At 45.7% G+C, this 288358-nt stretch overlaps 2 protein-coding genes across 3 annotated transcripts in view; one reads left to right on the forward strand and one right to left on the reverse strand.

Annotated features, from left to right (window-relative positions):
* The first annotated feature begins 437 nt into the window (after positions 1-437).
* On the forward strand, positions 438-218826 carry HLCS (holocarboxylase synthetase). Of its 2 annotated transcripts, none has more exons than XM_088443160.1 (12): positions 438-492; positions 5968-6320; positions 10260-10406; positions 13017-13179; positions 25296-26203; positions 28364-28546; positions 76811-77082; positions 192491-192558; positions 194893-195053; positions 212488-212602; positions 212950-213163; positions 217816-218826. In XM_088443160.1, the coding sequence occupies exons 2-12, from the start codon at positions 6102-6104 to the stop codon at positions 217982-217984; spliced, it is 2619 nt and encodes an 872-aa protein (XP_088299286.1). In that variant the 5' UTR covers positions 438-492; positions 5968-6101; the 3' UTR covers positions 217985-218826. The 2 variants fall into 2 exon arrangements, with proteins under 2 accessions (XP_088299286.1, XP_088299285.1); XM_088443159.1 differs by lacking the exon at positions 438-492 and adding an exon at positions 553-627 and having other exon boundaries at positions 217816-218825.
* A 46926-nt stretch (positions 218827-265752) lies between these two features.
* The window catches only part of SIM2 (SIM bHLH transcription factor 2), a 194955-nt gene continuing 172349 nt past the window's right edge, over positions 265753-288358 (reverse strand). Inside the window, exons 10-11 of the mRNA XM_088443125.1 lie at positions 284674-285076; positions 265753-267354 (exon numbers count right to left, since the gene is read on the reverse strand). Of these exons, the coding sequence (XP_088299251.1) occupies positions 266648-267354; positions 284674-285076 (1110 nt within the window). The 3' untranslated portion in view covers positions 265753-266647. The remainder of the gene's footprint in view (positions 267355-284673; positions 285077-288358) is intronic.

The raw sequence follows: 288358 nt of genomic DNA on the forward strand, positions 1-288358 counted from the left end.
ATTTTATTGTGTAACTGACGAATACCGATTAATAGGGGCAGCAGGCGTCGACTCTGGTGTTGTGGAACTACAAGTCTCAGCATGCCTTGCCAGCCCCTCAGTTGTGAGTGGGACTGTGCAGAGAGAGCTGAGCCCTGTGGAGGGTGGATAGCTGTATCTCACCGTGTATTACATTATGACCCCCGCTAGTCACACTGATCCTCCGAGCGCCGCCATCATTACTCCTCCCCAATATATACTACAGCCGCGGCTCACTCACTGGGGGCTTCTGATAGGAGGAGACCGGAAGCGTTATCCAATCAGAAGAGAGTAGTTTCTCCCCTGTCAGATATCCTCCAATTCAGGGAGCGGTAACAAATCACCAGTGAGCGCCTGTGTTACAGACAGTGTCCTGCAGTGATTGGTCAGCTCGGTGTGACAGGCGCAGCAGGGTTGTGTGTGTGTGGCTGCTGTGTGTTTGGTTTCATTTTCCTCAGCTCTTCAGAAGTGAATGTGAGTTTTCTGTGTCCTGTTATATATGATGTCTGACAGGTCAGGGTGTCTGCTACTGCGTGCTGATCCCTACTGATCCCTGTCCTAGAGACAAGGGGAGCAAGCTGCAGCCTGGGACTCTTGTATTTACTGGAGGTAGCTGATACTATTGAGAGCAGGGGGCATGATTTTACATGCTGATCCCTACTGATCCCTATCCCAGGGATAAGGGGGACTTGCTGCTGCCTGAGACACATGTTTCTACTGGAGGTAGCTGATCCTATTGGGAGCAGGGTGCATGGTATTGCATGCTGATCCCTACTGATTCCTATCCCAGAGATAAGGGGGACTTTTCGCAGCCTGGGACTCTTGCAAACACTGGGGGTAGCTAATACCTAATGGGAGCAAGGTGCATGGTATTACATGCTGATCCCTATTCCAGGGATAAGGGGGACTTGCTGCTGCCTGAGACACTTATTTCTACTGGATGTAGCTGATAATGGGAGCAAGGCGTCTGGTACTGTACGCTGATCCCTATCCCAGTGACGTGGTGGGACATGCTGCAACCAGGGACTCTTGTATACAATGGAGGTAGCTGATGATAATGGGAACGGTATGCAGTTAGGAAGCCAGTGGACCTAATCCCGACAGCTGGCTTCCCGACTGTCATATCCCGGCAAGGGTCTAAAGACAGACGCCTGTCATCAGACATACATCGGGAGCCTGGCATTCCGATCGAAGGGACGCCGGGTGCAGATAGCCGCGTGTGGGGGGGAGGGTTAGGGTTCCTGGGGAGGAGTTAAGGTTAGGCAAAAGCCCCCCCCGCCAGAGAGGTTAGGTTTAGGCTAGGGGAAGGTGGGCGTTAGGGGCAGGCACCCCCCGGGGTCTTAGGTTTAGGCAGCGGGGAAGGTTAGGTTTAGTCACTTAGAGAGGGGATTAGGGTTAGGCACCCCTAACTGAGGGTTAGGGGGGTAGAATTAGGTTAGCTAATACTTACCTGAGGACGATCGGGATTTCCACTGCTGCCGGGATGCTGGTGTCGGGATTGGTGGTAAATCATACCAATTCCATGGGAGCAGGGTGTCTGGTACTACATACTGATCCCTATCACAGAGACAAGAGGCGCTTGCTGCAGCCTGGGATTGTAGTATCTACAGGGGGTAGCTGTTACTAATAGTAGCAGGATGCCTGGTACTTATTGCTAGTCCCTATTCTATAGACCAAGGGGACTTGCTGCAGCCTGGGACCCTTGTCACTACTGGAATTAGCTAACCTGTACCAGTGGGATCAGGGTGGTAACCAATGCATGCTGATCACTATTCCAGAGACAAAGCGGACCCACAGCAGCTTGGGACTCTTGTATCTATAGGAGATAGCTAATAATATCTATAGGAGGTAGCTAATGATAATGGGAGCAGGGTCTCTGGCAGGGCATACTAATCCCTACTGATCCCTATTCCTGAGACAAAGTAAACCTACTGCGCTTGGGACTCTTGTATCTATAGGAGATAGCTAATAATAATGGGAGCAGGGTCTCTGGCAGTGCTACTAATCCCTATTCAGGGATAAAGGGAACTTGCTGCAGTCTGGGCCACTTGTACCTACTAGAGTTTCCTGATGCTAAAGGTGCGTACACACTAGACAATTTTTTAAACGATATTGCCGATAATGACACCTCGTTACGACAATTTTGTTTAATCGTCTAGTGTGTACGCACCTAGATCATTGTGCGCGCTCCCCAGTTCTCTGTAGTTGCAGCACAATCTGGGGATATCGTTAGTGATGCCATGCCGCCAAATGCACCATGCCCCCCCCCCCCACACACACACTGTCGTTCGTTGTTTCCGGCATTGGCAAGTGTATAAGCACTTACCGATGCCGGCAACCCCCACTGCTGCCGATATCGCTGGGTACTCACATTGTTTAGTGTGTACCCAGTTGGAGTTTTTGTCTTGTGTTATATTGTAGGCTAGTTACTTATATATAAGTAGTTCTACTGTTGCTCTTTTAGACGATTTTATAGTACTACAGGACCAGTTTTGTAGTATAAATAAAGGAGAAGTTATAGAAATGCCAAAAAATGTTCAGTTAAATTAATTTCATCGCTTTTACAGGGTTACTCCAGACACAATGCCATAATTTAACGACTTGTCTCTACAAATGTCAGTATTTTTCACAATTTGGTGACTGTTTGCTACAATTTCCATGAATCTGTGTAAAAGGTAAATTTCTTCTTCCCTGGGCCTTGTAACTTAGTAATCATTAAAGATTGAGCATTTCAAAAGCAAAAATAAAAAAGAATGATAATGACCATGTATGAACACGCCATTGTTCCCACCAGCAAAATATCAGTGGAAATGATTACGCTAGGTACTGTATGAGCTGCGTTTACCGTTATCTACAAATAGGGTTCATACCTGATCATCATTATTAGTACCGTTAACAGCGCCATATGAGTTAGAGGATGCAGCTCAGGCTTATGTATGGCAGGAGCAGGGAAAGTCTGCCTATCCCCTAGTTTCAACGGACTGGTATGAGACAATTATCTTAGATCTTAATGTGGTCCAGAATGGAGGCAGCCATTTTCTGGGCTGAATATGACCGTAACGGGATGTAGTTAGTTAGCCAGCGGATGGCATGCCGGCTGTTGAAATCCGGTAATGTCTAAATCCCCTTCACGGAGAGGACCCTGACGTTATCAGTCAGTGTCCAGCGTCATTCCCTGCCATTAAAGTGGGCATAGAGGGGGAATATAACCATGTGGCGAGTCCGCGAGGGGACAACAAACTTGTTTAAGTGGGGACAAAGTACTTCTGTAGCTGGCTGTCATGGGCAGGAACTGCACTTCCGCCCTCACTCCCCTTGTCGGGATACTGAGCATTGGGATGCCGCTGTCGGCATTTTGACAGTTGGCATCCCGACTGCCGGTATTTCATACATAACCTGACTAACCTATCAATTTGTGACTCGTGCCTCAGCCATAGGGTGCATTTTGGATCATCCGACAAAATGGCTGACTTCTCTTGCTGCGAGGGCCACAGTTTCCCAAAACTAGAGGAATAAACTGCTAGTCCAAATACTGAAGTGCCCAATGTCTCTTGTTATTGTGAGGTTGTGGTTCTATAAACAGAAGCAGAATTAGTTACCATGAAATCTTCTCGGTCACACATTTACTACTTGCCATGAGCTTTTAGCATCATTTAGGCAAAGCCTTACAAAGCATTTTTCTATATTGTGTTCTCCCTGGGCCACAAGACACAGTATAATAATGCAGTAGCTGGTTCTTGGCGTATTACGCATACGTTTGTGTCTTACGATTTCACTTGCTAATAATCTTGCATGTCTGGACTGGCAGCAAGAAGTGGGAGTTAATTACCGGTCTGCCTGATGCATGCAAAATACACCAAAATATGAAGACTTAAGGAGGATCTCTAAAGTAAAGTTACATTTTTTTTTTAGGGACTCCTATCCCACCGACATTAGTAAACCCCCAGGACACGCTTGTTTGGGACAGCCTCAGGAAAGGCGATATTACCTAGCGATGGCCATCGGTGGTTACCATCGATTGTAAAATAGCAAGTAGCCATTGATGGCTACAAACTGTTCAATGGATGACTATCGATGGTAACACCAACCAGTGGTCATCCCTGTTATTTGAATGACTGGGCCAATCAGAACGTGGTGGTGGGGCTTTGTGGGTGTCGGGGGGAAGCTATTCTCTGTGTCCCGGCACCTTAAAAAAAACAAAAAAACCATTCGGTTATGCTTTGACATCAATGGAGGAGAACTATCTGGTTCTCCCCCATCGATGTCAAAAGCATTTGACATCGGCCATAAACCATCGATGATTCTGAATCATCGATGGTCATCCCTAATATTACCCATCATCAGCACCTCTCATGAATGATATTACCCATCATCAGCACCTCTCATGAATGATCTATTACTGGTAATTCTCCTAGTTTAACTATGGGCTTTATTCAGAGTCAGTCTAAGGAGTATGTTTACTAAAGTGCGGGTTTTTATAATTGGAGATGTTGCCCATAGCAACCAATCAGATTCTACTTGACATTTATCTAGCACCTTCTAGAAGATAATAGCTACAATCTGCTTGGTTGCTATGGGCAACATCTCTACCTCTAAAACCCCGCACTTTAGTAAATATACTCCTAAAACTTAAGTGCAATTTGCGATAAAAAAAAAAAAAAGTCCCTTTTCAGCGACCTATTCACGGTATGAGACCTGGCTTTGCTGCCAGTACAGAAAATGCTAAGATCTCAGCACAAAATGGAAATATATTGAAGTTAATGTGCCGCTAATGAGTGGCTTGGAGCATCTGAATTTCTCCGCGAAGGATATGCAAATATATACTGTATATATTTATTCCATTTAACCACTTATATATGGCTTCCCCTTACCCAACTGTGCATGAATCATTCTTTATTTCCATAAATGGAGGATTCCTTGCTGGGTAAAGTGTCTTATTAAGCACCGCTCCCACTGTTTACATATATATCAGTTAATGGGTGTGTTTTCTGACCAATTGAACACAGTAATCATTATCAACTTTGCACTTACACCAGGGTCTGTGCTGATCAATGGTCAGCTCCAGAGGTGGGGCTGCAGCAAAGTCCAAAATTCTGATTGGGGCGTCACACCAGCTGCCAGTGAGTCCCGGCCATCTATGTTTGGCAGCATTTGGGGTGGCAGTTGGTGTGACTGTTGGTGTGGCAGTTGGTGTGACAGTTGGTGTGGCTCCCCTATTTGAATTTTGGACTGTGCTGCAGCCTAACCTCTGGAACCGCCGCTGGTGCTGACATAAGTTAGACCCCTCCTGGGGGCTGCGTCTTAGACTTTTCGGCAGCCCTGTTTGTCTGGACTTCAGACTACGCAGCCGGACCACTTACTGTACTTTTGTTGCACTGGCACGCCCACCGCAGTCCCACTCATGCCCATTTCCACACCCAATCCAGCCCCGGTCATAGAGCATTGTAATGTGAATAGACACGCAAAAGTTATTTAAGGCTGTCTCTGATTATTGCCCCTGTATCACTGTTTAATGCAGAAGCTACTATGCATGCAGCATGTATTATATGTGGCTGATATTATATGGCGGGCACAGCTGGGCGGATTTGGTTGGGGATGGCATGTTTGGTCAACAGCATAATGTCAAGCGCAGACAGTATTTTTAACGCGTCTGCATTATTACTGTGAGCATCAAGTTTACAAGTAAAATGCCAGCACAGTAGAAATACTTCATATAACATTACTACTGTGTCGGTCTTCTGCTTTTGGCATTACGCTGCCGACATTTAGAATGAGTCACCGGTCATAATACTTTCCTTGGGTCCGTCACACTCTTGTCCTCGGTTCCAGTGCCCATTATGATACCCGCTATTTCCCAGATCATACATAAAAACCAGAACCTGACCGAATGCTTTTGTCTTCGTCATCTTGTATATTTGTTTTTCATTGTTTTTTTGTTTTGTTCCATAGAGCAGGATTTTGATCCCGGCTGTAAAGAGAACCGAGCCTCGGGGGTTCCGCCCACATGTTTTCACCTATGTGGGATCTCTGAACAAAGGGCCCCGGGGCCCCCCTGCACTCCATGCTCCACGTGTGTGAACGCCATGCTCATTACCCTCTGCTACGTGTATTTGTGGCTGCGCTTACGCTCTTCCTATGCGTTACTGATCAGAAGCTGTGTGCGCCAGCTGCATAGGAGCAGCTCCTTCACGTTCTGCACCCAGCAACAGGGGAGGAAGATCCAGAGTGGGCTGAAGGGCCCCTGGGAGGATAAGTGCTGCCTGAAGGTGGGCGACAAAGCCTTCCTCATTGACCGTTCTCAGGTACTGCCTTTCCCAGTCTTTGTACAAGGTTGCAACCTAATTCCCCAATTTCCAACTCTATGGGGTCAATGCAATTAGCTGCCATGTGCCGTCAATCCTTAAACCACCGATTGTTGCCTTGCAGACGCAGAGGTGCGCAGGGAATTCGGCCATCTACTGGATACCATCATGGGCCTAATTGAGTTGACCTCTGTGAATCTGTTCATTGTTCAGATGCCTCTCAGCCTTGTTCCTGTCCTTTTTGAGTCCCATACTATAGCTAGCAACCTGTTGAACTACGCGTCCCAGCATGCCCTGCCACAGTTTCAGCATGCCCCAACAGCAAGACTCTGGCAGGCCATGCTGGGAGGTGTACATGCACATTAGGGATGGCCACCGGTGTGGTTATCATGGATGGTGATAAAGCAATCGGCCATCGATGGTTACCAACTATGCAATGGATGACCATTGATGGCCAGTGGTCATCCCCTGTTCTTTGACTGACTGGTCAGTGGGCCAATCAGAATGTGGGGGTGTGGCTTTTGGGTGTCGGGGGTGGAGCTATGCTTAGTGTCCCGGCACCTTGCAAAAAAACAAAACAAAAAACATTCGGTTTGCTGTGCGATCGATGGAGAGAAACCTCGGCCATAAACCATTGATGATTACAAATCGTCGATGGCCATCCTTAATGCACAGCGGCTGGAAGGCCACAGGTTGCCTATCCCTGATCTATGGTTAAGTGATGAAGATTCTAGGTGGATTATCTGTAATACATTGCAGAATCCATGTTTATATTTTTCTTTGTGTGCTGTTACTGTCCTGATCCCTCTCCAATGTATATCCTATCATATGACTGATGGCCTCGCAGACTTACTCCTGGGTGCGGAACTTTAGTAATTAAAGTTTAAAATGCGCCTATCTGTGTGTGTGGTTGGCGAGGATCTGTTTGTGCACGTGTGTGTGTTTGTGGGTACGTGCGTGGTGTACGTGTGTGTGTATTGCTTTTGTCTGTGAGCTTTCTCTATTTTATTCACCAGACATAATTCTCTGTCCCCCATGTCTAAAAATAAAGGATTTTGTAATTTACCTCCCTCCGGCCTCATTTTAAAATTCAAGTTGGGGTGCACAATTCAGTAAAAACATTCTGGGGTATATTTACTAAAGGTCAATTTTAAATTGATCTAAATTGATGTTGTGTTTTCTGGGGTTTAATCACACATTTACTAACACTTAAAAAGCCAAATCAAAAATTGTCTGTTAGTAAATGTGTGATTTAGCCCCAGAAACACAACATCGATTTTTAGATTGATTTAAAATCGAATGAAATCAACCTTTAGTAAATATACCCCTCAGTGTTTATCTGATTTCTAAAATATGGATTCAGGGTATACCTATTTAGAATTTTTTTTAACCTGTCATCATTTTGTTTACTGAGTCCAGTATAACGCAGTAAATGTGAGAACTACGATTTCTGTTATTTTCCCAGAGCTATCAGCATTCGGCAATGGAATAAACCTGATATGAGTTGTAAAACCGCAGGTAATTGTAGTCTGCTCAATAACCTTAATAACCTGACTAAAATGTGACCGATGATGGCAACAACAGCACTTACCAAAGGCTACAGCCTGCATGGATTCCTTACTCCATTCCTTCCATTCATCCTCCATTACATCAGCCCAATAAACTACCAGTGTCCTAGACAAAATGGAGGCGGCCATTTTGTAGGCTCAACCAATTTTGATAACAATGATGCAGCCAGCAGCATCTCTGAGGCGCAATGTGAGAATTGATACTGACCAGCCTTAATAATTTATGAGGGGATGTAGTAATGATCCCGGCAGAGACACCAGAATGCGGGTGCCGGAATCCTGACACTAGTCAGAATCCCGGCGCCAGCATCCCAACGGTAAGTATTGGGTTTAGGGTTAGGGACTAGGTGGAGGAATAGGTTTAGGCTGCACGTAGGTTTAGGCTGCGGGGGGGAGAGTTAGATTTAGGCTGCAGGGCGGGAGAGCTAGGGGTAGTGTTAATCTACTTATCGGTAAGTGTTAGCATTATAACCCAGTCGGGATGCCGGCGTCGGGATCCCGTACCCATTCCATTTATGAGAACAAATGTGCTTTACCCTGTTGCAACCAATACAGTTGTAGCTCTCCTTTTGGGTTGGGTATGAATTCCTGGCTGTTGGGATGCCGCTGGTCAGAATACCAACAGCGGCATTCCGACAGCCAGAATCCTGACACCCATAGAGAAGAGCGGTAAGTATTTATCTAACCCCTTCCCTAACCCTCCCTCCCTGGTGCCTAAACCTAACCTCCCACCGTAGTGCCTAAACCTAATCTCTCCCTCCCCACACCCTAATCCTAACACTACTTCCACCATGCATAACCCTAACCATCCCCCTAATGCCTAACCCTAACCCCATTGCCTAACCCTAACCTCCCCCTAACACCCCGATACTTACCTTCGGGATACTGGTGCCAAGATCCCGATCTGTCGGGATTTTTCGGCACCGCTCTTCTGACCATCGGCATCCCCCATGCTGACTACATCCCCTCCTTTTGTCCTGGAGAGACACACTGCTGTCCAGGCCTGTTCTAGAACTTGGAAGTCATCTTCTGGTTGCGCTGGTAGCTTCGAGAACGGCTTCATCATCAATGGGAACTGTTAGTGCGATTGGAAACTTTTGGACATTGCAGTGGTTTTCAGGCCACATTGTTGGGTCATTTGCCAGATATTGCTGCATGTCTGACCAACATTGAGTTCTTTGTGCCAAAGCTTTGTGCCAACCTTTATACCTGGTGAACCGACTGGGTGCATGAGTATTGCGGTAGACCCCGCCATGGCTGGTTATAGGGTATGTAGGAAACAATTGCACCTAACCTTACAGTAACAGAAACTTCCGAACAGACCTAAGATTGTGTTGAAATATTGCTATGACTTTTTTTTTTCTACTATATTATCAGCCCAGAATGAAAATGGATGCTCGCCTGGATCTAGTATAGACCACTGCCCTCTCCCTGCATCCCTAAAGGGGCTGGTCTCCTGCAATAGCTGCAAGTGCTAGTGGCTGATGGAGAATGATGAGAGTTGTAGTTCTCTAACAGTAGGAGAACTCATTATAAATATTAACCACCCATGTCCGCCTTCTCATCTTTTCCTATTTTCCATTTTTTTTAATGCCCTAAGGCAGACGTTCCCAATCACAGTCCTCAAGGCTCCCCAACAGTTCAGGTTTTAGAGATATCCATGGTTGAGCACAGGTGATTTAATTAGTACCAAAGTCAATTTGATACAACCAACAGTGCTTAACAATGGATATCTCTAAAACCTGAACTGTTGGGGAGCCTTGAGGACAGCGTTTGGGAACCTCTGCCCTAAGGAATTGCCAATAATTAAGTTCCATTTAATATGTCTCATTTTAATGTGCTGCTGTGTCCCCATGTGTTAATAAGTCTGTTTTGCCAAAATCCGATCTGTCTCCCTGTCCGTGTGCATCCAAGAAATAGCCCACACCCATTTTCCCCAATAATCCCCCTTTTGAAAGTGCTCCATGATGAAGTGTACAACGTAGCCACCAATGTAGACCTAACACACCGGAATAATAGGAATTTCCTATATAAACAGCTTTGCCGTAACTTTAAATCCTTCCAATGGCTAAACAGCTTCTATTTGAGCTATATTAAACCTATCTTATCACACCTTTGGCTACTGAAGTGCTGTAATTCTGTATAAAAGCACATATATTACATAGGAAGATCCGCACTTGTGCACTATCCTGAGTGAATTGAATGCTGTGTTATTTATGGCACTAGGAAGCATGCTGGTATGTTGTACTAGTAACGCATGTAACATTACTGACGCCCAGGGAATCTGCATTTTATGGTAAGGAAACTCCCTTATGGTCCTGGACTTCACGTTTCATTTTTACCTTGTATCCAATGTCCTTTTTTTTTCCAGCTCTTTGAAGATTTGAACAAGTGGAGCCTGTTATTGGGACCCCCTAGTGATAAGGATCTTGGAGTGGGGCGAATAGCCTTCATTACTGAGAGTATTTCATTACCCAGTGGTCTCTTATCTGCAGCAGCATCACAGCCTTCCAAAGAGGTGATCAATGCTTCTACCTGTTGTGTGTCTTCCTCCGCTGATGTTGTGTAAACCCTCAATGTGCAGGGACCATCTCCATATAAACAGGGACAAGCATAAAGTCGGGACAACTCAGTCTCTAGGGGGTCTATTTACTAAGCTTTGTTAGGAGATAAAGTGAACGGAGATAAGGTACCAGCCAATCAGCTCCTAACTGTAATTTTTCAAACACAAGCCTGTGACATGACAGTTAGGAGCTGATTGGCTGGTACCTTACCTCCGTTCACTTTATCTCCTAACAAAGCTTAGTAAATAGACACCTAGGTCTCTGCGGTTTCAAAATGATTGATGTCTTTAAATGCATTCTGCTTCACAGCACAATGGATATAATGGCAGTGTCTGGTACTCCTAATGTGGACAGTTCCTATGTATCCTGCAAAAACACAGGTACAGTGGGCATAAGTCATAATGGACATTTCAAAAATTGCTAAAGCCATTTGTACCTGGAGAAATAGCTGATGTTTAAAAGCACAAATCCATATATTCCCTGCACAAATACAAAAAATATAAATTACCATTAATTCCCTCAGGTCGGGACTGCTGCCCCCAAACCTATGTAAGTGAATATTATACCTATTTAAGTTTTAAATGGCTTTAAACAGACTTCAAGAACATTTGCTGAAGAAAATGGAAATATTGTAGATCAATAAAACATATTTTGGGGGCAGATTCAAGTTATCCATGAGTTGACGATCGGAGTGCGCTTATGGCGGGTGGCAGGCAACAAAATATACGCAATGTTTCACCTGTAATACCCAGGTGGGCGGCTAATTGAATCTGACCTTTTTTGGAAAAAAAATTACCTCAGATGTTGTGTTATTTTACCACATTAATCAAATTATTGCAATAAATACTTGTGCACTGTAGGCTGCCATTTATAAATAACCTAGCTCTGAACAGGACTGGTACGTGATTGCTTAGTGTTAGAGACCCAGGATCAGGCCTGTAGTTTACTAACTACTGTTCCCCGGCCCGGGATTACCTGTCCTTTCTATTCTGCACTTGGGGGACAAAGCATTAACTGTCTGTGATAATCTGTCCAGCCAAGAGGAGATGTGTTCTCAGGACACAATGGCCTATGCTACTCGTTGTGGGAAAGCCTCTTGTTTTGGGTCAGGCCGACTTCCTCTGCTTTGATCCTCAAGCGTTGGCTCTCCTGCTTCTTGTGTCCTTCTCAAGTCACAGGAAGAACTTGTCCCTGTTTACTTTTAGCCTGACTGAATGGGAAACGCATCTTGTACCTGGTCTTCAGTGCGACATGACAAGGCTTTGATCAGGTTACCTCGGCCTTGTTGTGGTTGTTCTAAAACTCATGTCCTGATGTTACTGGTTATGGAGGATGCACTTAGGTGTGGAACGGCTGTGCCGGAAATGGAAACCTGATCAGGGTAATATCGGTACAGCAGCAGGAGGCGATTTATTGGAAATTCTTGCCTAGCAGTGCGAGAGTCTGGGAATCTCTGTCACAGTGCATTTAGTACATTCCGGGGACAGGAGATAAAACTAGCACTGTACTGGACTCCACAGTTATTTAATGTTAAGTACATTAAAAAGAAATTTACTTGTGTTCTGTTTATTTTTTTCTGCATGTGGTGTTTTACTTCAAATGATTGCAAATAGCAATGGCTGGTGCTTGGGTACTAATGTCCCCATCACCCTTAGTCACCTACCCTCCGTCTGCTTCTTACCTAAGGCAGCATTTTATTTTTTGGCAGAATATGGCCGATTTCCCCGGCCTATTACCATCACGGAGGAGCAACAGCCAGCAAATGCACAATACGACGCCTGAATAGTTGCTGGAAGCTGCATATGCAGGCTCAGACGTATACGCAGTTGCTGAAAAGACGCAACATCCGTCCGCAGAGTGGACTTTCTTGCGACCCCCGTATGAGTGACATTGTATCACTCATTCAGTGCGTTCGGCGGCAACCCCTACACCTGGCAAGTGGTTGACCCGCCATGAGTAAGATATTTTTCTCAAAAAACTGCCACAATCCCAATTATAAAAAAACTTGGATCCTGTTACTGCCCCTACTGCCAGTGTGTGTCCGGCACTTCTCCCTCCTAGTGACCAGCGACCATTGTAGATTGGACAATGCACATTTTAAGTCAATTAAGTTGATCGAACGCCTTGCTCTGTTAGCAATATTCACAGTCTTCAATGTAGGTGGATAAGATTGAAGTTATCGCAGCAATTGCCCTGGGAAGGGAATCGGATAACAGCCACTAGCTGTAGTGAGTGTATCCTGAACCCATTACTTTTATCGGTTGGCAGGAGAGATTTATCGGGAGTGATTGGGATAACTGGAGTTCTCATAATAACTTTTAAAAGTATATAACCTACAGTGTGTTTCTTTGCTTACCTATGAATAGACCTCTGGGGCTACTTTGGTGTCTGTCACCTGGGGGAAGGGAGGGGGGGGTGTCGGTATAAACACAGAGATTGTGGAAAGTGGGATGATGTGAGTATATTCTGTGACACCTCCCTGATTGGGAGACTGGAGTAGGGATTTACCAGAGTATGAGCTGACATGAAGACTGAATCAATCTGCCCTTTTCCTCTTGCACCAGGTTCTGAAGCTGTCCGAGTATTGTTTGCCGCTGGCTCTGTGTCATGGAGACTCCTCCAGGTTACTGGCGGAAGCAAGCGTGGACAATTTCAGTGAGCTTGGCATAGCCTTCATGGAAGATCGCTTACAGATGGACAACGGATCACTGCCGCAGAAGATTACCTGTAAGATCACTGATAATAGATACTTTTCTGTATCCGTAACATCTTTTACACTCATTGTAGCCCCGCTCCTCCCTACATAACCGCGATTCCCGGTATTATCTCCCTAATCCAGCCAACCTCACTAGGAAGCTGGCAGGAGATACGTCAACTCTTCCGGGAGTGCAGGAGACTACCTGAAAAATTGTGAGTCTCCCTCACCTTCCGGGAGAGTAGGAACGTTTGAATTCTTCTTAATCTCCTTAATAAGTTAAAACAACAGCTTTGACTATGAGACCGGATTCTGTAATAACATATCCACAGGAATCTTCATATGAGATGAACTGATGTGCCCGGCTTCACCCTGTTAGACCTTAGATATGTACTGTGTCCATTTCCATCTCACCACTCCAATAACACATTAATCCTACACTTCTATAGTAATGCATCCCCTCCCTCACTGCTATAGTAAGACATTTCCCTCCCTCACCTGTGTTCTAACACATTCCACTCCCTCACCTCTGTAGTAACACATTATCCTTGATCACCTCTGTGGTAACACATTTCCCTTCCTGGTCCATGTTGTAACACATTCGACATTCCCCTCCCTCCCCTGTGTAGAAATACATTCCCTCCCTCACACCTGTAGTAACACAATACCCTCACTAACACCAGAAGTTACTTATTCCCCTCCCTCACCTCTGGAGTAACACATTCCCCTCCCTCACCTCTGTAGTAACAAATTACCCCTGCTCACCCCTGTAGTAACACATTACCCCCGCTCACCTCTGTAGTAACACATTTGACATTTCCCTCCCTCACCTGTGTAGTAACACATTCCCCTCTGTTCCCAGTAAGACACTTATAGCACAAGGTTATCAATGACCTATATCACATGAATAGAGTAATTGCACTCAACACCATATTATAAAAAGTAATAAGCAGACAGTTTATTATTAAGGACTATATGTATATAAGCAGATAAAGGTCAACAAATACTCCAGGCTTAATCAGTTGTATTCAGATAGCAGATTCAGGTAAGAGTCCCGTTGGAGCCCCTGCTTCTTTCTGCAAGGTCCAGGTAATCAAAGAAATATACGGGCAGCATATTGGTTTCTCCACTCCTGTAATGAGGCACAGTGTATGGTCTCGCTAGCCCTTTTTATACCCTGGGAGAAGGGTGGGGGCAACAGTGACCTCCCAATTAATGTATATAAAACTTAGAGAATATATAGTATACCTGCATTAATATTCCATTTTATTCATTGTCAGGGGACAGAATTACCTCAAATATAGTTATTATCAAAGAGATATTGCACTGCTCTCTAATTTATCTAACTCATCTAAAATATTTGGCAGTGTACTAAATAGCCAATAGCATGAGAACATGTGTGGGATAGCAACATCTAACAGGTGCCTCCGATACTATTTTTGTGTTCAAGGTCTTTGGCTAAAGTAAAACAAAGGAATATGAATTAAAGGCACATTCCATTATCATTAACCCATGTTGGGCTCACACAAACATTCAGAATATGTGCGCCAAAGGGTACTTTTCTAGCACCATCTAATAAAACTGTATAAACAGTACAAGAAGGCTGAATTGTGTGGTAAAAGTCACATCACTGTTATTTACCCATGCTGATACACCGTCCCTTACGTGCGTAGTAACACATTCCCCTCCTTAATCTCTATAGTAACACATTCCCCTCCCTCATCTGTGTAGCAACTCATTCCCCTCCCTCATCTTTGTAGTAACACATTCCCCTCCTTCATCTGTGTAGTAACACATTCCCCTCCCTAATCTGTGTAGTAACTCATTCCCCTCCCTCATCTGTGTAGTAACTCATTCCCCTCCCTCATCTGTGTAGTAACACATTCCCCTCCCTCATCTGTGTAGTAACACATTCCCCTCCTTCATCTGTGTAGTAACACATTCCCCTCCCTCATCTGTGTAGTAACACATTCCCCTCCCTCATCTCTGTAGTAACACATTCTCCTCCCTCATCTGTGTAGTAACACATTCCCCTCCCTCACCTCTGTAGTAACACATACCCCTCTCACTGCTGTTGTAACTAATTTTCTTCTCTCACCTCTGTAGTAACACATTCCCTTCCCTTACTATTCAGATAGTGGAGCCACACCAACTGCCAGGGATGTTTGGCAGCGCTTGGGGTGACAGTTGGTGTTTGAATTCTGATCTGTGCTGCAGCCACGATGAGTCAGTCAGGACATTGCACAGGGGGGCAGATGTATTAACCACCGAAGCGGCATCAGCGCACGTTACGTGCGCTGATACCGTTTCTCCCTCATGTATGATTGAAAGTCTGGGCGGTAAATGACAGGGGCGCTGATGTCCTGGGCAATGTACAAACTGTACGTTCCGCCCGCTGCAGCTATCGCTATCAACAGCTGCAGCTTGGCGATGCCCTGTCCCCACAGCAGGAACAGCGCTGTCCTTGCTGCGGCGGCTGCCGACTCCAGAGCTGCACGCGGGATCTCGCTATACTTGCAAGATCCCGCGCATGCTCAGTGGAGCCGGCCGGGAGTGAGACACAGCGCATCAGCACTAGCGGGGATCACCGGAGGGAGAAGTTTTCACTCCCCCGCTCCGGCCGATGAGTAAAGAGACGAAGCAGGAAGCATTATAGTCGCGATAAGTGCCGCTATAATACATCGCCCCAAGGGGAGGAAACATTTTAGCCCTTTTCATCCCTTAAGAGTCGAATTTAGAAAAATCCCTTCTTATTGGGCACCTAGGTCATGGAAGGCATGTACTCCCCAATTTTCATGTTTCTAGGTCAGTCAGGACATTTGATATTATATATACAGTATATATAGATAAGTAAGTATTCTAAGCAGTAATGCTGGGTTACACACTAGACGATATGTTGCCCGATCCGGCCAGTCGTCCACATCGGCCAGTGTGTACCCGCTATGTCAGCGACATCCTCTGTTGGACCTGGCGATATTGTTAGCGGGGGCCATGCTGTCGGATGCAGAATGGCCCCGCCGTCGCTACGTCACTGTATCGGGAAGTGTGTATGCACTTGCCGATGCCGGCCCCCCACGCCAGGTCCTGTCGCTAACAAGGTCGTACACATTAGACATCGTCTAGTGTGTACCGGCCTTAAGGAACGAATAAACTCTATGTGGATGACCAGCTTTTCCTTCAGCTATTGATGCGAGCCTGTGACAGTAACAGAGCCATTCTGCAGAGAGGTTTCCATCCATCAACCTGTTGTGTCTGTTGCTTTTAATGTTCCCTGTGGTAGATAGGGGCTAATTCTGAGTTGGGAGCAAAGCAAAAAAGTGCCATTAACTTTACACCTTGGCAAAACCACGCTGCACTGCAGGTGGGGCAGATGTAAGACGTGCAGAGAGATAGAGATTTGGAGGGGCGTGTTCTAGCTCAGATCTAATGTGCAGTGTAAAAATAAAGCTGTACAACATTTTTGGGCTATATGCAAAAGCAGCCAGTATTTACCCTGCATGCAAAAAACAGCCGGTATTTACCCCGCATGCAAAAACAGCCGGTATTTACCCTGCATGCAAAAACAGCCGGTATTTACCCTGCATGCAAAAAACAGCCGGTATTTACCCCGCATGCAAAAACAGCCGGTATTTACCCTGCATGCAAAAACAGCCGGTATTTACCCTGCATGCAAAAACAGCCGGTATTTACCCTGAATACAAAAGCAGATAGTATTTACATTACATGCAAAAACAGCTGGTATTTACCCTGCATACAAAAGCAGACAGTATTTACCTTCATGCAAAAACAGCTGGTATTTACCCTGCATACAAAAGCAGACAGTATTTACCCTGCATGCAAAAACAGCCGGAATTTACCCTGATGTATTTTCAAAATGGGAAAACATCTGGATGAGTCTGAAAACATGCGAGTTTGTATGTTCCTGGACTCTATTACTGTACATTGGGTTAGTTTAAGAAGTGTGAGATTTACTTCTAAACTCTCACCCTATTACAAAATGCTGTTTTTGCCCTCACAATGGCTTCCCGCACTGTATTACACTTGAAGTGGAATTTTATAAAGTCACCTAAGGGCCGCTAAGTTTCTCTTCATGATCTGGACAGCGAATCAGATGACCATGCTTTGTGTGGATGCACAAGACACAAACACACACACACACACACTGCTTGTGATATTTCTGTCAGATGATTTTGCCCAGTATGGCCCCCGGGTGTCACCACAGTCCGTGTGACCAGCAGACAGAGATATTATTTAGGGGAGTTTGCTGTGATTACAATTAAAGCATTAGCTGTTCTTTCTCTAACAGCTGTAATCTGTACAGGGAACTTTGTTTTTCGTTCGGCTGACATATTATAGAATACAAGTTATACCGGGTCAGCTTGAGCAGTATATAGACGGTAAGGTCAGCTGACATCATGTTATCAGGATGTACCAAAGTATCTGCCAATGTTGCAATACTACCCGCATCTACAAGAGCGAGAGGATCAGTGAAGATGTGAGATAGATATATAATAACCAATAACCTTTTATATCATGCCTATATATTACTAAACACTTTTCTACTTCAGGGTCCATAGGGTATCCACAGGATACCTTGGGGTATTGGCGATGGCGGCAGACATCCAGGCACCACAGAGTTAAACTTTCAGCCTCCCAGGATGCACTGGGGTCCCTCTCCTATACCCCGCCCCCGAGCCTCAGGCCACTCAGTTTTCGTCGGTGCCTGGCCGGACCAGTCGCACCGTACAGAGGGGGGTCTTTTTAAGGCCCCTGAATATTTCTTCGCAGCTGTGGCTGCACAACTAGAGTGCTCCAGCATAGGACAGTCGGTATTGACGATTGACGTCCATGCTGTCACTCCTACACCCCGCCGGCACCAGAACGCCGGTACCGATCCGGGGATGCTGGTAGGTAGCTGGGGTCACAGCTAGCGGTGACCCCGGCTACCTGGACTGTGGCCGGATGCACGGGGATCAAGGTAAGCGGCGGGGTCCCGCGGTGGGCACCTGCCGGTAACACAGTCCTCTTTGGTCCCCAGGCAGGGGGCTCCCTGGGGACCGGCTGCGCGTGGGGCCAGGTACTGATCCTGCGCCTTCCACTAGACCACCAGGGACAGCGGACCGCAGCATGTGCGGTACAGCGCGGCGTCCCAGGGGTTAATAGCTGGCCAGGGGAGAACGCCTTCCCTGTCTCACAGCCGGCGTCTCCCCCGCTGCACGGTGCCATTCCACAGCGGTCTGAGCGGGCTGTGTCAGCGCTCCTCCCCCGGGTCCTGCCTCCTCTCTGCTCCTCGGTGGCCATTTTCTCACTACATGTGCTGGGGATGGCAAACGCTGCTGGAAGCTGATACAGGTGCCATTGCGGTCCGGGTCCCCCGCATACCTCTCCTTCAATTAAGGTCAGTGTATGCAGCACTGTTTCCTACCAGGCTCTGGTCTGTGTAGTTGATCGCAGTGCTTCTAATGCAGGATGTTATCTGTGCATTGTATGTGACTTAAATGCTAGCGCTGTTTGCCTGTACTTTAATTTCTGACTGTAAGCCTTTTTCCTATCCCTGTTCTTCTGCTACAGCCCTTGCGGTGCGGTGTTGCAGGGTGTTTATTACCTCACAGTAAACGTGTTTTTTCTGTGTGGGAGGTCACATACGCTCCGTTCACAATCCTCATGTCTGAAAGTGAACGAGGATATCCTCTTCCAGCTATAATGTACTGATATCATGTGCAGTTAGCGGAGGGATATGTAGACGCTGAGGGTTTATGGAGGGTATGTTGTATTATATATCACGCCCCATTTCTGTCACTGTGCCTGCACAAAAAAGGGGACCGCCCTCGGCTAGCTAAGATGCTTACAGCCCTTGTGGGCAACGCCCCCTGCGTTTCCCCATAGGGGTTATCGCAGCCTGTGGTGGTCTCATCACATGCAGGGGTCCCTGGACAGTTGATGGTACCCCAGTGTATCCTGTTTTTCGCCCCCCCAGGTCTCGCAGGAGCCTGTGTGGGTGAATTTATTGTCCAAATGGTATAGCACCTGATGGACGTTTTATAAGGGGAATCACCATTTCGGCCTTCTAAACGGCCTTTCGGGTCTCAGACGGGTAAAGGCATGACGTCTGATGACTGTGACATTATTGACTTTTTCAGACACGAGCCCCTTCATGCAAAGGAGGCGTAGTCTGTGTCTAAAGTCTATATACCTGGCCTTATACGGGCAGTCCGTGCGGCTTTGGTTATTACATATTCCCCGTGGCTAAATCCAAATATGCTTTCTTTAAGGATAAGGGTGTTGCCACTGTAATTCCTCTATCTGGTCAGGTGGATCAATTAGAGGAGGCGTGGAAAATCCGGGTAAGCGGTTCCAGCCTCAAAAACGGTTGACCTTTTGCATACCCCTTTGCGGATAATTACATTTCCGAATGGGAGTTACCTTTACGGGTAGATTCTCATGTTACACGCTTAGTGAGGAGTGCTACATTGCCCATGCCCTCCAGGTCCTCTTTGAAGGAGGTTCCAGATTGCAGGGGGCAAATATATCTAAAATCCAATATTCCCTTGCTGGAGGGGCTTCCAGGCCGGCTATGGCCATGTGCTGGGGGGCCAGAGCCATGGAGCGCTGAGTAGGTAACTGGATCTCTGCACACTGACTCTCCAGCAGAGCAGGTGGATAGTGGCAAATTCTCAGAGACTTTGCCACGTTCATAATGAGACGGTCTTACATATAGCCTACTCCTTTCCAGAATCTCCTCGGCAGCAGTAGCGGCTTGCCGCTCCCTGTGGTTGCGCTCTTGGAAAGCGGACGCAGATTCCATTTGGAATGCTTCGCCTTTTACGGGACAAGTCCTGTTTGGCCCTCGTCTGGACGCAATTGTGGCCCCGCAGGCAGCAGCTACGTCTGCGTGTCTGCCATCGGCTACAGTCCCATCAGGGTCTGGGGCTTTGTCTTTTCGGCCCTGTGAGGCCAGGGTGAGTCTAAAATACAGCTTTCCAAGACAGTCAGTAGCCAGGAAATCTGCTCAGCCTTAAGAACAGGCTTGGAGTACAAGACGTCCTACTCCCAAGTTGGACTATAAGCCTTCAGCCTCACGGGACGGGCCTCCTCTCGGGAGACACCAGAGTTGGAGGCCGGCTTCTCCAGTTCGCCCAGTGCTGGTGTCTGACCACCACGGACACTGTGGTAAGAAGTATTTTCTTGAAGGTATGTTCTCTCCTCCCGGTAAAAGTCTCCCAGACGGTTTTTCGTTACAGGTCTTCTGTCAATTCAGGACAAGGCCCTGTAATTTTTGAGGGTGTTACACTCTATGCTCCAGACAGGAGTTATAGTACCTATTCCGTTGCCCCAAAGGGGAACGAGGTATTACTCCATCCTCTTTCTGGTACAGACACCCAATGGGTCTTACCAGGACATTCTCAACCTCGAATCCTTCAACAAATTCTTAAGGGTTCCTTGGTTCGGGAGGGGGACCCTGCATTCCCTCATTCAATGGAGCCTGGAAATTTTGTGGATATATTCAGGGTGACTACCTGAATATCCCTCTTTTCTTAGCACACCAGTGTTTTCCTCAGGTTTGCAGTGGTCGATAAGCATTTCCAGTTTCTGGCATTGCCCCTTGGTCTGGCCTCCGCGCCTCACGGTTTACCAGGGTCATGGCAGTTATGGCTGCCCACCTGCGGATGCAGGGGGTCCACTTGTTACCCTATCCGGGCGACCTCCTGTTGTTACCACGGTCTCCAGAGATACTTCAGTGCCATATGCAACGGACAATATCTGTGTTGCTACATTAGGGCTGACTGATAAACTGGAAATGGTCCTCTCTGATTCTTCACAGAGGATGCTCCATATCCCAACTTCTGAGGATCTTTGTGATTGAGGAAAAGATCTCTGCATTACAGGCAAGGGTACGCAGTTGCCTGCAGAGTCGCCGAGTGTCTATTCACTTGGCAATGTGGTTCCTGGGTTCCAGGGTGTGGCTGTTCGACATGGTGGAGAGTACCCAGCTTCACTCTAAATCTCTAAAAAACTTGATCCTCTCCGGATGGGATGGGTTGCCACGTAGGATAAAGTCAATAGGCTTTCCCCGGAGGTTTGTCTCTCTCTGGCCTGATGGCTGCGGAAAGCTCACCTAAACAAGGGGCACGCCTTTGGGATTGCGGACAGGGTCCTTCTGACGACGGACACCAGTATCCGTGGCTGGGAAGCAATGACGGGTCCACACTTGTTCCAGGGCAGGTGGACACCAGTAGTTTTTGCGCTTCCCATAAACATCTGAGAACTCTGAGCAGTATTCAAGGTTCTCCAGCATGCTGGACAGGTCCTCCACGGAAATACCATGCAGGTACAGTCTAACAACGCCATCATGATGGCTTATGTAAACCACCTAGGAGGTTCCCGAAGTCAGGCGACACTAACAGTGGTGTCCCGAATTCTGGATTGGGTGGAAGGCTTTATCCCTGCCGTCATCGGCAGTGTTCATTCAGGAATCCTCAGATGGAAAGCAGGCTTTCTCAGCCGTCAAGACGTGCATTCAGGGAAATGTCCTCTTTATCTGGAGGTGTTCAATCTTCTGGTGAACAAGTGGAGCCTTTCAGAGATGAGACTCTTCTGATAGACGTAGGTAGGTCCAGTGGACCTTCCAAATTGTGTACCTCGTCCCTCCGTTATCCCTCTTCCTCCAGTAATAGCAAGAAGGAGGCACGCTCCTGCTGATAGCTCCAGCGTGGGCCAGATGGCACTATTACTCAGATCTTCGGAGCCTCTCAGTTAACACTCCGAAGCTGTTGCCTCTACGCCCGGACCTGTTGTCTCAGGATCCTGGCTGATACCCAGACCTGGGTTGTCTGTCCTTGACGGTGTGGCGGTGGAGACTACCCTCTTAAGGTCTAGGAGTTTTTCCAGCTCTATAGTTAACAGGGGCTCTGTCCATGTTAAGAGCTTGGAAGCTTTTATCTGCAAGAATTTACCATTAGATATGGTATACTTTCTTTCAGTTGTGTCGCCCTAGAGGCTAGGCTCCTCGGGTATTCCGGATATCCAGAGGTTGGCTTTCCTACAGGTGGGCTTAGATAACGGTCTTCGCCTTGCTTACCTGAAGGTGCAGGTTTCTGCCCTGTTAGTATGGTTTCAGTGTAGGATTGCTACTCTTCCTGATGTCCGCACCTTTGTGCAGGGTGTACGTTATATTCAGCATCCCTTTGTTCCACCTGTGGCTCCTTGGGATTTGGCTGTGGTCCTTAGGGCTCTCTGAGGACCGCCATTTGATCCACTGGGCTCAGTGGATTTCAAATGGCTTACGGCTAGGACTGTATTCCTTCTGGCTCTTAATTTGGCCAGTAGTATCTCAGAATGGGAGGCTCTGTCAATTAGACCTCCCTTTTTCTCATCTTTCCTAGGAACAGGGCAGTGCTTCGCACTTGCCCTGGTTTTTTACCTACGGGGGTGTCTAGTTTCCACATCAATGAGGAAATTATAGTACCGGCCTTTACTTCCCCAGTCCTGTCTGCTGGTGAGGCCTCTTTGGCTGTGGTACAGGCGCTAAGAATTTAAGTTGACCGTAACAGTCCATTTAGGAAATCAGACTCTCGGTTTTGTCCTTTCTAGTTTCCATAAAAAGGGTTGGCCTGCCACTACGCTAACTTTGGCAGGATGGATTCACAGGTCTTCCTGTTCCATCCTCTATTAAAGCTCTTCCACTAAGTCTGTGGGTCCTTCGTGGGAAGCTCGACGTGGCGCCTCAGCGGTGATTGGCAGCCACGTGGTCATCTGTCCATATTTTTGTAAGGTATTATGCTTTTGATACCTTCGCCTCTCAGGATGCTTCCTTCGGGCGGCGGATTCTCCTTACAGCACAGGAGCGTCCCCACCCTTAAAGGATACTGCTTTGGGACATCCCCAAGGTATCCTGTGGATACCCTATGGACCCTGAAGTAGAAAATATGAGATATGGTAATAACTTACCATTGTTATCTCTATTTCTACGAAGTCCATAGGGTTCCACAGGACTCCCGCCCTGTCGCACCTGTACTGCAGATGGGCTTTGATCTGGTCACCGGTTTCTCCTTCTCCTTCTGGTGAGAATGTGATTCCTGTGTGTTCCAGACTCTTCTCTCTCTTTTTTTGCTCCTGCTCCTGCCTATGGCTTGCTACGAAACTGAGTGGCCTGAGGCTCGGGGGCGGGGTATAGGAGAGGGACCCCAGTGCATCCTGGGAGGCTGAAAGTTTAACTCTGTGGTGCCTGGATGTCTGCCGCCATCGCCTATACCCCAAGGTATCCTGTGGAACCCTATGGACTTCGTAGAAATAGAGATAACAAGGGTAAGTTCTTACCATATCTCATATTATAAGTAATGTTTAATCATTCCCCTCAGTCCTCGCCCCAGTGGAGCTTACAGTCTATGGGGTGGGAGATGTGCTAGACTTTCTAAAGAGAACAGGTAAAGAAGCTGTCCATAGCAACCAATCAGCTTATAGCTTTCATTTTATTGAAAGTACTTGATAAATGATAGCTAGGCGCTGATTAGTTGCTGTGGGCAACTTCTCCAATTGACATCTCTCAAATGTTGATACATCTCCCCCCTACAACGCTTACTACATGAGAGCACAATTGCAAGGGTCCATGTATTCAGCAGCCAGTGAACCGTTCAGAGCATCCGAATGGAAATGCATGCAAGCACAGGGAGAACATACAGACTCCACACAGATAAGGCTCTGGTCAAAATCAAGCTCATCGCCCCATCGGATTGCTATCCACTGTGCCGCCCTACATTCACAATTTACGAGAATCCTACGTGCATCTTACCCTGTACAGAAAGTTCTGCTCGTCTTTCCGGCAGTCCCCCCATCCCCCTGTCTGTACGCTTGGTTTGATAGTCGGTATCATCAGGTCGGACTTGCACCGGCCAATAACTGGGAACGGGCGTATTTGCGGTTACACCCAACGTGAGTGTGCCTTGTTATTGTAGCGCTTCACCAGTGGAAGGTGGAAGTGAAATGCGTATGGCTTTGCCTGTACTTGCTTATGCTTGCTCTGGGGGCATGCGCAGAACACTCTACTGAAATATCTCCGATTGTCAACTTTTGTTTAACCCTACCTGTATAAAATGTACAGCAAATAGGGAGACCTCACTTGTCTCCTCGTGGAGACCTCACCATCTATTTGAAGCAGAGAGCTGGACTAGGTCTGACCATAACTCTACAGTGGTGCTTTATGGGATCTGTTGTATAAAGCACAAATGGCCTGCACTGTGTGCGGCTCCCATGCTGTGCGCACTGTGGGCGGTTCCCCTGCTGTGCGCACTGTGGGCGGTTCCCCTGCTGTGCGCACTGTGGGCGGTTCCCCTGCTGTGCGCACTGTGGGCGGTTCCCCTGCTGTGGGCGGTTCTCCTGCTGTGCGCACTGTGGGCCGTTCCTCTGCTGTGGGCGGTTCCCATGCTGTGCGCACTGTGGGCATTTCCCCTGCTGTGCGCACTGTGGGCGAATTCCCCTGCTGTGCGCACTGTGGCGAATTCCCCTGCTGTGCGCACTGTGGGCGAGTTCCCCTGCTGTGCGCACTGTGGGCGAGTTCCCCTGCTGTGCGCACTGTGGGCGAGTTCCCCTGCTGTGCGCACTGTGGGCGAGTTCCCCTGCTGGGCGCACTGTGGGCGAGTTCCCCTGCTGGGCGCACTGTGGGCGAGTTCCCCTGCTGGGCGCACTGTGGGCGAGTTCCCCTGCTGGGCGCACTGTGGGCGAGTTCCCCTGCTGGGCGCACTGTGGGCGAGTTCCCCTGCTGGGCGCACTGTGGGCGAGTTCCCCTGCTGGGCGCACTGTGGGCGAGTTCCCCTGCTGGGCGCACTGTGGGCGAGTTCCCCTGCTGGGCGCACTGTGGGCGAGTTCCCCTGCTGGGCGCACTGTGGGCGAGTTCCCCTGCTGGGCGCACTGTGGGCGAGTTCCCCTGCTGGGCGCACTGTGGGCGAGTTCCCCTGCTGCGCGCACTGTGGGCGGTTCCCTTTGCTGTGCACACTGTGAGCGATTTTCACTAATGTATCATGTTGCAGACCTTAATAGTAAAACAAAAGATTTGATGTCTATACCTTTTCCATGTTTGTTTCTCTATCATAACATACTGTACATATGTTCTTACTGCATACAATTGTTTTACGTGCATCTTATTGCATTTTAGCTGTACACTTGCGAGAGCCGTCTGTGAATAAGGAAGAAGTAGAGGACGGAGCGCTGTATTCAGCTCTGAGAACGGCCACGCAGGAACTAAAGCTGACATCCTCGGAGAAAGGGGGTACAGAAGAAATGGGGATCGCTGAGAGCACCGAGAATTCTACAGCTGAAAATTCAAATGATGGAACTGACCCAAGAAACAGAGAGGAGGCCAGGGGAGAACATCTTCATCTCCACCTGTCCAGCTGCCACGAGTGCCTGGAACTGGAGAGCTGCACCATAGAGTCGGTGAAGTTTGCATCGGCAGAGAACATTCCAGAACTGCCAGACGACTCCAATAGCTTTGAGGACAATTCAGATGTGGGTTATCTTAAAGAGTCTTCAAGCCTCAATAGGAGCGGAAAACCACCCAACGTTCTCATATATGGTGGTTCCACATCTCAAGACCACTTCCAGATTGTCAAATCTGTTCTTCAGCAGTGCTTTGATTCATGTAGGTATGTGATCTACCCTCTCCCGGAGGACCAAGCCCTCAAGGCTCCATGGATGGATAACTGTTTGTTATTGGTTGTAGCCGGCGAGGAGCCCATACCTCTTAACATTCACAAACTGTTCACGTCTTACCTGGGGAAAGGTGGGAAGATCCTGGGGCTGTCCTCTTCTCTCACGTTTGGCAGCATGGTTCTAAAAAGGAAATCTGAACTGCTGGGATCTGTCCAGGCTTTTATTTTCGACAGTCCCAACGGCAGCCAAATCCAGCTGAACGTTCTGACTAGTGGCTATGTGTACGAGGAACGCTGTAAAGAGTCGTGTGAGGAGGAGGATCAATGGGGTTATTTGGACAATGACAGTCGGGATATGATGCTGGTCCACCAGACGTATGGAGAAAATGCTGGAGAGGCCGTCCTGTGCCAGGTATAGCTCCTCCTCTTACCCGCTACATGCTATCTGCATGTGTGTCTGTGGGCTTGGTAACTGCCTGTAAATGTGACCAACTTCTGTAGCGCTTTGGTTGACTCTATCATGAGGAACCCATTGTATTGTGTCTAGCCTGTTACTGTGTCATGGTCATTTTTAGTGGAGAAGGGAGTATTGTTTGTAAAAATGTTTCATGCTGCATACACACGATTTTCCTCAACCATATTAACGATATAATTTTAATGTAGTGAACGATCGATCAATGATGCGCGTGAACGATACCGATATCTATGGTCGACTGTACATGCAGGCCACATGGACGATTTTGTCAAGATTTGCCTGTAAAGACATGACTTCACTGAAATATCTATCATCGATATCTACCTAAAATCGTTTACCCTGCACTATAGAAAAGGAGGGAAATCTATCGGTGATATCTTTGGTTGTGCAGGTTGTACCGTGTGTATGCAGCATTGTTGCGTACACACGGTACAACTTAAATGGACGATATGAACAATATCGATCTTGTTCATATCGTGCTGTTTTCACCCACCAACGACCTGTGATGCGTGGGAATGTATGGTCCATATCGACCAGGTTACTATAGGAACCCGCGATCGTTGATTGCTGGTCGTTATAGTTGGTGGATACATGGTGTGCTGGATGATCGATATCGATCGTCCAGCACACCCGGGAGATCGAACAACGATATACTTGTCGATCGTCCCGTGTGTACACACCATAAGTTTACAGCTTTAACAGAATGGGTTTAATAAGCAAACCAGAATGAGTGATAATATAATATATTAAATTCGAGCTAAATTGAAACAAATCTTCCTATGCATTCCCCAGCTATCCTTCTCTGCGGCTCCTGCTCGGCATCAGAAGCCGCGGCAGGAACTCTGTGATGTAGGGGGCACTGTGAGCCGCAGGATTATCCCTCCCTGCCACCCTCTAGTCCTGGCTCCCTGGGGCGAGGTTACTTCTGACTGTCCCTCCTAAAGAGAGATTGTTGGAATTAGATGGTTCTCAATTCACCTAAAAATAATGGGTTTTGATTTGCAGGCCAAGAATACACTTAAGAGCACACCCGTATTTTCAGCCCGTCTCCTAAGCTACATTCAGCTAAAAATCCTGCGTCATTTATACAGCTGCGTCAAGATACGCTTTTGAGGTATTTTGATGTGGCCGCAGAAAAAAAAGAGATGCGAGTTATCGTCGTCATCATCACCTGGGTGGTAGTGACTGCCTATTCAATAAAAAGTGCCCCGTTTATAAAAGTGCCAGCGTGTCTATGACCGCCGGTGGCGATTGACCAGGTTTATTTTCAGTTTCCCAAATGTCTCCTGTGCCCTACCACGGATCAGTGCTTTTAGCGCATTCCTGTGTGACCCCCCCAGTCTTCCGTCTGGCCGTCAGGCTGATTGGCAGCAGGGATGGGTCTATCTCTTTTGGCTCCTGGTCCTACAATCTTTACAAATGGAGCTCACAAATGAATGAGGGGTGTTGTAATCACACTGGAATTACCTCCAGGTTGGCAGCTCTGGGCTCTTGGTTGGGGTCACTAGAACTTATCAGAGACCCTGGTAACGAATTTTAAAGATCTATCTTGAATAAAAAAAAATATAGAAAAAAATAAAGTAAAAAACAATTAATAATATAAGAAAATTATTTAAAAATAATAATAAAATAAAACCATATACTTGTTTCTGCCCCTATAACTTCCTAAGACTTTAACTTCCATGTAATTGTTACAGTCCCTGGTATTTTCTCTCTGCTATTTATGCTGTTTGAGATGAAGCTAATGGTGCATGCACACGGTCAGATTTGTCTTCATATCTGAACGATAACTATTTAAAAAATCGTTCAATCGTTCCTATCTGAAGGAAAATCTGACATGTCTGAACGATGCGCGTTCCCGATGGTCAGATAACGATATCTGACATCCTATGTGTTTGCAGTCAGTTTTGGACGATTTCAGTCATTCTAATGCAGTCAAAAATCGTTCATAGTTCAAATCTGTCAAATCGTTCATCAGATCGTTCATCAGATCGTTCAAATCGTTCATCTGACAAATCTGACCGTGTGTACGCACCTTAAGTTCAATATTAATACCAACCTTTTATGTTGTGTTTGACCTGTGTCTTTTCTCTACAGGTCAGGCTGGAGCTGCCTCCGGAGTCTCTAACGGACCATGATAAGGGGACCTTTGATTCTCTGAAGCTGAGTAACACCCAGAGGCACGAGGTGCTGACACAGATCCTCAGCAGCCTTGGTCTGGACTGTGAAGCCAGCACCTCGCCGTCTCTGACACCAGTCTACCTGCTGACTGCACAAACGGTGAGTTCCGACTGTCGCCCAAACCAAATCCAACCTCCCCCCTGTACGCAAGATATCCGGCAGGTCGCTGTATATTCCTTCCAACATTGCTTCCACTCTAGGAGAATGTATAACATTATACTCCACATGATTAAGGGACCCAGGACCGTATTTATAGTTGATGATATCCTAAACGTTGTCTTTTACTTTATATTAGCGATTGTGCCCCTCACAAGCTCATGCTCCTCTCTCCAACATACCCGTGTTAAAGACCAGTCACCAAAAATGAAAACTGAGTATTACTGTATGTAATTTTCAGGCTGCCCATCGCTAATGCCTCCTTGTTGGCTTATATTGCCCCACTATTTGTCTTGAGAGAAGTCTCAGTTTCCTGGGACATGAAGTGGACAAGGAGAGATCAGTGTGTTCCGTAGTCTGTTACCAGCTGGTGGGCCGCTGGGATGACTGTCATGAAGGAACCTATGGTGGTTACATCTCCTATCTCTGCTCCAGCCATAGGAGCCAATGCCAGTGACACGCTGGGGTGTATAGGTCAGGATGGACAGGATCATGTAGAATCCCGGAGGCAGTTGGACAAATCTAGGAGCCAGCAGTGCCCAGAGATAAAGGGCATTACAGAACCCGGGCTGCTGGTTTTCTGATGTTACCCCTGTACTGCAGCTATATATTCTGGTAATGCATAACCATTCTGGGAGCACCTCCATCCGCCTGCTTCCACTTAGTAGGTGGTTCTCAGAATTATTTCCTTTTCTGTTTTATATATAAAAAAATATCTATATTTCCTTAGCGTAGAATAGAATGTAGCTCATTGAAGGTTTTAGAAGTCACTGGAGAGTTTCGTAACCATTATAAAGATACAAAGACCCAAGTGTGGATCTTTTATTCTCCCTCTTTCTTATATTACAGCGAGCATATAAAATGTTATTTGAAATATACAATGTTACTGGTACAGATGTGTCCACTGACATCTATCCTCCACGCGCTACAAGTCGCATTACACATAGCACTGAACCTCCTTTTCCCTTTAATTGCGTCTTATTTGCCCAGCTATGCTAATAGGACGCACAAGCAGCTTCTGCGGATTAAGATGATATGCGGCATGCCTATGTTCTGCGTGCGACTGCGGGTGTATCTGCATGCCTATGTTCTGTGTGCGACTGCGGGTGTATCTGCATGCCTATGTTCTGCGTGCGACTGCGGGTGTATCTGCATGCCTATGTTCTGTGTGCGACTGCGGGTGTATCTGCATGCCTATGTTCTGTGTGCGACTGCGGGTGTATCTGCATGCCTGTGTTCTGTGTGCGACTGCAGGTGTATCTGCATGCCTATGTTCTGTGTGTGAGTGCGGGTGTATCTGCATGCCTATGTTCTGCGTGCGACTGCGGGTGTATCTGCATGCCTATGTTCTGTGTGCGACTGCGGGTGTATCTGCATGCCTATGTTCTGTGTGCGACTGCGGGTGTATCTGCATGCCTATGTTCTGTGTGTGACTGCGGGTGTATCTGCATGCCTATGTTCTGTGTGTGACTGCGGGTGTATCTGCATGCCTATGTTCTGTGTGTGACTGTGGGTGTATCTGCATGCCTATGTTTTGTGTGCGACTGCGGGTGTATCTGCATGCTTATGTTCTGAGTGCGACTGCGGGTGTATCTGCATGCCTATATTCTGCGTGCGACTGCGGCTGTATCTGCATGCCTATGTTCTGTGTGCGACTGCGGGTGTATCTGCATGCCTATGTTCTGTGTGCGACTGCGGGTGTATCTGCATGCCTATGTTCTGTGTGCGACTGCGGGTGTATCTGCATGCGTAATGCCGCTGACACTGTAATGTAACATAGAATCTGACGGCAGATAAGAACCACTTGGCCCATCTAGTCTGTCCTTTCTACCCTATGTGATCCTCAGTTCTTTGTAAGGACATCCTTATGCCTATCCCTAGCGTGTTTAAATTGCTCTACTGCCTTAGCCTCTACCACCTCTGATGGGAGGCTGTTCCACTTATCCACTACCCTTTCTGTGAGGTAATTTTTCCTCTAATTTCCTTTGAACCTACCTCCCCCCATTGTCAGTGCATGTCCTCGTGTTCTAGTACGTCTCTTCCTATGAAGAATGTCTCCATCCTTCACCTTGGTAAAACCCATGATATATGTGGAAGTTTCTATCATGTTCCCCCTTTCCCAGAATCTGTTCGATTCCCGGCACCGCCTGGCCGACAAAAGCATTGGTGGCTGATCCCCGATGGTGAGGGCCAATGCTCTCTCTGGCACAGGGCGTCAAAAAGTCATGTTACGACTCTGTTTCAAACTACACATATTAAGATCTTTTAGTCTTTCCTGGTAGGTTTTGTGGTGTAGACCTTACACCACTTTAGTTGCCCTTCTTTGTACAGTCGCTAATGTATTAATATCCTTCTGGAGATATGGCCTCCAGAACTGAACACAGTATTCGAGATGAGGACGCACCAATGACCTATACAGTGGTATTATCACTTCTTTCTTTCTGCTACTGATTCCTCTCCCTATGCAACCAGACATCTGACTTGCCTTCCTCATTGCTTTGTTACAATGCTTAACTGACCTGCAATAGTGACTCCTAGATCCCTTTCCTCCTCCGTAGGTTCCATTATTGTACCCTCAGTACTATATTTAGCCTTTGGGTTCTTGAGCCCAAGTGCGTGATTTTGCATTTTTTAGCATTAAACTGTAGTTGCCTCGTACTTTACCGTTCCTCTAGTCAACCTATATCCTCCATCATTTGTCTTACCCCTCCTGGTGTGTCTACCCTGTTGCATATTTTTGTGTTCTCTGCAAAAAGGCTACTTTCCCTTTAATACCACTTGCATTGTCACCAACATAGATATTAAAAAGCACTGGTCCTCCAAGTACAGATCCCTGGGGTACTCCACTGGTAACATTTCCCTCCTGTGACTACACTCCATTTACTACAACTCTCAGTTTCGTACCCTTCAACCAAGTTCTTATCCATTTAACCACCTTAGAATAAAATCCCAAATTTCCAAGTTTATTTGTCTGCGATGTGGGACCGTGTCCAAAGCCTTCCTATAGTCTGGGTAACCTACATCTACAGCCCCCCCTTCATCTATTACTTTAGTCACCTAGTCAAAAAAGTCAATGGGGTAAATTTACTAAGAATTGTGTTGGTCCGAGATTGCAATCAACTCGGAAGTACTTTTCATAGACTTCAGCAGAACACGGGAATTTACCATTATTCTTTTTGTTCAATTCGGCTGTTTTTGGTGCAATATCGGGGAGTAAATAGAAGTTTCAAATAGAACACCTCCTGTTACAGCCAATGAGCGGCCGCTACATGTTAAGCGGCCTCCGATTGGCTAGCGGCTCATAGAAATTTCAGATGACTCCCGTCTTCTGTCATTCCACGTAGTATAGGTATATGTGGTAACACATATATCTATACTTGTCCGACTTGGAACGGGTACCCTCGTTTTTTTGTTTTTTGCCAAGTGTTGTGGATGCTACGGAGATCGGTGCAAGGAGAGGTGAGTATAGGTTTTTTCAATGTACTCCCATTGGATATCTACATGGAGAAGTGGACCGATCACCTGGCAGCAGGTAAGCATGTGTGAGTGGGGTAGGTAGGTGTTTGTAGGTAGGTGTGTGGTTCCACAAGTGCCAAAGGGCAGACATGCTGGCACCTGTAGTTCCACTGTAAAATACAATAGTTGACATTCTATATATCCTAGTATTGTCCTATCTCCTATATTATATTATTGTCTCATTCTATATAGCATAATATAGTCCTATCCCATATATTATAGTATTGTCTCATTCTATATATCATAATATAGGGCCTGATTCAGAGCCGTTCGCTATTTGTGGTCGTTCGTTCAAAAACAAGGGGTGGCTATTCAAATGATCCGTTCGCAAATTGCAGTCTGTTCCCACCTCTAAGTCTGAACGAGCGAGCAAAACATACGCTCGTTTTTTTGATAAAAACGCCCCCTGGCCGCACGCACCATACGCCATGTCCGCTATTTATTAGATTAATCGAGTACATCGTACAGCGTATGAACTGCTCGCTATTCTTGTGGTTGGTGTTTTCAACTGCTATTTTGCGAGCAGTTCTGAGTTAAAAAAAACCAAGTGACGTGGTCAATGACGCTGCTGTATTAATTATGCACTCCCTTAAAACGCCCATTTTTGACCTTTAAGCACGCCTGCGTTCGGATCTCCACTCCCCGTTTTCAAGCACCTTCCCCTGTTACCACCCACATACGCCTCATTCTGTCACTCAAAATAGCAGGCCCTAGCTATATTGCGTACCAACGATTTTCGGCCGCACTGACTGCTTCGCGCATGCGTACTAAAAACCGTACGCATGCGCAGATGTGCGAACATCGCTCGGAACGAGCGTACTGCCGCTAGCGAGTGGCTCTGAATGAGGGCCATAGTCCTATATCATATATTATAGTATTGTCCTATCTCCTATATTATATTATTGTCTCATTCTATATATCATAATATAGTCATATATCATATATTATAGTATTGTCTCGTTCTATATATTATAGTATTGTCCTGTATAATTTATTATAGTATTGTCTCATTCTATATATCATAGTATTGTCCTATCTCATATATTATAGTATTGTCTCATTCTATATATCATAGTATTGTCCCATCTAATATATTATAGTATTGTTTCATTCTATACATAACCGTATTGTCTTCTGATTCACATGTCCGATAACTTATGGCTTATTATTAGTTAGTAGATGGCACTTTTTACAGAGAACTGATGTTAGAGGAACCTCGAATGTCTGGATTATCTGTCTTCCTCTGTACATAGGTCTTAAGCCGCACATCCACTAGCAGATGGGTACACGACAGCACGATTACAACATCGTAATCGTACTGTCGTTCCCCATTCCCTGAGTGCCTACACTGAACGATTAGCAGTTCAGTGTAGGCACCCTCCATCATAGGACAACTGCACCTAATAACCTCCGTGGTACTATATATACAACTCAATCTGCCCCAGGGACCGCCCCCTCTATCTGCTGCCCTCCTTCTTCTTTGCTGCTTTGTCCTGCCCCCCCGTCCCCCTCCCTCGTTGCCACTCGCTCTTCCCCCTTCTTCCCCCACACACATTCCCTTCCTTGTTCCTGGCAGGCCGGTCCTCCTCCTAGGCTATGTCTGTCCCATGGGAGGCCACTGATGGTAAACATTGGTGGCTGATCCCCGATGGTGAGTGCCATGCACATGCACCGTCTGCACATACTGATAAACTATCGATGGCTCACTATGGTCGATAGTCGTCCCTACTCCCTAGCACTGGGGGCCGCTGGGGTGCGCATGTTGGAGATGTGACAGATCTTACAGAATTATTATATACTGTTTTGCTTTGAGTCCTAGTGCTATAGCTCCTCAGCTGTGTACTGGAGTTCCTATATCATTACCTGTGTTCTTTACACTACTGTGCATCTTCATTTTTTTCACTGTATGTTTTTCTATTTTATTGATATAATATTATGAATGCTGTTCAGTCACTAATTTGCAGTGCTTATCGCTTTAGAAGGAATTGCTTTCCAGTCTAATAGTGTGGTTCCAAAGCACAAAAGTTATGTAAAAAAAAGGGTAACACGATGTAAGTTTAACAATTAGAGTAAAAAGCAATGAAATAGTACAGTCGATACATACACGTGCGTATTGGTCCCAGTATACAATCATTCAGTCCAGAAGTCTGTGGTCGCAAAGAAGATGTCTGTACCCTGGGGTCAGGACAGAGCTTATATATCTTACAGGTTTCAGAGTTAGCAAAGGGACAAATTGACAGGTTTTCATTGGTTCTAGCTTCTGGTCAATCTGGTCATTGGTCAGTTCATACGGTGTCATCAGGGGTATGGATCAGTCTTCCAACGGTCACATTGTGTATCTTCCCGCCGAAGAACTGCTTAAAACTGGCTACAACACTGCATACTAGTAATAACATTTCTATTCAATAACTCCCTATCATCCATAACTAGCGGACGCATGATGCGACTTCTTTTCCTATAGAAACGGATGTCTGCAAATAAACAGACATCAGATACCAAACATGACATGTCCACTATATTCTGAACCTTAGATCTCTTTTAAGTACATCTTACATCATAATTATTAGCTAACAAATACCTTTAATAACTCTGGTTATTATCTATAATGTGTGGGAACCATTTTATATGTATGAGTTTGCATATGTGCGTCTGTGTATGTGTGAATACATGTGCGCGTTCGTATTTGTGCGCATTGGATTGCACCGACGCAAAGTAGCGTCCAAGTAACTCGTCATCAGACTATAGACGACTATATCGTCAGATAATAATTGTAAGCGATCATACCCAATTATTTGACTTTGACAATATGCAAATGAGTGCTGCTGGTCCTTATGTAGCTCAGTGATAATTCAGAACATTGCAGCTGCAATTCTACCTTGCAATGCTACAACGAAACACTAGGTGATGCTATTGATACAGATTTAATACTGTGCATCAATACTGTGCACTGTGGGGTTAGAATAGGTGTTAACTATCTTTTAATTGTCACTGAGTAGGTTAAACTGAGGACAACAGGGTCTGCAGTGTTACTTTTGTATAACCATCTCTTCACTATAGGAGTAATCACTTTTGGGAATATAACTTACATGGCCACCTTTTGTCTCAATGCTTTGCCCAGCAGAAATGGAGGCATCGTACAGCCCAGTGCTGAATCGGGATCACACCTAAAGACAGACTGTTTCGGCTGTATTGGGGCTCATTAGAGAATACGGGTTTGCTAAGCATATGAAGCACTGCAGATACAGCCTCTCTGATACAGTAAGGGCCTGGGAAAGATTGAAGTCACTGTTTAGCGTATAATGTGCAGATAAGAAAGGACCAGTGTGGCACCAGTGACTCCTGGAAACACCAGTACGGGGTCCAGTAACTTCTGGGAACCCCAGTGTGGGGACCAGTGACTTCTGGGAACACCAGTATGGGAACCAGTGAGTTATGGGAACACCAGTGTGGGGACCAGTAACTTCTGGGAACACCAGTACGGGGTCCAGTGACTTCTGGGAACGCCAGTGCGGGGACCAGTCATTCTTGGGAAAACCAGTGCGGGGACCAGTCACTCCTGGGAACGCCAGTGCGGGCACCAGTCACCCCTGGGAACGGCAGTGCGGGCACCAGTCACCCCTGGGAACGGCAGTGCGGGCACCAGTCACCCCTGGGAACGCCAGTGCGGGCACCAGTCACCCCTGGGAACGCCAGTGCGGGGACCAGTCACCCCTGGGAACGCCAGTGCGGGGACCAGTCACTCTTGGGAACGCCAGTGCGGGGACCAGTCACTCTTGGGAACGCCAGTGCGGGCACCAGTCACCCCTGGGAACGCCAGTGCGGGCACCAGTCACCCCTGGGAACGCCAGTGCGGGCACCAGTCACCCCTGGGAACGCCAGTGCGGGGACCAGTCACCCCTGGGAACGCCAGTACGGGCACCAGTCACCCCTGGGAACGCCAGTGCGGGCACCAGTCACCCCTGGGAGCGCCAGTGCGGGCACCAGTCACCCCTGGGAGCGCCAGTGCGGGCACCAGTCACCCCTGGGAGCGCCAGTGCGGGCACCAGTCACCACTGGGAGCGCCAGTGCGGGCACCAGTCACCCCTGGGAACGCCAGTGCGGGCACCAGTCACCCCTGGGAACGCCAGTGCGGGCACCAGTCACCCCTGGGAACGCCAGTGCGGGCACCAGTCACCCCTGGGAGCGCCAGTGCGGGCACCAGTCACCCCTGGGAACGCCAGTGCGGGCACCAGTCACCCCTGGGAACGCCAGTGCGGGCACCAGTCACCCCTGGGAACTCCAGTGCGGGCACCAGTCACCCCTGGGAACGCCAGTGCGGGCACCAGTCACCCCTGGGAACGCCAGTGCGGGCACCAGTCACCCCTGGGAATGCCAGTGCGGGCACCAGTCACCCCTGGGAATGCCAGTGCGGGCACCAGTCACCCCTGGGAACGCCAGTGCGGGCACCAGTCACCCTTGGGAACGCCAGTGCGGGGACCAGTCACCCCTGGGAACGCCAGTGCGGGGACCAGTCACCCCTGGGAACGCCAGTGCGGGGACCAGTCACCCCTGGGAACGCCAGTGCGGGGACCAGTCACTTTTGGGAACGCCAGTGCGGGCACCAGTCACTCTTGGGAACGCCAGTGCGGGGTCCAGTCACCCCTGGGAACGCCAGTGCGGGGTCCAGTCACCCCTGGGAACGCCAGTGCGGGGTCCAGTCACCCCTGGGAACGCCAGTGCGGGGTCCAGTCACCCCTGGGAACGCCAGTGCGGGGTCCAGTCACCCCTGGGAACGCCAGTGCGGGGTCCAGTCACCCCTGGGAACGCCAGTGCGGGGGCCAGTCACCCCTGAGAACGCCAGTGCGGGGGCCAGTCACCCCTGGGAACGCCAGTTCGGGGGCCAGTCATTCTTGAGAACGCCGGTGCGGGGACCAGTCACCCCTGGGAATACCAGTCACCTGGCTGCCCACTTTGTTGTGTTGCTGGAAATCTTGCACAAGAGAGCCCCAGAGTCTGATTGTGCAGCATTGATAATGTGGTCTGTCCATCAGCTGGTGTCTCTGGGCTAAAACTAATTTGAACCTGTGTAAAGCTGGGCATCCACTATACCAGTGTTGGCTAACCTTGACACTCCAGCTGTTGTGGAACTATATATCCCAGCATGCCCTGCCACAGTTTTAGCATGCCCTAATAGCAAAACTGTATCAGTGCATGCTGGGTTATATAGTTCCATAACAGCTGGAGTGTCAAGGTTAGCCAACACTGCACTATACAATTATCTGTCAGATATCTGTCCAATCTGGCTGGCTGGAATGAAAACCTGGTAATGTATGGGAGCAAATGACAGTGGATCATATGGTTTCAAACACTGAAAAAAAGGACCAAACAAATTCTTCAAATTGGTTAAATTTGTGTGTTTTAACCAATTTGTCTGAACTACCATTTTTGGCTATTTTCCAGTGTTTGTGAGCAAATGGGCGACTGTTATTTGCTCCCATACATTACCAGGTTTTCATTCCAACCAGCCAGATTGGACAGATATCTGACAGATAATTGTATAGTGGATGCCCAGCTTAAGGAATGGCAGAATGCAGAGGACACTAAATAATCCGATGCTGATGTCACTAGAGGGACCAGATCCTATCGATTTTGATTATAAAAAAGCTGCAGACGAATTAATACACAGGGAGCAATCCAACTAGGTTCGAGTTTTCTAAAGCGAGTTTGTTTTACATCGTATGAATGCACGCACCCGAGATTCGCGAGATCCAATTATAAAAGCCTATTCGTGCTACTCACAAATATTCTATAGCATGTGACTTGGGAGAAGAGCATGAAAAAGTGGGGAGACCATCCTGGACCTCAGAAAAAGGGACAACTTCATTAGCACACAGTTTCTCAAACTCTGTTCTCAGGACCCCAAACGGTCATGTTTTCCAGGTCTCCTCACAGAATCGCAAGTGAAATAATTAGCTCCACCTGTGGATCTTTTAAAATGTGTCAGTGAGTAATGACTACACCAGTGCAGTAATACACCTGTGCGCCTACCAGGAGACTTGGAAAACGTGACCTGTGTGGGGTACTGAGAACCGAGTTTGAGAACCTCTGCGATTAGCAGAATTGCACAGGCGGCTGTCAGTGGGCATAAGGCAAGTACTGGAGGTTTTTTAAAACCGTGTAAAATGGCCGATTTGTGCATTTTATTTTTTTTAAATTAATAAAAAAAGAAAACTTTTTGTGTTTAATCTCAAACAAATTAAACATAAAATGCAAAAAAACTAGGAAAAAAAGGTGATTTTGTGTTAATTGGAGGCAACTTTAAATCTTAAAAAAACCCAAAAACAATAAAAAGCAATTATTTTTCATTTTAAAAAATACTTTAAATTTGGGGTACCTAAACTAATGAAAAAGTTGATTTTGGGCTAATTTGAGGAATTCAGTCAGTCGTTAGGGAGGTGGGGGGTGTCCAAGGGGTTCTGCAGTGTGTCCCAACATCCTTGAAATAAAGACTTTCCCTACCTTTTTTTCATGGGGATGTGCACAGAAAAGCATTAATTTCCTCTGGGAAAAAAAAAAAGTGAGTTTGAAATTGGATTGCAGCTGCACAGTACAGTGCGAGTAACCCAGCAGCACAGTACAGTGCGAGTAACCCAGCAGCACAGTACAGTGCGAGTAACCCAGCAGCACAGTACAGAGCGAGTAACCCAGCAGCACAGTACAGTGCGAGTAACCCAGCAGCACAGTACAGTGCGAGTAACCCAGCAGCACAGTACAGTGCGAGTAACCCAGCAGCACAGTACAGTGCGAGTAACCCAGCAGCACAGTACAGTGCGAGTAACCCAGCAGCACAGTACAGAGCGAGTAACCCAGCAGCACAGTACAGTGCGAGTAACCCAGCAGTACAGTGCGAGTAACCCAGCAGCACAGTACAGTGCGAGTAACCCAGCAGCACAGTACAGTGCGAGTAACCCAGCAGCACAGTGCGAGTAACCCAGCAGCACAGTACAGTGCGAGTAACCCAGCAGTATAGTACAGTGCGAGTAACCCAGCAGCACAGCACAGTGCGAGTAACCCAGCAGCACAGCACAGTGCGAGTAACCCAGCAGCACAGTGCGAGTAACCCAGCAGCACAGCACAGTGCGAGTAACTCAGCAGTACAGTACAGTGCGAGTAACCCAGCAGCACAGTACAGTGCGAGTAACCCAGCAGTACAGTGCGAGTAACCCAGCAGCACAGTACAGTGCGAGTAACCCAGCAGCACAGTACAGTGCGAGTAACCCAGCAGTACTGTGCGAGTAACCCAGCAGTACTGTGCGAGTAACCCAGCAGTACTGTGCGAGTAACCCAGCAGTACAGTGCGAGTAACCCAGCAGTACAGTGCGAGTAACCCAGCAGCACAGTACAGTGCGAGTAACCCAGCAGTGAGAACTGCTCGCACAAGCCAACTCACACCTAAATGGTTTGACCCCCCCCCCCCCCCCAAAAAAAAAAATAATAAAAAAATAAAAAATTAAGTTTAAATATAAGGGCATGATTTCAACATTTCATTATTGCGAAGTCCCCCACCCGGCTACTTCTTCATATCACTCGGCTGGCAAAATTCCCTTGGGGAGAACACTGAGATTGATGAGTGTAAACGTCATTGATCATTATTGGATCCAAAAAAAAATAATGGAGGGGGTGAATGAATTGACTGTATTGAGGGAGGAGATGGAGGACAAGGCTCTAGATCTGCACAGTACGTCATGTAGGAGAAACCTGTCACTCTTCATCGCCGTAAGGCAGGATGGTGGGAGTAGGAAAAATTCCAAACAGTTACAGCACGTTCACCAGAAATTGGAGGTAGCGGTGTATGATCATGTGTACCATAGGGGAAATCCATCTCTAGATCTAGTAATCAGAGTCTATGGGCCGTATTCAATTAGAGGCGAAAAGCCGTAACCGGCGAAAAAGTTATCTCCAGAACTTATCTCCAAATTCAATTCCAGCCGGAAATTCGCCTAAACGGAGACTCAATGCAATGTACAGTAATAGGCGAAAAAGTTTCACCTGTGAATAGCGGGTGAAAAGATGCGCAAAATTGTTATTTTGGGGTGCAAAGGTGGGGAAACGACCCAGAACCCTTGGGACAGCCCCCCAAAGGACAAATCTTGCAAAAAAAAAACCCTAAGAACACCTCAAAAAAAGTACTCTCATTTTTGGGGCGAAAAAGTAAAAAGTGCGGCATAAAAACCAGCAAAATCGACTTCTTGAGGGTCTGCAAGGATGGGTCAGGTGTTTTTAGGATTGCAGGTGTATGCAGCAGGTGTGTTTTTGTACGTTTTTTAAAAGTTCACTTTAGAGACATAAAAATAAGCTAGCACCCATTTGCAAGTACCCCAAATGTGCCAGGACTACTTATTTTCACCCAAAAATACTGCTTTATGCCATTCTTCACCACTTTTACAAAGATGCTAATTAGAAGAAATTTAAACTACTTAAGTACCCCAAACACTTTTATTAGGGCTATTAGTGCACATCTAGATTGATTCCCTATGTTTTTTTTGGGGTACAGACTGATTTCCCCACTTGTGACAGTACTTTCCACCTGTTCTGCATTCGCCGCTTTCCGTTTTCGCGTGTTTAGGAATTGAATAGACGCGCACAAAAAGTTTTTGCCTCTGAAAGAGGCGGAAAGTCGGACAGGCAAAACTTGTCCGACTTTTCGCCTCTAATTGAATACTGGCCCAAGTTGGACACAACTCAAGCACCTTATCATAGTTATGCCTGGACCCCATATAGCCGACTACAAACAGAAGACAGAACGATGCTGCCGCTTATCCTAATTCTGCAAAAGCCAGTCACTGGTGCCCCAATGGGGTCCATCTGCTGTCTCTTCTCTCTGATTGCCTTTATGCTTATGTCTTAAGCATAGGAACATTATTGGGGCAAGGGGGTATTATCGGGTCAGTTGCCTGATGGTGACCGTAGTTTTGCAGAGTGTATGACCAGCATACGGGCGCCTCCATGTTCACAATCCGACCTATTTCTTGGGACTCTTCCATTACAGCAGCAATAGATGTATGAGGAACAGCGTCTGTAAGACGTCGCTTTAAAATTAAATTGCTCTTTTCTTACACAAAATGTAACACATCTGTAACTAGCCTTAGTTGTATAAAACTTTTGCACAAGTACAGTCACAAAACAACATTGTAATTCTTCAGCACTATCTGGAGCTCCTGCGCCCCCTGTTGGCTCTGCGTCGTCTTTGTCCTCTGTTCCAGCCACAGGCAGGAAAAAGCTGGTCTCTTAAAGCTTCAAAGAGCCCATTAAATCATAGATTAACATTTGTCTAGTTTAAAGTCTACGAGAGGAAATTTACGGTGTATCAAATCATCTGAGAAAGTTTTTCTCCCACTTTGGCTATTCCCAATTTACCTGTAACCGTAGCTTTCCTGGCTACCAAAAATGTTGTAAAATCGCATAATTGTTAAGCAGGTCGGGGCCTAGAGAGACTCGTAATTGTTCTGCATGAAAACTGAACCTGTAAAACAGGATGGGCAAGACTGGAGCTAATACCGCAAGTGAAAGGTTCTTAGCAAGGAAAGAATTGGCCACAAAACGTCTTTTAAACCTGGGAACAGATGGCCAGACGGCACAGGGAACAAAAAAACTAAGACTATGGGTTTAATATGAACTTGTCACCAATCTCTTTAAGTTGAGTATAGAAAATATTGTAATTGAGGAGGAAAATGGGAAGGATATGATCATGCAACACACTGAACGTAGCCCGTCGTAAAATCCATTGCACCTGAAACTGGGATTTCTTTGGTCTCTAAAGCTGATATTTAAGATCAACCTCGTATAACGCTCAAATTGTCCCCGTGAAAACCGTACAGGCTTTAACCCCCACTGGGGGACCAATATATCATCCCGAGCTCGCAAAAGCAGCAAAGACGTGATCTTTTTCATGTACTTAATTGACACAGTCTATTACGTTTCCCATTTGTGATACCAGGTTGTAAATGGGTGAAAAGTTTGTTGGTCTTTTGCGGATGCGAAGGGACGAAAGACAAAAGGCTTTTGTGCGCGGCGTCAAAAACAGGCAAGAGGCTCATTAACACGTTTCCCTATTGTTTGTACAGATGTCTGCTTCAAAAAAAAAGAAAAGGAATAGGAATATTAAGAATGAGAATAGTTGGGAGACGGCGGTGATATTTCGTCACATGCGGCTTTATAGCGCGATGGGAATCTGCTCAGAAAACACTTACGACATCGGAGCTGGATGTGTCCGTGGATTTGGCTTCCATATATAGCCAAGTTTCTTTTTAATTGGAGGTTTTGTGCTCCTTTTTCACATGTAAGAGATATGTTTGCTTTGCTCTGATATTATTTTGTTCTAGAGCAAAAATCCAGCTGTTCTGTAGCTTTATATTCCATGTATAACATAATAGAAAGCGACATTGTAGGATAGGTTTGTATCCTCTTGTGATGGATAAAAGGATGGTGGAGGCCAGATGTGGCCCTTTGACATGATTGACCAGAAGCATTACAGACCTCTTGACAGTGAATTTATTATATTAATAATAAGCTCTGATTGGATGGTTTTAGGACAGCTAATTGCAGTACATTGTTGTAAGGCTTGTGCTGGCATTTTTTGTATGGCACTTGCCAATGGGATATGGAGGCATCTGCCTAGGAGAGAGGTGCGAGGCCAGGTTAGTTTCTGATCCAGCAACACGCGTGCCTTTGTGACGTCAGGAAATTGCAGCCGTGACACGGAGCATGGAGGCGCTGTGGCAGGTGACTGTACGGATATGCCGTAGCAGGTGACTGTACGGATGTGCCGTGGCAGGTGACTGTACAGATGTGCCGTGGCAGGTGACTGTGCACATGTGCCGTGGCAGGTGACTGTACAGATGTGCTACAGATGGTGATTGTACGGATGTGCTGTAGCAGGTGACTGTACAGATGTATTATGGAAGGTGGCTGTACAGATGTGCTATGGCAGGTGATTGTACGGATGTGCTGTGGCAGGCGACTGCAGATGTGCTGTAGCAGGTGGACTGTACAGGTGTGCTGTAGCAGGTGACTGTACGGGTGTGCTGTAGCAGGTGACTGTACGGATGTGCCGTGGCAGGTGACTGTGCGGATGTGCCGTGGCAGGTGACTGCGCGGATGTGCCGTGGCAGGTGACTGCGCAGATGTGCCGTGGCAGGTGACTGCGCAGATGTGCCGTGGCAGGTGACTGTGCACATGTGCCGTGTCAGGTGACTGTGCAGATGTGCTACAGATGGTGATTGTACAGATGTGCTGTAGCAGGTGACTGTATGGATGTATTATGGAAGGTGGCTGTACAGATGTGCTCTGGCAGGTGATTGTACGGATGTGCTCTGGCAGGCGACTGCAGGTATGCTGTGGCAGGCGACTGCAGGTATGCTGTGGCAGGCGACTGCAGGTATGCTGTGGCAGGTGACTATGGGTGTGCTGTGGCAGGTGACTGTACAGATTGATGTGGCAGGTGACTGCAGATATGCTGTGGCAGGTGGACTGTGTGGGTGTGCTGTGGCAAGTGGACTGTGCGGGTGTGCTGTGGCAGGTGGACTGCGGGTGTGCTGTGGTAGGTGACTGTGCGGGTGTGCTGTGGCAGGTGGACTGTACGGATGTGCTGTGGCAGGTGGACTGTACGGATGTGCTGTGGCAGGTGACTGTATGGATGTGCTGTGGCAGGTGACTGTATGGATGTGCTGTGGCAGGTGGACTGTGCGGGTGTGCTGTGGCAGGTGGACTGTACGGATGTGCTGTGGCAGGTGGACTGTACGGATGTGCTGTGGCAGGTGGACTGTACGGATGTGCTGTGGCAGGTGGACTGTATGGATGTGCTGTGGCAGGTAAATGTGCGAGTGTGCTGTGGCAGGTGGACTGTACGGATGTGCTGTGGCAGGTGGACTGTACGGATGTGCTGTGGCAGGTAAATGTGCGGGTGTGCTGTGGCAGGTGGACTGTACGGATGTGCTGTGGCAGGTGACTGCAGATATGCTTTGGCAGGTGACTGTATGGATGTGCTGTGGCAGGTGACTGTATGGGTGTGCTGTGGCAGGTGGACTGTGCGGGTGTGCTGTAGCAGGTGACTGCAGATATGCTGTGGCAGGTGACTGTATGGATGTGCTGTGGCAGGTGACTATGGATATGCTGTGGCAGGTGGACTGTGCGGGTGTGCTGTGGCAGGTGACTGCGGATGTGCTGTGGCAGGTGACTGTATGGATGTGCTGTGGCAGGTGACTGTATGGATGTGCTGTGGCAGGTGGACTGTGCGGGTGTGCTGTGGCAGGTGGACTGTGCGGGTGTGCTGTGGCAGTTGGACTGTGCGGGTGTGCTGTGGCAGTTGGACTGTGCGGGTGTGCTGTGGCAGGTGGACTGTGCGGGTGTGCTGTGGCAGTTGGACTGTGCGGGTGTGCTGTGGCAGTTAGACTGTGCGGGTGTGCTGTGGCAGTTGGACTATACGGGTGTGCCGTGGCAGGTGAATGTACAGATGCACCTTTTTTTTTTTCTAAAGTGCATACATTATTTTAACATATGTACAATCACCTTTTTATTTATACTTGCCTTTTTTTTTGTAATAGTTTTATTTTCCTTTTCTCCTTCATCCACCAGGGGACACTGGAGTTACAACATTTGGGTATAGATGTGGGTCGAGAAGAGCTTGGCACTTTAAAAATTTCTAAAGATGTGACTGGTTCCTACCCCTCTATACCCCATCAGCCCCAGTCAAAAAAATGTGCCACAGACAAGCCGGAACACACTGGGCTGTCTCCAGCCCTGTTGGAATATATTTTATTTTAATTTATTTATTGTAATCATATTTAATGAGGACAGACAGGCTGCTTTCTGCGACAGCCTGCCTGCTTCGTGGGAGCCGCTGGGGAGGGCACCGCCACAGCTACTGCTGCCAGTGTCCGGTGCCCTGATGAGACTAGTGAGACCTCAGTCTCTGTGAGACCCGCCATAGCAAAAGGTGTGAGCGCGTGTCGGTCCTCACTCCTCTTCAGCCCAGCACCCCAGCCGCAGCAGACAGGGAGTATTATCCTGATTAGCAGGAGCGGTGTTAAGTCTGGGCTCTCAGTGCCTCACTTGGTGCCTGCACTGATAGGTAGCGACAGCTCTCCTCCCGATACAGGGGAGGAGAGCGGGCGGCACTTGCATGCACAGCGCGGTAATCCCGCGGCTGGGTCACGATTAGTGGGATCTCCCTGCTTTCCCCCACGGTACAGGAGCGTGTTGGGGACCGGTGGGGAGAAGTATAGCGCCGGTATAGCCCCCATGCATTTTGGCCGGGGAGGGGGCGTAGCTTAGGCGGCCAGACAATACACTAATGCCGCCTTCTCCCTCTCTCACTTAGCGTGCTCTGCACAGTACGGCGCCATTTTACAGTGAAGAGACGCTGGTGCTACAGGCTCTGCTGTGTTGCCGCGGTCGCTGGGGAGCCAGTCCAAAGTTAAGGGTTTGTAAGCCCCCATAAGGTGGGAGCTTGTCTGTGACCTGCTCCTCTCCTTTTATCCCTGTCTCCCTTCCATTCTGTCCCATACTTCAGACTGGTGTGTGTGGCTGGCTGTATACAAATATGACAGCAAGAACAGCAGAAAAAAACATCACAAAAAGTACTTGCTTGCTCTAAATGCAAGAAAAAATTCTCACATGCACATTCAGAGGGTAATTCCCTATGTGAAGTGTGTCATACAGAACAGTCTATTGCTCCCCAGGGTGTGAATATGCTTCCATCCTGGATGCAATCTTTTACTGGTGCTATGGCGGTATTAACTTCCGAGTTAGCCACCTCCAGAAGGGAACGGGAAGCTGCACAGGTAGGTTCCAGTACTTCCCAACCCCCTTTTGCAACCAATGAATGGGCACAGGGTTTATCCCGTTCGGTAGACCGTTTGATACATATGATGAGTTCCTATTCCAGGCCATCGAATGTCGGTGTCAGCCAGCAGCCCAGAAAACGAACTTTGCCAGCAGTTCTCCAATCTGAGGAAAAGTCTAATGGAAATGATTCTTCACTGGAAAAGGAGGAAGGCGAGACACTGGAGGACTCGTAAATGGAAGTCTTCGCTCACGAACCAGAACCTCTGTCGCAAGGGGTGGAGGCTTTGATCCTCGCAGTTCATGATGTACTTCAGGTGTAGGATACATATGTTCAGGAATCAGTGGATGCATACCTGTTCGGTAAGAAACCTAAATCCAATGTTACCTTTCCAGTTTCCCTGAAAAGAGACGAACAGATGGCTGGTGTCTGGAAACCTCCAGATCGGAAGTTTCAACTTCCGCGCCGTTTTCTGTCTCTGTATCCTTTTCCTCTAGATAATCGGAGTAGATGGGAAACTCCTCCGCAGGTGGACTCTTCGGTCTCTTGCCTTTATAAGAAGACTACGCTTCCGGTACCAGGCGCTACAACCTTGAAGGACGGATCAGATTGCAGAAGTCAGTCTCAAGACCGTCTACATGGCTGCAGGGACTCTACTTAGCCCGGCCCTTGTTGGCTCTTGGGTCAACAATGCGGTATAAAAGTGGGCTGAGCAACTAGCGGAGGGTCTATGTTCTAATGCTCCTAGATCGGAGCTCTTCACCCTAGTGAAACATATCCAGGAATCTGCTGTATACCTGGGAGAAGACATGATATTGGCCAAGTAGGCTCTATGATTTTGGCCTCTGCTGTGCGGCTCAATGAGCCCCTTGGCTGCGTTTCTGGCAGGCGGATGCGGAATCCAAGCGTGCGTTTGAAGGGCTTCCATTTACAGGTGATATTCTATTCGGTCACGAACTAGACAAATGGATCTCTCTAGCCATGGATGGAAAAAGCACCTTTTTGCCTTCAACTCCCTCTCCACGCCGACCTTTTAAAGGGCCTTTTTTTTCGTTCCTTTTTGCACTTCTGCAAAATTCCAGAGCAGACAAAGGGGTGCTTCATCTGCTACCAGAGGAGGTTGTGCTAGAGAACGCCAAGCTGCCAGCTCTCGTCGTCCTGAACCCAAACCTACCGACAAGCCTGTCGCATGACTGGCTCCTGTCCCACCTCGGGGACTCCATGGTGGGTGCTCATCTTCTGGGGTTTGCGGAGGTCTGGGCCAAGACATCTTCGGACTACTGGGTTCGCAAGATCGACTTTGCCTTTCCTCCTCCAGCTCGGTTTTTTACCACAGATCTCCCTGTCGATCCGGGGAAACGTTTGGTCCGTCAGTAGGCAAGCGACAGACTTTTGACCTCAGGTCCTTGTTCCAGTTCTGACTCCCCAAAGGAACCAGGGTTTCAACTCAAATCTTTTCATAGTCCCCAAGCCAGATGGTTTGGTCCTTCCCATCTTGAACCTAAAATCCTTAAACCTTTATCTGTATTATCACAGATTCAAGATGGAATCCCTCTAGTCAGTGATTGCGGGATTGGAAGCGGCGGAATATCTGGTCTCATTAGACATCAAGGATGCATATCTTCATATCCCCATTTGGAAACCGCATCAAGCATTTCTTCGCTTTGCAATTCTGGATTACCAGTTTCAGGCCCTGCCGTTTGGCCTATCATCGGCTCCCAGGGTCTTCACCAAGGTAATGACAGTGATGATTGCCAGTCTTCGCACACAGGGAGTCAACATTGTCCCATATTTGTATGACCTTCTCATCAAAGCACCGTCAAGGGAAAGTCTATTGGAACATGTAGCCTTGACACACCAGTTCCTCATGGCTGGATCATGAATTTGCAGAAATCCCAGTTGATACCAATATCAACGGCTTCAGTTTCTGAGGATAATTCTGGAAACGGTGTTACTGCGAATTTTCTTTCCTCCGGACAAGGCACAGGCTATCCAGGACTAGTACGTCTAGTCCTCAAACCCAAACTGGTTTCTGTCCACCTTTGCATCAGACTCCTGGGGAAGATGGTGGCGTCATTTGAGGACATCCAATACGGCAGGTTTCACTCCAGGACGTTCCAGTTGGAACTTTTGTCCCAATGGTCTGGATCTCATCTGCAGCTGCATCATCTGGTAACCTTATCTCCGCAATCTCGGATTTCCCTACTTTGGTGGCTCCAGACGGATCATCTACTGACAAGACATCGATTCAGCATTTGGAACTGGATTCTGCTGGCCACGGAAGCCAGTCTCCGCGGTTAGGGTCCAGTAACCTTGAACAACCAGTTCCAGGGACGCTAGACACGCCAGGAGTCTCTCCTGTCCTGGAACTGCGAGCCGTCTATTACGCTCTCATTGCAGCGGGTCCTCTGTTATGGGGGACACCGGTTCGTATCCAGTCGGACAACGCCACAGCTGTGGCATACATCAATCGCAATGGGGAAACTCACAATCAAGACAAGGCAAGACACATTCTCAGATGGGCAGAAAGAAACGTTCCTGCCATCTCAGCAATCTTCATTCCGGGAGTAGACAATTGGGACGCAGATTATCTCAGTCGGCAGGATCTTCATCCGGGGGAATGGGCTCTCCATCCCAAGGTCTTTCGGCGCCTGGTGTTTCGTTGGGGCATTCCTCAGATAGATCTCATGGCCTCCTGGAACAATCACCAATTACCTCTGTATTGCTCCAGGACGAGGGATCCCAAGGCGGTAAGAGCGGACGCTCTATCTTTACCCTGGCCATACGATCTGGTGTATCTGTTTCCTCCTTTACCTCTAATTCCACGGGTGCTCAAGCGCATCAAGTGCAAATCGGTGACAGCCACTCTGGTGGCTCCGGATTGGCTTCGCCGAGCTTGGTAATCGGATCTTCTCTTCCTCCTAGCGGACGATCCTTGGCCTCTTCTTCGATCAGACCTTCTGCAGCAGGGCCCTTTCATTCACTCCGATTTACGTCATCTTCGTTTGATGGCGTGGCTTTTGAAACCACCATTTTAAGAAGTTGGGGAATTCCGAGGAAGGTGATTCGACCATGCTTCAGGCTCGTAAGCCTGTCACCTTGGCTCATTACCATAGGATTTGGAAATCTTATGTGTCCTGGTGTGAGCTGCATGGTTTCTCTACTTCTTTCCATTTACCTCGCCTTCTTTTTCTACAAAGAGGCATGGATGCTGGGCTTCGGTTGGGTTCCCTTAAGGTGCAGGTTTCTGCATTATCTGTTTTCTTTCAGCTTCGGCTGCCGCTGCTTCCCGAGGTTCAGACTTTTCTCCAAGGAGTTCTTTGTGTACAACCTCCCTTTGTTCCACCTACAACCCCTGGGGATCTTAACCTTGTTCTTCTTTTCTTCAGTCCATGTTCTTTGAACCTTTTGGCTGAAATTGATTGGAAATACCTTACCTGGAAACTGATCTCGTTGCTGGCGTTTGCTTCTGTTAGGAGAGTATCGGAATTGGGTGCCCTTTCTTGCAGGTCTCCCTACTAGGTTTTTCATGAAGACTGAGCGATACTACGTACCTGCCCGTCCTTCTTGCCTAAGGTGGTATAGGCCTTTCACATAAATCAACCTATTGTGGTTCTTGCACTGAAGGATTTGTCAGGGGCCTCGGACCCTCTGGATGTGGTGCGGGTCCTACAAATTTATGTGTCTTGCACTGAGGGGATCCGTAAGACAGATGCTCTTTTTGTCCTTTATGATGCGGCCAAGCTGGGTTGGCCGGCGTCTAAGCAGACTTTAGCAAGATGGAATCCAACTGACTATCCATCAGGCTTATGTGTCCAATTCTATGCCCCCGCCCGTTTCCATTTCTGCACATTCTACACACTCTGTAGGTACTTCTTGGGCGGCGCGTAAGGGGACCTCCGCTTCTCAACTTTTTTAGGGCGGCTACTTGGTCCTCTCTTCATACCTTTGTAAGGTTTTACAGGTTTGATACCTTTGCGGCCTCGGATGCTAGTTTTGGCCGTAAGGTGTTACAAGTATCACAGCGCTCTCCCTCCCATGATGGGGGCTTTGGGATGTTCCCAGTGTTGTAACTCCAGTGTCTCCTTGTGGATGAAGGAGAAAACAGGATTTTGGTACTTACCGGTAAATCTGTTTCTCCATTACCACGGGGGACACCTGGTTGTTTTCTTCTGCACTCATTGTTGAAATGTGTTGTTGTTTTGGTGTGACTGCTGTATACCGCGCAGTGTGTTTGGTTCACAGCTGTACTAATTTCTTTATTAGCTGTTCTTTCTCCTTTCTGTGTTTCCTCCGTCTCCTCTCGGGATCAGTTTTTTTAAATGGGGCTGATGAGGTATAGAGGGGGGAGGAGCCAGTCACATCTTTAGAAATTTTTAAAGTGCCAGGCTCTTCTCAACCCACGTCTAAACCCCAGTGTTGTAACTCCAGTGTCCCCTGTGGAATCAGAGAAACAGATTTACCGGTAAGTACCAAAATCCTGTTGTCTGTCACATTAATGTATAAATGTATTATGGGAGAAGTATGTATATAATCTACAGTAGTTTACATTATTAATATACTGGAGGTATTCTGTATAGTTTATCATCCTTTGGTACACAATAATAGATGGATATACTCCCCACCTTCTTTTCTAAGTATTTGGACTATGTGGAACAATTTTGTATTGTTTGAAAACTTACTATTATAATCATGTAAAAACGGATAGGTACTCTATTGGTATAGAATGGAACATACGATCAGGTCCTAACTCGATTAACCTTAGGCGCAGGAGCGAGCCCAATCACATGACCGGGACTAGTGCACTATGACGGACACACAGTAACTCGCACTGATTGGCTTGGATACTCCATCCCACATGGGGATTGGAGATTTCATGAGGGGGAGGGTTTAAAAGGCAGTTCTGGCAGGCATTCGGGTTTGCCCTGAGGAAGCTTCCCTGCGAAGCTTACGCCGGCTTTCCTAGCTGCGTACGGGACACACTGCTATAATCATATAACGTGACTGCTAAGAATGTGTTTAATGTGACACCAGAAATGATTCAACCTGAGAGGGTTTATATTAGATAAAACTAAATAGCATATAGGTAAATTCTGGTGGGAAACGAACTCGGAGAGCGATATCGGTGCTTACTAAAGGCCCCCATACATGGTGCGATATAGCAGCTGATCTGACGGATTGGTACGATACCGCTGCTATATCGTACTGTGTATGGGCATGATATTGGCCTGTGCGCGCTCCCGTGGGGTCGTACATCGCACCTCCAGATCTTACTGCATGTTCACTTGATCTGGAATGCGATGTACGATCCCATGCTGCGCTATGCGGGTGGGGGGTGCCAACATATCGAGCGGTCGGGCAGCGGATCACTTTGTGTGTGGGGACTGCTCGATATGTCGGCCATCGGATCGACCGTCTCGTCGCAAGGTGCATATCGCACCGTATATGGGGGCCTTAATAGCCTGCGTGGGCAGACCTCAGGCCACACATGGCAGTTCAAGGGCAAACACTGACGATATCGCTCATGAAGCATATCGTCTAGTGTGTATGAGCCGTAACTCTCCCAGTGCTGGACACTGGTTCTGCTCTTTGTAACTGACCCCCAACAGTGCTAGACACTGGTTCTGCTCTTTGTAACTGACCTCCAACAGTGCTGGACACTGGTTCTGCTCTTTATAACTGACCCCCAACAGTGCTGGACATTGGTTCAACTTCTGCTCTTTTTACCTGACAACCCCCCCACCACCAGTGCTGGACATTGGTCCTGCTCATTATAATTGACCCCCCCCTCCAGTGCTAGACACTAGCCATGCTCTTTATACATGACCCCCTCTCCCCAGTACTGGACACTGGTTCTGGTCTTTATAACTGGACCCCCTTCCCCCAATGCTAGCCACTAGTCCTGCTCTTAATAACTGACACCCCCTTCCGCCCAGTGCTGGACACTAGTTCTACTCTTTATAACTGGCCCATCTTGTACTGGACACTGGTTCTGCACTTTATAACTGGCCCATCTAGTACTGGACACTGGTTCTGCACTTTATAGCTGGCACACCTAGTACTGGACACTGGTTCTGCACTTTATAGCTGGCACACCTAGTACTGGACACTGGTTCTGCTCTTTATAACTGGCCCACCTAGCACTGGACACTGGTTCTGCTCTTTAGAACTGGCCCACCTAGCACTGGACACTGGTTCTGCTCTTTATAGCTGGCACACCTAGTACTGGTCACTGGTTCTGCTCTTTATAGCTGGCACACCTAGTACTGGACACTGGTTCTGCTCTTTATAACTGGCCCACCTAGTACTGGACACTGGTTCTGCTCTTTATAACTGGCCCACCTAGTACTGGACACTGGTTCTGCTCTTTAGAACTGCCCCCCCCCCCCCACTGCTCAACACAAGGTCTTCTCTTGGTTTAGGTGCACACAATTCATGGTATTAAGTTTAAGTTATAATAATAGCAGAGTAAACATGACTTTATCACGGGCGCTAATCCTGTGTAGTTTTTTTCATTCTAATTCGTGATATCAGAGTTCTTCATTACTCCGGGTTCCCCACAGTTGTTCTTCTCCAGGATGTTGGAGCTGGTGGCTAAAACATTGATCCATGGCTACAGTCTGTGGTCTAGTGATAACTGACAGGTGTAAATGACCCACTAAGACCAACCTAACCGTAAGATCAGCTCCTGGCTTAGATTGTTAGCTTTTCAGTGCAGGCTTCTTTCTGCTAATAATGTGATGTAGGATGGGTTTAGGCAAATACCTGGCCAGCTGCCCGGTAATCCTTGGCCATTATGGCTAGTATTTCAGGCCATATGCTGTGTGTTTGTGATGGGATATATGTCTCTATACCGGTGGTGAAAGGCGACAGAAGAGGGCAGCCAGGACACAAAGGCAAACACTCCAGAGATTCCTTCTTAAACAACAGGTTTGTAAGTTGCAGGGTTTTGGCTTCTTGACTTTCTAGTTGTGTTTGGATAACCCTTGGAATCCAGGCTGCTTGGATCCTCAGTGCTGTGCCATAGGTTTAGTCCCCTCCAGCAATAATGTATGTGTACAAGTCCATTGCTTAAGGCAGATGTCAGGGACTGTCTGCCATGCGCCGCGGTTGTTGGGTGATGAAAAACGACAAACACAGGCTGCAAAATGTCCCTTTTATGGACTGAAAGAAGACATTTAAGTGTTTAACCTGTACACTGTAATAATGGAATTCTTAATAGATCTAGTATAACTGTACGTATTATTTATTATTACTTGGAATGATTACACTTGAATTGTGCCCTGGTCTTCCCCCGTACTGTCCCTGATATTCCTGTCCTCATTGCATTGTGTTTCAGAGCTCCTCACAGTGACTGCAATAGGAGGCATTGCGGGAACGCCCAGCAGTTTCTTACTAACCTCCTGTTATATCAATCTCCCCCCCCCAAAAAAAAACAGGCGCTGAAAGACCAAACTGTTAATTACCTTGGAAAATCCACCCACTGATCATTGCAGCTGCAGTAGCCTAATAGAGCCTGTGGAAGCTCAATGGTACTTTATAAAAGTATACATAATCAATATAGGTGAGGACGGCACAGCGCACTTTATAATAGAAAACTTGACATGGCAGAATCAAACTATCCAGACGCTTATAAAAATGAATGAGTATTTAATTGATGACTAACGTCCTAAAAAGAAGTAAAAAAAAATACAAACCAATGCTGCCATAAAACACAATAGTATTTAAATATTATTCAGTGTGCATAATAAAATCCTGTCTCTTGCCAAATAAATATAAATATGCAGTATATATATCTCAGTGCCTTAAAAAAGTATTCACCCCCCTTTGCATTTTTCATGTTTTGTTGCTTCACAACCTGGAATTAAAATGGATTGTGTGAAGGTGTGCATCATTTCATTCACAGAACATGCCTACACCTGTGACATTGTGTTTTTTTTTTTATATTGTGAATCAAATAGTTAGGACAACATAACAGAAAACTTCAGCATGCATAACTATTCACCCCCCTAAAGTCAGTACTTTGTTGAGCCACCTTTTGCGGCAATTACAGCTGCAAGTCGCTTTGGATAAGCCTCTATGAGCTTGCCACATCTTGCCCCTGGGATTTTCGCCAATTCCTCAAGGCAAAACTGCTCCAGCTCCTTCATGTTGGATGGTTTCCGCTTGTGAACAGCAATCTTCATGTCTGACCACAGATTCTCAATTGGATTGAGATCTGGGCTTTGACTAGGCCATTCCAACACATTTAAATGTTTCCCCTTAAACCACTCGAGTGTTGCTTTAGCAGTATGCTTCGTGTTATTGTCCTGCTGGAAGGTGAACCTCCGTCCCAGTCTCAAATCACAGGCAGACTGAAACAGGTTTTGCTGAAGAATATCCCTGTATTTAGCACCTTCCATCTTTCCCTCGACTCGAATCAGTTTCCCAGTCCCTGCTGCTGAAAAACATCCCCATAGCATGATGCTGCCACCACCATGTTTCACTGTGGGGATGGTGTTCTTGGGGTGATGGGATGTTGTTGGGTTTGCGCCAGACATAGCGTTTTCCTTGAGGCCGAAAAATTAAATTTTAGTCTCATCTGACCAGAGCACCTTCCTCCATACATTTGGGGAGTCGCCCACATGCCTTTTGGTAAACTCAAATTGTGTCTTCTTATTTTTATCACTAAGTAATGACTTTTTTCTGGCCACTCTTCCATAAAGTCCAGCTCTATGGGGTGTACGGCTTATTGTGGTCACATGCACAGATACACCAGTCTCTGCTGTGGAACTCTGCAGCTCCTTCAGGGTTACCTTTGGTCTCTGTGCTGCCTCTCTGATTAATGCCCTCCTTGCCCGGTCTGTGAGTTTTGGTGGGTGGCCCTCCTTTGGCAGGTTTGTTGTGGTACCATGTTCTTTCCATTTGATGATGATAGATTTGATGGTGCTCCGGGGGATCATCAAAGATTTGGATATTTTTTTTATAACCCAACCCAGAATTGTACTTCTCAACAACTTTGTCCCTGACTTGTTTGGAGAGCTCCTTGGTCTTCATGGTGTGATGCCTCTTGCTTAGTGGTGTTGCAGCCCCCGGGGCCTTTCAGAAAAGGCGTGTTTATACTGACAGATCATGTGACACTTAGATTTCACACAGGTGGACTTCATTTCACTAATTATGTGACTTCTGAAGGTAATTGGTTGCACCAGAACTTTTGAGGGGCTTCATAGCAAAGGGGGTGATTACATATGCACATGCCAATTTTCAGAATTTTATTTTTAAAGATTCTTTTTTATATATATTTTTCCCATTTTATTTCACCAGATTAGACTATTTTGTGCAGATCCATCACATAAAATTCAGATAGCATTTTTAAATAAATTATAGGTTGTAATGTAACAAAAAAGGTAAAAAGCCAAGGGGGGTGAATACTTTTGCAAGGCACTGTATATCTCCACCGACAAATCCGGAATGCTGGCTTACGAGATACGGTAAAGCAGCATATAGGTGTAATGTTGATAAACAGCAGCATCCAGAATATATGGGAAGCGGAGGGACGAAATCCCAACCGCCGGCTTCCCGACTGTCTAATCCCGGCAAGATACTAATGACAGGCGTCGAGATCCCGACGCCTGTCATTAGACCTACGACACTAACAGATCGAAGGTAAGCCGGGTGCGGACAGCCGCGGGGGGGATAGGGTTAGGTTAGGGGCTCCCGGGGGGGTTAGGCTAGGGGAAGGGGGGTTATGGTTAGGGGTTAGGCACCTTCCCCCCCCGGGAGACTTAGATTTAGGCTACGGGGAAGGGGAGTTAGGTTTAGGCACTTAGAGGGGGTTACAGTTAGGCACTTGGGTGGGAGGTTAGGGTTAGGCACCCCTAGAGGAGGGTTAGGGTTAGGGTTAGGGGGTAAAAAAAACAGGTTAGTTAATGCTTACCTTTTGCAGCTTCAGGATTTTCACCCCTGCCGGGCTTCTGATGTTATAACATGATACAATCAGATATAATGAAATAATAAAGGGTCTCCTCTCCGTTCTCTCTCTGGCTGTAAATGTCACATGACATTATTTAATATTTTATTTGCATAAAAGCGCAGAGTGTTGGCAGCTACTTTGTGGTCTGTATATGATAATGCACCCTAGTCATTAACCAGGAACAGCACCGTAACAGGGCACCGGCGTGCCTTGTGCCAGCCACACCCCCTAAACATGTGACATCATAACATCACGCGCCTGGGGCCGCCAGCTCTGGGAAATATGCTCCTGGCAGCTCTACCAGCTGCAGGGTGCCTGTCTTGGAGTTTCCCCCGGCTCTGCACTAGTGCTACTGGCTGCAGGGAGTCGTGGGGCAGTAATAGTGCCGCCCATAGGACCCTTTGACCTGTGTGACGGCACTGTTCGCAGCACCCCTAGTTACGGCCCTGACCCGGAACCAAGGATCTCACAGAGGGCCTGATTCAGAGCTGCTCGTAAGCGGCCGCTCATTCGCTATGAGCGATGTTCGCACAACTGCGCATGCGTATGGGTCGTAATGCGCATGCGCAAACCAGTCATTGTGGTCGGAAATCGTGCGCTCGCAAAACAGAGAGGGGCTGCCAATTTGACAGAATGTACCGTTTGTGGGTGGTAACGGGAAGGTGCTTGAAAACGGGGAGTGGAGATCCGAACGCAGGGGTTCCTAATGGTCAAAAGGGCGTTTAATGGGAGTGCATGATTAGTAAAGCAGCGTCATCGACCACGTCACTTGGTTGTCTTTTAGCCTGAACTGCTCGCAGTGATAGCGGTAGGATAAACCTACCACAAGTTCTGCGAGCAGTTCAGATGCCTTACGATGTACCCGATTAATCAAATAATTACCGGAGATGACGTGTGATGCGAATGGTAAAGGGGCGTCTTTACAAAATAGCGAGCACATTTTTCGTTCGCTTGCTCAGACATAGAGGCGTTAACAAACCGCAATGAGCGAGCGCTCAATTTAAATAGCCGGCCCCTTTTTTGTTACGACCGTCCGCAAATAGCGTCTGGCTCTGAATCAGGCACAGAGTTCATTAGGAGGAAAACTTGTGCTCAGTAGTTGATTGTTGTGAGGCAAAAAGCTGGAAAAGTTTTAATTATTAATGTGATTTTCCAGGGTGTAATGTGACAGGGTTGTTTATAGGGGCTATATAATACTATAATACATTGCCATTACAGTATGTCTTGCTGCGTATATTTCATGGTAAGCATGTTTTGCTCATTTTCCTGCACACCTTTATAGGGTGCCAAGTGAAATGAGCGAAGTTACGCAGTCACGATGTGAATTCGCCCGGCCGTGTCAGGGGCACTTTGCGGCTAATACTCTGAAATTGAATCGCTCCCATGGTACTTTTTACATGTATTTGCAACACTTGTCTGTTATATTGTTAAAATGACCACTTATGCCTTTTGCGGGTACTGATTTGCGGTGCTCCTAGATGTTATCACCGCCTGTAAAGTGTAACTTATTCCACTTGGCTGCTACTTATGTAAATGCCAGGTCACCCACCTATTGCGGGAAGAGCGTACTGAGTGCCTGATTCAGACCTGTTCGCTACAATGCGTTCTTACGCAGCCGTCGGCAGCCAAAGTATGCAAATCCCGCCATCGCTAGCAAGACATTAGCACGCCCATTATGTTTTGGCGTGCTATCGCGGTATGTATTTAGATGCCCACCAGCCTGACACAAGACACCCACTTTCCCTTAGTAACAAGCGTCATCTCCAGGAAGTGTATTAAACAATCGGTAACATTGGACCCATACGCAGCACTTTTGGCTGACCATACCCTACCGCAAGCACTGCGAGTGCTGCTGTCTTTATTTCAGCCGTATGACGTGTATGCTGACGCTGCAACTTAATTATGTACGCCACGGAAACAGCGTTCAGACGCACAGACACGCCTGCGTTCGCACTACCACACCCGCGTTACCACCGACCATCCCCTGTCACCACCCACAAACGGCACGTCCTGCCACTCATGCTTGCGGAGCGTCTTCATACTGGGTGCGATCGCATGGACTGGTTCACGCACGTGCACCGCTTCTTATGCGCAATTTGCAAACATCGGCAGGCTACATGCGGACGCAGCCTAGCGAACGTGTCTGAATCAGGCCCTGTGACTGAACAGCGCTGCTCATTCACTGCACTGAGTAAATATACATCCTCGCCCTCTAGTCCTGAATATATTTTCCTTCTATTATTTGCCTGTTTTCATATGCAGCGGGTGTTAATATACAGGTCTAGTGGCTTCTAGAGAGAGGTCAGCTCTTGACCCGACTGTTTTCCTACTATAAACACTGGTGATGAGGAGAGCCGTGAGTCGTTCCGCAGATTGCTTCCAGATTCAGTTACTCTGCAGGCGACAGGTAACATAAAATGGGGGGTTGGAGAGATACAGAATTTCCGAGGTGCTATCTACTTAACACTGCTTATACACTCTGCATAGTAGAAGCACTGAAGAGATGTAAACCTCAGATAGCTGTAATTGTTTCATTATTTGGGGATGAGAAAAGATATTATTATCTTGTAAATTTGCAATGATTTTTTTTTTTAAACAATAGTTTTTTATTGTGAAAAGAGGAAAACACATGTACAATGCACAGCCAAATACAGTGATACGGAGGACCACAAACCTGGCAACAGTAGGGCAATAAAGAGGATATATATATATATATATATATATATATATATATATATACATATATACAGTCAGGTGCATAAATATTGGGACATTGACAGAATTTTCATATTTTGGCCTCTATTCACCACCACAATGGCTTTGAAATGAAACAAATAGGATGTGCTTTAACTGCAGACTTTCAGATTTAATTTTAGGGTAATTACATCCAAATCAGGTGAACGGTGTAGGAATTACAACGGTTTCTATATGTGCCTCCCACTTTTTAAGGGGCCAAAAGTAATGGGACTATCAACTCAAAAGCTATTTCATGGACAGGCGTGGGCTATTCTCTCATTATTTCATTATCAATTAAGCAGGTAAAATTTCTGGAGTTGATTCTAGGTGTGACATTTGCATTTGGAATCATCTGCTGTCGACTTTTAATATGAGATCCAAAGAGCTGTCACTATCAGTGAAGCAAGCCATCATTAGGCTGAAAAATCAAAACAAACCTATCAGAGAGATAGCAAAAACATTAGGTGTGGCCAAATCAACTGTTTGGAACATTCTTAAAAGAAAGAATGCACCGGAGAGAGCTCAGCAACACCAAAAGACCCGGAAGACCATGGAAAACAACTGTGGTGGATGACAGAAGAATTATTTCCCTGGTGAAGAAAAACCCCTTCACAACAGTTGGCCAAATCAAGAACACTCTCTAGGAGGTAGGTGTATATGTGTCAAAGTCAACAATAAAGAGAAGACTTCACAAGAGTGAATATAGAGGGTTCACCACAAGATGTAAACCATTGGTGAGCCACAAAAACAAGAAGACCAGATTAGAGTTTGCCAAACAACATCTAAAAAAAAGCCATTACAGTTCTGGAACAACATCCTATGGACAGATGAGACAAAGATCAACTTGTACCAGAGTGATGGGAAGAGAAGAGTATGGAGAAGGAAATGAACTGCTCATGATCCAAAACATACCACCTCATCAGTGAAGCATGGTGGTGGTAGTGTCATGGCATGGGCATGTATGGCTGCCAATGGAACTGGTTCCCTTGTATTTATTGATGATGTGACTGCTGACAAAAGCAGCAGAATGAATTCAGTCAATTGCTTCAGAACTCATTGGATGGCGCTTCACAGTGCAGCTGGACAATGACCCGAAGCATATTGCAAAAGCAACCAAAGAGTTTTTTAAGGCTAAAAAGTGGAATATTATGCAATGGCCAAGTCAATCCCCTGACCTGAATCCGATTGAGCATGCATTTCACTTGATGAAGACAAAACTGAAGGGTAAATGCCCCAAGAACAAGCAGGAAGTGAAGACATTTGCAGTAGAGGCCTGGCAGAGCATCACCAGGGATGAAACGCAACGTCTGGTGATGTCTATGCGTTCTAGACTTCAGGCTGTAATTGCCTGCAAAGGATTTGCAACAAAGTATTAAAAAGTGAAAGTTAGATTTAGGATTGTTTCGTTTGTCCCATTACTTTTGGCCCCTTAAAAAGTGGGAGGCACATATAGAAACCGTTGTAATTCCTACACCGTTCACCTGATTTGGATGTAATTACCCTCAAATTAAATCTGAAAGTCTGCAGTTAAAGCACATCTTGTTTGTTTCATTTCAAAGCCATTGTGGTGGTGAATAGAGGCCAAAATATGAAAATTCTGTCAATGTCCCAATATTTATGCACCTGGCTGTATGTATATATGTAACCGTTACAACATGTTTTGTCATGGCTGAATTGATACAAGATCAGGGGTGTATTTCATTAACTATTATTAATTTCTGTTTCAAAACGAATGGCATACAATGTTGTGAAAAAGAAAGTAAATGAGTATATAATCTTCAAGCTATAAAGGGAGAAAACCCAATGGTGTGTTCTAGGGAAAAGTAAATGAGTACAGAAACTATAAGCTGAAGAGGGAGAAAACCCATTGGTGTGTTCCAGGGAAAAAAAATGAGCATAGAAACTACAAGCTATAAAGGGAGAAAACCCAATGGTGTGTTCTAGGGAAAAGTAAATGAGCATAGACACTACAAGCTATAAAGGGAGAAAACACAATGGCGTTTCCCAGGGAGAAGTAAATGAGCATAGACACTACAAGCTATAAAGGGAGAAAACCCAATGGCGTGTCCCAGGAAAAGTAAATGAGCATAGAAACTACAAGCTGTAACGGGAGAAAACCCAATGGTGTGTTCTAGGGAGAAGTAAATGAGCATAGAAACAGCAAGGTATAAAGGGAGCAAACCCAATGGTGTGTTCTAGGGAAAAGTAAATGAGCATAGACACTACAAGCTATAAAGGGAGAAAACACAATGGCGTTTCCCAGGGAGAAGTAAATGAGCATAGACACTACAAGCTATAAAGGGAGAAAACCCAATGGCGTGTCCCAGGAAAAGTAAATGAGCATAGAAACTACAAGCTGTAACGGGAGAAAACCCAATGGTGTGTTCTAGGGAGAAGTAAATGAGCATAGAAACAGCAAGGTATAAAGGGAGCAAACCCAATGGAGTGTCCCAGGGACAAGTAGATGAGCATAGAAACTACAAGCTGTAAAGGGAGAAAACCAAATGGTGTGTTCTAGGGAAAAGTAAATGACCATAGAAACTACAAGCTGTAAAGGGAGAAAACCTGATGGTGTGTTCCAGGGAGAAATAAATGAGCATAGAAACTACAAGCTGTAAAGGGAGAAAACCCAAATGGTGTGTTCTAGGGAAAAGTAAATGACCATAGAAACTACAAGCTGTAAAGGGAGAAAACCTGATGGTGTGGTCCAGGGAGAAGTAAATGAGCATAGAAACTACAAGCTGTAAAGGGAGAAAACCCGATGGTGTGTTCCAGGGAGAAGTAAATGAACATAGAAACTACAAGCTGTAAAGGGAGAAAACCCAATGGTGTGTTCTAGGGAAAAGTAAATGAGCATAGAAACTACAAGCTGTAAAGGGAGAAAACCCAATGGTGTGTTCCAGGGAGAAATAAATGAGCATAGAAACTACAAGCTATAAAGAGAGAAAACCTAATGTTGTGTCAAGGAAAAGTAAATGACCATAGAAACTACAAGCTATAAAGGTAGAAAACCCAGTGGCGTGTCCCAGGGAAAAGTAAATGAGCATAGAAACTACAAGCTGTAAAGGGAGAAAACCCAATGGCGTGCTCTAGGGAAAAGTTAATGAGCATAGACACTACAAGCTATAAAGGTAGAAAACCCAGTGGTGTGCTCTAGGGAAAAGTAAATGAGCATATACACTACAAGCTATAAAGGTAGAAAACCCAATGGAGTGCTCTAGGGAAAAGTAAATGAGCATAGAAATAACAAGCTATAAAGGGAGCAAACCCAATGGAGTGTCCCAGGGACAAGTAAATGAGCATAGAAACTACAAGCTGTAAAGGGAGAAAACCCAAATGGTGTGTTCCAGGGAGAAGTAAATGACCATAGAAACTACAAGCTGTGAAGGGAGAAAACCCGATGGTGTGTTCCAGGGAGAAGTAAATGAGCATAGAAACTGCAAGCTGTAAAGGGAGAAAACCCAATGGTGTGTTCTAGGGAAAAGTAAATGAGCATAGAAACTACAAGCTGTAAAGGGAGAAAACCCAATGGTGTGTTCCAGGGAGAAATAAATGAACATAGAAACTACAAGCTATAAAGAGAGAAAACCTAATGTTGTGTCAAGGAAAAGTAAATGACCAGAGAAACTACAAGCTATAAAGGTAGAAAACCCAGTGGCGTGTCCCAGGGAAAAGTAAATGAGCATAGAAACTACAAGCTGTAAAGGGAGAAAACCCAATGGCGTGCTCTAGGGAAAAGTAAATGAGCATAGACACTACAAGCTATAAAGGTAGAAAACCCAATGGTGTTCTCTAGGGAAAAGTAAATGAGCATATACACTACAAGCTATAAAGGGAGATAACCCAGCATCCAGTGCTGGTGATATAGGTGGGAGTAGCCAGCTCTAGGTGAAGCACATACAGAGATAATGGGGGATAAGCTAATGTGAAGAAATGTATCTTCAGGCACCATTTATGAAGCTCCGAGTGAATATGACATTAGATGGTCTCTGGCAGAGGACACCTGTAAGCAGGAGTATATTTAGAGGGGAGGTCAGGAATTGCAGGGTGCAGGCCTTGTGGAAGGGTTTTGTAGACATGTGGGAATCCATTGTAGAGGCTGCCAGTGCAGAGCAGCTGATAGGAAGGTGGAAATTGTAGCAGCATCCATGGCTGCTGATGGGATAGTCCTGTCATTGATGGCCAGTGAGAAGGTGTTTGCTGCAGACGGAATTGAGAGTGTGGACCAGGTGCTATGTTGTGTGAAGGAGAATTGTGTACATGTCACCCCGGTGAAAGCAGCAGGAATGTCTGAATGTGAAGTATAAGGGAGACTGCAGATAAATAACTAACTTCCCATCTGTAATGGTGCCTACACACCTAGATCCCTGTTTGAAATTAACTGGATGCTAATTCTTTACCTAACTTTTGTTGCAGATCATCCAACGAACAAAAACAAATGCTGTAATAGTTTTGCTTATATTCAACCATATAAGGTCACAACTATTTTCTAGTGATGCTTGTGGAGCCCAAACACTGATCAGTGGTAGAAGCCAGAATAATTATTAATGGATGCAGTACCTTATTTCAGACTGTAGATGTCACTGTTGCTGTCTATAGAGAACAATTGGTTCTCATCCAGACATCTCCATAGACACCGGAGGGATATTACCCACAGAATTCAAATAAATATGTTTGTTGATACCTGAAATGAAGCACAACAATTGGTTTTCAAAGCCATGCTGCTGCCCGTTTACAATACACATCTATAGATTCTTCTAAGATTCCCTTCAGAGATCTGAAAGTGCTATTTAGCTACATGTTTCTGCAGCAATGTCACAATGAGGAAGCTGCTGATCTTCGGTTTCCCACAAGAACATTTACAGGACGTTCATATTAGCTACAAATGTTTATGGCAATTTACAGTATTATAATGGAACAGTGGCAAGCTTTCCATGGGTGCTTAAAGATCAATGTTCAATCAGTGTGTGTGTAAATATATAATGTGTGTGTGTGTGTGTGTGTATATATATATATATATATATATATATATATATATATTACACTAGCTGAAGTAACCATCCAGTGGAAGGCCCAGAACAGGCTCCTCCGATCTCCGAAAGTTCTGCCTGGCGCATTCCACTGTGAGGTCCGACTGGAACCCCAACCACTCCATTAGGCATCCCAGATCAGTTGCCTCCCCTCTGTGAAGATTCCATCCAAATACATCCAGTGGAAGGCACAAAACAGGCTCCCCGGGTTAAGGTTTTTCCCAGCGTCCGACCGGGACCCTAACTGCACTAAAACCTGCCCAGGATCCAACTGGACCACCTCGCGTTGGTTGGTAACCAGAGAGACAGAAATAAATAAACAAACAGACCAATGAATTTTATATATAACATTATTATTAGATTATTTCCATTTATGGGCCGTATTCAATTAGAAGCGAAAAGCAGAGAACCGTGAAAAAGTATCGCCGATTGTGACCTTTCGCCTGTCGGAAACACCCAAAAAAAGAACTTTGAAATTGGGCGGCGAAAAAGCACAAAGTGGGGGGACAAGTTCGCAAACTAGCGAAATAAAGTTCTGGGGGTGCTCTAAGAAGGGGTCAAGTGTTTTTGGGATTGCAGGTGCTTTTATTAAAACTACACTTTAGAGTCATTAATAGATGCTCGCACACATTTTCAGGTACTTCAAATTTGCCAGGACGACTTATTTTCTCAAAAACATACTGCTTATGCCATTATTCACCACTTGTGTAAAGACGCTAATTAGAAGCAATTGTGCGAACTGCAAACAGTTTCATTAGGGCTAATCGGGCACTACTACATCGCTCCCCAATGTTTCTGCATCTTTTTGGGGTGTTCAGGCTGATTTCCCCAATTCTGATACCACTTTTCGCCTGTTCTGACTTCGCGTGTCGCCATTTTCGCGTCTTTTGGAATTGAATAGGGATAATAGCGGGTACGCGCACGATAAGTTTCCGCGGCCAAAATACGCGATGTAGGCGAAACGTCCGGCATGCTAAACTTTATCGCGGGTGCGAATCTAATTGAATACTGCCCTATATATACACAGCGCCCACATCTATATAATAATGGGCTATGACCTGTCCAGTCTCCGTCATGCTCAGTTGGAGGTCCCACTGCAGTGAGTGAAACGGTACAGGCCAGGACAGGAACACCCTGCAGCACCGGTCGGTACAGCATAAGTATATTGGGGCAGGGGGCAAACCTGGCATATGATGGCTCCAAAACTATGAGTACTGTAATGTAGTGATAAACCTCTGATTGTTATTATAAGCGTTGTTTTAGTTTTAGTAATCACATATTAAAAGTTATTTTGATCAATATGTCTTTTTAGGTGTATGTACTAGTTATACATTTTTGCTAAATTAAAAATATTACAATAAACACAAAAGAACTACTAAAAGTCACAAACATCAATGTCTATTTTATGAATGAAAATTGCAGCATTTACTGTCATCTGGACGCAGTAGGGAAACTTTAATTTAACGCACTGTTTATTCAAGTACAAGTGCTTAAACCTAAACATTTGTTAGGTATGTGTCATCTTCAAAGTAGAGCCATGTAAGTTTATGGAAGATCCAATGACATTCCAATTCTCTTAGCGCAGTGTAACCCGAAAACATTATTTTATTAATACACTGTTGACCATCTGTACCACAACCGTTACTGGAAGCTGCATTATTTTAGCCATTTTAATGTCCTATGTCCATTGTAATGTCCTTAAACTGCATGGAAATGAATGTAAATGGGTTGAAAAATAAAATAAAATATTCCTAAGGAAAACAATCTACCACAGCACAGTATTATACTAAATCGTTTTTAACGCATTTTTTCAAATTAAGTATGTATTTTACTATGAATGTAACTTGTGTACACATTTAGTAAATTTTTATCTTTGGAAAAAGATTTTAAGTATTGCAGGAAAGTTCCACGTTCAGAATTGTCTCTTGTTCTTTTACATTTTTTTTTTTAAAGTGGTTTAATATTAGGTTCAGATAACTACAGCTTCATTTGTAAACATTTGCATTAAACCCTCCACACATTTATGACTTAAGCGCTAAATATTTCCAAATTCTAACCAAACATTACATTTGTTTTCTTTTAGCATGTAAATATGTTACATTTTGCATTTGTTTGGTATTAATGAAATCTCCAATTCCTAATTTTTTCTTGTAACATTATGGCCTTTTGAATGATTAGTGTATTATCCTACAAGAGTGCAGATTTTGGCCACTAGAGGTCACTATAGATTGAGAAGAGTAACCATTTATAGTACTTGCTTGAAATTAGTAAAAAGAAAGACTGTAAAAAATGTTACTGGCTTTTATCTATGTTTTAAAAAAAAAATGACAGTTTAGTATTTTTGTTTTCTGTTTGAGTGATTTAGGGAAAGCTCTAGATGCAGTTTTGCTGTGTCCTGACTGCAGAATTTTGGGGACATCTCCCCAAAGGGCATTCTAGATGGACCAAGTGGTTCTTATCTGCCGTCTAATTCTATGTTTCTCTCTCCCGGACTACTGGGAGAACAGTGCATCCTCCTGGATCACACCCAGGGGCGATTCTATAGAGGAGGGGGCCCGTGTGCAGTCTCCGACACAGGCCCCCTCCTTTCCACCCGGCGGCTGGCAGCGCACTGAGCTGTGCGCGGCCAGCGCCGGAGTTATAGACTCCGGGCACTAGAGTGTGCCCAGAGTCTATAGTGTCTGCATAGGTCACCGGGAAAATGGCCGCGGCGGCCATTTTCTCTGTACTGCGCATGCGCAAACGATGGGAAAATGGCCGCCGCGGCCATTTTCCAGTCGTTTTACAGCGCCAGACCCCCGCGCCGACGTGGCACTCCGGAGATGTAAGTAGTATTATGGGTGCAGGATGTGCGGTGCGGGGCCCCCCTGGATCCAGGGGCCCGTGTTCCCTGCACCCATTATAGATACGCCCCTGATCCCACCCACTTCAGTAGATCAGATGAGCAGAGGCTTTATGATGTAATTACCATTATAGCCCTGCCTCCCACTGTGCCATACCGCAAATCGTGGCGTTGCTCAGCAGAGGGCGAGACCAAGATGGCTTCAATCATATTTGCATCATAGATGTGTTTGGTGCACTGCAGCCTTGCCCATTTGCTGACTCTTTAAATAACGGCAAAGAAATGGAAGCAAACATGTTATGTAACATTAGCCTAGTCACACCAGTAAGTCTTACTGGTCTAACACAGAGGAAAACACAGTTACACATAAACAAGACTAAGGGGCCCAATTATTAACAATCGCATTTGCAATGTAATCTGGGTATGACATTACCGCCCATGATGGCATTGTAATATGCGATCCTATCACCGGAATGTATCATCCGGCACATGCAGGGACAGGGGGCCCGGTTCAGACCCGCTCGCGGGTCGATGGCCTGGCAGTGCGCACACGAGCCCCATAGCGAGTGAATTTTCACTCGCTGCGGGATTCGCTACAAGACGGGGCGGCTGTTGGTTGTGATTGACAGCTCGCCCCATTTTGTAGGCGTGCAGGGGGGGGGTGGCTGGACAAACGGAGGCGTTCCTGAAGGAACGCCTGCCGTTTGTGGGCGGCCCTACTGACATCACTAGTGATGTCAGTAGTGAACTTCCTGCTCTATTAGAGCAGGAAGTTCACTGGGGCTTGCGGTGGACGAGACCCTACCACAAGGGTCTCATTGCAAGCCCGATGGTCGCGATTATCGCGACCATCGCCAGGCCGCCCGCTAAAGCTGTGGGTGGTCACCCACAGCTTAGCGAGCGGCCTGGAGGCCGGTGAAAAAAAACCCCGGCCCGCCCTGATTCAGAGCGAGCGCTCGCAAATAGCGAATGTGCCTCTGAATCAGGGCCAAGGGCTCCAAAAAGAGCCCATCCCTGCATTCTGTATTATCCGGCACATGCAGGAACAGGGGCTCCAAAAAGAGCCCGTCCCTGCCAGGGCTGCAGCGCATGCGCAGTCACGCTGAATGCACGGCCGCCATAGCTCCGGAACCCTCCGCTGGCTAATTATGTGCAATGTTACAGCGGCTAACGGCATCATCAGATGGCTCTAGCTGCAGGGGCCAATCTTTGGAATGCATGACATTCCGGATGTTGGTAAATATGGCTGCATCCCCCATAGGAACCTATGGGGGATGCTGCTGCTAGCGGGGATGGAGGGATCACAGAGATACCTGCTGCTCTTCCCTTCATACATCCAGGGGAAACTTTACATTTGAGGTTAACCCCCGAAAACGGGTGTTGTTGTGGATATAGCCGCAAATATACTGTAGCCAGATAATTGGGCCCCTAAGAAGCCTAAAGCTCCTGGCTCAGATAAAATGCTAAGGGCCCGATTCAGAGACGGACGCTAATGCAATATTCTCGTAGATCGAGCCATTGCGCATGCGTACGCACCGCACTGCGATCACACACGCACAGAAGAATCCATCGCCAAGTGAGCGACAGACTGACAGTGTTTGGGGGTGGTAATGGGGAGTGGTCACAAAAATGTCCGTTTATACGCCATTACATGGGCGTGCATAAAATAGCCATTGCCAGTGCACACGCGTCAGAAGAGCTCCCATGGCTGCGGCAGGTCAGACCTGGTACAAGGGCAAGATGGCCGCCGATGTGCTTCGATGTTACCGATACTTACGTAGGTATGCGTCATCGCACACAGGTGAGAAGGCAGCAGTGGGCGTCTTAATGCTAAGGTGGTATTTGCTAACATTAGCATATTTCCGCTGCTGCGTTGCGTACGGAAACGCAGTTACAATCGCATTAGAGACCGTTTCTAATTCAGGCCCTAAGTACAGTGATTGATAGACAACGGTTTTTGATATATATAGACTTTCTCCATCAGCAGATGTGATACTATGCATTTACAAGGGAACCTGGAAATGATCGATCTGAGAGTCTGACTTCAGCCGTGGAAATGTTGTGTTTTTCTTTATGTAATATGATTTGGAGAGAGAATGATTGGATAAGACTGTGTCAGTGCGGTTTTGTGAAGGACAAATATGAAGTTCTGCACTGGATCCTGGGAGTGTGTTTGATCGAGTTTACTTTTGCGTTCAAAGCATTAGGATAATACGCAAAATGGCATAATAGACATTCAACCATTATCACTGACTGTAAAGAGGTTTCTTTTCAACTATTTTTTATGTTAGATATGTTAAATGTTCATCTGTGTTCACTCAGTAACGTTACATACTACGAGCTGCTGTCTCCTTGGCTGATTACATGTTTAGCTGGGAAGTAGGACATCGGTATTTAATGTGAGTAAACTGCTCGGCGATGTGGAGAAGGAGGCTGTTTGGTTTCCTTGTCTATGTCAGGAGTCACCTGTGTGGTCACAGCAGCACTCTCTTAAGAGAGGAGTATTCTGTGTAAACCATAATATTTGCATTAGTTCGGTGGAATAATTTGCAGTTCCCTACTTGCCCTGGAGGTCATTGTATACTGCTCTCTTGCTAATATTTAGCCATATCGTCGCACCTGACTAAATAGTTCACTAAACCAACCTCTTCTTCCTGCAAATTATTATACCATTATTTCACTTGCACCATATTTCCTAAACGTCTGCCAGTATATATTGTTTGGGTTAGTTAATAATGTTTAATTTTATATATATATATATATATATATATAAAATATATTAGGAGCAAAGAAGAAGGGGCGCCACATAGTGCATCAAAACGTAAACAATTTATTGCAGACAGTCGACATGCAGCTACTTCAACTAATATGCGTGCCACAGTGAGCAGTCAAATACCACCGCAAGTAATAAAGATTAAAAGCCAAAGTCTCACCCGAACGTCTCCGGGAACTCCGTTGGCCACTCAATCAGTATAGGAAAGTAACACCAAACCACGCCCCAACGTTTTTCGTCATTGACTTCGTCAGGAGGCTGGTTTGGTGTCAATAATAGGCATACTCTTATACTAGTCCTCTCTCTATACAAACATAAACAATCTAACCAATTAGCAACTGAAACACTGCATAGAGATAATAGCGAATATCACAATCATAATATGACATACACAGAAAAATGATACATATAGTATACATATATTCCCAATACATTTGTTGTGCACATTTAAAAACACACATATATTACACATAAGCAATAACGTACATACAGGTATTACAATTGAAATAGAAACAATGCAGCAAAAAAAAAAAAATCGCATTTACACATATTTAAAAAAGTTAGAAATATTCATAATCAAATAGCTAAAATGTGAACACATCATAGTGAACCATAATTAATAACAGAATATGAAATGCATAAAATCAGTAGTTAAAATCAAGAAAGTAAAAGGATTCAAAGAAAATGAAAAAATAATAAATTCAATGAAAAAGTGGAAGAAACAGGAAACCAGAAAACAAGTCTAGCACTCACAACCTTTAATCTTTTAGAAAAAGTGTAATATCATAACCTTCATTTAACCCATTCGGTTGCAAGGTGTTCAAAGTTATAATCCAAAAAGATTCCTTCTTTGCCAATAGGTTGTCTCTATTGGCTCCTTTTTTAACAACCAGAACGTTTTCTAATCCCATAAATCTCAAGGTGGTAGGGTTACTCTTATGATACTTCTTAAAATGTCTAGCGACACTATGATTGTCAACACCATTTTTTATATTCCGCAAGTGTTCCAAAACTCTGATTTTCAATGCCCTCTTAGTTTTTCCTATATACATTTTGCCACAACCACCGGGTTTATATGAGTGGAAGACGCAGCTGTGTTGGTCCTAGATCCGTGGCCTGTGCTTATATCTGGTCCTATAGAGACACAGATTCATTTATTTCCTTGAGTCTATTCATCCACTGGACTCATAGACTGTGTATTGGTCTTCTACATTTCTTGATTGATTGATTAGCGCACTGAATCTGTCTGTCTGTTAATATATATATATATATATATATATATATATATATATATATATATTATGTACAAAAATATTAAGCCATACCTGTTACTTATTGAATTGAGGTGTTTCAATCACACCCCTGATGCCACAGGTGTGTAAAATCGAGCACCTAACCATGCAGTCTCCATTTGCAAACATTTGTGATAGAAAATGGGTCGTTCCGAAGAGCTCAGTGACTTCAAGCGTGGTACTGTGATAGGAAGCGTGGTACTGTGATAGGAAGAGCGGTACTGTGATAGGAGGCGTGGTACTGGGATAGGAAGCGTGGTACTGTGATAGGAAGCGTGGTACAGTGATAGGAAGCGTGGTACTGTAATAGGAAGAGTGGTACTGTGATAGGAGGCGTGGTACTGTGATAGGAAGCGTGGTACAGTGATAGGAAGCGTGGTACTGTGATAGGAAGCGTGGTACTGGGATAGGAAGCGTGGTACTGTGATAGGAGGCGTGGTACTGTGATAGGAAGCGTGGTACTGTGATAGGATGCGTGGTACTGTGATAGGAGGCGTGGTACTGTGATAGGAGGCGTGGTACAGTGATAGGAAGCGTGGTACTGTGATAGGAGGCGTGGTACTGTGATAGGAGGCGTGGTACTGTGATAGGAAGCGTGGTACTGTGATAGGATGCGTGGTACTGTGATAGGATGCGTGGTACTGTGATAGGAGGCGTGGTACTGTGATAGGAGGCGTGGTACTGTGATAGGAAGCGTGGTACTGTGATAGGATGCGTGGTACTGTGATAGGAAGCGTGGTACTGTGATAGGAGGCGTGGTACTGTGATAGGAGGCGTGGTACTGTGATAGGAAGCGTGGTACTGTGATAGGATGCGTGGTACTGTGATAGGAAGCGTGGTACTGTGATAGGATGCGTGGTACTGTGATAGGAGGCGTGGTACTGTGATAGGAGGCGTGGTACTGTGATAGGAGGCGTGGTACTGTGATAGGATGCCACCTTTGCAATAAGACGTGAAATTTTATCCCTGCTGGATGTTCCACTGTCAACTGTAAGTGATATTATTAGAAAGTGGAAGCGTTTAAAAACAACAGCAACTAAGCCATGAAGCAGAAGAACGCGTAAAATCACAGAGCGGGGTCAACGACTGATAAGACGCATGGTGCGTAAAAGTCGCCAACGCTCTGCTGATTCCATAGCTAAAGAGTTCCAAACTTCCACTGGCATTAATGTAAGAACAAAAACTGTGCGGCGGGAGCTTAGTGGAATGCGTTTCCATGGCCGAGCAGCTGCATCCAAGCCTCACATCACCAAGTCCAATACCAAGCGTCAGATGGAGTGGTGTAAAGCACACCGACACTGGACTGTGGAGCAGTGGAGACGTGTTCTGTGGAGTGATGAATCGCGCTTCTCTGTTTGGCAGTCAGATGGGCGAGTCTGGGTTTGGCGATACCGGGAGAACATTACCTGCCTGACTGCATTGTGCCAACGGTGAAGTTTGGTGGAGGAGGGGTAATGTTATGGGGCTGTTTTTCAGGGTTTGGCCTAGGCCCCTTACCTCCAGTGAATGGCAAACTTAATGCTTCTGCGTACAAGACGTTTTGGACAATGCTATGCTTCCAACTTTGTGGCAACAGTTTGGAGAAAGCCCTTTTCTAGTCCGGCATGACTTTGCCCTAGTGCACAAAGACATGGTTTGATGAGTTCGGTGTGGAAGAACTTGACTGGCCCGCACAGAGCCCTGACCTCAACCCCATTTAGCACCTTTGGGATAAACTGGAACGGAGACTGCTAGCCAGGCCTTCTCGTCCAACATCAGTGCCTGACCTCATAAATGCTCTACAGAATGAATGGGCACCAATTCCCACAGAAACTCTCCAAAATCTTGTGGAAAGCCGTCCAAGAAAAATGGAAACTGTTATAGCTGCAAAATGGGGGACCAACTCCATATTAAAGTGTATGTATTGGAATACAATGTCATCACAGTCCCTGTTGGTGAAATGGTCAGACGTCCTTTGCTTTGGTCCATATAGTGTATGTTTGTTCCAAGTTGGCGCAAAAACTACTGAACCAACTTTCATGCTCCACTAAAGGCACAATTGGCTCCAATGCCCTCTGAACGAGGGTATATAGAAAGCAGCATCGCCAGAAGGCTTGTAACCAACGTATATTAAAGTATCAAATAAAAGATCAATGTTTTGGGGCTCACATGCCCCTTTGTCAAGGTGTCATCTTTATATATGTGTATATGTATGTATGTGTATATATATAATATATATATATACATGCTATAGTTCAGTGAACAGTAAACCCTTCTAGCAGAGTCTGTAAATCAGTAACTATGTCTGTAGACGCCCAGGTCTTATATCCTGAGGGATGATCAGATGGGAAATAGCGGCACAGCCAGAAATTAGAGGTGAGATGCAGAATACAGTGTGGGATTGAGATAAAGCCGCTTATTGATGGGACCCTGACAGGGGCTGATGTGATGCAGACATATGGTTTTCTGCCAGTTGGATACCTGGCTTTTACTATCCATGAAGGAGGAAACAGCATGCAGAGTGCACAGGCAGCTCTCGGGCCCATCCATCCCCAGGTCATGCTTCTCAGCACGGAAATCTGCATCATGCTCAGTTGTGTTACATCACCCTACACCAGCGTCTTGTCAGAAGGATTGTGCTCCATCACAGCACTTACCAAGCTAGTGATCTTATCAAGCAGCATAGTCTTCTGTAATACAATATCTGAGCTGCACCTAATAGACAAGCACTGAGAGCATGGGACATGATTGCTAATATTGCTGGCTCGGCCGTGACTTACACAGACACTATATATTATATATATATATATATATATATATATATATGTGTGTATATATATACATGTGTGTATATATATACATGTGTGTGTGTGTATACTATATATATATATATATATATATATATATATGCAGTGGCATAACTTTGCCCCCACGTCACAGCCACTGACACTGTAATGTAGCAATTCGCATGCAGACAGGCTATAGATAGACAAAGGCAGCAGCTGATGGTCTGACATGGAGCTCTCCACTAGTGTATGGTGGATTCTCAGGTGCCGGGATGGGGTGCCATGTATTGGGCGGCTGTGACTGTACAGTCCGGGTACATAGTTACAGCCCTAAGTGGGTGGAATATGTTTTGGATAATGAAGGAGGTGCCCCTTCAGAGCTGGAGCCCATAGTTCTGCCCCTGTGTATATGTATGTATGTATATGTACATGCATACTGTACATACATACCTACAGATTAGGTTGAATTTGTTTGTACCCTTATATGAAAAAAGAAGACCCCATATTTTCCTCTGCAATATCTGTGACAAATGTAATTTGTTTCAATCATTGTTTGTTCCATATCTAATAGAAATCCGACTTTACATTTGATTTTTGATTCAATAGAGTATTGAAATAATAAAACATGAAAATCTCATGGACAAAATGATGGGCCCCTAAGCCTAATATTTTATTGCACAACCATTAGAGGCAATCAAGCGATTTCTGTAGCTCTCTGTGAGACCTTAGGTACGATGGGCACCTTCTCCAGACTGCCTGTTTGAGCTCTTTCCATGAATGTTCCATAGAGATCAGATCAGGGCTTACAGAAGGCCATTTCAGAAGAGTCCAATGTTTTGTTCTTAACCATTCTTGGGTGCTCTTAGCTGTGTGGATGGGATCATTCTGCTAGTGGAGGTCCCATGACCTGCGACTGAGATAGCTTTCTGACGCTGGACGGTATGTTTCGCTCATTGTGCCCTGCGTATATTCAAGGCACACTGTTGCCAGACGCAGCAGAACATCCCCAAAACATAACTGGACCCCTCCATGTATCACAGGTATGGTGCTCTTTTCTTTGAAAGCGTAATTCTTCATCTGCGAACATAGAGCTGATGAGATTTGTTAAAAAGCCTCAGTTTTGATTCACCTGCCCGACGAACGTTCTACCAGAAGCACTGTGCCAATATGTGTCTTTGCAAATCCCTGTCTGGCATTTTTATGTTGTTTTTTCAAAAGTGGAGTCCTCCTGCGTCGTCTTCCATGGATCCCACTGTCTCTCAAAAAGCGTCAGGTGGTGCAATCAGACACTGACCCTGGAGTTCAGCTTGTATCTCTTTGGAGGTTTTCATTGACTCTTTCTCTACCATTCTCACTATACTTCTGTATAATCTGGGATCAGTATTGATATTGTGGCCGCTTCAGTCCCATGGACTTTAACTTTCTTAATATTTGCAACTTTAATCACAGGAACAAGCTGCTTGGAGATGGTTATATAGCTCTTGCCTGGAACATGCTTGTCTATAGTTTTCCTTCTTATCGTCTCAGACAACTCTCTCCTTTGCTGCCTCAGGTCTGGTAAGTTCAGAGTGGTGCACACGGTGATACCATACAGCAGAGTGACCACTTTTCTCCAATGTAATAGGCTGAATGGCCAGTTATAAGATTGAAGATGTGTGATGCTAATTCAAGAAAGCATTTAGTTTAATATATCACTGTAGTCCAATAGGGGTTCAAGCACATCTGTCCAGGCCATTTTACGAGTAGACTATCTTTGGAGAATGAGCAATAAATTATCTCTTTTCACAGTTCGTTTGCTTTATTCTATGATATACCGAAGGCATGCAGGTATCCATGAGACAATAGCTTTTAATTTCATAATGTTACCACTTTGCAGTAGGAATGAAGCATTGGTTCAATGAGCTGTAAATGTACCAACAAATTTGTACGTCTGTGTGTAAATCTCGTCCCAGGACTTCTCGCAAGTGCCTATGGCCTGGCCTCTTGCCCTTTTGGCCATGCCCCCTGGTATGTGATGTTTTGGGGGCATGACCACGTGTCATGACCCCATTTCTCATCACGCTGGCTGCAAACCTAGCACTCTGGCAGCTGCTGGGCAGCCCACAGCCTCTACCGGCACTGTTCTTCGCTCCAATGGTGATAGGGTGCCCCCCCAACCTCCCCCATGCCTAGGTGGGACAGCGGGACTGTCCTACTGATATCGGGAAGGTTGGGAGATATATATATATATATATTTAAAGTTTTTGTGTTTGACTTGTTATTCTCTGAGGCGCTAGCTATTGTGCCATCGCATTGCAAATGTTTTGCTGTCCCACCCCTTTTTCCCATCTCTGCCTTTCTCTCTCATCTCCCCCCCCCCTTGTCTCCATTTCTGAGATCTCTGTCCCCTGTCAAGTGGGTGGTCATGAAGGAGGAGTTACTTTAGTGGGGTTGATGGCTCCAAGCACTGACATGTGGTGGGTGACCATGGGTGGATGGACAGTGGGTGGGTGTTGCCAAGAACAGTCTTGTGCATCCATGCACAGGGCGGGCCAATCATATGCCGCTGTTTCGTGAAAAAAAGGAGAGTTCTGGGTAATACGACTGCATACTTGAGCCCCAGGAGGAGATGTATGAAGCCTTAGAGAGAGTGAAATAGTTGCGCAAAGCAAACAATCAGCCTGTAACTGAAATGACAGAAGCTGATTGGTTGCTCTGGGTTACTGCTCCACTTTATCTCTCTCCAAGGCTTGATACAGCTCAACCTCCCCCCTCAGTCTTATCCATAGGTGGTAGTTCAGTTTATAATTGGATTTGAATGAAGAAGAACCAATCTTCAAAAAGTTGGATTACACCAACTAATCAGGTGTCAACTCCGACCCCTTCAGTGACCTGGTATAACGGGTACGGTGGTGCTGTAATATGTTTTAGCTATCTGCTTAATAGGGAGCATTACCATGATTGTACGTCCAGCTACAAAATCCCCATGTATACCTATTGTTGGCATTTTCATTTTTTATATTTTTAAATATAAAACATCTACAGGTGAAATGGGTGACATAGCTAGATCCACTGTCTGATCAATTATAGCTAACATTATCTAAGCTTGCTGCTTCCGGGGGCTGACGCTGTACATGAGTGTGTGTTTGTATAAACTTCACAATAACATAAACTTCGCAATCACATAATACACAAACCTCACAATTGCATAATATAACAAACTTAGCAATCACATAATACACAAACCTCACCATTGCATAATATAACAAACTTAGCAATCACATAATACACAAACCTCACCATTGCATAATATAACAAACTTAGCAATCACATAATACACAAACCTCACCATTGCATAATATAACAAACTTAGCAATCACATAATACAAAAACCTCACCATTGTATAATATAACAAACTTAGCAATCACATAATACACAAACCTCACAATTGCATACTAAAGCACCATGTAACAGTTAATGTTTGTTTCTCTCACTATAGGATAACCATCCTGACGTTCTCCGGTGGCTTAAATCCAGAACAGACCAGAAGGGTGTAATAAAATCCAGCAAGATGACTTTGCAAGTCTGTGAGTCTCCCCAACATGACGTGGAAATCACCCCATCTCTAGCTCCCCTCATAGTTGGAGAAGAATGCTTTGTGTCTGACGACTTCAATCTGGAGAAGTATAGAGAGAACCTGCAAACCGAAAAGCTGGGGAGGGTTGTGCTCTACGCCGAAGTTACCACCACCACGTTTAACCTTCTAGACGGGTACGTGGTAGTTTCACCGTCTTTTTCCTTGTCTGACATGTAGGATGCTTCCACTTATACACGTGTAAAGCACATTAGCGTGCAGCTATCCATTCTTTTACTGTTTTTACTCAAAGCAGCAGGGTCCTACCAATGTAATTTATACTTCAGAGGCAAAAAACGTATGGCAAGTACCAGGTAAACATAGTAAAATGTTAGTGTAGATTCCCATCGGAATGCGGTTATCTCACTAGAACTTCATGCTTGTTGTAGAGGTGAGTCTAGAACAGGCCTGGCTAATGTGGCTCTCCAGCTGTTGTGAAACTACAAGTCCCAGCCACAGTTTTGCTATTATAAAATTCTAAAAACCTGGCATGGCCTGCTGGGACTTGTAGTTTCACAACAGCTGGAGAGCCACGGGTTGGTCAGGCCTGGTCTAGAAGATTGGTATTATTGCAGATATTTAACTATGGTCTAAGTCAGTGGTGTCAGCTTTTGTGGAACTACATATCCCAGCATGCCCTTTCCCAGTTTTAGCATGCCCTAATAGCAAAACTGTGGCACTACATGCTGGGATGTGTAGTTTGACTGCAACTGGAGGGGCCCGGGTTTGACACCACTGGTCTAAGTGTATACAGTGTGCATCTGTATGTTTGGTTTGTGTTTTATTCTTTCTCTCACAGTAGTGTAGCACCTATTAATATATTTGCTATCTATCTATCTATCTATCTATCTATCTATCTATCTATCTATCTATCTATCTATCTATCTATCTATCTATCTATCTATCTATCTATCTATCTATCTATCTATAGTGTACTTACTATACATGGCTCAATCTTTCAGACAAGCGTTTGCTACTAGCAGGATCAACCAGGTATCTTCCAAGACGGACTATATAATGTAATTTAAGGACACTTTCCATTTTGGATATAATAGCGAGACCTTCTTGGGTCTGTTCTCTATCTGTTTCCAGATACAACCCTAAGCTGGTTAACAGAAGCTCTGTGGCTTTAGTCTTTGGCCCTTTGTGTTGGGATAACTGGGATTTTGCCGGTCTGTCACAAATGGTGTGCAATCTGATTTATACCTTAAAGCCTAGAGAGGATCAGATGGCTCTCCAGCTGTTGTGGAACTACAAGTCCCAGCTTGCAGTGATCATAAACGTTAGTACGTTTTCAGATATCTATAACACTTGAGAGGGAATATGTGTGACAGCTCTGTTACTGCCCACTGCCAGGCGGATGAGATTGACTAATAGTAGTATATAGTTCCTGAATATATTACGTATTTTATTGCTTGTTTTAGTCTATACTTTCACATTCTGAGAAGCAATTAGGCAGCTACACATGGTCATCTCTCTGCTTCTCAATGTGACATGATTCTATAGGTTTTGTACTCAGACGGGCTTATGTGTTATATATGTGCTTAACATTGCAGGACACAAGCAGTCAGCCGTCATCATAGGGATGTTTTTTTATTTGTCTAGTATAATTATTAGCTCTAAAATGTAACTGTGATGAGTTTGTTGTGGTGCTAATATGTCTAATTGATGATTTTAACTTTGAACTCATTTGTTAATATTACCAAGTTCCCTTTACCATTCTTTTACACCTGTTTATTATGTGGGAAATGATTGGCTGAGCTGCGCATACAGTAGGCCCTGGAAGATGATGGATTGGTTGGGCGGTCGGTGTAGCCACTGGGTTACTTATTGCAGAGAGCAGATTCTAGCAGGAGATTGTCTCTGAGTCAGACGGAGTTGTTCCACCCGCTTTGTGCGGCCTTTAATACTCTGTTCTCTGATATGATGTAGGCTAAAGAGGCGACTACTGCTGGATCCTCTTCTGTGTAATTTATCACTAAAGAGAGGTCAGGGTATAAAGGAGTCTGTGTAGCATCAACAGGGAATAAGGTTCCTAGTCCAAAAGCTTACATTCTAACTATAGCGCATACTCCCCTGATGCTTTTTAAGATGCTCTGGGCAGCTATACAGGCAGTAGATTGCTGTTCCAGGCATCCTGCAAGCCACATGCTGGCAGGGGCGCCGAGAGGGGGAGGAAGCGGGTACTAATTCCCCGGGCCCAGGCTTGCTGGAGGGGCCCGGTGCCACCGCCCCCCCCCTCTTACATCACAGCAGCCCAGCACACACTGCTATGTGCTGGGCTGCACCGGGAGACTGCTTGCGAGAGTCACATTTGTTTTAAGCTGCCTTTTTGAAGTGCGGAGCACAAACGAGTATATTTATTGTATAAACGCTGCAGTGGGAGACTGCTCGCAGATGCTAAGCAGCAGCTGCACCAGTCTCCTATGCCTGTGGGGAAAGCGATCACACTGATTGCGCCCACCATTGGCTATGCGCCGGGCTAAGGAGGCTTACAGTGCCCCCCCTCCCCAACGCGCAGCGCCTCTTTACGGGGCTACAAAAATGTTATATATATTATTTTATTCCTAAGGGGGCGTGGCCACACATCCCGCAATTAGGCTACGCCCCTTTTACCCAGGTCCCGTGCAGCTCTTGACGCGCCTGCATGCTGCTACCGTGGGCTGTAATGCCGCCTCCCCGAGGGTCCTCTGTAACCTCACAGGTCGCACAACCCTAGTTATGGCCCTGATATTATCTAATGAGGTAGGTATAGTGGAGGTAGAGATGTAAAAGACAATTGGCAACTATTCAGAGCCTAGTGTTCTGGTATATAATTCAGAGCCCATTGTGGAGCCTTTTACTAATTTATATGTAGTCCATAGCTAGTGTACTAGTCTCCCTCTTTATCTATTGTACTAGTCCCTCATATCCTGTGTCGCTAGTGTCAGCACACACCCCATTCCCTGATGTCTAGTGTATATAACTCTCTGGTGACTAGTGGTTAATAGTACAGACCTTATGTGCACTAGTCTGTTGTTGACAGCTAACCTGTCCTGCTAATGATTACAAGGAGAGCAGAAACTGGTTTAGTTCACCGATTGGCGAGAACAATGAATTCCACACGTACATGTGTGTTTAATGCGTTCTAACCCTCTCACAACTAGCATTAGATTTTAACCTTCATAGCGCCACCTCTTTAATATATATTGAATGCTTAAAACAAGACAGGTGTCATTGTAACCTTTAGATGACAGAACAATCCCTTTTAAATAGAGAGATGCAGGAGAGGATTAATTTGGATTTTCCCGCCAAAATCGGATTTATGAGCAAATTATGAGCTTTCATGGACTTTTGTTGATGAAAGATGTTTGTCCATGAAAGATGACGTTTTGCCTCTTTCTGAGACCCGAAATTTGGCGGGAAAAATCTGAATATGGCAGGAAAATCCAAACTAGTCTGAGACTGCACAGCTCTACTTTTAATACATGGAAGTATGAAATAATGTACAGTGTGACCTATGTAGTCATTGGAGACCCTTACAGATAAGTGGAATGACAATACACCAATTACTAGAGTGCAAGAAACAGTGTGTACAACTCAGTTATAGTGCGGCACCTGCAGTTGACTTGGTAATAGTGAAATTCTTAGATTACAAAACATAATTTCAGTTATTGAGTGTTAAAGAATATAATAGAAAATATATACATATATATGTTTATATACACAAACTGTTATATATATATATATATATATGTATAACAGCACGTACATTTGGCATAGTGGTTAGCAAAACCACCTCACAGCACTGATGTCTTTGCTTTGATTCCCACCAATGCCAAATCTGTGTAGAGTTGGTCTCTTTTACCTGTGTTTCCTCCGGATTTTATCCCATACTCCAAATACATCCTGGTAGGTTAAATGGATACTAACAATAAATACATAAATAATTAACCCTAGCATATATATATATATATATATATATATATATTTATATATATATATATATATATATATATATATTATATATAATGTGTGTGTGTACATGTGATAGGGAAAATAGATTATAAGCTCCACTAGGGCAAGGTATGATGTGAATGACTAAGGGGTCTATGTACTAAGCAGTGTTAGGAGACAGAGTGAAAAGTGATAAGGTGCCAGCCAATCAGCTCCCAATTGTCATCTCACAGGCTGTGTTTGAAAAATGACAGGTGGGAGCTGATTGGCTGGCACCTTATCACTCACTTTTCACTCTGTCTCCTAACACTGCATAGTAAATAGACCCCTAAATATTCCTGTAAAGTGCTGTGGAACATGTGTGTGCTATATAAATAACTTTTTAATAAATGATATGCATCTATGAAATGTTCCTAACAATATAGCGTGTACTCGCCCCTGTGAAAGGACCCACATAGTGCCCTTGTTCTTGGTTGTAGTGCTGGCATAGAAACCAGTAGGCAGCTCCTTGCCAGGCATTATAAGCCGATTTGAGTGTTGGGTAAAGTGACAGCTCCTCGTGCAACACCTTGCAGTGAGCACAGAGAGGGACTGAGCCTAGACCGCAGTGATATCACTATAGGGTAAGTACAGTGTATCCCCTTCTGTACTGTACTGTCTGCAGTTCCCATTTATTATTATCACTGATGCAATAGCGGGTGAAAGCGCGCTCACTCCATGCCCATTTGATTTGCTGGATATATATATATTTGCTAATTGTTAAGCTGTTGTGACAGATAAGGGAAAAGTTGATATAACACAAGTTTCTTGACTGAGATGCTTCTCAAAGTTGGGTTCGGTTCGTTTTGTCGACACGGATGAAATTAGAATTTTGGTAAACGCTCCTGGTGGTACAGTGGTGGCTTACCTATATGGCAGCTCCAGCAGTGGTCAGCTGATGGTGACTTCTGGCTGTTCCTGCGACTGTTCCGGTGGTGAGTCTCACTAACCCCTAACACTCCGCTTAGTGCCTAACCCTAACCTCCCCTCCCACAGCCTAACCCTAACCCTCCGGTCTGTGCAGAATGAAAACATTTCACATGGAGACATTGTGGACACGATGACATTCTGAAAGATGTGAATGTGTTCAATGTCAATATTGTGGTGCTGAAATTATGATTTCCAGTATTGTAAATGTCTACGTAAAGATTACATACCCTCAAAGATAGGCGTTTTTCTCTTTCAATAAATATCCTTGGACCATGTTAGACTATATTATGTAATACGCACCAAATACAAGCTGAAGATCGGGTGAGCACAAACCTCACTTTTACTGACAACATTTAAAGGGTTTATAAGAGGTTACTAGAAACCATCACATTTGGGGAAACTAACTAAAATAGGAAAAATTCTAGTACCTGGTCCTCCAGAAGTCTGTATATAATCTGTAGGTTGTGCTTAGATGGCGGGTGGGCAGTTCACTTATGGCAGTCAGTAAGAAATGTTATTTTTAGCCTTCAATAAGGAATAAAAGTGGGTGCTGCTATCCGGGGTCTGTACAAATGAATTGTCTGACGTATCAAGCTTCGATTATTGTATAACTTACGTAAGAGACTCATAAAGTTCTCTCTTAGAATATTAGGTGTGACTGAGGGACCATCTAATGTATTCATCATAAGTGCGGCTCACCCGGTTGTACGCCACAAGTAGTCTGTTTTTTCTCTATCCACTAATGAGGACACTAAGAAGTGTCTGCCGATCCCAGCCACAGTACAAGTCCGAGCTCGCCAACAATAACACAACGTATATATTAATATGTAAAACATCAACAGAAACCATCTGGAGATCTAATGAATAATCAGGGGATTCCAAATTAAACTATAGATTTTTTTTCCTCTTTCTCTGAATTTTTAGGACAACACTGTCAAATTCAATTTAGTCAGCTCGGGCCCAGAATCCATTTTTCAAACTTTCTATGACAGGACTAATCGCTTCCACCTGTTGTTTGACTCGGAGATTTGACTGGCATCTTACCAGGCCGGGTGGAAACATATACACACTGACTCTTATTAGACTCCGGCTGTTTCTCTACTGTGAGGTCACCCAGCCGTTAAATTAGTTCAATCCCATTTTTTTTCTTTTCTGTTGCATTGATTCTTTTTAATATATGTATTTTTTATATTATGTTTGGTTGCTACCAGTTTTATTTTTGCTTATTTGGCGTTGTCGTCGTGTGTAGAGCGGCAGGCAGCAATAGAGCCGGCAAGCATCAAGAAAACGACCTCCCCCTTTTTTTGGAGATCCTTTGCAGTGTGACACATCATTATGAACAGTCACTAAACTGATGACTGCTTCTAACATGACACGCTCCTATTGTCTCAGTGTTATGTTTCCGTAGCATCAGGAGCTGAAAGAGACGCTTCATTATTCCTATAATTGTGAACAGTGCATTGTTAGTTGGATTTCGGAAGTCTGCTTAATACAGACATGCTGCAATCTTCATGCCTAAATATGACAGGAGGCTCATATCACTATAGCTGAAGAACCTGCTGCTTCCACCTTATAACTCTGTCTTCCTGCTGCCTCCTTTCCCCTGTCACATGCAGCCCTGTCCTCACTGACGCATCACTCATCTGCTGATACACTCTGTGCTGCTGGGGTTCCCCATAACTCTGTCTTTGGTTTCCTGCTGGGTCTATTCCCCTCCTCATATCATGTCACTGCCCCTGTCACATATTGCCCTGTCCTCACTAACTGTCGCATACCTCCCAGTTTTTGGTTGTATATAAATCGGGATAGGGACACCCGCCTGTGCTGCATGCTCTGGGGACGCCCGCCTGTGCTGCATGCTCTGGGGATCGCCCGCCTGTGCTGCATGCTCTGGGGACGCCCGTCTGTGCTGCATGCTCTGGGGACGCCCGCCTGTGCTGCATGCTCTGGGGACGCCCGCCTGTGCTGCATGCTCTGGGGACGCCCGCCTGTGCTGCATGCTCTGGGGACGCCCGCCTGTGCTGCATGCTCTGGGGACGCCCGCCTGTGCTGCATGCTCTGGGGACGCCCGCCTGTGCTGCATGCTCTGGGGACGCCCGCCTGTGCTGCATGCTCTGGGGACGCCCGCCTGTGCTGCATGCTCTGGGGACGCCCGCCTGTGCTGCATGCTCTGGGGACGCCCGCCTGTGCTGCATGCTCTGGGGACGCCCGCCTGTGCTGCATGCTCTGGGGACGCCCGCCTGTGCTGCATGCTCTGGGGACGCCCGCCTGTGCTGCATGCTCTGGGGACGCCCGGCTGTGCTGCATGCTCTGGGGACGCCCGGCTGTGCTGCATGCTCTGGGGACGCCCGCCTGTGCTGCATGCTCTGGGGACGCCCGCCTGTGCTGCATGCTCTGGGGACGCCCGCCTGTGCTGCATGCTCTGGGGACGCCCGCCTGTGCTGCATGCTCTGGGGACGCCCGCCTGTGCTGCATGCTCTGGGGACCCCCGCCTGTGCTGCATGCTCTGGGGATACCCGCCTGTGCTGCATGCTCTGGGGACACCCGCCTGTGCTGCATGCTCTGGGGACGCCCGCCTGTGCTGCATTTGGGAGATGCTCTGAGCCTAGACTTCTAGCCATCACAATTTGCGCTTCCCATCCCATGACAGATTCTATAGTTATGAGATAATTCAGTGTTACTCTATTCACCTGTCAGTGGTTTTAATGTGATGGCAAATTATTGTGTGTGTGTATATATATATATATATATATATATACATATATATATATATACACACACACACATATACATACATGCACACATTATATTCATATCTGTCTGTACATATATACAGTATGTATATATAAAATTCAGTGTATATACATGTATATAATATACATACATACATGTGTGTGTGTGTGTATATATATATATATATATTAGGGGTGTGCACCGGCCACTTTTCGTGTTTTGGTTTTGGATCTGGATCTTTCTTCGTGTTTTGGATCTGGATTGGTTTTGCCAAAACCACCCTTCCGTGTTTTGGGTTCTGGGTTTTGTGTTTTGGATCTGTATTTTTTTGAAAAAAAGCATAAAAACAGCTAAAATCACAGAATTTGTAGGTTTTTCTGCTCCTATGCTATTATTAACCTCAATAACCTTAATTTCCACTCATTTCCAGTCTATTCTGAACACCTCACACCTCACAATAGTGTTTTTATGTCCAAAAGGTTGCACCGAGGTAGCTGGATGACTATGCTAAGCGACACGAGTGGGCGGCACAAACACGTGACCCATCTAGGAGTGACACTGCAGTGGCAGGCAGGATGGCAGTTAGAAAAACTAGGCCCCAAACTGTACATAATGCAAAGAAAAAAAGAGGTGCAAGATGGAATTGTCCTTGGGCCCTCCCACCCACCCTTATGTTGTATAAACAGGACATGCACACTTTAACAAATCAATCATTTCAGCGCCAGGGTCTGCCACACAACTGTGGCTGAAATGATTGGTTCGTTTGGGCCCCCACAAAACAAGCTGGCAATTAATGTGTCCCTGCACAAACTGGCTCTACGGAGGCAAGATGTCATCCTCATCCTCCTCATCCACCGATTCCTCACCCTCTTCAGTGTGTACATCCTCATCCTCACAAAGTATTAACTCGTCCCCACTTGAATCCACCACCACAGGTCCCTCTGTACCTTCTGGAGGCTGGTCTCCCTGGAAGAGCTGATAATTCATTTTGATGAACATCATCTTCTCCACATTCTGTGGAAGCAACCTCCTACGCCTTTCGCTGACAAGGTTCCCGGCTGCACTAAACACTCTTTCGGAGTACACACTGGAGGGGGGGCAACTCAGGTAAAATAGAGCCAGTTTGTACAGGGGCCTCCAAATTGCCTCTTTTTCCTGCCAGTACAGGTATGGACTGTCTGACATGCCTACTTGGATGCTGTCACCGATGTAATCCTCCACCATTCTGTCAATGGTGACAGTATCATATGCAGTGACAGTAGACATGTCAGAAATTGTTGCCAGGTCCTTCAGTCCGGACCAGATGTCCAAACTTGGTCCTGCCTGCCCTGCATCACCGCCAGCGGGTTGCTTAGGATACCTAAGTTTTTTCCTGGCAGCCCCAGTTGCGGGAGAAAATGAAGAAGGAGCCGTTGACGTGTCACGTTCCGCTTCAGCTGACAGTGTGTTCACCAGCAGGTCTTTGCACCTCTGCAGGCTTGTGTCGGCCGGAAAGAGAGACACCACATAGGCTTTAAACCTAGGATCGAGCACGGTGGCCAAAATGTAGTGGTCTGATTTCAACAGATTGACCACCCTGGAATCCTGGCAAAGCGAATGAAGGGCTTCATCCACAAGTCCCACATGCCGAGCGGAATCGCTCCGTCTTAGCTCCTCCTTCACTTTCTCCAGCTGCTTCTGCAAAAGCCTGATGAGGGGAATGACCTGACTCAAGCTGGCAGTGTCTGAACTGACTTCACGTGTGGCAAGTTCGAAGGGCTGAAGAACCTTGCACAACACGGAAATCATTCTCCACTGCGCTTGAGTCAGGTGCATACCCCCTCCTTTGCCTATGTCATAGGTGGATGTATAGGCTTGTATGGCCTTTTGCTGCTCCTCCATCCTCTGAAGCATATAGAGGGTTGAGTTCCACCGCGTCACAACCTCTTGCTTCAGGTGATGGCGGGGCATGTTCAAGAGTGTTTGCTGGTGCTCCAGTCTTCGGCACGCAGTCGCTGAATGGCGAAAGTGGCCAGAAATTTTTCGGGCCACCCAAAGCGTCTCCTGCACGCCCCTGTCGCTTTTCAGAAAATTCTGCACCACCAAGTTTATTGTGTGAGCAAAACATGGGACGTGCTGGAATTTGCCCAGATGTAATGCCCGCACAATATTGGTGGCGTTGTCAGATATCACAAATCCCCAGGAGAGTCTAAGTGGGGTAAGCCACTGGGCGATGATTTCCCTCAGTTTCTCTAAGAGGTTGTCGGCGGTGTGCCTCTTACTGAAACCGGTGATACACAGCGTAGCCTGCCTTGTAACGAGCTGGCGTTTCTGAGATGCTGCTACTGGTGACGCTGCTGCTGTTGCTGCGTAAGGTGATACATCTACCCAGTGGGCTGTCACAGTCATATAGTCCTTAGTCTGCCCTGTTCCACTTGTCCACATGTCCGTGGTTAAGTGGACATTGTGTACAACGGCATTTTTCAGGACACTGAGGACACTTTTTCTGACGTTTCTGTACAGTCTCGGTATCGCCTGCCTAGTGAAGTGGAATCTAGACGGGATTTGGAACCGGGGACACACTACCTCCATCAATTGTCTAAATCCCACTGCACTAATGGCGGATACCGGACGCACGTCTAACACCAACATAGCAGTCAAGGCCTCAGTTATACGTTTTGCTTCAGGATGACTGCTGTCGTACTTCATCCTCCTCGCTAAGGACTGTTGGAGGGTCAATTGTTTAGTAAAAGTAGTGGTGTTCCTACTTCCTCTCTGGGATGATGAACGACTCCCAGCAGCAGCAGCAACAGCAGCAGTAGGCGTAGCAATGCAGGATCCTCCGGAGGAATCCCGGATAGGAGAGTCAGTCATGCCAGTGATATGGCCTGCAGGACTACTTCCGATCCTGACTAAGGAGGAAATTGACGAGGAGGGAGTTGACGGTGTGGTTTGCAGGCGCTTGGATACAACAGGACAACGGGATTTAGGTGTCCCTGGACTGCTTACGGTCTGAGCCAAAGTTTCTGAACTTGACAGTAACTTTTTATGAACGCGCTGCAGGTGCCGTATAAGGGAGGATGTTCCTAGGTGGTTGACGTCCCTACCCCTACTTATTTCACCTTTACATATGGTACATATGGCAAGACAGTTGTTGTCCGGATTTGGATAGAAATATTGCCAGACCAAAGAGGTGGAATGTTTGGTCTTCTGCCCAGGCATGACCGTGATGGGCTTTTTCATCCCACGGACAACAACTGTCTCCCCCGGAGCCTGATTTAAACAAACCACATCACCATCAGAATCCTCCTCGCCAACTTCCTCCTCAGCGCCAGCTACACCAGTATCCTCATCCTGTTGTACTTCAACAGTGACATCTTCAATTTGCATATCAGCAAGTGGACTGTGGGTGCTCCTTTCAGCACTTGCAGGGGGCGTGCAAATGGTGGAAAGAGCCACCTCTTCCCGTCCAGTGCTGGGAAGGTCAGGCATCGCAACCACCACCACACTTGGACTCTCTTTGGGGATTTGTGATATCTTCTTAGAAAGCACAGTTCTTCGCTGTGCTTTTGCCAGCTTAACTCTTTTGATTTTTTTAGTGGGAGGAGTGCTTCCATCGTCATGTGAAGCTGAACCACTAGTCATGAACATACTAGGGATCGACCTTAGCCGTTCCTTGCCACTCCGTGTCGTAAATGGCATATTGGCAAGTTTACGTTTCTCTTCAGCTGATTTAAATGTCTTTTTCAAGGTCATTTTCCTGAACTTTGCCATTTGGGATTGTATGTGCCCTCTACTATGACATTGGGCATCGGCCTTGGCAGACGACGTTGATGGCATGTTATCGTCTATGTCATGACTAGTGGCAGCAGCTTCAGCACTAGGAGGAAGTGGTTCTTGATCTTTCTCTATTTTATTTTTATCGGAGAAAGTTTGGTCCTCCATTTATGTTATATCGATTTGATATATACGTGCGGCTAAACACAGAAAATAAATTTTTTTTTGGTTCGGACTGGAGTGTACTTTGTGGGTTACAGCACCCTTTAACGGTCAAGCCAGCCGGCCCTTTACTTATGACACAGGCGCACTCTTGGCACTACTTTGTTGATGCACGTGCGGCTACTGCGCACACAATTCACAAACACAGAAAATAATTTTTTTTTGGTTTGGACTGGAGTGTACTTTGGGGGTTACAGCACCCTTTAACGGTCAAGCCAGCCGGCCCTTTACTTATGACACAGGCGCACGCTTGGCACTACTTTGTTGATGCACGTGCGGCTACTGCGCACACAATTCACAAACACAGAAAATAATTTTTTTTTGGTTTGGACTGGAGTGTACTTTCGGGGGTTACAGCACCCTTTAACGGTCAAGCCAGCCGGCCCTTTACTTATGACACAGGCGCACGCTTGGCACTACTTTGTTGATGCACGTGCGGCTACTGCGCACACAATTCACAAACACAGAAAATAATTTTTTTTTAGGTTTGGACTGGAGTGTACTTTCGGGGGTTACAGCACCCTTAACGGTCAAGCCAGCCGGCCCTTTACTTATGACACAGGCGCACGCTTGGCACTACTTTGTTGATGCACGTGCGGCTACTGCGCACACAATTCACAAACACAGAAAATAATTTTTTTTTGGTTTGGACTGGAGTGTACTTTCAGGGGTTACAGCACCCTTTAACGGTCAAGCCAGCCGGCCCTTTACTTATGACACAGGCGCACGCTTGGCACTACTTTGTTGATGCACGTGCGGCTACTGCGCACACAATTCACAAACACAGAAAATAATTTTTTTTTGGTTTGGACTGGAGTGTACTTTCGGGGGTTACAGCACCCTTTAACGGTCAAGCCAGCCGGCCCTTTACTTATGACACAGGCGCACTCTTGGCACTACTTTGTTGATGCACGTGCGGCTACTGCGCACACAAATCACAAACACAGAAAATAATTTTTTTTTAGGTTTGGACTGGAGTGTACTTTCGGGGGTTACAGCACCCTTAACGGTCAAGCCAGCCGGCCCTTTACTTATGACACAGGCGCACGCTTGGCACTACTTTGTTGATGCACGTGCGGCTACTGCGCACACAATTCACAAACACAGAAAATAATTTTTTTTTTGGTTTGGACTGGAGTGTACTTTCGGGGGTTACAGCACCCTTAACGGTCAAGCCAGCCGGCCCTTTACTTATGACACAGGCGCACGCTTGGCACTACTTTGTTGATGCACGTGCGGCTACTGCGCACACAATTCACAAACACAGAAAATAATTTTTTTTTTGGTTTGGACTGGAGTGTACTTTCGGGGGTTACAGCACCCTTAACGGTCAAGCCAGCCGGCCCTTTACTTATGACACAGGCGAACGCTTGACACTACTTTGTTGATGCACGTGCGGCTACTGCGCACACAATTCACAAACACAGAAAATAATTTTTTTTTTGGTTTGGACTGGAGTGTACTTTCGGGGGTTACAGCACCCTTAACGGTCAAGCCAGCCGGCCCTTTACTTATGACACAGGCGCACGCTTGGCACTACTTTGTTGATGCACGTGCGGCTACTGCGCACACAATTCACAAACACAGAAAATATATTATTTTTTTAGCACTTGGGGGGAGCACCCCTGATGGACAGAGCACCCCCTGGACAACACTACAGCACCCCTTTAGGACTGGGACACTGCACAGGACTTTGGAACTGACTGCACAACACAGTCCAGCCAGCCCCTATGGACTTTGAAGTAGTGGACACAGCCCCTATTAACAACAGCAGCACAGCACAACACAGCCAGCCCCTATGGACTTTGAAGTAGTGGACAACAGCAGCACTACACTACACTACACTACACAGCACTAACTCCCACCCTCCCTCTTCACTGTCCACAGCCGAGTGAGAAAATGGCGCCGACGCGGGTACCTTATATAGGATCCAAAACCCGCGAGACTCGGAAGGCGGGATGATGACGTTTTGCCTCGATGTCAGATCCGAGTCAGGCGGGAAAAGTCGAGCCTGACTCGGATCGGACTCGGATCGGGGGGGCTCGGGGGGGTTCGGATTTCAGAAATCCGAACCCGCTCACCCCTAATATATATATATATATATATATATATATATATACACACACACAATGTACAGAGGCAGCCGAAAATCCAGTGTAATCCGAACCCAAAGATGAATATTTGTATTAAACACAAGCACTAAAACGGAATAACAAAATACTGTACAGCAATATAGCCTTATAAAATATAAAACTGTATCTTGGTACGTTTTATGGTATATAATGCGGGAAATGGTAGAGTAGATGCCAGGAAATTGAACTCTGTACGGTATTATGGAATGAGAAAACCAAAGTAGTCAAATTCTGCTGAAGTGTAATAATCAGAGTGTGTAAAATAGATATTATATCTTACGGCAGAGACGAATCTGTGCATACTGTACATATGTTTATGCAATTGGGCTCTGCAGGTGTGAAGAGACACCAACCTATTTTCTGTGCCTGAATGCATAATTTGGGGAATGGTCGAGGTATTGCCTATGAATGCATTCCCTTCATTTCTGCTATTCTGAAGGTTGGAAAGCGGGAATGCTGGAATAACTATAATTTGCAAGACCCATAACTTGCTGCCTCAGGGCTGACTGCATAACTAATGAAGGTGCTTAATACCTACATTGACATGCCAGGGCGTTCTAAGCTTTCAAGCTGCAATGTACACTAAAGACGCTAACACAGGAACAGTCCTGCAAGCTTGCTGTTCCAGCAGGTCATAGCCCCTGGCACTGCAGAGAGTAGGATGTATTCCCTTATAAAATATTGTTTTATGGGTCTTATTCCCCAAGCAGAGCCGGAGCTACTTCTCCACCCTACTTTGTGTTGAGAGAACCAAAGAAATGTCTGATTTAGGTAGTCAGGGTCACAGCGCTGAGTTACTCATTTCACTTGAAACAGGTTAATTTGGGTTTGACTTTTAATCTGCAAGAAGTCAAAGGCCACGGGTTAATTTTGTTTTCAGATAATCAAATGATTGTGTGCAAAATCCAGCTCCCTGCTCAGAATTAGCTGACACTGACCCCCCATAAATGCGTTAAAGATATCAGAATCTTTTCCCCTCTCGTTGCCCCAACTCCCTGTGGCCTAATTTTCTTCCAATTATACCATGAGTGCAAATATTTTAACAATCTTATTTTGTATTCACATGAAGTTTTCAGTCATAACACCTCATATCCTTGAGGCTCAAGTGTCCTTTTAATTGTAAAGGGAACGTTTCATTTCCCCTCACACTGATTTGGAATCTGGGACTTCTGTAAAACTATTTTCTCGTTTTTTTTTTCTCTTTTTTTTCCTCCAGTAGAATTTTTTTCTCCTTTTTGCTTTTATTTTTGTGTTACCGAAATGATGCTCTTCTTTATTTTTTTTTCTGTTTATTTTGCTTACTCTAATCTGAGATAACATTATGTCCATGTGTAGTGTTTCTCAGTTAGTTTATTATTAATTAATATAGAAATGTAACTGAATATTTTTAGCTTAGAATCTTATTAACCTGCACTATATCTACTTCTTTCAAAATGGTTATATGAATACCGTATTGTCGTTACCCCTAAATAATCGCAAGATGCTATTTAGCGTTACCTGTCGCACAATAAATAATTGCTGTCCAAACTAATCGTGTGGTTCCAAAGCACAAAGTATTATTAAAACAAGAATAAAAAGGTTTACATGCTTTGAACTAGACAATTAGCGCAGAGAGCAATTAAATACAAAAGGTACAGCTTGATACATACGCATGTGCACCAGTCCCAAGAAGAATGGCTACTGACTGGGACCGGGACACAGGTTATATATCATACAGATCATGATAACAACAATGTAGACAGACAAACATAGGGCCTAATTCAGACCCGCTCGCGAGCGCTGAGCGCTCGCCAGCGGGTCGATGTTGTCCCAGTGCGCATGCACGAGACCCGGATAGCAACGGGCAAGCCGTCGCTATGGGTCTCGCTACAAAGGGGGCGTACTGTCGATGGTGAGTGGCAGCTCGCCCCCTTTGGTGGGCGTGCCGGGGGCGTGGCTGGCCAGACGGAGGCGTTCCCATGGGAGCGCCTACCTTCTGGGGCCGGCCACACTGACATCACAAGTGATGTCAGTGGGAGTGCTTTCGGCTCTGATAGAGCCAAAAGCACTCCAGGGCTTGCGGCAGCAAGACCATACCACAAGGGTCTCGTCGCAAGCCCGATGGTCGCGATGGTCTTGACCATCGCGACGATCTTCCTGGCCGGTCGCTATAGGTGTGGGTGGCCACCCATAGCTATACGAGCGGCCAGGAGGCCGCTCTAAAAATGAAGATGGCCCTGATTCAGAGCGAGCGCTCTGTCAGAGCGTCCGACTCTGAATCAGGTCCATAATTCCATTGGTTCTTGGTCTTTGTAGTATGCTGTAGTTCATAGGACAGTTCACTAGGGGTATGTCCCAATTCTCCACAGTCTCTTGAGATTACATTGTCTTTCTTTAATTGGTTTAAACTAGCTAAAGGCACTACATTACAGAGTATACATTCTAATAATTTCCTATAATCCATAACCATCGAACGCAAGATGCGACTCCCTCGCTGATAGATTCAGATATCTGGAAATAAACAGTGTGTCAGTATAGTACCAAACATGCCATGTCTACCATGTTGTATACCTTAAATATCATATACATACATTTCACAACATAATTATATGCTACTAAAGCCTCTAATCTTAAGTTTAATGTGAAGGAACCTTTTATGAGTGAGTGTATACTTATGCTTATATGTAAGTATGCGTCGTGCATCTACACGCAGCGTAAAAGGTGCGCTGTGTGCAGGGGTTGTGTACAGCGCAAACATGCGCTGTGTGTGTTTATATTTACAATAGCAACTGTGTATATGTGTGCACGCATTGTACACATGTGATCGTTTAAGTGTATGTGTGTATATATATATATATATGTGTATGCAAATGTGCATCAGTGTCATGGATTTATATATATACATATTATTATTAGTATTGTTTATATGGCTCCACAAGTGTTCCGCAGCGCCTACAAAGTACATAAACAAATAATTTGACAACGGACTTACAGTAAAAAATAGGACAAGGACATGGATAATATACATTGATACATAAGTAACCATAACACCTACATATGCAACAGAGCGTAAGCAACCAAGTGTTAGGTGCCATGGTGGGGGGTAAGAAGTAGGTGAAAGTAAAGTAAGGAGAAGCACAAGAGGGTAGAGGCTCTGCTTGTAAGAGCTTACATTCTAAAGATATATTAATATATATATCTAGCTTTATCCAGTAACTGGTATTATTAATATTACTTCTGCCTGAACTAAGGGCCTGATTCAGAGCCCCTCGCAAAAAGCGAGCGCTCGCTCTGAATCAGGGCAGGCGTTTGTTTTTTAAGTTGCGGCCAGGTGATGGTCGCGATGGTCAAGACCATCGGGCTTGCGATGAGACCCTTACGGTAGGGTCTCATGGCCTCAAGCCCCAGTGGACTTCCTGCTCTAATAGAGCAGACAGTCCACCTACTGACATCACGAGTGATGTCAGTAGGGCCGCCCAGAAATGGCAGGCGTTCTTGCAGGAACGCCTCCTTTTGCCCAGCCACCCCACCTCCCAGCCTACAAAACGGGGTGAACTGTCTATCAACATCGACAGCCGCTCCATTTGGTGCGAGCACCGGAGCAAGTGCTTTTTTGCGGTTGCTCCGGTGCTCGCACATGCCGCGCGTGTGCACAGGCCCACCATTGACCTGCTTGCGAGCGGGTCTGAATCAGGCCCTAAGTTCAAAAATGACAAGACAATGGAGTTGTTCTGATCAGAGATGGCCAGCAGATACTTGATGGAATTACAATGTAATCAAAGGCCTCAACAGCCTATTTGGATTGTAAATGCTAGTTCCTTTAGGCATACAATGATAGTCAGAGTTAAAGACAATGGTTCATTCAAAACACTCGTCTGCACCTCACAGTATGTGTGTGTTTTTCAATTACTAGTCACAGACATGTCCACAGGACTTGTCTCCCAGCACTAACCAAACCTTGCATTTTTAAATATATATAAAGTCTTTAAATACATATGTGTATCCGTGCGCATTTATTATGTAAAGACTTTAACAGTGTGCAGTAACACGGCAGATGTACACAACGCTAAAATAGTGCTGTACACGATGATCTACTGACTACGCCAGATGGCGTCGTGCAGACAACGCAAACATGGCGTCTTCAGATATTTTCAAAGATCTGATCTCAGCCAATCATCCAGCTTCGACAGTTATAATGGCTATTATATTTTTTTTAGGTGTTTTGGTGAATCACTTTTTTATTAGGTGTATTTACCAGCATGTGTCATTGTTAATACTCTTGGTCCAGGATAAGTTTATTATTGACCCAAAGTGCCTAAGTAACAAATTAAACTTTTTATATAAAGTTTTTTTTATAAATAGGTTTTAGCCCTCAAAATGACTGGCTCCCATTGTCCTTTGAGACCTGTTATTTGAAAAGGGCATAGAAAGTACTTGCTTTCCCTTTGAGGTCTAATGGGCAAGTCTTGGAGCTGCGATGACGCGTTTCACATCTTCAGGCCCTGCCCACTTCTACAGAAATATACAAATCAGGGCCCTGCCACTTCACAACTAATAGAAGTAGAAGGGTGGACTCAGGGCCGGCTCCAGCATGAGCCGCGCCCTGTGCATCGGGGGATTCAGACAACCCAAATCTTGCGCGTGGCTTCCGAAAAGGGTGCGTGGCCTAATTACCATACACCATGCCTCCTTAATGATGCTATTTTGGTGTGTGCCCATATGGCATGCCTCCCGTTTAATGTCAGGCTCGGGGCAAGCCCAGCACTACCTCAGTAGCTGGGCTGCCCCCAGCTCTCTCCCTGCACTGAATGCGTGCAGCATCCATTCTTGCTCCCAGGGGCCGGCACCGCCGCACAGCTGCGGCAGTGGAGGTGCCCAACATCCCGACTGCCGGTGGGACACTTCGTCCCGCGGGTGCAACAGAGGGGCACTGCCCGAAAAAACAGGACTGTCCCGCTGAAATCGGGAATGGCTGGGAGGGGTGCGCCCTCTATGGGGTGGCATCCCTGTTCGACCACACTGGTCGAACAAGCCTCGTGCCGTCCCTGGGTGGACTTCTTTTTAGGGAGTCCAGAAGGACCCTCAGAAGTCTCGGAATCTCCCTTACACTTAAATAATTTGGGCAAGAATGGCATTAGGCCAGAGCTGTTACTAGAGCTCTGTTAGAGAATGAACAACCCAGGGTACAAAGCTGAAAACGAGATGCAGGGAAGTTAATATTTTAGAGCAATTTGGGTAGCGGCAATATCCAGCAAGTTTCCTAATATTTCAATGTTTGTGGTTCAAATAAGTCCATGATACATATAATACATCTATGGGATCTAACTATACTTCCAGACTGCAGTTATAGCAGATATAATACTGAGTGTACATAGCTATGCATGTGGCCATCTTGGATATGGTTCTGGCAGTTGAGCCAAATGGACTGTGGGCCTGATTCAGAGCTGGACGCTATTTGCGCTCGCTCGTTCAGAAAAAGGGGCCGGATATTTAAATTGAGCGCTCGCTATTTGCGGTCTGTTGACGCCTCTATGTCTGAGCGAGCGAACGAAACATGCGCTCGCTATTTTGTAAAGACGCCCCCTGGCCGCTCGCATCCTACGTCATCTCCGCTATTTATTAGATTTATCGAGTACATCGAAAGGCGTCTGAACCGCTCGCAGTGCTTGTGGTAGGATTTTCCTACCGCAGTCATGCGAACAGTTCAGGCTAAGAGACAACCAAGTGACGTGGTCGATGACGCTGCTTTGTTAATTATGCACACCCTTAAAACGACCGTTTTGACCGTTTGGCACGCCTGCGTTCGGATCTCCACTCCCCATTTTCAAGCACCTTCCCCTGTTACCACCCACAAACGCCTCATCCTGTCACTCAAATTAGCAGGCACTCGCTATTTTGCGAGCGCTCGATTTCCGACCGCACTGACTGGTTGGCGCATGCGCATTAGGACCCATACGCATGCGTAGTTGTGCGAACATCGCTCAGTGAACGAGCGGCCGCTTACGAGCGTCTCTGAATCAGGCCCTGTATGTGAATGGCTTATAATGCACTACTACTAAAAGAACAATGTGTTCATCCAAGTCATTGACTAGAATGTGGGATGGATCTTCACAGTTGGGTTTGGTATTACACGTCAACATTCATTATGTCGTCATTTTACATGTCAACGTTCACACTGATGACCAATTCATTATGATGACAATGATTTTCAACAGTCATAATGTTGACTCTCCTATTTTAACCTAACCGCAACCCAACCCTAGTTTTGTGTGTCGACAGTCATAATGTCGACATTTTGACCAAACATACCGACAATCTGCACATGTCGACATTACAGTGTCTACATTTTGAATGTCGACATTCGGACTACATCCTTTCACAGGTAACCTGTTATTAACATCTACATTATAAGTAACATGATGAACATTAAAAGGCTTCTTAAACTCTATTTGAGTGACAAAGAAATCTTCCATGTAAAAGGGCTTAGTGAATGGAGTCGGAGGTGTGGTGGAAGGACAGTGGTCTTTTTTTCCTGAATTTATACAAATAGTGTTAACTCTAGCTCCGGCGGCAGGCAGGGCGCCGGAGCTAGAGAGGGCAACTTTTTGCGCCCGAAAAGGGGGCGTGGTCATGAAAAGGGGGCGTGTCTATAAGATGCGTCCCCTTTTCGTCATACTTGGGGGCGTGCCCGGCGCTTACGGACATGCCGGGCAGCCCCCAAGCGCTGCAGAAAGGGAGAATAGACGCCGGGCGCATGCGCCCAGCGTCTATTCTCTGGCGGTGACCGGGACACCGCATGTTTCTCAACCCGCGGGACACTGCGTCCCGCGGGTGAGAACGGCACCCGCAGGCTGTTAGGGCAGGGCGCTTTTTGCCCTCCTCCTGGAGGGCAGGGTGATTTTTGCCCTCCAGAAGGAGGGCAGGGCGCCGCGCCCCGCTAAAACAGCCTAGCGGTAACGCTATACAAATCTGTTTTTCAATGCTATTTACAAAGTTTTTTAGGGTTTTTTTTTTTTGAGGGTTTAGTTCCAAAAACATTTTGTCACTTAATGTAAATTTTTTTTGACACGAAGCAAGAAAGCAGATGTGATAAATTCATCTAAAAAAAATGCACAATTAAGTGGAATTACACCAAATTAAAGAAGACTTTGAATAGAAAATTTAATTGTTGACTTTATTGACCTTATTAAATGAAGATTAAACCCATAGTTGGCGCCACTCTGGGAGTGACCTTCTGGTCTGACTGGAGAATTTGGCAATTGTTCTGATGCCAGACAGAATATTTAGCATTGCAGTTTGCATTATCATGCAGCGATGGGCAACACCCCTTCCTCCATAACACGGCAAGCTTAATAGGGTGGATGGGACTAGTGGCATCCCTCCCCACTATTGCACCCAGTGCTGTGCCGCGCACTGGGAGAAAGGGGGCGTGGCCTCACTGCCCAAACCCCATAACAACTGGGGAGCTCCGGTGGAGGGGGGTCCTGAAGGTGCGGACTACACCCGGGGACCACTCCGCGGGCGGTACCGGCTCCCTCACTTTGTTAGGTGCCGAATGCTGCACGTAATGTTACAGTGCAGCACCCGGCTCCTTTCACTGAGGTGGAGTCGGCACTTTGGTGCCACCCCCGGCAGGTGACACCCGGGTGCGGCCTGCACCCCCCTTGTGAAGCCACTAGTTGGGACTGCAGCCCCAGGCCTCCACATAAAAATAGGCCCATCATCATAACAGCATGATGGTAATCAGCGACCCACCTGACTACAAGATCACCCATAAACCATAAGTCTTAAATATATACACTACCGTTCAAAAGTTTGGAGTCACCCAGACAATTTTGTGTTTTACATGAAAACTGACTTTTATTTATCAAATGAGTTGCAAAATAAATAGAACAAATAGTCAAGACATTAGCAAGGTTAGAAATAATTATTTTTATTTGAAATGATAATTTTGTCCTTCAAACTTGGCTTTTGTCAACGAATGCTTATGCAGCAATTACAGCATTGCAGACCTTTGGCATTCTAGCTGTCAATTTGTTGAGGTAATCTGAAGAAATTTCACCCCACGCTTCCTGAAGCACCTCCCACAAGTTGGATTGGCTTGATGGGCACTTCTTGGCCTGAGATGCTACCCCACACATGAATGGTCTCAGGATGCTTTATTGTTGGCATGAATTGCAGAGGTCTTGAAAAAGGGTCAACACTGCAAATATGGACTCTTTGCATAAACTTAATGTAATTGTCAATAAAAGCCTTTGATACTTATGAAATGCTGTAATTTTACTTCAGTGACCATAGTAACGTCTGACAAAAAGGTCTACAAAGACTAAAGCAGCATACTTTGTGAAAACCAACACTTGTGTCATTCTCAAAACTTTTGGCCAGGCGGTAGACTACAACTCATAGCTATATATTAATAAACTGCCCATTTGCTACTTTGTATTCACTTCTCTATAATATAATATTCTCTATATTATAATAAATTTACTAATTGCAATCTTAGGCACCATATTTTTATAAAAGTTCACCTTTCGATAGTACGAATTAAGTTTATATGTACAGACATATCTCTGTTTTTGTGTGTGTATATGTATATATATATATATATATATATATATATGTGTGTGTGTGTGTATATAATATATGTATACAGAGAGAGGGAGAGCAAGACCTAGGTGGTCTGGAAAACTTGCTTCTAACATCTATTAAGCTATCCAATAACGGATGTCACATGTCTTTTTTTCCCTACATTTCCAAGAAATCCTGCAGATGTTAAAATTAATCATTACTAAAGTTACAGTTACACAGGGCTCTTATAATTGTTGCAAATCTTATTAAATTTTAGGAAATTTCATAGCATAAAGCTCCTTACACTAAATGCATTTTATATAAAAGAAATCAGATTGAAAACAACTTGCAGAAAAACTTAACAAAGGACAAATAAGAGATTTGTGACTGAGAGAATTTTCTAAGCAGTCTCTTCTTAATTCGAACTCTCCTCACATATTCTAAGGGGCATATTCAATCAGTTTTGGAAAGTCCCGTCCTTTTCGCCTGCCGAACTTTCCTCCTGCATCGCGTGTTTTTGGAGAAAACACTTTCCGTGCGCGTGGCCGCTTTTCACACCATTCAATTCCAAAGGACGCGAAAACGCGTCCCGGCGAAACTCAATGCTGTCACATATGGGGAAATCAGCCTGACACCCCCCAAAAGATTCACTGACATTGGGAATCACTATAGATACCTTTTGAATAGCCCTGCTGAAAGTATTTGGGGTGCTTAAATGCTCTCAATAGCTGCTATTTAGCGTCTTTGCACAAGTGGTGAAGAATAGCATTTAGCAGTTTTTTTAGGGGAAAATAACTAGTCCCAGCAAATTTGGGGTACATGAAAATGGGTGCAAGCATGGTTATAAATCACTAAAGTGAGGTTTTAAAAAACTTACCCTCAGCAAGCACCTGCAATAAAAAAAACACCTGGGGCAGACTTGGGGAACCCCTGGAGTCTATTTCAGAGGCAAATCTTTTCCGCTGGTTACAAGGCGCAAACTTTTCGCATCGGCAAATAGTCTTTGGGATTGAATACGGGGATAACTTCTCGCCTGGCGAAATGACGTCGCCGGCGAGAAATTTTTGCTGAAAAATGGCTTTTCGCGGCTAATTGAACACGGGCCTAAACATGAATGCCATCATAACAGCACTAATACAGGGTGAGTCTCCCATATCCAAATATTCCCGAAATACAGATTTTTTTTTTAGCATAACTGAGATAGTGACACCTTTGCTTTCTGATGGTTCAATGTGCACAAACTTTGTTTAAAGCACAAAATTATTAAAAATTTTGTTTAAAATTATCTTCAGGCTCTGTGTATAAGCCGTGGTGGCCCTCCAGCTGTTGTTGAACTACAGACCCCAGCATGCATTGCAACAGTTTTAGCATGGCCAAGTAGCAAAACTGTTGCAGAGCCTGTTAGGATGTGTAGTTCTAAAACAGCTGGGGGGCCGCTTACTGCCCACCCCTATAAGGTGTATATGAAACATAAATGAATTTCATGTATGTACACAAACTTTTATGCACAAAATTATTAAACATATATTGTATAAAATTACCTGCAGGCAGGGGTGTATCTAGGGGTCTGAGTGCCCCTGGCAAAGTAAGGGTCTAGTGCCCCCCCCACAGTTACATCATATTGGGTTGTGCAGGAATAATGTAATATATCATAGCCCACAAGGGAATATATCGCCTTCACATGGCTATTAATAGCACACATCCTAAAGACAGTCATGGTTACAGAGCGTTTTCTGGCCTGCAGTTGTGTAGCGATACTGGAAATTACAAGCAGCCAGCAGCGGCTCCTGCCCTCTTACCTGAGAGGGGGCTGCTGCTGGTCTGGCTGGCTGGCCGGGGTCCTGACACCTGCGCAATGGATCTGGCAGGCATCGGAACTAACGCATGCGCATGAGCGGCTGTGACACCGCGCACATGCATAACACCAGCTTCTGGGAACTGCATTGACTGCAGCCCCTAGAAGCTGTATAGAGCTGCCCCGAAAGGCAGAGCAGCGGCTTCCACTGGAAAGACACCTCCCCCTTGGGCTGCCTGTCCTTTGCATAACTGGCAGGTGGCGCTTCCAGTGAGCCACCTCCAGTCACAGTGTAGCCAGTGCAGTCACAGAATGCAGCTGGCTCACTGAAGTGGCGGATTTTACTGGGAGGGCTGAAGCCCCTAGGTACAATTTGCCACTGCACGCAGCGCAGGTGCATTGTCAGGACTTGGGACAGTCAGCTCGAAGTCCCAGCGTTGCATGCGATCACTGCTCAGTCATTTCACATCTCCCAGTCTGGGATCAACATAATCACTAGTGATCCTATGTCCCCAATCTCCTATAAGTAAATAAGCGTTCCATCCCATAAAGCCCATAATTACCATTCACTCATCCCGGTATGCAGTCGGGAAGCCGGCCGACCTAATCCTGACAGCCGGCTTCCTGACTGGTATATCCCGGCAAGGGTCTAAAGACAGGCGTCGATATGCCAACGCCTGTCATTAGACTTACGCCGGGAGCCTGACGCCCGGCATCCCGATCGAAGGGACGCTGGGCGCGGATAGCTGCGGGGGGAGGGTTAGGCACCCCTCTGGGAGGTTAGGTTTAGGCTAAGGGAGGGGGGGTTAGGGTTAAGCACCCCCCCGGGGGACTTAGGTTTAGGCAGCGGGGAAGGTGGGGTTAGGTTTAGGCACTTAGAGGGGGGATTAGGGTTAGGTACTGGGGGGGAGGTTAGGGTTAGGCCCCCCTAAGGGAGGGTTAGGGGTAGAATTAGGTCAGCTAATACTTACATGAGGACAATCGGGATTTCCACTGCTGCCGGGATGCTGGTGTCGGGGTTCCAACCGCCGGACATGCGTCCGCCTGTAAATCATACCGATTCCCTCATCCCCACCTTAAATTAATAGACATTGACAAGATACCACTATTATATTAGATATACCTCTTAATTAAATGAATAGTTCCCACCCACTGTTAAATAATATACCCCACCACACCCATTACTAATTACTAATCCACAGAATAATAAATGAATAGCTCAGTCCCCTTCCCTATTACATTATATGGATCACCTCCACTACATTAATAAATTATTAGACCAACTCCATTACTTCAGTAGGTTTCCCTTTCCCATCCCCTCCACACTTTATGTAATCCTGGTCAAGCTTTACAGTAACATCGTTATGTCAGCAGGGGGGCCTGGCTGTTCCTGGCTGCAGCCTCTACAGAGATCCGGGGGCAGAGTTAACATAGGAATCTGGGGGTGGAGTCTGGCTGCATGTGAGGGGAGGAGCAGCAGGGTGCCAGCGTCTGTCCTACTTGATGACAGACAGCTAAGGACGGCTGGCTGCTGCAGTGGATGATTGGCGGGTGGCGCTACTGTCATTACACACCGATGCCGCTGCCATTGGTAAAAATACAACAGCCGTGAGCAGGGAGCACTTATGTGCAGTCAGGAGTGTATCTACTACCTGGCTGTAGGTGGCACCGCCCCGGTGAGTGCCATCCTGGCCAAGCTGTAGATACGCCCATGCCTGCAGTCTATGTGTATAAGGTGTATATGAATAAATGCATTCTGTGTTTAGATTTGGGTCCCATACCCAAGATGTATCTCATTATAGTATGCAATTATTCCAAAATACGGCAAAATCCGATATCCAAAATACCCCTGGTCCCAAGCATTTTGGATGTGAGAGACTCAACCTGTTTAACACGCAAATAATAATCCTTAAATGGTTATTTATAAACATGTTTTTATTATTGACATTATTTGATTTAAAGAAAAACTATAACAGTTAAAAGAAGAGTTATGGAGCATACACACGGTCAGATTTGTCAGACTTGTCAGATTTGTCAGATGAACGACTGAACGATTGAACGATTTGAACGATTTGAACGATTTTACCAAAGTTTTGAACGATTTGAACGATTTGAACGATTGAACGATTTTTGACTGCATTAAAATGAATGGAATCGTCCAAGTCTGACTGCAAACACATCAGATGTCAGAAATCGTTATCTGACCATCGGGAACGCGCATCGTTGATCGTCCATCGTTCAGGCATGTCAGATATGAACGATTTTCCTTCAGATATGAACGACTGAACGATTTTTAAATCGTTATCGTTCATATCTGAAGGAAAAATCTGATCGTGTGTATGCACCATAAATCATAGGATTAAATGTTCTGTGATAGAAATTTATAAACAAAAGTTTTCTTAAAGCTTTTAAATTTAAATAAAACCTTTATTTGGCTCATATATATTTGTGTACAATTTAAAACGTTAAAAAAAAATGTGTGGATTTGGAAACTGCAGATTTAGAGGGTATTGACACTAACGTGCGGGGCTTTTGTAATGTTACATTATTGCAGCCAGCACATTTAGTGTTTGGTGTCTCAGGTACTGCAGTCACCTGAACGCTACCACAATTATTTCCTCCTGTAAGAGTATTTATACTATTATATTACTGTACCTGCTGATTTTGCTGAATATGATATTTTAGGCATTATTCATTTCAGCAGAGTAATGAATCACCGACCTATCAGCACAATTACCAGCTGTACCTGCAGCCAACATCAATGAAAGGCAGACTACGGGTCTCCGCTAATTTCAGAGAATATAAATATTTAAGAACGTGAAAACATATGAACATCCTTTATTTGCGTTGATGTATTTCAAATAGTTATTTTTGTCTAAAGGAAAATTATTTAATTATACAAGAAGAGGCTGCATAATGATTCCCAGGTACCAGAATTGCCTTTCACTTATTCTGTGATTATGCTGCAGATTAGAGCATTGGGAAGCTCAGCTCCCATTAATACCCCTTTTCCACCTAAATTCCGGGTCTGACCCGGAGTTGGAACAAAGTTCCTATCCGGATCAGACCCGGAATTTTGCCGGCGCTGACTCGGGATATTCCCGAGTCAGCGCCGCTCACACCGCAGTCGGGTCTGCATAGACCCGGCTTTTGCGGAGTGAAAGTGGACGCTTGGAGATGACGTCATCTCCAAGCGCCACTGAAGCTGGACCAATCGGCCGGCTAGCAGCGCACTCCAGGTCATCGTGACCCGGAGTGCGCTGTTCCCATAGCAGGGTTTCACGGGCTATGCCCGTGTTAAACCCTGCTAGTTACCTGGTTTGGATTGCCGGGTCACTCGACCCGGCGATCCAACCCTCTGCCCTTTTACACCAGGGAGCTGCCCGGGTTAACCCTTCAAAAACCCGGGTTTTAGCTCCGGTGTAAAAGGGGTATAAGTTACAGGTATGAGATGAGACTTGCCTCTCAGCCACTGCGTCTTAAGGTGCCCATACACAGTACGAAATTTTATCCAATATAAACCGTTTTGACTGGTTATACAGACCAATCGTATGAAAATAGGTGGCTTTTGTGTGTTCTGCAATCCTGATGCGCGTCCCCGCCGTCCTCTAGTTAGATCACAGATCAGATGGTTTTGCAGAGATCTCAACCGATTGTGCACGATGTGACATACATCATATGTACTTTTGTTCATCTGCGATCCGATGTGTGATCTGTGATGTCCCTTGATGGATTTCAAATCGTGTACAATAGATCAAATCGTATGGTCTTATGTGGGATCGTTGCATTTTAAACACAAATCGTACAGAATCTGAAGGGAAGAATTTTCAAGGGAAATCGTATGCGACATGAGTTCCGATTACAAATCGCACCGTGTATGGCCAGCTTTAAGGAGAGTGATTGTTTAATAAATGTACAGTGGGCCTGATTCAGACCCACTCGCGAGCGCTATGCGCTCGCAAGCGGCTCGATGGTGGCCCAGTGCGCATGCGCACGATGGAGCCGGGTCCGTCGTGCGCATGCACGAGACCCGGATAGCGACGGGCAAACTGTCGCTCCAGGTCTCGTTCCAAAGGGGGCGTGCTGTTGATGTTGAGTGACAGCATCCCCCTTTGGTGGGCGGGCCGGGGGCGTGGCTGCCCAGACGGAGGCATACCCATGGGAACGCCTACCGTCTGGGGACAAGTGATGTCAGTGGGAGTGCTTTCGGCTCTGTTAGAGCCGAAAGCACTCTAGGGCTTGCGGCAACGAGACCCTACCACAAGGGTCTCATCGCAACCCGATGGTCGCGATGGTCTTGACCATCGCGACCATAGATGTGGGTGGTCACCCACAGCTATGCGAGTGGCCAAGAGGCCACTCTAAAAAAACCAGAAAGCCGGCCATGATTCAGAGCGAGCGCTCTGTCAGAGCATCCGGCTCTGAATCAGGCCCTGTGTCTTCTGTCAGCTTGTTGTTAAGTTAGATGGGTGCAGCTTATTTAGCTGAGCAGACACAGAGTAACTGACAGCTTGTCAGACTTGCTTGCAGAAATATGCTGCACCGGTTCAGGTTAAGGCAATTTAGTCTCTGCTTTTTTATCTGGATCAGCTCAGATGAGGACATTGTGCTAAAGATATGGGAGGAGATCCAGCTGTCTGTAGTGGTGTAGGGAGTTACACTTTTACTTTGTATCAGAACTTTGTGTTTTGGGATGTCAGTTAATCCTGGTCAATATATATTTTATGTTGTTGGCTCCAATTTTAAAATTTCAATTGAGGAGGTTTAGCAGTTCTATAAGTAACCACAGCATCTAAAAGAAGATCTGTGCCTCTGGACCTCTGTCACTGACCGGTAATCAAATTTGGGATGAGAACCCTTACAGAAAGTAATTTGCCACCAATCTCTATTAGTCATAATCCACAGGATGTGTCCCACATTTTTAGGGTAAAGGTTGAGTTATGATGGGCAAAAGGATAATACTGTACTTGCATTGGGGGTATGGGTGAGGGGTAAATAGTGGACATGTCCTGAGCTTGGACAATTCTAAATGTACACAGGAGCTTGGACAATTCTAAATGTACACATCCTTTGTAATCTAGAGTAAATTAATCAAACCAGGACATCCAAGTAAGGAATCTGTTATTATAGAGAAGCACTTCCTTTCACACTCACCTCCCAAGATATTTAACCAGTCTCCCCAGCTTTGAACACGCTATTAAGACACACCCACTTATTAAAGTGTACCAGCCCTCCTCCTAACTGCTCTTTCCCTCCAATATGTACCCTTCCAGTTCACCCTCCAGATGTTCACCCCTTCCCCTTAGTATGAATGCTAACAGGCAGGGCTCTATTCCTTCTCCCCTAGCATTATACATGTCACTATTGTTCATCCATTATTCTCCCTCTTCCCTTTCTGGCAGTGTTTGTTCATCCACATCTTGGCTACTGGATAGGTATGGCCATTGATCATCAATGATAGCAACATCAATGGTTTACCAATGATGTTCAATGGTTTTGCCATCAACTGCGGATATCCAATGCTTCTACGCAATCGATAACTGACTGTGCCATGATGGGGTTGTGTTCCTCAGCCAGTAGTGATAAGCGCCTCCCCCATTATGACATGCAGCCCCGTCCACTACCCTGATTGACCCGCCAAGTCCCGCCTATGTCATTGAGAGCAGCTGCTGGTGGCTGTCAATGGTGTAAACCATCAATGGTTTTCTGCCATCTCTACTGATGTTACCATTGATGTGAGACCCAGTGATGTCCATTCTGAGTTGTGAACGGACTCCCACCTCTCGGGGAATCATCATTACATTCTTCTAGGGACAGCGAATTACTCTACCCTAGCCCCTATTACTTGTACTATACAGTCTGTGTTGCTATAGTAATGTTTGTACTTATGCTATGGTTAGCTGTTTATTGTACTTATGCTCTGTTGCTTTGTTATTTTGCCACTTTGTGGCGCCTTTTAGATAAGAGAAGATAGTTCTAAAATAATGAGGAAGATGGGCATAAAGGTTTTAAAGTGGCATTTTTATTCTTTCCTACTTCATAAAGAGGCTCAGGTTGGTTGTCCAATTGCAAATGCCCATATTTGCATTAACAAAATCTACGCTACCATGTGCTTTACATTTTCAATAATTACATTAATTGATTAGGATAACTGAATTAACCATTCTTTAAATCGCATAAAAAAAAATAAATCCAAGCAAAGTGTGTCCAATATTCTAGTATTGTCCAAGATTTGTCTTTATTCTCTATATACACAGCATAGTGTCATTGTGACAGCTTGTACTGAGGGAGACTAAAGGACCCCATACACGGGGCGATAAAGCAGGTGATCTGACTGATTGGTGCGATTTGCCAGCTATATTGCACCATGTATGGCCCTGATATCGGGCCGAGCGTGCTCCCGTGGGGTCGTGCATCGCACCCCCTGATCTTTCTGCAGGACCAATTGATCAGGGGATGCGATGTGCGATCGCATGGATTGCTATGCAGGTGAGGCAGGGGGGAGCCGGCATATCGGGCGGGCGGCCACCCGAACGCATTGTGTTTGCGGATCGCCCGATATGTGGGATGATGGATCCCCTGTCGCCTCGCACGGTGCCATCGCACCGTGTATGGGGGCCTTTAGAATACAGAACAGATATTACAAAGTCCATATAATATACATGGATTTTTAAGGTGTGATTTTCAGTCTTTTCAGGTTTTAGTTTTGCTTACTTATTTTAATATATTTATTAACATTGATATTAATATTGATATTACGCCAACATACGATTGGGATAAAGCACAGTATTAAAAAAGACTTGTTATTACCAGATAGACAAATAGTAACACAGACAAATAGTAACACAGACAAATAGTAACACAGACAAAATGTAACACAGACAAATCGTAACAGTCTTTACAACACATTTATATTTGTTTTTCATGTTTCTTATTTGCGATTCTATTACCATTCACTGAAGTTTAAAGAAACGTATGTTTAGATTTTTACTTTTTTTTTCTACAAGCCCAAAAGCCATGCTTTATATTAAAGGACTAAATAAAATAGAATCAGACTCGGCACCTATTGTGGATGGCAATACCAGATGTGAGACACACTAAAGATTACTGCTGGTGGCCACCTGCTTTGTGTGTATTAAAAAGCCTGTGTGGTAGCTGATGTCATTTTGAATGCATGTGAGGGAGAATAATTCTAACAGCACAGACTGGATCGGGTTCACAAGGATCAATGCAGGAGGAATGTGCGGAATCCCAGGTCCTGCTCTCTGCATCTGTTGTATAGAAGAGGAACAGGGGCAGCCATGGAGGAGCTTGTGTAAGTAATGCTGGGTACACACTGACGTATATTTTGGGCGATCAATTGATCGGCCAATATATCTGCTGCCCGTCGGCCACTGTGTACTCGCGATATGTCGGTGGACGTCGTCTTTTACCGACATATCGCATTGGTTGTGCTGCACAGCCGCTGGACAGATATGTCTGCAGACATATCTGTCCATCGGCAGGTGTGTTCGAGCGGTCTACAGGCCGCCTGTACACACACAGCAGCAGCTGCGAGGAGGGGGGCGGAACCCCCCCCGCACAACTGGGCACGCCCCCTAGTTGCTGGGACCCGCAGCCAAGCACATCTGATGGGCGTTCAATGTGCATGAACGACCATCATCGGCAGATATAACTGCAGATCACTCGATCTTTTATATGGGGAAGAGAGGGTGCACTCCTAATGTCGACACCATGATGTCAATATGTTCACAAAGTGGACATGTGAAATGTTGACTTTCTGCCCACTGCCAAACTTAGGGTTATGCTACGGAAGCAGAGGGCTAGGCTGGGAATGGTAGGGTGAGGGTTAGGGTTATCATACTCACCGCTTCATAAGATGACTCCCCCAGAACACTGTCAGCTGGACCACCAGATGCCGCCAGAGCCGCCAATGTAGGTAAGTGAAGCCGCTGCACCATGGGACTGTTGTCGACATTCTAATCATGTTGACATTTCATCAGTGTTGATATGATGAATGAGAAGCATGGTCAATGAGAAGCATTTCGACAGTACGACCATGTCGATGCTAAAGATGTTGACAAAACAGACCGAACCTGCAAGAGCTACTGCTAGTCATTCAAGTACATTTTAAAGTCTACTCCCACTTTAGGGGGTAAAACGACTGTCCGATACATATAATTAACCTGCGCCATTCACCTTCCTGGCATCAGCAGATGGGTCACTTTATCAGCCATGCATACACATCCGACGGAATGATGTCGGCTCGCTGGAGCACGCATAGTGACGATATGTCAGTCCAATTTGGCATATCACCCTAAAAATCTAGTGTGTACCCAGCTTAAGAATCACATGGAGGGACAGGGGCTAATGCAGTCACATGTCCTTCTGGACCCCACTGAGCATGCGCAGTCTGCTGACCCTGCATGTATGAGCGGCCATTTCCGGGGAGGGATACCTCTCCTGGTAACTATTCGTTGGTTAAACAGGTCAAGCTTGGAAAATTTGGCAATTAAGCAGCCCCTCTTCCATTAAATAATGTGGTAATAAGCCCATAGGCTACAGTGGCTAACACCATATAAAGATGGGTCTAGCTGCCAGGCCAAGATTCATAGTGCTTCGCATTCCGGACCTTAAAGTCTTCAATAAAGCAGCACCAATAGAAACCTATGGGGACTGCAGCTGATATTGCCAATATCTGCTTTGGTACCCATATTGCCAGCAAATGGGTGTTTTTGTGGGATAGCCCACAAATATTTGTTGATAAATAAACCCCTAAAAGTTCATTCTTTAACAGAGATATGTTTCTGTGACAAAACAAAACTGCAGTAATGGCTGCTATTCAGGGCTTGTTGTAGTGATTAGGAAAGGCAGAGGGTGATGTATTGCATTCGGTATGATTACCGCTGGCCGCATGGCCGACATTTCAAATCCTGGCAGCTGCAGCCCGACAGGAGTAAATCCCGATCGTCCTAAAGGTAAGTATAAACTAACCTAATTCTACCCCCCAACCCTAACCCTCCCTTAGGCTGCCTAACCCTAATCTCCCCCCCTTCCCGCCGCCTAAGTCCCCCGGGGGGTGCCTAACCTCCCGCCAGGAGGAGGCCTAACCCCCCTTCCCCTAGCCTGACCCTAACCTCCCGGAGGGTGCCTAACACTAAGTCCCCCCGGGAGCCCTAAACTTAACACTCCCCTCCCCGCTGCTCTCGGCACCCGGCATCCCTTCGATCAGGATACCGGGCGCCGGTCTCCCGGCGTCGGTAAAATGACAGGTGTCTAGATTTAGACGCGTGTCATTTAACCCTCACCGGGATAAAGTAGTCGGGAAGCCGGCAGTCGGCATTGCGTCCGCCGGCTTCCTGAACGTTTACCGTTAGATCATCTCAGATGACCACTGTATGGTTTTAAAACTGAACTGACTGATTCTGGTCTACTAATATCTTCAGCACACCAGGGAGCAGGGCTATTGCGTTACAACTCAGCATGCCAACCATGTGTTTTTTCTTGTAGATTATTGGTGCTATCTGTACTTTGGTAACAAATCAATTTAACATGCTTATTTTTCTAAATAAATCATCATTGTATTGCTAACCATAATAATCACATTGGGGCTGATACACAGTTAAATGCAACTTGTCCGTAATTGCTATCATATTGCGTGCACTGAACTAATTGCGTATATATATGTATTTGCCGGAAAGCAGAGTTGTTTGCCTGTCTATGGCCAGACCGTCCCTATCCATACACTGGATGGCATGGCTGTCATCATTATTGGCGCACCTACACCAGCCCTGTTTTGGGTGCAAAATAGCTGTATATGCGTGTATGCATCACAACCTTGCATAGACTTTGCTTTCACTGAACTTAGCCTACTGGAGAACGCCCCATTCTAACCTAGTTACATCCATTCAGTTGCAGTGTGTGCCTTACTTTATATCGCCCATAGTTGCCTGCCCTTGGTTCGAGCACAGGCATAGAGTCAGAACACGCAAGATATCTTTCAAAAAGTAACTTGACTTAAACTCTGCCTCCGGCTCATTATCATTTGGGAGACAGTGGTGTAGCCAGAGGGAGCGGGTAATCCACAGTGTCAGAAATAACAGCTTCACTCTGGCAAGAGGATGAAAAGTCTCTTACTATGCAGCTCCAGCAGGGTCAGACTAGCCAGACAGTAGCAGGTAATCCACTGCGCCTACCACAGGGGCAGACTGGCCTTATGGCTCAGTGGTGTGATGCGATGCTGGGATTATCCACACTTACTGGGACTGACCCCGGCCTACATGGGTCACCCTGACAGTGATGAACAGTGACAGACTTGTCTGACAGAAGGGCATACTGCTGTCATTGCTGAATGTGCCGTGTACCGTGAGATGGATCTCCTCTGCTCAAACTGAGATCATCATCTACAGCAGAGCTGATAAGCAGTAGTGTAATTTCTGACCAGCACTTTTCTGGAAGGGACTGTGGGGCTGATTCAGCTGAGGACAGCAGCAGCTTTGCCATTCCATCCTTGCTAATACACAGATGCAGCAGGAGGTGCACTGCGACCAGCTGAGTAAGCCTACAAGGCCAGAAAACTGCATACGTAGATGCAGTCCCTGGCATGGAATCGGTATGAATTATTCAAATCCCGACAGTGGCTGCCCTACATGGGTGAAAATCCCGATCGTCCCCAGGTAAGTATTTACTAACCTAACCTCCCCCCTAACCATCCTTAGGGGTGCCTAACCCTAACCTTCCACCCAGTGCCTAAACCTAACCCCCCCTTCCCTGCTGCCTAAAACCAAGTCCCCCGGGGGGGTGCCTAACCCTAAGTCCCGCCCCGGGGGTGTCTAATCCCTACCTTCCCCTAGCCTAACCCTAACCTCTTGGGGAGGGTGCCTAACCCTAACCTCTCGGGGAGGGTGCATAACCCTAAATCCCCCACGGGAGCCCTAAACCTAACCCTCCCCCCTCCCCCACGGATGTCCACGCTCGGCGCCCGGCATCACTTCGATCGGGATGCTGGGTGCCGGTCTCCCGGCGTCGGTAAAATGACAGGCGTCTAGATTTAGACGCCTGTCATTTAACCCTCGCTGGGATAAAGCAGTTGGGAAGACAGCAGTCGGGATTACGTCCGCCGGCTTCGCGGCTTCCTGACTGCATACCCCTGGCATTGCCACTCCCGTAAATGGGGCGAACATGCCCTTGTTTCTGGGACGCCGGTTGTTCCTGCCCCCGCACTGCGCCTTAAATGCCTCCGCATGCTTTCATGTGGGACCCGTTTTGCACATTCGCAGAATGGGTCCTGCGCATGCGCAGATTCCTGATAATCATGCATAATCAGCCCAGGTGCCGCTTTTAATTTGCAGTAGTCCTCCCTGTTTCAATCCAAAGTGTCCCTCATCTGTTTTCACATATATGTGGTGTATGCATGGATTTTTTTTCCTTCAAGTATTTAATTCAATTCTAGAACTGGAAAGTGTGAGCATTTTACAGAGGGCTGAGGGAAGTATGAATATTATAATGGACTGGGAGGTGTGCAAGGGCAGGGCTCGACAAATCACAGGGGCCAGGTCGCCATGGCTATCAGATTTTGCTGCCTGGCTACTAGATTTTGCAGTGGGGGATGAAGCAGATCCTCATCAGCTCTGGCGGAGATTCATGTCTATAGTATTGCGGTGTTCATATTATGCACAGGAGTGCATGTGCTGAGTGTTGCCCGCGGTGACTGCTGTGCCTCTGTCCATCCCGGCCTGCGCTGATGACTCCTCTCCATCCTGGCCTGCTCTGACCCTGCTGTCTGTCCCAGTCTAGGCTGATCCTCCTGTACTTCCCAGCTGTCTACTGTCTCCTATCTCCGGCGGCATAGAGCTCTCCGGTAGTAGGGTCTATGCATGGCCAGGGATTGCCGAGCGGCTGCAGAGGTGTGACCACAAGGGGAAGGGGGTTTTGTTGTACTTCTGGCACCCTTATTTTATGTGAAATGTGGTCCGTTATTACTGGAGAGTGGGGGGTGGAGCAGGGGAGCTGTGCAGAGCAGTGAGGGGGCCTCCATTTTACTGTATCCATTCAACTGTGACCATTTTGTGGACAGAGCTGTGCTTCTCACTCCTGTATTTTTTTTTGGGGGATGGTGGTCTGGCTCTTGCACTTTCATCCTTGCTCCTAGATTTTAGAAAAATTTGTCAAGTCCTGGTATGGGGCTAGATTACAGTGGGCTGTGAGCATTGGAGGGGCATATTACAGTGAGTAGGGAATTGGGTCTATCCATCTAGAAAGGTATCTGTGTGACACCACCCTCAAGACTAAAGCTGCATACACACGTAAAGATTTTCTGTCCAACCATCCAACTAGTTGATTGGTTGGAATGAAAATCTGGTAAGGTATGAAAGCAAATGACAATCAGCTATCTGCTCCCAAACGCCGGAAAAAGGACAAAAACTGTTTTTTGAACAAATTGTTTAGCTCAAACTTTTATCAAACTTGTCTGACCGACCATTTTCATCTGTTTTCTTGCATTTAGGAGCAAATTGCTGATCATCAGTTACTCCCATACGTTACCAGATTTTCATTCCAACCAATCAACTAGTTGGATGGCTGGACAGAAAATCTTTACATGTGTACCCAACCAGGGCCGCAAAGAGCCGGGCCCAGGTGACGGGGCATGGCCTAATCTCAGGAGGCGTGACCACGCACCCTTAGGAAAAGAAAACAGAAAAAAATGTGCGCTGGGAGGGGTGCGCTGTGAGACCCTCAGCCTGGTGCACAGCCAATGGGGGGCGAGATCAGCGTGATCGCTCCCCCCATAGGCATAGGAGACTGCTCCAGCTGCTGCTTACCAGCTGCGAGCAGTCTCCCACTGCAGCCCAGCACACAGCAGCGTGTGCTGGGCTGCTGTGATGTAGCTGGGTACATCACAGCAGCCCCCATCGGTGGCCTCTGTACCCAGCATATGAACTGCTGAATGGATCTTGGGCTTGTAGTCAGTACACATACTGATGCTGACTTGGATTTATGTTGCTTAGTGTAAAATATGCAAAACTTGCTCTGTGTATGCTCAGAAAACCAGAAATCAAAATCTCCCCAAACACTGTCTCAATGAGAAAGTGGCTGGAATGTGAATATATTTGAATTCTGAAACACCTGGGTAGCCTATCTTTCCACCTTCACTCCCCTTCCTGTCAAAAGCTGGTTACGTCACTGTTGGGAGATATAAATTCCCTAAAAATAAAAGGTGTGATACAGTATTTAAACCTTTTTTAGCTTCTTAGTTGAAGCCGTATTTCGCTCTATGTAAGAACATGCATACACTGGGAAGTGAAAACCTAAAGGCATAATAATTAGTAATATGTTAGTGGAATATTAGGTATGAGAACTGTACTTTCTCCCGATCTGAAAAACTAAGGGTTTCACCATGAGACTCGGGGTATTTAGGTAATTAGTGTCCCTTGTATGTTTTTACAATTACTGGCAGTAGTTAAATCCTCTATGTTGGTGGTCTTACACACACATCAGAAAGGAAGTACCTAAACATTCAGCTGGGAGAATTTGTTATTCATTTAATGGAAGAATATTGTGAAGGTTTTTCTAGGTTGCAGTGTACAGATGGGTCCTCATACATCTAGCCTCTTGGTGCGTTAAACAGCCCTTTCTAGTCGTGCCATGGCGTGACTCGGTAGCGCCGAGCGTATTTTCGAGCATCTTTTTACCTTCAAATGAGTCTTATTCACACAGTGATGTGAATAGGACTTACAAGCAGCTTCTGCTGATTAAATTGATATGCAGCATGCCTATATTCTGTGTGTGACTGCGGCTGTATCTGCATGCTAAATACTACGTTACAGTGTTACAGCCGCTGACACTGATAACATTTTAATCAGCAGAAGCTGCTTGTGTGTCCTATTCACGGTGTGAATAAGATGCATTTGAAGGTTAAAAGATGCACAAAAAGATGAGCCACACTGAGCTCCCACGTTGTGTGGCGCGACTTGTAGTGCACGGAGGATAGATATATGTGGGCACATCTGTATGTAGCTGTTTTTACACTACCCAAACAGATTTAAAAGTCAGGATACTTCAGGCCCCATTTTCTGGATTTCCCATTTGGCTCCACTTTGCCCCAAACTACGCCCACTTCTGCACTAAAATGGAGTTAAGACTTTTTACTGCAGCACATCTAAAAAGTAAAATGTTACATCCCGACTCTTACAGACCATGATAGCCCCTCCCACTGCTTTACATAAAAGATTATACAATTATGCTATATTTTAGTTATATTATTAAAATGTGTTGCTATCCACAAATTATTATTATCCTTTATATGGATGGCACCATAAGGGGTCTGCAGCGCCTTCCAAAGTACATAAACAGAAACATTACAAAACATTGCATGACAAGGTTAATAAACATTGCAGCAGCAGTCATAAGACCCAAACGAGCAGCGGGACGGCCCATCCCAAAAGTTTGGTTTCGTTGTTGGCAGTGAGATGATCTAAATGAGGGAAGGAAAAGCACAAGAGGGAAGAGGGCCCTGCTCATGAGAGTTTACATCCAAATAAGATATTGATTTCCACCAGCATTCTGAAAGTATAATGAATAAAAATACCTTATTGGCTGAAATCTTGTTGTCTTTGTAAAGTTCCTTAAAGGTTATTTTTTTTAGTAATTAGCGAGGATGGGAGTATATATATCACTGCCTCTCATACTGTTTTGGCTCTGCAACTTGGTTCGCCGGACATATTTTGCAGATGGATGTAACTAGGGGTGTGCAAGTGGTGTGGTCGTGCAGGACCCTAGGGGTGGCACCGTCACTGTTCTGCAGTCCGCTCTGGACACGCACCCTATAACCTGTATAGCCGATCCCGGCAGTGTCATACTTCTTGGTGCTGGTGGCCCCGCCCACTCAGTGCATAGTCATAACATGCTGTGGGGGCGTGGAGGCACAGGGCACTCTGCTGCCTTGTTATGCCACTGCTTACAGGCACCTGCGCATATATAGGTGACATATTCACACATTTTACTCACAGCACCTATAACAGCCGAAGTTAATGAATAGAATTCTGGTTGGGTTATCTTTCAGATGTTGCAGCCATGGGTATCACCTTTTGTTCTGACATATATAGTGGTTCTGTAACTAAGCCCAATGGGGCTTTATTGCGCATAAGAGCAGACTGCGCTGTGCCTGTAGCGGATACACCAATATCATCAGCCCCTTTCTCCAGTTCATATCTGATGCAAACCCAACATCTATCATACTTGCTGGCATTTTAATTCTCTCTGGGAGAAGCCCATTGGGGAGATGCAGCTGACTAATTAGAGATTTGTGGGTCCATTATCTTTATGTCATTAGGCCGCATCCGCGTCCTGGCAAAATGAAACAATTTATGTGTCCATAAAGAGGGGGTGGGACTAAAATTATGCAGTTGCATCATTTAGTTTCGTCCCCTTCTTATGAACTCGTGATTCATGATAATTGTCTCCCCATCCTGCCCACTTCACTAGGAAGTGAGTGAGATGTCCAAGATCCACCCATTCTTGCGAAGGACTACTCGACAAATCATGAGTTTCTCGCAACTTCTTGGGAAGTAGGTAAGTCAGGCTTGCCTGCCATCCCGATTTGGCCGGGAGCCTCCCAATTTTTCGGGTGCCGCTCCCGGCCCCCCGGAAAGGCAGACAAGCCTCCTGACATTCCCCGACCTCCCCCCAGAATCCACTAGAAATCCCCACAGCGAGGGGGCGGGGGGGTGGTGACGCGATTCGCGCTGAATCACGTCATCGTGGCCCCGCGGCCTGCTTCACAGTGCCAAAAATAATGGCTTTGTAAAAAGGGGGCGGGGCCATGATGATGTGACCACGCGGCTCCACCCCCCAATTGGTCACATCTGTCCGGACACGCCCCCCGCTGTTAGCCGACAATGAGCTCCCTCCCAGAAGAAGGGGGCTGATTGTCGGCATGTATGAGGTAAGTATACATCTATAGTCCCGCTCCTGGCTTCTGCATAGTAACAAGGTCAGTGGTGGTGAAGGGAGCTGGGATAATTACGGTTTATGTAATATTAAAAAATAAAACTGCTGGAAATGCACCTTAAATAAATCTCTATACACCAAAAAAACTTCTAGATTAAAAAAAAAAAAAAACATCATTTTTGTGTAATCGCTTTTGATGAAGTGCTAATTTGCAAGCAGCAGGGGTGTTTGTGTCTCCTAATTACTCTCTGCTGCGTGAACCAAACAACCTGGCTAAAGCATTAGGTGCTGAGGTGTTTATTTTAACATAGGGAAACATTTATCGCCCGAGCCTTGCCCTACGTCTTATATTCTATCTCTCAGAACCAGATGTACCATGTACAAATCCGACACGGCTTGTAAAAAGCAGTAATCCTGGATATTTTGCAGGAATTCTCAAATGAAGCATTTTTCTTTAAATCAAACGCAGAGTTGTTTTTCTTGTAGGCTTTTATTAAATCCAAAGTTTTCTGTTCACGCTGTGCAAATATATTGAGGAGAGATAAACACATTAATAAAATTAACTTTTTCTTGATTAAAAAGCTGAGATTTGTTTCTCTTCACTTTTTTAATCATTTAATTTTTTTTATTTATATTTTCCAATCTGTATTTTTTTATAATAAAATTTAGATGTTATAAAAATTTTACCTAGTACATTATTTTAGTCACTGGTAAATCTGTCATAAGCCGTATTTGTCCAGTGCTTTATGTAGACCCAGTAAGTAAGTGTTCTGTTTTTCTGACTTTGCAGTACATTAGCCACCTAACCATTTCATGCACTGGCTCTTACCCACCTCGTTACAGGAGGTGCAGGAATACAATCCTCCTCTGCAGGGTCTGCTAACAGCTGATTATTGATGGCAATGTTTCATTCGCTGCAAGTAACTGGTATCTGATACAGCAATCATATTCCGCTATTTGCTAATATATTATTGTTTTTCGTTTTTTTTTCTTCTGGAGGGTGTGATAGACGTTTTCCAGATACACATATGAATAATACATTTAAAATGTTAAATGTTTGGAGACAAATATATAGATTTATTTAGAAATTAATTGCGTAGCAGTACATAGATATTTTTTATATATTTTATAACCTGTTTTCTGCTGTGTGTAAAACATAAAACAACGGTTATCATATGTAAACAGAAATTCTAATTAAATGCAACTTTGCATAACATTTTTTAATAACTGAATGAATATTATCAAATGATCCAATATCACTTTCTGTTTCACATGTATTCTCTTTTTGATACATTGGGTTCTTATCTATGGTTTTGGAATGTGTGATATAAAAGGTTGACTGGTTCTGAATGTCAACAGTAAAAAGGTCAACATGGTCATTGGGTTGACCATGATTCTGTAGACGTGTTCAGGTCGACAGTGTTAAATGATCAACACAGTCAGAAGGTTGACATTTAACATATCAACACTAAAATGTTGACACAAGTTTTTTTTTATTTTAGCCTAAACCTAACCCTAAAAATTCAGAAAAAAAAGTCAACATTTTAGTGTTGATATGTTAAAGGTCGGCCTTTTGACTGTTGACCATTTAACCCTGTCGATCTAAGTCATGTCGACCTTTTTACAGTTGACATTCAGAATGTGTTGATCTTCTGAATATCAACCTTTCTATTGTCAATCAAATTACCAGTATCCTCTTTTGAATAATTTTGCCTTATACCTGCTTAGATGGTAAGCCTTTGAGACTAGGGATAACTTCCTTCTGTTTTTCTTATTTCCTGAAGCAGTTGTAACTAGTTGTTGTACCAACATTTTTCGGGTTTGTTTGAAATAAAATCTTATTAAGATGGGGAAGGGATATAGGGATAGATTCTAAAAAGTATAGGTGGAGGTTCTGACGGAACAACGAATGAGATTATAGTTTTCATTTTCTAGTATGTGCAAGATAAATGATAGCTACAATCTGAGTAGTTGCTGCAAACAACACCTGCTTTTCCTTTTATTAAAGTTTCAGTAAGTCTCACCCATAGAAGAAGAGTGCCGCGGCAGGAGGAGATGTCGATATGGCAAATGCAGGAGACAGGGCAATATTATTTGCATCATTACTTTGTAATAATGGCGCAGGGGTGGGCAGGGCCATGATGACATAAATCGCTCCATCGTAGCCACGTCCCATCTCTTTCACTAGAAATGTGAGCTGTCCCTTGAAAGGTGACCTACTCTTCTGGCCGATCGTCCTGAAATTCCTGATTCTTCCTGACCTACCAGAAGAGTAGAGATGGATATAGATGTGGTTCTGCACCCACTTCAAACCAAGGGGGTCATTCAGACCCACTCGCGAGCGGCAGTACGCTCGCAAGTGGGTCGATGTTCCCCACTGCGCATGCGCACGACAGGGAGCTCCGTCGTGCGCATGCGCGAGACCCGGGGAGCGACGGGCTTCCCATCGCTCCGGGTCTCGCACCAAAGGGGGCGTGCTGTCGATGTTGATTGACAGCACGCCCCCTTTGGTGGGCGTGCCTGCCAGATGGAGGCGTTCCCATGGGAACGCCTACCGTCTGAAGCCGGCCCCACTGACATCACTAGTGATGTCAGTGGGAGTGATTTTGGCTCTGATAGAGCCAAAATCACTCCAGGGCTTGTGGCAGGGAGACCCTACCGCAGGGTCTTCGTCGCAAGTCCGATGGTTCGCGATGGTCAAGACCATCGCGACCATCTTTTTGGCCGCTCGCATATGCTGTGGGTGGTCACCCACAGCTATGCGAGCGGCCAGGAGGCCGCTCCATTTTCATGGAGGAGGGCCCTGATTTAGAGCGAGCGCTCTGGTCAGAGCGTCCGGCTCTGAATCAGGCCCCAAGTCCTTAAAAGGAAGGAGGCTGTTGTTACCCAAAGGTCATACAATGATTTGGCTGGTAATTCCACTGTGAAAATTAAGATTGCTTCAATAATTCCACATGTCGTCCACACACGGCAATGTGTAATGAGCAACTTTTAAGTCAATACAATGCTCATATGGGCAGAGGGCCTGATTCAGAGCCGGACGCTATTTGCGCTCGCTCGTTCAGAAAAAGGGGCCGGCTATTTAAATTGAGCGCTCGCTCTTTGCGGTCTGTCGACGCCTCTATGTCTGAGCAAGCGAATGAAACATGCGCTCGCTATTTTGTAAACACGCCCCCTGGCCGCTCGCATCCTACATCATCTCCGGTATTTATTTGATTAATCGAGTATATCGAAAGGCGTCTGAACTGCTCGCAGTGCTTGTGGTTGGATTTTCCTACCGCAATCATGCGAACAGTTCAGGCTAAGAAACAACCAAGTGACGTGGTCGATGACGCTGCTTTGTTAATTATGCACACCCTTAAAATGCCCGTTTTGACCGTTTGGCACGCCTGCGTTCGGATCTCCACTCCCCGTTTTCAAGCACCTTTCCCTTACCACCCACAAACGCCTCATCCTGTCACTCAAATTAGCAGGCACTCGCTATTTTGCGAGCGCTCGATTTCCGACCGCACTGACTGGTTGGCGCATGCGCATTACGACCCATACGCATGCGCAGATGTGCGAACATCGCTCGGAGCGAATGAGCGGCCGCTTACGAGCTGCTCTGAATCTGGCCCAGAGTCTCCAACAATGTTGATCAATTCACACTGTCCTAAGGTTTAGTAAAAACGGACAGAGATTCACTCACAGTTCAAAGCATTCTGAAGTACATGTGGGCAAGACAATGTCCGATGTTGATGCTGTATGGGATAAACACTGACAGTGCAGCGGGGACGCTGCTTCTGCTTGTGAACAGACGGCTGGGTGGTCCGAACTTGCCAAGATCTTTAATCCACAGGTTCCAACACAGCAGGTCTGGGCACAGGTGAGTAACGGCACTGGAATTCCACAGCCGCTTTCTGATGTGATAGCAAATGAGCAGTCACCTAACACATGTATACTCCCTCGGGTGAATATACAGCGTGTAGATAAGCAAAGCAGCAGTAAATGGTGCAATACTGGAAGAGTAGCCTGGTATGCTGCTACCTGTGTCATTGCTGCTGATTGGTCCCTTGCTCATGACTACTTTGCATAAAATAGAGGTATGGTTTTCATCTGTGTCACGTCAGCCAACTAACTCTGGGAAAAATGGCTGCACGGAGCCGCTCTGGGGCTTCAGGGCCGGGAGGCGCTACATAGCTCCAGGTATTAACGCAGTTGTAAAGAACTAAATGTATTTTTTACTGTAGGGATCCACTACCTCATTGCCTCATCCCACAATGATATTAGATACAGTAAAATATAAATGGTAGCTGTGTATGGTGATGATTATGCAACATTGCACTATACAGTTGGAATAGAAGAGCCCTAATTTGCCACATAGATGTTAGAAATGATACGGTAGCTTTTGTTTTTATTACTTAATCCTCTATAAGAAAATGAGTGAGATCATATGGTGGTGTGGGGCCTGGATGTAGTGGGGACATCTGTGCTGGTATAAGCCCCTCTCTCTCTTGCCATCGCACTCACTTTTCGGATACAGTGCTACCCTATTAAGCCCACACATGCTGCTCTGTGCCCGTCTTCTGCATGAATCTCTATAACTGGCATGCTGTCCACTTGCAACTTCTGTTTGTCTTATGTCAGCTCTGCTACCGTGCTTGGGTGGATTTAGAGAGATTTTACTCCTAAGACTACTGTTCTCTATCCGATGCTTTTTCTCTACAACAGTTATAATTTATCTCCTGTGAATCAGCCAGGACGTAACAATAGTTCATGCACTAATACGGATCATATTTACTGTTAGCTGTGAAATTGTCTTCCGTTCTCGCAGACACGCAGATGATATCCATGTAATAAATGGGAACAATGTCTTTATTTGACAAACTTATATTATGATCCTCCTAGTTCCTAGCAATGACCTGATATCGAAAAGGCCAAAGGTTTTTTTTTCTTACATTTAATTAAATGTTGTTTGATTTATGTACTATTACAGAGGTTTTTGTTTTTGTGTTGATCCGTGGTCAGAATTCTCATTAACCCATTATGATTCCAGTGTGTAAGTAAATAAAAAGTGAAAAATACCAAAGGGGTGAATTCTTTTTATAGCCATCGGTTGAAGCCAACTGATGTTTAACAAGAGGAACCAAAACCAGAGGAAATAAAAATATTTGATAGTTAAGGTAATTGTGGCCTTTCAGAAGGCAAATGGAAGCATGTAAATTGGATGAGTAGTGATAATCTCATTTGTGAAAGACCTTAAACCCCCCCTACAAAAAGGACAATCGCACACAGACCCATGAGCTTGATCAATGAGAGCGTTCATCTCTGCATGGGTTGGATATGAAATACCGACAGCTTAAAAGCCACCGATTCAAATCCCGACACTGGAAGCCCGACAGCATAAAATCCCAATGCCGGCTGGTAAGAATTGTTAACCCTCCCCTGTCCCACCATAACCCTCCATTGGGGGTGCCTAACCCTAAGACTCCATGGGTGATGCCTAACCCTAAGTCCCCACCGTGGTGCCTAAACTTAACCCCCCCATCCCCACATCCTAATCCTCCCGGGGGGTGCCTAACCCTAACCTCCTCCTGGTGGTGCCTAACCCCCCCCCTTCACCTAGCCTAACCCTCCCGGGGGGGGCCTAGCCCTGTCCCCCTGGAGGTGACTAAACCTAACCCCCCTCCCCCACTCGGCTATCAGACCTCGACGCCCGCTTTCCTGTGTTTGATATGCTGGGCATCGGGATTTTGACTTGGGACTAATGATAGGCGTTGGTATTTTAGACGCCTATCTATAGTCCCATGCCGGGCTTTCAGTGTCGGGATTCTGGCGGTCAGCATTCCGGCACATCCCCTATGCATGAGCCATTGATATTTAATTGCAGCTATACATATACTGTGTATAGGTCATGGTCATTGTGTAGTATCCCCATTGTCTAGGTCACGGGCATACTCTGCAAAATAAGATTGGGTAATCTATTAATATAACTGCACTCTAGGCCATGCCATAGCTGCAGGATGAGCAGTCAGAATGTCAACAGCAGGAGGCCAACATTAACGATGTCAGCATGGTTATATTGTCAAAATAAATGTAAACATTGACAGAATTTTTTACATTGGAGGTGCCGACATTGTCATAATGTAGAAATTTCCTTTAGGGATAGAAATAGAATTAGACAAAATGCAGTGTAGACATTTCAACAATGTTGACATTACATGTGTCAACATGGTTTATTTTGACATCCTGAACATGTCGACATTACAAATATGTCAACAGTTACATTTCAGTATAATGAATGTCGACATTTAACATAGACAATATATACCACACCCAGCTGCAGTGAATATCGTGTTGCACAGTCAGTGTGAGTACACACCTGCACTGTTATACCCCTTTTACACCAAATAAATAACCCGGGTTATTGCCAGGTCGATCTGGGTCGAGGCTCTGTGTGAACGGCTCCCAAAAAAATAACCCGGGTCGATTTACCGTGCAATCTTACTCTGGTTGAGAGCAGGGTTGAAACGGGTTGTTCCCGGGTCATGAGGCAGTGTAAACGGGTGCTACCTGGATTATTTGACCTGGCTAGCTCAGAAAGATGATGATTGGAGCTCTGGGGCACCGGCAGATGATGTAATTTGTCAGTGCCTGCAGAGAGACGTATATGAAGCCATCACTTGCCTGCCTAACCTCCTGCACCACAGCAGCCTGACCAGCAGCCACAAACGCAGGCAGATACATAGCCTGCCATAGCCAGAACTGCAGCCTGCACCACAGCCTGACCAGCAGCCACAAATGCAGGCTGATTCACAGCCTGCCACAGCCAGAACAGCAACCTGTAGCAATGATGTAAGCAGGCCCCACCCCTCTCTTTTGTTGCCTTTTGTGACCATCTTTGTCAGACCTTAAAACAGACCATTTTTAATGACTTCTATAGAGAAAAGCAGGGATTACCCGGGTTCAGTGTAAACGGTGCAAACCCGGGAATAACCCGATTCGAGTTGCAGTGTAAACTGGGTCTGAAGCCGAGTTCGACCTGGGATTGACCAGTGTTCAAATTCCAGGGTCGGACCCGGGATTTTGGTGTAAAAGGGGTATAAGAGGCAAGGCGGCCGAGACATCTGGCACCCAGGTGCTGTCAGGGCATTGTTCCTGGGTGGGGTGTGACGTACATTTGTAATGGGGTCATTGGGGGGTTGTGGTTACTCCTCAGTTTCATACAGAGACTGGGGTAGTTTGTACCCACCCCCTCTCTCTGCGCCCGTGAGTTGGGATGGAGGTATATACTGAGATTACATTACACGATGCCTACAGACCACATGATCATAGCCATCTTCCTACTAAATGTATGGTATATTGCTTACTGTGCTGGGATATCCAGGAGACTTCTGAAGTTTTGGTTAGAGTAGCCTATCCTCACAGATCCCTCTCACTTGCCCCATTGAACTGGGCGGAATGAGAGCGTGAAGATGAGATTTGCAGAAAATTGCATTCCCACTGCACTATGCCATGTATCATAGCTGTGCGGTGTGTTACCATGATGGCACAAATTGCTTCTCCACATCCACCACACCTGCCCCCTGGATCAGCCTGATATAGATTCAATTGTATTATTATTGGCTTCATTTGGGAGACTGATATTAGGCCATTGGCAACACTACACTACTGCAGCTATTAATATCAAAGAGAATGGTAACTTAATGTATAATTCAAGGGGTAATGACCATAACTTAATTGATATTCATTAGTAAATACCCCCAACACCTCCAATCTCTGGAAAATCGATATCTTTTATCCACACAGTTCCTGCTGTCATTCCCCATTACAAGTTAATTTTCTCTCTCAAGCAATAAAACTTACCTCCACCCTCCAAACCTTCAGTTGTTCCCTGAAATCTTATCTGCCGAACCCCCCTTCTAACCTCCCTAGGCTATTCTACCCAATTACCTCCCCAACTAACCTGATTTCATCTGTTCCACAGCCTGCCATTAACAGGTGCAAGGGGGCGTGACAATGAATGGGTGACCGGAGGGGAGTTGGACAATCCAGCACTTCACACTCCTGGGGTCATGGTCGCACCCCAAACAGACCCCACACCCTATAGTGATGACATTTAGAGACCCTAATACTGCCCAGAGAGACAAGCAGAAATTGGCTGGTTGTGGGCTTCTATTTGGATAGCTCTGGACACTACCCAATAGATCAGATCATACGACACAACCTGCAGCAAATTGTATATTTCCCCTATTGTCCTATATTTCATAAGCTCTCACCTCTGTTTGTCTGTCTAGCTTCACTTGGGTTATTACTTTGACTTCCCAATTGTAGAGTGCAGTGGAATGTGCTGGCTCTATATAAATGATGATCGTGCCAATAATGTCTCTGTATCTGAATGTAAATTTACTATTATTAGACAGCAAGCTACAAGTGAGGATTCTAAATAACACCCGGGGAACAGGAATGTGAAAGTCATATGTCCCTGCATTTACGGCTATTTTTAATTATTGATGACAGATTTTCTTTAATAGCTTTGACTCCAGACTGTGTCCAAGTGCATGTGCAGTATTCACACACTGATCCCTCTGCCATATACCCTCCTCCCTGTGATCTGTAATAGACTACCGCATACTAGGGATCTTTCTACACTTCTGCTACTTAACACTGTGCAGCCTTTTATACACGTGCGCTGAGCCAATGGTCAAAAACCCATGAGAAGTAGCACACACTTTAGTAATGGCTATTAACAATAGAGTATAATGTACTGGTAGTGCACTTTTATGCAGGAGAGGTAGCTCATTCCCTGTTCTAAACCTTTTGCAGGCAATGGGGATAACAGCATAAATTACTCTGATTTTGACCTCAATAGATTTTTTTTATTAGTGCTGGACTAGGGACCCCCCAAAGATCATATGACAGTGTTCATTCTAGCACCCTGCACCTGACACAACCATGCAGTTCCTCTTTCCTGCCTGGGGTGTTACTCTCTGCTGCTTCTAGCACACTCAGCTGATGGAACAAACTTCTGATATACAGACCTACGTGTACTAGAAGCACAGAGAGTGACACCCCAGGCAGGAAAGAGGAACTGCACAGGTTGTGACAGGTGCAGGGTGCTAGAATGAAGGATAGATATCTGAATTTCTCATAAAAAAAATGGCTGAACCCTAAATAATTGATTTCTATAATTTCAGGGTAATTCTCATAAAAATATGTTTACAAATAGAAGTTTCACTAATTCATTTTCAAGAGATATCAAATAATAGATCATCCAATATTAAAATGTTTTTGACATTCTAATCATATCAACATTTCATCACTGATGAAGGTCGACGTGGTAAATGTCAACATGCTGCATACTGTTATAACAACCATGTGAAAATTGTCAAGTCAACTTTGTGAATGTTGACCTCATGAATGTCGACACAATATATCACAACTGGTTGATGTGACTGCTCTGTAACTAGTTAGTAATATGCTGGTGGGAATTGTGTAAAGTAGTGGAGCCCTCACACTAAAGGGTATATTTACTAAAGTGAGAGTTTTTACAAGTTTAGATGTTGCCCATAGCAACCAATCAGATTCTATTTATTTATCTAGTACCTTGTAGAAGGTATTAGCTAGAATCTGATCGGTTGCTATGGGCAACATCTCTACTTCTAAAAACCTGCACTTTAGTAACTATACCCCAAACAGCACAAACCACCAAGACATAGACATTTTATTTTAGTTACTATTATTCAGGTGCCCATGTCTTCAGCTAATAACAGATAGTATTGTGTGCCATTTTATTTGGCTTAATGTGTACAAATTAACACTCTGACCACCCAACTGCGTTATTGATTTGGATGTATTCTCTTGTAATATTTAGTAAATACAACTCGTATTGCTATGGTGACATATTGGATAATGTTAAAATAAGCAGGAGAACAAGAACAAGCATAGGTGTCAACTGTCCCTAATTCCCGGGTATAGTCCTAGGTATTAGAGATTGTTCCTAAAAATGTCTTATTGATTCAGTTATTACAATTAGTTGTTTATCTGGGTGTTATAAGTTGATACTTATTGAACTAGAGTAGTTACAGTGCAAATAATATGTTATATTGAAGTTTCTTTGGTTAGAATTGTCGGTTTCCAAGGTGTACATAATTTATGTATACGCATTCACAAAAACCTACAGTTCCTTACAGTGAGGAATATAGGCCATATTATAAAGACATAAAGGACCAACTAGTAAAATACAGGATATTTATATAGCATAAATGCCAGATTAGCAATAAAATGAACATACTGTACTGTGTGTAAGATATAATAAGTATGTTATATAGCTGTAATTGTTGTACAGAACATGCAAAAGGCATAGATACAGTGATCACTAGTGGAACAGAAGAGAGGGCCCTGCCTGCTCTTCAGAACTTACAATTTGGAACTATAAGGAAACTCTGGGTCAACACTGGACTAAAATATAGTTAGTACTTGATTTATTAGTTATTAGTACACTATACTATAGTATTTGGATAAGGGAACAAGTGTGGCCTGCTTGTATACTTGTGATTAAGTATATTGCCAACATGTTAAAGAATCATTACCATCTAACGTGGAGAACATTGCTGTTGAACAATGAAGATAATTTGTCTGAAACGATTGTTGTGGGTAAATGTGGTTGGAAGTTAGAACAGCTTTGGTAAATGTATAACACTACCACAGTCTAAAAGCTGTGTCATGGTTTTTCTAGGATGTTCTTAATTTCTACCCCACAATATTTATATTTGGGTCCATTTAGAACATAGGCACAGTTTACCTGGTCATTTGAGTTTACTATATAATATGCAGCCTTCAGGTGACTTTAATGTATTCGCTTATACCCGCCCTTCTGTGTCTTACTAAGTGCCCTGCATTTTTCTGGCTTCTGTACATTTCCCCAACTCATTTATATTTATCAGACTGAGATTTCTATTTTCTTTGCCCTGGAATAAAACTCCCATGTGCTCCCTGCCATGTGCTGCCACCCTCAACGTGTGATATAATAGAATGCGCAGAGTAAGTCATTGTTTGCCCAATTTGTGCATTTTTGTATATAATATTCATCTCCTTGTTTGTGTACATTATTTATTAGAGTCCCAGGATGCTCAGAACACAGCCAATCAGATCCTCAGAATGCTCTCAGCATTCCAATAAGTTTCTTTGAATGTTCACAACACAGCCAGTCAGATCCTCAGAGTGCTCACAGCATAACCAATGAAACCACAAGAGTGTTCACTGCATAGCCAATCAGATCCTGAGAATGCTTACTACCAAGCCAATCAAACCATCAGAATGCTCACAACATAGCCATTCAGATCCTGAAAATGCTCACAGCAAAGTCAATTAGTTCCTCTGAATGCTCATATAGTTAATCCGATCTTGAAAATGCTCACAGCAAAGCCATTTAAACCCTGGTTGGATATGAAATCCCGATGGCTGAATAGGTAAGGTTAGTAAGCTAACCCTACCCTTTTCCCCCCCTAACCCTCCCTTAGGGGTGCCTAACCCTAAAACTCCCGGGGTGGTGCCTAACCCTAAATTCCCTCGGGGGTGCGTAAACCTAACCTCCCCCTTCCCACACCCTAATCCTAACCCTCCCGGGGGGTGCCTAGCCCTGAGTCTCCCCGGGGGTGCCTATCCCCCCCCACGGTTAGCGCTAACCCTGTCTCCGCTTACCTTCATTTGGGAAGCCATCTGTCGGGATTCCTGTGTCGGGCTAAAGATAGGTGTCGGGATTTAGATGCCTATCTTTAGTCCTAAATCGGAATTTCGGCGTTGGGATTCCGTCAGTCGGTATTCTGACTACATCCCATTTAAACCATCGGTGCTCAAAGCATGGCCAGTCAGATCCTGAGAATGCTCCTAGCAAAGCCAATCAAACCATCAGAGTTCTCTCAGCATAGCCAAGCAGATCATCAAATGGCTCACAGCTTAGCCAGTCCGATATCTACAGTGCTCACTGCATAACCACACAAATTATCAAAGTGCTCAAAAACAGCCAATCAGATCCTGAGAATGCTCTCAGCATAGTAATCAAATTCTAAGAATACTCACAGCAGCCAATCAGATCCGGATAATGCACACAGCACAGCTAATAAGCTGATCATAATGTGCGGGCAGTGACCTGACCATGCCCACCTAGTAGTTCTAGAACCTACTAGGAGTGTTCCTGAACTTGGAACATGTCACATACAGTATCTGAAACAGTAAATGCATGACAAATGAGCATTGTGTGATTTACCCCCTCTGCAGACATCTTACTCTCTTGTGTTAGCCCCCTGCAAGCATGTGAGCAGGGAAATAACAGCATTGCTGAGGAAGTGGAGCGTGATCAGTGTTTATTATTGTACAACCTACAATGGAAATTGACACAGGTCTCTATTAAAGTCTGTTTCCTTTAACAACTATCAAGTGTGTAAAAGAAAGAAATTAACCGCTCCCCACCCATAACTGAAAACCTAGTAGTAGATTTACACATAGACATTAATTGGACAAATTGACCTTCTGTGGTGTATTTACAATTGCTTTTAATATTGTAAGCAGATGCCTAGTGTCTTACTGGAGAGGGACGGAACATCTGTGCTACCCTCCCGGGCTGGATACAGCTCTGCTGCCAGAGTTAGTAGTGTTATTTACCCCGGGATGTAGTCAAAAAGTTGACTGTGTAAACATTCATGTTGACAGTTATGATGTTGACATTGTTAAAATGTCGACAGACAATGTGTTGACATTCTCAGATTGTCAACAGGAAAAATGTTGAGATTGTTGATTTTAGGGTCAGACTGCAGGTGTGACAGTTGGTTAGGCTGTAAGGGTTAGGTTGGGGGAGGCTTAGAGTAAGGCTGCGGGCATGAGGGTTAGGGTTATGCAGCTGGAGGGTTTGGCTGTGAGGGGAGGTTAGGGTTAGGCTCCAGGGTGGTGTAGGGGGAGTGTTTAAGCATTAGAGGAAGGGATAGGGAAGAAATACCCAAACATCGGAGGTCTGACTTGGAAGTCAAAGTCACATGACTGATGGAACCAGGAAGATGTTGCTGCAGCTGTCGTGAGCAGGTAGATTACCACTGTTAATATTTCATCACTGACTACATGATGAATGTCTACATGGTCAACTTTAACATTATGACCGTATTGACTTTCTCATGTCGACATGACTATCGATGCATCATACCCAACCCATCTACAGATATCTCAAGATATGTTCCTTATGCCATTACCCAGCCTGATCATCCCCATTGTGTCTTGTTCAAGGGATCTGCTAATGTGGATGTCACTCTGCATCTATGGCAAAGCCTTATTTTTATGTATAACACTTATATAACACACACATATACTTCAGTGTTTTACAGAGAATATCTTAGTCACTCACATCTATTTTTGTCCCAGTGGAGCTTACAATCTGCATTTCCTATCACATGTACACACACAATTATTATTAATTATTGTCCGAAACCAATGAACCTACCAGTATGTTTTTGGATTGTGGGAGGAAACCTCGGCACCTGAGGGAAACCCACACAAGCACGTTATGTTTTGTGGTTTGTATCTCACCCAGTTTCTAATCTTTTGGTATTTTACAAAGAGTTGAGGATGTCCTGAAAGCTTGTGCTTAGGTGGCCGGTTATCCGTTACAGCGCTGTTTATGCACAATCCAATTCCCTCTCTGTGTATGTGATTATCTCTTTGGTTCCCATGGGTTACAGCACCATTCTTGAAAGGTTCTCTGTGTATTGATAAACTGGCTTCTTAATTGCCAACTTTATTACCTGGGCTCCCCAGTAGATAACTGAGATGGGGCGCCAGATGGGAGGTGCAGAGAGTGTATGACGCTGAGGATTGTGTCATCACAGCCATACACCTTTCTGTGTATTATACTGCAGTTTATGTTCTTTAGGTCAGTGGTACCCAAACTGGCTGCCTCAGAGCACTTGCACGGGTGCCTCGGGTTGGTGAATTTTTTAGTCAGTGTGATAGGCAAAACCAGTGCTAATGGCTGCCAATCAAAAAATATATGCACAGCTCTGTCAACCACCACATAACTGAATTTAAGGGTGACATTTAAGAAAAATTTACTTAATTTAATTTTTGCTTAATTTCTCAATAAGAGTCTTTTGTCCCAGGCGTGCTGTGGAAAAAATGCTGATACTCTAGGGGGGATGCAGTCAGGAAGCCGATGGTTCAAATGCTGACTGCCGGCTTCCAGACTGTCTAATCCCGGCAGGGGTCTAATGATAGGCGTCGAAATCCCGACGCCGTTCATTATCCCTACGGGTTGTATTTAGGGTTAGGCACCCCCCCCGGAGGGTTAGGCTAGGGTAAAGTGGGGGTTTGGGTTAGGCTCCCCCTGGAAGGGTTAGGTTTAGGCTGTGGGGAAGGGGGGGTTAGGTTTAGGCACTTACAGGGGGCTTAGGGTTAGGCACTTGAGGGGGAGATTAGGGTTAGGCACCCCTATGGGAGGGTTTAGGGGGGTAGGGTTAGTAATAGTAAAAATACTTACCTGTCCGGATCTTCTGTTGCCGGTCTGTCGGCGTCGGATTTGCATCCGGTGGTATTTCATACCGATCCCCTCTAGGGTGCCATGATTCAAAAAAGTTTGGGAACCACTGCTCTAGGTAATTGTCTTCTGTTGTATAAGATTAAGGTTTAACATCGGGCACTTAGAAAAAGAATACTGCGGGATTGTAATGCAAATGGTCCAGACCTGCACTGAAGGCTGATTCATTGTGTGTACCCGAGGGTGCAATGAGACTGCCCTCCCCTTGTCACGCTTATTCATCTCTCCATATCATGGCTTCAAATGCACAGTGTTATAGGACAAGTCAAGCCCAATGGACTAAATCTAACTGGGCTCTTTAAGGGACAGAGTAGCAAAGGGGCTAAATAAGGCAGACTTCTACATTCTGCAAAAACTGCTACTGTTTCATTTTTACTTTTCATTTAAAAGGAACAAAAATGTATCGCTTGTTTTTGAAATTGTATAGGATTTGGTAAAAATTTTTCCCAACAGTTCATATCCAGGATTCACAACAGCGGGTGTGACAACTCCCCCACAAAGGGGGAGTGGTCACACCATTATTGGGGTGTGGCCTTGTCATTTATGGTGTGTACACACGGTACGATTAAACTTGACGATTTTAACGATATTGTTCATATCGTTATTGTTAAAATCGTCCAGTTTTTGGCCCCTTCCAACGACCAAACGACCATCAATGCGTGGGCACAAATGGTCGATAACGATACCAACCATCGCCCGTGAATGCTGGTCAACTTGGTTAATATCGACCAGGTTACTATAAGGACCCGTGATCATTGATCGTGGGTCGTTATAGTCGTTTGGGGGTTGGTGCTCTGCTGGATGTTCAATATCGATCTTCCAGCACATGCAGGATGATCAGGCAACGATATCTTTAGCGTTGTCTGAACGTGTGTATGCACCATTAGGGTGCATCTAGCACTTAGGAGGCACAGAACTGAACCTTAGCCACCTCCCCTTCCATCCAAATACCCATTCATGACCGCACGTAGAACTAGCAGGTGTATGCAGAACCTGTAATAGGGAGATACCTCCTAAATGTCCCACTGTGTAACAAACGTGTTAGCAGGAAGAACAGAGTGTCTGCAGTAATTCAGGACAGTTGGGAGGTTTGGGCTTGACCATTTTACCATTTTTTTGGCTGTACTAATTTTCATGAGATTGCAACCTATCAATGAAAGGAAAGGGGGACTGGACTTGATGATGCTATTGATGTAAGGCCCCCATACATCAGCAATTGATTGCAGCAATCGTGCAATTTGCAATCGATTGTGTATAAAAAATCTTTCCCTTTTTCAATTGATTGCAGAATTGCCACAATCGATTGAAAACGGGAAAGATTTTTATACACAATTGATTGCAAATTGCACGATTGCTGCAATCAATTGCTGATGTATGGGGGCCTTTACTTTTGTGGTTACTTCGACTAAATTGGTAACTGTGCATTGAAAAAATTAATTGAAGAAGATAAGATTGCAGGTTATGTGCCTGATTCAGACCCAGTCACAAGCGGGTTGATGTTAGCCCTGGAGCTAGTGAGAAATTCACTTGCTCTGGGGCTCGCCCCGTTTTGTAGGTGGGGAGGGGGGGTGGCTGGCCAAATGGAGGCGTTCCTGAAGGAATGCCTGCCATTTGAGGGCGGCCCTACTGCATACATGCCTACCCTCCCGGTTTTCGCGGGAGGCTCACGATTTTTCGGGTAACCCCCCGCACCCCCGGAAGGGTAGGCATTTCTCCCGCATTCTGCCCACTTCCTAGTGAAGTGGGCAGAATTAGGAGATTACCGGCCACAATCGCGGGTCTCCGTGAAGGGGGCGGGGCTTAAGCTGTGATTCTGCATGAATCACAGCATTTGGCCCCGCCCCCTATGTAAATTGTGCCCAATCGCGGCAAATTTTACCACGAGGGGGTGGGGCTTAATGACGCGAATCGTCAAGCCCCGCCCCCGTCGGACCCCTGCTGCTTCTCTTACCCGGGCTTCTCCCGGGAAGAGAATATTAAAGGTAGGCAACCCTGCCCTACTGACATCACTCGTGATGTCAGTAGTGAGCTTCCTGCTCTATTAGAGCAGGAAGCTCATTGGGTCTTGCGGGAATGAGACCCTACCACAGGGGTCTCATCGCAAGCCCGATGGTCATGATGGTCGCGACCATCACCTGGCCGCTCGCAAAAGCTGTGGGTGGTCACCCACAGCTGTGTGAGCGGCCAGGAGGCCTTTTTTTTTTTTTTAAAAGCGGACGCTCTGATTCAGAGCGAGCGCTCACTGTTTGCGAGCGGCTCTGAATCAGGCCCTATGTTCCCAGTATTTTGTACCAGGTGAAGAACAATATCTGTTAGTAAACTTACAGATGGCATTTTCATCTACCAACAAAATGCTGTGTTTGTGACTTATATACTTTAAGAAAAACATGGGCTTTCACTGTCTGCTGCACAGGCACCAATGTGGGCATACACAATACCAGGATATAAATATTATAACTATGTATATCTGTAACCAAGGTAAATTGTACTCAGATGCGTGTAATTATTCACAGCTGAATAGAGCAACACTTCTTCCTGCAAAGACTCTTTGGGGGAAATGTACTAAGCTCTAGAACGTGATAAATTGGAGAGTGATAAACTACCAGCCACTCAGCTCCTATCTGTCATGTTACAGGCTGTGTTTGAAAAATGACAGTTAAGAGCTGATTGGTTGGTACTTTATCACTCTTCAATGTATCACTTTCCAGAGCTTAGTACATCCCGCCCTTTATCAGCAATATTATGATGTTTCTGCAAACACTATGCACATGGGCGGAACATTTCTAGCTATAAACCGTAGTTATATGCTTGCTATATATTAACTGTGTTCCCCAAGCAATGCAGTAGACAATACACTCCATAGAGTCTCTGTTTTGCACAGAGACTCTATGGAGTCTATTAAGCACCAAAATGCCCCATCAAGTGTCAGAGATGGGGTATATACTTACAATGATGGCTATTGCAAACTACATATGTACAGTGTGCCTGATTCAAACCAGGTCGCAAGCACTGAGCGCTCGCAATTGGGTCGATGGTGTCCCACAGCGCATGCGCACGACGGAGCCGGCTCCGTCGCGCGCATGCGCTAGACCCGGCTAGCGATGTGCAATCCGCACGAAAGGGGTGAGCTGTTGATGTTGAGTGACAGCTCGCCCCTTTTGGTGGGCAGGCTGGGGGGTGGCTGCCCAAACGGAGGCGTTTGGGGCGGCCCCACTGAAATCACGAGTGATGTCAGTGGAGAGCTTCCGGCTCTGTTAGAGCCAAAAGCTCTCTGGGGCTTGCGATGAACGAGACCCTACCACAAGGGTCTCGTCACAAGCCCGATGGTCTTGACCATCGCGACCATCATCATAGCCGCTCACTATAGCTGTGGGTGGTCACCCACAGCTATGCGAGCGGCCAAGAGGCCGCTCCAAAAAAAAAAAAAAGCCCGGCCCTGATTCAGAGCGAGCAGCTCTGAATCAGGCCCAGTAATCCATACCAACCGATATGCAATTAGAATTCATCATCAGTCTAGGCACTTTTTATGACAAGATTGCTCATTTACAGACGGTGAAACTTTGACAGCAAAGTGCATCTACATTTGTGTAATTGGACATAACTTTACAGATTTACAAGCAGCTTTGCAATTCCGTCTGTGCTGATATGGTAATGAGGGGGCATCACGCCTCCTGTTGCATTATGTATCTGAGCTGCCTTGTCCAACGCAGCATCGGATACTTTGCGGGACACCGGCCGGCTAAGGTGACCCATGGGGTCAAGCAGCCGGCCGCCGCAGTTGAGCTGAAGAAGCCAGGAAATCTACGCCAGCCAATAAAGATCCTGAATTCATCCTTTCCCCGCCCCAAAGGCAGCAACATGATTCCATTTCGGGGAATGGAGGCCATCACCACCCTCTCCCCGCCCATAAACGGCAACAGACTGTCAATTACTGCCAGTCTGTGAGCGGGATCACAGATCCGTTCTGCACATGCGCAGAACAGATCATGCGCCTGCGCAGATTCCTGAACATTGGGAATCCGGGTTCAGCAGTACATTAGTGTGCGCTGCTGAATCAGGCCCTAAGGGTCCATTTAAGAGATGGTAACAAATGGTGTACGCAGTGGTTGTGTGACAACATGCAAATACAGCAGCCGCAAGGATTTGTGTTGAGGTGCCCACAGTCTGCGTCTCATATCCGCCACTTGTGCAGGAAGACGCAACCATCGCATACACATCGGTCGATCATCGATCTTTTGAGTAACCCTATGGCAGCGCAGAATGCGCATCGAAAGTAAAGTGCCAGTGCCATTTTTACCGCATACAGGATCACAGCCGCAAGCTGTGATACGCCCCCGAAATGGTTGCGACACGCAAGTGTTTGAGTCACCACTCCCCTTTACCACCCACATGTGGTACCTGCCTGTCAATCACTTTGTGAATAAATCCTCATTGCGACCGCCATCGCAGGACCATTGCGGCACATGTGCAGTGTGACTTATGCACAGTATAGAAAAAATGTCCATTTGCGGTAACGTTGCATCTATCTCTGAATCAGACCCTAAGTGTGCACTTTATTAATGTATATACTTTTTGTAAATCACCTTCAAATGTGACGGATGAAATAATATGTGTCAAATTCTATGGTAGTCACCCAAACAGCAGAAATGTTATCACACAGTACTGCGTACTATCGTTTTGGGCTGTTTTCTCGTCTTATTTGTCTTTTCACAGTGTTTTACTAAAATAATGCTTATTCCGCGCACAGGACCTCATTCAGAGATGTGCGCAATTCTAATGGTTTGCGTAAATCTCTGATGGTGGCAGGACTGTGCATGCGCAGGATATGTACTGAGCATGCTCAGGCCTCCATGTGCGAGTTTGCTCGCAGTGTCTCCAAACCGCAGCCTGTGAATCTGTTTTGGAGTGAGGAGGGGGTAGCGCTGGCCTAAATTCCCGGAAATGGCGTATTGCCCCCATTTTCCATGGGGGCCAGGGTCTGTGTCGGAAGATACACAAGTAAGATGCCCATTCTCAGTAGCCTTTGGCTTTCTCAGATGACCGATGCTGCAACCACTGGGACCGATTGTTGCCATGGTGATTCAGTGCTGCATCTTTAGACTACTGTAAATGTCTGTTTACTATAAATAGTGATGAGAGGGATGATTGGCTAAAGGAAATTTGCATCTCTGATACCTTACAAGCGGAAAAGTGCCCCCTGGTGGTGATTTTTAAATATTTTATGTTTTTGGCGTGATTTTCCTTCTCATGGCCTCATTAAGACGTGCTGCAAATTTGGCGACGTTCCCATAAGTAGTTTTTGCTGTAGACTGCTTGGAATAGGTGATCTTTAATTATGGATACCCTGTGTATATATAATGGTAGACTGATAAGGTATAAGTAAATTGTTTCGCAGACCCCAACCCGTTTCTTAGGTGCATGTGGCAATGTCTTCTCTGGCACAGGTGACGGACGTACATCTAACGGCGTCTCTCCTTTCTCCTCTGGGGGCTTCAGTTTTGCATGCAGGAGGGGAGACATTTATTCTCAGGTTTATATCATGTGTCCATAAACCGCATAAATCACCCATTGTACCCATATTGTTATAGCTCCCTCTCCCTAATTTCAGGAAGCAGGCTAACATTTTGCTTCCAATTTATATTTGTTTGCTACTCCGAAAATCTGCTATGCAGGGATTAGCCGGGAGCCCTGAGTGTGCTGTATTATAAGTCTGATTGGATGTATTATGTTTCATGATTGTACGCTGTGCTCTCGCAAGCCACACAGAACACACTAACACTCATTATTTCACTCGCCCGTGATCCTGTGATTGCAGTTGACGTTCAAGTTTGCAATGAAATTGTGGTTCAGCTGGAAAACAACTCTTTCAATGTCTCAGAAATTACAGTCCCTTACGTTTGGCCCGACCTGCCTTGACCTACTTAGTACTCTTGTATTATCCTTAGTACTCTTGTATTATCATATGTAAGTGTTGTTTTAGTATTGCAGCCTTCTTCGGGAAAAGCTGAGCAATGAAAGCTTCACTGTTGCCGTTAGCTGCTAGGTTAACTCTTCAAATACTGGATAAAACAGGGTTATAGACTATAGTGTTTAAACATAAAAAGTGATCAAAATATCATCTGCTGTATAAAATTCAGTACAGTACGGCTTTAGATTTTAAGTGCATAGATGTTGATGTACTGTGTACATTTTGACATCCTGTGGGTGGCACTGTTTGTTTGTTGGTAACAATAATGCACTAAGCAGGCCATACATTTTAGATCCAACTTAAAAAGTATAAAAAAAACATAAAATGGATCAATAAGGCCGCTTTATCCAGCAGTTTTATACTCCATAATCACTACAGGAGGGAACTGTAGGTAGTGACGGACTGGGGAACGAATCGCCCGCTGGTGGAATGCATAGGTACTGTAGGACCCTTGCTTAAGGTGTGTGGTCAGCCACCTGTCCATGGTCCTGCTCCACTAACTAACTGGCCTCAGAGTAACAATGTATTATGCGATTGCTCGGTCTGGAACCTGACCCATAAGGAAGGGGCCCTCAGGCAATGGGGTCCATCTGGGATTTCTTTTCCCTCCGACCTTGTGTGTAGGCTACAAAATACGTTAGATGTAAAGTTACAAACCACCTTTTTAAAATTTAATTACTTGATTTGTTAAAAGAATTTACACACAAGAAAAATATATATAATTATATATGTAATCTATTTGGCTAAAATATTATCCACCAAGATTGTAAATCTCAGTTAAAATAATTCTGCAGATTAATATATAATTAATAGTAGAATTATTTGCAAAATAATCAGAATGCATCACACAATTGAAAATAATATATAAAAATGCAAATGGAAAGTTCATGATAAAGTGATACAATAATATAATGTATGACAGGGTATTCAACAAGTGGTCCTCCAGCTTGCATGGCACTACTCGTCCCAGCATGCCCTGCCATGTTTTGATCATTGTGAGCCATCCATTTGCTGATGAAACATGCCCTTAGATGGAAAGAAACATCAATATATAGGTCAGTCCTATTAGACAAACAATTGTAGCAATTTTCTTTTATACCCTACACCAGAGTTTCCCAACCTCGGTCCTCAAGGCACACTAACCATCCTGGTTTTAGTGATATCCATGCTTAAGCACTGATGGTTTAATCAAAATAACAGGTACTAATTAAGACAGCTGTGTTCAAGTATGGCTATCCATGAAACCTGGACTGTTAGTGTGCCTTGAGGACCGTGGTTGGCTTCTCTCCACACAAAGGACCTCATTCAGAGCTGCTCGCAAAATGCGAGCCCTCACTCTGAATGAGGGTCGGCCACTTCCTCTTTAAAATCCGGCCTCCTGGCCGCTCGCTAAGCTGTGGGTGACCACCCACAGCTTTAGCGAGTGAGCAGGTGATGGTCGAGACCATCGGGGCTTTCGACGAGACCCTTGGGGTCAGGTCTCGTCTGCCGCAAGCCCCAGGTAGCTTCCTGCTAACAGCAGGAATCTACCTACTCACATCACTGCTGATGTCAGTAGGGCCGCCTACAAACAGCAGGCGTTCCTTCAGGAATGCCTCAGTTTGTCCAGCCACTCCCCCTCCCCACCTACAAAACGGGGCGAGCTGTCGATCAACATCGACAGCCGCCTCTTTTGTAGCGAGCCCCGGAGCGAGTGAATTTGTCACTTGCTCCGGAGCTAGCACATGCACACTGCGGCTGCTGCGCGTGCGCAGGGCCTCACCATCGACCCGCTTGCGAGCACATAGGCGCTTGCGAGCGGGTCTGAATGAGGTCCAAAGCACATTGATTCGTGCACTCTCCTTGCTTATGGTGCATACACACGGTCAGATTTTTCTTCAGATCTGAACGATAACGATTTTAAAAATCGTTCAATCGTTCATATCTGAAGGAAAATCTGACATGTCTGAATGATGAACGATGCGCGTTCCCGATGGTCAGATAACGTTATCTGACATCTGATGTGTTTGCAGTCAGTTTTGGATGGTTTCAGTCATTTTAATGCAGTCAAAAAACGTTCATAGTTCAAATCGTTCAACTCGTTGGTCAAATTGTTCATCAAATCGTTCAGATCATTCAATCGTTCTTCTGACACATCTGACCGTGTGTATGCACCATTAGGCTACTAGAGTGCAGCTAAATGTTCTACCTCTCATTTGCATAGTTGGGCCCCTGGCAAAAGGTGAGTAATGGCGAGTTGGAAATAGAAGAGAGTACCTTTAAAAAACAAGAACAAATCACTAAATGATACCTTAATGGAACCGTATAGATATACATTCTATATCTGTATACCCTTGTATACAATATCTCTAATGTTGTAGGTGGTACAGATGTGTTCTCACATGCCATGTGGTGCAAGAAGCTCTTGGACTGAGCTGCCAGATCCCTTGCTACTCCGCCAACATTGGGTGTCTTTCTTAGCACCAGTAGACTGCATAATAATTTGATATGTGACACTTGTATATCTGTGTGTGACTGAGTCTGCATACAAAGCACAATGAAACGCGCCATAGAAAAAAGCTGCGTCTGCTACATTGTAGCACTTATACAGAGTCAGAGACTCAGTCACACACAGATATGCAAGTGTATATCAAATTAATCAGCACAGTCTCCTGGTGTGTCCTAGTCACATCTCAATGCGACTAAGATGCGAATACACATCTGTAGGCAGGGACGTAGCTAGGGTAGTGCGGCCGGTGCCATCGTACAGGGCACCACAGGGCAGGGGGCGCTGTTTGGGCCTGTCAAATTTCTGTTTATTATCATTCTCACTTGTAGCTTCCTCTTATTTTATCCCCAGCATCTCCTGGCCTCTCCAATCTCTTCCCTGGCCCTTCCCCATGAAGCCATGGCCCTTTTTTGGGTGCATTATGTACCTTTGAAAAATGAGGGGGGCCAATGCTCTTTCTGGCACAGGACACCAAAAAGTCTAGTTACGGCTCTGTCTGTAGGAGCTAATATTTTTACCTGTTATATATAAGGCATCACAGAAAAGTAAGTATAGATTTTAAATATAGTTGTCACTGAAACAGTGGAGGCAGACATTTTGTGGGCAGAACCTATAGCTAGCCCATCACTGCATTAGGAACTTCCTCAATAACACAACCAATTTGTAGGGAATTCATAAGCTACAGGTTAATGACTTTTGTTTCAGCCCACAAAATGTTTACATTCATTATGAGCAGCCATCAAGGAAACTTTTGTAAGTGGGGCAAAATAAGCAAGTAATTGGCCAGCAGTGGGACGCCATATGCATTGTTTGGTGTATACAGCATTAGATCACGTCTGCATATGGTGGTTGGAATGCATCTTAAAATTAATTCACCATTAGAGTGATAAATCCTCGCTAATCTCTTTCTCAAAGATTTTTATTTTAGCGTCCACAAGTGAATGAAAGATCCTGCTTTGCAGTTTGTGATATTTGCTAATGACACTTTAACAGTTTTTGACTAAAAGGATTTTCTCAATGAGGTACATTTACAGATTGGTTTGTTTATTGATCCACAGTCTTTCAGCTGGAGATCAATGATAATGTACTTCACATTCTTAATTGTTAATCCCTGTCCAGATAGTAGCATTGATATCTGCCAACTATATCCCTTTACAATGCACAGTGGAAATCCTTTAGTAACGGGAGCCATTTTGTTCATCTACTCTTGGGGGTTTTAAATGGTTGTGCAACTTCAGAAATCAAAACCACAGCAAAATGGAGGACCGTTATTCCTGTAGAAAAATAGACATTGTTCCAGTTTCTGCGTATCTCCAAGGGTTAGGCAATGTAGTGTGATACACCTCTTGAACATGTGCTGTATTAGGGATCATTGATTGTTATGTCTTCTCTTTTATTGGCTTAGAACCTATTGTCCCTTCTCACTTACCCAAATAATACCGCAGCAAGAACAGAGACTGATTGGTAGCCAATGTATAGCATACGTTTGCTAAAAGTATGTCTCAGTGGAAGCAAGGTGCTAAACAGTCTATAAATCTTCTGGGGGATGTAGCTGGCGGACGGGATCTCGGATGCCGCTATACCGACGCCAGAATCTCAACTGCCGGCAAAAAGTTGATGCCGCTATCCCGAATGAGATTAGCATAGTGGCGTCGTCATCCAAACCACCAGAATCCCGGACGCTGGGTAAGTATCACTGTCCCCGGGGATAGGGGAGTTAGGTTTAGGCACTCCTAGGTGGGATTAGAGTTAGGAACCCCCCACGGGAGGGTTAGGGTTAGGCTACGGGGAGGGTAGGGTTAGGCACTCCCCCAGGAGAGTTAGGTTTAGGGTGCAAGAGGGGGAGGTTAGGGTTAGGCACTAGGGGGGAGGTTAGGGTTAGGCACCACTAAGGAAGGGGTAGAGGGGGAGGGTTAGTGTACTTACCGCCCCTGTCGGGATCTTTAGTCATTGGGATGCCGCTGTCGGGATTTGAACGGGTGGCTCAATATTTAATTCCAAAACCATCCGATATTCAGCTGGCTCATTGAACTACCAAGAAATGTCTGTGGTCATTTCAGCTTTAGACCCTTGAAAGCTTGCAATTATTACCAGTATAATTCGCTGCCAAATGTATTTTTGTAAAAAAAAAAATGTTTATTTTATTCATAGAAATTCTGTATTTTGCAATCTAGTTTGTAGCTAACTCATTAATACACTCAGTCCAGTTGCTATATGTAATTGTAAATAGAGAAAGTGAGATGTAGACAATAGGAGAGAGAATCAGCACAGGATAGTGAGAGAGAAAGAAGAGATGCAGGAGAGAGTGGCGACCTGGGAGAGAGTGAGAGGCGGGGCCCTGGGAGAGAGTGTGAAAATGGGGCCATGTGAGAGTGAGAAAGCGGCGTCCTGGGAGAGAGTGAGAAGGTGGGGTCCTGGGAGAGAGTGAGAAGGTGGGGCCCTGGGAGACAGTGAGAAGGTTGGGCCCTGGGAGAGAATGAGAAAGTGGGGTCCTGGGAGAGTGAGAAGGTGGGGCCCTGGGAGACAGTGAGAAGGTGGGGCCCTGGGAGAGAGTGGCAACCTGGGAGAGAGTGAGAGGCGGGGCCCTGGGAGAGAGTGTGAAAATGGGGACATGTGAGAGAGTGAGAAAGCGGCGTCCTGGGAGAGAGTGAAAAGGTGGGGTCCTGGGAGAGAGTGAGAAGGTGGGGCCCTGGGAGAGAGTGAGAAGGTGGGGCCCTGGGAGACAGTGAGAAGGTGGGGCCCTGGGAGACAGTGAGAAGGTGGGGCCCTGGGAGACAGTGAGAAGGTGGGGGCCCTGGGAGACAGTGTGAAAATGGGGACATGTGAGAGTGAGAAGGTGGGGCCCTGGGAGAGAGTGGAAAGGTGGGGTCCTGGGAGAGAGTGAGAAGGTGGGGCCCTGGGAGAGAGTGAGAAGCTGGGGGCCCTGGGAGACAGTGTGAAAATGGGGACATGTGAAAGTGAGAAGGTGGGGGCCCTGGGAGAGAGTGAGAAGGTGGGGGCCCTGGGAGAGAGTGAGAAGGTGGGGGCCCTGGGAGAGAGTGAGAAGGTGGGGCCCTGGGAGAGAGTGAGAAGGTGAGGCCCTGGGAGAGAGTGAGAAGGTGGGGCCCTGGGGGAGAGTGAGAAGGTGGGGGCCCTGGGAGACAGTGTGAAAATGGGGACATATCAGAGTAAGAAAGTGGGGCAGGCCACCAGAAGAGAATGTGAGGAATATTAGACACCCAGGCGATGCTTGGCACACCATAATCAGAGGACAAGGCAGGTAGATGAGCAGCAGCTGGAGTGATAAAGGTACAGTATGTACCACCTGTATTTTTTATAGATTTATTATATTTCACTGATTAATATTGTTTTTAAAATACTTTCCCACAATGCCTCCTGTTCCTTGGCTCAGTGGAAGTTCTCCAGTCTCTACTCATTACAGAAATAACCATTTTGCTGCTGAACCGTTAACAGGATTCGGTCACCTTTTTGGGCAACATGACCCTTTCACAGTGAGCAATTTATCTTATTTTTAAGTACGTTATCTCCATAATTTGATAATTATTGACGGGGGAAGATGTACGTTTGTGTGAATCGTCTCCTGGCTGTGTTTAAAAAAGAAATCTAGTAAAGTGCTGACGTTGTGTCCTTACTGATCTCTCTACGAAGTAACTGAGTGATTTTTTTGTACAATATATTTTTATTGAAATCCGCATCAGTAGAGCACACATAGGAGTACAAATGGCATATGCAAAATATAATGAGATAAACAGTAGCATTGGTATAGCAGAGAAAACACTCAATACATATCCTTAAAATCTCCAGAGATTCTTCTAGTAGTTTGAAAACATGGTTTCAATTGAGCTGAGTATGAGCAAAATATCAATAATAAAGTAAAGTGTGGAAGAGAAAAATGGGGAAAAAAGAGAAATGTGGACAAGGAAAAGAAAAAGAGGGAGAGATAGGGAGTCAACCATATCCATTAAGGCACAGCAGGAGAGGGAGGTGTGGCATGGGCAGCAGTGGTGCATGCAGGGGGGGTTTCTGAGTACCCAGAAACTCCCCCCAACAGATGAGACGAGCGAGCGCCATATTAAGCCATGCCCCCTCGCGGCAAAATGCCACGATTTGCGGGTCACTTGGGAGGAGGAGCCAATATAATGCAATTCCATTAGAATCTTGTCATTTGGCCCCGTCCCCTCCCGATTGACCCACGAATCATGACATTTTGCCGCTAGGGGGAGGAGCCTAATGACAGTGCTTGGTCCCGTCCCCATCTCTACAACCCGCAACTGCTGCCAGTTAATTGTATGTGTAGTGTATGTGTGTGTGTGTGTGTGTGATTTTGTGTGACATGTATGTGTGTGCATACCTATATGCATGTGTATATATAATACATATATGCTTGTGTGTGTATACTGTATGTATATATTATTATTATTATTAACAGTTTCTTATATAGCGCAGTATATTCTGTTGCGCTTTACAATTATAAACATTAATAGAACAAAACTGGGTCATAACAGACAGATATATAGGTAGGAAGGCCCTGCTCGCAAGCTTACAATCTATAGGGAAATAGGCATTGATACACAAGGATAGGTGCTATATATTGCATTTGGTCCAGTTTCTTGGTTGGCTGCATGATCCAGTCACACAGGAATGTCGACCAAATGTCATGAGGATGTGAGAGAAAGACAATGCATGAGATTGTGTGTGGACTGTAAAAAGGGGATGTAATTAGATATTGAAGCTATGAAGGTTATGTGGGAGTTTCTGGAATTTGATAAGCTTGCCTGAAGAGGTGAGTTTTCAGGGATCGCTTGAAGGATTATATATATATATATATATATATATATATATAAACTCCACCTTAAAAAAACCTGCATTTGCCCCTGGGCAGCATATAATGTGGTCTCTTTGAACCTCAACCAGTCGTACCAGGTGGTTGTAAAGTCGGAGGAAGAAAGCCCTGAAGATGACGTGAGGTCTTCCTTGGTTATGTGGAGATCTACCCTCTGGAACCACTGAGAGATAGGGTTTGACCACGGACCTACAGAAGCATGGAATGGTCACTCTAGCTGCATTCAAGATAGGCATGTCCATGAGGTTAAAGAGCCAGAATTTGGGTGTATGAGGCAGTGGGTGACCAGTGATCGTCTCTGCTGTGTTGCAAACTGTCTGCCAAAAATAATTCAGTACTGGACACTGCCACCATATATAAAGCGGGGTACCCAGCATCTGACCACGCCGCCAACAGAGAATTGATAAGTTTGGAAGCATCTGGTTAATGCGGGCAGGGCATCGGTACCATGTGGATAGGATCTTATATTGTGTCTCTAATACTTGAAGTAGAGCTGGAAAAAGTGTAGCGAAATATCTAGGACCATTGTTCTTTTGTCAGCTCACCCGTCAACTCCCTCTGCCATCCTGACACATAAGAAGGCAAAGCATCAGAAAAAGCAGTTAGGCAGGGTCTGTCTTTTATCAGTATTACAATGATACCTTTTTAAGTTAATGCCTTTCTGTTTTATCGATTATGGGTTTATTTACTCGCGAAGATCAGTTTTGGTTTCACTCTTATTACTCTATTTTTTCATGGATAAACTGTACTTTGAATATACTGTAGGCATCACCATAATTGAGATTCATTTAAGTTGCCAGTTGTCTTGCACATCATTTTAATGTAGCCGAGAGCTGAACGGGGCCTGGGCACTAGATGTGTAGCATAGTCCAGTGGTTCCCAAACTGCGCCGTGGCACCCTGGGGTGCCTTGGGAAACTTGCAGGGGTGCCTCAGGTTGGTGGTCCAGCACCAAATCAAATTATTTATGGTCAATGTAAATATATGGACAAAAAGAAGCTCAAACCTGTCCACCACCACCACATAACTGAACCTAAGGATGACAGGTAAGCACAATTTACTTCACTTTACTACATGTTTTCTGAATTTCTCATTAATAAACTTTTGGCTTAGGGGTGCCATAAAAACAATGCTGATACTCTAGGGCACCGTGATTCAAAAAAGTTTGGGAACCACTGGCATAGTCAAATCAAGGAGGTGTGGCCAACCCCTCCAAAGAAATCTGCACTGCAAAGGGCAAAGTTTGCACCCTAAGTTGACCTGAGCATCGCAGGACTTCTCCAACAAGCCTGGGTAAGGATGAGTGCCCCCGAACACAGCTAAACGCTGAGATTTTCTTCAGGGTCCATAAGGTCCGTGGGGATAATGTGGTAGGAGTGATCCAGGAGTGAACAGTTAAGCTTTCAGCTCCCAGGATGCTTCATGTCCTCCACATATACCCAACCCCTGGCCACAGGCATTCATTCAGTTGTTTGGTGCGGCAGGATTCAGATGCACCTTTGTAACAGGAGGACTGCTTAGGCAGTCCCAACTTTAATTTTATGTTTTATTTCTGTCATATAGTTAGCAGTGCTGAGTGTCTTAATAGACGCCTGCACTGCGACTCCGTCTATCTCCGCCGAGCTGCAACACCAGTAACAGGTCTGGTGATTTTGTCGGGTCACGACAGAGCTTGCTAGCGGCGACACTGAGGCCCGGACTGCAACCAGACGCACAGAGATGTCAAATAAGGAATTCCTCGCTTACAGGGAATCGCGAGTGGCAGTCCTTGCTTCTGGTGGTGGAGACGCATCGGAAGCCGCTGCAGTGAGAGCTTGGGGCCATCCGCGCTCTCACTAGACCACCTGGGCCTTATCGCTTGATGCCAGGGATCGGCAGCAGACTCTTCTGCTGCCATGAGGCCATCGTACCCAACCGGTTGATGCAGCTTAGGGGAGGTAGGCTCTCCCCCATCAGCTCTGACCCAGATGCAGATCGATCAAAGGTTTTCCCGCATCTGGGTTGCTCATCCTACCCTCGTGTATATGAGACACTCACAGTCCACTATCGGTGCTCTGCTGAAGCAGTTTGGTCTCAGGAGGTTTTGGGTCAGTCTCCCTCTATACCTCTCCCCTGGGTCAGGTATATAGTTCTCTATATCCTACCGAGTTTGAATAGTTGATTCAGGGTCCATTGCAACTAATTTACATATGCATTGTATGTGACTTGCTAGCTGCTGTGTTGATACTGCCTTTTATTTCTGACTGTCAGTTATAACTTTTATTTTCTCATACCTCTGTTACAGGTGCATGAGGCTTTTTATTTTCTCTGTACTTCACATTTACTAGTTATTTGTGAAGGCTGTAACATTACATTGCATTACTACCTACTGTATATACTTGATATTTCAAAAGGTAAAGAGAAACGTGAGGTTGATGCCCCTGTGCTGGTTTCATGTTTAAGTTGTTTGGCTGTCTTGTCCCCTCTGTACTTTATACAGGATGGTTTGTGTGCTGTCTGTTATAAAGAACCTCCTCACCAGTCCAGTCTACCAGAACCTGTTCAGGAGCCATCTTGCGTGTTGTCCTTGTCTCAGGTGATGATGCAGCTAGTGGATCGTTTGGCTACTACCACGCTGCCTCCTTGATGGGGATACCCACAGCATTTCCGGCATGCTATGTTTGCCCCCCCCCCCTATACATCCTTCTTGGGTGAATGTTTATGCCCGTTCAAGTCAGAGTATGGCTCAGTCGGCTGTGGCAAACAGACCGGTAGTCACTAAGGCGCCTAAGCGGATGTTATCTTTTTATCTGTCTGCTCAGCATGTAGATTCAGACGCATCATCAGAGGAATCGCCAGGTTCTTCAGGGTCTATCTCAGGAGAGGAGGACAATCCTTCTACAGTGGATGTCCCTTCTTTGGTGAGGGCAGTCAAATCAATCCTAAATATACAGGATGATGAGTCAGCAACTAGATAAAAGGCTCCAGTGTTTAAACACCAGAAGGTGGTAAAAGCTGAGCTTCCTAAATCTGAGCAGGTCACTGAGGCATGGAGTAACTCAGATAAACGGTTCCATGTTGCGAAAAGGTTTGCATCTTTGTATCCTTTCCCAGCTACTGAATATTTGAAGTGGGAAATCCCTACTGTGACTAAATCCCTCATCTGACTAAATGTGTCACGAGTGCTATGTTGCCTATTCCGACAGCATCTTCTCTTAAACATCTCGACCAGCTATGGCTGGGGCTTGGGTATCCAAGGCTGTTGAAGAATGGACAGGGGCATTGAAAGATACCCTACTGAATGCTACTAAAGAACAACTGACCTATATCTCCGACATACGGGAATCGGCCTCTTATTTGGGAGAAGCTGCAATAGATGCTAGGCTCCTGGCTTCTAAAGCATAGGCAGCCTCAGTTGTGGCTCATAGAGCCCTTTGGTTAAGGTCCTGGAAAGCAGATAAGGGGTCAAAAACAGGCCCTGGAATTCTTACCTTTTTTTGGAAATATACTCTTTGGAGCAGAGTTAGATAAGATAGTGGCTACTCTGACAGCTTCTACATCTGCAGGTCTGCCATCAACAGCTACATTAAAGTCTAGGCAGTCTTTTCAGTCCTTTCGTCCTCAGGAATGAGCAAAATGACAGTCTTCCTCCAGACTGTGTAGTTTGCTTAGGACCACCAAGTAGCAAACTAAAAGGTCTTGGCCGGCCAGATGTCCAGCTTCTAAGCTGGATGACAAACTGTCCGCCTGATGGGACGGGCCTCCGAGGCTTCCCCTACACTGAGAATAGATGCTGTGCGCATACACACGTCATCTGTTCTCCTGCTGCTCATCCGGAGTGTGCTCCCTCCCAGAGCCAGACATCGGATGGGCATCGAAAAGCTGCATCTGATGGCTAGAAACCATCAAATTCCAGGTAGTCGATGGAAAAAGTACTTCAATTGAATCGGAAACATCGATGCCCATCCCTAATTTTGGGAAATATGGAGCTCAGGTATAAAATATGAGTGTGTGACCTGACACTATTCCTGTCAACATCTCGTCATTTGCATTGTACTGACACACCCCCATCCACTTTCCAAGCAGGTAAGTGATGTACCATAAGTTTCCCAAAGATTCTAACATATTTTTAGTTGTATTTGTTCTTGTGGTTACAGAGCCGTACTCTTACAGCATTCAGTTTTTACTATTTGATTAATTGCTTAGTAAGCTAAGTTCAACATTATCATTATATTCTACAGTATGTAAGTCCCTGTCCCAATGGAGCTTAAAACTTCCTTATCACAGTTATTACAACACACATGGACCATTTTAGTGAGAAGCCAAATAACCTACCAGTAGGTATTTAGACTGTAGGATAACATTACAGTACCAGATAGAAACCCACAAAGTGACCAGATACCAGGGCCATAGGGAGAAATGTGTGAGCAGTGCCCTCGTCCAGGGCACTGGGCCCTGGGGATGACACTCGCTGCTCACGGTCCCTGCATCTGGGTAACAGAATGCATGGAAAGACACCATGTGGCCAGTAATGCTGCTTTAGTGCCACCCGAAGCATCCAAAGGACACTCCAGGTGTACCCCCTGCAGTGTGTAGAGCCACCCAGGGAACCCGTGCAGCTCTACACTATCCTGCCAGCAGCCTCACCCCCACCTGTAATGTCATGGGCTTGGGGTCCACACAGAGTGGGAGGGAGCCCTGCTCCATCACTGCCAGATACTGCATCATTGTAATAATTAAAAAAAGAGGAAAAAGGAGTCAGTGGGAAAAGTTGCAGGAGTATTGCAAATATACAAGCCCTGAGGAGCTTACAGTCCCTGCTCACAATCTGACCCCTGACCATGGTGCTAACCACATTTGCTTTCCAAGATGGGACATATTTTCACGATCCAGAGCTGAGCTTGTATTCCGTTGGAAATTCACTCAATACTGTTTTACATGTTAATCCACCCAAGACTCATTTTGGAAAGGTCAAAGTAATGGGCAGCTTGTGAAAGGGAAGAAAAGGCACTTTTCAGTTCCCAGACACAAGTATTAGGGCGTCTTTTCATTGTGACACTTATCCAGCTGTAAGAGGCTTGCTCTGGGCATAAAACACATCAAACATGGCCATTGTTGGATCACGGCATGGCAATGAAGATAAACTCAATTAGTTCAACTGGCCAGTGATGGTTGTCTGATGTACCCGATACGTATTCACAGATCATAGTGTAGCACTTCCTTACTGTTCACAGTCCTGTGCTGAGGTTGTTTTCATTCATATATTCCAAGCACAATAAGAAAACATATTTATATTTGTATGTGTGTATATAAAGATTTGTCCTCCTACGTCTAGCCATAATATGCCATGCGCCACGAGTGAGCTGCATAAAGTGGTTTAACATCTAGTTCATACTTGCCTACTCCCCCGACTCTCGCGAGCCTCCCGAAAATCAGGTGCTGCTCCCAGCACCCTGCAAGAGTAGGCAAGTCCCCCGGATTGTCCGCTGCGTGGGGGACCACCCAATGGGCGGTTCGGGGGTGATGATGCGATTCGCTGCTGAATCATGTCATCGTAGACTCGCCACTGCTTTGTAATGCCAGTAATATCAGCATTATAAAGCAGGGGGTGGGGCCGCGATCACACTGGCACGCCCCTGCTCCAACCACTTCAGCCGCCTCCACCCTCCCTGCAGCCCCCCAGGAGGGGGCAGCATAATATCGGTGAGTATAGTTTAGTTTGCATATTTTTTGCTCAATGTGTGTCGTATTCGCAGTGTGAGACTTCATGAGATTGCACTGAATATTTTGTTATGCGACACTTGTATATCTAACAGCACATTAGTATGCCTATATGCAATAAATATAAACAATAGACAGCATAAACAAAGTTTACACAATACTATCATGATATCTACTTGCAGACACATATTAACATATAGTCTAATCCACTACATAGGACAAATGACGCCGTTTTGATGACGTCATTATATGCGCCGGCTGGACGGGTGCTCGGTCCCGTTTCCGGCTTGTGCTGCGTTCACGTGGTGGGTATAAGACTACTTAAGGTAGGAGCATTGTTATATATGGTTATAAGTCTGACGAAAGTGCTGAATGAAATAGCACTGAAACGTTGCTGATTGACACATGCCGTGATATAGTGTATTTCTTCCAAGTCGTCTGGAGTGCAGCATCTTTGTATGTATCTATATATATATATATATATATATATAAATAATAGAAATAATCCGGCACTCGCCACAGCCTCCACAGTAGTATGAAGTAAACGGATGGCACTCAGGGCCTCAACAGGACTTCTAACAAATAATAACAGGCACAGCCAGGATGTATAGTCTTGATAAATGAGGAAACGTTGACTAAATATCCTGGATGTGTCTGTTATTTATTAAAAGTGCTGTTGAGACCCTGAGTGCCATCCTTTTACTTCATACTATATATGTATGTATATATATACAGTACCAGTCAAAAGTTAGGACACCTTCTCATTCAATGGTTTTTGTTTATTTAAATTATTTTCAACATAGTAGATTAATACTGAAGACATAAAAACTATGAAAGAACCCATGGAATTATGTTGTAAACAAAAAAGTGTTAAACAAATCTAAATATGTTTTATATTTTAGATTCCTCAAAGTAGCCCCCTATTATACGGATGACAGCTTTGCCCAAGGTTGCTTATGCGCGCTAACATGCATGGACATGTCTGGGTTTGCCCTAGGCCGCTACCGCACTGCCATTACATTAATTTCAGCAGTGTCCCAAGCAGTGTGCGTCGAACAGCAATGGAGTTTGTCTTAGACTAGGGGAAGGGGGATTAGGGTTAGGCACCCCCGGGGGGAGGTAAAGGTTAGGCACCCCCCCGTAGGGTTAGGTTTAGGGTGCGGGAAAGGGGGGTTAGGTCTAGACACCACTGGGGGGAGGTTAGGTTTAGGCACTACTAAGAGAGGGTTATGGTAGGGAGAGGGGAGGGTTATGGTACTTACCACCCCCATAGGGATTTCGAACGGTCAGTCTTCTGCTGTCGGTATTTGATTCGGCTGCTATACAGCCGCCGGTATTACATACCTATTTTTGGACATTTAGGGCCTGATTGCACATAATGTGGCCGCTTTCTGTGTTCTGAAATAAGTACGGTCTTTCGCTTGCATCAGACTTTGCCGCATCAATTTGCTGACAAAGCAGTTGTCATCAGCACGCATTTTCCAGCCCTATCCCATACTTGCCTACTCTTCCATAATTGCAGGGAGCTCCCAATAGTCGGGTGGACTTCCCAGCTGCTCGGAAGAGTGGGCAAGTCCCTCGGAGCTGGTCGCCAGGATCCATGCACTGACCGAGCAAAAGTTGGTGAATTTGCACTGTATCATGTCATTGAGTTACACCCCCCGCTTCACAGTGTCAATAATTCTGGCATTGCCTAGTGGGGTTGGGCCAAGATGACGCAATCACGTCATCACAGACACTGGCCTGTCCACTTTCCCGCGACATGCCCCCCTGCTTAGCCGACCTGTCTGTCCTCTAATGGAGGAAGTTGGAAAGTATATTCTATCCTTGGTGCAAGAGAATCAACTGAAAGTGGACAGATCAACACGCTCACAGCAAAGTTATTCTATGATCCCACAATTGCCTTGTTGCCTATTTAGACCCTCTCAATCGTAAGAGGTAGATACAGCTGAGATCCGTACAAGACTGAATCATTGTTTGAATTTGTACATGGGAATCACAGGAAACAGAAACATCTTTTTACAAGCTGACTTTATTTTTTTCTATAGGTAAAAATTGGACCTGGTTGTATTGATGCCCTTAGGAGTTTGTAACTGTAACTCCATTGGTTTCAGTGTGTCGCTCTCCCTTCTTGCCAGCAGCCAGTATGAATAGATTTATAATGGCTTACTTAAGAGTAGGGATATTATTCGGCATTATTATTTTAGTATTCTGGGTGAAGCATATATTCAGGGCTCCCACTCTTTGTTATTTGAGCTGAGGCCACACAGCTGTAGTATTTTGCCGAGTGTAGAAAGGAATTAAGTCAATGTAACCATACACTGTGCCTTTCACAGACAGGTCAAAGCCAGACCCCCTTTTTTGTATACCTGGTGGCTGCCTGAGTTCCCATTAAACCTCATTTATTCTGAAGGAGGCCTGGTGGAGACCATCTGGGTCCTCCTGTCTGAGTTGATCAGAATATAATTTCTCCACTCGATGCTGAAGTCATGTACAAGTGCAGAAGGCGATCTGCTGCTCCTGCTGAAAAACAAGAGCCCTTAATTAGCAGCAGTGTTCAATGAGGTTGGTTAACCTGCAGTATTGCTTGGCAGGTCATGCTGCTTCTGGTGCAATGAATGTATCGCTGGTGAACTCTGACCCCTAGCACTTTCCAATATTCTCTGATGCACGCGGGGGGTCTTACACACAATTACCGACAGGAGCTCAGCCAGCGTGATAAAAGAAGACAGTAGATTATTTTGGGGTTTTTTTTTACACAAGGCAAAAACATAAAAATTAAGACTGTTTTAAGTTAACACATAAACGGTGTGTTCTGAAATAAAATTTAAAGTAAAAAAAAAAAACTTCAAGTATTTTTCATGAAGTATTTTTTTTTACTTTTGTTCACAATCAAAAAATGGTTCTAATTTTCCAGTTACGGGCAAAAAAAAAAAATAGTCATAAAACAAGTTACAGAGAGGATTCTATGGGACATATTTTATCAATTATTAGGTTTTAGACCCGATAATTGCAATTTCTTATAGCCGCAATTGGCGGAGGGTGCTTATTTTGCATAAAATGAGATTTCATATTGCACAGCGAGTTTATTGTAGGTAAGCTAGAGATAGCGAGAACGCTTTTGTAGGGGTTTTCTATATTGTGCAGAATTGGCCATGGGGGTGTGATGTCATGTGTGCCATCCTGGTCTAATGCTGTGCACCAATTCACTTCACGTCATTGCACAGTGGGGAGCTCGCCATGACTACATAACATGTATTACCAGGCCCTGCACACTTCTGATAAGCTACAAGTTGCTTTTTTTCCTAAGAAAAAGATGCAGGATATTTGAGCGTGGCCTACTCTCCTATGAGGACTCCATGAAATATAGGAATATCCCAGATCATCTGGAAAAGTAAGTATGGGCAAGGGAGAGCGTTTACGTCTAAGATGGCAAAAGATTAACAGAAGATTGCAGAATAGAGTAACCGGCAGTGAAGATCCCGACAGGTAAGTATTTTTAATATTCACTAACCTAAACCCCCCCTAGTCCTCCTTTAGGGGTGCCTAACCCTAACTTCCCCCAAGTACCTAACCCCCCTGTAAGTGCCTAAACCTAACCCCCACTTCACCGCAGCCTAAATCTCCCGGGGGTGTGCCTAACCTCCCCCCTGGGGTGCCTAACCCCCCCTTTCCTTAGCCTAAACCTCCCAGGGGGGTGCCTATCCCTAAGTCCCCCCCAGGAGACCCTAACCTAACCCCCCCCGTGGCTGTCCGAGCCCGCCGCCCAGCTTACCTTCGTTCGGTATGCCGGGCATCGGGCTCCCAGTGTAGGTAAAATGACAGACGTCGGGATCTCGATGTCTGTCATTAGATCCCTGGCGGGATTAGACAGTTGGAAAGTTTTTAGGTGTACCAAATGTGTTGTGTAAATACATCTTCATGTATTAAATGCTGAAAATCTTAGGGGTAAAAACCACTGGGTTCTCTGATTTGAACTTGCATGAAATTTAGTAATTTTGTCACTTAATTTTTTTTTTCATGTGGATTTTTCCTGTTTCCGAGGTCCATTGAAATTCTTTGAGAATTAAGATGTAAATGGTGTGTATATTCTTTAGTCTTTTTGTACATATAGGTTCATCCTATAGACTGCATTGTTTGGGGCAGATCTGAAGGAATTCTCTATCTGTTGATGAAAGGATTCTCAAAAAGAATGTTTGTCTTCTTCATCCCTAATATGAATGGCTGGGTTTCCCGAGCCTTAAACCCATCGGCAGTGTGTTTGCACGGTGTCTTTGTGCTAAAAGATTTCAGTTGTAACTTGCAAAAGCTTTAAATGTCTTTATCACTAGGACATCTAATGGCCAGAGGGGTTTGTTCTGTAATGCCAAGATGCAGTTTTATTTTACAATATATATATATTTTTATTTCCTTTGCACCAGTGTCAAATTTAAGTGCCATGTTTTAACCAGCATTGCAGAACAGTCATAATTTGTCATTTATTTATATGCACTGTTAAGAAGAATTATTCAATCTGCTGGGCACAGAGTTCCAAAAATCTGCTAGCTTTTATAATATTATATATATTTATTTTAGAGTTGAATTAAAATAAACGACTGCTCATTCTCTCTCATTTTATTTTATACTTTATAGAGATCTTAGGTATACAATCCACTATTCCCCATTTACAAAAAAAGACCCCAAAATGTCAACTCTGATATACAGTTCTCTAACATTTGCCAACTATAAGTGCATAAGAGCGGTAGTGCGAAAATAATAAGGTAAACATTTAGTAGCCCGCAGAAAAATACTCGTATGCAGTAACTGACAGCGGAGTATTCGGCATATTAACTTGACAAAGTTTTGGGTTCTCCCAGAATGCTCCTAAATAAAATGAATTATTATAAGCATTGTCAGAACAAACAGAGGTTCACTTTACACACAAAATTACTACGGTTTCTTCTATAAACTTACATTTGTAAAGGTCTTATTTTTATAAGCTTAATTTAGTTCACTATTGAAGCCTGCTGTTTATGAAAAAGGGAACATGATAAAAATAATAGTCTACTGAGATCAACTGGCTCATTCGTAAAGTGCAGGGCCAGCTGCTGTGATATGATATGTATATGTGGTTATATACATGTATACTTCCTGACTGTGCTAGGAATGCCCAGAAGACTTTCAAAGTAATGTGTGATCACCCAAAGTCTCGCAATCTACAGATGTGTCCTCACTAACCTATCATCAAATGCCAAATTTAGCCTAGTCATGCGTCCCTTCGCTTAGTATAAAAGTACAAAGTACACATTCCCTATACAACGCTAGCGGATTGCATGCTAGGGCAGTGCAAAAAAATGCATAGCTGAAAAAACAGCAATGAGACTGAGGGCCAATACGACTGAGCTGTGCCATACGTCCTGCCACGCAACATTGTTTAAATTTACTCTGCCACCATTGCGAGAGAAACCAATTTTAAGCCCCAGGTACACTGCAAATCTATTTGTATGTGGCTACAGTGCTAAAAAGATGATAACATGTGAATCCGTAACTGATGCCAAGCCAGATTGGCCACGCCTTGCAGAACCCACCACAATCATGCGATTCACATTTTCATATTGTGCCTAAAGCAGGCATGGTTTATATGATTTGTGATGCCCCACTGCAGTGGGCTCTATAAGGATAATGCCATGAGTAAATGAGAGGGAGGGGACAACATGATGCATTTCTATCCAAATCACATATTGGTCCCACCTCCTCACTATTGACCTGTAAATCGCGGCATACCCTGTGAAGGATAGGGCCTACTGAAACATAGTTCCGGGCCCCAACTCCACCTCCAGGTATCAGCATCTCTCCTGGGCTGCTCCCGCTGGAGCTAGTTGAAAAGTAGGCAAGTGTGCTTGTGATTGGTTTGCTTATTTTGTCAGAGATGTTGCCAGCAGAGCCGTAACTAGACTCTTTGGTGCCCTGTGCCAGAAAAAGCATTGGCGCCCCCCATTTTTCAAATAGGGAGATAACGCACCCAATAAAGGGCCATGGCCTCATGGGGAAGGGTCAGGGATGAGATAGTGGAGGCCAGGAGATGCTGGGGATGAAATAAGAGGAAGCTACAAGTGAGAATGATAATAAACTGGAAAATTGACAGGCCCAAACAGCACCCTCTGCCCTGCGGTGCCCTGTGCCATGGCACATGTTGCACTACCCTAGTTACGACCCTGGTTGTCAGTACATATCTGCCTACATTGCTCCTATTCAGCAGTCAAATGGGGAATGCTGCCCTTGGAATGGGTATGGCCTTGTCCAAACTAGATGTAGTCTGGGTGGATCTGGGTGTGGTTAGGAAGATTAGGTAATTTGTACACCCTTGTCTCTTATCTGTCCCCTCTCAGAACGCTCCAATCATCCTACTATATATATACTGATGGCAGAAATGTCATTTCTAAAAGAATGTCATTGTGTTGTCATTATTGGCAATCTATAAGATTCTAGTTTTCTTTTTCCCCTAGTGGTGTTTAGAGACTTAAAGCAGACGACTGGTTGGTGTTGGTTACATCAGCTTTTTTTTGCCAGCCTCTCCTTATGCTGTAGATCCCCCTATGTTTACAAAGAAACACCAGCCGCACGAACATGATTAACTAACTAAAAATAACAAGTGTCTGGCTCCCAGCACAGATTACATGAGCTCACTGTCACATTAGGAATGCACAAAGTATGAACAAGCCAATGAACTAATAAAACATCTTTACAAACTAAATGCTAAGCAATCATAGGGCTCAGAGTACCATGCTCCTATAGTAGAGTGGAGAATGGATAAAAAAGGAGGAATGTAAATATTAATAATATAATTGCATAATTGCAAAGTGATCTGGGGGGGGAACAAACTGCCAGAAATTGGGGCAGTGTGTAAAATAAATCTTTATACTTTAATAGATTGGCCCAGTCTACAGAAGTGTTCTGGAGTAGTTTCCCTGCCAAGTTGAGCTTGCATCCTAAATTTTGACAATGTGACCTCTCAAAAGTCTCTTAAGCTGGGTACATACTGACAGATATATTGGCTGATCAATTGATCGGCCAATATATCTGGTGCCCGTCGGCCAGTGTGTACCAGCGATATATCTTTGAACGACGTCGTTCACCGACATCGCATCGGCTGTGCTGCACAGCCAATGGACAGACATATCTGTCCATCGACAAGTGTGTACGGACGAAGCTATTGAAATTTTTTGCCAGAAGCCAATTAACCTATTTGTATATTTTTGGATTGTGGGAATATATCCCAGAGTGCCTAGAGGAATTCCACACAGATAGGACTTTGGTGGTAGATGCACCCAAGACTAAAGTGCTGTGAGACAGTGATGCTAACTATTACACCAACCTTGCTGCCCATGTGATATGGTAACATGCAGGGGCGTATTAAGAGAGGAGAGGACCCATGTGGATTCCCTGTCTGGGGCCCACTCCTCTCTCTCTGGTGGCTGGCAGCACACTGAGTGCAGCAGTAGACTATGGGCACTAGGCAGCCATTTTCCCAGTGATTTCCCTACTGCACATGCTCAAAATGGCAGGAAAATTTCAGCGGTGTCCATTTTCCAGGTGATTTTTGCAGCAATAGTACAACAGACGTGGGACTTCAGTGAGGTAAGTATTACACATATAAGAGTGTGCAGTGTGGGCCCCCGTGGACTGCCCATGTGAACCACACATCCTGCACGCATTATAGGCACACCCCTGGTAACATGATTTTTAATGTTCGTTTTGTTGTGCTGCCTCCTGTACTTGTCTAAGTCACTGGCAGCAGGTTGTTTCAACACACACTGGTGTATATCCATTATTTGGGCCAAATTCAGGACTTTATGAATTGAGCTGTTGTGCTCTGTGACCTCTACACTGTGTTACATTGTAGGCTGCTCCATCTGTATCTTGTGTGATTGATGGTGTAATTGCGCACGGAGAACAAAAACGACATGTTCTCACGCAGAATTTTTTTAAAATAGTATTTACAGTACCTAGGTTTTAGGTTGCTGTGCAGCAAATTGGGAATACTACATCAGTTTGCATAGTGTGCACTACTAGTCCAAAATGTTAGAACACCCCAGTTTTACTCCTTTTTTTTAATTTACACAGTTTAATGTTTTAATATGCTCTAAGCTTAAAGCATAGAACAAATAAACAATTGGAGATTAAAAAAAATATATAGGGCTCAATCCAATTAGGTGCGATGTACTCACGTGTGCGAGTCATCGCGACAGTGGCCGTGCTTCACTGCCACCCGGATTCGCCGGAAAGTACTCGCTGCCCCATAGGGCAGTGAGCAAATTCAGGTGAATTCAGTGGCGAGTAGGGCTGCGAAGGGTGCGATGTGCCGGGCCGTTGCTGGTGTTTTAACGCCGTTGTCACGGGACATTGCACCCATCACACCTAATTGGATCGAGCCCATAGAATCAATTTGTACAGAAAATGGAATCACAAGAAAACTTGCTGCCTTTTGCAGATTTAACTGCTGAAAACGGCCTGATTCACAGAAGTACGTTCATCCAATGGTTAGGGTCCTGCGATTATGCTCACAGACCCCCTTAAGCCACAGCATGATTGACATGCAGCATTTGGGGGGCGAAGCGGGGGTGTGGCTGGTCATCATTCCTGGAAACGGGTACGTGTCGCCCCCATTTTCTGGGAGGGACAAGGTCAGGGTCTGCGTTAGTGGACACAGATTCCTGGCCTCTGCAGTGAACAGTACCCGGTCAGGCTGCGGGAAGCTTCAGTTGTGATGGTGCTTCCAAATGCAGTAAGAAGCTATCTGACACCTCCTTCTACATTTGCATTAAGATGGTCGGAATTACTCAGCCGCTTGTGTGCGACTCTGCCATTCCATCCATCTCTGAATCAGGCCCACACTCGCGATAGTGGAAATCACATATTGTTTGCGAAGTTCCCAGCACTATTGCAGAAGTTCCCATAAATGGGCTGCACTTGTAGGTTGCTTTGCTGTCACCCTTTTTTCCAGTCTATCCCAAACCCGATGGATGGGGTTTAAGTTTGGAGATTGAGCTGAGCCATTCATTGTAGCCTAATGTTTTGTTCTTTTCCTCGAAGGTAGGTCTGACAGAGCCTGGAATTATGTTTTGGGTCATTTATATTGCTGTAAGATGAAGTCTTGGCTAACTTGCATGGTCCTGCAATATGCTATGGTAGTCCAGCAAAAGAGCCTCAGATCATCATGCTTCCTCCATGTTTGACGGTATCACATGGGTTTATTAGGCAGTGGCTCATAAAAAGTCTCAGCTTCCTGGGATGTTTAAACCTAAAATTTAAAGAGAAATGCTTTGGATAGCAAAACATGGGTTGTTTTGTTTTTAATATTATTGTCCTACTATATCCTGGGCTTGAACACTCCATGAAATCACAACTTTTACAAGCCATCGCTTAGTAAATTGTTACAATTACCAGGGTGCAGTTGTATAAGACCTCTAGAGTTGCGCTTCTACAGTAGAGGCTTACAAAGAAATCCCAGTGATTGCTAGGTGTTACGCTTCAGGCAGACACAAATAACAATGGTGGTTTCTGAGCTGAAGTGGTCATGGAGAATTGACCTGGATACTGATGTGTGACTTCGATGACTAGATGCGACCTTGCTGGCATTAATGCAGCCGAGAGGGCCATGGTGCGGCCTTGATGATGATGATGAAGCTTTGAGGCCGAGGTGCGGCTTTGAGGACCGAAGTGTGGCCCTGGTGGCGGAATCAGTATGATTTATTGCCGGCCTCATGGTTCAAATCCCGACAGCAGAAGCTCGGCAGTGAAGATACCGACAGGTGAGTATTTTTTCTATTTACTAACCTCCCCCCCTAACCCTCCCTTAGGGGTGCCTAACACTTTCCTCCCCCCCAAGTGCCTAACCCTAACATCCCTCTAAGTGCCCCTTCCTGCAGCCTAACCCTAAGTCTCCCAGGGGGTGCATAACCCTAACCTCCCCCTGGGGGTGCCTAACCCTAACCCCCCCTTCCCCTAGCCTAACCCTAACCTCCCATGGGGTGCCTAACACTAAGCCCCCCCGGGAGCCTCTAACCTAACCCTCCCCCCTGTCCGTGCCTGGCTTACCTTCGATGGTGATTTTGACGCCTGTCATTAGACACTTGCCGGGATTTCACAGTCGGGAAAATGGCGGTTGGCATTGCGACCGTCGGCTTCCTGACTGCATCCCCTGGTGGCAAGTGTGCGACCTAGAGAGCTGAGCCACGGCCTTATTGGTAGAATGTGACCTTGAGGGCCAAGTTGCATCCTTGAGGGCCAAGGCATGGCCTAGAGGGCCGAAGGGCAACCTAAGTGATTAGTGTGCAGCCTTCACGGCTGAGCCGCGGCCTTAATGGTGTTGAGTATATGACCTTTAGGGTCTAACTGCGGCCTTGACGAAAAGGTACGGCTTTGGTAACAGATCTGTGACCTAAATGGCTGTGGTGACCAGCCGGAGATGGAAGTCGCTGAATAGTTATGCTGCCTATACAGTGGGGCCACAAGCAAAGATCACACTAGAGATGGTAGTGGCTATGCTCTGAGTTAACCTGCTGGCAGATGACACTGCTCAGGATAGTTGAGAAGCAGGAATCGCTGCTCCAGCTAGTAACAACAGCGAGAGTGAGCAGTGGTAGGGGTACTGTGTGAATCACAGCAATACAGGAGACAGTTGCTAGGAAATAGTCTGAGAACTGACAGGCAGGAGTCCAACTGAATGGTTCCAGGGTTTACATTCTACGGATAAACTATAACCGGCAAGATTGCAGCGGTCAGGCAGACCTTTAAAATATACTGTGCCAGAAGCATGCAAGCATGGAAATTAGCTGAGAGCCAGCAGCCGAGGCAGTGCACGTCATCCGGCGGCCCCAGTAGTATTTGTGGTTGCCCGGCGTCTTTGTCTCCCAGCAACCGCAGGTGCCGTCTTAGTTCGGCGTCCATGTTACCTGGAAACAGGAGACTGAAGCAGCAGCTGAAGATCACGGCATCCCGGTAGGGGTGTGTCAGCCGGGGGGCGCGTGGAGGTAACATGCCACAACAGTGGCTTGTGACCTAAATAAACCCAACACACTCAGAAACCATCCTTTTGCCTACTTGATGGCATACAAAAATCCTGCATGATGAAGCAAAGATTTAACATTTTGATTCATTGGTCTAAAAGGCCGTCTTCCAGTCTTCAGAGTCCACTGGTGGTGCTTCATGACTCTGGCAAGCCTCATTTACCTTGCTGCAGATCGGCTGTAAGTTCTTAGTACTCGTTCTTTGATAAAAGTTTTTTTTTTATAAGTCTGTTGTAACATGAATTGGCTAAATTGCAATATAATCTGGGAAAATGGGGGTGTTCTATGACATTGACCATTTTGCACATATCAAACCTTGCGACCGGAGAGGTGGAACAAAGGCAAATTTCAGTATGAACAAATGAGGCTCATGCAGGTCAGCAATTACCTGGGTACAGTATGCAACTTTTAGAAGGTGTATATTTTGCACCTGCTATAGGGCAGGGGCAAATATATACTAATAATGTCACAAACTAGATGCCAATGCAGGGGCAGATGCATCTTGAAATGTGTATGGCTCTGCATTTGTACAACAATACTCTGTGGGCATTAATACTGGTGTAATTTAATACCATTTTGCTACCAGATGTGCATTAGCCCCTATGGAGACCCGAATATAGATGGACACTGAAACAGGTTACAGCAGCTGTCTCTTGCTTTCCTCAGACTAAGTTTTTGTCCTATGTACATGCAATAATAATTCCTGTGCCTCCTGGTGGTTGTAAGCACCAGGAGACACAGGAGGATTCAAACCTCAAAACGTCATCCAGTGGGTTATAGGGATAGAAATGCATTGTTGCTTCAAGCTAAAACGTCTGTGGTTGTGGTGCTCCCACATTGCATTATAAGGAGCAGATGTCTGCTAGCCCTTTAATGAAGCACAGAGAAAACCAATCTGTTTATAATAGCAATAAGGTGTTTTATTAACTCCAGCACAGTCCATCGATTGCACAGCTCCCCCGAACTTCACAACAGTCTATTCCTTTGTCTCCCTCAGTAGGGTCGCCCCCAGTGTTTGTGACATTATACATTGAAGCCTTTCCCTGCTCAGCTGCAGAACAGATACCGGCTACAAGGAGTTATCAAAGGAATCGTGTGATCTCCATTCACCATACGTGGCCAGACAGTCATTGCTGGGCTTCCGGAGTGACGGCTGGCTTTATTTAACTTTAAACTTGATATAAATCACCTTTGGGATTTGATTACAAGCTTGTGTAGTGTTATCAAGCTGGTCTACTTGTCGGTCTCTTCCTTAGCATTTGTATTGTATAAAACCTTGTCCCACAAAAACAAATGAATATAATCCACCATTAGTGAATTTACAAAAACTTCACAACAAAAATTGCAGCCTAAAGACGATGTATCTATTGCGCATTGCCGTGTGTGTACAGCAGATATATCTGTGAACGACATATCCGATCTGCTGGTGTGTACAAGTGAGCCGCCAATCGCCTGTACACATGCTGCAGTACCCGGCGGTGATTGACAGCTCAACTGGGCGGGTGATTTAAATGCCTACCCATTTGAGCTGTCAAGCCCAGCACATTGGGCAGATGAATTGGTTAATGTATATACACTTACCAATCATCAGATAGGTTGACCAAGTGTGTACCCAGCTTAACTTGTAAGATTGGTGCAACATATACTGATTTTTTATTTCAGTCAATTTGATAACTGTTTTACCAAATTGCCTTGAATTCGACAGCTAATATAACATTTTGGCCCTGATTCTGAGTCACACGCAAGTCAATAAGTGATTATTAGCAAACTGTGCTTGTGCTGCACCTTGACGGAGGCTAAGACTTTGGTCAGTTCTCTGCATTCGTGAAATGCACATTTCTGGGTGTCAACTGGGTGGCTACCAAGTGGATGCCCACAAGTGAACCATTTTGTGGCAGTGCCATGAGCATGTAGCCAGAGTTCCGTGCTATTCTGAGGTGTGCGTATGGCGAAGAGACACCTCTTTTAGATCAATCTCTTGCACCCAGCCTGGTGTAGGTGTAATTGCCGATACTGTTGATAATTGCTGCGGATGAAAAAATGGGCAGTACCATTATAGACATGAAGCCGTGCAGGTAGCTACATTAGCAAATGGTACTAAATCTGTCTACCGCATCTGCCCAAGACTTACACCTGCTTTGCATGAGACTCTGGCTTTTTTTTAGTACATTTTGTACACCAGACAAAATATCTTTTAGTTCTCCATTAACTAGACTAATGTTGGTTGATGTTATAGAGATACCATTGTGGATTTATGTGATGATGAATGGTCCACTAGCAAAACTGTCGTTCAATTTGTTATAAGACTTTGCTAAATTGTTTTAAAAAAATTAGTTCAAAATAAGTTATTGGTATTTATTCACTTTATCTAGAAAGAATATTTAAAATTTCCATCCTAATTATTGTAAAATAATTACACTACTGAAAGAAGGATCTCTGTCAAAAACATGTTTTTGGGGATGAAGATTAGTGAAATATATACTAATATCTAACAGAAAAACTTTTGCTATCGGTGCTAACAATAATATACTGCAAATTTATGTGTGTGCAGCAAATAAAACAAAGTGGATTTTGCCATGATTTGATCAAAGCATTTAAGCCTGCAGCCCAGCATCATATCTGCCTCTTTCCAGGGGAATGGGTATGAAATACCACCGGCCGCATGGCCAGCGGTTCGATTCCCGTCAGTGGCAGCCCGACAAGAGCAGCGTTAGAAGCAGCGGAAGCCCGACAGCTGGAAATCCCGCGCTGGAAATCCCAATCGTGGATAGGTAAGCATCACCTAACCTAACCCCCCTAACCTTAACCCTCCTTAGGGGTGCCTAACCCTAACTTCCCCCCCAAGTGCCTAACCCTAATCCCCCCTCTAAGTGCCTAACCCTAACCACCCCCTTCCCCGCTGCCTAAACCTAAGTCCCCCGGGGGGGTGCCTAACCCTAAGTCCCCCCCGGGGGTGTCTAACCCTAACCCTCCCTCCCCCTAGCCTAATCCTAACCCTCCCGGGGGGTGCCTAACCCTAAGTCCCCCACGGGAGCCCTAAACCTAACCCTCCCCCCCTGCGGCTGTCCGCTCGCGTCCGCCCGGCATCACAATACGATCGGGATGCCGGGGGCCAGTCTCCCGGCGTCGGGGAAATGCGGGCGTCTACACCTAGACGCCCGGCATTTCACCCTTGCCAGGATATGACAGTCGGGAAGCCGGCTGCCGGTATTTAGGCAGTCGGCTTCCCGTTCTAGGTGCCCTGAAAGCAGATTGTGGTTTGATGACTCCTTGGATGGACAACAATAACATGTATTCATTATATTGTAAAATATAGCTATGGAATTTGATTAAGACGCTCACAGATATGTCTACCAGCCGGGAACTGGCATATTTTTAAAAAATGTTCTCCTAAAGCCATCAACAGCGCAGACCAGCATCCCGGAATAGAACAAGATTTATACATCTTGTCCAAATTTAAACTTATTTTGGAAACTGGTGGCTAATTTTTTATAGTATTAGTTTAGCAAAACGGCAAAACCTCCTACCACAGGAAGCACTGTTCTTCAGCAAGGTAAATATATGGATCGTTAATCAAGAAGGTAATAAATTAATACATCTGAAAGCTTAATGGCTGGAGTATCAACATCCAAATTTTCGTGACGGAAGGTGCTTGTTTAAGACCGAGCTGTAAAAAAAAAAAATGAATAAATGAATCCGATATAAATTGTTGAATTCACAAAATATAGAAGGCACATAACGTTCCTGCAACTTTTTGTACACTATTTTTCTAAGTAAACAAAAGTACTCTGGCAAAATTAGGATGGCACCCTCATGTATCTTTCTGTTCCAAAAATAACTCAATCATTTATATCAAGCTGTCTCTGTAGCAATCTCCACATGACATAAGTCACTGCCATCTCAAAGTCAATTTGGAAAAAACTGAACTTTTATTATTTCCACTTAAATCTAATCCAGTACATCACCTGTACATAACAAGACTATGTTAATGTCACTGCGGAGACAAGTTGGTGTTGGATGGTCTACCTTTCACTCTTATCTTATGTGATTAATCTAATACTGTTCCCAAAATCGGTCATCCTTTTTCATGCCCTCATCCTTTTATGACATAGTTACTCCAATTTCCTCTTTACTAGTTGATGCGCCTCCCATCTACTGTATCTCCTCTATAGTCAATCTCCAACTCAGCAGCTAGCGTATAATTATCTCATTCTCCACAATTTTTTTTACCAACTGAAACTTTTTTAATCAGTCTCTAATGCTGGGGCATCCAAACCAAGGGCCGGGGGCCAAATGCTCCCGCCACCTGCTTCAGATTGGACATTGGGGTATCATGCCCATTGATAGGTGAGTACTTAGTGTGGTTTACTACATGGGTTGAAAGGGGGCAGTCTGGTAGTGATGTAGGTGACAGACCCACAGTGTCTGTCCCCACTACCCACTCTCCTATCTATACTTCCAACTCTCCTATCCCTAGTGCCCATTTTTCTATCCCTGCTGCCAAATCTATCATACTGCTTACTAGGAGATATCTGTGCATAACTGGTTACTTATATTCAACTGGGGCATAATGTGAACTAGGGACAATACACTGACAATGTGAACTGGGGCACAATCTTAATACTCATTTTTTAATTATGTAAATCTCTTCCTTATGAACAAATTTTGGCTGACATTCAGAAGGTCAACAGTCAGAATGTTGTCACGGTCATTAGGTCAACAGTCAATATGTCAACATGCATTCAGGTCGGCATGGTAAAATGAGCACATGTTCAGATTGTGACACCAAAATGTCAGCATGTTGTTTTTGCTGATTTTTAGTGCTAGGATTAGGTTTAGGATTAGGCTAAAATAGGAAAAAAAATGGTAGCTTATAGACTAGGGGTGGGCAATAAGCAGCCTCCCATCTGTTGTAGAACTACACATCCCAGCATGCCCTGTCACAGTTTTACTATTAGGCCATGCTAAAACGGTTGCAAGGCATGCTGGGATTTGTAGTTCAACAAAAGCTGGAGGGCCATTTATTGCCCACCCCTGTTATATAAAGGATAGCTAGAAGCAGGAAGTTGCACATTGGGCAGGGAGAGAGAGGACTGAGTGGTGATACTCAGTGGCAGCAGCCTTTCTCCCCAGCCCAACACATGCTGCTGTGTGCTGAGTTCAGGCTTGGCTCCAGGTTTATTAGCATCATGTGAAATACATTTTTGAGTGCCCCCCCAATTAGAATTATTATTATCATTTTTCTACTTCAGGGTCCATAGGGTATCCACAGGATACCTTGGGGTATAGGTGTGACGTCAGTCGCAGGGCACCAAAGAGTTAAGCTTTCAGCCTCCCAGGATGCACTAGGTCCCCCTCCTATACCCCGCCCCCGGGCCAAGGCACCTCAGTTTAGTTTGGTGCCCGGCCGGAGTCGGGTGCACCTGTTGGAGTGGGGGCTAGAAGAGCCCCTGAAGCTTTTTCTTCATGCAGCTGTGGCTGCACATCTGGATGAACAGCATGGACAGTCAGTCCTGACGTCCATGCTGTCTTCCCTACACCCCGCCGGTACCAGAACGCCGGTACTGATCCGGGGATGCTGGTGGGCGTCTGGGGTCACAGCTAGCGGTGACCCCAGATGCTCCGGACCATGGCCGGATTCAAGGGGGACAGAGGTAAGCAGCGGGGTCCCGCGGTGGGTCCCCGCTGATCACATGGTCCTAAGTCCCCAGGCAGGGGGCTCCCTGGGGACTGGCTGCAGCGTGGAGCCAGGCGACCAACCTGCGCTTCCGCTACCCCCTGGGACAGCGGACCGCAGCAGAGCGGTAGCGCTGCGGCGTCCCAGGGGTTAAATGCATGCCAGGGGAGCGCGCCTTCCCTGTCTCACAGCCGGCGCCTCCCCCGCTGCACACAGCCCTCTCTGCATGCTGCCGACTGGTCCTGTGGCAGCGCTCCTCCCCCAGGCCAGCCTCCTCTCTGCTCCTCGGCGGCCATCTTCTCCAGAACGCATGGTGAACGCTGCTGGAAGCGCTGGACGGAAGCATCGTGGTCTGGGTCCCCCCGCATACCTCTCCTCCGCTGTGGCTCAGGTCTGTGTATGCAGCGCTGTGTCCTACCAGGCCCTGTGTCTGTGTAGTTGAGTGATCAGCGCTGTTAGTGCAGGAATTGTTATTTCTCTGCATTGTATGTGACTGTGCTAGCGCTGCCTGTAACTTTTCTTCTCTAAACTGTCAGCTTTATTACTGTCCCTGTTCTTCTGCTAAAGCCCTTGCGGTGCGGTGCTGCAGGGTGGTCTCTCGCCTATTTAATACTTAATTGGTGAGAGAGGTCACATACGTGGTGCCATCATGTCTGAAAGTGATTTTCCCCTCCGGCTACAGTGTACCACGTGCAAAGTACCGTTAGCGGAGGGGGAGGGTAGCGCGGAGGGCCTTTGCCGGCAGTGTTTGTCCATGGCGCGGCCTATTACGGTTACAGCACTGGTACAGGAGCCGCCCTGGGCTTGTTTCGCTCAGGCGTTAACAGCTTTAGTGGGCCAGTTAGCTCCGCAGCCCGCGTTTACTCCGATGGGTTTGTCCCAGCAGTCTGTGGTGTCGTCACCCATGCAGGGGTTCCCACGACAATTGGTGGTACCCCACAGTCTCCCTATTTCCCCGCTCCCGGGTTCTCAGGAGCCAGCGTGGGTTAACTCCCTGACGAGTTCTGTACAGCACTTGTCGGATGTGTTGCAAGGGGAGTCTGTGATGCGGCCTCATAAAAGGCCGGTGGCGTCTCTGTCCGCTCCTTATGAGGATGACGAAGGGACGTCTGATGATGGGGAGATTCTGGATCCTTACGATCAGGAACCTCTCCATACTAAGGATGCTGATGCTAAGTCCAAAGTATATATTCCTGGACTTATTCGGGCGGTCCGCACAGCCTTGGTGATTGAGGACGAAGTTCCCCCAGCGGCTAAATCTAAGTATGCCTTTTTCAAAGATGTGAAGGGCGATGCCACAGTCTTTCCTCTTTCGGGTCAGTTGGTGGACCATTTAGAGGAGGCGTGGAAACAACCTGGCAAAAGATACCAGCCGCAGAGACGCCTGGCGGTGGCTTATCCGTTCGCGGATAATTATTTTGCTAAGTGGGAATCCCCTCCACAGGTGGATTCTCACGTGACCCGTCTTGTCCGTAGTGCCACATTGCCGATGCCATCCATGTCCTCCCTTAAGGATGCTACGGACCGCAAGGTAGAAATCTGCCTGAAGTCCGCTTATTCCCTTGCAGGGGGGCAGCACGGCTGGCTATGGCCATTTGCTGGGTTGCCAGAGCGATGGAGCGCTGGGCGGATTCATTAGAGGCTTCTTTTGAATCCGACTGTCCGGCTGAACAGGCGGAGTTGATTGGCAATCTCCGTGATTCGGCCACCTACATCAACGAGGCGGCTCTAGACATTAGTACTCTGGTGTCTAGAATTTCTTCAGCAGCGGTAGCTGCTCGTCGCACCTTGTGGCTGCGATCCTGGAAGGCGGACGCAGATTCTAAGAAAGGTCTGGAAGCGTTGCCGTTTACCGGAGAAGTTCTCTTCGGTCCGGATCTGGATAAGATTGTGGCCACGCTGGCGGCAGCCAAATCTGCTTGTCTCCCGTCGGCCGCTGCTCCTTCTGGTTCGGGACCATCGTCCTTTCGGTCATCTAGGGCCCAGGGCAGGCCCAAACCACAGTCGTTTCCTCGACAGGCTGGCCCTAAGAAATCGGTCAAGCCCCGGAAGCAGGCATGGAGTACCAGACGTCCGGCCCCCAAGCCAGATGACAAGCCTGCGGCCTGACGGTCCGGGCCTCCCTTTGGGGGATCCCAGGGTGGGAGGCCGCCTGCTACAGTTCGCCCAGTGTTGGTCGACCACTACGACAGACACTTGGGTTCTGGAGGTGGTTTCCCACGGATACGCCCTCTCCTTCCGGCACAGACCCCCGGCTCGCTTCTTCACCACGGGTCTCCCATCAGACCGGAACAAGGCTACGGAGCTGCGGAAGGTATTGCACACTATGCTCCAGGCTGGAGTTATAGTGCCTGTTCCATTCTCCCAGAGGGGCCAGGGTTTCTATTCAAATCTATTTTTGGTACAGAAACCCAATGGGTCATATCGTCCGATTCTCAACCTCAAAGCACTCAACAAGTCTTTGCGGGTCCCGAAGTTTCGGATGGAGACCCTACGGTCCATCATTCTGGCGCTGGAACCTGGGGACTACTTGGTGTCATTGGACATACAGGACGCTTACCTGCATGTCCCTTTTCTTTTGCGCCATCAACAGTTCCTCAGGTTTGCAATCCGCAGCGACCACTTCCAGTTTCGGGCGTTACCTTTTGGCCTGGCAACAGCACCACGTGTTTTCACCAAGGTGATGGCGGTCATGGCGGCTTCTCTGCGGCTGCAGGGAGTCCGCATGTTACCGTATTTGGACGACCTGTTATTGGTGGCAGGATCTCCAGAGCTCCTGTTACGCCACTTGGACCTGACCATTGCACTGCTGCAACGGCACGGCTGGCTAATCAACTGGCAGAAGTCCACTCTAATCCCGTCTCGGAGGATTCTGCATCTTGGAGCCTTATTGGACTCGGGACAGCAAAGGATCTTCGTGACGGAGGACAAGATCTCTGCTTTACAGTCAAGGGTGCGCAGTTGCCTGCACAGCCGCCGGGTGTCCTTACACTCGGCGATGAGGTTACTGGGCTCCATGGTGTCGGTGTTCGACATGGTGGAATACGCCCAGTTTCACTCCAGACCTCTGCAGCACCTGATCCTGTCCAAGTGGAACGGGCTGACTCAGTCTCTGAAGTCCCAGACGATTGTGCTCACCCAGGAGGTTCGCCTGTCCCTTACGTGGTGGTTACAGACGACCCACCTCAACAAGGGACGTCCGTTCTGGGTTCCAACTTGGGTCCTGTTGACAACGGACGCCAGTCTTCGGGGCTGGGGAGCAGTTTCGGGTCCACACTTGTTCCAGGGCAGGTGGACGCCGACAGAAGCGGAGCTTCCAATAAATATCTTGGAACTCCGTGCGGTCTTCAATGCTCTCCAGCAGGCACAGCGGTTTCTCCAGGGTCGCCCGGTGCAGGTCCAGTCGGACAACGCTACCACCGTGGCCTACATAAACAGGCAAGGAGGAACTCGCAGTCGGGCGGCTCTCGTAGAGTTCTCTCGGATCCTGGTTTGGGCGGAGCGCAATCTTCCGGCCATATCAGCGGTCTTCATCCCGGGAGTGCTCAATTGGGAGGCGGACTTTCTAAGTCGCCAGGACGTTCATCCGGGGGAATGGTCCCTGCACCCGGACGTTTTTCAACTACTGGTGGACAGGTGGGGTCTTCCAGAAATCGACCTCATGGCGTCCCGGCACAACAACAAGTTGCCGGTGTACGGGTCTCGCACAAGAGACGAAGGGGCGTCTCTGGTGGATGCTCTGTCCGTCCGGTGGACGTTCCGGTTCGCATACCTGTTCCCTCCGGTCTCCCTTCTTCCACGGGTAATCCGGAAATTCAAACAGGAAGGAGGGACGCTCCTGTTGATAGCTCCCGCGTGGCCCAGACGGCACTGGTTCTCAGACCTTCAGGGTCTGTCCGTGGACAGTCCTCTGCGGTTGCCGCTACGACCGGACCTTCTGTCTCAGGGTCCTTGCCTTCACCCGGACCTGACTCGGCTGTCTTTGACGGCGTGGCTGTTGAGACGGCCATGCTGAGGTCCCGGGGGTTTTCCAGCTCTGTGGTGCGTACCATGTTACGAGCTCGGAAACCGTCTTCCGCGAGGATATACCATCGCGTGTGGCATACGTTCTTCCAGTGGTGTCGACCGAGAGGTTATGCACCGCGGGAGTTTCGTCTGTCTCGGATACTCTCCTTCCTACAAGCGGGACTAGATCATGGGCTTCGCCTTGCTTCTTTGAAGGTACAGGTTTCGGCCCTATCTGTCTGGTTTCACCGTAGGATTGCTACAATCCCGGATGTGCGCACCTTTATGCAGGGTGTTCTCCGCATTCAGCCGCCCTTTGTTCCACCTGTGGCGCCTTGGGATTTGGCTGTGGTCCTGAGGGCTCTCCAAGGACCGCCGTTTGAACCACTGGGCTCAGTGGATCTTAAATGGCTAACAGCTAAGACTGTTTTCCTTCTGGCCATTGCTTCGGCCAGACGTGTTTCTGAGTTAGGGGCTCTTTCTTGTAGACCCCCTTTCTTGGTTTTTTATGGGAACAGGGCAGTACTCCGCACTCGGCCCGAGTTTCTTCCCAAAGTTGTTTCCCAGTTTCATGTTAACGAGGAAATAGTTGTTCCGGCCTTTAACTCACCGGGTCTTTCCGTGGGTGAGGCCTCTTTGGATGTTGTGCGGGCCTTAAGGACTTATGTTGACCGCACTTCTTCGTTTAGGAAGTCGGACGCTTTGTTTGTCCTCTATGGCTTCCGTAAAAAGGGTTGGCCTGCTTCAAAGCAAACTTTGGCAGCCTGGATCCGTATGGCTATTTCTGAAGCTTATCTTCATGAAGGCCTACCGGTCCCTCCTTCTCTGAAGGCTCATTCCACTAGGTCTGTGGGTCCTTCGTGGGCAGCTCGACGTGGTGCCTCGGCAGTTCAGATCTGCAAGGCTGCTACGTGGTCTTCTGTCCATACCTTCGTGAGGTACTACAGGTTTGACACCTTCGCCTCTCAGGATGCTTCCTTTGGGCGGCGGATTCTCCTTTCTGCACAGGAGCGTCCCCACCCTTAAAGGATACTGCTTTGGGACATCCCCAAGGTATCCTGTGGATACCCTATGGACCCTGAAGTAGAAAATATGAGATATGGTAAGAACTTACCCTTGTTATCTCTATTTCTACGAAGTCCATAGGGTTCCACAGGACTCCCGCCCTGTCGCACCTGTGCTGCAGATGGGCTTTGCTCTGGTCACCGGTTTTCCGTCTCCCTCTGGTGAGAATGTGATTCTTGTATGTGTCCAGATCTTTGTTCTCTCTCTTCCTTCTCCTCCTCCGGCCTATGGCTTGGTAACTAACTGAGGTGCCTTGGCCCGGGGGCGGGGTATAGGAGGGGGACCTAGTGCATCCTGGGAGGCTGAAAGCTTAACTCTTTGGTGCCCTGCGACTGACGTCACACCTATACCCCAAGGTATCCTGTGGAACCCTATGGACTTCGTAGAAATAGAGATAACAAGGGTAAGTTCTTACCATATCTCATATTATTTATATGGCACCACAAATGTCCAACTATATTTATAATTAATAGTCGTCATTATTATTTTTTTTAACAAAAAACACCTCTTCCTCCACAGTGAAGAAAAACTCGCACGTTGACCCCCATGGAAAAAAAAAACATGCACATTCTCCCACACGGGAAAAACACACATTATCTCCAATTGGGAAAAAACACATTGTTTACCACTAGAAAAAAAACATCCTCCACAGGAATACAACACACACATTGTAAGCCATTAAAAAAAACACTCAAAGGTCTCAACAGGAAAAAAAACACACATTGTCCCCTTTAGAGGAACAAAAATGCACAAAGGCCGCCACAGGAAAAAAAACACATTGTCCCCCACAGGAAAAAAAAACCACACCAGGAAAAAAATAGAACACATTGGCCCCCACAGGAATAATAAAACATATTGGTCCCCACAGGGAAAAAATAGAACCCACATTATTTGTCCCCCCCACCAAAAACTTGGCTTATCTGTTGGTTCACTAAAGAAGATGAGAGAGAGAGGCTCCCAGTCTATCCGTACCCTCAGTCATAGACACCCAGCAGTGGCTGCAGCCTGACCCGCCGCCTCAGTGACTGTCGCTGACTGCAGAGCTCAGAATACCATGCGAGAGGGATATTGTGTGGCTGTGTGACCTATGGTGTCATGCCACCTAGTGTCCATACAGTAGGTCATGGCAAGCCCAGGCCCAAAGTTAGAACTAGCAGTTTGGCTGGAACTGCCCACCATTCTTTATTGGACCAGGATCCAGCCGACTGCCACATTGTACCCCCTATGGGGTTGCATCCCCATGCTGCCACTCAGCTGGAATGGCCCTTGAGCTGACCCTGGGTGGGCTGCTGATGGACCAGGGTGGCTGCTGCTGCTGAGAGTTCTCTCTCCCTGCTTCATGTACAGGGAGGATAAATTGCTCTGAGCAGCCCTCATCGTCCCACTGTTGATTGTCCTTTGTATCTGTCCCCTTCTTGTCCCTGTCTCTGATTTCATGCCTGTGTCCTTTAATCCTGCTTATTATACTGACATTGAACCAGAGCCTGTGTCGTGACTTTTGCAAATGGGATAATTATATTAAGCTTATTACTTAAATCATATGGGATAAACTTAAAACATCCAGTAACTGTCCCATCCTACAAGTTCCTTATATCAGAAATGGCACAAAAAACATAGTGTTATGGTGCACTGGTCTAGATTGTATAAAAATATAACTTTTAATATAACTATTAAAATTAAATATGCTCAAAACACGGTGAAATATTAAAATCAAATATATATTCTGTGTCAGGTACTATTCAACTGACAATTACAGGGAGTCTTATGCTGGCCATACACGGTGTAATTTCTAATCAGATCTGATGTCTCATACGATTTCCCTTGAAAATTCTCCTCTTCAGAGTTTGTACGATTTGTATTTAAAATGGTATTATTCCACAAAAGACCATACGATTTGATCTATCGTACACGATTTGAAATCGTATAAGATAGATCATATGCAGCAAAATGGTGGCGGGGAGTGGCCAGGGACATCACAGATCCTATATCGGATCACAGATGAACAAAAGTACATATGATGCGTGTCACATCGTACACAATCGTTTGAGATCTCAGCAAAACCATCTGATCTGCGATCCAAATAGAGGACGGCGGGGATGCACATCGGGGTCGCAGAACACACGAAAACCAACTATTTTCATACGATTGGTCTGTGCAACCCATCGAAACTCTCCGTATTGGGTAAAAAAACATACCGTGTATACGCACCATTAGAAGATGTACTAAATGAATATCAAATACAATAGGTTTATAAACTATTTCTACTCAACAATTATTTGTTGAGTAATAACCGGTTACTTTACTTTAGAGTTGGCAATTGTTACAAAACACTGTAGCCTAGATTTAGACAAAGTTGCAAAAACCAAATCTGTTCTAATAGCGCCATACCTTGGTGATATTGATTGGTCTAATAATACTACCCTAGTTATTGGCACTGCACTATTTCAGTGCACTTTATTTCCTATACTGTTGAGTACTGTAGTATTGAAATCAATTTTTCTATTTATATATAAGTAATCTGTGTATTATTGCAACCAAACTCACATTAAAAATATGAGACACAAAGCTGATCATTTACTAAGAATACTGTGTTACAATGTACGTAAACAAACAGAATGTCACTATAGTTATACTAAACAATCAGCTATAAGTTGAAGATGCTGAAAGATCATATAGAAATATACAATTTTGCCTCAGTCATCAGTTGTTAATAACATGGTATATCTATGACGTGATTTGATAATCAACCAATTAGCCTGTGCCCATGTACGTTAATGGCTTCACCAATCTAATCGTGCCCTGTGCACTATGCACATTGATAAGTACAGTTAATAATAAACTGAATATAACATTCGGGCTATGCATGAGTGTATTGCTTACTGTCTATTAAGCTGTAGTGTACAGATAAATGTCTATAGCCCTATACCACCATAGGCAAACATTCAGCCATTTATAATTTGGGGCAGAAAGGGAGTCTAGGTTCTCAATGCAGTGTTAAGGTGCTGCAACTTATCTTCCATTATTCAAGCCTTTATTACAGGTATATGATTAGTTCACTCATATAGACACACATTCGGCCAGCTAATGATCTGTGGCAGTGAAAGAGTCTTAGGGCTTGATCCAGTTAGGTGCGATGGGTGCAATGTGCCGTGGCAATGGCGTTAAAACGCTATCAACAGCCGGGCACATCGCACCCTTCGCAGCCCGACTCGCCATTGAATTTGCCTGAATTTGCTCGCTGCCCTATGGGGCAGTAAGCACTTTCAGGCGAATCCGGGCGGCCCTCAAGCACGGCCACTGTCGCGATGACTCGCACACGCAAGTACATCGCACCTAATTGGATCGAGCCCTAAGTCTGCAGTGAAGCAGTCTAGTATATAAACCTGTACTACCTTAAAAATGTCCTTTCTAATTGATATACGAGTGGTTGATTCATATGGCACACTGAAGAAAATTTTTCTTCAGTATTAAATGGGTTAGAAGAGAAACAGCCACTATACAGGCATGTGTGCAGCCCATTACGTGTTCTATAACACGAAACAAAAAGATCCTATTCTTATATGATGCGCCTGTTCATAAGGCTGTCAGGAATCAGCTATAGTCAATTCTACTGATTATTAGGTTGCATGATACTCTTAATCTCCTTAAACTGCCACGAGCACACATTCGGACAGCTAATGATCTGAGGCAGTGAAGGAGTTTACTACTGCAGTGATGCAATAAGTTATAGAGGTTAACTGGAGAGAACAATCGTTCATTTACTCTCTCTAATCCCACTGTGCTATGGGCATACAGTCAGCCCTAAACATGTAGCACTAAGTGGAACAGAGGTTAGTACACAGACAATGCCACAGTGTAGGGGCATCTAATGCTAAATGTGAAAAGTTTCCTGCACACTCCGACATACGTTTCACCTAGAGCTTATTCATGGAGTGAACCCGATGAGCGGGTCCACAAGGATTTTAAACCTAAGGCTCCTCCTATTGACAAGTTGGACCAATCCAGTCCATTTCCCAATAAAGTAAGTTTGCCCTATTTTTAGAATACAAATAAGGATAGCAAATCGAGTGCAGAAAAATGGAAACGGTACAGGTAAATAGCCGATCCATATAAAATCATAAAAATATGTAGAACAATAATGTTATAAAAAAATCTAGGGAAACATGATAATATATATAACCACAAAAGAGATGTGAATCTGACAACTGCGCTCTATACAAGCAGCCAATAGGGTCGCTTGGTGTAGTAGTGTGCACCTCAACCAAGAATTTGAAACAATGAAATAATATCACCAATACAGATCCTGCAGCACTAAATACATTTTTCACACGTAAATATCGTTCTTTCCAATTGACCCATAAAATTAACTTAGGGAATCTGGATAAGGACAAAGAATATAAAAAAAGGTTCATATTATAATCCTGTCAACAACGTTTGATAACTAATTCCAAATCTCTATATAGTTTACCTACCTGATAGAGTGGTCTACATGAATTTGTAGACACTGAGGCACATGTAGGCACATGTAGGAGTCAATGTAATCACAATCCATCGATTCTTTCCCTTTAGTCTTGCGTTTACTCCTCCATCAAGTGGTTTATGCAAAGACAAAGTTAGAGAAAAGCTCCCACAGTATAATACTGTATTATTGAAACATATCACATTCCATAGAACATAAAACAAGGAACAAAAACTTGTCAAATAGGGGATTTTTATTCTCTGTCTTTTATCTTTATTGCTATACCTCTAATATGTGATTTTATATATTTAAATAGGCAGGTTATCACTTTATTGTATCCAGCAACACATGATCCACAACAAAATGGCCACCGCAGACCAGCCCTAACTTCCATTACTTATGGGCTATGAGACTCCAAAATCTGAGTATATCCCTATCTTAGAAGATTCAGATAGAGGGCCTGATTCAGACCCGCTCGCGAGCGCTGAGCGCTCGCAAGCGGGTCGATGGTGGCCCAGTGCGCATGCGTACGATGGAGCCGGCTCCGTCGTGCGCATGCGCGAGACCCGGATAGCGAAGGCCAAGCCGTCGCTCCGGGTCTCGTACCAAAGGGGGCGTGCTGTCGATGTTGAGTGACAGCACGCCCCCTTTGGTGGGCGGGCCAGGGGCGTGGCTGCCCAGACGGAGGTGTTCCCATGGGAACGCCTACCATCTGGGGCCGCCCACACTGACATCACAATTGATGTCAGTGGGAGTGCTTTCGGCTCTGTTTGAGCCGAAAGCACTCTGGGGCTTGCGGCAACAAGACCCCACCACAAGGGTCTCGTCGCAAGCCTGATGGTCGCGATGGTCTTGAAGCCAGGAAGCCAAGTGATGGAGGAATTTTGCAGGAGCAGTGGTGTCAGAGGGGTAAATCCAGGGTTTGGCGATGGCAAGGAGAATCAAGGCATTGCAGATAAAGTGCTCATGAGCAGGGACCAGTTTATTATAGACAAAACTGGCTTTCCAGAGGGAACAGGAGAGAGGGACAGAGTTAAGAGGTGAGAGGAGAATGGGATTATTAGGGTTGATGTAGTGTGGAGGTGATATTGATCTAGCACTATTATAAATGTTTTAATGGCTATGGTTAATTAAGGACAGGACAATATTAACACTATAGTGAGACCTTTATGGGAGTATAGAGATTCAGTACCTAGATACCATTTGCACAGTACTGTCTCACTTCACAGTCTTTGGTGAGATACTTTGAGACAATACTTATAAGTTACAATATAACCTAGCCAATCCAGCATTCACAGAAAAATACTAAGAAGGATCTAAATTACTGACAGCACCAGGAAGTTTTTTTAATCACTTTTCACAATAATCTTTTCTCACTTTCTTATTTCTTTAATTTTATATTTCGCCAAGTACATATGTACATTATATCTTAAGAAACATAATAAAAGTTAGATTTTATTGTTCATTCAGAAAACATAACAGGGGCATATTGAACCCACGAAAGTGCACTGGACATTATATCTTATCTTTTCTCTTTTTCTTCTAATGATAATACTTATATAAGATGGTCTAGTGGCACCTCCATACAAATAAATATTGGTTTAATATACCTATTAAATAGAATATTATACGGGGGTTGTATATGAAGAGAATATTGAGCAAAATTTCTGAATACAACAAATATATACGAATAACAAGGTTGGTGCGGCACCAATAGTGTTTTTTCTGCTAAATCTAATTGACTGTTTGTCCAAAGAGCTTTCTTTGGGTTTCGGTTTGGAGTGAATCAATGATTCCCTTGTTCTTCCCCTAGCCGAGTTGTAGGCCTTGTTGGTGGATCTCTTGCTGTATCCCCTGGCTGATAATCTATGGTTTAACTCAATTGCCCATGGTTCAAGAAACTGTCTACTGAGCAATTGCGACGTGTCCTCAGGTACTCAGGGATACCTGTGATGACTGGTTGGGGGTGAGAGCTGTTGCATGAATGATGCTATAGGTGGCTGTCTACTTCCTATACATGTCTGAGACCAAGCGTCCTTCTGTGATGGAAATTGACAAATCAAGGAAATTAATAGTTTTCTGGCTCATTTCCATAGTTAATTTAAGATTGAATTGGTTGGAAAAAAGAAAGCTCCATCAAATGTGAAATAATTTTTTGTAAGGACAAACTCTAAAGCTGGCCACACATCTAAAGATTATCTGTCCAACCAGCCAACTAGTTGATTGGTTGGAATAAAAATCTGGTAAGGGATACAATTAGCAATTTGCTCCCAAATGCTGGAAAATGGACCAAAACTGTTTGAACAAATTGTTTAGATCAAACATTTAACAAACTTGTCTGACCGACCATTTTCATCTGTTTTCTGGCATTTAGGAGCAAATTGCTGATCATCATTTACTCCCATACGTTACCAGATTTTCAATCCAACCAACCAACTAGTTGGCTGGTTGGATGTAAGTTGGTCTAGTGTGTGGCCAGCTTAACAGTATGTGTTTCAATTTCCAAAAAATACTTTGTAGCCTGTATACCATTCTCATGATGTATGCTCGTGTACAACGACTCTACGTTGCAAGTGGCCATCCAAGTGTCAGGTGTCACATAAATCCCTTCAATATTCGTGAGCACATCCATGGTTTCACATAGATAAGAAGGGAAACTTGTTACAAATCTCCTAAGGTGTTGATCCAGGAAGGTTTGATTGATAACGCATTGTGTCAGGTTTTGCTCTAGTAAATCATTATATTGTTTCAAGAAACCCTCTGTTGGATTTGATGGTAATTTCTTGTAGCAGGAAGTTCCTTTTATCTTCATACACTTTTAGACATCTTAAGTATTTCCCTTTAACTATTTCTTACCTCTGAAACTCCATCCCTCGGGCCCTATGAAAAACTTTGTCTTCATCTATACTAATGACTCAGCTAAGTTTTTACCATTTTATCCAATATCCAAAATTAGCAGCATGTGTTGTACTAATGTTTAGCGGTTCTAACAGTCTATCTTTTGCATTATCTAGCTACCAGACTAGAATGTAAGCTCTTCAGGATACGGATGGTTAATTTCCATCATTTTCTAATGTTTTTTTTTGTAATTAATGCTGCACAGGAAATTTTGGAGCAAACCATTGATGGTATATATATTTATATCATAATTTTATAACATGACGATCAACCAAAAGCAAAAAGGGGAATGCCAGCGAGATACAATAAAGGGTATAGGGGAGATGGGGTACATCATGATTGTAATATTGTAGATTGTAGCTCCTAGGAGCAGGGTCCTCCTCCCCACTGTCTCACAGCCTTCTTCTCTAGCACTTCTATGACAGCCTTCACCTTCAGAGCTGTACTGTGTATGGAGAATTGTGTTGCTAATTGTTACTTGTGTTCTGTTTACATCACAATACAGTAACTAAAATATAATGTTCTGTGTACCCTTTACTGTATGTACGGCGCTGCGGACCACTTGTGGCACACTATAAATAAAATGTAATAATAATCATGGGGAGGATCATAATGCAATATGCATTGAAGTATCAATGTAAATTTTCTGTCTATGTCACTGAAAGTTATTACCAGTTATATTGCTCACCATCAATGGGGTTTACAGACAGGAAGTTTGATTTACATTGAGAAAAGCCCATGATCATTTTAAATAATGTAACCAATCCACTTAAATTCCACCATTTACCCAGACATAATGAAGATTGTTATGTCATGGGCTGATTCAATGTTCAGGGGATTTCTGTAATTAATTCACTAGTTAGCAGTGACATCCCAGTGGTGCCCACATAATGCATATCTCCCAACATTATCTCTGTGTGATTCAGGATATTGTCCACACAGGAAAGGGGGAATAATTACACCATATTGCAATGTGACTGGTGGTTGTGAAACATTGGTTCACCCCCAACTCCTTTACCACTCCCCTACGCCTCTGTGTTGTCATGCCTTCATATCACTGGACACTACCAATAGGCTTGGCAGTCAGTACTGTCCTAAAGAAGTCAGGATAGTTGACAGACATGGTAATGTGACTGCTCCTGAAATAATGAATATACTGTACATTAATACATTTTGGGATCACCTGCCAAGTGACTGTGTGCCCTGAGCTTAAGCTTCATTTACATTTTAATTGTATATTACCAAAGTCACCTGATCTAGTTTTTCTGTGTAATGAATTTTTATCAACCAGTAGCCACAAAGAATAAAAAATCTATATACAGGGAACAATGTAAGCCCATCTAACATCTCCCCTACATTTCTGGCAGTGGCTGAGTTATTACGCTGGTAGCAGACGGTGCGTTCAGACTGTTCCTGCACTGAATCTCCCCATATCCCCTGTAGCTCTCCCCAGTCCAGGAAAGTTGTGTGACTGATTGCTAGGGAAAACCTGACATGGGGGAGATTCTGGCAGCACTTCGTATATTTCTCTGAAATCTACATTCCTTTTCTGTTAGCACCTTTCATAGGCATTACACCCACAAAGTGAATAATGAATCTACAAACCACACTATTCCATCAAGGATAATAGGGTCTATATTATTTCTTCTTCAAGTCCTAATATTCCATTTACTAACTTGGTTACTATGTATTTTTAGCTTGTTAAGTATTCCTTTTAAATAATAGTTTCATACCACGCCCAATGCATAAGAATGGACAGTTAATATTGCATTAACTATACAGAAATGTATAGTGTAGTTTAGTTGGTTAATAGGGACATGTTAAGGTATACAGAATTTCAGGGACACTTCTTTTAAGATAATAATGCTTGGTTATGTAGCACTTTTCTCCAATAGGAGTCAAATCTTTGACTGTGTTTAAGGGACAGTTGTCAATTGGAGTTTATTGATCTCCATATAGACCTGCTGAAAGCTGTCTGAGTTTATAAATCCCATACATCAACGGTTAATCAGGCTGATGCTGCATTTTGTTGATGATTGTGTAAGAAAATCTGCAATGTATAGGGATCACTGATTCTTGATTTCAACCCAAAAATGATCAGAATCGTCGATTTAGGATTCCAATATGTTGGATTTTGCCAATCGTTTATCAGGGAATCTGGCAATAGGTGTATGGGTAATATTACAAAAATACACATTTCATAGTTATGCAGAGCATCTCCTGTGTGTGTTTCAGCTACACACAGTGGCAGCCATATCAAATGGCGGATTCAGTTAGCCTCAAAGTAGGTCCTGTGAATTTTTTTATGCTGCAAGAGTTTGCAATACAGGGCCGTATTTAATTAACGGCGAAGTCGGACGTTGATTTCGCCATTGGCGAATACAACCATTTTTCGCGAAATTTTCAGGAAAAAAAAACAGGCAAAAAAGGCAACAGGCGAAAAGAAACCGGATAAAAGTTTTCTCCATCCCAGACCAGGAGAAAGAAAACGCTAATTCTCTATTTTTGTATAAAATTGTGGGGATTTCTTTCAGAACCCCCCCTAATGAAAAATTACCAAAACATTTTTTCATAAGTTGCGTACTTTGGAAATGACCGTGCACATTTTGGGCAAAAAAAAATAAATTTGAAAATGGTTTTAACGTATTGGGTGTGATTTTTCGGGGGGCAGTATGGATGCGTCAAGTGTTTTAAACATCGCACGTAGTCGCAGCAGGGGTTTTATTAACATTTTTTCTAATTGTGTTTTTTACGACACGAAAATATACTGCATCTTTTTTCAATTATTTTTTGTTTAGTCCCCAAAAAAAAATTTTCCGCCAAAGTATAACTTTACAATTTTTTTCCCAGTAATTTATCATTAGGGGGATGTCCAAAGGGTTCTGAAAGAAATCCACACATTTTTAGCCAAAAATAGGGATTTTGCATTTTTTTTTTCTCCTGGTCTGGGATTGAAAATACTTTTCTTCAGTTTTTTTTCGCCTGTTGCCATTTTTACCGCTAATTGAATGCTGCCCTCAGTTAGAAAATTGCCATTCAATTTTGTGATTGTGAAAGGGAGAATCACAGCTTTTCATTCGCAGCTCCAAAGTAATAACTTTTTAAACGTTATGTTATATTGATGAGCACAATGTTGACTACAAACTGTCGACATGTACTCGTCAACCGAGTACATGTCGACTTGTTTATAATGTCGACATTTAACTATTCTGACTTGGAACGTGTCAACACTTGGACATGTTTACAACTTCACTTATACACTAATGGGTCGCTGATGAGCGAATTACATCATGTTGTAGCAACTGCACATATCAAAGTTATGGCTATATTAGATAAGCTGACATTAGGTATTCGTAGTTGGCATGTTGAATGACCTGTGTGACTTTGATAAGTGCCAAATTATTTTGGACAGATGACTGGGTCAGATAATTTCTGTAACAGCAAGGCTTGCTGTGTGCTCAAGGTCAGCAGTGGTTAAAGTGGGCAAGAATTGGGTGGAACTGAGGGCCTGATTCAGACCCGCTCGCAAGCGCATAGCACTCGCAAGCGGGTTGATGGTGGCCCAGTGCGCACGCGCAAGCCCTGGAGCGAGCACAAAAAGCACTCGCTCCGTGGCTCACTACAAAAGGGGCAGCTGTCGATGTTGATCGACAGCTCGCCCCATTTTGTAGGTGTGGCCGGGGGTGGCTTCACAAAGCAAACGCCTGCCGTTTGTGGGCGGCCACACTGACATCACCAGTGATGTCAGTGAGAGAGCTTCCAGCTCTGTTAGAGTCAGCAGCTCTCTGGGGCTTGCGGCCATGAGACCCTACCACAAGGGTCTCGTTGCAAGCCCAATGGTCGCGATGGTCTTGACCATCGCGACCATCATCCTGGCCACACGCAATAGCTGTGGGTGGTCACCCACAGCTATGTGAGCGACCAGGAGGCCACAACTAAAACCAGCGCCTGCCCTGATTCAGAGCGAGCGCTCGCTTTTTGCGAGCACTTCTGAATCAGGCCCTGAGTTCCGTCACCTTTTAATGGTAGGTGGAACTAGTTCAACCTCCACCAAGTCCCTGCACAGAAGTCCCACAGACAGAGAGCCACTCACTGTCTGCATAGGGAGGCTCAATTTTGTCAGAGAAACCAGCATATAGGTAAGGAAAGAATCAAGTGAAGGCAATACATATTGTTGGCAAAAAAATGGGCATCCAAGTGACATAGACTAGTTTGTGGGGACCCCATAAAAAAATTCAGAGGCACGGAAGAACAATATCACTGATGATCTAGAACATTTTTTTTTCTTTTTAAGTGATCTAACATCTTAGTCTCAGCAGGAGTGCTGAAAAAGCATCTAAAATCTATTTCACACTGTCCCCAAAGCCATTCACTTTACCGTTTCCTATTCACAACAGTGTGTGTGTGTAAAGTACAGTTTTCACACTTGTTTTGGCCTGTCACACTAGCAGAGGGGGGGGGGGGGGAGTAGGTGGCAGGAGAGATGACTTCCACCACCTCTCCATGACCATTTTACCTTGGGAAGAGATGGCACCAGGATACCTTGTGGGTAGAAAACAAACTGGGGAGGGAGAGATATTTACCACCTACCTAAACATAGTTGTGGAACAGGTACATCCTTTTGTGGCAACAATATTCTCCGATGGTAGTGGCCTCTTTCAGTAGGGTATTGATCCCTGACACACTATAATGATTATTCATTAGTGGTTTTAAGAACATGATGAATAATTCAAGGTGTTGTTCTGGCCCCCAAACCTCCAAGATCTCAACCCAATCAAGTATCTGTGGTATGTGTTGGAGCAATGAGTCCATGCCTCGGGTTAGCCAGAGCAGTTGAGCATTAGCATATTACGCAGGTGGCCATCAATGCACAGTCTCACTGGCCACTTTAGTAGGTACACCTGTATACAGTACATGGTGAACAGCAGAATGTTGCAAAAATGGGCTGTAAGTGACAGGGATTATGGACTGAGGACCTCATTCAGAGCCACTCACAAAATGCCAGTGCTCGCTCTGAATGAGGGCGGATGCTTTTCTTTTGAAAGGCGGCTTCCTGGCCGCTCGCTAAGCTGTGGGTTACCACCCACAGCTTTAGTGAGTGACTAGGTGATGGCCACGATGGTCGAGACCATCGCGACCATCGGGGCTTGCGACGAGACCCTTACGGTAGGGTCTCCTCTACCGCAAGCCCCAGGTAGCTTCCTGCTTTAACAGAGCAGGAAGCACCCTACTGACATCACTGGTGATGTCAGTAGAGCTGCCTACAAACGGCAGGCGTTCCTTCAGGAACGCCTCCGTTTGTCTGGCCACCACGCCTACAAAACGGGGCGAGCTGTCGATCAACATCGACAGCCGCTCCTTTTGTAGCGAGCCCCGAAGTGAGAGAATTTCTCGCTCCGGGGCTTGCGCACGCGGCGCGTGCGCAATGCCCCACCATTGACCCGCTTGTGAGCGGTTCTGAATAAAATCCTGAATGTTTTTTCTTAACTTAATCTGTTCCCTCCACATGTTTTTATTTATCCATCAAAATGGAAATAATATCCAAAGTTGTAAGGAGAAATATATATAGATATATACACATATAATAATTATTATTATTACACACATATGTTTAGACAACATTTCTGTTATTTACACCAACCTATCGGCTACACTGGAACGTATTGCTTTTTAATGGCCACAGCTCGTATGTACACAGCAAAGAGGTCATGGCCCCTTTATCTAGGCTGTTATCTGTAGCTGGAGCTCTCCATCTTGTTGCTGAGATTATGTTGCCATTTTGGGCTTGGCTGGTTATGAAGGTTCTGATAAGTTTCCTTTGTCAGTCTTACCCCAGTTTATAGATATTTTCTCACGCAGCTCAGATACACTATAACACCGCTCATTGATACCTATTTTTTTTGTTACCTTTACCCCCATAGTTATAAAAAGCTTTCAGAGGTCGAGCTTCAGCTTACCGAGTCTCATGATACACACTGCAATAACGTACAAGAGGTTTATTGCGGCCCTGTAGTGCTGTAATGCCTCTTGAGTTATCTTGCATAGCAGGAACAAATCTGTCTGCCTACATTTGTCTCACTTGGTGCATTAGCTGCTTCCCTAGTATTCCTTACCTCCTTACCGAGTTTCCTCTTGGCCTAAAGGAACAGCTAGTCAGCTCATTAATATGGTTCAGCAATCACTGCCAAACATTTTGTAACATCAAATACAATTTAAGAAGACTTTTTCTATTTTTCTTTTTATTTAAATCCATGTTCTAGTGAATAATGGTTGTAAGTAGTACAAACTATGTGGCTGCCCAGAATTAACTATTTAGTGCTCTCTGGTACTTAATTTCATTAAAATTGTTTGTTGTAAAGCATAGATTATATATCAATATCTATTTATAATCCATGATTTGCAGCAAACAATTTTTGCCTGCGACCAGCCTGTAGCCCGTCATACACACACATATACAGGGAGTTCGGAAAGTCCCTCTGCAGTGACAATCCAAAATTCAAATAGGGGAGCCACACCAACTGCCAGTGAGTCCCGGCCGGCAATGTTTGGGGTGGCAATTGGTGTGGCTTCCCTATTGGAAATTTGGATTGTGCTGCAGCCCCACCTCTGGAGCCACCACCGTCTATCACACACTTAGCACTCAGTCACTGTGGAGGGTCTTTCTGGATTCACTATGTTTATATATGTCCTGGTGATGGGGATGTGACCCCAAAACGTTGGCAGTAAAGCACCAGCTATTTCACTGTTTTTCCTGTCCTGGAGTGCCGCCTGTTTTTGTTTTGGATTGTGTGGAGAGTGAGCACATAGGCCGACTATATAGAGCTCACGTTTTCAGAGTGCCGGAAACCTGGATATATATATATATATATATTTATATATGTCTGGCTACAGGTTGGTTGCAGGTGTCCACTTTCAGTGCAGATCTGATGTCTTACCTCTGTTAAGCCAATCTTTCTCTGAATGTTCTGTTGGTTTTACCAACATAATGTTGGCTGCAGGGGCAGTTGGGTAATTTTGCACAGACGCTATGTCCGAAGTCTCAGCGAGTGTGCAATAGTATACAACTCTCAATCAGGCCAATCTGTACGCTTACTCTCATATCTGTTATCATCAATGCGCACTTCCACTAGCTCTATGCAGGTGTATTTACGCTGCTGGCCCACTCTGCAGTAGCCCCTTAGGGGTACATTTACTAAAGTGCAGGCTTTTAGTAGTAGCAGTAGAGTTGTTGCCCATAGCAACAAATGAAATTCTACTTATTTATCTAGCACCTTCTAGAAGCTAATTGCTAGAATCTGATTGGTTTCTAGGGGCAACAACTCCACTTCTAAAAATCTGCACTTTAGTAAATGTACCACTTAGTGCGGTATCCAGTTAGCCCTGAACATTGTTCAGGCACTAATGGATCCCCCCGGGGATAACCAATTAGCCCCGAAGTGCCGCCCAACGCCCACACTTATCATGGTTTTTTTCGGGACCTGATGTGTCCCGAGAAGAAATCCACGAAAAGTGCAGTTTTTTCGCCACCGCAAAGGTGAAAACACACAGGTCCCTGAGCTTATCACGGATCCTATGTGTTTTCAGATGAAATATCCTATTATTTTGTCTGAAGTAATAGGATAGGGAGAAAAAAACATAGGCGAAAAATCCCCATGTTTCGTTGTTCGCAGGTAATTGGATGCACCCCTTAGGGCCGTATTCAATTTGGTACAAAATTGGCTGATTTCACACCTAATTGAATACGGACCATAGTGTTTAGAAGATCAGGAGTGAGCGTTTTGGTAGGAACAAACTAACTTCAGGAAGAAGAATATGTAAGTGTAGATTGGTGACTTGCAGACTTTCTGAATTATTAAAACCCAATTTGATCAGGTCAGGATATCGTCTGACGGAGACCCCCATGGGCACACAGTAGTGATTCGGGAAGATTGTCCTGCCAAACACAACTCTATAGGAAGCAAAGTTCAGACATTCAGCTTGCTCTGTGTATAATTGTAATTTATGCAAATAAATACGACTGGTAAAGCTGATAAATAAGCAAATGATGCAAGAATTAATTATTACTTTTTTTAACCTTCTATTAAATGGATCTCTCACTATGTGTACGTATTCTGTATGTATCCCTTTAATTACTAAACCCTCTCCAAAATTAAAATTGTGTTGCTAATTCAGGTTCTCGGTTTCTGTAATAAATGATTCCCATTTTCCCCTTAAGACCTTTTATTTTGTAAAGAGCTATTACCGTCAGCCTCAGCATGTGTAGGCTATTCATCATGCAGTCTAATGTTAATGTTATTAAAGTCTAATTAGATCTCTCGGGAAAGAAATCACTTTGAAACCTATTTCTCATTAAATATTATGCAGCGGAATCCTGCAGGGTTGTTGCATTCTCTGTAACCTAATTCGTCAGACATCAACAGTTACGGCTTGATTATCTCTTATTTTATACTAAAATATTATTCATGCGCCCATCTTTGCTTTTATTCTTTTATCCCAGGTTTGTTTTTATAATTTTACAACACTGGTTATTATTACAGAGCTAGTTAGCCTGTTACATTCTTGCCAAATGAAATATACACACTTGTTAAATTCAAAGGATGTAATCATCGAGCGTATATAATTTGTTAATGTTTGTTTATTTTTATTACACTCCCATAAGATTTCCATCTCCTGTTTCTCCTAAAGTTTATACTACAATAAACACCAATTTCTGCTCATAATAGATGTGTAAAAATGATCCCTGCTTTGGCTTCATATATTGGGGGCTTGTTTTAAGTGGATTTTAAAGGCTACAGCACAGAAGCAACCTGTAGATTTTTATAGTCCATTAGCTGCTGCCAGGCCATCCTGGGAGCTGTAGTTCTCCAACAGCTGGAGTATTTGTACAATGGGCTTGATTCAGTACTGCACGCAGGCAGCTTTGCAATTCCGTCCTTGCATACATGAAAATGTATGACACCCCCTATATGACACCCCCTATATGACACCAACTGCTGCATTTGCAATCGCAGCACTGCGATGGGATGGTGGATGATGCCAGGCCACCAGCCAGCTGAGTAAACCTAAGCTTACTCACGCTGGCCGACTTGCGAGGCTACGAATCTGCATCTGTGGACACAGCACCTGGGCTTGCCACTCCCGGTAAACGTTTCCAGGAACCTCGGATGCCCCCGCACCGCCCCTTAAATGCCTCTGTCTGTCAAACAGGCAGAGGCATAGAAGGGGCTGCGTGCGATCAAGAACTGGTCCTGCATATGCGCAGATTCCTGATAATCACTGTAAAAGATTTGTAACTAGGCTCACTGAGATGACTTAATTGTAAGTTAATTAATAAATGTAGCATTACAATGCCATTCCAATCACTGGCAGGAACTGTTCATTATGCTAAAACCCACAACCAACAAGAGGAGGGGGCAGAGTCGTGTCATGACCACCCTCTGTGGCAGAATGGCGAATCATGGTTTACTTTCTACAGAAGCAAATCAAGAACTCATGCTCTACCAACCGCACCTCTTATAGAGTAACAGTGTCTAATTTGAGTGAATAGGGGTAGATGTACTAAGCCTTAGAGAGCGATAAAGTACCAACCAATCAGCTCCTTTCATTTTTAAAACAGCCTGTAAAGTGACAGATTATGATTGGTTGGTACTTTATCTCTCTCTAAGACTTAGTACATCTCCTCCCCAGTCTGGAACCTGACTCTTTGAGAAGGAGGTGGGGCCCACCATTGATTTTCCCTCTTCTGTCCTGTGCTGGCTGGATTTCTTGGGAACTATGAATAATCATCTCCTTGTTGTTAGTCTTCTCATGTTATGCTTGTCCTCCCCTCCCCTTTATCTCCTGGCTGTCCCCAAACTCTTCTGATTTATAAATCATTGTTCCTCATTAAGGCTTTACTCTCAAAGAATGTTTCTGATTGTATGATCATTTACAAAGAGTAGGACTTATTCTGGGTACACACGGGACGATCTGTTCAGCGAACGATATCGCTGAACAATCTCCCTTGAAATTCTAGGTGTGCTGGATGAACGCTATTGTTCATCCACACACCAACGATGACCGACCAATGATCGTTCTCCCATATAGAAAATTAACTATATCGTCCAGATTGGCCTGCATGCATGCCTGATGGATGATATCGTTATTGTCCAGTGGGAGCATTTGAATGTATATCTCTCTGTTTCTTTTTTTATATAACAGCTTCATAATGGGAGTAAGGTGCAATCAGGGAGATTACTAGGATCTTCAGGGAGTCAGGGAGATTGCTACTATTTCAGGGAGTCTCCCTGACAATGAGGGAAAGTTGACAAGTGTGCCCTATTTGCAGCCTTGCAGCCTAACCCTAAATAAATGGGTCGACATTCAGACCATGTCGACATTATGGTGCAGACATTTTGAATGTCGGTATGCTGATTACATCCCCTCTATGAGGCCATCACCATCTCACAGGACATGATCATGATCTGCATATACAACAGTGTGACACCACAGTACCCTCTTGTGTTGTACCTCTGGGCTGTAATGATCACAGCCTTGTTTCATGGTGCTGTGAAGAGTCCTAAAACATGTACATAGTAATATATTTAGTCTTATATGAAGCTACCGCTGCTTCTGCTCAGCTAGACAGTAGATTGGGTGCCTCAGGGAAGCTCTCGGCTGATGATCCCTGCAATGTGTCCAAACAGTTCCTCACTCTACTCTGTGTATCTGGTGGTCCCTCATGTGCTGTACATCCCAGTGTCGCTTGTCTATATCAGAGAATATGGCTGAATCTTCTATATAAACCTAGGGACAGAGAGCACCAGGGCAGAAATGCTGATGATGCAGCAAGTAAATGTGTGTGTTTGGTTCCCGTGCCAGTTACTCAGTAATTCTGTAAAGCCAGTAAACCTGTCACCCCAGGGAATGTGTAGTTTTCTGTATAATATAGTAGGAGCTACAGTAGACATGCTGACTAAACCTAGATCCTCCACACCCATTCACTAGGCACGAGGGCTGCCAGCATCTACATGGAGCTCCACTTTTTTGTTATCCTTTTATTGCTAAACTTTGCAAACTATTTTTGTTATTTTTTTTATTGCTCTCTGGTATAAAAATAAGTGTATTAAACTGTGTCTTATTGTGAGCTGGAAAATGAGCTGACTGAGCTAAATTCAGTTTGAAAAGAGAATGGCCCAAGCTTTCACATTTCCCTCCCTATCCTGTTAAATAACCATGTCTCAGATTTGCTTAGAATGCTTTTTTTAAATCTTCATGATGAAGCTTTTGTTTAGAAATGCACTAACCTGTTGTGGGATATCTCACAGAGAACTGTATTTATGAATTTAGCAGGGATGTGCGGCGACCCCCGTGTTTTCGTTTTGGATCTGTTTCTCCTTCAAGGTTTTGGTTCTGGATTTGGTTTTGCAAACCACCCTCAAGTGTTTTGGTTTTGGAATAAAAAATAGATAAAAAGTTTTAAAAACAGCTAAAATCATGTAATTTATGCAATCCAAAACCCGAATTTACCCGGATCTCCTCAGGAAATTAGAACCGCGACTCGGATTCACAGAATTCGGGTGGATTCGGATTTCTGGAGAACCGATCCGCACATCTCTAGAATTAAGACACCTTAACTGCACACTTATAGGCAAACGCAGGGGGGGGTTTCCATCTGCCTGGAAACCCCCCTCCCCAGCACATGCCATGACCACAGTAGAAATAGTAATAGAATAGAATTTTACTAGTGCTACATGTTCTTCTCAGTATCTCAAATGAAATAATTACCACCACCTGTGGATCTTTTAACATGTATCAGCCAGTAATAAATAACCTGTGCACCAACAAAGAACCCTGGAAAACATGCACTGTTAGGGATGCACTGCTATAGAGCCCAATATGTACATATATGTTCAGGGAAGTGCTATGTTCTTCTGCTGCTCCCCCAGACTCAGGCAGGATGGCTTACTGCCGCATCAAATGACTTACTGCGATCCTGTATATGCTGGAATTATGACACACAATACACATTGTATGACGCAAATTAACACTGGATAAGTAATAAATCCGTCTCTCTTCATTGACTGGCCACACTCGCTCGAAAATCAAGCATTTGGAAACCCCCCCTCTAGAAATCCTGCGTTTGCCACTGACACTTGTGGATAAAGGGTTGGACCTCTGAAGTCAACTGATTGCCCCAAGGTATATATAGGTGTATATCTGCAAAAAGGATGAATATTCTTGTAAGCAATTTTTTTTTGTTTCGTATGCTACCGGTGGCCCATCCTTCACTAGGTTTGTCTGATACAGTCATCCTTCATACTAACTTGCCCTGGCGTCTTTGGCAACGAGTCTGACACATTGTTAGAAAATCTTAATACTGGCTCTTGATTGGCTGACCGCAGCACTCACCCAATCAGAAGCAGGTTTTTATATGAGTCAGTTTGTTGGATTGTGACTCTTGTGACTTATGTTGCTCTGCAGCAGAAGTCTTCAGTATAATTGGGGATTGGAGGCATCAACATCACCCAAATTACTGTCACCCAAGGTGAGGCACTCCTATTAATATAATACCCTGGAAATGAAATGAACCATAAACTTGGACCTTTGTCCATCCTCTGCTTCCTTCTTGTTGTACCTGGCTCTCCTACAGTATGTTCCCTGCCAGCAGTGTAGGGGTGTATGTACAGTGTTTTGTCAGTCTCTTCACTGCTAAAATTATTCTTGCAAAGTGACTCTGATTGCTCATTTCACACTTAATTACTTTTTATTTGTCTCTGCTTCCTGTGCTAACTGACCAGTTATTTTCCCTTCCCTTCCAGGCTGATGTTTCACGAACCAAAGGAAATGGGGTTAATCGCTATTGCGAGTCGTCAGACTCAAGGCAAAGGTCAGGGGACTTTTTGTTTCTGTTTTTTTTTTTCAATTAAGAAAACATGATTTTGGAAGTCACTTTCTGAAAACTCAACCAAGAGGGTTTTTTTTTTATCCTGTGCCCATATAATTAAGCCTTTATTTTGTATTCTGTGTCACTTTATCACTGGGGAAAATAAGATGCTGAGAACGTTCTCACACAATCTGTCTCTAAGATATTATCTGCAATTTATATTGTATGGTCAACGAGAAGCGACTTTCCTGATGTCATGCACCAAAATGTTTGCTTGTTGGGCAGGGTTTCTGCTTTGGTGTTTTCCAGTCATTTTTATATTATAGAAAACATTTAGTAAAACTCAAAAACTCATGACATATAGAGAGCATTACAACTATAGAGCCAAAAAGTGTCAGAACTAAAGGGAAGCAGTCGGGAAGCTGATGGACGGAATCCTGACCGTCGGCTTCCCGACTGTATAATCACGGCAGGGGTTAAATGACAGGCATCGAAATCCCGACGCCTGTCATTTTCCCTACACCGGGAGCCCAACACCCGGCTTACTGATCGAAGGTAAGCCGGGCGCGGACAGACGCACGGGGGGAGGGGTAGGTTTAAGGTTCCCGGGGGGGACTTAGGGTTAGACACCCCCCCGGGAGGTTAGGTTTAGGCTAGGGGAAGGGAGGGTTAGGCACCCCCGGGGGGACTTAGGTTTAGGTGGTGGGGAAGGGGGTGTTAGGTTTAGGCACTTAGAAGGGGGATTAGGGTTAGGCACTTGGGGGGGAGGTTAGGGTTAGGCACCCCTAAGGGAGGGTTAGGGTTAGGGGGTAGAATAGGTTATTCAATACATACCTTTCGACAATCGGGATTTTCACTGCTGCAGGGATGCCGCTGTTGGGATTTGAACCGACGGCCACCTGGTAAATCATATTGAATCCAAACTAAGGGCCTGATTCAGACCCGGTCGCTCTGACAGAGCACTCGCTCTGAATCAGGGCCGGGTTTTTTTTTTTAGAACGGCCTCCTGGCCGCTCGCATAGCTGTGGGTGACCACCCACAGCTACAGTGAGCGGCCATGATGATGGTTGCGATGGTCAAGACCATCGCAACCATCGGGCTTGCGACGAGACCCTTGTGGTAGGGTCTCGTGGCCGCAAGCCCCAGAGAGATTTCGGCTCTAACAGAGCCGGAATCTCTCCACAGACATCACTTGTGATGTCAGTGGGGCCACCCCCAAACGACAGGCATTCTCATGGGAACGCCTCCGTTTGGGCAGCCACCCCCCGGCCCGCCCACAAAAGGGGGCGTGCTGTCACTCAACATCGACAGCTCACCCCCTTTGTTGCGAGACCCGGAGCGACGGAGTGCTCGTCGTTAGCCGGGTCTCGCGCATGCGCACGACGGAGCCGGCTTCGTCATGCGCTGTGGGCCACCATTGACCCGGTTGCGAGCGCTCAGCGCTTGCGACCGGGTCTGAATCAGGCCCTAAATCCCAGCACAAACCCTGATGGTTTCTAAGAAAACTAATCGCACAAGACATAGACCAAACTAAAGGGTACATTTACTACAGTACAGGTTTTTAGAAGTGGAGATGTTGCCCATTGCAACCAATCAGATTCTAGCTATTATCTTCTAGATAAATGTTAAGTAGAATCTGATTGGTTGCTTTGAGCAACATCTCCACTTCTAAAAACCTGCACGTTAGTAAATATATCAGTAGTTCTCATCGTTTCTTACAGATTTGCTTCCCACATTAACCCATGATTTATTTATTTTGAACTTATATTTTTGAACGTTATTTTCTAAACTACATATAACTTATATATCCATGTTATATTTTAATAGAATATAGCAGTTTGCTAATATATAATAAAATAAACCAAATTCCACAGTTTAATTTAATAGAGATAACTACCCAGATGTCATATAAGAAATGGTTATTAAATGTTATATGGTGCCGCAAGTGGTCCCCAGCACTGTACAGAGGGCAAAACAATAAGAAGGTACATGGTAAAACAGTTCAGTACAATACAGAGGACAAGTAGCAATTAGCCCTTCAAATCTCAACACAGCCACCGATGCAAGGGGTGGAATGGAAATATTCAGCTGAAACCTGTAGCCATTGGCCTGGGCACAGATAACGGGTCTAGGCAGTAGGAGTGGAGTCCAGGGGCAGAGAGCCCATGGAGCAGGTACACATCACCACATTCCTGGTCTGCCACCTGCTCCGGTAAATCGATTCTTGTTCCTGCATCTCCATAGAGACGGAATTATTCTACTCTGTAACATCTCCATCAGGTTATATGACATACAGTTATTACTGCAGGTGTAACTTGGTTCATTGTTTTTCTGCAGGTCGCGGTGGGAACGTCTGGCTCAGCCCCAAAGGATGTGCCTTAATGACATTACTCATCTCTATCCCTCTATCCTCGCAGCTGGGACAGAGAATCGCCTTCATCCAGCACCTAATGTCTTTGGCTGTGGTGGAGGCTGTGAGATCCATGTCTGGATATGAGGTATAGCCTTACAGATTATTACAGCGTTCCGCAATGTTTATTTACCTCTTCTAATTCTCATTATTTATGGTGTTTCATATAAAAAAGGATCAGTATCACAAAACCAACTTTTTTAGTCCTAGCGTGAGTTCACGCCCATGATATGTCCACTTCTTAGTGCGTTAGAAAATTGACACTGCGCCACGAAAAACAGAAAGGGTCATCTTTCTAGTTACCATACTGAAACTACTGAGGAATATGTCTCCTCCCACTCATTTACATAGTGCTGCCACTGGATCTGTGGCTGAATCTGTCTCCTCCCACTCATTTACATAGTGCTGCCACTGGATCTGTGGCTGAATCTGTCTCCTCCCACTCATTTACATAGTGCTGCCACTGGATCTGTGGCTGAATCTGTCTCCTCCCACTCATTTACATAGTGCAGCCACTGGAATTAAGGGAAAAGGAAAACAACATATGGTATAGAGGGCCTGATTCAGAGCCGGACGCTCTGACCAGAGCGTTCGCTCTGAATCAGGGCCCTCCTCCCTCAACTTGGAGCGGCCTCAGCTTATGCGAGCGTCCATGATGATGGTTGCGACTGTCAAGACCATCGCGACCATCTGGCTTGCGACGAGACCCTGCGGTAGGGTCTCGCTGCCGCAAGCCCTGGAGTGATTTTGGTTCTATCAGAGCCAAAATCACTCCCACTGACATCACTAGTGATGTCAGTGGGGCCGGACTCAGACGGTAGGCGTTCCCATGGGAACGCCTCCGTCTGGCAGCCACGCCCCCGGCACGCCCACCAAAGGGGACGTGCTGTCACTCACCATCGACAGCACGCCCCCTTTGGTGCAAGACCCATATCGACGGCTTGGCTGTCGTTATTCGGGTCTCGCGCATGCGCACGACGGAGCTCCCTCCGTCGTGCGCAATGCTCGCGAGCGGGTCTGAATCAGCCCCAGAGTTAGCCTGAATATCAAACTAGTGACTAATTAAGTGTAATGGAGGAAGGAATTAGTTTGTTCTTATTACAGTTAAGACACCAATGATTTACCAAATACTTGCCGACTCTTCCTTATTCCCCTACTGGGAGAGTATCCGGATGGGGAGATGCAGCTGATCACTGTAGGAGCGGGGTGGCAGCATCTTGTCAGTTGGTTCCGCTCCCTCACGGAATAATGCTGTGAATCACAGGTCGCATAAGAGGAGACGGGTCAAAATATCACTTTTCTATGAGAATCTCGTCATCACAAGTCTCCATCTTTACCCCAACCCATACAGCGCATTTCAAAATGTAGCACTCAGGATGCAGGAGGGTCACCTACTCTTCCAGGTGTCCATGAGACTCGCCGAAAATTTCCAAAGTCCCCCGGATGCTCCAGAATAGGCACAATAGATAAGAGACCACAAATATGATCAGCTTCATTCGCTGCTGTACCACTCATTCAGTGTTTTAAGAGCTCCCTAGACATCGTCTCCCCAGATTATCACCCAGGCCCACCTACTGTTACCACACCAGCCTGCCAGTTGCCCAGGGCAGTAACTGGGCGTCACTGTGCCGCCCACTGCGCGCATGTTATTAAAGCCACACCAAGGGGGCGGGGCCACCAGCACTAGGAAGTACGGCACTGCCCAGAGCATACTCAGGCTGTACAGTCTGTAGCATGGGTGCCCGGGGCGTCCACAACATAAATATTACAGTTCTGTTTCATGACTAACTTAATTTGCAGCATTGGATTTTATCATCAGCAGAATGTAGGCACATGGAAAGGCTTTCTATACGTAAAATGGTTTTCCCCTCCTAATGAGCTACGTCTATATAACCCTTGTAATTGCGCCTTGATGAAAGTGAGCGTACAGTTGCCCCACTGTGCAGTACATGACAGAGGCTTATTAACAGAAGGTAACTGCAGTTATTGAATCAGTCAGTCGCCATCAGCACATCATATGTCACTCTGCTGCCGCTGCCCTGTCTTACTGCAAACTATAGACCTTTTGCTTTCCTACACAATTCCCTAGCGCAGGCATGTGTTTCCCATCTTCCCTAATACCAATGACTTCCGCACATTCACACTACATCTTTTTATATACTTCACCTCTCTCCTTCTAGGTCCCCTCCTGCTCAGTCAGATCTTCATGCCTTGCGCCCATTTATCAGTCGTGCAAGCGCTGCCTAGATTAGAGGTCTTAACGTAGACAGAGAGTTGAAGTGTCAGGGCCAGTCATGGCTGATTTCATGAACACCGGCCTGTTCCCCCATCCGTTACCTTTACGCACAGCTCAGTAATCCGGCACGTCAGCTGCCGCCTCTTGCTGTTGTTTCCAAACCTCAAACATTTTTCCCTTAAATCTCCCTGTAAGCCTTACAGGGCACATATCTGCCTCTAGCCCATGGGGAACTCTCTCAGAAACATTAGCAGCCCAGCCGCTAAATGTAAGCAGATGGAAAGGCTTTGGAGAATGCCGCGGTCATCCTCTCTTATGGAAAGCATGGTGTGATTTCACCTTTGCAGTACTTGTAGGGGGGGGGGGTGTCGTAACCAGGGTCTCTACAAATGATGCAATGGCGGCCTGGATAGCTCAAGTGCTTGGTGGGAATCTAGGGGCGATCGTTCAGGATGGGATCTTGTAGAGACAGGTGTTATAGCTACAATGTTGCTGGAGTCCTACAGTCAGGAGAAGATTCCTCTATATCACTGCAAGCAGGATAAGACGTGCATATTCAATGCGGTAGTAAATCTTACAATGTAACAAGTTTGATGGACTTGGCTCCTTATATAGAGGCACGTCTCATACATTGATTTTGTTGCTATTTTTAATTTTTTTCTTTTTATTTTTTTCACTCTGACTGGCGTACGCCACCTATGCAAAGACTGGCACACACTGCACACTGCCTATAGGGTGCAGTACAAACAGTCAGCATTCAGAATGTTCACATGGTCTGATTGTCACTGACATAAATTACAATGTCAACTTTTCCATTGTGGCAATACATCTTTTCATAGACTGATCCACTACCCCTAAACTTTACAGCAGGCTGTGCCTAACCCTAAAATCGGCTGTTGACATTCTGACAATGTCGTCATTTTGTCGGTGTCGACATTCTGAATGTTGACGTATAATGTCGACATGCTGAATGTATACCCCACTAGTGAGTTTCTTTTAGGATACTTGGGTGGTTTAATCATTGTCTCCTGTGTATTAATCATTAGCAGGGGCAAACAGGATTTTTACAGGGGGGTTTCCACACATACACATATATACTGTGTGTATGTATATATATATTTATATATATATATATATATATATATATATATATATATATATATATTATATATATACTGTATATGTGTGTGTATGTATATATATATATATATATATATACACACACACACTTACATATGTCACACACGCACACCTACTGTATGTCACACATACATTACACATACACTTTCCTTGCATTCCTTTCCCGATAAGGATGGGACCTGGCAGGCTGGCACCATGTCATTAGGCCCCTCCCCCTAGCAACAAAATGCTGCGATTCACGGGTCAATCGTGAGGGGGTGGAGCCAAATGATGCGACCGCCTCCTCCCGTTTGACCCGCAAATAGTGGCATTTTGCCATGAGGGGGCGGGGCTTAAGAGGATGGTGCCTGCTCTCTAGTCTGTCAGGGGGGGTTTCTGGGTACTCGGAATCCCCCCCTGCGTGCACTAGTAATTAGCTGGCAATTCCTTTGTCTGACAACTCTCCTGGTTTTGTGCCCTGACTACGTAGTTTGATGACCCTCTTATGTCCCCCTGGATAGAACTGTATCTATTGTTTACTAAGACTATAGTCAGGTTCCCTACAACTCTAATTTATACATATAACCTGTGGGGAACTGAATACAGGTAAGCACGTGGGCCCATATAAATAGCCTGCGAGCAGCAGGAACCGGCTTGATCACGGGGATTTAGCTCGTACATTTGAAGCGGCAATCATTTTAAAATTCAAAACCAATTTGGTGTTTTATATCTACTGGCTAATTGCACTGGTTCCTGCAAGTCGCAGGCTATTACATATGGGCTATAGAGCTTAAAGAGCACATAGGGGTGAAGAGCACTCTAGCCTGCTCACTTATGTTCACTGTTAAGAAGTGGGCCCGGGACTTCCGGTGGGCGGACCAAACGACCTGGCCGCACTTTTAATGGGCTCCCAAGCCGGCTCCATATAGCCGAGACATAGCGCCGCCGGAGAGACTCACTGCCTCACCTAAAGCCACCCTGAGGTCTCTAGGATAACGCGGGTAAGAGCGGCGCATGCCCCAGCCCCCCGCACTGCCCCACAACACCGGAGTACAGCCGCATTGGAAAAGCGGCACTGCCCGCGGCCGCCATCTTGGATCGCGGCCGGGCATAATTTCTCCCCTCCCCACCTCCAGCAACAGCCACCGGGGCTACCATTAGACCCGAGGAACAAGCGGGACGCCTGGACACCGTTTCAGGGACGTTCCTCAGTTATAAGCTCCCCGCTGGCCACACATCACCCGCGGCCGCCATTTTTGAGACCTGAATAAGTTGCTGCAGCCAGCGCTTACCTCCTTTCACAATCCTCTCTATTTGCTGCTCATACCAGGGAGCAGGGTGGTGTTGCTGGGTCCTCATACTGTGATCTTGTCTTGTCTGGTCCAAAGATAGTGCTCACAAGCCATACTATAGGTTCTAATTTACAGACCCAGTGTCATATATATCCTGAACACCTGGGGCTCCCCCTAGTGGCTCCTGATTAAATCGCACGTCACATCCCTATACCATGGAGAAGTTTGTGGCCAGACCACAGCGTGCACCTAAAGGTCAAACTACTAAAGGGAAAGACAAAAATGTAGCTCCATCATCATCTCCTGACTCTCCTACTTCACCTCCAGCTGACAATATCCTGGACGGAGCCTCTAACTCAACTCAATTTAGTACCGCCTCAATAGCTAAAGCCCAAGAAATATCCGAGCTTCTTTCTCCCTTGCTTGACAAAAAACTGGCCGGCCTCAAAGAAGCTATAGAATCAGCAGTTTCGCAACTTAAGGAACATGGTCGACGCTTTACGGAAGCAGAACAACGTATCTCCAATGTTGAAGATGAGCTAACAGAGGCACAAAGCGTAATACGTACACAGGAATCAGCGATCTCTGCTATGCAGGAAAAATTGGAAGACTTAGAGAATAGGAATCGCCGCAACAATTTAAGGTTAATAGGCCTACCGGAATCTGTTAAGCAAAGAGATCTCATGGATTTCGTCTCTAAATGGTTACCCTCTGAGCTCAATTGCTCGGCTTCTTCCAGTACCCTCATCATAGAACGAGTTCACCGCATAGGCCCTGACCGTGCTTCTGACCAGAGAAGACCTAGGCCTGTCATAATGAAAATGTTGAACTACCTAGACAAAACTCGCATACTGGACGCCTACCGCAAATCAGAAGGCCTCACCTACCAGGGGCACAAATTGTTGTTGTTTCAGGACTTCTCGTATCAAGTAGCAATGAAAAGAAGGGAATACTCTACTATTTGTAAAGCATTATTTGATCTGGGATTGAGATTTGCATTAATGTACCCTGCGAAGCTGAAAGTCCTACATAACGGAAAACAACACTTTTTCGATTCTCCATCGTCTGCAAAGACTTTTCTGGACTCTCTAACTGACCAAATCACTCCTCAAAATGATATCGTGACTTAAGAAGATACATTTAATTGTACAAATCCGTCTCCTATCGCAAACATGGAGAGTTTGTTATTGGAAATATATATCTTATGCTTGTTTTCAAGATTTCTGGTTATTTCAACAACTGCTAAACGTCAACGGCAGAATTGTCAAGGTAATCTCTGGTTTGTTGTTTTTTCCCCTTCCTTTTGCACATTTACCATTCCTCCTCTTTCATATCCCCTTTTTTATTTTCTTTTATTTCTTTTTTTCAATTATCGATACTTTTATACCTCACTGGGTTTAAATAGGCCCGTAGAGCCTTATTTTTTGGTTTTTAAAATTTTCAAAAATTGTAAGACTGCATTATGTTTGTTATATTCCATATATTATGGCAGGTCATGTTTTTGTTTTTGTGTTATGTGTATTTCTGTAATGGCACTTTCAAGGTTTTACTGCAGGCGCTCTCTGCATGCTGGGACTGAGAGCGTGATGGTCTCTTTACGATGGTTCACTTTTTTGATCTACAGGACAGGTATAGGATAACACAATGTCTCACTCTATTGCTGATCTCACTAAAACACAAAAAAACATAAGATTTTTAACTTGGAACGTAGAGGGTTTAAACACCCCGATTAAACGGCGTAAAATACTACAACAACTTAAAAAATTTAAACCTGACATAGCAGTGCTACAGGAGACCCATTGGAGACAGGGTGACCCCAATACTCTTAGAGACTCATGGATAAAAGATTATACAGCTGCATCTTTCACATCTAAAAAAAGAGGGGTGCTGGTGATTTTCCATAAATCTTTAAAATACACAGTTGTAGACTCGATCCTGGACACCGAGGGCAGATTTCTCTTTCTTAAACTGAATTTAGAAGGTGAATTAATCACGCTTGTCACTTTGTACGCTCCCACAGGTCACAACAATGCATTCTTCTCCGATCTCTACGCCCGACTCCAGAATTGGGCAGAAGGCGCCCTCGTCATAGGAGGAGACTTCAACACTACTCTTTCTCCTAGTCTGGACAGAACGGGAGCATCCGGTGAGTGGCGGGGCAGCACATCTCCAACGCTACAACTTCTAATTGAATCCCTCGCCCTAGTAGACCCATGGAGACACCTCCACCCCTTAGCACGTGATTACACGTTTTACTCCCACCCCCATCACTCCTCAGCTAGATTGGACTTCTGGCTGGTCTCAAGCTCATTAATTAATAGGATTCAAACATCTCATATAGAAAACATAGTCATCTCCGATCATGCGCCTACATGGTTCACGTTACAACTATCTACCCCCAAAACATCTTCCTTCAATTGGAGATTCCCCTCATACTTATTCACTTCTCCAGACTTCAAAAAATACTTAGAACAACAATTTCTTAATTATAATAATGATAATGCTTCTCATATTGGCGACATATCATTGTTTTGGGCCGCATCTAAACCAGTAGTGAGAGGGCATATTATGGGATATGTTTCCCATAAACGCGTAAACTTAACACACGTTTCACGGAATTGAGTAAAGCCCTATCACAATCGTATGCCATTATGCTGCAAAATAACAACACAGAGACACGGCGGAATTATTTGAATAACAAAAATTTATATGACACATTGTGCACTGAAAGAGCCCAATATTATCTAGATTTCCAGAAACATCGCTATTTCCGTTGGGGAAATAAAGCGGGCAAACTGCTAGCTAATATAGTGAGAAGTCAGAAAACATCCTCTCCCATTCTTTCTCTTAAAGGTCCCCTAGGATCATTACATACCAACGAGGACATTGCGGCCTCTTTCTTACAATATTACACAGACTTATACTCCGCACAGGATGATAACCCTGTTCTGGGGATGAACTTTTTGAAAGAGGCTAATCTACCTTCCCTCTCTGAAGAGGCCCGCGACTCCCTAACAACTCCTGTTTCGGAGTTGGAGGTTGCTCTAACTATCAAATCCCTGGCCAACGGAAAGACACCCGGCCCAGATGGCCTTAGTGCCGAGTACTACAAAATATTAAATCCACTTGTAACCCCTCATTTAGTTTCCTTATTTAATTCAATATTGAAGGGAGCCTCAACACCACCAGACTTTAACCAGGCCCGAATTATCCTTCTCTTGAAACCTGAGAAAGACCCTACGCTGACCCAATCATATAGGCCAATATCTCTGCTCAACCAGGATTTTAAAATCCTCACTGGTATTATCGCTCAACGTTTACAATTAGTATTGCCACATCTCATACACACCGCACAAACTGGGTTTATGAAAGGACGACACTCAGTGATCAACGTCCGACATTTGATTGCAGGATTAACTAAATCTCACCAAATGAGAAATAACCAAACGCTCCTTGTCAGCTGCGACGCTGACAAAGCCTTTGATAGGGTGTCTGGAACCACCTACTGCGCATCTTCCAGCTACAAAATTTTGGTCCCGAATTTATTACATTATTCAAAACAATATACCACACCCCTATAGCATTCCTAACAGTTAACGGCCTGAATACTCCATCCCTTAGACTACATAGGGGCACCCGACAGGGTTGTCCCCTATCCCCTTTATTATTTAACCTGGCTATAGATCCTCTTATCCGCACCTTTTTGCTATGTCAACAATGGCAGGGAATAAATATCGGAAATAACACTTTGAAAGTCTCCGCGTATGCGGATGACTTATTACTGTATTTTGAGAACCCACATTCTGCCATACCTAAACTCCTTCATATCCTGAAAGACTTCCATATTATCTCTGGTTTTTTGATAAATTATAACAAAACAGAGGCCTTGGCCCTACACTCGGACGTCACAAAAAACTAGAAAAATTCTTTCCCATTTAAATGGGCCAAAACAACTCTAAAATACCTAGGCCTTAATATCCCGGCACATCCCTCCGCCCTATACTCAGTCAATTTCCCTGCTTTAATACAACGTACACTTTTAGATTTTAAAAAATGGAAACATCTCCCACTCTCATATCTCGGTAGATGTCAATTAATTAAAATGATATCTTTTCCTAGGATTTTATATTTTTTTCAGATGCTCCCCTTGCTTCCTTTAGAATCTGATTTAAAATTGATTAACAAAGCGATCAGCAAGTTCATTTGGGCGAACAAAAAACCCAGGATTTCATTATTCAAACTCAGCCAACCACCTGCTTTAGGCGGAATTAATCTCCCTTGTTTAAAATCTTATGCTATTGCGTCAAATTACCGATACGCAATTGACTGGATTAGAGGAACAAATGGATTTGCTGACACGCTAATAGAGCAATCTTTTAGTGTTGAAATGCCATTAGCTAGTTTGCTACACACACGACCCTTGTCTCTTCCACCTCACGTAGCACAAAATCTACTACTACATACTACATGCTTGGCTTGGCGACGAGCCAGAACTCAAATGAGAGTCCCTCCCAATGTCTCCTTGTTCCTTCCTATCGGCCATAACCCAGGGTTTGATGCTGGTTTTCTAACACAGACTTTCAAAACCTGGAACACACAGGGATTGCGTTACATATATCAATTATTGGATCTCTCCACAATGACTATTTACTCTCATAACCAAATACAGGAAAAATGTCCCTGTATCCAAATCCCTTTATTTATATATTTCCAAATACGTAGTTATGTCAATACTTTACTCCCTAAAGTTCCCATTATACCTGGGAAAAATGGTTTGGATGATGTGCTGTCTCGCTGCCTCTCTATGTCATTTTCCACTTCTATGCTATACACCTATATACGCCGGGAAATAAATTTGGAAGTGGAGACGGTGGGATTTGCCAAGTGGCATTCCACATTCCCTAACATACCCCTATCCACCATTTTGAAATCTTTTGTTAGACTTAATAAGCAATTAATTTCGGCTTCATACGCGGAAATGCAGTATAAATTATTGCATCGTGCCTATTTCACCCCCAAATTAAGACTCATCACAGGTACTTCCACAGACTCAAATTGTTTTAAATGTGGTCAACCTGATGCGGATCTAATGCATTGTATGTGGCACTGTGCGGAGGTACAGAGGTTCTGGTCCTTGGTACACACCTATATATCCACCAAGTTGGGAATTGCTTTTGAACTAACACCCGAGTGGGCTATGTGGGATATTGTACCATCATGTGGGTCATCCTGTGCCCCTGGAGGTGCCCGTCTATTACTAGCAAAGATTGCAGCAGCTGCGAAAAAAACAATATTATCTCAATGGATATCCACTGACACTTTAACGCTCAGTCTTTTACAACCTAGAATTACATACCTATTTAATATGGATTGGTTAGAACTATCCCTTAATAAAGACAAGGAAGCAGAGAAGTTCTTTAATATTTGGCTCCCATATGGTCACACATTAACACCTCAGGTTAAAGACACGCTTCGAGCTGCAGTTCAACTTACAGCCTGGTATAATGAAGAAACCTTGTCTTCAGGTTGGTCTCGTTTAGTGAACATTCTAATTCTTTTATTGGCTACTGGCTGGCCATGACCATTATTCTTGTGCACTGATTGGCTGCAGTGTGAGTCTTGCCACACCCACTCTTTTGCTGAGAAAATGCAGAGCACTCGTACCCCAATGAGAGGTTCCTAATTGGGCATTGATGGTATAACTTTATTTCAATGCATAGATAATAGTAGATTAAGTACTTTCCATGCAGGTTGTGCTGTATGAGCACAGGACAGCAGGTCCTCGGAACTCATTAGGGTCCATTGTTCAATAGTGGTAGAAGAACTAAACTACAGCAACACTGCCAAGATCAGGGGGACCCCACACACTTAGTTAGCAGAAGCCATTAGCTGCCGTAGAACATATTATTTGTAGGTCATAGGAGCGAGCGCTGTGAGTGCTTGAGTAACCCCATTTTCTCTTTCATCCACTAGGGGACACTGGAGGTGCTTACGCTGGGGTATAGAGGCGTGGATAACTGGAGCCGGCACTTTAAATAATTTAGAAGTGTGAAACTCCTCCCCCTCTATGCCCCATCAGCCCTCAGTTTAGAAAATGTGCCTCTAGGAGCTGGTCACATTATGCTGTGCTCCAGCAAATACATTTATTTTATTTAATTTTAAACATCTTTTACACACCTATAGGTACCCTTCGCCACCTATCTAAAAGGTGGGGTCCGGGTACCTGGCGCCCTGGTGTTTTAGCAAACACCAGGAAGGAGTGCGCAGGACTCATTACAAGAGCTCCTGACAGCTCCTTACCGCCACAGCAGGTCTTCACACAAGAAGAGAAGACTGTGCTGACCTGCTGACGCTGACACAGCAGGCTGCGCTGTGTTGCTGTGTGCATAGCGCTGTTAGACAGCGCTACAAGGTCCCGCTGTCAGCGCTGCCCTGCGCTGTGTTAGAGATACACAGCACTACACGCGGCTCCCTGCTTCTCCCCTCTCCCCGCTGATACACGCGGGTAGCGCGGAGGGGAGGGGGGGATGGACATAGCAGCCATATTGGAGCCCTTAGGGCATGAAGAAGGGGGCGGGGCCTAATTAACGCAGGCTCTCTATATTTGGCAAGCGGCTGTAGATAACAGCGTGGCTGACGTTTATTAACTCTTAACTGCCTGCATCTCTCCTTTATACAGAAGTGCAGCAGAACTGAAGGCTGGATTCTTTGGCTCCCCATTCCTGGCCACCGCAGCTATAAGTTAAGCAGAGGCTGTGCATAATACACTGAGGGTGCAGGGAATCTGATCTGTGGGAAGGGAGTGGGGTGAATCTCCTCCTCTGTGTCCCAAGCCAGCCTTCTGTTTTTCTTTACCTCTGTATATACTCTGTCCCTCTGTGTGTGGTGACTGTGTGTATCCATGTCAAACAGAACAAAAGCATCTCAAAAGATGTTTGTTTGTTCTAGGTGTAACAACAAACTATCCAAGCTGCATGCCACTGGGTCCACGTTATGTGATGCTTGTATAGCAATTGATCCACCTATGGCTATTATTGCCTCACCTGTGCCTACATGGGCCGCTGATATGGTAGGAGTAATGACGGACTTAACGTCTGAGTTAGCTGAGGCACGCAAGTCTCAGCCTCCCTGGGTTGCTGGACTAACCAAGTCTCTAGACACCCTGGTACAGGTAATGGGTACAGCTGTGTCCGCTCCCTCCACTTCCTTACAAGGACCGACACAAAAGCGTCCTTTATCGGCTGTTCTCCAGTCAGAAGAGTCTGACGAGGAATTCCTCGCTACGGAGGATACTGAGGAAGGGGAATTGGAGGAAGCATTACAGGACGATACCCCTCTAGAGTTAGAGTCCACCTCTCCCAGGGTGGAATCTTTAATTTTGGCGGTCAGAAAAATCCTTAACTTACCTGAGGATATTATTCCTGCATCCCAGGAGTGTGAATTATTTCATGAACAACCAAAGAGTTCGGCGGTTTTTCCGTTCTCACTGCATCTTCAACAGCAGCTCTCAGTGGCCTGGAAGCAACCGGATAAACGGTTCCAAATTCCGCGCCGGTTTCCTTCTAGCTACCCTTTTCCATCATCCATGATGGAGAAGTGGGAAACACCCCCTCCAGTAGATGCGTCCGTCTCCCGTCTTTCTAAAAAAACAGCACTCCCAGTACCGGGAGCTACAGTACTAAAGATCCTTCGGAGCGTAAATTGGAGACAACGCTAAGATCTATTTATACCGCAGCGGGTGCTCAACTTAGGCCCACCCTTGTTACTGCTTGGGTTAACAAAGTGGTGGTTTGCTGGGCTGACCAGTTGATTACAGGTTTGGACTCTGGTACTTCTAGAGCAGAGTTACGCTTACTAGCTGAACACATCCGCGAGTCTGCAGTTTTCCTGGGAGAAGCGTCAAAAGATATTAGTCAGATTAGTGCTCGCATATCTGCTTCTGCTATTTCCAGCCGCAGAGTCCTCTGGTTGCGCGCCTGGCATGTGGACGCAGAATCCAAGCGTGCGGTGGAGGGTTTACCATTCAATGACGACATGCTGTTTGGCCCGGAATTAGACAAATGGATATCCCAGGCCACGGGGGGTAAGTCTTCCTTCCTCCCGTCAATTGCACCGGCTCCCAGACGATCTTATACTGGACCTTCCTTTCATTCCTTTCGTGCGCCACATTCCTTTCGTGGTAGAGCCAGAGGTGCTCCCTCCCAAGCAAGAGGCAGCAGAGGTAGAGGTCGCCCACACTCGGTTGCACGTAGACAGGAGCCTAAGCCAGCTGAAAAACAGGTGGCATGACGGTCTTCCGTCCCACCTGGGACCACCTACAGTGGGAGGCCGCCTGCAAAGATTTCAACAAGTTTGAAACCAGACATCTCCAGAGCCGTGGATCCGCAGACTAATTTCCCTGGGGTACCGAATAGAGTTCGAGGTCCCCCCTCCACCTCGGTTCTTCACTACAAGTCTGCCCATACCTGCAGACAAGGCCAGGGTTCTACAGGAGGCTATCCAGTCTCTAGTAGTATCATCTCTGCTAGTCTCAGTTCCAGAACATCAATGAGGTATGGGGTTTTACTCAAACCTGTTTGTAGTACCCAAACCGGATGGATCGGTCAGGCCCATCTTGAACTTCAAGTCATTGAACCTGTATCTGAAGATGTATCGGTTCAATATGGAGTCTCTGCAGTCCGTTATTGCGAGCTTGGAACCAGGAGAGTTCCTATTATCCATGGATATCAAGGATGCTTATCTCCACATTCCCATTTGGGAACCACACCAAGCCTTTCTGTGTTTCGCCATATTGAAGGATCATTATCAGTTTCGGGCATTGCCGTTCGGGTTATCCTTGGCTCCCCGCATCTTCACCAAACTCATGTCAGTCATGATTGCTCTCCTTCGGTCGTTGGGAGTGAACATAGGCCCTCATTCAGAGCCGGACGCTCTGAGCAGAGCGCACGCTCTGAATGAGGGCCGTCCTCCATAATTATGGAGCGTCCTCCTGGACGCTCGTATAGTTGTGGGTCACCACCCACAGCCTATACGAGCGTGCAGGTTGATGGCCGCGATGGTCTTGACCATCGCGACCATCGCCACTGCGAGCCGGAGCCTGCGGTTGAGTTTCTCAACCGCAAGGCCCGGAGTGATTTTGGCTCTATCAGAGCCAAATTCACTCCCACTGACATCACTAGTGATGTCAGTGGGCCGGCTTCTGACGGTAGGCGTTCCCTTGGGAACGCCTCCGTCTGGGAGGCACGCCCCCGGCACGCCCACCAAAGGGGGCGTGCTGTCAATCAACATCGACAGCACGCCCCCTTTGATCAGACACAACGAGTGAAGGAAAGTCCTTCGCTCGTCGCGTCTGGCGCATGCGCACGACGGAGCTCCCGCCGTCGTGCGCATGCGCAGTGCACACCATCGACCCACTTGCGAGCGGACAGCCACTTGCGAGTGGGTCTGAATCAGGCCCATAATCCCTTATTTGAACGACCTGTTACTCAAGGCGCAGTCGGTATCTCTTCTTACAAGTCATGCCTTACTGACATATCAGACTCTAATCCAACACGGTTGGATAATAAACTTCAAGAAATCAAATCTCAATCCGTTCCAGAAGCTCCTGTTTCTGGGCATGATCTTAGATACGGCATCAGAGAGGATCTTCCTTCCAGTAGGCAAGGCCCGGGATATCCGGTTGTTAGTTCAGCTGGTCCTCAGACCAAAGAGGGTGTCCCTCCTTCTTTGTCTGCGTCTCCTGGGGAAGATGGTAGCGCCCTTTGAGGCAATACACTTCGGACGGTTCCACTCCAGGGTGTTTCAGCTGGACCTACTAACACAGGGGTCAGGGTCTCATCTGCTCCTACATCGCCAGATCCGTCTGAGCCCAGCTACCAGAGTGGCCCTTCTCTGGTGGACACAATCCAACAATCTTCTTGCGGGCCGGAGATTCGGAGTGTGGGACTGGATCATCGTAACAACGGATGCCAGCCTTCGAGGATGGGGTGCTGTAGTCCTCGATTATCATTTACAGGGTCGATGGTCCCCTCTAGAACAAAAGTGGCCAATAAATGTGTTGGAACTCAGAGCGAACTACAATGCTCTGATAGAAGCAACAGAGTTTCTAAGAACTCATCCGGTAAGAGTTCAGTCCGACAACGCGACGGCCGTCGCGTACATCAACCGCCAAGGAGGGACTCTGAGTCGCATGGCCATGCGAGAAGTAACTCAGATTCTCAGGTGGGCCGAGAGCCAGTCAGTAATCCTGTCGGCGGTATTCATCCCGGGTGTGGACAACTGGGAAGCAGATTACCTAAGCCGACAGGATATCCACCCCGGGGAATGGATGCTTTATCCAGACGTGTTCAACGCGCTGATACGTCGATGGGGATATCCTCAGGTGGACCTCATGGCGTCACGATTGAATCGTCAGCTCCCGGTATACGTGTCAAGAACTCGAGATCCGCAGGCAGTGGCAGTAGACGCTCTGACAGCTCCATGGAACTACAACTTGGTTTACCTCTTTCCTCCGATTCCACTTCTTCCTTGGCCGCTAAAAAGGATAAAACACGAGTCAGCCTCTGTCATTCTCGTGGCTCCGAACTGGCCTCGGAGGAGTTGGTTCGCGGATCTTCGGTCCCTATTGTCAGACGATCCGTGGCCCCTTCCTCTGCGCCCGGATCTGCTACAGCAAGGTCCTTTAGTACACCCCAACCTAGCGCAACTGCGTTTAACGGGGTGGCTCTTGAAACCGATATCTTAAGACGCAGAGGAATCCCAGACTCTGTCATTCCCACCATGCTACGCACCAGGAAACCAGTTTCGGCTGCGCATTATCATCGCATCTGGCGTTCTTATATCTCGTGGTGTTGAAGTTGGGATCTTCCATCTAGGACTTTTCGGTTGTCACGGCTTCTTGTTTTTTCTGCAGACGGTCTGGATTCTGGCCTTCGGCTTGGAACTTTAAAAGTGCAGATTTCTGTCCTTTCCATTTTCTTTCAACGGAAATTGGCCCTCATTCCTGAGGTGCAGACGTTTCTTCAAGGAGTCTTGCGGGTGCAGCCTCCTTTTGTACCTCCGATTGCTCCCTGGGACTTGAACTTAGTGCTTTTGTTTCTTCAGTCGTCCATGTTTGAACCTTTGGAAGAGGTTGATATTAAGTATTTATCTTGGAAGACGGTCCTTCTCTTGGCTCTAGCTTCGGCTTCTTAGAGTTTCGGAATTGGGTGCTCTGTCCTATAAGCCACCTTACCTTGTGTTTCATGCTGATAGGGCGGAACTCCGGATGGTAGCCACCTTCCTTCCCAAGGTAGTGTCGGCTTTTCATATTAATCAGCCTATTGTGGTACCGTCTTTGGTGGAGGACTCTGGTGGTTTTTCTACCTTGGATGTGGTTAGAGCTCTCCGCATCTATGTTGACAGGACTGCTTCCCTCAGTAAGTCTGAGTCACTTTTTGTCCTCTATGATGCGGTTCGGAGGGGTTGGCCAGCATCTAAGCAGACTTTGGCACGTTGGATCCGACTGACTATTCATCGGGCTTATGTTGGTGCCGGACGCCGGCCTCCTTCGTCCATTTCGGCTCATTCCACTCGTTCTGTGGGTGCGTCCTGGGCGGCTGATAGGGGAGCCTCCACGTCACAGTTGTGCCGTGCGGCGACGTGGTCTTCTGTGCACACGTTTGTCAAGTTTTACAAATTTGATACATTCGCGGTTTCGGCTTCCCGTTTTGGCCATCTTGTTCTGCAGGCCCCGCAGAGCGCTCCCGCCCGTGGGGAAAACTTTGGGACATCCCCAGCGTAAGCACCTCCAGTGTCCCCTAGTGGATGAAAGAGAAAATGGGATTTTGGTACCTACAGGTAAATCCTTTTCTCTGATTCCACAGGGGACACTGGACGCCCACCTCTGCGCTCTTAGCCTGCCTGTTCGGTTTGTTCCATATGTTGTATGTTTTGATTATTGTGTGTTCTCTCCCTTTTTACTCCGCTTGTTCTCCATCTCCTCTCAGTCTTCATTTTCTAAACTGAGGGCTGATGGGGCATAGAGGGGGAGGAGCTTCAGACTTCTAAATTATTTAAAGTGCCGGCTCCAGTTATCCACGCCTCTATACCCCAGCGTAAGCACCTCCAGTGTCCCCTGTGGAATCAGAGAAAAGGATTTACCGGTAGGTACCAAAATTCCATTATTTGTGCTGCAGTTCCCACTATCTTGGTGCATGACATTTTCCAGTTATATGGGAGGGGTAGTAACGTGAGCACCCCCTAGTCATCTCCGAAGGGTCTTTATGGGATGTTCATTAGGAAACTGCCCTGTCTGAACAACACCTATGTGATAAGAGATTGCAGAGACAGAAAGTATTGTGGTCTGATGGGACTGAAGTGGAACTTTTTGCCCTGAAGTCTAAGCAGCAGTCACGCCACATATCAGCCACGGCCCGCCAAGCCAGGTAACCCCGGGATCACTGTGATGTATGGTAGGTGGTAGTATCATTGTTCTCATTAATGATGATTCCTGGCTGGGAACCGGCTTCTCTCTGCCATAAAGCTGCAACAGGGGAGGAAGTCAGTTTTCAACAGGACAATGATCCAAAGCACATTGCAAGAGCAACACTGGAGTGAGCTAGAATTCAGAAATTACATGTCCTTGGATAGCCCCACTGTCTGTAATACCTGTGGCGTCAAGAATTAGTTTTTGTTTGTAATATATGAAATATTGAATACATAGTAATCGAGATGCTTTCTTATTTGTTGTGTTATTGGGGCTTACTGAATCCCTATTTCACCTTGGTATTATGGCACTGGATGTTTATTTTGTGGTTTTTGACTCTGGCAGATGACAGTAATTAATGTATCACTGTTCAGTTACCCAAGTACTTGTACGTTATTGTTCCCTACAGGATATTGAATTGAAAGTAAAATGGCCGAATGATATTTACTACAGTAACTTGATGAAGCTCGGGGGAGTCCTAGTGAACTCAACGCTCATGGGGAATACTTTCCATATTCTAATCGGTATGAAATGCACATTATATCACACTTATGAGTCTATTGCCTATGCTGATGTACACAGTCTTGGGGCCAAAGGTAATAGGCGGCGATTTGCAGGAGCCGCCGCAATGCCAGCCAGATAGTCACTAGATTTAAAGCGACATTAAGTTTGAAGGCAAAATTAACCTGGTTTTGCTATTATTATGATTGCTGCTTTAAATATAATGGCTCCCATGAATCGCCGGCTAGTACACTAGTCCAGTGTTGTATTTTCCTACTTTGAGAATTTCCATTTGCACGTAAGATACACACATGTAGTGGTGTATGGTGTGAGGTCATGTAACCATTGGCTGTTTGCCTTCTTTTCCTAGGCTGTGGGTTCAACGTCAGTAACAGTAACCCTACAATCTGCATCAATGATCTCATCTCGCAGCATAACAAGAGATATAAAACAAATATTGATCTGCTAAGGGCGGATATGTTGATAGCGCGCTCGGTGAGCAGGCTGGAGCAGCTCATTAACATATTTCAGACGAAAGGGCCCAACGGCGTCCTTCCCACGTACTACAGATACTGGGTACACAGGTGAGTGGTTTCGTCATTGCTCGCGGCCCATTTGCTCAGTGTGGGGAAAAAGTTCACTGGTTGATACCTTGTGGGAAAAAAAACACCCAGATAACTTACCTTATCATAGACCTCACATATTCTTTGGCCTGGGATTAAGCACTGCTTGTTTTGAATTATATGTGTCTCATTCATATTTCTAACATCCATCATCAAGATAAGGACATTGTCCGCGATTGATGGTTAAACAAAGCTTTCCCCTTTAACACAGTCACATGACTCCTATTAATCTGTATATCAAACTGTAAACATGTAACAAGATCAGGACAGCATGAGGCTGCGTGTTTTATTTTTCCTTTCTGAAAAAATAAACTTTTTGTACAATTTCTTTTTTTGCGACGGTTTTGTAAGATTGTCATTCCCCAAACCCAATAATGATTTTATTACGTGAAAAATGTACATCTTCAACTACTTGCATGTTAAATATTAACGTGACCTGTCTAACTTTAAATCTAAACCTCTAACCTAAAATCTAAGTTCTAAAGCTGGCCACACACTAGACCAAATTACATCCAACTATCCAACTAGTTGATTGGTTGGAATGAAAACCCGGTAAGGGATGAAAGCAAATGACAATCAGCAATTTGCTCCCAAACGCCGGAAAATGGACTAAAAACTGTTGTTTGAACAAACATTTAACAAACTTGTCTGACCGATCATTTTTCGTCTGTTTTCTGGCATTTAGGAGCAAATTGCTAATCATCAGTTACTCCCATACGTTACCAGATTTTCATTCCAACCAATCAACTAGTTGGCTGGTTGGATGAAAGTTGGTCTAGTGTGTGGCCAGCTTTAGTCTAATTTACTATAGCTACAGTACTTACTGATGGTTCTGTCTGTATTCAGACAATCTTGTATGTAAATGAGGCCCGCTTTGCATCAGTCACCTGGTCGTGTGACTTTTCGAAAACAATCCAGCTCTCTTTACAGTCATCTCAAACATATTTTTCAAACATTTTCAAAAACCTAATTATAAATTATAATTACGTTTTTGAACATTTTTGAAAAATATGTTTGAGTTGACTGTAAAGAGGGCTGGACTGTGGCTTTAGCTAGGCCAGAGGTTTCCAAGAGCGTTCCTCAAGGTTCCCCAACAGTTCAGGTTTTAGAGATATCCATGGTTGACCACAGGTGGTTAAATCAAATTAACTGAGGTATTAATTAAGTCACCTGTGGTCATGCATGGATATCCTTAAAACTTGGACTGCTAAGGTACTTTGAGGACAGAGTTTGGGAACTTCTGAGCAAGGCTAATGGGGCCCATACATTTAGCCTCTATCGGGGCAATTCTCCGTTATGCTGAAGCCTAAGTCTGGGAATCCTGAAAATCCAACATGTTGGACAATCTCGATGTTCCGATTCCGACACGAAAATAGTTGGAATCTGCGAGTTGGGGGATTGTTAACATATTGTGTTTTGCAGATCCCCCAACAAATTGCAGAATCAACAGAGTCCACGGAGCGGCAGAACGGGGAATCAGCGTTTAGATGTATGGCCAGCATATGCCCTATTACCAACTCTCCATCCTAGACTGTGTCATTTCCTTCTATGCCTCTCGTGTGTAGCCTCAGTCTGGTTGAGGAGGAAATAAAATATTGCGTCATGCTGTATATTCATGTGTCTTTAACTTTTTTGTTTGTTTGTTTTTTGCTGTCTGACCATTTGTTAGGGGATTTAAGTGTTTCTTACCTCAGTAAGACTGACAGGAGAGCTCTTGGAGGAGATTCAAAGATTTTCAGAAAGAGAAAACAAATTTTGACAACTGTACTAAAAATTCGTTCTGCAAGCAGACTTTCAGTCACCGTCGTTGAAACTAGACAAACACCTGTAACAAGCGTTATTTTATAATAACAGTTATTTTATACATTCGCACCATAATATGTACATTAGGCAGATACAAAGGGAAACATTTTTCTTTTTTTTTAAATAGGGTTATTGTCCCCTCAAATTCATCTCCGTATTACACACCTGAAACCCCAGTGCAGAAGGTACTGTGCCTCGTGCCTCTCACACAGACAGAAGGCCCTGAGGATGGTCCTGTAAGAGAAAATTGATGTCAATTTTTAGTGGCACCAGTAGCTCAATATCGCTTGTGTCTGCGGGAGAAAGAATATTCTTTTAGAACAGGAAGACCAGATCACTAGACCACAGGAACTGAAAATGTACCAATAAAAATGTATAAAATTAAGGAATGAAAGTTCAGCAACAGTAATAACTTATAACATTCAATTGAAATATTGAAGCATCAGATTATTACTCTTTTCACCATAATTTCATCAATTTTTTAAAGCAAATTTTGAAGTGCTCGTTAGCAATCAAAAACAGTATATATTGACAGGTCCAGCACGATGATCAAAAATATGATAAAAACAGGCTTATTGTACAAACAGCTGCAGCGCTAACTAGCGGGGGCTGATTATTAATATGACTGGTTCCCATATCATGATAACACCCAGCTCCAAGGCTGGTAAGTGCAGGCTGGTGCCTCTATTATGGGAACATTTGGGCAAAAAATACAGTGGATTCTCTGTGGGTCTTCTGGACCCTACATCTTAAAAGTTTTATATAAATAAAATACACACATAGATTTTACTCATTTTTAATATGTAGAAAATTGGATATTTCCCTGGTTAGGCGCTAATTAGGATGCTACCAACTGATGGATCCAAGAAGTCTCAAAATTAATGAAACACATACATTTAATAAAACAAGGATAAAACATGCAACATAATCACATTATGACACAAATGGTCCAACAATGGAGAATGATATTGGATAACGATCATATGATATAATAAATCCGAGTGTGGCAGTGGATTAGGCAATCCCACATTTAGGGCTTGAATTCATAAATCCCAAAGGAAAAGTACAATAGATAAAAAGCTTCTCAGTGTAAATAAATAAAATTAAAATAAAACACCATTGCTGGTGAATGGATTTGGTCATATACCGAGGAAAGTCCTACCCGACAGGGAGTGGGGAGCCAGCGGGTGTTAGCTGCAGGATCCAGGTCGACCTGCACCTGTGCCAACCTCCGGATTCCAAACTTCGAAGGACTTCCTCCCTGACTGGGTACATGCGATTAGAGCCACTGCAGGGCAACCCGGGATCCTGCAGCTAACACCCGCTGGCTCCCCACTCCCTGTCGGGTAGGACTTTCCTCAGTATATGAACAAATCCATTCACCAGCAATGGTGTTTTATTTTCATTTTATTTATTTACATTGAGAAGCTTTTTATCTATTGTACTTTTCATTTGGGATTTGTGAATTCAAGCCCTAAATGTGGGATTGCCTAATCCACTGCCACACTCGGATTTATTATATCATATGATCATTATCCAATATCATTCTCCATTGTTGGACCATTTGTGTCCTAATGTGATTATGTTGAATGTTTTATCCTTGTTTTATTAAATGTATGTGTTTCATTAATTTTGAGACTTCTTGGATCCATCAGTTGGTAGCATCCTAATTAGCGCCTAACCAGGGCAATATCCAATTTTCTACATATTCTAACCAGTTTCCACTAGGGGAAACCTTTTGTCCACACAGCTCGCTCATATTAGGGAGCGCCCAGTTTCACTTATACTCCCTTTCTTTCATTTACTCATTTTTAAGCCTCTTCATTGTATGTCATGAAAAACGCAAGTGAAAACTTTTTTTAGCTGCATTATATGCATCTTGCAAATTACAATCTGTGAATCAGTGGCGTATTAAGAGAGGAGGAGGCCCGCGTGCAGTCTTCTTTCTGAGTCCCTTCCTCTCTACCCGGCGGCCGGCAGCGCACTGAGCCTGGCAGTAGACTCTGTGCACCTGTAGACTCTTCCGCTGTGCTAGAGTCTACAGCGCATGTGCAGGTCATCGGGGAAATGGCACAGCAGCCATTTTCCCGGTGATTTCCCTACTGCATATACGCAAAACTCCAGGAAAATGGTTGATGCGCCATTTTGCCGTTAATTTGTACAGTGCTGCTACCGCCAATGAGGGACTCCGGTCACTATTGATAAAATGGGTGCAGGGTGTGTGGTGTGGGCTCCCTTTGGACCCAGCGGCCCACACACTCGGCACCCATTATAGATACGCACCTGCCATAAATATTAGAGATGAGCGGGTTCGGATTTGATCTGATTTTCCCGCCAAGTTCGGATTTTACCCGCCAAAAATTGGGTCTCAGAAAGAAGCAAAACATCATCTTTCATGGACAGACATCATCGTTCCTGGACAAAAGTCCAGGAATGATGATGATTATCCATGAAAGATGACTTTTTGCCTCTTTCTGAGACCTGGTTTTTGGCGGGAAAATCCGAACTAACCCGAACCCGCTCATCTCTAATAAATATAAGGTTTAAGATTCTATTACTTTATACCCATCTCTTGTTCCTAAAATAACTATGGTCATATAACAGTGGTCTTTGGGCGGTGATCTGACAGTGCCTCTGTGCCTCGTTTTCTATGCCAATATGTTGCACACGAAAGATCCAAGCCTGGCCTTTTTGTAGGTGATGGGGACAGAGCTCGTCAGAGACATTTAGGGATTTGTTTTTTGATGACCTGCTTATGCATTATGGTCTTTCCTTTGCTTACCAGTCACATTTCACTGTATGTCTTGCAGTGGGCAGCAGGTTCGACTTGGTGGTGAGGATGGCCCTTGGGCCTGGATCGTTGGAGTGGATGACTCTGGGTTCCTCCAAGTTCTTCAAGAAGGAAAAGAAGTTGTCACTGTCCATCCAGATGGGAACTCTTTTGACATGATAAGAAACTTAATTATACCAAAGCACTAGTAATTATCTCGACATAGGACTTCCTCAGAACATAGACATTCCCAAAACCAATGGCTTGCGTTGGTAGCTTTTTTGAAGTTTTTGCTTTTTTTTTTTTAAAACCACATGGAGGGTTTAGTATGTGGTTTTTTTTTTTCTCTAGGTTGGATGTATCAATACAATCCAAAATACCTTTCTTGGTCTCATACAAAAGATGTTTTCTCGTGCCAGGCCACCCAGTACACACTGGGCAAACGTCTGTTATTTCTGTGAGACCAGCAAGATATACAGGATCATGTCTTGGGTTAGATCATTGAAAGGAAAATTGTATTCCAAAAGTAATTAATTAAAACATACAGCTAACATACAACTGTTCCTACTTGAATGAGAACTTTTCAACACTTGCAATATTCCATACAAGGTGAAGGATCTCAGGGTGGGTCCAAATGAAGACAACTCCCTGTTTGGTGCACTCTTTGTTGTTCAATTATAATTATTAAAACCTAACTTTTATTACACAGCTTAAAATGAAATACAGTGATATGAAATCATACAACACATTAAATTAACAACGTTCTTTTCGCGGATTTTCCCATTTTCCCAACTGAAAGCGTCTCGCATCCACCGCTCACGCACAAAACCGGAAACATGGAACGCAGATCAGGTGACCATCAGCCTTCTGAGTGAGTCTAAGCTGCCTGAGACATAGCGGGTCTCCAGACACGCAGAGGGCTCTCCTGTTGCCAGCAAGCCCCCAGTGGCTAATTTATGGACGCCCTGAAAACAATGTTTGAATGGTCCTGACACACCTGCTAACCAACCTCCATTACCTCCCCCAAACGCTGACTACCTGGCACTCATTTTGTGAATCCTCTGTCCGTGTGTGACTGCAAACAGTCGCTGCTCATGTGCAGTGCGGCTTTCGCGCATGCACAATGGCGAACAGACGCTCAATCTGCGTAAACGTCGCCATTTGCGTGCAAATCTGAATCAGACCCTAGGTAGCTAATAGTGTGCTAGGGGCCTGATTCAGAGCTGAACGCTCTGACCAGAGCGCTCGCTCTGAATCAGGGCCCTCCTCCATGAAAATGGAGCGGCCTACTGGCCGCTCGTATAGCTGTGGGTGACCACCCACAGCATATGCGAGCGGCCAAAAAGATGGTCGCGATGGTCTTGACCATCGCGACCATCGGACTTGCGATGGAGACCCTGCGGTAGGGTCTCCCTGCCACAAGCCCTGGAGAGATTTTGGCTCTATCAGAGCCAAAATCACTCCCACTGACATCACTCCCACTCCCAAAATCACTCCCACTGACATCACTAGTGATGTCAGTGGGGCCGGCTTCAGACGGTAGGGGTTCTCATGGGAACGCCTCTGTCTGGCAGGCACGCCCACCAAAGGGGGCGTGCTGTCAATCAACATCGACAGCACGCCCCCTTTGGTGCGAGACCCGGAGCGATGGAAAGCCCGTCGCTCCCCGGGTCTCGCACATGCGCATGACGGAGCTCCCTCCGTCGTGCGCATGCGCAGTGGGGAACATCGACCCGCTTGCGAGCGTACTGCCGCTCGCGAGCGGGTCTGAATGACCCCCTAAGTATTTAGCATGAGTATTTCGGTCATTAAGGTACTGGTATGAAGTAACAGATTAAAACGCATAATATAAGAAAAAGTCGCAAAGTCCTTGATGTGCCAAATGGGGATATTGGGTGCGATTTGAGGATAGGTGTATGTGAGCACATCTGTACAGTGTTGCTAGAAAGTTTGTGAACCCTTCAGAAGTTTCTGAATTTCTGCATGTGACCTTAGATCATACATGCCTACCCTCCCGGATTTTGCGGGAGGCTCCCGATTTTTCAGGTAACCACCCGCACCCCCAGAAGGGTAGGCACTTCTCCCGCATTCTGCTCACTTCCTAGTGACGTAGGCAGAATGGAAAGAATATTAGCGGAGGTCGGCTGGTCCGTGCATTGGGGGGGGGGCTAATAATGCGATTCTATGAGAATTGCGTCATTTAGCCCTGCCCCCTATTTAAAATATGTGTCACCGCGGCAAATTCATGTTGGGGGAAGTGCTTAATTACGCGATTTCTGCCGGCACCGCCCCCAATACTGCCCACCTGCTTCTCCTCCCCGGGCTTCTCAAGTCGGCAAGTATGCCTTAGATGTGTTCAGTTCTTCATCTACAGTAAATCGTAAAAATAGGTTTACAGCATTTATTAAATAGCTCCTGGCCGCACTGTAAGCCCCACGGCTAATTGAATCTGCCCCTAAATCTCAGTGTAGTGTGTTGAAAGTATCTATGTTTAAGATTACTAATCATTTAGTAGATTGAGTGTATTGTATATTGTGTCAAGTATATTTGCCAGGTAAAAATGACACTTTACCCTTCTGAATCAGTGATTACGGGTGTTCTAAAAGATGATTTAAAAAAAAAAAATGTATTACATATTTTGATAAAGAAGAAATATAGAATAAAATGATATTACACTATAGTGAATCACAGCTACCTTTGCAAACAACTGCCAAATGTTACCTTGTAAAAGATGGGGAACAGGGGAACCATCTATAAAGTCTAATAGACTAAAAAAAAAATATATTTTGAAATGATTTTGGCTTATGCAAAACCATCTGGATCTGGTCATTTCCCAGGTGCTTAATGCATTCTAGAATTGCTTCCTCCTATGAAGATGTATTTAGGTTTTGTAGTTATTCAGAAGAGAGCTGTGCTGTTATTGTGGGGTCTTTCGTGGTGATGCCTCTGTCATCTCTCATTGAGTATACCCTCCGCTGTGCCTTTAGTCTCTTAATTTGCTGGCTAATGTTGTGTAGGATTTATTACGTCCCTCCTAGAACAGATGTTGAGACTATAGTTTCGGGTTGCAGTCAGGAAGCCGACTGTCTAAATGCCGGCTTCCCGACTGTGCAATCCCGGCAGGGGTCTAATGACAGGCTTCGAAATCTTGATGCCTGTCATTATCCCTACGCCGGGAGCCCGACGCCCCACATACCGAAAGAAGGTAAGCCTGGCGCGGGCAGCTGCGCCATGGTGGGGGGGGGACGGACTTAGGGTTAGGCCCCCCGGGAGGGCTAAGGTTAGGCACCCCCCCGGGAAGGTTAGGTTTAGGCTGCCGGAAGGGGGGGTTAGGTTTAGGCACTTATGGGGGGTGTTAGGGTTAAGCATTAGGGGGGAGGTTAGGGTTAGGCACCCCTAAGGGAGGGTTGGGGATAGGTTAGTTTACTTACCTGTTGGGATTCCCTCTGCCTGTGTTCCGCTGTCGGTATATGAACCGCCGGCCATAGATCCGGCGGTCATTCATACCGATTCCATAGTTTCTTCCAGTTTGTTGAAGCTCTTTCAGTGGTGACGAACTTGCTTTGTGTAGAGGACGTCTTATGGTATTCCAGAAATTCAAAGAAGTACAACTTTCCGGCCCATGCCGTTATGGCAGTTTCTACCAGTTTCTGCCACATAAAGACCTATAAGATTCCTACAATAATGGGAAAAAAATAATACAAATCCAATTAAATAAATAACAAGGGAAATCGTGTTATCCAGGGTGAGCAATATTCCAGCAAATACAGGAAATTATCTCTCTCTTGGGTTTGTCTAAGTTTTTTTCAGGGATTTCTATACAGCTCCCGATTGAGGACTCCATGGGGTTAATTCATAGCGGGCACTTCCTTCGATGTGCCATTGCAATGGCGTAGAAACACCAGCAAGGGCATGCCAATTTGCCCCAACATTGCGTATTTTTGTTTACGGCCCCATAGGGTTGCGTTAAAAAATATCCCATCTACCGTAAGTGTGACACTGGATCGCGGGTCTTGTTGGCATCGCCTGAGAATTGAATCATCCCCTATGAGCAGGATTCCCCTATCTGCACCAATGGAAAACTATGGAGCGTCACCTCCTAGCAAGACTAAGTTACGTTGCAGGTTATTTTAAGAATTTTTTATAAGAATGTACAGTATGTTGCTTTACACCCGGAGCATAAATACTAATAGACATTAATCTTACAAAGAGCCAAACTGTCAAAATGCGATGATGACCTTAAAGAGTATATTTACTAAAGTGCGGGTTTATAGAAGTGGAGAGGGGTTAAAGTGTGGCGGTACTGCGTTCCGTCATTTCCATTTGGAGATGGAACCAAGTCCCCCTCCTCCGTGCCACCTAACCCAGCCTGTCAGCCCTGCCACAGGGAGATGTTACCAGCGGGCTCCCGGCTCCTTCCCCACAGCGGCAGTCGGAGGCTGGAGCTCACACAGCTATGACGTCTCTCCCATTGTTCCGAGGAGCGGACGGCCAGGCGGACAGCTGCGGATGCAGGAGTGGGGCTTAAGGTAAGTATTGTGTTTTTTTGTGTAAGGGGCTACTACAGGGGGCGCTACTAATGGGGGCATTACTACAGGAGGCATTACTACTGGGGGCACTACTACAGGTGGCATTACCACTGGGGCACTACTACAGGGGGCATTGCTACTGGTGGCACTCCTACAGGGTGAATTACTAATGGGGGCATTACTAATGGGGGCACTGCATAAGGGGCACTACTACTGGGTCACTGCATAAGGGACACTACCACTACAGTGGGTAGTGGTAACATAAGGGACACTACTGCTGTGGGCATTATGTGTAATGGGCACTACTGCTGTGGGCATTGTATAAGTGGCTATACTACTGTGGGCATTGTGCATTAGGGGCACTACTACTGTGGGCAGTACTACAGGGGACATTACTACTGGGGGCACTACTACTGTGGACATTGTGTATAAGGGGAACTAATGTGGGTATTGTGTAAAAAGGGCACTACTGTGTGTCATAACATGAATAAGGGACAATACTATGTGGTGTAGTGTGAATCAGGGGTACTCTGAGCGGTGTAATGTGAATAAGATTGTGCTACTGTGTGGCATAATTTGAATCGGGATACTATTGTGTGACCACGCCATTTTCTCTTTGAGACCACTCCCCCTATTTGAGAACACGCTCTTTTTTGCGTCCCTTTATTAAATAAGTGTAAGGGGGGGGTGAGTTCTTTAAGGACTGGAAGTGGAGATGTTGCCCTTAGCAACCAATCAGATTCCACTTATTTATAATAGCTAGAATCTGATTGGTTGCTATAAGCAACATCTTCACTTCTAAAAACCCGCACTTTAATAAATATACCCCTGTGAATCAATGCCAATAGCTGCTGGGATTGTGCATTTCTGGAGGGAGTAGCTTATAGTGAACTGGTCATAAATGAGGGTTGTTCTTTGTGTTAACATTGGTCTCATTTACTATGATTAATTGAGCTTCAAGGGCCACAAATTCCTTAATGGCTGAATACATTTGTCACATTGAATTCAAACCATCAACATTAAATGAAACAATTGTAAGAATGATTTAAACCGACAACGAGATAGCACAATAATGACATGTTACTAAACCCGTATCTACAAACCGGGGCACTGCCATTCGCCTGGATCAAGTAAGGTCGAGGACAAAATATCATTGGTATTTATTAATTATATAGCGCCAGAATGCTCTGTAACTCTTTATGTGGATTCTCTTATTTATTTATTTTTTTCCGGAAGTGATACAGAAAACTTTTTATTTTGTGGCCTGGCGCATTACCCATCATAGTTTCCGCCATAATAAATAGTTAACCACTTCCTTGACGATAAAAGGAAAACCTGAAACACGGCGTGAAAGTACAAATGCGATCACGACAGAATAATGGTGTGTCTGGTCCTTATCGCAGCTGCGCTTCTTGGCCCGCGGTTCAGGATACATTACTTTCAAAGCGGCCATTTCATTTTATTTATTTAACACAAATACCTTTAAGTAAAAAAAAGAAAAGAAAACACAAGAAAGAATATAATATCCTATTGTACGAGAACTTTGGAATTATTGCTCCACATCTACTATTAAAACGTCCCTGCGGATTGGGTTATGAATAGCAACACACTACATGGGCCCCTGGGGAGCTTTTCTATAAGCCAAGCGCATTACAATCTGCTTAGATATTTACTAATTTCATTGTATATGAAAGATAAAAAAAAATGTTAATTTGTTTCTGATTTCAGGATATATAAATCAAAGATGTATTTTATGAGCACGATGGAGGCTAAGAATGTATATATGCCCTGATATACTATAAATAACAGAGTCTCCTGGAAGGGAAATCACAGGTCGGGATAACTGAAGCCGGTGGATTGAGACTGGATAATCACAGAGGTTTATTATGAGTATACATGATGGTAATGCAGCTTTGACAAACAGATACAGAAAGCCAGGTCTGACCAAATAAATCATGTTATTTAGTACAGAGTTCTGTATGGGATGTAGTCAGCATCTCGACGCGCGGGATGCCGACGGCCAGAAGACCGGTGCCAAAATCCTGACAGGTCAGGATCCCGGGAACCCGTATCCCGACCGCTGGCATCCCGAAGGTAAGTATCGGGGTGTTAGGGGGAGATTAGGGTTAGGCATTAGGGGGAGGGTTAGGATAAGGCACCGGGGAGGTAGTGTTAGGATTAGGCACCGGAGAGGTAGTGTTAGGATTAGGGTGCTGGGAGGGGGAGGTTAGGGTTAGACACTAGGGGGGGGGTTAGGATTAGGCACCGGGGAGGTAGTGTTAGGATTAGGCATCGGGGAGGTAGTGTTAGGATTAGGCACCGGGGAGGTAGTGTTAGGATTAGGGTGCTGGGAGGGGGAGGTTAGGGTTAGACACTAGGGGGGGGTTAGAATTAGGCACCGGGGAGGTAGTGTTAGGATTAGGGTGCAGGGAGGGGGAGGTTAGGTTTAGGCACTGGGAATGGGGTGTTAGGTTTAGGGTGCGGGGACATTATGCTAACATCCTAGCCTCATAAAGGTGCTGATTCTGAGCCGTGCACTATTGCGCCCGATTTAACGTCTATTACCGTAGTACGAGTTTTTAGTGATTTTTGCACATGCACAGTAGCAAAAAATCGCTCAACTCCATAAACGGTCCATTGTCTGTGACTCAGAAAGGTCCAAAGTCTTATAATTGCTGCTCCACAATACATGAGCACACGGAAGGAGTATTATAGTGCAGGGCAAATGCTGTTTTTGTGTAAATGCATTCATTTTTTTCCAGGGAAGGGGCGTGGATGTGTATCGTCGCAACATTTTGCATTGTTTGAAGAATTGGGCAAATTCATTAACAATTACTAAGTCGCATGAGAGCGACACCTTACACATCCATATGATAAATAATATTTATTTTTTTTACATGACAAAATTATTTAATTGAGGTAAAGGGACGGAGAAGGCTAATTTGGGGTGTTTTCTGCTTTAAAGGACAGCATTTTCTTATGGTGGTGGTGGTTAATCAGGAGCCAGAATTGTGCTAACGCATTTCGCTGCCTGAGGCTGCAATTGAAGTGGAGCTCTTTTCATTCCTAATAGACTCTACAATGAATATGTATGATTTCTGGGGACATTATAATATATATTTGTCATCATTATTAGTTATACAAGGACTAATTTACCCTTTTGCACAAAGAACACTTTAATGTTTATTCCCTTAGTTTTGCTACCACATCCCCCCCTCCCAAATTTTGTGACTTTATATTTCAAGGAATGTCTTTTCTACCTCCCAGGGGGGAATTTACATAAAAGTGCAATTTGGACAATGTAATAAAGATATATATACAAATATGCAAAGTGACTCGTATAACGAAGACCCAATGTTCCCCAAACTCATGTTTATTTAATAGCGCTAAATATTCCTTTTTTTGGAGAAAAAACAAAGTGTTGAATTTAATGTGCTTTTTTTTTAATGTGCGAGATGCTCCTACAGCAGGGGCAGGGAACATTTTTTTCTACCGAGGGCCATTTTGATATATATATATAACATTATTCGCAGGCCCTGTGCAGACCACGCCCCCTCAGTGTGATGTCACACAGGTGCGGGGTCACAAACGCCAGTGATTACAGCAATGCCCAGAGCACCCTGAGGATCATCCAGGGAGCTGTAAGGGCAGCGGTGTGACCGTCTGAAGAGTCCTAAGGACGCTCCTGGTGGCACTGCTGCATAGATTCTGGCTGCTGGGTGCCATTCTAGGCACCCTGCTAGCCAGATGAGGCCAGCAGAAAAAAGCTCAGAGGGCCAGACCAAAATGATTCCGAGGGCATGATACGGCCCCCGGGGAGGAGATTCCTCATCCTAAAGGGTAGCAATCAGGACTTTAAAGTGAAGCTTCTCACCAGGTGGATATAGGGTACAGGCAATGTGCATTGTATTTTACAGTAAAGTATTGTCCGGAAGCAATGTAAAATGCATATTGATACAAGGTGTAAACCAATGTGATTAAGCAAGGGAAATGACATTTGTCAAATGTTCTGTTAGTGTCAGGAGTTTATACAGCAGGAACTGCTATTATTTATACAGTGTATTTATATACACAGTGGAGTCACATTATTATGACTACCAGCTAATAGCCAGAGTAACCGCCGTGTGCAGCCATGGACAGCAGCTAGACGGGCTGGGAGTGACTCAATAAGGTGCTGGTAGGTGGGCGCAGGTCTCTGGAGCCATGCTGACTGCAGTGCATCCCACAGCTACTAGAGGGTGCAAACAACTATTGAGGTGGTCCCACAGATGCCCAATTGGGTTCAAGTCCGGGCAATTAGGGGGCCAGGGAAGTACATGGAAGTCTTGGTCATGCTCTTCCAACCACTGTCGAACATTTCTAGCCATGTGACATGTCGCGTTATCTTGCTGGAAGATCCCATCCGCCTCAGGGAAGAGAATCAGCATGTATGGGTGTACGTGCTCTGCAAGGATGGATTCATAACCAAATCGGTTGAGGGCGCCTTCCATATGGATGAGTGGGCCCAGAGAATGCCATGAACACATTCCCCAGACCATAACGCTGCCACCACCAGCTGGTGTTCTTCCAGCAATGGTTGCAGGGTGTTTGTTCTCCGATGTTTCTCGCTTGACACTCCAACGTCCATCCGTTCGATGAAACGGAAAACATGACTCATCGGAGAAGACAACCCTTCGTCCATCAGCAGCGGTCCAAATCCGATACAGGCATGAAAATTGAAGCCTTTTCAGCCAATGCACCTTTGTTAGCATAGGTGCAGTGACCATTTGCTTCGGAGCCCCATACGCAGCAGGGTTCGCTGAACTGTCATTTTAGACACACGTCTGGTGGCCCCCAGGTTCATATGGATGGTGAGCTGCTCCTCTGTAGCGTGTTGGTCGGCCCTCATGCGTCTTCGTAGACGAAGATCGCCTCTCACATCAATGGCATGTGGAGCTCCGCAGTTTCCATGTCGATTATTCGTAATGGTGCTATTTGTCCAGTCACAATGCTCCTTCACCACAGCAGCACGCAAACAGTTCACAAACTGCGCTGTCTCAGAAATACGCCACCCTTGGCCCAAAAGCCAATAATCATCCCTTTTTGCAACTCGGATAAATCGCCCCTTTTACCCATGACAGCAACGAGTGATGTGTGCGCAGACGGCCTATTGCGCACCTTATATACCCACCAAGCCAGCGCATGGCACGTGATTTACTTCATGGGCTACGCGCTGCCGACGTCAAACGTAGGAGGTGGTCATTATAATGTGACTCGACTGTATATATGTATATATTTATATATATTAAGTACAGTTATATATATTAAGTAAAGTATGACAGGCGGCACTCACAGAATTAATCTGTGTTTATTCTCATCAACGTTTCGGGGAATTAATCCCTTCCTCAGGACACACAAGCAATTGTGCAAAGTGGAACTTTTATACTTACAAACATGTACAGGTCCCTCCAGCTCCCGCCCAGCGTGGCGTCCCGGTGAACGGATCCCCACTTCCGGCCACGGCTGTGACTCGCAACCGGAAGTGACGTCACACAGGTACGTCCCGCCAGCATTACCCGGGCAACCACAGACATCTATGTCGCCAAACAATGAAAGAATATTGTCCCAGCTATGTACTATTAAAACATAGGGCCTGATTCAGACCCACTCGCGAGCGGCTGTCCGCTCGCAAGTGGGTCGATGTTCTGGACTGAGCATGCGCACGACGGAGGGAACTCCGTCGTGCGCATGCGCCAGACGCGGCGAGCGAAGGAAAGTCCTTCGCTCGTTGTGTCCACTCAAAGGGGGCGTGCTGTCAGTGTTGATTGACAGCACGCCCCCTTTGGTAGGCGTGCCTCCCTGACGGGGGCGTTCCCACGGGAACGCCTCCCGTCAAAAGCCGGCCCACTGACATCACTAGTGATGTCAGTGGGAGTGATTTTGGCTCCGATAGAGCCAAAATCACTCCGGAGCTTGCGGTTGAAAACCTCAACCGCAGGCTCCGGCTCGCAATTTCGATGGTCGCGATGGTCTCGACCATCGCGGCCATCAAAATGCACGCTCGTATAGCCTGTGGGTGGTGACCCACAGCTATACGAGCGTCCAGAAGGACGCTCCATTTTCATGGAGGCCGCCCCTCATTCAGAGCGTGCGCTCTGCTCAGAGCGTACGGCTCTGAATGAGGGCCATAGTTAACAATACACACTGTTATATAGTGAAACATAACATTTGCGTATTATCTAAAATTTAAGACTCCTTGCTACTTGGGCAATAAAATGCTGTGACATTCAAAGTGAATATATAAAATATGACTGAATAAAATGTGTACAATAAGATAATTATAATTGGCCTAATCATACCATGTCACATACCATGTTGCACACCAAGTCTAGGAATGGTGAGTGCTGTGGATTAGTGCTTTTTGCTTATTTGATTAATTTTTTTAATTAATCATTTTGTGATCATATTTTCTCGTGCCCCCTGTTTTAACCTGTATAATCTATCTTGTGGCACCTGTTTTCCTAGGTGCTTTGCAACAGGTGTGCTACCGTAGGTGACTGTCTCAGCTTTAAAAGCAAAGTTGCTGTGAGCTTTAAACCAGATAGCATAGCTTGAGTTTAACACTAATGTGATCGCTATTTCCATGTTATGGTTCTGTGCATCAGAGTAGGGACTTCCAGTTAAGTGGGGTCTCTTGCTGTAAGCTTAAATGCATTGAGCAATTCATAAACCCAAACCCCATTGTTTATTATTATTGTTAGTTGTTATGGTGTTTGCAGTGTTAGGGTCAACACTGCAAATATGGACTCTTTGCATAAACTTAATGTAATTGTCTATAAAAGCCTTTGACACTCATGAAATGCTTGTAATTATACTTCAGTATACCATAGTAACATCTGACAGAAAGATCTAAAAACACTGAAGCAGCAAACTTTGTGAAAACCAATACTTGTGTCATTCTCAAAACTTTTCGCCATGGCTATATATATATATATATATATATATATATATATATATATATACACATGTATCCCACATGTGCATCCTCCTTCTTGAAACTATACATCTTGCATTATATAGCAGCTGTCACAATAGTGTAACCTTATTGATGTATATGTAAGTAATACCCAGTAATAACAAATATTGTATCACATATTGTAACAGACTGTATTAAGTGTACACCCCAGTGCACCAGGTATTTAGCCAGAGCATACGGTACCTACAGCTGCTTCATGTAAACACTTCATCATGGAAATTAATGGGAGCACCAAGGGGAAACTGGAACCCCTGTGAATAGAGGATTATAGAGGAGGATGGAGCTGTATCACTGATCTGAGTAAGTGTAACACGTATAAAATGCACATAGTAAACCTGCACGCTAGGAATAAGATGGGATACAGTACATTGCTTAATACTGCCAACGATGATAGTGGTTTAATCATTTTGGGTGATTAAAACCTAAATTGGACATTCTGCATGGCCACTATATTAGAGTATCCTACACTCTTCCATCAATTTCACTCAGAAAAAAAAGATTATGGTTAATGACCACAAATGAAATAAATAAATAAAAACGATGCGTTTCCATGAATCCAGACCTGGTTAAACTTGCCCTCACGACACAGGGACAAACGCAGGACTTTTGCAGGGGAGTTTTCACACATACATCTATATATATATATATATATATATATACGAGGTACTGTATGTCTATTAAATAACGAGACTGATTAAATAACTCATCTTTCTACTGCAGGTTCCATAGGGTATCCACAGAATACCTTGGGGGTATAGGTGATGACGTCAGTCACAGGCACCACAAAGTTTACGTTTTCCAGCCTCCCAGGATGCACTGGGGTCCCCCAGGAGCCACAGGTGGAACAAAGGGAGGCTGTATACGGAGAACACCCTGCATAAAGGTGCGGACATCAGGAAGTGTAGCAATCCTACGCTGAAACCACACCGAAAGAGCAGAAACCTGCACTTTCAGAGAAGGCGAAGACCGTGATCCAAGCCCGCCTATAGGAAAGCCAATACTCGGGATATCCGGAACACCTGAGGATTATAGCCTGTAGGGCGGCACCACTCAAAAAAAGTGGCTGTGTGGTCCGAGTCCCCCTGCATATCTCTCCTCCATAAAAAAGGTCAGTGTATGTAACGCTGTTTTCCTACCAGACTTGTGTCTTCTGTAGTTGAGTCAGCGCTGTTAGTGCAGGGATTCTTCTGCATTATATGTGACTACTTGCTAGCACTGCTGTCTGTACTTTCACTTTCTCTGTCAGCCATTTTACTATCCCTGACTTCCTCTGCTAAAGCCCTTGCGGTGCGGTGTTGCAGGGTGCTTATTGCCTCACTGTACAAGTATTTACCTGTGAAGTGTGTCACATACAGCTCAGTTACACTCATCATTTCTGAGAGTGAACGTGACTTCCCTCTCCAGCTTAAGTGTACTACATGTAACATACCATTAGCGGAGGGTGACAGTAACTCTGATGGGTTATGTAGGGCGTGTTATTTACTTTCACGCCCGATTTCGGTCACTGCGCCGTTGCAAGAGCCACCCTGGGCTTGTTTTGCTAAGGCGCTTACAACTCTTGTGGGTCAGCTAGCAATGCCCCTTGCGTTTCCCCAAATGGGGTTTTCACAGCAGTCTATAGTGTCATCTCCTATGCAGGGGTTCCCCAGACAGTTAGTGGTACCCCAGAATCTCCCGCTGTCACCCCCCCAGGTCTCACAAGAGCCTGCGTGGGTTAATTCCTTGTCCACTTCGGTACAACACCTGTTGGACGTTTTACAGGAGGAGGCATCTTTGCAGCCGCATAAGCGTCCATTACCGTCTCAGCCTGCTCAATATGATGAGGATGATGTGTCGTCTGATGACGGTGAGATATTTGACCTTTCTGACCAGGAGCCCATCCGAACTAAAGAAACGGATTCTAAGTCTAAGGTCTATATACCTGGCCTAACACGTGCTGTCCGTACGGCTTTGGTTATTGAGGATGACGATCCCCCCATGGCTAAATCTAAATGCACCTTCTTTAAAGATGTTAAGGGTGATGCCACAGTTTTTCCTCTTTCTGGTCAGCTGGTGGATCATTTAGAGGAGGCGTGGAAAAATCCAGGTAAACGGTACCAGCCTCAAAAACGTTTGGCTTTTCCATACCCATTTGCGGATAATTATTTCTCTAAGTAGGAATCTCCTCCGCAGGTGGATTCTCATGTGACACGCCTAGTACGAAGTGCTCCATTGCCCATGCCCTCCATGTCCTCCTTAAAGGTTGCTACGGATCGCAAGGTCGAAATATGCCTTAAGTCCATTTATTCCCTTGCTGGAGGGGCGTCCAGACCGGCTATGGCTGTGTGTTGGGTGGCCAGAGCCATGGAGCGCTGGGCTGACAGTTTGGAGGCGTCTCTGGACTCTGACTAGTCGGTAATCTCAGAGATTTGGCTACTTACATTAATGATGCAGCCTTGGATATCGGTCTCCTCATCTCCAGAATCTCATCTGCAGCTGTGGCCGCTCGTCGCACCCTATGGTTGCGTTCTTGGAAGACGGACGCCGATTCCAAGAAGGGCTTGGAATGTTTGCCGTTTAATGGACAGGTCCTGTTTGGCCCTGGTCTGGACAAGATTGTGGCAACTTTGGCCGCAGCCAAGTCTGCGTGTCTCCCATCAGCTCCAGTCAAGGTCAGGTACTTCGTCCTTTCGGCCCTACAGGCCCCAGGGTAGGTCCAAAGCACAGTCTTTTTCAAGACAGGCTGGGTCCAAAAAGTCTACCAAACCAAGAAACAAGCTTGGAGTACAAGGCGCCCGGTCACCAAGTCGGATGACAAGCCGTCGGCCTGACGGCTCGGGCCTCCCTTTGGGGGATCCCAAAGTGGGAGGCTGCCTGCTTCGGTTCGCCCAGTGTTGGTAGCTGACTACCATGGACACTTGGGTACACGAGGTGGTTTCTCGGGGCTATGCCCTATCCTTCCTGTGCAGACCCCCCCAGCAGGTTTTTCACAACAGGCCTTCCATCAGATCAGAACAAGGCCCTGGAATTGCAGAAAGTATTGCACTCTATGCTCCAGTCTGGAGTTATAGTGCCTGTTCCCTTATCCCAGAGGGGCATGGGTTTCTATTCCAATCTCTTTCTGGTGCAGAAACCCAATGAGTCTTACCATCCTATTCTCAACCTCAAATCCCTCGACAAGTCTTTGAGGGTGTCTCGGTTCAGGATGGAGACCCTGCCTTCCATCATACCGACGATAGAGCCTGGGGATTTCATGGTGTCGTTGAACATCCAGGACGCTTATCTGCATGTCCCCAGTGTCTTAACGCATCAACAATTCCTCAGGTTTGCAATACGCGACAAACATTATCAATTCCAGGCTCTGCCTTTTGGTCTAGCAACAGCGCATCGGGTTTTCACCAAGGTCATGGCAGTCATGGCGGCTTACCTGAGGATGCAGGGAGTCCGCTTATTACCTTATCTGGACGACCTTCTGTTGTTAGCAAGGTCTGCAGAGTTCCTGCAGCTTCATCTGCAGCTGACAATCTCAGTATTGCAGAATCACGGCTGGTTAATAAACTGGAAGAAATCCACCCTGGTTCCATCACAGAGGATTCTCCATCTGGGGGCCTTGTTGGTCTCGCAACAGCAGAGGCTCTTTGTGACGGAGGTAAAGATCTCTGCTTTGCAGACGAAGGTACGGAGTTGTCTTCAGTCCCACCGAGTGTCTATTCACTCGGCGATGAGGTTACTGGGCTCCATGGTGTCACTCTTTGACATGGTGGAATATGCCCAGTTTCACTCCAGACCTCTGCAACAATTGATCCTGTCCAAATGGGACGGGTTGCCTCACCGGATAAAGACGCAGACCATGGTGCTTTCTCCGGAGGTCCGTCTGTCTCTGACCTGGTGGTTGCAAACAACTCACCTGAACAAAGGATGTCCCTTTTGGCTGGAGAATTGGGTCCTTTTGACAATGGGCGCCAGCCTCAGAGGCTGGGGAGCAGTCATGGATCCACACTTGTACCAGGGCAGGTGGACTCCGGCAGAAGCGGTACTTCCAATAAACATCTTGGAGCTTCGTGCGGTGTTCAATGCTCTCCATCACGCAAGACTGGTCCTACAAGGAAAACCCGTGCAGGTCCAATCGGACAACGCCACCACGGTGGCTTACATAAACTGCCAAGGAGGAACCAGAAGTTGAGCAGCGCTGTCGGAGGTGTCCCGCATTCTAGTTTGGGCAGAGGGCAATCTCCCTGCCATCTCAGCAGTGTTCATCCCGGGAGTCCTCAACTGGGAAGCGGACTTTCTCAGCCGGCAGGACGTACATCCAGGAGAATGGTCTCTTCACCAGGAGGTATTTCAACTCCTGGTGGACAAGTGGGGCTTTCCAGAAATAGACCTCATGGCCTCCCGACACAACAACAAACTGCCTGTGTACGGGTCAAGAACAAGAGACACGGAGGCATTTCTAGTAGACGCCCTATCGGTCCGGTGGACCTTCCAGTTTGCGTATCTCTTCCCTCCATTCTCCCTTCTTCCTCGGGTGATCCGAAAATTCAAACAGGAGGGTGGCAGGCTGTTGTTGATAGCTCCAGAGTGGCCCAGATGTCACTGGTTCTCAGACCTTCGAAGTCTCTCCGTAGACGCTCCTCTGCGGTTGCCTCTACGTCCGGACCTGTTGACACAGTGTCCTTGTCTTATCCGGACCTCAGACGGCTGTTTTTGACGGCGTGGCTGTTGAGACAGCCCTCTTGTCATCCAGGGTTTTTCCAGCTCTGTAGTTAAGACCGGAAGCCTACATTGGCTAGAATTTACCATCGAGTATGGCATACTTTTTTTGAGTGGTGCCGCCCTAGAGGCTATAATCCTCAGGTGTTCTGGATATCCCGAGTGTTATCCCGGCTTTCCTATAGGCGAGCTTGGATCACGGTCTTCGCCTTCTCTGAAAGTGCAGGTTTCTGCTCTTTCGGTGTGGTTTCAGCGTAGGATTGCTACACTTCCTGATGTCCGCACCTTTATGCAGGGTGTTCTCCGTATACAGCCTCCCTTTGTTCCACCTGTGGCTCCTGGGGGAACCCAGTGCATCCTGGGAGGCTGGAAAACGTTAACTCTGTGGTGCCTGTGACTGACGTCATCGTCCTGGTGAAGAATGAAACCATTTTTCCATAGTTGCGGCTGTTTCTTTCTGACTCTTTCTCAGCTTTTTCAAAACTTCCTTATAATATTGCTGGTTACTGTTGCGCCTTCTGGAACCCATTCTTGCAAAATTACACCCTTAATATCGAAAAACTGTTACTAAAAATTTCAAATTGACACGTTGTTCAACTATTAAACTTAGCATTTTTTCGTCACTCTACAGAAAACACAACCAAATAAAATGGCAACTTACAATCAACTGAACGTCATAGAGTGTTGCTGCTTGTCATGCTGGTTCAGACAAGTTCAAGGTTACTACGTATGCAGTTAGATCCGGTTCTGACTGCTTTGTTTACTAGGTGGAATCACAGTTTCGTTATTTTATACTCATACCTCGTATACTGTGTGTGTGTGTGTATATATATATATATATATATATATATATATATATATATATATATATATATACAGACATATAGATATACACACACACATACATTCATACATACATACACGTGCATATATACTGTGTGTGTATATATACACACACATACATTACAGACGCACTGCCACTTACCTGGCAGGCTGGCACCATGTAGTTAGGCCCCTCCCCCTAGCGTGAAAATGCTGCGAATAGCGGGTCTGTCGGGGAACCTCCTCCCTATTGACCTGCAAATTGCGGCATTTTGCCGCGATGGGGGTGGGACTTAACAGCAAGATGCCTGCTCTGGAGCCTGTCAGAGACAGGGGGGTTTCTGGGTACTCAGAAACCCCCCCTGCGTGCGCTACTGAGACAGGTAAGTTTTTTTGTGGAACACTTGAATATTCGGAGGCTACTGTCTGAAAACATGCCTGAAATCATCGGGTTTAGCCACGCAAAGTGGCTAAACCTGTCTAAAGAAGTGGTTAGAGCCCCCAAACTGCCGTAGGGTGCCCAACCAAGGGACTTTATTCTCACACTTCAGGAGGCTGCGAGAAGAAATGTGTGTCCCCCGCGGCTTTAGGCGCCTAAACGGAGAAACAATTGAATTCCTCCGTCATGCGCCCAATCATATAGACGCACTACGGGGGGCACCCAAAACAATTGAATCGCCTCAAACGAACACACCTAGGCAGTGAGATTAGGGAGTAGGCTTTATTGTCATGTAGTCATCATACATTGAGATGTCAGCTAGTGCGCTGCATGACACAGCCGGTGCGAGATCTGGAGAGGACACTGTAGGCAAATGTGTGCGTCATCCTTTATAGAGTTGATACTGGAATCGAAAGGAGCTCCTTTGTTTTCCATGAGAAGCTATATAGGAAGAGTATGAGGGCCTAGGACCGATCCTTCTCATACTCCAGCTGCTAAAGAAAGCAGTGCACAGGAGATCCAGAGAAAGGACATAGAAGGAATAACCTTATAGAGGAGAGACAGGATAGGACAGTGGGGGTCATTCAGAGTCGGTCGCTTCGCAAGCGCTGAGCGCTCGCAACCGACTCGATGTTGCCCCACTGGGCATGCGCACCATGGAGCCGGCTCCGTCGTGCGCATGCGCGATACCCGGCTAGAGATGGACGCTCCGTCGCTAGAGGTCTTGCAGCAGATGGGGCGAGCTGTCGATGGTCAATGACAGCTCGCCCTGCTTGGGAGGCGGGCAGGGGGTGTGCCTGCCCAAACGGAGGCGTTCCCGCCAGAACGCTTGCCGTTTGGGGGCGGCCCCACTGACATCATTGCTGATGTCAGTGGGGAGCTTCTTGCTCGAACAGAGCAGGAAGCTCCCTGGGGCTTATGAGTGCCCAGACCCAACCTTAGGGTCTGGTCGTAAGCCCCAATGGTCGTGATGGTCTTGACCATCGTGACCATCACCCATGTCGGTCGCTAGAGCTGTGGGTGTTAACCCACAGCTTAGCGATCGACAAGGAGGCGGTCATTCAGGATGCAAGCGGCCGCCCTGATTCAGTGCAGTGCAGTTTCAGATGCAGCAGAGGGATCCGGGAGAATTAGATCTAAGTAATGGACCTTAGATTTAGCAGTGGTCAAAACATTGGCCAGCATAGTCAGCGCAGTCTCTTAAACATAGAATTTGATGGCAGATAAGAACCACTTGGCCCATCTAGTCTGCCCATTTATAAACATATTATTACATCAACCCTTTGGAGCGTTGGGTTTGAAAGCCAGACTGAAGAGTATCCCATACACTGTCCTCACTCCAATGGCGTCACTAGGGGGTGTGTGCCGCACCGGGTGACACCATCCGAGGGGGTGACTCCAAAATGACATAACTGCTCTGATAATTTTTGTCATCCTCTTGGACAGTGTCACCAAGCAGCGCACCCTTTTCACGAGCACGTCTTCGGCTCGCGCAATAGATACACAGACGGTGTCAGGGAGAGTAGGCGCACTGGGTGACACCAACCCCAGTGGTGCCACTACCTCACACAGCTAGTGCTTTTGCGCTATATGGTACGAGCCACCGCGCACCACGGATAGCGAGTTTCAAACTTTCACATTGTTGTGTTTTTCGCCTCATAATAACAGACCTGCAGCGTACCGGAGACTTAGTATGTGCATTTTATTCGCAATCGTGGAGTGCAAATTTACACACTGCTGTATGGTTAGATGATGGCGCTGCTCAGTCATTCCCCATTATTCTCAGAATAGCGACTTTTTCACGCCGCACACAAATACACTGGTTGCATGCAGGGTACCTTGTGCTTTTCTCGCATTAGACGTGCGAAAAAAACGTAAATTGAATAAATTATTGGGTAAAAAACAAGCATGGCGCGGCAATGTCACGTTTTCCATGGCACCCCAATTTGCTATTTGGCGCAATTTAAGGTTAGGTGTATGGGGACACATCTGTAGCTTGGGGGAGCATGGGAGTTAATACATGGAACAGCCATCCCCCAATTTCCAGCCATATTTTGCATGTTTATATCCCCGTTACCAGCCGCCCATTGCAGTAACACCCTTTTACTGCCCGTCATGTGTTGCACAAATCATTCCACTATTCTAGCAGCATTAGATCCCGTCTTATCTTTCTGGAGCCTCCACGTGGCTGACGGCTCTACCCATAGCAGCCAATGAAATTCTAGCTATCATTTATCTAGTAAATTCTATAAAATGATAGCTAGTATCTGATTGGTTGTTAGGGGCAACACATTCAATTGCCCTTATTAGAAGGTTTGATAAATCTCCCCCTTAATGTTGCTGGGTAATCAGTGCTATGATGGAGTGCCCATGATAATGATGTACAGGCAGCTGCTATGGGGCTGTAATCAGACATACGAGCACTCTTCTGTCTGGGTGACTGCGTTACGGAGCGTCCCTCTAACCTCAGTCACGGTAATGGTCCCTAATTTACATGACTTTGTCCTGAAGAGAAACATCTTCAAGCTCATATGTATTTGATATATATTTGATCTGAAGGAAACTGAGTTATATAAAAGAGGATTCATGTATTATGGAAAGACACCAGCAAGTAGTTTATAGCAGAAACCCCTCAGTGCAATGATAACGTATCTGTATAGCAATACCAGAGTAACAGCGGGATATTCCGAGATGTTGGACATCATATTTCAGGAGCATGAATAATATAGGTATTAAGCAGTATGCGTCCTATAGCTTTAAATGTTCTGTGCTTGTAGAAATGATACCGCTGTGTCTGTATAATGCAAAAATATGTTTCTGGAAAATAAGGAGGTTTATGATTCAGCTAGAAAATCCAACAGCCCCATATAATATAATAACCATAATATGCTCAGGCCATACATGCCTACTCTCTCGGAAGTCACGGAAGGCTACCGATTTTTCGAGTAACCTCCCACATCCCCCGGTAGAGTAGACATTTCTCCCGCATTCCTGCCCACTTCCTAGTGGAGTGGGCAGAATGGGGAGAATTTGCGATCGCGGGTCTCCGTCCCCACGGGTCCCCATGTAGGGGGCGGGGCTTATTGACGCAACTCTACGCGAATCGCGTCATTTTGCTCCACCCCCTATTCAAATCTGCGGTGCGAATCGCGTCAATTTACAGTGAGGGGGTGGGGCTTAATGGTGCGGACCATCATGTCCCGCCCCTCATTGCCACCCAGCTGCTTCTCCCCGGCAAGTATTGCTCAGGTGTAGGAGACTGTATAGACTTCTAGGACGAGAGGACACTTAGGGGCATATTTACTAAAGTGCGGGTTTAAAGAAGTAGAGATGTTGTCCATAGCAACCATTCAGATTCTACTTATTTGTCTAGCACCTTCAAGAAGATAATAGCTACAATCTGATTGGTTGTTATGCCACTTTTACTCTCCGCCCACTTAGGGAGTGTCAGCCTCCTGACTGCGTCCCGTTTTGGTGGATTTATTAGCAGCCATATTTGAAGTGACAAGTTTTGGGTGATTTTGCTCCAGCATTTAAAGCTGTTTTTATTAAAAAAAACTGACCTGGTTTTAGCTTTTAAAAAAAAAAAAAAAAGTCTGATTTAAATTCCACGGCTAAATCACAGAAAAATCAGCACTTTCCGCAAACTCGGACCACAATATATTGCTGGTAGTTTGAGATATCGCTGGGCAATGGAGCTGGGAAAAAGTGGTGCTGGCCGCTCCAGAATATGCCAGGTGGCTAGGGACCCGGAGCTCTGAAGCTGCCACAAACCTTTTACTCTTTCCTACAAATTGCTATCATGGGCTCCATGAGCGGGGGGAGGGGGGGTCATATGGGTGCTAATTTCCAAGGAGTTGTAATATACAATAGTGTTTATGTTTCTTGTGCCAGGGGCAGAACCCTATGTCGTGGCAACACTTTCATACCACTGATATTCTGTGACTCTTATATTAATTGTAGGACAGACTAGTCAAACATGCTGGTTCAGCTGTCAGCGCTTCCGCTTCAGGTGGTATGAAAGCTACCCGACTCAGAAGCACTGACAGCTGAACAGGCAGCTACTGGGCAGCTCCGAGGGTGGCCCACTGATAGTGCAGAGACAGAGACAAGACTGTCGGGGGGGTTCTGGGTACTGAGAAACCCCCCCTGCGTCCGCTAGTGGGGGATGGGATCTGGAGCATATTATGTCATTTGGGGATGAGATCTGGAGTATTTTATTATATTATGTCATTTGGGGATGGGGTCTGGAGCATATTATTATTATATTATGTCATGAGGGGATGGGGTCTGGAGCATATTATATATTATTAATTCATGTGGGGATGGGGTCTGGAGCACATTATATATTATTAATTCATGTGGGGATGGTGTCTGGAGCATATTATTATTATATTATGTCATGTGGGGATGGGGTCTGGAGCATATTATTATATTATTATGTCATGTGGGGATGGGATCTGGAGCATATTATGTCATGTGGGGATGGGGTGTGGAGCATATTATTATATTATGTTATGTGGGGATGGGGTCTGGAGCATATTATTATGTCATGTGGAGATGGAATCTGGAGCATATTATGTAATTTGGGTCTGGAGTATATTATTATATTATTATGTCATGTAGGGATGGGGTCTGGAGCATATTATTATGTTATGTGGGGATGGGGTCTGGAGCATATTATTATATTATTAATTCATGTTCGGATGGGGTCTAGAGCATATTATTATGTCATGTGGGGATGCTCGTCGGGAGCATATTATTATATTACCATGTCATGTGGGGATGGGGACTGGAGAATATTATATTATGTTATGTGGGGATGGGGTCTGGAGAATATTATTATATTATTATGTTATGTGGAGATGGGGTCTGAAGTATATTATTATATTATGTCATGTGGAGCTGGGGTCTGGAGCATATTATTATATAATTATGTTATGTGGGGATGGGGTCTGGAGCATGTTATTATATTATGTCATGTGGGGATGGGGTCTGGAGCATATTATTATATTATCATGTTATGTGGAGATGGGGTCTGGAGCATATTATATTATTATGTCATGTGGGGATGGAGTCTGGAGCATATTATTATATAATTATTATGTTATGTGGGGATGGGGTCTGGCGCATGTTATTACATAATTATGTTATGTGTGGGATGGGGTCTGGAGCATAGAAGACTTTTTTTTCCTTGCAACCCACACACTCTAATGCTGCATACACACACAAAGATTTTCTATCCAACTAGTTGATTGGTTGGAATGAAAATCTGGTAACGTATGAGAGTAAATGATGATCAGCAATTTGCTCCTAAATGCCAGAAAAGAGATGAAAATGGTCGGTCAGCCAAGTTTGTTAAATGTTTGATCATTAACAATTTGTTCAAATAGCAGTTTTTGTCCATTTTCCGGCATTTGGGAGCAAATTGCTGATTGTCATTTGCTTTCATACCTTACCAGATTTTCATTCCAACCAATCAACTAGTTGGATGGTTGCACAGAAAATCTTTACGTGTGTATACAGCTTTAGACTTTGAATATTCGGCCCGGTTGGGATTTTGAGTTTGACATGCCTGTTGTAGGGTCTCACTACCTGCCATCCCTGCCATCTCTTTTAAAGGGCACAGATGCATTCATGGGTATCTACATATGTCAATTTTGTCAGCATGCTCATAACGTCAAGATTTTATGTCAACACCATAATGACCACATTATAATTTTATATTGTTTTTAGGATTAGGCAAAAATATGCAAAAAAAACTCACTGTAAAACGACATTTTGGTGTCGACATATTAAACGTCAACATCCTGAACATGTCACCATTTTAACCATGTCGACATTTTCTTGTCAATATTCTGTCGCCTTTTTATACTACACCTTATTTATGGTATTGTATGTATTGCTTATAGGTTGGATACGGGATGCCGGCGCTCAGGATCTTGGCTGTCAGCTGGCATCCTGACAGGGTTAGGATACCGACACATACCGGTAAGTATCCTATCCCTAACCCTCCCTTCCCTCAGCCTAAACCTAACCCTCCCCCTAGTGCCTAACACTAATCCTAACCCTCCCCCTAGTACCTAACACTAAGCCTAACCCTCCCCCTAGTGCCTAACACTAATCCTAACCCTCCCCCTAGTACCTAACACTAAGCCTAACCCTCCCCCTAGTGCCCAACACTAATCCTAACCCTCCCCCTAGTGCCTAACACTTATCCTAACCCTCCCACTAGTGCATAACACTAATCCTGACCCTCCCCCTAGTACCCAACACTAACCCTCCCCTAGGGCCTAATACTAATCCTAACCCTCCCCTTAGTGTCTAACACAAACCCTAAACCTCCCCCTAGGGCCTAATACTAATCCTAACCCTCCCCTAACCCTCCCCCTAGTGCCTAACACTAATCCTAACCCTCCTCCTAGTGCCTAACACTAATCCTAACCCTCCCCCTAGGGCCTAACACTAATCCTAACCCTCCCCCTAGGGCCTAACACTAATCCTATCCCTCCCCTAGGGCCTAATACTAATCCTAATCCTCCCCCTAGTGCCTAACACTAATCCTAACCCTCCCCCTAGTGCCTAACACTAATCCTAACACTTACCCTAACCCCCTTCCTAGGGCCTGACACTAATCCTAACCCTCCTTCCTAGGGCCTGACACTAATCCTAACCCTCCTTCTAGGGCCTAACACTAATCCTAAACCTCCCCCTAGTGCCTAACACTAATCCTAACCCTCCCCCTAGTGCCTAACACTAATCCTAACCCCCCCCCCTAGTGCCTAATACTAATCCTAACCCTCCCCCTAGTGGGGGGGAGGGTCTGGAGTATATTATTATGTCATGTGGGGATGGGATCTGGAGCATATTATGTTATTTGGGGATGGGATCTGGAGTATTTTATTATATTATTATGTCATGTGGGGATGGGGTCTGGAGCATATTATGTCATTTGGGGATGAGATCTGGAGTTTTATTATATTATTATGTCATTTGGGGATGGGGTCTGGAGTATATTATTATGTCATGTGGGGATGGGGTCTGGAGCATATTATTATATTATGTCATGAGGGGATGGGGTCTGGAGCATATTATATATTATTAATTCATGTGGGGATGGGGTCTGCAGCATATTATAATATTAATTCATGTGGGGATGGGGTCTTGAGATTATTATTATTATTATTATATTATGTAATGTGGGGATGAGGTCTGGAGCATATTATTATATTATAATGTTATGTGGCGATGGGGACTGGAGCATATTATTATATTATTATGTCATGTGGAGATGGGGTCTGGAGCATATTATTATGTTATGTGGGGATGGGGACTGGAGCATATTATTATATTATGTCATGTGGAGATGGGGTCTGGAGCATATTATTATGTTATGTGGGGATGGGGACTGGAGCATATTATTATATTATTATGTCATGTGGAGATGGGGTCTGGAGCATATTATTATGTTATGTGGGGATGGGGTCTGGAGCATATTATTATAGTATTATGTCATGTGGAGATGGGGTCTGGAGCATATTATTATATTATTATGTCATGTGGGGATGGGTTCTGGAGCATATTATATTATATTATTATATTATGTCATGTGGGGATGGGGTCTGGAGCATATTATTATATTATTATGTCATGTGGGGATGGGTTCTGGAGCATATTATATTATGTCATGTGGGGATGGGGTCTGGAGCATATAATTATATAATTATTATGTTATTTGGGGATGGGGTCTGGAGCATGTTAATATATAATTATGTTATGTGTGGGATGGGGTCTGGAGCATAGAAGACTTTTTTTTTCTTGAAACCCACACACTCTAATGCTGCATACACACATAAAGATTTTCTATCCAACTAGTTGAAATGAAAATCTGGTAACGTATGAGAGTAAATGATGATCAGCAATTTGCTCCTAAATGCCAGAAAAGAGATGAAAATGGTCGGTCAGCCAAGTTTGTTAAATGTTTGATCATTAACAATTTGTTCAAACAACAGTTTTTGTCCATTTTCCGGCGTTTGGGAGCAAATTGCTGATTGTCATTTGCTTTCATACATCACCAGATTTTCATTCCAACCAATCAACTAGTTGGATGGTTGTACAGAAAATCTTTACGTGTGTATACAGCTTTAGACTTTGAATATTCGGCCCGGTTGGGATTTTGAGTTTGACATGCCTTTTGTAGGGTCTCACTACCTGCCATCTCTGCCATCTCTTTTATAGGGCACAGATGCATTCATGGGTATCTACATATGTCAATTTTGTCAGCATGCTCATAACGTCAAGATTTTATGTCAATACCATAATGACCACATTATAATTTTATGTTGTTTTTAGGATTAGGCAAAAATATGCAAAAAAACCCACTGTAAAACGACATTTTGGTGTCGACATATTAAACGTCGACATCCTGAACATGTCACCATTTTAACCATGTCAACATTTTATTATCAATATTCTGTCGCCTTTTTATACTACACCTCATTTAAGGTATTGTATGTATTGCTTATAGGTTCGGTACGGGATGCCGGCGCTCAGGATCTTGGCTGTTAGCTGGCATCCTGACAGGGTTAGGATACCGACACATACCGGTAAGTATCCTATCCCTAACCCTCCCTTCCCTCAGCCTAAACCTAACCCTCCCCCTAGTGCCTAACACTAATCCTAACCCTCCCCCAAGTACCTAACACTAAGCCTATCCCTCCCACTAGTGCCTAACACTAAGTCTAACCCTCCCCCTAGTGCCTAACACTAATCCTAACCCTCCCCCTTGTGCCTAACACTAATTCTAACCCTCCCCCGAGTGCCTAACACTAATCCTAACCATCCCCCTAGTTCCTAACACTAAGCCTAAGCCTCCCCCTAGAGCCTAACACTAAGTCAAACCCTTCCCGCAGTGCCTAACACTAATCCTAACACTCCCCCTAGTACCTAACACTAATCCTAACCCTCCCCCTAGGGCCTAACACTAATCCTAACCCTCCCTCTAGTGCCTAACACTAATCCTAACCCTCCCCCTTGTGCCTAACACTAATTCTAACCCTCCCCCGAGTGCCTAACACTAATCCTAACCATCCCCCTAGTTCCTAACACTAAGCCTAAGCCTCCCCCTAGAGCCTAACACTAAGTCAAACCCTTCCCGCAGTGCCTAACACTAATCCTAACCCTCCCCCTAGTACCTAACACTAATCCTAACCCTCCCCCTAGGGCCAAACACTAATCCTAACCCTCCCTCTAGTGCCTAACACTAATCCTAACCCTCCCCCTAGTGCCTAATACTAATCCTAACCCTCCCACTAGTGCCTAACACTAATCCTAACCCTCCCCTAGGGCCTAACTCTAATCTTAACCCTCTTCCTAGGGCCTAACACTAATTCTAACCCTCCCCCTAGTGCCTAACACTAATCCTAACCCTCCCCTAGGGCCTAATACTAATCCTAACCCTCCCCCTAGTGTCTAACACTAATCCTAACCCTCCCTCTTGTGCCGAACACTAATCCTAACCCTCCCCCTAGGGCCTAACACTAATCCTAACCCTCCCCCTAGTGCCTAATACTAATCCTAACCCTCCCCCTAGTGCCTAACACTAATCCTAACCCTCCCCCTAGTGCCTAATACTAATCCTAACCCTCCCTCTAGTGCCTAACAATAATCCTAACCCTCCTCCTAGTGCGTAATGCTAATCCTAACCCTCCCCATAATGCCTAATACTAATCCTAACCCTCCCCCTAGTGCCTAACACTAATTTTAACCCTCCTCCTAGGGACTAAAACTAATCCTTATCCTCCCCCTAGTGCCTAACACTAATCCTAACCCTCCCCCGAGTGCCTAACACTAATCCTAACCCTCCCCCGAGTGCCTAACACTAATCCTAACCCTCCCCCTAGTGCCTAACTCTAATCTTAACCCTCCTTCTAGGGCCTAACACTAATTCTAACCCTCCCCTAGGGCCTAATACTAATCCTAACCCTCCCCCTAGTGCCTAACACTAATCCTAACCCTCCCCTAGGGCCTAATACTAATCCTAACACTCCCCCTAGTGCCTAACACTAATCCTAACCCTCCCCCTAGTGCCTAACACTAATCCTAACCCCCCCCTAGTGTCTAATACTAATCCTAACCCTCCCCCTAGTGCCTAACAATAATCGTAACCCTCCTCCTAGTGCCTAACACTAATCCTAACCCTCCCCCTAGTGCTTAACACTAATCCTATCCCTCCCTCTAGGGCCTAACGCTAATCTTAACCCTACCTTAGTGCCTAACACTAATCTTAACCCTCCCCCTAGTGCCTAATACTAATCCTAACCCTCCCCCTAGTGCCTAAAAATAATCCTAACCCTCCTCCTAGTGCCTAACACTAATCCTAACCCTCCCCCTAGTGCCTAACACTAATCCTAACCCTCCCCCTAGTGCCTCACACTAATCCTAACCCTCCTCCTAGTGCCTCACACTAATCCTAACCCTCCCCTAGTGCCTCACACTAATCCTAACCCTCCCCCTAGTGCCTAACACTAATCCTAAACCTCCCACTAGTGCCTAACACTAATCCTAAACCTCCCCCTAGTGCCTAACACTTATCCTCCCCTCCTCCTAGGGCCTAACAGTAATCCTAACCCTCCCCCTAGTGCCTAGCACTAATCCAAACCCTCCCCTAGGGCCTAATACTAATCCTAACCCTCCCCCTAGTGCCTAACACTAATCCTAACCCTCCCTCTTGTGCCTAACACTAATCCTAACCCTCCCCCTAGTGCCTAACACTAATCCTAACCCTGCCCTAGTGCCTAATACTAATCCTAACCCTCCCCCTAGGGCCTAACACTAATCCTAACCCTCCTCCTAGTGCCTAACACTAATCCTAACCCTCCCCCTGGGGCCTAACACTAATCCCAACCCTCCTACTAGTGACTAACACTAATCCTAACCTTCCCCCTAGGGCATAATACTAATTTTAACCCTCCCCCTAGTGTCTAACACTAATTCTAACCCTCCCCCTAGTGCTAATACTAATCCTAACCCTCCTCCTAGTGCCTAACACTAACCCTAACCCTCCCTCTAAACCCAATACTTACCATCGTGATGCCAAAGCCAGGACTCTGACTAGTGTAGGGATTTCAACATTCTGACTGGTGTTGGGATGATTCAGACCCACTCGCAAGCGCTATGCGCTCGCAAGCGGGTCGATTTTTTCCCCCTGCACATGCACCGCCTCCGGCGTGCGCATGCGCGAGACCCAACCAGCGATGGGTGCTCCGTCGCTATGGGTCTCGCACCAAAACAGGGCGGCTGTCGATTGTGATTGACAGCTCGCCCCGTTTTGGAGGCGGGCAGGGGGGGTGGCTGGACCATTTTGTTGCCCTTCTTCCCTGCAGGTGACCCAGTTTGCTCCTCTGAATCCTGACGGTTAATAAATTATAAAAAAGCAATGAAATTCCACAGACAGTAAACCTTACGGTTTCATTCGTCCCATTAAGGCTTCTTAGACATGATCTGAAATTTCACAAAACCTACTGAATTTCTGCCTCTTAAACTTAAAAAAGCTATTAAATTCCAATCATTACGGCTGATGCCTTAATGGACATGTTCCTTGCGCAATACAGATATGGTATGCCATCACACCCTGTGGTTAACTGCAGATTTAGCACTCTCACAGAGTGAGATTTCTGTCACTCACAAAATAGTGGAGCTGCTAATTCACAGAATTATGTGCTCACTGGAATACACACATGCAATGTATGCAACTGAGATCTGAGCAGAAGATAGAGCTGTACAGATGGGATAAGAGTGGGGTGGATGGGGGAAGAGACAGAGCGGTGTGAATGGGGACAAAAAAGCATGGAGAGGGGGAGGGATTATGCAGCACAGATGGGAAAGAGTCAAAGTGATGCAGATGGGTGGAAAATAATGGTGTGGATGTGGGGGTACAAAGTGATGCAGATGGGTGGAAAACAGAGACAGAGTGGCACGGTTTGGGAGAACAGAGTGACGTGGATGGAAGGTACAGAGTGGCATGGATGTGGGAAGACAGACCAGCGAAGATGGGTGAAGACAGACTGGTATGGATGAAAGAGAATACAGACTACACATCAATAGGGATTGGGGAAGCTGGATTGGTGCAGATGGGGGGGGTTGGGGGGGAAGCGGCAGCCGGTCGGTGCATGTGCGGTACCTAGTCACTGTATTTTTTCCGAAAAATACAGTGATAAGGCTGCGGAGGGGATTCACAGGGATAGAGCTCTATCACAAGCCTGATTCAGGCTGGGCCTGATTCAGAGCTGGACACTCTGACAGAGCTCTCGCTCTGAATCAGGGCCGGCCCTCTGGTTTTGCAGAATGGCCCCCTAGCCGCCCGCATAGCTGTGGGTGACCACCCACAGCAGCCATGATGATGGCCGCGATGGTCAAGACCATCGCGACCATCGGGGCTTGCGACGAGACCCTTGTGGTAGGGTCTCGTTCCCGCAAGCCCACGAGTGCTTTCAGCTCAAACAGAGCCGAAAGCACTCCCACTGACATCAATTGTGATGTCTGAATCAGGCCCTCTGTCCCTGCAAGGGATTTTTAATAAATCCCTGTGATATTGCCTGAATTCGCAATGCGAATTCAGTCGGTAATATCACACTACAACCAAATTTTAAATGTGGATTGTAGTAAATAGAGCCCTATATAACAATGTTAATTTCTCCCCCAGTGACAAATTCACAAGGTACTACATGAGAATGTTAATTTGTCCTCCAGTTACAGGTGCACAAGGCACTGCATAAACTGGGCATACACGCTACAATTATTGGGGCGATCTGCCCGATATCTGTGGATCGCCCCGATAATTGTAGCATGTGTGCGGGAGACTGAGGGTTAAATATCGCTCGGTCAGCATGCCGGATCAACCAGCATGCCCGTCCAATGCGATATTTGTGAGCTAAAATGTCGGCCGCATTGGGTAGTGTATGCCCAACGGTGGCCGACAGACAAACATTTCCTGTGTTCCTTCCCATGTAAGGAACAGGGAAATGTCTCCTCCACGGGGAGCAGAGCGCAGATGTTGGGGCTAATACACTGTGAGATATCTCATAGTGTATGCCGCCGACATCTACGGGCTGACAGGCATTTTATCTGGCCATGTATGCCCAGCATTAGTAATGGTAATTCCTCCCCCAGTGACAGGTGCACAAGGCACTATATAATAATGGTATTTCCTCCCCCTAGTGACAGGTGCACAAGGCACTACATAATAATGATATTTCCTTCCCCTGGTGACAGGTGCACAAGGCACTACATAATAATGGTAATTCCTCTCCCAGTGACAGGTGCACAAGACACTATATAATAATGGTAATTCCTCTCGTGGTGCCACCGTAGGGAGGGTGGTGCGGCTGGTGCCTCCGCACAGGGTGGAAGCCTCCAGGGTCACCGGCCACACACAGTTCCCGGCGCCGGAGGTCTGAAGGAAGAGACCTCCAGCAGTGGTGAACAGTGCAGAAGAACAACAGTGGAAGATCCTGCCCGCCCTCCGTCACCTGGAATGCAAGGTAAGCTCTCATGGGGAGGAGGGGGGCGGGGGTGAGCGAGAGGGGCGGCAGTGCTACACAGGGCGCACTGCAGATACGGCACTGCCAGGTGCACAAGGCACTATATAATAATAGTAATTCCTCCCCCTGGTGAAAGGTGCACAAGGAACTATATAATAATGGTAATTCCTCCCCCAGTGACAGTTGCACAAGGCACTATATAAAAATGGTAATTCCTCTCCCAGTGACAGGTGCACAAGGCACTATATAATAATGGTAATTCCTCTCCCAGTGACAGGTGCACAAGGCACTATATAATAATGTTAATTCCTCCCCCAGTGACAGTTGCACAAGGCACTATATAAAAATGGTAATTCCTCTCCCAGTGACAGGTGCACAAGACAATATATAATAATGGTAATTCCTCTCCTGGTGACAGGTGCACAAGGCATTATATAATAATGGTAATTCCTCTCCCAGTGACAGGTGCACAAGGCACTATATACTAATGGTAATTCCTCTCCCAGTGACAGGTGCACAAGGCACTATATACTAATGGTAATTCCTCTCCCAGTGACAGGTGCACAAGGCACTATATAATAATGGTAATTCCTCTCCTGGTGAAAGGTGCACAAGGAACTATATAATAATGGTAATTCTTCCCCCAGTGACAGGTGCACAAGACACTATTTCTACTTCAGGGTCCATAGGGTATCCACAGGATACCTTGGGGTATAGGTGTGACGTCAGTCATCGGGCACCATAGAGTTAAGCTTTCAGCCTCCCAGGATGCACTAGGGTCCCCCTCCTATACCTCGCCCCCGAGCCAAGGCACCTCAGTTTAGTTTGGTGCCCGGCCAGAGTCGGGTGCACCTGTTGGAGTGGGGGCTAGAAGAGCCCCTGAAGCTTTTTCTTCATGCAGCTGTGGCTGCACATCTGGATGAACAGCATGGACAGTCAGTGCTGACGTCCATGCTGTCTTCCCTACACCCCCGCCGGTACCAGAACGCCGGTACCGATCTGGGGATGCTGGTGAGCATCTGGGGTCACAGCTAGCGGTGACCCCAGATGTTCTGGACCATGGCCAGATTCAAGGGGGACAGCAGGTAAGCAGCGGGGTCCCGCGGTGGGTCCCCGCTGTCACATGGTCCAGAGTCCCCAGGCAGGGGGCTCAATGGGGACTGGCTGCAGCGTGGAGCCAGGTATTGAACCTGCGCTTCCACTACCCCCTGGGACAGCGGACCACAGCAGAGCGGTAGCGCTGCAGCGTCCCGGGGGTTAAATGCATGCCAGGGGAGCGCGCCTTCCCTGTCTCACAGCCGGCGCCTCCCCCGCTGCACACAGCCCTCTCTGCACACTGCCGACTGGTCCTGAAGCAGCGCTCCTCCCCCAGGCCGGCCTCCTCTATGCTCCTCGGCGGCCATCTTTTCAACGCAAGGTGAACGCTGCTGGAAGCGCTGGACGGAAGCATCGTGGTCTGGGTCCCCCCGCATACCTCTCCTCCGATTTGGGTCAGGTCTGTGTATGCTGCGCTGTGTCCTACCAAACTGATTTTCTTTGCATTGTATGTGACTGTGCTAGCGCTGCCTGTAACTTTTCTTCTGACTGTCAGCCTTATTACTGTCCCTGTTCTTTCTGCTAAAGCCCTTGCGGTGCGGTGCTGCAGGGTGGTCTCTCGCCTATTTAATATATAATTGGTGAGAGGGGTCACATACTTGGTGCCATCATGTCTGAAAGTGATTTTCCTCTCCGACTACAGTGTGCTACGTGTAAAGTACCGTTAGCGGAGGTGGAGGGTAGCGCGGAGGGCCTCTGCCGGCAGTGTTTGTCTATGGCGCGGCCTATTACGGTTACAGCATCGGTACAGGAGCCGCCCTGGGCTTGTTTCGCTCAGGCGCTTACAACCTTGGTGGGCCAGTTAGCTCCGCAGCCCGCGTTTCCACCGATGGGTTTGTCCCAGCAGTCAGTGGTGTCATCACCCATGCAGGGTTTCCCACGACAATTGGTGGTACCCCACAGTCTCCCTATTTCCCCGCTCCCGGTTTCTCAGGAGCCGGCGTGGGTTAACTCCCTGACGAGTTCTGTACAGCACTTGTCGGATGTGTTGCAAGGGGAGTCTGTGATGCGGCCACATAAACGGCCGGTGGCGTCTTTGTCGGCTCCTTATGAGGATGACGAGTGGGACGTCTGATGATGGGGAGATTCTGGATCCTTACGATCAGGAACCTCTCCATACTAAGGACGCTGACGCTAAGTCCAAGGTATATACTCCTGGACTTATTCGGGCAGTCCGCTCAGCCTTGGTGATTGAGGACGAAGTTCCCCCAGTGGCTAAATCCAAGTATGCCTTTTTTAAAGATGTGAAGGGCGATGCCACAGTCTTTCCTCTTTCGGGTCAGTTAGTGGACCATTTAGAGGAGGCGTGGAAACAGCCTGGCAAAAGATACCAGCCGCAGAGGCGCCTGGCAGTGGCTTATCCGTTCGCGGATAATAATTTTGCAAAGTGGGAGTCCCCTCCACAGGTGGATTCTCACGTGACCCGTCTTGTCCGTAGTGCCACATTGCCGATGCCATCCATGTCCTCCCTTAAGGATGCTACGGACCGCAAGGTGGAGATCTGCCTGAAGTCCGCTTATTCCCTTGCGGGGGGGGCAGCACGGCCGGCTATGGCCATTTGCTGGGTTGCCAGAGCGATGGAGCGCTGGGCGGATTCATTAGAGGCGTCTTTTGATTCCGACTGTCCGGCCGAACAGGCGGACTTGATTGGTAATCTCCGTGATTCGGCCACTTATATCAACTAGGCGGCCTTAGACATTAGTACTCTGGTGTCTAGAATTTCTTCAGCAACGGTGGCTGCTCGTCGCACCTTGTGGCTGCGATCCTGGAAGGCGGACGCAGATTCCAAAAAGGGTTTGGAGGCGTTGCCATTTACTGGAGAAGTTCTCTTCGGTCCGGATCTGGACAAGATTGTGGCCACGCTGGCGGCAGCCAAATCGGCTTGTCTCCCGTCGGCCGCTGCTCCTTCTGGTTCTGGACCATCGTCCTTTCGGTCTTATAGGGCCCAGGGCAGGCCCAAACCACAGTCTTTTCCTCGACAGGCTGGCCCTAAGAAATCGGCCAAGCCCTGGAAGCAGGCATGGAGTACCAGACGTCCGGCCCCTAAGCCAGATGACGGTCCGGGCCTCCCATTGGGGGATCCAAAAGTGGGAGGCCGCCTGCTGCAGTTCGCCCAGTGTTGGTCGGTCACTACGACAGACACTTGGGTTCTCGAGGTGGTCTCCCACGGGTACGCCCTCTCTTTCCGGCACAGACCCCCAGCTCGATTCTTCACCACGGGTCTACCATCAGACCGGAACAAGGCTACGGAGCTGCGGAAGGTATTGCACACTATGCTCCAGGCTGGAGTTATAGTGCCTGTTCCATTCTCCCAGAGGGGCCAGGGTTTCTATTCAAATCTTTTTTTGGTACAGAAACCCAATGGGTCGTATCGTCCGATTTTCAACCTCAAAGCTCTCAACAGGTCTTTGCGGATTCCGAAGTTTCGGATGGAGACCCTACGGTCCATCATTCTGGCGCTGGAACCTGGGGACTACATGGTGTCATTTGACATACAGGACGCTTACCTGCATGTCCCTATTCTTTTGCGCCATCAACAGTTCCTCAGGTTTGCAATCCGCAGCGACCACTTCCAGTTTCTGGCATTACCTTTTGGCCTGGCGACAGCACCACGTGTGTTCACCAAGGTGATGGCGGTCATGGCGGCTTCTCTGCGACTGCAGGGAGTCCGCATGTTGCCGTACTTGGACGACCTTTTATTGGTGGCAGAATCTCCAGAGCTCCTTCTACGCCACTTGAACCTGACCATTGCGCTACTGCAACGGCACGGCTGGCTAATCAACTGGCAGAAGTCCACTCTAATCCCGTCTCGGCTGATTCTGCACCTCGGAGCCTTATTGGACTCGGAACAGCAAAGGATCTTCGTGACGGGAGAAAAGATCTCTGCTTTACAGTCGAGGGTGCGCAGTTGTCTGCACAGCCGCCGGGTGTCTCTACACTCGGCGATGAGGTTACTGGGCTCCATGGTGTCGGTGTTCGACATGGTGGAATATGCCCAGTTTCACTCCAGACCTCTGCAGCACCTGATCCTGTCCAACTGGAACGGGCTGCCTCAGTCTCTGAAGTCCCAGACGATTGTGCTCACCCCGGAGGTTCGCCTGTCCCTTGCCTGGTGGTTACAGATCACCCATCTCAGCAAGGGACGTCCGTTCTGGGTTCCAAATTGGGTCCTGTGGACAACGGACGCCAGTCTTCGGGGCTGGGGAGCAGTTTCGGGTCCACACTTGTTCCAGGGCAGGTGGACGCCGACAGAAGCGGAGCTTCCAATCAATATCTTGGAACTCCGTGCGGTCTTCAATGCTCTCCAGCAGGCACATCGGGTTCTCCAGGGTCGTCCGGTACAGGTCCAGTCGGGGTGCTCTCGTGGAGGTCTCTCGGATCCTGGTATGGGCGGAGCGCAATCTTCCGGCCATATCAGCGGTCTTCATCCCGGGAGTGCTAAATTGGGAGGTGGACTTTCTAAGTCGCCAGGACGTTCATCCGGGGGAATGGTCCCTGCACCCGGACGTTTTTCAACTGCTGGTGGACAGATGGGGTCTTCCAGAGATCGACCTCATGGCGTCCCGGCACAACAACATGTTGACGGTGTACGGGTCTCGTACAAGAGACGAAGAGGCGTCTCTGGTGGATGCTCTGTCTGTCCGGTGGACGTTCCGGTTCGCATACCTGTTCCCTCCGGTCTCCCTTCTTCCACGGGTAATCCGGAAATTCAAACAGGAAGGAGGGACGCTCCTGTTGATAGCTCCCGCGTGGCCCAGACGGCACTGATTCTCAGACCTTCAGGGTCTGTCCGTGGACAGTCCTCTGCGGTTGCCGCTACGACCGGACCTTCTGTCACAGGGTCCTTGTCTTCACCCGGACCTGACTCGGCTGTCTTTGACGGCGTGGCTGTTGAGACAGCCATGCTGAGGTCCAGGTGGTTTTCCAGCTCTGTGGTGCGTACCATGTTACGAGCTCGGAAGCCGTCTTCCGCGAGGATATACCATCGCGTGTGGCATACGTTCTTCCAGTGGTGTCGACCGAGAGGTTATGCACCGCGGGAATTTTGTCTGTCTCGGATACTCGCCTTCCTACAAGCGGGACTAGATCACGGGCTTCGCCTTGCTTCTTTGAAGGTACAGGTTTCGGCCCTGTCTGTCTGGTTTCACAGTAGGATTGCTACAATCCCGGATGTGCGCACCTTTATGCAGGGTGTTCTCCGCATTCAGCCGCCCTTTGTTCCACCTGTGGCGCCTTGGGATTTGGCTGTGGTCCTGAGGGCTCTCCAGGGACCGCCGTTTGAACCACTGGGCTCAGTGGATCTTAAATGGCTAACAGCTAAGACTTTTCCTTCTGGCTATTGCTTCGGCCAGACGTGTTTCTGATTTAGGGGCTCTTTCTTGTAAACCCCCTTTCTTGGTTTTTCATGGGAACAGGGCAGTGCTCCGCACTCGGCCCGAGTTTCTTCCCAAGGTTGTTTCCCAGTTTCATGTTAACGAGGAAATCGTTGTTCCGGCCTTTAACTCACCTGGTCTGTCAGTGGGTGAGGCCTCTTTGGATGTCGTGCGGGCCTTAAGGACTTATGTTGACCGCACTTCTTCGTTTAGGAAGTCGGACGCCTTGTTTGTCCTCTATGGCTTCCGTAAAAAGGGTTGGCCTGCTTCAAAGCAAACTTTGGCGGCCTGGATCCGTATGGCTATTTCTGAAGCTTATCTTCATGAAGGCCTGCCAGTTCCTCCTTCTGTGAAGGCTCATTCCACTAGGTCTGTGGGTCCTTCGTGGGCAGCTCGACGTGGTGCCTCTGCAGTCGAGATCTGCAAGGCTGCTACGTGGTCCTCTGTCCATACCTTCGTGAGGTATTACAGGTTTGACACCTTCGCCTCTCAGGATGCTTCCTTCGGGCGGCGGATTCTCCTTTCTGCACAGGAGCGTCCCCACCCTTAAAGGATACTGCTTTGGGACATACCCAAGGTATCCTGTGGATACCCTATGGACCCTGAAGTAGAAAATATGAGATATGGTAAGAACTTACCCTTGTTATCTCTATTTCTACGAAGTCCATAGGGTTCCACAGGACTCCCGCCCTGTCGCACCTGTGCTGCAGATGGGCTTTGCTCTGGTCACCGGTTTTTCCCTCTCCCTCTGGTGAGAATGTGTTTCTTGTGTGTGTCCAGATCTTTTTTCTCTCTCTTCCTTCTCCTCCTCCGGCCTATGGCTTGGTAACTAACTGAGGTGCCTTGGCTCGGGGGCGGGGTATAGGAGGGGGACCCTAGTGCATCCTGGGAGGCTGAAAGCTTAACTCTATGGTGCCCGATGACTGACGTCACACCTATACCCCAAGGTATCCTGTGGAACCCTATGGACTTCGTAGAAACTTGAGATAACAAGGGTAAGTTCTTACCATATATCATATTATAATAATGGTAATTCCTCTCCTGGTGACAGGTGCACAAGGCACTATATAATAATGGTAATTCCTCTCCCAGTGACAGGTGCACAAGGCACTATATAATAATGGTAATTCCTCTCCTGGTGACAGGTGCACAAGGCACTATATAATAATGGTAATACTCTCCTGGTGACAGGTGCACAAGGCACTATATAATAATGGTAATTCCTCTCCCGGTGACAGATGCACAAGGCACTATGGGCTATATTAAATTTGGGAGTCCATGCTGGACTTTTAGCTCCACATCGCAGGTTTTCTGGGGATAAAGTAAAATGATTTTTAAAAATTCTGCAAAAATGCGAGTGCATTTTTGCATAATTTTTAAAAAACATTTGAGGGGCTTAAAAAAATGCTTACCCCCCATTTTCATGTACCCCAAATTTTATAGCAATAGTTATTTTTACAAAAAAAAAAATTCTAAGTGCTACTCCTGCCATAAAAAAAACACCTGGCACATACTTGGGAACCCCTCGGAATTTAATTTGGCTATTTTAGAAGTGCGTTCCCTATTTATTTTTTTTTACCCCAAAATTAAAGTAAATTTTTTGGGGTGTCCCTATTTTTTTTATTTTATTGACACAGTTTATTTTTAAATGACATTCCCAGGGGTGCAGAATATTTGTTTTAAGCCTGCACCCCTAAACCCCAATTCTGTATTTTTTTTCGCCACCTATTTCAATGGTGAAATGTTATCCCCGTTTTTTTTCAAAGACTTTTCGAACCTGCGAAAAGTCTTTGAAATTGAATACGGGGATAATTGAAACAGGCGAAAATGACATCATCGGCGTTAAATTATTGCCGATTCCGACATTTCGCTCCAAATTGAATATGGCCCCATATAATAATGTTAATTCCTCCCCCAGTGACAGGTGCACAAGGCACTATATAATTATGGTAATTCCTTCTCTAGGACAGGTGCACAAGGCACTATATAATAATGGTAATTCTTCCCCCGGTGACAGGTGCACAAGGCACTATATAATAATGGTAATTAATCTCCTGGTGATAGGTGCACAAGGCACTATATAATAATGGTACTTCTTCCCCCAGTGACAGGTGCACAAGGCACTATATAATAATGGTAATTCTTCTCCTGGTGACAGGTGCACAAGGCAATATATAATATTGGTAATTCCTCCCCCAGTGAGAGGTGCACAAGGCACTATATAATAATGGTAATTCCTCCCCCAGTGAGAGGTGCACAAGGCATAATATAATAATGGTAATTCCTCACCCAGTGATAGGTGCACAAGGCATAATATAATAATGGTAATTCCTCTCATGGTGACAGGTGCACACACTATATAATAATGGTAATTCCTCTCACGGTGACTGGTGCACAAGGCACTATATAATAATGGTAATTCCTCTTCCAGTGACGTGCACAAGGCATAATATAATAATGGTAATTCCTCTCATGGTGACAGGTGCACACACTATATAATAATGGTAATTCCTCTCACGGTGACTGGTGCACAAGGCACTATATAATAATGGTAATTCCTCTTCCAGTGACGTGCACAAGGCATAATATAATAATGGTAATTCCTCTCATGGTGACAGGTGCACAAGGCACTATATAATAATGGTAATTCCTCTCATGGTGACAGGTGCACAAGGCACTATATAATAATGGTAATTCTTCTCCTGGTGACAGGTGCACAAGGCACTATATAATAATGGTAATTCTTCTCCTGGTGACAGGTGCACAAGGCACTATATAAGAATGGTAATTACTCCCCCAGTGAGAGGTGCACAAGGCAGTATATAATATTGGTAATTTTTCCCCCAGTGATAGGTGCACAAGGCACTATATAATAATGGTAATTCCTCTCCCGGTGACAGGTGCACTAGGCACTATATAATAATGCTAATTCCTCTCCCAGTGACAGGTGCACAAGGTACTACATAATAAACCTAATTCTTCCCCAGTGATAGGTGCGCAAGGCATAATATAATAATGGCAATTCCTCTACCAGTGACAGATGCACAAGGCACTATGGGCTATATTCAATTTGGGAGTCCATGCTGGACTTTTAGCTCCACATCGCAGGTTTTCCGGGGATAAAGTAAAATGAATTTTAAAAATTCTGCAAAAATGCGAGTGCATTTTTGCAGAATTTTTAAAAATCATTTTAGGGACTTCAAAAAATGCTTACCCCCATTTTCATGTACCCCAAATTTTATTGCAATAGTTATTTTTACAAAAAATTTGGCTATTTTAGAAGTGTGTTCCCTATTTTTTTTTTTTTACCTCAAAATGAAAGTAAATTTTTTGGGGTGTCCCTATTTTTTATTTTATTGACACAGTTTTTTTTTAAATGACATTCCCAGGGGTGCAGATTTTTTTTTTTAAGCCTGCACCCCTAAACCCCAATTCTGCATTTTTTTTCGCCACCTATTTCACTGGTGAAATGTTATCCCCGTTTTTTTTTCAAAGACTTTTCGAACCTGCGAAAAGTCTTTGAAATTGAATACGGGGATAATTGAAACAGGCGAAAATGACATCATCGGCGTTAAATTATTGCCGATTTCGACATTTCGCTCCAAATTGAATATGGCCCCATATAATAATGTTAATTCCTCCCCCAGTGACAGGTGCACAAGGCACTATATAATAATGGTAATTCCTCTCCCGGTGACAGGTGCACAAGGCACTATATAATAATGGTAATTCCTCTCCCAGTGACAGGTGCACAAGGTACTACATAATAAACCTAATTCCTCCCCAGTGATAGGTGCACAAGACCCTATATAATAATGGTAATTCCTCTCCCAGTGACAGGTGCACAAGACACTATATAATAATGGTAATTCCTCTCCTGGTGCCACTGTAGGGAGGGTGGTGCGGCCCGTGCCTCCGCACAGGGCGGAAGGCCTCCAGGGTCACCGGCCACACACAGTTCCCGGCGTCGGAGGTCTGAAGGAAGAGACCTCCAGCAGTGGTGAGCAGTGCAGAAGAACAACAGTGGAAGATCCTGCCCGCCCCCCGTCACCTGGAATGCAAGGTAAGCTCTCATGGGGAGGAGGGGGGCGGGGGGGAGCGAGAGGGGCGGCAGTGCTACACAGGGCGCACTGCAGATACGGCACTGCCAGGTGCACAAGGCACTATATAATAATAGTAATTCCTCCCCCTGGTGAAAGGTGCACAAGGAACTATATAATAATGGTAATTCCTCTCCCAGTGACAGTTGCACAAGGCACTATATAATAATGGTAATTCCTCTCCTGGTGACAGGTGCACAAGGCCCTATATAATAATGGTAATTCCTCTCCTGGTGACAGTTGCACAAGGCATTATATAATAATGGTAATTCCTCTTCTGGTGACAGGTGCACAAGGCACTATATAATAATGGTAATTCCTCTCCTGGTGACAGGTGCACAAGGCACTATATAATAATGGTAATTCCTCTCCTGGTGACAGGTGCACAAGGCACTATATAATAATGGTAATTCATCTCCTGGTGACAGGTGCACAAGACACTATATAATAAAGGTAATTCCTCTCCTGGTGACAGGTGCACAAGGCACTATATAATAATGGTAATTCCTCTCCCAGTGACAGGTGCACAAGGCACTATATAATAATGGTAATTCCTCTCCCAGTGACAGATGCACAAGGCACTATGGGCTATATTCAATTTGGGAGTCCATGCTGGACTTTTAGCTCCAAATCGTAGGTTTTCCAGGGATAAAGTAAAATGATTTTTAAAAATCATTTTAGGGACTTCAAAAAATGCTTACCCCCATTTTCATGTACCCCAAATTTTATAGCAATCGTTATTTTTACAAAAAAAAAATCTAAGTGCTACTCCTGCAATGAAAAAAACACCTGCCGCATACTTGGGAACCCCTCAGAATTTAATTTGGCTATTTTAGAAGTGTGTTCCCTATTTTATTTTATTTTACCCCAAAATTAAAGTAAATTTTTTGGGGTGTCTCTATTTTTTTATTTTATTGACACAGTTTATTTTTAAATGACATTCCCAGGGGTGCAGAATATTTTTTTTAAGCCTGCACCCCTAAACCCCAATTCTGCATTTTTTTTCGCCACCTATTTCACTGGTGAAGTTATCCCCGTTTTTTTTCAAAGACTTTTCAAACCTGCGAAAAGTCTTTGAAATTGAATACGGGGATAATTGAAACAGGCGAAAATGACGTCATCGGCGTTAAATTATTACCGATTCCGACATTTCGCTCCAAATTGAATATGGCCCCATATAATAATGTTAATTCGTCCCCCAGTGACAGGTGCACAAGGCACTATATAATTATGGCAATTCCTTCTCTAGGACAGGTGCACAAGGCACTATTTAATAATGGTAAGTCTCCAGGTGACAGGTGCACAAGGCACTATATAATAATGGTAATTAATCTCCTGGTGATAGGTGCACAAGGCACTATATAATAATGGTACTTCTTCCCCCAGTGATAGGTGCACAAGGCACTATATAATAATGCTAATTCCTCCCCCTGGTGACAGGTGTACAAGGCACTATATAATAATGCTAATTCCTCCCCCTGGTGACAGGTGCACAAGGTACTACATAATAAACCTAATTCCTCCCCAGTGATAGGTGCGCAAGGCATAATATAATAATGGTAATTCCTCACCCAGTGATAGGTGCACAAGGCATAATATAATAATGGTAATTCCTCTCATGGTGACAGGTGCACATACTATATAATAATGGTAATTCCTCTCACGGTGACAGGTGCATAAGGCCCTATATAATAATGGTAATTCTTTTCACAGTGACAGGTGTACAAGGCACTATATAATAATGGTAATTCCTCTCCTGGTGACAGGTGCGCAAGGCATTATATAATAATGTTAATTCCTCTCCCGGTTACAGGTGCACGAGGCATTATATAATAATGTTAATTCCTCTCCCGGTGACAGGTGCACAAGGCACTATATAATAAAGGTAATTCCTCTCACGGTGACAGGTGCACAAGGCACTATATAATAATGGAAATTCCTCTCCCGGTGATAGGTGCACAAGGCCCTATATAATGATGGTTATTTATCTCCTGGTGACAGGTGCACAAGGCACTATATAATAATGCTAATTACTCTCCCGGTGACAGGTGCACAAGGCAGTATATAATAATGCTAATCCCTCCCCCCAGTGACAGGTGCACAAGGCACTATATAATAATGCTAATTACTCTCCCGGTGACAGGTGCACAAGGCAGTATATAATAATGCTAATCCCTCCCCCCAGTGACAGGTGCACAAGGCACTATATAATAATGGAAATTCTTCTCCTGGTGACAGGTGCACAAGGCACTATGTAATAATGGAAATTCTTCTCCTGGTGACAGGTGCACAAGGCACTATGTAATAATGGTAATTCCTCTGCTGGTGACAGGTGCACAATGCACTATATAATAATGGTAATTCCTGGTGACAGGTGCACAAGGCACTCTATATAATAATGGTAATTCCTCTCCTGGTGAAAGGTGCACAAGGCACTATATAATAATAAAGGTAATTCTTGGTGACAGATGCACAAGTCACTATATATAATAATGGTAAATCCACTCCCGGTGACAGCTGCACAAGGCCCTATATAATAATGGTAATTCCTATCCTGGTGACCGTTGCACAAGGCACTATGGGCTCTATTTACTACAATCCGCATATTGAATGCGGATTGTAGTGTGATATTACCGAGTGAATTCGCATTGCGAATTCAGGCAATATCACAGGGATTTACTATAAATCCCTTGCAGGGACAGAGCTTGCGATAAAGCTCTGTCCCTGCGGATCCCATCCGCACTCTAGTCGCAGTATTTTCGGAAAAAATACCGCGACTAAGAGCCCGCGCATGCGCCGATCGACCGTCGCTGCTACCCCCCACCGACGCTAAGCCCCGCCCCCGGCACTAAGCCCTGCCCCCCGCGATCGCGGACCCCCCGCGACCCCCCCCCTCCCTTCATTACACTTACCTGCATCCTTCTGGCCTTCGGTGATCTTCTCCGGGCTTCCCGATCAGGTGATCTCCCATACTGCACTGGGACCCGATCACCTGATGACCGGGCAGCAGGGCACTGTGGGAGACCAGCTGACTGGAGGGGAGCCATCACCGATGGCCCGATCACCGGTCCCTGGATTCAGGTAAGTAACAAAAAATGTTTCAATTTTTTTTTCTTTTTTTTACAGTAATCAGCTTGCGGTCTGTTTAGATCACATAGCTGATTACTGGTACCGGCTCCCGCCTCTGCTCTGCCCATTAGAGCGGAGCAGGAGGCCGGTAACTGGGGGAGACCCTGGATAACGCCACCCCCAGGTGGCATTATTATCACAGGGCTTCCCCCGGTATGTTTTTACAATTTATTTTTAGTAACTCTGGTCGGATCACATTTCCCATTACAATTATGGGAAATGCGATCTGCTTTACTAAAAATAAGTGATAATTAGGGGTTGGAGTAGAATTTTACTAATTCTACTCCAATTGCCCTGTAATAACTACAGGTGATACTAAAATAATGTGAAAAGGGTGTGAAAACACCCTTTTTGACTTTATTTTAGTAAAAATAATGTTAATAAATAGAGCCCCATATAATAATGGTAATTTCTCTCCCGGTGACAGATGCACAAGGCACTATATAATAATGGTAATTCCTCTCCCAGTGACAGGTGCACAAGGCACTATATAATGATGGTTATTTATCTCCTGGTGACATGTGCACAATGCACTATATAATAATGCTAATTACTCTCCCGGTGACAGGTGCACAACGTACTATATAATAATGGAAATTCCTCTCCTGGTTACAGGTGCACAAGGCACTATAATTAATAATGGTAATTCCTCTCCTTGTGACAGGTGCACAATGCACTATATAATAGTGGTAATTCCTGGTGACATGTTCACAAGGCATTATATAATAATGGTAATTCCTCTACCGCTGACAGGTGCACAATGCACTATATAATAATGCTAATTACTCTCCTGGTGACAGGTGCACAATGCACTATATAATAATGCTAATTACTCTCCTGGTGACAGGTGCACAAGGCACTATATAATAATAATGGTAATTCCTGGTGACAGGTGCACAAGGCACTATATAATAATAATGGTAATTCCTGGTGACAGGTGCACAAGGCACTGTATAGTAATAATGGTAATTCTTGGTGAAAATAATAATATTGGATAAATGTAATGACACATATATCTTTTAATAGGTTATTGATCCATATTTATGGGTAGGAGTTTGCTTACGGATAACAGTCACCATGACTTGTATAGCATGTTCTCCTAACCCTAACCCTCGGCACCACTAGTGGATGTGTCAGCTATAGCAATGTGACATGGTCGCTATACGGAGATAGAGGCAAGAGACCGGCGGCCGATATGACTGAGCAGCACTATGCAGCATTGCCACGAATGTACACCGCCACGATTGGGAGGACACTGCAATCCTGTATGTGGGCGGCAGTGATACTAAGAAGACACGTGGTGAGACTAGCTGTCTGTGGTGCCGCTCCTATATGAGGCAGAATTGCTAGGTGACTGATTACACATCTGCAACTTTGCACCTGGCGATACCATGCTGCTATGCAAAAAGGGCACATACATGTATAAATTCTGCATGCAGGGTAAATAAATACTGGCTGCTTTTGCATGTAGCCCACAGATACTTGTCAGATTTACTTTTACACTGCAATTTAGGTCTGAGTTTGGACACAGGGGGTCATTCAGACCCGCTCGTGAGCGGCAGTACGCTCGCAAGCGGGTCGATGTCCCCCACTGCGCATGCGCATGACAGAGGGAGCTCCGTCGTGCGCATGCACGAGACCCGGAGAGCGACGGGCTCTCCATCGCTCCGGGTCTCGCACCAAAGGGGGCGTGCTGTCGATGTTGATTGACAGCACGCCCCCTTTGGTGGGCGTGCCGGGGGCGTGCCTGCCAGACGGAGGCGTTCCCATGGGAATACCTACCGTCAGTGGGAGTTGATTTTGGCTCTGATAGAGCCAAAATCACTCCAGGGATTGCGGTAGCGAGACCCTACTGCAGAGTCTCTGTCGCAAGCCCGATGGTCGCGATGGTCTTGACCATCGCGACCATCATCATGGACGCTCGCATAAGCTGTGGGTGGTAACCCACAGCTATGCGAGTGTCCATGAGGACGCTCCTAAAACAGGTAGGAGGGCCCTGATTCAGAGCGAGCGCTCTAGTCAGAGCGTTCAGCTCTGAATCAGCCCCACAGCCCCATCCAAATCTAACTCTCTCTGCAAGTGATGTCAGTGGGGCCTCCCCCAAACGGCAGGCGTTCCCATGGGAACGCCTCCGTTTGGGCTGCCACCCCCCCCCCGGCCCGCCTTCCAAACGGGGCGAGCTGTCAATCAACATCGACAGCTCGCCCCCTTTGGAAAAGAGACCCGCTACGACCGGCGCTGTCGGTCGTAGCGGGTCTCACGCATGCGCACGAAGGAGCCGGCTCCCTCGTGCGCATGCGCACTGGACAAACATCGAGGCGGCCGTGCAGTCGTAGACCGTACGGCCGCCTCTGAATGAAGCCCCTAATGCTTTTGCTATCTCTCTGATGGGTTTGTTTTGATTTCTCAGCCTAATGATGGCTTGCTTCACTGATAGTGACAGCTCTTTGGATCTCATATTGAGAGTCAACAGCAACTGATTCCAAATGCAAATGTCACACCTAGAATCAACTCCAGATCTTTTACCTGCTTAATTGATAATGAAATAATGAGGGAATAGCCCACGCCTGTCCATGACATAGCTTTTGAATTGATAGTCCCATTACTTTTGGCCCCTTAAAAAGGTTGTAATTCCTACACCGTTCACCTGATTTGGATGTAATTACCCTCAAATTAAATCTGAAAGTCTGCAGTTAAAGCACATCTTGTTTGTTTCATTTCAAAGCCATTGTGGTGGTGAATAGAGGCCAAAATATGAAAATTCTGTCAATGTCCCAATATTTATGCACCTGACTGTATGTGTGTGTATATATATATATATATATATATATATATATATACATACACACTGTATATGCGTTTAAATATATATGTGAATCCATAGAAACGGCTCTTAAGGTGCGTACACACTGGGCAATATTACTGAGCGATTGCATGATTACAACATCGTAATCGCGCACTTTTATGTCAGAAACGACCAGCAATACGCACTCCCGCTGGTCGTTTCTGACATTGTCCATCGCCTGAACATGTCTATGACAGATTGGCATGTTCAGGAATGATGGATGGTGCCTGCACTGAACAACTGATCGTTTAGTGCAGACACTACATGTAATCAAGAACGATGGTACGATTACGACGCCGTAATCGTGCTGTCTTTCCTGATCGCCCAGTGTGTATGCTCCTTTAGAGTCATAGCACAGATGGTGTAATGGTTATCATTACTGCCTCACAGCACTGAGGTTATGGGTTCGATTACCACCACCACGGCCCTATCTGTGGGGAGTTTGTATATTCTCCCTGTGCTTGCGTGGGTTTCCTCTGGGTGCTTCGGTTTCCTCCCACACTCCAAAAATATACTGGTAGGTTAATTGGCTCCAAACAAAAAAAATTAAATCTAATGTGTATGTGTGTGTACATGTGATATGGATATAGATTGTAAGTTCCACTGGGGCACGGACTGATGTGAATGGACAAATATTCTCTGTAAAGCGCTGCGGAATATGTGTGCGCTATATAAATAACTGGTAATAAATAAATATTAAATGCAGAAATCACTTGTATTAAAGAACATCAAAGTTTCTGAGTGTCATCAGGACCATACAAGGAATAAAACTGTTTTATGTAAATGTAAATATTCCTTTTAAGTAGGGATGTGCAGGCTCGGATTTACTCGGATCTCAAAACGGCATTTTATTGGCTATCGCCTATCATGTGTTTTGGATAGCCAATATAATAAATCCGAATTTGCGGTAAAGTGGCGATAAGAACCGAGTAAATCCTAGTAAATCCGAGCCTGCACATCCCTACTTTTAAGAAAGAGTCTTTAATATTTACTACCTCATTTTACCATAATTCTCTAATGATTGATGACGCTATGATTTTAATTTTAGACTTTAGGGCCCCCCTGTCTTAACTGCCCCCAAAGCCTTAATCCGGCACTGATAATATCCATTTACTATTGTGGGTGTAAATATAATTCCTTTAATGCCAGTGGCCCAAAAAAACCCCAGATAGATATATATATTAAGGTCATTTAAAAAAAATCTGGACCAGTGTGTTGGGGATTAATGTGGACCCATCGTCTGCTCACAGTGGATTACAAGTGTCTACACCTTCATCTTCCAATAGACTCTTACAATGTTCTTAACTGTGAAAGCGATCTGAAGGCACACCAGACAAAGTTCTCTGACTTTGGTTTATTAGTACATGGAGAGATGATTGTTCTCATGAACATTTGGCACAGTAACAGCCCTTCATAGTACAACGTATACGTATTCTCACTGCTTTAGGTCATGTCTACCTTGTACAGATGCTAAATGTTCTGTGACCAGATGGAGTCTCCATCTACAGAAGAGATCTGTCCTCCGGATAATGTCTTTGGTACTTGCTTTTTACTGTGTGCCAAGAAAAATCCCTTATAATAGAGTGTACAGACAAATCCCCCACCGTCTGGTTGGTGAGGTATTTAAGGCCTGACATCCTCAGGTTCTCCTACACAATGTGCCCAGGGAACGCTTAGCTATCAGACTCCCTCTATGGCGTCTTACAGTAATTCAGGTTATTGCCCAATGTGTTTATTACACTAAATAGTGGAACTGTGATTCTCCTGGCTACACTCTGCGGAGTTACCAAACAAGAGTGTGAGAGAAGAACTGCAATTGGAACTTTACAACGTCCCCTCATGCATTGCAAAGTATCTGTCATGTTATGTACTAAAATTCTCTTTCTAGAACAGAGGATATAATATAGGTTGTTTCAGGGGAGAGTATAACAAAAAAATCTAATATCTTTCCTTCATATAATTAAATTCGACAATGTACGTCTCGGCCACTGCCTTTTATTGTTATTCAGCCAGCAGTGGAAAGCGGAAAATATGATCTGACTTGTGACTTCTCAAATGGCTCGGTCTACCCTAGAGATTAATCTATAACAGTGCCGCTCTACAGTCGGTGGTGTCTTTATGACCTTATAGGTCCTATTACTCTTGGCTTTCCATGAAAACGTGCACCCACTGTCTTTTCACGGCCTTCAGCTACGCTTGGTCAGTACCGTGGCTCCCTCGTGCCCTTAGGTAAATGAATCCCAGTAATGTTGGTTTTTCTCTTTCAATCAGTGAACACGTCCATAACGACCACTGTCACCTTCCATTGGTTATAATGACAGAAGTCCCGATATAATGAGGAAGTGCAGTATCACGGTGGCTTTCGGGGGAAGAGACAGATGACGGACTTTGGTTCCTGTAAAGAAACGAGTTCACCTCCTCGGGGGAGTACCCATAGTTTTCTGTCCCGTGTTCCCGTTCCATACACGATGGGGTTTGACAAGGCCCATGCTTGGATAACACGTTGTGGTAATTTAGAGGTACATATGGGACTTGGCTACGAGGCTTGAAGTGCTCATGTTCCGTATTATGGTGAGGGAATTTCGGTGCTGTTCTGTTGCTGTTTTCTTGTTCATGATATCCCGTTTGATGTCCATATCTAGGCTCCTTCATACATATCCTGCGCGTCTGCTCGTACACCATTGGCCTTGGCAGCAGATGGCTTAATTGTCCTACGGCCTTGGCATGGAGACATTCAGATCTTGGCAAAAAAGAATTGTTTAAGGAGTCTGTAAAGTGCTTATCGCTGACAATCGTCTTCTCCTGCTGGTACCTACTAAAGTCAATCTTGTTCTCTTCTTTCACCGGGTGAAATGTTGGGGTTTCTCTGCTCTCCTGTTTGCTGGTTTTCATTGTAGAACAGTAGAGTTCATCTTTATATCGGGCGTTGGGTCTTAGCGATGACGGTGGACATCCTGTGTACCCATCGGATGAGTTGTCTCCGGCGCCGTACCTTTTGGCTCCTGGTTGTATTTGGACAAACAAACATAAAATACATTAGCTGAGATTTCTAAGTAAAATACATCAGGTAAATATGAGTACAGAATTTTTTTGATCTTAAGTGGTCACTGAACCTGAAGTTCAAGTTGAAATAATATAAAGAGTCATCTTGTAACTTTCACAATCAGGTTCCGAAATGCTGACAGAATTTAGGATTTGGCAGTGTATACAGACGTTAGCTATCTGAGCACACTCATTTGGCTTCCACTGTAAGTAAGTTACTATAGCATCCTTTATTATATACATATTCTCTGTAGTAAATATGGCCGGGCTAATAGAAAACACCTGGATCATTTTAACATACACATATTTAATTTTAATAAAGTGCTCCTATGATGGACATTAATAGTACAGCCGGAGTTACAGAAGTAGCAGCTATACTTACCTCCCCCATGGCTGGCTTCTGCGCATGTGTGGCCGGAGGTCACGCCTGCACAAAGCCACTAGTGAGGCGGCAGAGAGATCCCTCTTCGCATCGCCGGAGTTCCTTCCCATCAGAAGGAGCGGAGCACCGACAACCAGCGCCATCTATAGGTGGCGTTTGCTCTCGCAGGCAAACTCCAAAAACTTTAAGTTCTCTTCCTGCTTTTCTCCACTGCCCGGCCGGCTCCCTCTTACCCGCTCCCGTACCAAGTCCCTGCTCCCCAAGTGGGCTGCCTCTGCCCCGCTCCCCCCAGTTGACCTCCAAATCACCATTGGTCTGATGTTCTCAATGCTGATTTGACGCATATGCGGAGCAACAGATGGGCAGAATTTTCCCTTTACCGCAAGTGCTGTCCCGTCACTTCAAAGACAATTATTAAGGAGACAATGATAAATCAATTTTTTTTCCGCTTTGCTTTTAAAATATACCCCGTAATCTCCTATGATGATCAGTCAGAGACAGGGTCAGCATTTTGGGGGCAAATCAATCAGGGCCCTAAACCATGATGGTACCCTCCCCCAGCTTCTTTCCAGCACACTTAAAATAAAACCCTACTTGCACCTTTTCCTTCCATTTCAATCTCCCCCCTCCCTTGGCTTGCAGCCCGGGCAGATTTCAGTATTGTACTGTATAGCGGATGCTATAGCTGGAACGGAAATGCTTAAAACCTATATGAAAATGTCTTATGTTAACACCTTACAATGATAAGTAAAATGAAAGAACATAATTTTTTTAAAAGATATTTCTCCTTGTATAATAGGAAATAGGATTTTTCAGTCAGCTGATAGCTCTCTGGTCTTCATCGCAAACCCCCGCTGTATCTTTCATTATCTGCTGACAGCGGACACCACAGAGGCAGACTGGCCCTAATAATAATCACTCTATTACCTAAAGCGAGTTCAGCGTTCCTCTTATTACTCTCATCTCGGTAATATCGTCACTCTGGGTAGTGTTAGACTTACGACCACACATGGGGTAAATGTCTGATGCGAAAGATAGGTCGCTGCATATATAATTGCCCATTAAACTTTTATTATTAGCGTCTCAGTAAACCGGTGTCCAGACACATTAAGCAACGGACTTAGTAAAAGTTGCAGGGAGACCTATATAAAACTATACATTAAATGGGATGTGAGCGTTGATTCTGGGATTAAGCCATTGTAAGAGTATAAACTCAATTTGTTGGCTCTCCAAGAATCTGTCAGGGACAAGAACATTTGACATGCATGAATCAAAACCAATTGTATGCTTGCTGTAATTTCCATTTCAATTGGATTTCAAGCTGGAGGAACCGCAACATAAGCATCATATTACGCATGTTTACATTTACACATCACATGTGGCGTGTTTGGATAAATCATAGCGTAGTGAGTTTGATGGATTCCGGGCATTTTCCTTTATGGTTTGAAGGAAGCTATGAATTAGCATTAGCCAAATATTAACCTACAGTAGTAATCGTACTACTCACAAACCCCGCTTAGTCTCTGAGTGATTAATTGTCTCCAGGAATATAAAGTCACTGAAATAGGACAGTAAGGAAGTGTCCTACCAGTGTGACAATGTAACATGTACATATTGTCACAGTAAGTATATACAATAGAAGAGAAAATATGAGATATGGTAAGAACTTACCCTTGTTATCTTTATTTCTACGAAGTCCATAGGGTTCCACAGGATACCTTGGGGTATAGGTGATGACGTCAGGCATCGGGCACCACAGAGTTAAGTTTTCAGTCCTCCCAGGTTGCACTAGGGTCCCCCTCCTATACCCCGCCCCCGAGCCAAGGCATCTCAGTTAGTTACCAAGCCATAGGCCGGAGGAGGAGAAGGAAGAGAGAGAAAAAAAGATCTGGATACACACAAGAATCACATTCTCACCAGAGGGAGACGGAAAAACCGGTGACCAGAGTAAAGCCCATCTGCAGCACAGGTGCGACAGGGCGGGAGTCCTGTGGAACCCTATGGACTTCGTAGAAATAGAGATAACAAGGGTAAGTTCTTACCATATCTCATATTTTCTACTTCAGGGTCCATAGGGTATCCATAGGATACCTTGGGGATGTCCCAAAGCAGTATCCTTTAAGGGTGGGGATGCTCCTGTGCTGAAAGGAGAATCCGCCGCCCGAAGGAAGCATCCTGAGAGGCGAAGGTGTCAAACCTGTAATACCTCACGAAGGTATGGACAGAGGACCACGTAGCAGCCTTGCAGATCTCGACTGCAGAGGCACCACGTCGAGCTGCCCACGAAGGACCCACAGACCTAGTGGAATGAGCCTTCACAGAAGGAGGAACCGGCAGGCCTACATGAAGATAAGCTTCAGAAATAGCCATACGGATCCAGGCTGCCAAAGTTTGCTTTGAAGCAGGCCAACTCTTTTACGGAAGCCATAGAGGACAAACAAGGCGTCCGACTTCCTAAGCGAAGAAGTGCGGTCAACATAAGTCCTTAAGGCCCGCACAACATCCAAAGTGGCCTCACCCACTGAAAGGCCAGGTGAGTTAAAGGCCGGAACAACCATTTCCTCGTTAACATGAAACTGGGAAACAACTTTGGGAAGAAATTCAGGACGAGTGCGCAGCACTGCCCTGTTCCCATGAAAAATCAAGAAAGGGGGTCTACAAGAGAGAGCCCCTAAATCAGAAACACGTCTGGCCGAAGCGATGGCCAGAAGGAAAACAGTCTTAGCTGTTAGCCATTTAAGATCCACTGAGCCCAATGGTTCAAACGGCGGTCCTTGGAGAGCCCTCAGGAACACAGTCAAGTCCCAAGGCGCCACAGGTGGAACAAAAGGCGGCTGAATACGCAGAACGCCCTGCATAAAGGTGCGTACATCTGGGATTGTAGCAATCCTACGGTGAAACCAGACAGACAGGGCCGAAACCTGCACCTTCAAAGAAGCAAGGCGAAGCCCATGGTCCAGTCCCGCCTGTAGGAAGGCGAGTACCCGAGACAGATGAAACTCCCGCGGTGCATAACCTCTCGGTCGACACCACTGGAAGAACGTATGCCACACGCGATGGTATATTCTCGCGGAGGACGGTTTCTGAGCTCTTAGCATGGTCCGCACTACAGAGCTGGAAAACCCCCTGGACCTTAAGATGGCCGTCTCAACAGCCACGCCGTCAAAGACAGCCGAGTCAGGTCCGGGTGAAGACAAGGACCCTGTGACAGAAGGTCCGGACGTAGCGGCAACCGCAGAGGACTGTCCACGGACAGACCCTGAAGATCTGAAAACCAGTGTCGTCTGGGCCATGCGGGAGCTATCAACAGGAGCGTCCCTCCTTCCTGTTTGAATTTCCGGATTACCCGTGGAAGAAGGGAAACCGGAGGAAAGAGATAAGCAAACCGGAATGTCCACCGGACGGACAGAGCATCCACCAGAGACGCCTCTTCGTCTCTTGTGCGAGACCCGTACACCGGCAACTTGTTGTTGTGCCGGGACGCCATGAGGTCGATCTCTGGAAGACCCCACCTGTCCACCAGCAGTTGAAAAACGTCCGGGTGCAGGGACCACTCCCCCGGATGAACGTCCTGGCGACTGAGACAGTCGGCCTCCCAGTTTAGCACTCCCGGGATGAAGACCGCTGATATGGCCGGAAGATTGCGCTCCGCCCATACCAGGATCCGAGACACCTCTACGAGAGCCGCCCGACTTCGGGTTCCTCCTTGCCGGTTTATGTAGGCCACGGTGGTAGCGTTGTCCGACTGGACCTGCACTGGGCGATCCTGGAGAACCCGATGTGCCTGCTGGAGAGCATTGAAAACCACTCGGAGTTCCAAGATGTTTATTGGAAGCTCCGCTTCTGCCGGAGTCCACCTGCCCTGGAACAAGTGTGGACCCGAAACTGCTCCCCAGCCCCGAAGACTGGCGTCCGTTGTCAACAGGACCCAATTCGTCCCCCAGAAAGGACGACCGTGTTGTGATGGGTCGTCTGCAACCACCAGGCAAGGGACAGGCGAACCTCCGGAGTGAGCACTATCGACTGGGATTTCAGAGACTGAGGCAGTCCATTCCATTTGGACAGGATCAGGTGTTGCAGAGGTCTTGAGTGAAACTGGGCATATTCCACCATGTCGAATACCGACACCATGGAGCCCAGTAACCTCATCGCCGAGTGCAGAGACACCCGGCGGCTCTGCAGACAACTGCGTACCCTCGACTGTAAGGCAGCAATCTTTTCCCCCGTCACAAAGATCCTTTGCTGTCCCGAGTCCAATAAGGCTCCGAGGTGCAGAATCCGCTGAGACGGGATCAGGGTGGACTTCTGCCAGTTTATCAACCAGCCGTGCCGTTGCAGTAGCGCAATGGTCAGGTCCAAGTGTTGGAGAAGGAGTTCCGGAGATCCTGCCACTAAGAGAAGGTCGTCCAAGTATGGCAACATGCAGCCGCAGGGAAGCCGCCATGACCACCATCACCTTGGTGAAAACACGTGGTGCTGTCGCCAGGCCAAAAGGTAACGCCCGGAACTGGAAGTGGACGCTGCGGATTGCAAACCTGAGGAACTGCTGATGGCGCAAAAGAATAGGAACATGCAGGTAAGCGTCCTGTATGTCCAATGACACCATGTAGTCCCCAGGTTCCAGCGCCAGAATGATGGACCATAGGGTCTCCATCCGAAACTTCAGTACCCGCAAAGATTTGTTGAGAGCTTTGAGGTTGAGAATCGGACGAAACGACCCATTGGGTTTCTGCACCAAAAAGAGATTGGAATAGAAACCCTGGCCCCCCTGGGAGAATGGAACCGGCACTATAACTCCAGCCTGGAGCATAGTGTGCAAAACCTTCCGCAGCTCCGTGGCTTTGTTCTGGTCTGACGGTAGACCGGTGGTGAAGAATCGAGCCGGGGGTCTGTGCCGGAAGGAGAGGGCATACCCGTGTGAGACCACCTTCGAGAACCCAAGTGTCTGTCGTGGTGACCGACCAACACCGGGCGAACTGCAGCAGGCGGCCTCCCACTTTGGGAACCCCCAAAGGGAGGCCCGGACCGTCAGGCCGCAGGCTTGTCATCTGGCTTGGGGGCCGGACGTCTGGTACTCCAGGCCTGCTTCCGGGGCTTGGCCGATTTTTTGGGACCAGCCTGACGGGGAAAAGACTGTGCTTTAGGCCTACCCTGGGCCCTGTAAGCCCGAAAGGACGATGTACCTGAACCAGAAGGAACAGCAGCCGACGGGAGACATGCTGAGTTAGCTGCCGCCAGTGTGGCTATAATCTTGTCCAGGTCCGGACCGAAGAGAACCTCACCGTTAAAAGGCAATGCCTCCAAAACCTTTTTGGAATCAGCATCCGCCTTCCAGGATCGCAACCACAAAGTGCGACAAGCAGCCACCGCTGCCGAAGAAATTCGAGACGCCAGGGTACTAATATCTAAGGCCGCTTCATTGATATAAGTGGCCGAATCCCGGAGATTGCCTATCAACTCCGCCTGCTCAGCCGAACAGTCGGGATCGAAGGACGCCTCCAACGTATCAGCCCAGCGCTCCATAGCTCTGGCGACCCAGCAAATGGCCACAGCTGGCCGTGCTGCCCCCCCTGCAAGGGAATAGACGGACTTCAGGAAGATCTCTACCTTGCGGTCCGTAGCATCCTTAAGGGAGGACATGGATGGCATGGGTAACGTGGCACTACGGACAAGGCGTGTCACATGAGAATCCACCTGTGGAGGTGATTCCCACTTAGCAAAATAATTGTCCGCAAACGGATACGCCACTGCTAAACGCCTTTGAGGCTGATATCGTTTGCCTGGCTGTTTCCACGCTTCCTCTAGGTGGTCAACTAATTGTCCCAAAAGAAGAAACACTGTGGCATCTCCTTTAACCTCTTTGAAAAAGGCATATTTGGACTTAGATACCGGAGGTTCCTCATCCTCAATAACTATAGCAGTCCGGACTGCACGAATAAGGCCAGGTATATACACCTTAGACTTAGCGTCCGACTCTTTAGGACGAGGAGGTTCCTGGTCAGAAAGATCCAGAATCTCCCCATCATCGGACGTCCCGTCGTCATCCTCATAAGGAGCGGACTGAGACGCCACCGGCCGCTTGTGGGGCCGCATCACAGACTCCCCCTGCAACACGTCTGACAACTGCTGTACAGAGCTTGTTAACGAATTAACCCACGCAGGCTCATGAGACCTGAGGAGGGGAAATATGGAGACCGTGGGGTACCATTAATTGTCTCGGGAAACCCTGCATGGGTGACAACACCACTGACTGCTGGGACAATCCCATCTGAGTGAATGGAGGCTGCGGAACTAACTGGCCCATGAGGGTTGTAAGCGCCTTGGCGAAACAAGCCCAGGGCGGCTCCTGTACCGGTGCTGTGACCGTAATAGGTCGCGCCAATAAATAACACGGACGGCATAGCCCTTCCGCGCTACCCTCCCCCCTCCGCTATAGGTGCCTTGCACGTAGCACACCGAAGCTGTACAGGGAAATCACTCTCAGACATAATGGTAAATATGTGACCCCTCTCAACAATACTTGTTCGTATAGTGAGAGACCACCCTGCAGCACCGCACCACAAGGGCTTTAGCAGAAAGACAGGGACAGTAATAAGGCTGACAGTAATAGAAGTAAAGTACAGGCAGCAGCGCTAGCACAGTCACATACAATGCAAAGAAAAATCAATTCCTGCACTATCAGCGCTGATCACTCAACTACCCAGACACAGAGTCTGGTAGGACACAGCGCTGCATACACAGACCTGACCAAGCGGAGGAGAGGTATGCGGGGGGACCCAGACCACGATGCCTCTGATTCCAGGCTTCAGCAGCGTTCACCATGCGGTTGTGAAGATGGCCGCCGAGGAGCTTAGAGGAGGCTCGCCTGGGGGAGAAGCGCTGCCACAGGGCCAGTCGGCGTGTGCAGAGAGGGCTGTGTGCAGCGGGGGAGGCGCCGGCTGTGAGACAGGGAAGGCGCGCTACTCCGGCATGCATTTAACCCCCGGGACACCGCAGCGCTATCGCTCTGATGCGGTCCACTGTCCCAGGGGGGTAGTGGAAGCGCAGGTTACATACCTGGCTCCACGCTGCAGCCAGTCCCCAGGGAGCCCCTGCCTGGGGACTCTGGACCATGTAACAGCGGGGACCCACCGCGGGACCCCGCCGCTTACCTTGCTGTCCCCCTTGATTCCGGCCATGGTCCTGAACATCTGGGGTCACCGCTAGCTGTGACCCCAGATGCCTACCAGCATCCCTGGATCAGTACCGGTGTTCTGGTACCGGCGGGGGTGTAGGGAAGACAGCATGGACGTCAGGACTGACTGTCCATGCTGTACTTCCAGATGTGCAGCCACAGCTGCTTGAAGAAAACTTCAGGGGCTCTTCTTAGCCCCCACTCCAACAGGTGCACCCGACTCCGGCCGGGCACCAAACTAAACTGAGATGCCTTGGCTCGGGGGCGGGGTATAGGAGGGGGACCCTAGTGCATCCTGGGAGAACTGAAAACTTAACTCTATGGTGCCCGATGCCTGACGTCATCACCTATACCCCAAGGTATCCTGTGGATACCCTATGGACCCTGAAGTAGAAAAAGGCATTTTTTCAACGGGTTCCACTAATATCATTATTGATACATTGTTGGGGATAGTTATCAGTGGCTACAGGCTCCACCAGTGCCTTAACAATTCACTTGCTACAGCAGTATATAGCTCATTCTGCACAGGTATATGGTGTAGCTATTCTCACAAGAGAGTGTGTTTAGATCTGGGAGTCTGATCAACTCCTACATTTGCATGCTTGTTAATTTCCTGTTTGTTATGAGCTTCTAGCAGGCTCGCTCATTATTCATTATTTATTATTTTTTACAATTTTCATATTTATCTTTGTGTTTACATGTGTCTTAGTTTTTTATTATTATTATTATTATTATTATTATAATTTAAGCATTGAATTATTTTAATACATTGATGTGTTGTTCTTATGTCCCAACATAACTATCAGAGCGCAGTGTTTTTCTCTATTGTATATGCTTGTGAGGTTGGCAATCACCTCTTTTAACACTGCTACACTGGTATTTGAATCACTGGCTCATTAGCGCTGAGGTGTTTCTTGTGAGTACAGTAAGTATATACACCTTATTATAGGCGGAGCTTGTGCAGTCTGGCTGTTGTCATAGAAGTAGGAGGAGTTTAGGTTGTCAATCAACAAAAGAGGAACAATAAATTAGAATCAAGTAGCGAACAGGGAAAATATTTTATAGGCATATATTCAACCAATAAGACTTAATTATGGTGCTGCTAATTTGGTCTGGCCTTTAGAGTATTCTTGTGTGTCCAAAGACATTAGGGAATTTTATTTGATGTTTGCCTTTCACACATTGGGCCATATTCAATTAGGGAGCAAAAAGTCCGTGCTGGACTTTTCGCTCCACATCGCAGGTTTTCCGGGGATAAAGTATCGGGCGCGTGCCCGCTTTATCCCCGTATTCAATTAGGAAGCAGTGAAAACGGGAGCCGGCTGAAAGGTATCAGGAAAAATTCGGGAATTTTTGGGAAATGTCCCTGGGACCCCCTAAAGATGTCCAGACATGGGGGATCACTATGGGTACCCCCATTTTAGCCTGCTGAAGGAAGTCGGGGATTGTAATAGTCGCAGCAGGTGCATAAATGCGGCTATTGAAGAAGTGGTGAAGAATAGCACATTCCATCAAATTTGGGGTACATGAAAATGGGTGCAAGCATGTTTTAAAGTCCCTAAAATGAATTTTAAAAATTCTTCAAAAATGCACCTGCCGCTACTCTGGCAATGAAGAAAACACCTGCCGCATATAAGGGAACCCCTCTGGATTGTATGTGGCTATTTGAAAAGTGTGTGCCCTAAATTTTTTTCTTTTCACCCCAAAATTAAAGGTACTTTTTTGGGGTGTCCCGAATTTTTTTTTTTTTTGACACGGATCTTTTTTAGGGGACATTCCCAGGGGTGCAGGCTATCCTTAAACCCCAATTCTGCACTTTTTTTCGCCAGCAAAAGGCTGGTGAAAACTTATCCCCGTTTTTTTACATTGACTTTTCGCACCGGCGAAAAGTCAATGTACTTAAAAACGGGGATAATTCAAATAGGCGAAAATGACGTAATCGGCGATAAATTATCGCCGATTCCGATATTTCGCCTCAAATTGAATACGGCCCATTGTTGGTAATACATTGAGTGCAGATGATATGTCTGTATATTAATGTCAGTATACTATATTACTGTGTTCATATGGTTCATTATTTATTTCAGTTGAAATTTGTATTATTTAGGTGATTTATTAGTTCAAACTGTACAGTGTTACTATGGCAACAAATTGATTATTAGTAGTGACCTTCAGCAAATATTTTGCTAACACCTGGGGTACAGGTTGAGTCTCCCATATCCAAATATTCCAAAATACGTAACATTTTAGCGCGTAACTGAGATAGTGACACCTTTGCTTTATGATAGTTCAATGTACACAAACTTTGTTTAATGCACAAAATTATTAAAGTTATTGTATAAAATTATCTTTAGGCTCTGTGTATAGGGTGTATATGAAACATAAATTAATTTTGTGTATGTAGACAAACTGCATAAATGCATTCTGTGTTTAGATTTGGGTCCCATTCTCAAGATCTCATTATGGTATGCATATATTCCAAAATACGGAATATTCCGATTTCCAAAATGCCTCTGGTCCCAAGAATTTTGGATATGGGAGACTCAACCTGTATTAGTGGGTTTTATTGGTCACTGTGATTTCATCCGTGACAAAAGGGCCAGATGGATACAGAATGTAGGAATAGATTATTTGTACTACAAAGTGTATATATATATGTATTACACAGAAACAAAATAGTGCAATATGTTGCTGATAGGAGGAATATGGAGCTGATCAATGTGAAAAATAGTTCCGAATTACTATTCTAAACTAAATTGATATTAAATGTTTTATCGATGTGTTATTAGTTAATACAATTCATTACAGTTTAGTCTTGTTCTTCATTTGTCCTATTTTCACGCTGTTTTCACATTGTACAGCACAACATCTCTCCTATCGGTGACTTTTTGCACAGAATCTTTTTTTTTTTTACCTGGAATCCTGCTTACCATGTCCTAAACAGTCTCCCTACCAAATTGGTGACATGCACATATATCCACAGCCAATACATACAGCCTATCCACACTGACCATGCAAATACCCACAGCCTATCCACACTGACCATGCACATACCCACAGCCAATACATACAGCCTATCCACACTGACCATGCACATACCCACAGCCAATACATACAGCCTATCCACACTGACCATGCACATACCCACAGCCAATACATACAGCCTATCCACACTGACCATGCACATACCCACAGCCTATCCACACTAACCATGCACATACCCACAGCCAATACATACATCCTATCCACATTGACCATGCACATACCCAGAGCCAGTACATACATCCTATCCACACTGACCATGCACATACCCACAGCCAATACATACAGCCTATCCACACTGACCATGCACATACCCACAGCCAATACATACATCCTATCCACACTGACCATGCACATACCCACAGCCAATACATACATCCTATCCACACTGACCATGCACATACCCACAGCCAATACATACAGCCTATCCACACTGACCATGCACATACCCACAGCCAAAACATACATCCTATCCACACTGACCATGCACATACCCACAGCCAATACATACATCCTATACACACTGACCATGCACATACCCACAGCCTATACACACTGACCATGCACATATCCACAGCCAATACATACAGCCTATCCACACTGACCATGCACATACACACAGCCAATACATACAGCCTATACACACTGACCATGCCCATACCCATAGCCAATACATACATCCTATACACACTGACCATGCACATACCCACAGCTAATACATACAGCCTATCCACACTGACCATGCACATACCCACAGCCAATACATACAGCCTATCCACACTGACCATGCACATACACACAGCCAATACATACAGCCTATCCACACTGACCATGCACATACACACAGCCTATCCACACTGACCATGCACATACACACAGCCAATACATACAGCCTATCCACACTGACCACGCACATACCCACAGCCAATACATACAGCCTATCCACACTGACCATGCGCATACACACAGCCAATACATACAGCCTATACACACTGACCATGCCCATACCCACAGCCAATACATACATCCTATACATACTGACCATGCACATACCCACAGCCAATACATACAGCCTATCCACACTGACCATGCACATACCCACAGCCTATACACACTGACCATGCACATATCCACACTGACCATGCACATACACACAGCCAATACATACAGCCTATACACACTGACCATGCACATACACACAGCCAATACATACAGCCTATCCACACTGACCATGCACATACACACAGCCAATACATACAGCCTATCCACACTGACCATGCACATACACACAGCCAATACATACATCCTATCCACACTGACCATACACATACACACAGCCAATACATACAGCCTATCCACACTGACCACGCACATACCCACAGCCAATACATACAGCCTATCCACACTGACCATGCACATACACACAGCCAATACATACAGCCTATCCACACTGACCATGCACATACACACAGCCAATACATACATCCTATCCACACTGACCATGCACATACACACAGCCAATACATACAGCCTATCCACACTGACCACGCACATACCCACAGCCAATACATACAGCCTATCCACACTGACCATGCCCATACCCACAGCCAATACATACATCCTATGCACACTGACCATGCACATACCCACAGCCAATACATACAGCCTATCCACACTGACCATGCACATACCCACAGCCTATACACACTGACCATGCACATATCCACACTGACCATGCACATACACACAGCCTATCCACACTGACCATGCACATACACACAGCCAATACATACAGCCTATACACACTGAACATGCACATACCCACAGCCTATACACACTGACCATGCACATACCCACAGCCAATACATACAGCCTATCCACACTGACCATGCACATACACACAGCCAATACATACATCCTATCCACACTGACCATGCACATACACACAGCCAGTACATACAGCCTATCCACACTGACCATGCAAATACCCACAGCCTATCCACACTGACCATGCACATACCCACAGCCAATACATACAGCCTATCCACACTGACCATGCACATACCCACAGCCAATACATACAGCCTATCCACACTGACCATGCACATACCCACAGCCTATCCACACTAACCATGCACATACCCACAGCCAATACATACATCCTATCCACATTGACCATGCACATACCCACAGCCAGTACATACATCCTATCCACACTGACCATGCACATACCCACAGCCAATACATACAGCCTATCCACACTGACCATGCACATACCCACAGCCAATACATACATCCTATCCACACTTACCATGCACATACCCACAGCCAATACATACATCCTATCCACACTGACCATGCACATACCCACAGCCAATACATACAGCCTATCCACACTGACCATGCACATACCCACAGCCAAAACATACATCCTATCCACACTGACCATGCACATACCCACAGCCAAAACATACATCCTATACACACTGACCATGCACATACCCACAGCCAATACATACAACCTATCCACACTGACCATGCACATACCCACAGCCTATACACACTGACCATGCACATATCCACAGCCAATACATACAGCCTATCCACACTGACCATGCACATACACACAGCCAATACATACAGCCTATACACACTGACCATGCCCATACCCATAGCCAATACATACATCCTATACACACTGACCATGCACATACCCACAGCTAATACATACAGCCTATCCACACTGACCATGCACATACCCACAGCCAATACATACAGCCTATCCACACTGACCATGCACATACACACAGCCAATACATACAGCCTATCCACACTGACCATGCACATACACACAGCCAATACATACAGCCTATCCACACTGACCATGCACATACACACAGCCAATACATACATCCTATCCACACTGACCATACACATACACACAGCCAATACATACAGCCTATCCACACTGACCACGCACATACCCACAGCCAATACATACAGCCTATCCACACTGACCATGCACATACACACAGCCAATACATACAGCCTATCCACACTGACCATGCACATACACACAGCCAATACATACATCCTATCCACACTGACCATGCACATACACACAGCCAATACATACAGCCTATCCACACTGACCACGCACATACCCACAGCCAATACATACAGCCTATCCACACTGACCATGAACATACACACAGCCAATACATACATCCTATCCACACTGACCATACACATACACACAGCCAATACATACAGCCTATCCACACTGACCACGCACATACCCACAGCCAATACATACAGCCTGTCCACACTGACCATGCACATACACACAGCCAATACATACAGCCTATCCACACTGACCATGCACATACACACAGCCAATACATACATCCTATCCACACTGACCATGCACATACACACAGCCAATACATACAGCCTATCCACACTGACCACGCACATACCCACAGCCAATACATACAGCCTATCCACACTGACCATGCACATACCCACAGCCAATACATACAGCCTATCCACACTGACCATGCACATACCCACAGCCTATCCACACTAACCATGCACATACCCACAGCCAATACATACATCCTATCCACATTGACCATGCACATACCCACAGCCAGTACATACATCCTATCCACACTGACCATGCACATACCCACAGCCAATACATACAGCCTATCCACACTGACCATGCACATACCCACAGCCTATACATACATCCTATCCACACTGACCATGCACATACCCACAGCCAATACATACAGCCTATCCACACTGACCATGCACATACCCACAGCCAAAACATACATCCTATCCACACTGACCATGCACATACCCACAGCCAATACATACATCCTATACACACTGACCATGCACATACCCACAGCCAATACATACAACCTATCCACACTGACCATGCACATACCCACAGCCTATACACACTGACCATGCACATATCCACAGCCAATACATACAGCCTATCCACACTGACCATGCACATACACACAGCCAATACATACAGCCTATACACACTGACCATGCCCATACCCATAGCCAATACATACATCCTATACACACTGACCATGCACATACCCACAGCTAATACATACAGCCTATCCACACTGACCATGCACTTACCCACAGCCAATACATACAGCCTATCCACACTGACCATGCACATACACACAGCCAATACATACAGCCTATCCACACTGACCATGCACATACACACAGCCAATACATACAGCCTATCCACACTGACCACGCACATACCCACAGCCAATACATACAGCCTATCCACACTGACCATGCGCATACACACAGCCAATACATACAGCCTATACACACTGACCATGCCCATACCCACAGCCAATACATACATCCTATACATACTGACCATGCACATACCCACAGCCAATACATACAGACTATCCACACTGACCATGCACATACCCACAGCCAATACATACAGCCTATCCACACTGACCATGCACATACCCACAGCCTATCCACACTAACCATGCACATACCCACAGCCAATACATACATCCTATCCACATTGACCATGCACATACCCACAGCCAGTACATACATCCTATCCACACTGACCATGCACATACACACAGCCTATCCACACTAACCATGCACATACCCACAGCCAATACATACAGCCTATCCACACTGACCATGCACATACCCACAGCCAATACATACAGCCTATCCACACTGACCATGCACATACCCACAGCCTATCCACACTAACCATGCACATACCCACAGCCAATACATACATCCTATCCACACTGACCATGCACATACCCACAGCCAATACATACATCCTATCCAGACTGACCATGCACATACCCACAGCCAATACATACATCCTATCCACACTGACCATGCACATACCCACAGCCAATACATACAGCCATCCACACTGACCATGCACATACCCACAGCCAATACATACATCCTATCCAGACTGACCATGCACATACACACAGCCAATACATACAGCCTATCCACACTGACCATGCACATACCCACAGCCTATACACACTGACCATGCACATACCCACAGCCAATACATACAGCCTATCCACACTGACCACGCACATACGCACAGCCAATACAGCCTATCCACACTGACCATGCACATACCCACAGCCTATACACACTGACCATGCACATACCCACAGCCTATCCACACTGACCATGCACATACCCACAGCCTATACACACTGACCATGCACATATCCACAGCCAATACATACAGCCTATCCACACTGACCATGCACATACCCACAGCCAATACATACAGCCTATCCACACTGACCATGCACATACACACAGCCAATACATACAGCCTATCCACACTGACCATGCACATACACTCAGCCAATACATACTTCCTATCCACACTGACCATGCACATACACACAGCCAATACATACAGCCTATCCACACTGACCACGCACATACCCACAGCCAAAACATACAGCCTATCCACACTGACCACGCACATACCCACAGCCAAAACATACAGCCTATCCACACTGACCATGCACATACCCACAGCCAAAACATACATCCTATCCACACTGAGCATGCACATACCCACAGCCAATACATACATCCTATACACACTGACCATGCCCATTCCCACAGCCAATACATGCATCCTATACACACTGACCATGCACATACCCACAGCCTATACATACATCCTATCCACACTGACCATGCACATACCCACAGCCTATACATACAGCCTATCCACACTGACCATGCACATACCCACAGCCAATACATACAGCCTATCCACACTGACCATGCACATACCCACAGCCAATACATACATCCTATCCACACTGACCATGCACATACCCACAGCCAATACATACATCCTATCCACACTGACCATGCCCATACCCACAGCCAATACATACATCCTATCCACACTGACCATGCACATACCCACAGCCAATACATACATCCTATCCACACTGACAATGCGCATACCCACAGCCTATACATACATCCTATCCACACTGACCATGCACATACCCACAGCCTATACATACAGCCTATCCACACTGACCATGCACATACCCACAGCCAATACATACATCCTATCCACACTGACCATGCACATACCCACAGCCAATACATACATCCTATCCACACTGACCATGCGCATACCCACAGCCTATACATACATCCTATCCACACTGACCATGCACATACCCACAGCCTATACATACAGCCTATCCACACTGACCATGCACATACCCACAGCCAATACATACATCCTATCAACACTGACCATGCACATACCCACAGCCTATACACACTGACCATGCACATACCCACAGCCAATACATACAGCCTATCCACACTGACCACGCACATACGCACAGCCAATACATACATCCTATCCACACTGACCATGCACATACCCACAGCCTATACACACTGACCATGCACATACCCACAGCCAATACATACATCCTATCCACACTGACCATGAAAGCTATAGTTAGGCAAAGTTTTAAATTATACATCATTCTCACAGTGACCCATGAAAGACATGTAGGGCTTAGGTTAGGTTTTGGTCTTTTAAGTGCTAGGAAATAATCTACTTACCATCATAATTCTGAGAGGGGTTATGGCGTGTCTGACTTGTTGGTTGATCGTGAACAGTCTTTGGCGGTGAATTTGGCACTATGGAGTTGGAGTAATGCCAGTGACACTCGCCTCCTGTCTGTATTGTGCCGAAGAAAAATCTTGCTACTTCACAGGGCGACCCTTGGGCCTGTCCAAATTTAGAAGGCATGCCTTGTTTTTTGCTGCCTAAGACATGAGAGTCCATTGGAAAGTGTCCGTAGTGGTAAGGAAATGGCAAGCTGTAGGTAGGGGTATATAAAGGTTCACTGTTTTCCGTGTGGCTGTTTGGTTCTTCGTTGGCTGTGGTGCTTACGGTTGGATTGCCTTTCCAACTGCCAGTCTGTGCGCAGTCCAACTTGTCACCCTGATAGGAACTATAAGGCTGCAAAAGAAAATCCATGGTATTAGCACAGAGACAGCTCTCTTCATTTTGATGAAATAACAGTAAAAATCCTAATTGTGAACTCTCCCTAAACTCAGTTTTCAACTCTTCCATCAGCTTGGGCCAACTCCTCCACAACACAGTCCCAGCACATAACAGTATTATAGGTCTACATGTAGCACATTCTATGGGACCTGAGGCTGCCGTTTGGAGAAGAGAGTGTTAGGAGCCGCCAAATGTCTTGTAATTAGGTGAATAATGTTCTATAAATTGTTTTAAGACATTTATTTAACAAATGAAAAACAAACACAAAATTACAACACATCCACAAGTGAAAATGACTCATAGTTAACGTGGATTTGTGATCTGTACATTGGAGAATTTAAAATCTAAACTGATGATCTATTTTGTGTGCCATTTATTTGGTCGCTCACACATCTGCTCCAGAAATATAGTTTGAACCCAACGCGTTTTGCCAGAAACACCCTAATCTGTGTTCCTCCCACCATCTATGATGCTAACTTTGGCACAAATCACAGTTTGTACAGTCTTGCCACGCAGATCAGTGTGCTTCCCATAAAACTATGCAAATTCATACAAATGAATAGTGTCACTAAATGTAAAATGCGTTAAGTTGACACATTTTGTGTATTTACCTTTTTGTCATTAAAGGTAAATAGCTGTGACTTTTTTTTTTAATGACCATTGTATAATGTAAGATAAAACTGTTTGGTCTCATCGTTATTGAATAACAAAAGAACTGTCTTTTACATCATTAAGCAAATAGTTTCATTCCCCTGACTCACTACATGACAGCTCTGCTCATGGGCTAATGCATGGTAACATGAAAGTTCATTTTTGCAGACGGGTCTTGTGAGTATTAGCAAAGCACATGCCCCATAGCCGAGCGCATTCACCTACTGGCGATTATAAGTCTAACGTATCTTAGTCGCACCTCCACTTGTGACTGAATGGGTGTAATTGGTGGCAATGGGGCATTTGCAGGTAAGCTAAGTTGTGTGGGGGCTTGTCATGGGTGAGTAGACACAGCTGCAGGCTATCCTGGTTTCTGCATCTGCAGATGGATCTCTTGCACCAGGTATAGAGATGGTACAAGTTTGCGCTGATAATGACGGGGGTATCTGAACAAATGTATAGATAGGCGCTGCACGGTCACATAGATTCGTACAACCCAGCATACGTGCAAATATCTACATTAGGACCTGATTCTGAGATGGACTAAAATAGCAGAGATGCCGCATCTTTGTATGCAGCAGCTGTGCATAAATATGCTAATGCCGCAGGAAGCGTCTGTTGTAAAATGTCACCTTGTGGCTGCACCACAGATCTGAAGGCTGCAACCGATGACGCACCATCGGATCTACACTGCGACCAGCGGTCGCAGCATTGGCCATCCGAGTGAGCCTAATGGGGCATACACACTAGACGATAAAAATGAACGATATGAACGTTGACAATATCGTTCAATGATATATTGTTTATATCGTCCAGTGTATGCATAAAAACTTCCAGAGGTGCGCACTCCCGCTGGTTTTTAACGATGTCTGCTGTCTTACAAACATGCGGGCCAATTGATGGTATCGTCAGAAAGGGGATGCAGTCAGGATACCGGCAGGCGCTATCCCGCCTGACAATATACCGACACTTACATCCCAACATGGGACTAAAGATAGGCGTTGAAATCCTGCCGCCTATCATTAGCCCCACTACAAATTCCCGACACCCGGCATACCGAACGACGGTAAGCTGGGTGTCTTAGCGTTTAGCCGTGCGGGGGGAGGGTTAGGCAATAATGGGGGAGATTAGGGTTAGGCACTGGGGAGGAGGTTAGGGTTAGGCACCATTAAGGAGGGTTAGGGTACTTACCTGCTGCAGTCTGGATTTTGATCCAACGGGCTGCCGCTGTCGGTATTGATCTGGCGGCTAAACAGCCTGTTCAGGGATGTGGCAGGATGATGTCACTGAATGATATCGTTTAGTGTGTACACCCAATATCTTTCACCAATAGCACATCGCCTAGTGTGTATGCCTCTTTAGGCTACGCCTCGCACCCAGTTACGAGGTCAGTAAATCTGCATCAAGATATGTAGTCACTGTCCTCGACACTCCCACAAAAAGGAGATGACGAGCCTCTGTTTTGGGAAGCTGCCCCAGGGTCACCTGCAGCCTGCAAATCAGTCTGCAACGTCACGCACTGCGAGCAAGGGCCACAGAACGAGATATGCGCAGTGCGGCTTCTGCGCATGTGCAGATCTCAAACCATCGGAGATGCATGTGATTATGAAAGTTCTGTACATCTCTGAATCAGGCCCTTGGTTCTGCGCATGCAGTGAGAATGTAAATGCGTGCCTTAGTAATACAGTATTACAGGAGTTCTGTACATCTCTGAATCAGGCCCTTGGTTCTGCGCATGCAGTGAGAGTCTAAATGCGTGCCTTAGTAATACAGTATTGCAGGAGTGCATTAATAAGCCTATAAAGTAAATCCATTTCAAAGTGGAAAACCCGTGTAAATTGTTCTCAACCTTCCAGGACCTTACTGGTAACCTCGCTCAGTAGTACAGCAATAAAATGTGTTCCAAGAGCACTAATATTAGTCTTACAAGCAGCAAATCTATTTACGGTAATGTTCCTCCTGTTTCTAAATTGGAGCTTCTTTCTTGTCATTAATTTGTGGTGTAAGGTGCGGTCAGATGCCGGTGTCCAGGAAACGTTTGCGGTAATCACTTCTGCAGAACATTTCATATTAGCCGACCTATCAATATAATCTGTCTCTGAGCACAAAGAAAACCACTTAATACTTAAATATAGTTTGACAGTTAATAATTCTAAAGCATCTAAAAAATGTCAGAATGTAATATACAACTGTACTGGTCATGTAATATACAACTGTACTGGTAATGTAATACACAACTGTACTGGTCATGTAATACACAACTGTACTGATCATGTAATATACAACTGTAATGGTAATGTAATATACAACTGTACTGATCATGTAATATACAACTGTACTGGTAATGTAATATACAACTGTACTGATCATGTAATATACAACTGTACTGGTAATGTAATATACAACTGTACTGATCATGTAATATACAACTGTAATGGTAATGTAATATACAACTGTACTGATCATGTACTATACAACTGTAATGGTAATGTAATATGCAACTGTACTGGTCATGTAATATCCAACTGTACTGATCATGTAATATACAACTGTAATGGTAATGTAATATGCAACTGTACTGGTCAT

Source organism: Taudactylus pleione, unplaced genomic scaffold (assembly GCF_031769625.1).
Source record: "Taudactylus pleione unplaced genomic scaffold, aTauple2 ptg000327l, whole genome shotgun sequence".
In the NCBI taxonomy this organism is placed as follows: domain Eukaryota; kingdom Metazoa; phylum Chordata; class Amphibia; order Anura; family Myobatrachidae; genus Taudactylus; species Taudactylus pleione.

What these genes read in the sequence shown, in the direction of transcription:
- HLCS (XM_088443160.1), top strand. Translation starts at nt 6,102, where the DNA reads ATGCTCATTACCCTCTGCTACGTGTATTTGTGGCTGCGCTTACGCTCT. An exon ending in GAGAGGCCGTCCTGTGCCAG is followed by an intron (nt 26,204 to 28,363) that starts GTATAGCTCCTC and finishes TTTTCTCTACAG; the next exon opens with GTCAGGCTGGAGCTGCCTCC. An exon ending in TACAGATACTGGGTACACAG is followed by an intron (nt 213,164 to 217,815) that starts GTGAGTGGTTTC and finishes TATGTCTTGCAG; the next exon opens with TGGGCAGCAGGTTCGACTTG.